This window comes from Aptenodytes patagonicus, chromosome 2 (assembly GCF_965638725.1).
Source record: "Aptenodytes patagonicus chromosome 2, bAptPat1.pri.cur, whole genome shotgun sequence".
In the NCBI taxonomy this organism is placed as follows: domain Eukaryota; kingdom Metazoa; phylum Chordata; class Aves; order Sphenisciformes; family Spheniscidae; genus Aptenodytes; species Aptenodytes patagonicus.
This window is the reverse complement of record NC_134950.1, coordinates 95241005-95529362: the sequence shown is the minus strand read 5'-3', so window position 1 is coordinate 95529362 and position 288358 is coordinate 95241005. Positions and strand designations below refer to the sequence as shown.

At 40.7% G+C, this 288358-nt stretch overlaps 2 protein-coding genes across 3 annotated transcripts; one reads left to right on the top strand and one right to left on the bottom strand.

Annotated features, from left to right (window-relative positions):
* The first annotated feature begins 9243 nt into the window (after positions 1-9243).
* IRF4 (interferon regulatory factor 4) lies at positions 9244-21520 on the top strand. Its single transcript, XM_076332259.1, has 8 exons — positions 9244-9462; positions 9966-10152; positions 10966-11054; positions 11616-11757; positions 13524-13631; positions 14962-15315; positions 19319-19431; positions 21377-21520. Exons 1-8 carry the CDS (start codon positions 9259-9261, stop codon positions 21518-21520), a joined length of 1341 nt encoding a protein of 446 aa, XP_076188374.1. The 5' UTR covers positions 9244-9258.
* A 29633-nt stretch (positions 21521-51153) lies between these two features.
* Positions 51154-187182, bottom strand: EXOC2 (exocyst complex component 2). Of its 2 annotated transcripts, none has more exons than XM_076330457.1 (28): positions 187081-187182; positions 172145-172320; positions 167279-167455; positions 165709-165835; positions 155713-155826; positions 150532-150656; positions 138027-138107; positions 133980-134125; positions 133790-133871; positions 133186-133288; positions 130051-130169; positions 118150-118275; positions 114066-114190; positions 109958-110026; positions 109550-109707; positions 104795-104916; positions 101086-101147; positions 98303-98383; positions 97386-97445; positions 96467-96528; positions 95510-95576; positions 93367-93483; positions 89186-89327; positions 63003-63058; positions 59693-59815; positions 57311-57372; positions 55398-55457; positions 51154-53137 (listed from the first exon to the last, which is right to left on the bottom strand). In XM_076330457.1, the coding sequence occupies exons 2-28, from the start codon at positions 172260-172262 to the stop codon at positions 53044-53046; spliced, it is 2778 nt and encodes a 925-aa protein (XP_076186572.1). In that variant the 5' UTR covers positions 172263-172320; positions 187081-187182; the 3' UTR covers positions 51154-53043. The 2 variants fall into 2 exon arrangements, with proteins under 2 accessions (XP_076186572.1, XP_076186571.1); XM_076330456.1 differs by having other exon boundaries at positions 172145-172300.
* Positions 187183-288358: the final 101176 nt, after the last annotated feature.

Genomic DNA, 288358 nt, shown 5'->3' with positions numbered 1-288358 from the left:
TGGCATGAAAGCCAGCAAAGATTGGTTAAAGCAAAAATACTTAAAGCGGTCACATCGGCAGCCTCCCTTCCCCCAGGCATGGGGCTCTCACAGCGTCCCAGGATGTCCAACACCTGGGGTGTCATCCAGCCACAGACCCCTGACAAGCTCAAAATGTGCCAGGAATCAACCAACGTGCCAGCCAGTGCTCACTGCTCCCTGGAAATTCGCTTCTTCCTTGCTGGAGGAAAGGACTCAAGAGAGTGATCCCGGGGGGTCCTACCCCAGCCCACGCACCCAGCTGGCAGCTCCCCCATCACCGGCTGCATCCTTGTCCCACTCCCGCAACAGCCGGTCCGGTCCTCTCCCTGCGTGTCCGGCAGTTGAGAAATGCGCTCCAAAAAGGGAGTATTTCCGAGGGCCTGAATTCAGCCTTGCCCTTGTTCTTCACTGTAATAAATCATATTTAGATTGGGTACCCCCTCTGGAGCGGTCCCACTTCTCCACCCCAGTGAGATACCATCCCCAGCTTGGTTTAACTTCTTCTGTGATCAAGATGCAATAGGTGGTTTTTGTCAGCGTTAGTCCCGTTTGGGGTGTCTTCGAGTGCAGTGTGTAAACTACGTTTATGGGAAATGCTCTGAGGACACAACACAGCTGAAGAAATTTGGCCAGGTGGGCTAATGGTCTGAAATCTAACCCCCGGTCCACTCCATCTTTTTATTCCAAATAAAGAAGGTTGGTTATGAAAAAGATAAGATTTTAAAAAATATATATAAAGTAAAATAAAAATAATTCCTATAATTTGGATTTACCCCCTCCGCCAGATGAAGGGTAGCATGAATTCCCAGGTGGGAGTGAGACGGACACGTTACTCCAGGGAGCGGGGGACACGTGGCCGCGCTGTGCCCCACATCGCTGGCAAAGGACTGAGGTTTCCTTGCCTCGATACCGGCAGGCCCGGGCAGTCCTTGATAGCTGCCCTGCAGAGACGCAAGTCTCAAATTACTTGAGTTAAGGGAGAGGTTGTTCTCCTGGCCAGCACCAGAACACGAGGCAGAGCTGGCTGATTTGTTTACTGGAGGTTATTAGAAAACAAACTTTTTGCACTTAAAACCAAACAAACCAGAAAGCACAAAAATAAAAGCTGATAAAATATTTTGTCAATGGTAAGTAAATAAAACCAAATACATTTTTAAAGCTTTGAAAAGAGAATTCTAACAGATTTTTCATTTTTTTTCTGTTTTGTCAAATATCAAATACACTAGCTTTTGAGTTTTCATATGAAAACTGAACAATTTTTAAAAAATGTTTTTCTAAAAAAAGTACTCTTCTTTAAAAAGTAGTCAGGAAAAAGATTTGGCTTATTCCTTGATCTGCTTCCATGATAGAGTTTTTTATTTGTTGTAAATTTTAAATTCTTGCAGCATGTTCAGCTTTATGTTTTTATTTTAAGGGCCAGAACGCTCCCCAGACTTCATCAGGACAGGTTATCTCTCCATAGCTTTTGTGTTGGGGGTGATCCTTTAAAAAACCGGGGGTTGGTACTGGTACTTACTGTTATTTAATACAACACGTTTTAAAGAATGGAAATGGTGACTGGTAAAAGTTGAGTTTTTGAAAAAATCGAGTGCTTCCCCTTTCCACAAAACTGGAAGCTTTTGGTTTCTTCAACCAAATGCCAACAAGCGAAGAAACAAGAAAGAGCGAAAGCAGGTGGGGGCAGAGATTTCCTTTCAGCAGCAGGTGAGCGGCCGTGGTCCTTGTGATGCTCATCTCCCCGAGGAGATGGCTCCCTCCCTCGCCTGAACTCATCGGGGAGAGCTGGAAGAGAGGTGAAGGTCATCAACACGTCAGCTGCTCAGACGGTGACAGTGAATAACGAATATGCGATTGCTGCCTGTGAATTAAATGCATTATTTCAAGACAAAGCAAACATATTCTTCGCAAATACATTTATATATCTGTTCAGAAATTTTCAGAAATCCACTTTGTTAAGTGATGGCAACCATACTTGCTTTATTTTTTTATTTGAAAACTACTTACAATTTTTTCTTTTTTCCCCCCACAACTTCTCAATTGTTTTTTCGATGCATAACTGCTGCTTGCTGATCAAAGTGGCTGGACTAGCATAGGTTGAACTGCTTTGGGGAGATGGGGAGGGAGGACGACACCATATTCAGAAATAGAGCTAACGCAGAAAAAGACAGTGGGAAAAGGATGCCACTCTGGGGCAAGCTGCTGCACTTCACATCCAACCTTGGCATGCAAGAAGTCCAATTGCTTGCTCATTCAGCAACAAACTCTCAATATTGTTTTTATTCATAATGTTGATGATTTGACTTGCAACACTACTTAGTCACACGTTTTCATTTCCTCAGCTTGGTGGAATCGTCAGATTCATGCATCCAGCACAAACGTGACTGCAGGGTTTTTTCTTGAAGTTTCAGGAAGCTCCACCTTGTCGTGCTTGGACTGATGACGAGCAGGTGGTGATCCAGAGCTGCCTTGTGGCTTTTCAAGGAGTGCAGAATGAGCTTTAAAAAATACTTTTTAGCAAAATTGGCATTGTTACCAGCACCCTGCAAAACGCAGGCACGGGAGCGTGTGTGCAGGCACACAAAATCCAAGGTTTTTCTCCCTTACAAAATTAATAAAACCTAGAGCACCTCAAGAGTAAAGCCCACTCCTCCCGTTAGTTTTAGACTGGAAATGTTCATGCTTTGTGGTTCCAGACGGCTACAACAAGCAGATCGGACACTGGAGCGGTACCCACCTCCTATCCTTCATACTCGTCTTGGCTCCTCTGGCTTCCCAAAGGAAAATCCCTTCTTTAACATTCGGTTTCCCTGCACTAGCTCAGGGCACTTGGGATTTTCTTCAGATGGCAGTGGTATTTATTGATTACCTCTTGTACCTGCAATAGAAACAAATACATGTTCGCAACCCTCCAGCAGCTTTTGCCTTCAAGGATACGCAATCGTAGAATGGTTATTTCCAAGTCATACAGCTTTTCACACATTTCTGCGTATTGAAGAAAGTAGTCCATGAATTTGAACATGAGTTATTCCTCATTTCAGAAATCTGCTCATAAGACACACTCTGCTTGTATCTCCTTTCCCAGCCAGTGTGGGGAGTGTTGGAAAGCATCGGAAAGCAGGTCACAAATGGGCTGTTCAGCCACGAAAGTGGGGGGGAATAAAAGAGAGCATGGAAATACCTCTGATTTCCAGAAAAAGTAAATTAATGCTTAGAAGTGCCCTTAGATGCAAATATATTGATTACATTATTATCAAAACAGTCTCCAGCATCCAGCAAACGGTGTTGCTCTCGGTGGAGCTCTCACTTCTGGCAGTATAACGTTGATGGTGTGACCTTTCCCTTCAGGTGCCTGATGGGACCCGAGCCCTTGGGGCACGGCTGGCAGGCGTGGATGGGGCAGCAACGCTTACGCCACTGAAGCTTTTCATCCCCCAGTTCCAGCAACACAGCCCTCCAGTGCCTGTTTTATAAAGAAAACACCATCAGCCCCACACTAGCTGCCCAAGCAGCCTGCTGCTCAACCAGAAGGCCCCGAAGAGCGGGAAGTCTGTAAAAATTTTGCTGTTGGTTTGGAGGGATGAAGGTGTCAACCCAGGGTTTCTAGCTCCTGGCCTGGCGACCCAGCACCAGGGAAAGGCTCCTTGCTGTTTGTGTGCCCCGTTGGTTGGACGCGCACACCAACCTTTTCTCTTCAAAGGAAAGCTGCAAGATACCTCCGGTGTTAGGACATGCGGTGGAAAGCTGTTTCAGTCCCAGGCACAGGCTGATGTACAGAGGCACGAAGGCAGCCTAATGAAAGGCGGTTTGAAACATTCTTGGCTACGAAGTGGAGGGGAAGTACGTGAAAAGAAAACAAAATGTACACCGAAGCCAAAATAATCGCAACTGGACCATGCGACTTTTCTGCTTAAAAGTACAGAGACACGGCCACGCTTGCCCGTTTGCTTTATTTCTAACAGTTTAAAATGACTGTGTAATTAGTAATATGGAAGATATATGATAGAGTAATACTGTTTCAGGAGTCACTATTTTAAATGGAGGAACTGCCAATACCCTCCCAAAATGAGAAGGGAGTGCGTATGACTACCAAAAGTTACCACAACAGAGGATGCTTAAAATCACCCATTGCGACTCGTGTTAGTCCGCTTATAGAGCAGGTGCTTTGCTGGAATAAATCGAAGTAATTGAGAATCTGCCCCAAATTTCCACGGTGTCCCTGAATTCCGTCAAATGCCATCCATGGAGGTCTTTCTGCTGTGTAAGTGACTTGTGAACTCAGCCCCATGCCTCAGAGCTGTTGACTGCAGCGTGGGGTTGTGAGGCTTTAATAGTGCCACTTCTTGGGGTCTGAACTGCGCTGCTGCTTTGGGCGGCGGAGGGCATCATCTCACAGGGACTTGCAACCAGGGATTTGCGAGGACTTCTGAGGGAAGAAGGCACCCAGTGGAAATGGGTGCCAACAGCAAGGCGTTGAGCTCTTCAAACACTTCCGTCTCAGGAAAGGGGTTTTGGGGCAGCTAAAGATGTAGACAGGCAGCTGTGGGCTTTTCAAAACCACTTTTAGGGGCTTAATCCACTTCTGCAAATGCATTTGCCGGTGTCATTTGTCAAGGGCTTCAGTACCAGCTTTGCTGGGTTCCTGAAGAGCCCTGGTCAGGGTCTTCACCCAAGACTAGAGTTGGACCGCTGGGGAAGGAGCTCGCTCGCTGCCGTGCTCCTGCTCACCGGTGGGTCTGTGCTGCCTGCGAGCTCAGCTAGCAAGCGCTCTTCGCCCTGTGCTCAGGCTTGCAGGAGAGGCAGGAGAGCCTTTGCACCCAGGGGAGTAAGGGCAACCTTTCTGAAGGAAAGGAGGAGTAAACTCCTGAGTGCAAGAGCGTTTAATATGTGTGCCCTTTGGCTCAGCACTGCACCTTTCCGTAGGGACCCATTTCAGAGAGCCCCTGGCAGCTGGTCTGAGCTGGCGTCTCTCTTTGCTTTTCTGCCTTGGGTGCATTTCCCAGGTGAATCAGCTGGGACTTCAGAGGGGTTTGGTGAAAGCAGAAGCCAGCTTTCTATGCACTGAGGGCTTGCAAGCGACTGTTGAGAAGAAACAGTCACTTTTCCTGGCATGCCTTTAGTCAGTGTGACCTTAAGAGTGTGAAAAACAGGGGGCCCGGTGGTGACTGCCGTGGTTAAACAGCAGCAAGAGCATTTTCACAAGAGGACTTCAATTCGGTCACCAACACAGAAAACTTCCATGAGGGCAGCGGGGCTTTTGGGTAAGGTTTGAAGGGTCAGGCACTCGCGATGGTGTGGAAATCACTAGAAAAAGATGAACAAGCTTGAGGTGCTGTAAGCGTTCAGATCACCAGCAGGACCGGTTAGGGAGGAATCGTCTCTTCGAATATGCAAAAAGCACCCAACGAAAGTTTACCGGCGCACTGCTGCAGCATTTAATGCAGACACCACAGTTGTGTTATTGATCAGATTTTTCTGCTTTACAGGCCAAAATGGTGGTCCTAATTTTTTTTTTTGCCATCTTAAATGGAAATGGCTGACATCCAGAAACCCTGAGTAACGGTCAGCAAAGCTAACGAGATTAGCATGTCTTACTCATGAGAAGACTTCTTTGCAAAGGCCGAGTGTGCATATAGGGGTCTGGCTTTAAGCATCCCTTCTAAAATTTAGGCAACTGGAGATAGTTTTCTAATAGAGTTCTTGCTGCAAAAAGACAGCAACCAACCACCCAGCCAGGTAATTTCCCACATATGTAGTCTGGGTTTTTTATGATTGACTCTCTCTTCTCTTAAAGCTTTCTGAATGTGTAACTCATCTACCTCTCTATCTATACATGGATTTCTTTGGACAAGTACAGTTATTTTTTCAAAATATTCTCCAGCATTTGAGAAAGATTTTTTTTTTTCCCCCTGAATGGTTTGACCTAACGCGGATCAAATCTGCATGTTTCACACTGGCCCAGAATTTGCTGTCTTAAAAGCTGCAAAAAAGAGAAGGCATTAGAAGTGTTCATTTTATAGTGATATATTTCAAGATGGTTTTATACTTAATGGAATTACAGTTGGCGCCCTGAGTACCACGGTTTTGCCCCTAGAAATTGAAACTGGATTTTTAGACAGCCTTTCAGATGCCGTTTGGTAAAGCTGTGGTTGCTCGTCGTGATTTACGGTGGCAGTCACCTCCAGTCTCAAAGACTTATTTTAATGTTTTGAAGGTGCCTTAACGCGTTACTGAAAAGATTTCTGATCGGCACTGCCAATTCTTTTTTTAGAGGATGGATGGTGTGTTATAAGCCCGATATCTAAAAATGCCTGCACTTCTCACTTCTCCCTCAAAACGTGGCGATAATTACATTTAAATTTCAGAAGATGGCGTTGAAGATTTGCAATTAATATCCTAAACTCTGCATGTACCCTCTGCACCGGCGGCCTGCCAGCACAGCGCGCGATGACTGGTTTTTTGATCTGATACGTTACAGCAGAAAGGATGTGGATGTGTGTTGGAGACGTTAAAACAGAACAACAACAAGAAAGTGTCGTGGCATGAAACACGTGTTTGAAACCCGAAAGGCGGTAAGAAAGACTTTTCATGCGAGCCCGGACCTCGCTCCTTCATCCCCCCCGGCTCCCACCACGTTAGGGCAGGGGACTTTGCAGGCAGGCAGGCGAGCGGGTTACCCACCGCCCAGCCCCGGCTCTGGTGCCGGTACTCACGCCGGGCTTTCCCGGGGCAGCGTCCCCTGAGCTCAGCGGGGCGGGAGCCGCTCCCGGCCGGGGCTGGCGGCTGCCCCCGGCTCCGGCGGCTGCCGCCCCGTCGGGGCCCGCTGCCTGCGGGGCCCGGCCCCGCTGCTGCCCCCCACCTTGTCCCCCATTTCACACCTCACGGGCTGCACAGCACGGGGCAGGCTCGCCGGGGGAGAGCCCGAGCCCCGAGCCCGCCGGCTCGCCCTCGCCTCGGGAGGGGGTTTCTCATCCCCCTCCGCGATCCCGGCTCGGCGGCCCGGGCGAAGACGGGTTGGGTCGCAGGGGGTGCGGGCGGGGGGGACCGGCCCCGGGCGCGGCGTGGATGCGTGGGTTGGTGGGTGGGTGGCTGGGCGGATGCCCCCGCCGTCTCCCCGGCCGGCGCCGTCTAGCACGTTTCTGGTGGGTGTAGCTAGATGGGTCTTTTACAGTAAAAGCCGCCTGGCTATCGCAGGTAGGAGTTTCCCCATGCTATTTATGTATATGTGTCTGTCTGTATAGATTTAAAAAAAAAAAAAAAACCGACGCGGACGCAGAGAGGGCGCCGGGCTGCGCGCCCCCCCCCCGCCCCGCGGCGTGTGTTTACCAGCAATGGGCATGTGTCACTGCCTCAGATGTTTTCCAGCTCGCAAAGTCCCCGCTCCCCTCCGCCGGCTCCACCTCCGGGCCGGGGCCCGCCCCCCCCCCCCGCCCGGGCACGACGCCCTCCATCATATAAAGAAACTTCCCGGTGCCGCCGGCCCAGTCGCCGTGCGCCCCGTCTCAGCAGCCGCCCCGGCAGCCGGCGGCCCCTGCCCGCTCCCAGCGCCGCGACAGAGGTAAGCGGCGGCGGCGAAGCCCCCCCGGCCCCCCCCCCCCCCCGCCCCGCCGGGCCGCCTCAGCGCTCCGCCCGCTCCCCCCCCCCCCGGACAGAGCGGCCCCGCGGCGGGACCCGACGGGCTGGGGAGAGAGACGGGGGTGGGCGGTGCGGGCACCTCGGCTTTCCCCCGTTTGGGCTTCTCCTGGTGCTGTCGGCACCTGAGCGAGCCGTTTGGCCTTTTTTTTTTTTAAAGAAATATTTTTTCCCTAGTTTAGAGCAAAAAAATAATACCCGCCCCATTTTCTGCTCCCGAGGTGAAGGTGCGCACCGGCCCCCGGCCCTGCCGGTTCCCACTGCCCTGGGGAGGGTCGCGGGAACGGGGGGAGGGGGGCGGGAGATCCACTTCATGCTCTAAGGGGGGGAAAGGGCTTTTTGGGGGTCTTCGTACGGGCTCCGGCGGGCTACGCGCGGGGCAGCTGCAGCTCCGGCCGCCCCCCAGACACATCGTGCCCAGGGGAGAAGGTGGGGGACCGGGTTTGGTGTCCGGGGGGATGCTGCCGCCTGAGGAGGGGTGTAAGGGGTGCGGAGCTGCCCGTCTGCCCACAGTAGTGTGCACGTGTCATACAAGGGGTCTCTGAAGGTCTCCCTGTGTGTAGAGGCAAAGACTATGGGTGAGGAATCACTTTTTTATTGGATATAATGGGGTAAAAAACCCCACCAGACTAAGCTTTTGGGCATTCAAGCGTTTTTTCAGGTCGGGGAGTCAAACCTGACGCCAGGTCCCCATCACTGGTGTTGGTGTCCTCACGTTAGGACCCTTCCAGCGGGTGCCCATCACTGCAGGGCCGCACCGCTCCCAGTGCGTGCCTGCACCTCTGCGTGTAGCTAGGGCTCTGCGTGGCTGGCTGCAAGCTTCCACGTCTCTGGGGACACTGCCCTTGTGCCAGGCCCCATGGGTTGCTGTCTTTCCACTTTTAGGTATTTGCAATGTATAGATTTGAATGTTACTATATAGGCGTGCTGGGAGCAGTTGCGGGGGTAGATACATATAGGACATCATGTGTTCAAATGTGTCTTGCTTAAGTGAGCTTGTGAAAGCTACTTTGATGTTATAGTTAGATGCTGTATAAATCATAACTGCATGTGAAGCTCTCCAAATTGTGTGGATGTGGCTAACATAACATATGTGCACTGTCATATGCACATACATTTTTATGCAATTTTTTTCTTTTTTGGTTAAAAAGTAAAAACCCAGTTGAACTCCGAGCAGGACAGGGGGTTTGCACCTTAAGTCACTTGCAATGAAAATTTCAGCAACCTGCATACGTTCATGCAAAACAGTGTCGGGACAGGGGGGAAGTCTGTCAAAATCTGCAGCACGAGCGGTGCCTGGGGAGGGCTGCGGGGGGCTGTGTCCGGTTTCCTGAGGCTCTGTACCGTGTTTCCCGGGCTCCCCAGGGCCCCCCTGCATGCCGTAGCTGCCGTTTGGTGTGATACATGAGGCACCAGAGACTGGGGACCGCTGATGGGGCTCTACACAGGGACTTTAGCCGGCGCCTGACCTGTGGGTTTTCCTCTCCCCCCATCCTGTCCCTCTCCCCCTCCTCTGCAGCCCCCCAGAGAGCCGGTGCTTGGGTGTGTGCAGAGGTGGGCTTGGTGAGGCACCCTAAAACCCCCCACCCGACCCCCGACACGAGTGGCATGAACTTGGAGCCGGGCGAGTGCGGGATGAACTCGGTGAGCTGCGGCAACGGGAAACTCCGCCAGTGGCTGATCGACCAGATAGACAGTGGCAAGTACCCGGGGCTGGTGTGGGAGAACGATGAGAAGAGCATTTTCCGCATCCCCTGGAAGCATGCCGGCAAGCAGGACTACAACCGCGAAGAGGATGCCGCTCTCTTCAAGGTAGGGCTCAGCCCGGGGTCAGGGTTGTGGGACACAGCCGGGGCAGGAGGGATGCCCGGAGGCTCTGCGGTGGCCCCTTGCCATCCCGTCCTCGCTGCCCGCCTCTGCAGGCTAGCTCTGCTGGGTGCCTGCTGCCGCTGGCTGCCTGCCTGGTGGCCCTGGCTGTGCCCTGGTGTCCCCTGTGTTTGTGGGATGAGACAACCCGCCCTTTCCCACTTCTCCGTGTGGAGCTAAATGCTTGTGGGACTGCAGCACATCTATGTCCACATTGGATCATTTTCTCCCTTTCCTCGTGCCTGCTAAACTGTTTTTCCTACCTTACCATGCTGCTTTTTTTCTTAGCCTAAACCTGTAGGGAGTAAATTCATGCACATATAAGCACACACATATATGCTGTTTCTAGCATTGTGGACCTGTACCTTGTAGTTGATTCTTTTTCTTTTTTCTTTTTTTTTTTTTCTTTTTCTTTTTCTTGCTCTTTTGATTATCTGAAATGTTTCCAGGCTTGGGCTCTTTTCAAAGGAAAGTTCAGAGAGGGCATTGATAAACCAGATCCCCCTACCTGGAAGACAAGATTAAGGTGTGCTTTGAACAAGAGCAATGACTTTGAAGAACTGGTGGAGAGAAGCCAGCTGGACATCTCAGATCCCTATAAAGTGTACAGAATAGTGCCAGAAGGAGCTAAAAAAGGTAAAGCATCTCCAATTCCCTGTGTAACAGAGTGTGAATATGTCTCATTGTAAGCTTATGAGGACTGAAGCGTGCTTTTCTGGAGAGGCCCCACAGTCTTTTTTAAGTCTTTTAAGGAGCCAAAACGCAGGGCTCAAGTGCAGCTTGTTCTGATGACTTAAGAGGCTGCGTCTGCGGGAGGACTGTTGGCGTTCGAGTCAGAGCATTGAAAGGGAGCCCTTGCAGAGGATGCAGACAGGCGCCCTGCACATCGCTGGAGGAACTGCTCTTTTAGCTGGAGCCTCCCTGCCAGTTCTGTGCAGAGGGAGCCAAGCAAGCGGCTCAAGGGACAGGCAAAAAAAAAAAAAAATTGCTTGCTGGATCTAGGTTTTGAATACAGGGAAGAGCAGAAGTGTTTTGAGCCAGACAGTAGGTAACTGCTGCGGGGGGAAGAGTTGGGAGCGAGGGATGCCCAGCCTGCAGCCTCCTGGGCAGAAGCTGGGGGCAGTGCCTGCTCTCCAAGAAGCCCCTGGTGCCAGGCAGGGCTTGCGGGAGGCAAAGGCTTGACAGGGCCCGGGGAGGGCATCGTGGTGCGCTGGGTATGGCTGGGCGGCTCTTTTCTGTGGGGCACCGGGGAGCCCAGCGGGACAGACTGCCTCCAGGAGCTGCCTGCAAGGGAGGGCTGGGAATCTTGTCCCGAACGGGCACTGGAGGGCATTTTAGTCCTCTGCTTGTTCAAAGGCAGGTTGTATGGATTTGTCTTCAATGTGCCAATTTCAGATTTCCTTAAGATGTGGTTGACATCATTTACTTTCATCCCTCTGGTGAACATAGGTGCAAAACAGATCAACGTGGAAGAGCAATCGTTAATGATGAACCATCCCTTTCCAATAACGTCTCCTTACACTTCACTACCATCTCAGGTATGACATTAGTTATGCATTTCGCTTGGTGCTTGTACATTGAGCAGCGTCATTTCTGTACTATGTGCTATGTCTGTCTTTGCTGGCGTGGCTCTCTAGTTGTCTCTGGGAAGAAACTTTATTATGAAAACTGAGAAATCGAGAAGCAACTTTTCTAATGTCATATGAGGCCGCAGGGTGGTTGATTTCCCTTGGTGTTGTTTATCCCTGAGTAATAGCTTTTTTCTGTTGGGCGATAGCTATTAGTGCACTGCCATTCTGTTGATGCCAGAACGTAAGCACCCAATGAAGCCTTGCTCTTCCAAGCAGACATTTGCCAGCAATGCTTTGACTGCCTTTTGTTATTCCACCCTGCTTATTATTTACACCAGTGGTGAGAAGTTAATTTGAAAGCCTCATTGGTGGTGGCGGCGAAGTGCCGTTCGCGTAGCCAGGGCAATGCTTAGACCTCTGCGGGCTTTGGCAGAGCAAATCAAGCAGCTGAAATGTGAAAGCTGGTGCAACGCAGAGCATTAGTTTTGGCAGCTGCTGAGTAAAAGACTATCTCGTTAAATTGAATAGGTACCAAACTACATGGTGCCCCACGAACGGAACTGGAGGGAGTTTGCCCCGGAGCAGCCGCATCCCGACATCCCCTACCAGTGCGCCAGCGTCCCCTTCGCAGCTCGCAGTCATCACTGGCAAGGGCCTGGCTGTGAAAATGGTAAGACGCTCCCATTTAGGGTTGCTTGCTGAGGTTGGTCACCTAGAAGGGCTGCAGATTTCAGGTTTCTTATTTGTAGCTTTCATTGGAATTAACAGAAGTGGCCGGAGAGGAGTGCTGGGCTCCCTTCAAAGAGAGCCATGGGGCCCGTGGCAAGAGCCTTTGTCCTAGCTCTTGCTTTCACTGCCACCATACGTGCGGTGTGTGAGCTATGCAGTCCTCTGAGTTGATACAAGTCAGCCCCCAAAAGTCCTGAGCTGTCTCAAAAGCCCTGAGCAATAAGAAGGGAACCAATCTCCCCCCAAACCCCAAATGGGAACATGTGTTCTTCAGCTTTGCTTTCTGATTTTGGACCTTTTGAGGCACACATCAGTGAGTTTTTCCCTCCAGCCTTGTGGATTAGAATGGCATTATTCTCCCGAGAGGAAAGCTGAAATTATTACTTGGTTTTAGTACTGTGGCAATGGGACAACTTGTCATGGATTGAGTCTCTCTTGGGGCTGGTACAGCAGAAACAGAATAAAGGGACGTTCCCTCCCCCGAAGATCTCACAGTACCAGAGTGTAACATAGTCACGGCTTTCCAAGCTCTGCATCCTTAGGAAAAAGCCTGAATTGTGAAAATTGGCAATGCTGAAGCCTGCAGGGGATAAAACATAAGAGAAAGGGACCTGTGTGCTGTAGACCCTTGCAGGATAACTCACCTGAGGATGCAGGCTTTTGCTTCGTGAGGAGAAGCAGCTGGTTCAGAAGGGCAGGAAAGGACGGGAAGCGAGGAAGGACTTCTTAGAGCAGATGCTACATTTCCAGAGGACAGTTCTCTAGAGGTTTTGGTGCAGAGAAATAAACTTCTGTTTCTTTGGGTCTGCTAAAAAGTAAATGCTCAGTGCACCGCAACTTTTGCGGGCAGTATATTGGAATTATTAGGCAGAATCCTTTGCTTTTAGTTGAGCTGTTTGCTAATAAAAAATCGAGGTATCAAGCTGAATGAACTCTGCACTGAAGTACATCCTCTGCAGCAGTTAAACACACGTTCAGACGCTTTGTTGAATTTGGAGGCAGTTGTTAGTGGCTGGTATTGGGTTTCTCACTCTAAGACTTCTCCAAGAGATGCAGATGTTTTGTATCCGCATCGCTCCAGCTCCTGATCATGGTGGGTTCTGCCATTGGGAAAGGTTGTGTGCACTTGTCTGCAACTCCCTTGCATCATCCTCCAGAGACTTTCATCGACATTAAGAAACAGGAAAACATCAATTGGCCGTGTTATAATCCACTTACTGATAGGCATCTCTTGGAACAGTCTAATAGTACTCCTGGTAGTAAAACCCTAGTAATCTCCCGCTGCGCAATGTTCTTTACCTGCTTTTTAAACAGTGTTAATTCCAGCTTTATTGTTATACCTGTCTTTAGTAAAATTCCTTATACTGAATGGATTATTTTATGCAGGCAACTTTTAAGAGCACTATAGTCTAGTTAAAAATGTAAATTATTCCTGTAATAGAATAACACGTTAGGTAAGGAAAAAGTACTAGGGGGAATACTGAAATGCCAAGGGAGTATTTCATGCAGACCCAAATAAAAATGCCAACTGGTAGAGTTGGCATACCTGGAAAAATTGGGAAATAAGATCTTTTTAAGAAGAAGGGGGGAAGAGAGATTGTTCCTGGCAGGGCCCAGAAAAACTCGCTTTTGCATCGCTGTGATCTCTGCCCGAGCTTTTCTTTGAGGATTTAGGCAGCTGTCACTGACTTTTGTTTGTGAAAACAGGTTGTCAGGTGACAGGAACCTTTTATGCTTGTGCCCCTCCTGAGTCCCAGACTCCTGGCATCCCGATTGAGCCAAGCATAAGGTCTGGTGAAGCCCTCGCCCTGTCAGGTAAGGTCCGTAACCCCCCGGGCTTTCTGGGGAGCTTGACAAGAGACTCCCACTTCTGACTTGCCCTGGCACCGTCTCTCTTTCTGATGAAAAGGAAAGAGAAGAAAAAAAAGAGAAACCTCTTTAATGAATGAATTCGGTGTGTGGGCTTAAGCCTCTGTTTGCTAGGATAGTTAAGCACTTGTAGCCCCAGCTCCAAGGGACCGAGGGACTGTGGTTAATGTTAATGGAAGCGCTTCGCTGGCTCACGGTGTTAGTGCTGGGTTGCTTCGGTGAGCCACCAAATCAGGCCTTCCCAGGGGAGTTTGGAAATTTTGGGGTTTGTCAGTGACTTTTGGCTCAGTTTTTCATTTGGGGGGAGCCTCCAGAAAAGCTGGTGTTATCTGGGTACCTTGCTGTGCTCCTGCTGGTGCCATCTGGCTTTGCTCTGCTTCATTATTCCTGGTGAAAAAAAGGCATTCGGGAAAGAAAAGGAAAGTTATTTTAGCCAAGTTTGCAGACATCCAGATGCTGGCGGACTTTCTGAATAACTCTGGGAAAAGGTGTGGGAATGTGCTTTTCTCAGAAATAATGGATAAACCTGTAACACGACGCTCGGCAGGTTTCTTGGGCGGGATTGTTCTCCTGAATCAGGGTCTGTACGTATGTATATATGTGTGTGTGTTTCTGTATATGTATATATATAAACATATCTTGTACACACACACTTTTTTTTATATATATGTGTGTGTGTATATATATATATATTCAGCGCTGTGTGAGTTCTTAGAGGTCAGCCAAGTTGACCGAATGGTCATTTGAAAGTAAGGTTGGGGATTTCAGGCACAGCCCTGTTGGAACTGGAGCCAGCAGTCGCTTCTCTTCAGGCAGCTGAGTGCAAGTTTGCAGGTCCCCTGTGCAGAAGCCTCTTTTATGCAAAATCTGGGGAGAAACACAGCTAATTCATGATTAAATCAGAGGAAGTGGACTGAGCCGGTGGGTTTAATTGTGAAGTGAACTTGGAAAATGTGACCAACAACAACTTTTCATGTGCAGACTTTTCCTTTTAAATGGAAATGTGAAGTTTGCGGGATGTTAGTTCCTACCAAATTCCCACATCAGTAGCCCTTATAATAAAATGAGAGAGCATTAATGCTACCGTGCCCCTAAAGTTTTGGTATTTATATTCTTTAGATGATTTTTGCTAATGTGAGCCTGTCTTCTGGGTGGTGGTGACCACCAGGCTCAGAAATCTCATGCAAACCTGTCTCTTGGCGTTAGTACAGACCTGAAGCCTAAAACATTCATACTAACGTATCACAGTGATTCTTTTTTTTTTTTTTCCTTGTAGATTGTCGGCTCCACATCTGCTTATATTACCGTGAAATACTGGTAAAGGAGGTGACAACTTCTAGTCCTGAAGGTTGTAGGATATCCCATGGCCAAAGTTACGAGGTCAGCAGCCTGGAGCAAGTTGTCTTCCCTTATCCAGAGGATAATGGCCAGAGGAAGAACATAGAAAAACTACTGAACCACCTGGAACGAGGAGTAATACTGTGGATGGCACCTGATGGCCTCTACGCTAAGAGACTTTGCCAAAGCAGGATCTACTGGGACGGGCCTCTGGCGCTCTGCAGTGACCGACCCAACAAGCTGGAGCGGGACCAAACATGCAAGCTCTTTGATACTCAGCAGTTTTTAGCAGGTAATTCCCGCTATGGCTTTGATATCGTTTCTGGAGATGTCACCTGGTCGCTCTCCACATCAGCTTTACGGGAGTGTTCTTTTCGTTTTACCTTACGAGTTACAGTAAGAATTACTCCTCACTTCTTCTGGGCACGCACAGTCAAGGGGTAGTTGACTCCTGAATAATCCTGTCAAATTCTGCTCTCTGTGCACGTTCAGTGCCCCTGCACAAACCAGCAGGAGTGAACTGATGCGTGGCTGGTGACGCTCTAAACCTCACATCTCTCTAAGAAGCGTAAGTAGGAACCTAACAAAATAGTCTTTCCACGTGTTGGGTGACAGAGGAAAGTGGATCCTGATCTTGGATTCCGCTAGTGTAAGTCCTGGGTAGGTCTGTGGTCTGCACTCGTGCTGCTCTCAACTTGACCCAGAGCGAGCCTGAGATGTTGCTCAGAGTATACAAATATCAGCATGAATTTCAGTAGAAAGCCACCTTTTCAGTCTGTGCCAGTGTTTAAAAGATATCGGGGGGATGAAAAGAATTTCACAAGCTCTGGAGTTTCCAGATTGCTCTAAGCAGGGAGGTGCATTATCTCTCCAGAGCAATGTGGGAAGGTCTCGTTTTGCACAGGGCGGTTGGGAGCATCAGTACAGAGAGGGCAAGCGCACGCTTCAGGATGGTGCCTTCTCCTTCCGGCCCCTGGAGGGAAGGGGCAGAGCCTCAACCCCGCTTCCCAGCATTTCTGAGCAGTTAGAGGGAGGAAAGCTGTCCACCCAGAGAAACTGGTGGGAGCCGGTCATTGTCGCAGAGGACAACTTGGCCAGCAGGTATATGTTGGCCCCTTTTTTGAGATGTGTTGTAGGAGCATCGCTACAGGTGAACTGAATGCCTATGGTTTGGCGTGTTTTCCCACTAGAACAGGGCATCAGCACTGGCATGAGCCTCTTAGGAGAATAACGCCTTGCAAAATTAAAAAAAAACCAAAACACCAAACCCAAACCAACAGCTTTAGCCTACTTTATATTCCAAGGTTGATGCACCATCCTAGCAAAATGGTCAAGCAAGAAATGCATTTGAAGAGAGAAATCTCATATGGATGTGAAAATTGACAGTTAGAAAGGGGAATTTGAGGTCAGGGTATTGGCTTGGGCTTCAATCACATGCTAATTTAAAGACGTATAATTCTGCCTCTGATGATGGTTTTGGAAATCCCTTTCCCTTTTCTCAGGTGGTTTTTTAGATGTACTCTGGGTTCTTCCAAACGGTTGACAGGACATCTCTTTTTAGACGCCTAACCCCAAAGATAAGCTCAAGCAATAGTTATTTTTTCCCCCCTCCTAAATTACTTATGCACCAATGCCTGTACAAACCCAAACACGTGGTTGAAGTCATAGTCTGTGGTGTGTGCAAAGTGAGTTTTTGCATGTGTTGATGCTCAGCTAGGTTTGTAAGTGACTTGCCTTGGGTGTATCACATCTGCATGTTAATTGAATGTACTGAGGTCCCAGACTGCAGGCAAGCTTGGGGATTTCCCCCTTAGGAAACCAGGGCTTCCTTGGGAAGAGGCGCAGGAGACCTCTACCAGGAAAGAAAATATTGAACAACAGAGAAAGGGGCAGGAGCAGAACTACTGTGGACCACAGCTATTAGGACCCCGTTGAGGAGCTGGATCCTGCAATGCAAACTGCGCCGGAGCATCGAGGCCTGTGTTGAGCAGCCTGTACTGTTGAGAAGGCTAAAATGGCAGTAAATCAGAAAACAGGTGGATGGTATCTGGAGAGTACTGCGTAATAAATACAGTAAGTTGGGCTGGGTGGAGAGTAGGAGGATAGAGGAAGAGAATTTGGGAGCGTGAGGGCAGCAGCCGGAGGAGGGTTGCCTTGGCAGAAGGAGGGGTGGCTGGAGCCGGAGTAGCAGGAGATGGGGAAGGTTTGGGGAGGTGCATGGGGAGCCCTGCGGCGCAGGAGGAGGCGGTTGGGCCTGGAAAGGGAGATGGAGAGAGTGGAGTGGTTTAGAGAAGTGCGATGCTGACCTCAAGCCCCAGTTATCCTGCTGGTGGGAAAGAAAGGGCTTTCTTCTCCAGGTCCATGCCACAGGCTGCTGTGTGGCACTCCCAAAGGTATGCAGGATTTGGAGAACTGCTGAGGCCAAGTAAAACTGGGGGAAAGAGGAAGGTGGCAGAAGTTGCCCATTAGCAGTATGGCGTTGGACTGGCCTTGGGTGGATCGTTCTTCCCTGTCCTGTGGCAGCACAGAGGGAAGCAGGGTCCTATGGAAAATCTCTCTTCTCTCCTGGCATACCTCCAGAAAGTTCACAGCGCTTTTAGGGGGTTTTGGGAGAGACTCTAGGAAGAACTATGCTTTACTCTGTGTTTTAAGTGAGCTGCCTATTGTTTTACTCTTATAACTGACGCTCCCAGTAAGACCCGTAGTACCAAGCCAGGGTTGGGACACTATTGTGGTAGCCGCTGAATTCACACCTTGGTCTGAAAAGCTTGCAGTTAGAGTAAAAATGGCAGGGGTGTATTTTGGGAAAAGGTGCATTTGTCATGCCAAGTTTGAAGACTCTCCTTTCCCTGTGTAACAGGGGGTGCTTCATTATAAGACATTGGTTTTAATTATTAATTTCAACTTTTTCCAGAAAGCATGAACAGGGTTATAAACTAAAATGAAATCTACAATCAACTATGTAGCAATACTGCACATAACGCAGACTTTAACGAGGATATTGTGTTAGATGGAATTTTCTCTTTTCTGGAAGGAAATGCAGTGTCTAAAACACAACATAGTGATTTTGGTCCAAGTGGAAGTCTCTTATAAAGGCCTCTGCTGCTATCTTTCGTAGAGGACACTTTGACTATTGGAATAATTACGTAATTTGACCTTTTTCCCTTTGTGCAAGGGTGTGGGTTAGCGAAGAGAGTGCAGGAGCGCAGAAGACACAGGCTCTTTTGCTGGCTCGGTGCATGGCTTAAATAAGGTCGTTCACCTTCCCGTGCCTCCCCGTCCCCCGCTAGGCACAGTGATGACAGTGGCTCTATGACTGTGTCTAGCTGAGCCTGAATTCCGTGCCTGGCAGTACTTTGAGTCTCTGGCTCTACTAAGCCGTTGGTTTCAGTGCTGCTATTGGGCATCCATTTGATTGGGTCCCAGCTACCACCGGTGTCTGCTCCAGGAGGTTCTGCTGTCAAGGCCCAATAGAAATACTAATGGGAAGACATCCCGGTTTGTGCATATGAATGACTTGTGAGGCAAGGCAAATAGAAAAATTGCAGTGTTATAACTAGCTCCCCCTGATCGGTGGGAAAGTCTCCAAACTCAGTGTCCTCTCCTTACCTCTTGTCTTTTCCCTGACCTCTCTCATCCTCCCCTGGAGTTACTTCATCTTCTCCCACTGTGCTGCAGGGTCCTCCATTTGGAGCTCAGCCATCCACAAAGTCTTTCTTACTGGCCTGTACTGGTTTTGGCTGGGATAGAGTTAATTTGCTTCATAGCAGCCCATGTGGTGCTATGGTTTGGATTTGTGATCAAAACAGTACTGATCACACAGGGATGTTTTAGCTAATGCTGAAGAGTGCTTGCACAGCGTCAAGGCTTTCTCCATTTCTCACTCTGCCCCCACAGCAAGTAGGCTGGGCGAACAAGAGGTTGGGAGGGGACGCAGCCGGGACAGCTGACCCAAGTTGACCAAAGGGATATTCCCTACCGTGTGACCTCGTGGTCAGCAGTAAAACTGGGGGGAGGAGTTTGCCAGAGGTTGCTGTTGCTTGGGGACTGGCTGGGCATCGGTTGCCCAGTGGTGAGTGATTGCTTTTTGCATCTCTTGTTTTTCTTTGTTTTGTTTAGTCTTTTTTTTTTTTCTTTTTACCTGTTAAACTGTCTTTATCTCAACCCACAAGTTTTCTCACCTTTGCCCTTCCGATTGCTTCCCCCATCCCGGTGGCAGGAGCGAGCGAGTGGCTGCACGGTGCTTACCTGCCGGCCGGGGTTAACCCACAACACGGCACTTTCTCTCTTCCCAGAGCTGCAAGCCTTTGCTCACCATGGACGCCCGCTGCCGAGATACCAGGTCGCTCTGTGCTTTGGGGAGGAATTTCCAGATCCGCAGAGGCAGAGGAAACTAATTACAGCCCATGTAAGTAGGACTTCTGCCTTACCTGAAAGAAACATGTTCCTTGGAGGATATGAATCTGCCAGTCGGGCTTTTCTACCTTGTGTAGGTTGTGGGGGGAGGTAATAAATTCTTGAAAACGCAGCACCATCCAGACCGGGGTTGAATCCCCAGATCTGCCAAGGACTGACTGGTAGCTGTCAGTAGGGCAGAGCACCTGATTTCCCTCTCTGTAGAGCATCAGTGATCTCTTCTGCAAATCCCTTCAAAACCTAACGCTGAAAGGTACCCTGGAAGAGCTGGGCTGTGTTTTTATTGCCAGCCCAGTTGTGCAGCTCCTTGGGCTGCCAGGCCGGTGCAGGACGCGGTGCTTTCACAACTGCTGCAGCTGAAGGTGCTCCAGAATCACCACCTGCATCTCAGGGACCTCAGCCCTTAATGGGATGCAGGGGCTGCCTGTGCAGCTTCGGGGTTAAGGTAGCTGGCAAGCTCATGGGCTGACTGACCACAGTTCGCACACACTCAAAGCTAGTGTTTCAGGACGCTATCTGAGAGAGGGTGATGACAGAGACTGAGACCAGGTACTTTCTAAATTGGCTGTATTGGCCCATAAAACCACAAGAGAGGTGATAATGCACACGTTAGCGGCAGAGCTTAGCTTATTGCATCCTTGGGAAGAAAACTGGTGTCTCTTTTAATTTTTCGAAAGCCCCTTTGGTAGCAGCACAGGTCCCAAGTCAGACTTTTGTCATAAGCCATGGCCTCCCCTTAGCTGCGTAGCTTTCGTACTGCCACACTGCTGCGTAGCAAGTCTCTGGGGTGGAAGGTGGGAAGCTCACAAATCAATCCCAGGCTATCCATCCCTCCTTCCTAGCAGCCCTTCTCCAGCCCCCTTTTCCATCTCCTGTCCTGGCAGCTTTTCTGTGAGCCTGTACCTCCTGCTCTTTCCAGAGCTTTGCTTCTCCCTTACCGGTTGCTCCTCAACTTGTCGGGCTGTCCTGGCTTGTGGGCTGGTGGGGCTCCACCATCCACCAAACAGCTATGCCCCGGGAGCTGTCTGGCTCACCGTGCCCCGCTGCCTTCCCGTCTCCCCCATGACGGGACGGGAGGTGCTCAGCTGCCTCTGAATGCCGATGAGAGGAAGGGAAGGGGGATCAGTGGGGCTGCTCCAAGGCAGCGATGCCTTCTGGCTCTCTCCCTTCCTAGAGGTGGGACCCACAGACAGCGTATTTTTCCTCCAAAATGGTGCCCGTGTCTTAAAGTGGAGGGGCCTGTTGGTCCCCCGAGAGCAAGCAGAGCTTCAGGTGTTTGTTCTCAGTGTGCAACTTAAATACTTGCAGTCAGAGCCCAAAGCCCTGAGGGGGAACGGTGGTTTCTGAAGAGACAGAAGTGAAGACAGTGTTAAATCATACAGATCCCTCTTGGTGGTTGAGCAGATTCCTCATCAGAGCTTGAATGAACAGAAACAAGAGTAACCTTGGTGTTAGACTGAAGTCTAATTTCAAACACAGTTGTTTGGCGACGTATCTCAGTCTACCCGAGGGCTCCAGCATTTCAGGTTAAGTCCTCAAAGTACTTTACAACGCAGATGAGACTTACAGCACTTTGTGTATGCATTTGAACATGTCGAGTGGCCACGGACATGTCTGGCCCGTAGGCATTGCTCACACCCAGGGGCTGGCTAAGGGGCTGTAATTGCTAATACATCATTTGTGTCACTGGTACGTGCCCTTCTAAACAAAGGCCGTGGTGGTAAGGAGTGTGTGCAGTTAGCAAGGCACGTGGCAGCAGAACAGGCAAGCCCTAGCTTAAAACAGAGATTAGTGAGACCACTGAAATCGTTTTCCCACTCTGGTAAGCAGAACTGTTTTGTCCTGCCTTGTTTTTAACTTAAAACCACTGTAAATAACTAAGATGAGGAGCATGAAATTTTGTCACATGTCTGATTAACATTTTGTCTGTTCTTAAGGTTGAACCAATGTTTGCCAGGCAGCTGTATTACTTTGCTCAACAAAACAGTGGACATCTTCTAAGAGGCTATGATTTACCAGAACTTGTGACTAGTCCAGAGGATTATCACAGATCTATTCGCCATTCCTCTATTCAAGAATAAGATCCTCAGAAAGAGTGTTTTTAAAGGCACTGTAAAGATTTTGCAGAGTGGAGGAGGAGATCTGGGTCACAATTTGGAGATCCACATCACAGCTGGATGTGTTCAGGGGTTCAATGATAGGAAAGTGAACTAGGACAACCATATTGTATGATACAAATGACGGGTCTTCAACGTTTGGATGCTACATCTCACATAAATTCCACTGTCGCTGAGAATAACACAAAACTGACAAAATGATTGCTATGTTTACGTTTGCTTAATGTTCTCCTTGGGTTTTGAGGACTGATTCTTACCGAAGACTTAAATCCAGAGTTTACACTGTTAGATGTGCAGAGTTATTTATTTCGGGTTGCTGATCTCAGGGAAGGTACATAAATTTGTGGTGTTCCCAATTTGAAACTGTAGCTACTGTAGGTGGGTAGCAAACGTAGATGGTTTATTGAGAGTAGCTAATACATCTAAGTGGTTATAAATTTAGATTCATAAGTGTGATGCCTATATTCTTGTATAGAATATTTCAGCGTATTTTTTAAAAACAATGCAATTCTTCAGAGACATATTTTTTTAATGCCTGACTGACATTTGTCCTGACAATGAATTTTGTTGCTGCCACTGTTGTTATTGGATTAGCCCCCATAATAGCAGTTTCTGAGGTGATGAATTTATGGCACTGTGTTAAGAAAAGTGACCGTTCAGCTCATAGTACCTGTGGATTTAGTGGATTAACCACGGAAATTCTAGAGTCCCAAAGAGCAGGTTTAAAAATAAATTACATTTTTCTTATAATTGAAAGCTACTATGCATTTTATATATATATATATGTATATGTATGCATTACAGTTAAGTTGGCAGACCTTGAAAATAGCACAGAAATGGTCCTGCTAGCCCTTTTTTGATGTCACTCGCGTGAGCCAGGTTAAAATAACTACCACCTCTGACTTGTACAGAGCCAGCTCTGCTCTTCCTGTGCACTCGCAGCTTCCTTCCAGTGGTACTGAAATGAATGTGAAGGGAGAGTTCAAGGAGAGCAGCATTTGGCCTCCCATATTAAGACAGTCAAGGAAATACTTGTTTTAACGTTTGTTTTCAAAAATTTTACAGAAGTATAATTTGATGCAATTTGCAGCTTTTAATGGTAGGGTGCCATTATACAGATGAGGAGAAGAGGTCTGTTGGGTATGTGTGTCAGCGAAATTTCCTCGCTGGCGAGCAGACCATGTGATCTTACTAGCTTTAACTCCAGAACACAATCTCCCTATGCTTAACAGACGTACTTCACTTGAATTTCTAAATGAGGAAGAAAAAACGGTATTTGGTCTGGCAGCAGACTTGTGTTCTAGGGACTATGAATTTATACATCTTAAAGATGCATACTCTTTTGGGATATATTATCCCCCTCCTTCTCAACAGAGCTAAAAGGAATTAACAGATCATTTTAACTTTTGTGTTCTTTGTTACTTGAAGTATTTTTCCTGGCTTAAAGATTTTCACAGGGAGACCTCTTTCTGAGACATTAAAAGCACTGCTCTAGGTGACTTTCAGAGCTTCTGCATATGTTTTTGGCCTGTGCATACATTTTACTGAAAGGGGCTTTTGTGTTCAAACTGAACTGGTACAATACAAATATTTGTTGTGTTTTTCACTTTTTTCTAGTGGTCGTTGCTTCGTATGCTCATTGCTTCAGCTCACATCTTAGAATAAAGTCCTTATTCCCTACCAACTCGATTCGTATGTGTTGTTTTCAGTAGCGGGACAAATCTAACGAACGGCCTCGGTTCTGCGCTGCGAACCTGGGCAGCACTGCTGGCTAAGTCTATGGGGAACTGTGTTTTAAGCCAAAAGTGCAGGGAAAGGTCAAAAGGTAAGGATTTTTTCTTACGAAAATGTCTGCGATATTAGCTACAGTTAGTAGAAAAAGGGAAAATAGGGAGGTTGCCCCTTTGGCTGTTGGTTTCCTGGACCATGGATGATGCAGCAGAGCCCTGCGGCTGGGGATCTGGTGCTGCCACGCACCTGAGGGCTCTGCCCCTGCCCCTCCATGGCCTCTGGGGCTGGGGACCGGGCTGGTGCCCCCCCTGCCCAGCCCAGCACGTGGGGACTCTCTGACCCGCTGCTTGCCGGGCTGGCGGCTGGAGCTGGAGGTGGTGGTTACTGATGGCTATAGTTTCCAGAGTGCTTTCAAGTGAGAAAAGCTGGGAAAGGGTGAAAAGGAGGATGACAAAGTGAACTAAAATAGTGAAGTTACGAATAAGAGTGAATTTCACTGGGCAGCCCCGCTTACTGGAAATCAGGGTCCCGGGAAGGGTCCTTGGGTGCAGTAGCTTACAGACAGAGCAAGGTGGGAAAAGTAGTTACAAGATTTGTGAAGTGTCTGAAGATGGGGGGGCATTTTCTCTTTATGTGGAGGCTCCTGTTGACTATCGAGATACATTCTCATTTTTGGCTTTGGAATGAGCTTTTAACTATTTTCCTTGAAGGAGCGTGATTTAAAGTCAGCGGCTGTGAAGAGGGAGGGAGAAGAGCACCATCTACGTTCTGCTTAGTTTGAATGCAGAGAGATGCAGGTGAAAGACTTACTTTAACCAAGCGAAGAGGTTGAGATATTTCTCTTGGAGGGATGGGGCAGGGGGAAGAGTGGACGGAAAATCAAGCTGTTGATTTGTACCATAAATTATTTTGCATGTGAGGACTTTAGAGATGCGTTTGACTTTTGTGCCATCTCTGCCCAGGCAGAGGTCAGACACTTTCAGGTTCAAGCACTTCTGCTGTTTGTCTCCAAAATGTATTAGCCTATCTCTGTCCACGGGTAAGTCCTACTCATATGTCAGGGGACTGTTTATCTCATGTAGGCTTATGCCTTCTCCCTCTGGTCTAATGTAGGTACCAGCCTTGGTACATGGTCATAATAACGGTTCAAAATAACTAATGGATACGTAAAGTGGGGGTAAAAAAAGCAAACGAGAAAAAACCCTGAAAACATTTTCTCCTTTTAGTATCTTTTTTACAGTCACTACGTGAAAGCATTTGAAGTACTTCCTACTTCTGTTAACTTCTGTTTATAGTTTCTGAGGTCTACTTCCTTCCTGTTATGATTTCAGTGGCGTTATAAATGACATGTTTTACTCCCGTCGACACCGAAGGCATAGCTGGTGTTTTTCCAAACGATTTCAGCGTGCGATTTGTGTCAGTATTGGTTTCTCTGATTTTAATACGGCCACACTTACAATTGTTTCTTGAAAGGGTTTCGTGCCAGAGCTCTGCAGCTGAAGTACCTGTATTCAAAATTTGGTTCTGCTAAGTGGTTTTGCCTGCTGCTGTAAACTGTATTAGCCTTAAGGGGATTGTAGGTTAACCAGAAACGAGGAGATATATTTTAAGCTGAAATACAGTGTAACAGGGCTTGTGGAAAAAACACAGGATTCACGTGAAAACCCCCGTGGCCTTTTAGACAGGCATATGCATGCTGTTTACATCAGCATTTGTCAGCAGCGTGGAGGTGGGGAAACACCACCTTCGGCAGAGAGCTTTCAGGAAAAAGTAAAGCATTTTCTCTTGCACTCTCTCAGATCATTGTCTGTGTATACTTGTAGAGAGGCAGAGGGGGGAAGAGAGAGAAAGAGTACTTACCAAAAAAAAAAAAGCCGAGTAGTTTGAAACAATCGTAGTATCTCCTTTCCCAGACAGAACTATGTGTCAAGTTTAGCTGAACTTGGATGGCAAGATTTGAAAGATTTCCAGGGTGTTTTTTATCTGAACTCTGATCTGGCTAGTAGGAGGCTAAGAGTTACTTATTTGCCATCAAGCGCTTGCGAGTTTGGTCAGCTCTGAAGAGAAGTCCACAGGTCCCTATGACTCGGAGCAGTTAGGAGGTAGCTGGTGTGCAGCTCATTCAAGCATTTAGCTTTCAAGTGTGTAGCCAGGTAAGCGCATCCTCTTTGCATCCCAGCGGGGTAGTTACATCCACTGCGTCCCACAGCCAGCTCCACTGCTGGGCTACAGGTACCAACTGCCCGAACGCCTGCAAAATGCTCAGTGCCTTGACCGTGCTGAAATGATAGTCAAGGAGGACCTAACCTAGGTGTCTCAAAATAACACTCCTTGAACTACAGACATCGAATAACTGAGGAACACGCTGATTGGATGGGTTGCCGTTGCCCTTTTGGCAACTGGCAAGATGGTAAGGCAATCACCTGTGCTCAAGTGGAAACTGAAAACCAGGCCAGATGCCTTGGTTCTGGGCTTGGATTTTTTTTTCCACTTTGCACTTGCGGAGTCTGACCTGAAAGCTGATGTCTGAGTGGCTCTGCACAGGGTGGTGTTTCGCAAAAAGGCAATAGTCAAGAAAGGGTAGAGCCCAGTCCATATTTTCAGCTCTTAGATAGGAGTAGCTTCATGCCCTGGGAAACAATGGAGATGAAACACAGGACTTTTAATTTTGCAAACACATTTTTATTGTTTCTGCAGTGTTGGTGCAGCACGGCTGCCTCACACGTCTCTGCAGGCCGGCTGGCAGTCTCCTGCCACTCCAGTTACGGTGCTGCCGACTGAGGCCAGACACGGGACTGTGCTCTGGGCACTTTTCTGAAATTAGTCTCCCAGGCTTCGGCTATCATTTCCTGCTCCCTTCAAAAAACAGGTCATGAATTATGCACAAATTCTGCCTCTCAAGCTAAGAGAACAGAGAGATTTAGGTGACTTCTTTTCACAAACCACAGGTAATGCGTGTCCTCCGTATTCCTGGGAAGTGGTTTCATCTTTGACCCTTGGGCTTGTTCTGTTTTGGTTTCAAGACCGTCTTCTGCATTCTTGCTCTAGAAATGTCTGAAATCCAAAAAGCTGTGGATTCTGGTTGGCCTGGCTACTCACCCCAGCTTTTAATCCCTTTCCTGGCCAGGCAGAAATGATGTCCATGTAGTATCAATGAAACCACCTGCCAGAGGAAGTTCTGTGAATGTCCACGTGAACGTGGTGAAGTTAGAGCAGATACTTGCATCTTAGTAGCTGAAATATGCTTGCCAAGATCTCTCAGCTACATCGGTGCTAGTGCAATGTGTGCATCATCATGTGCATGAAACATATTTCATCGCATCCTCACCATGTTGTCCACCTTGCTCCTTCTCACTTCCTTCATGAAGAGCAGATGTTTAAATCTGGATCAGGCAGCTAGAGGAATGCCCTGATTTCTTCAGGTCTGCAAGATGCAGAATCTCTCTCTGAGCTGGGATTGGCCAGCGCAGCCCAGGCAGAGGTCAGACACTTTCAGGTTCAAGCACTTCTACTGTTTGTCTCCAAAATGTATTAGCCTATCTCTGTCCACGGGTAAGTCCTACTCATATGTCAGGGGACTGTTTATCTCATGTAGGCTTATGCCTTCTCCCTCTGGTCTAATATAGGTACCAGCCTTGGTACATGGTCATGAAGACATTTTCTTCTTTACTGGTGGTTGCAGCCATCTAGTAATGAGCATTACTAAATACCTTGTTGTGGGCCTAGCTAACACTTTTGGCTCTCTCTTGGGTCCTCTCTCAATCTTCCTCTGCATTGACAGCAAGATCTAAAGGCAGGCAGTGCTTCTTACTATCTGCGCAGTGCCAAGCATGCTGGGGCACCACCTTTGAAGGTGAGCCTCTATACAACACCACAATTCCTGTAATTGTGAGTAGGATGGTTTTGGGTCTTGCCAGTTGTGATTCTCACCCTAGAAACCATAAAATGCTCAGCAGAATATAATCGTGGCAATCATTTATGCTAGACTTTCCCGTAGGAAGCTGGTGTGCAGCTCATTTCAGCCCAAGCCACCACATTCAAATTACTTTTTCTCAAGGAGGTGATTGAATCAATTGTTTCTCACGCTCCTGTTACAGCCATTCATAATTCTCTTGTACAAGCGAAGGCTGAGCATTTCCAGTTTCTAGCACAGCTCATCTAGCTTCAGGTAAAATCACTTTTAGAGCTAGATGCCCTACCATTTTCTTTCAAACTTCTCCTGGTTTTCATGATTTTTATGTCCTCAGAAACCAAAGTTATGGGTCAGGCCTAGTTACATCTCCAATAACTCATTTTCATTTCCTTTTTTCATACATGATCAAGAGGTTTAGCCCTCTTCATGACTGTCCCCTCCCACAGAAAAAAAACCATGTGAGGAGTAGTGAGAGAGAAAGACTTCAAAAACAGGGTGAGTGACCTCATCATGCATCTACTGTAGAGATGTCAGTCTCCAAGAAATGGGAAAGGTCAGAGCTGTTTAGAGCAAGGGGTTTTTCACAACACAGCTGAAAAACCCAGACTAGGTCAGAAGAATTCATGCTGTCCTCATCCCTTATCTCATCTTTTCCCCAAATATTTGGAGACCCTCCATCCAGAGGAGCTGCTGCTGTGTGATTTTTAACATAGGTTACCATCCTGAAGCACCGGTCACGGTAGCTTTCACCAGGCTTGGACTTTCCAAAAGAAAACGGTGAAACAAATGACAGACATTTGCATGGGAATAGTGCAAAATCTTTTTTTTTCTTTTAAACGAAACACGATTTTTTCTTCCAGAGCTTCTCCCACCCCCAATATAACCAAAGCCTGGAAGTTTTCATTGCACCGCCTTAACAATTTTATTATTCGGACTAATTAGCCCAAATGGTCGCTGGGCTTTGCGCAGCGGATGGGAGAGAGGCGGAAAAGCAAGGCAGGAAGGTGGAGGAGCCAGGAGCTGTGTCCCAGGCGCCGTGGGCTGGGGAGGGGTTTTGCCTGGTGTCCCTGGGCGTGGATGCAGGTCACCCGTACCCGCGCATGAGACGGCGCCGGCCAGAAGGGTGACTCTGAAGTCTCACTTTCCTTTAAAACCATCACTCTACGAATAAAATGGCTTACCTACAATCCCCACACAGATACAGGCGCTGTTTAAATATAGCAAGCATTGATGTCTATCTGTAAATTACAAGGAAATGAATAAATCGAGGCAACATAAACCGCAAAAAGGAAGTTTGAAATCAGCCCAGAGCTGTGATAGGTCGGCCCCTGTCAAGGGACCCTGCCGAACCTTCGCCATCCACTACGGTGGTGACACAGCTGACGAACCCGACCTGCCCGTCCCGGCTCCCTGCCGGCTCCCCAGCACGCATACCCATGTGCCACCACTCGCTGGGGATCTGGCCCATGTCTAGCGGTCTAGACCTGTGCCGTGGGGGCACCTGTGTCCACGCAAAAGCTGGCACCCGGGATCCCTGCCATGGGGAGGGGACGGCGCGGCGTTTTCTGGAAACCAATGAGCTCACTTCTGGGAGGCGGTGTGGGGGGGTGCTTCAGCGCACGGGGGTTGCGAAGAGGATTAATGCAGGAAGTTGGGGGGAAAGGTTTTCTTTCTTTTTTTCTTTTTTTTTTTTTATCTGAAGCACAGTTTCTGCGCTGCTTACCATCCCACAGCCTGCTAGGTGCAGATATTTGGCAAGGTTATTTGGCTTGGCTTCATTTATTATTATGAAGGCTGATTATTTATTTTCTTTGCAAATTTTATATTAAAGCCAGAATTATTAAGTAAAATATGAAGGTTTTGCATACAGCATGTGTGTATGTGTGTGTGCAGCTAGCAAGCCACTCTCACCCCTCTAAAATGACGTTTTACACATTTGGCCAGGTTCATTCGCATGTGAGTGAGGGAAAGGGTGCTAATGATGCCCTAGAAGTTTTATGAAAATACTGGGCTGGGGAGAGGACAGAAAGAAAGATCAAGTGAGCATGTGCAAATGGGCATCTGCTGCAGGCTCTCGACATGTGTTAGGCACTTAATTTTTTAGACTCCACCTGCGGAGGAGTGTCCATCGATGCCTAGTGCCTTATTAAACCCCAGAGACTGCACTGTAGGACACGGGCAGCTAATTGTGCTGCTCCAAAACTCCGTCCTTCCTGCAAGCTCTTACGGAAAACAAACCGCACACTCCAAGGGCCCCGATAAACCCATTTCTCCTCCTTCCACATGGTTGGTGTTCCCAGAACGAAGACTGTAGCTCTGGTACCAACAACCCCTTCCCCGGCCACAAGCTTGGGGAGGTGGGCTTGACTTCTGGAGGGGAAGGGGAGAGCTCGTGTGCAGCCTCTCCTTCCAGCCTCTCCTTCCAGCCCTTCTGGCACACCCCTGTGGATGGGCTGGTGCTGAAATTAGTCTGGCAGGATGCAAGGATTATCAGCATTGCTCTTTACCATACCAGCAAAACTGCGTCTTCCCCAGGAAAAACTCTCCATCTTCGGAAGGATGCGGCAGAGCAGGGTGGCTGCAGGCACGGACCCAGTGGATGCAAGGAGAAAGTGTGGAGGAGGACAGCTGGTTGAGGACAGTTCAGTTGCCAGGTTTAGCTGGGGATCATTAGGGCCATTTAGTATGTGCTGCTAAGGTGAATTAGCTTTGCCTTTCACAAGGGAAGGGGCGAGCAGGTCTGGAGTGGAGAAGTGGGTTTTGGCCAGGAGGAGAAGTCGTCTATTTCTCAGAAATAAGGCGGCACATGCAGACGTGGGGAGCAGGAAAGACATGAAAAAAAAAAATTAATGCATAAAGACAGCTCTCCCCCTCCCGCCCCCCCGCCTTCCCCCCACCAAAAAAAGGAAGAGAGAAGCTAAAACTGTCTGGAAAAAGAGGAGGGCAGGTACGAGCTGCTGCTTGTGGCTGCACAGGGAAAGTCGGTTATGGGGTGGGGGGAATGGGAGCTGTGATGGGATCAGGAAGAGGTCTGCAAGGGGTGAGGGAGGGACACCATAAGGGATTGGACCAGGAGCAAGCCTGGAGACCACTCCAGGGGAAGAGAGAGGGACAGGGAGCGAAAGGGCCCCCTGAGGAGCAGCGGTGGCCTTGGCCGTGGGGGAAGGCGGCAGTGGGGCTGCTAAGTAGAGGTGTAAGTGGAGGGCAAGGGAGAGTTTGAGGAATATGGTGCAGCGGGTCATGCTTGGAATAGGGGAGGAAGCTTGAGGAAGTGGTTGGAGGGAGGGAAGGGGGAGAAGGCAGCACAGCAAGAGGGATGTTTCAGCCACTGGTGCTCTGGCAAGCAGGAGGAAGGGAGGCCAGGGAAGAGGGTGGAGGATGGTGATGGTCAGAAATAAGGAGCTGGTTGTGTTTAGAGGAGTCAGTGCTGTGTGGCTAGGTCTAGAAGAGCTGGAGGAGAGAGTTATGGGAGGGCCTTGCCACAAGGCTTTCAGCCACGCTGGGAGAATGGGAAAAAGTGGATCTTGAACTGGGATAGAGCTAACCAGAATGGACCCGGTGCTAAAGAGGGAGAAAAGCAGAAGACTCAAAGCTGTTGGAAAAGTCCTGAAGGAACTTAGCTGTGCAGAGGGGCAAGGGGAGGCTGAAAACAGCAGCAAAGCCACGGCCAGTGATACAGCTGAGGTCACGGCAAGGCCAGACAGAGAGACAAGAAGATGATGCTGATGGAGAGAAAAAGGTGGCCATAGAGAAGGAACTGAGAGCCCAGAGATCAGATAAGGAGCAGTGCGTAGCCTGAAGAACGGTTTTAAGAAGAGCAAAAGTTAACAAGTGGTCCCGATGTGGTGAAGCCTTAGTGAAAGTGGGATGTTGAATAATTCCTCAGTTCCTCAACAAAGTGAAGTGAAGCTTCCTTGGCTTCAGGTAAGCATCTCCCCACAGCCACCCATGTGCTCCTGCCCAGCTTTCTCCAGCTCCGTGTTCAGATGGAGAAGACAAACAGTATTACTTTTGGAACAAAGACAGCAATTCCTGCTGAGTCCACCGGGGAATCTCGTCAAGACTGCAAAGGGTTTAATGGCCCAGGAAGGCTGATTTTTAAGTAGTGAAAGTTCAGTTAATCATTAATTTTATTGCCAGTGACGCAAAGGTACCAGCTGCCATTGCTAGTCGACACCACTTCTTTTCTGGGAAGTGCCAGCCCCTCGGACTGGCATGACCATGACCATGCTCCCAGCAGAAGGCATTGCTGTGAGCTTCACGGGTGCAAGGAAGCTCATGTGTCCAGCATGCACGGATTGCTTTTAACCATCTAGACCAGCAGAGACGGTCCTTTCCTTTCCACAAGCAGGCAGTCAACCCCGCACATTGAGTGTCTCCCTCTCCCCCCTCACCCCTCGCAGCCACTCTGTGGGCTGGGCTGCGGGAACCTGCTGCTCCCCTCCTCTGCTGCATGGGCAGAGGGGAGAGGCCAAATGCACCGGGCAAGGGGCATCTAAATGACACTTGAGAAGGATTCAGGCTGACTGTCGTGCCTGTAAAACCTCTCCAAGCTCACAGCCCCTGTATTTTGGGTCTTGTACAAGCATGGGACAAGGTTCTCTACCTGGCAAGAGGGAAGGCTATCCTGCCCTCAGTGTGTGCGGGGAAACGCTTGGCGACGTTTGCCAAGGGGCAGATAAAAGTCTATGGTAGGTCCAGAGTAACCCCATGATTAAAGGCTATCCAAAGCCATCCTTCCACCCCTGAAATAGTCCTGTGTTTGTTTGTGAGAACTTACTTAGATCTGCTTTTAAACACGTTGGAAGCAGGTGAATTTCAAGATAGATACACAAAGCAAATGTGCCATTTATCACTTCTTATGCTGATGATTAAAGCAAAGGTTTTCTTTTCTCTCTAAGGAATATTGTGAGCTGTGTTCAATTGTGTTAATGACAGCAGTAACAACAACAGCAATAAGTATTATTTTAGTGGAAACTGAGGTGTTGGTGAAATGCTTATAGTCTGAGAAGCTGGAGTGGGGCAGGGCTGGGGGGGGAGGCTTGAAATCCTGATTCCACTGACTTTGTGGGCTGAGGTTTCACCCCAGATAGTAAAGTCTGAGTTTTTAAAAAACAGAGATGACTTCAGTTATTTGGGAGCAGGTCTGTGATGTTATTTAACTGCTGAGGACATCCCATGAACCTCACAGCCGCCTGTGTTTTGATGGCCAATTTGGAACCAAAGTGAGTGATGCGGTGGAAATAATTATCTCACCGTCTGATTTAGTCACTCCGGCAAGGTGTTTGTAGAATGTAGCTGCTTTGTATAGGATAAGAAAAAAGCAATGGGCTGGCTAATTCAATTAAAAGCAAATAGCTACAGTCTAGGCACTGACAGCATGTGGGAGGAAGTGGTGTTGTTTCCACTGTGACTGGCAGTGAGCGACTAGCAAAAACAAGGTGGTTTGAGGAACGCTTGCGTGTTAATGGCATTTCCCTGTTCTGTTTGTCAAGCAAAGGTGGGAATATAGAGTCAGAATTTACTTGAATCGGTTCTATTACAAGAAAAGACAAGGGGCCTCCATGGGAACGATGCTGAACTGCTGTGGTGTACAGGCAGCGCCCTGAGCTTGCCTGCAAAAGCGTGCACGTGTGCGGCAGGTACTCAAACAAAGTCTCTGTATGTGAAACAGAAAAAAATGTATCGCCGTGCACAAGGTATGCTGGAGATGGTAGTTCGTCTGCCGGGAGTGCTGAGTTGCTCTTGCTCTCTTTCTTTGTGCCACAGCAGGGCTCCTGCCGTCTGCTGCCAGCTGGCATCTTGTACCTAGAAAATAGGCTGCCCGTGGCATGGCTGATTCAATTCAGACTTGCGGCAGTTGTAGGCCCACGCTGCAGCCACGGGCTCAGCAGTCTGGCTGCGGTGTCGGACTGGAGTGTTTCCAGAAGTGAATCAGACTCTCTGCCTGATGGCCGTATCAGACGTGATAACCCAACAGCGTGTAATAGCATCTTCCTCTGTCTCTGCCTCTGTGTGTGTTCATCTTTCCCTCATTATTAAGCTAAAAAGGCCACCTGTAATGGTGTTGGGCGCTCCGCTGGACAGCCTATAGGATGTTAATTCCTTTCTGACCACCTCAGATGACTTTGCATAAGGAGAAAATATTTCTTTAGCAAAACTCACTTTAAAAGAAAAGTGTCCATAAATAATTAATTCCAGCCTTTCAGTGGCTTAACCTTTCAGTCAGCATCTCGAGAGAGAGACAGAACTGAGGTGCAGCCCAGAGAGGGGCAGTTCCCGGGCTCTGCCCGCCGCTCGCGGGAGGGTGGCAGTGAGCGCGGCTGGCAGCCCTTGCCTGTCACAGGTGTGTTTCGTATTCCCGGTGTGCCCCCACCGAGAGGCTGGCTCCCTCCTTCACAAGCCAGGAGGGGGCCCGGCAGGTGCCTTCGGTTTGGCAGGAACACGGGTCAACGATGCATGGGTTTGTGTGACAGCGTACGGTGATGGAGGGGAGCGTGATGTGCATGGGAGGGAGCACTAAGCAGTGGCCTGAAGACTGAGCCTTCCTCACCGCTTACCTGCAGCAGTGAGGGGTATTGCAAGTGGCAGGTAGCAACCCCCCCGCCCCTTGGGCCCCTGTGGAAGCAGTACACAGGGGAGTTGGGGCTGTAGCTGCCTCCGCTACATGTCTGCAGAGAACCGAGTACCTGTGCTTAGAGGAGGGGGCAGGAGCTTCTCGGCACAGAAATTGGCCTGTATTTGATGAGGCACCAGCTGATAAGTACGTGGTGCCTCTTGCACTGGAGCAGGGATTCCTCTGCAGCTCTGCGCTCCTACTTACATCTCTTATCCTAGTCTGAAAACTACCACCCCTGACTGGTACCAAACTCCTCGCTGTAGGTCAGGCTCAGCCTTCTAATAGGTCTCGTTTCTCCTCAAATGCATAACAGCAAAAATAAAATAAATATGTAGATTCTTCCCCTCCCACCCCAGCTAATATATTTTTGCAATTTAAACAGAGGGGAGATGCTCCGGACTTACCTCTGTCATTTCAAAGATGAATACAGTGGCGTAAAACTGAAAAAGCTCAGGCCTGAGCTGGCGTTACCTCTGGCCTCTCCCCTGCCCATCCTGCTCTTCCCATGCTGTTTTTGGTGATTTTTTTTATTTGCATTTCTAGGCTGCAAATTCTTTGGCACTGTGAGCGTGCATTTCTCTATCACTAAGCACCGTGAAACGACAGGCCTAGCTGGGAGCTATGTATGGTGCCAGGCTACAAGGACGATCCGTGCTAGGAGAAGGCGGCAGGGTATATATAACAAATGCATCAAGAACAAGCATTGCTATAGCGTGATCTGCTGGAAATTACCAGTCACACACCTGCTGGCATAACGCAGAGCACAGGCTTGCTGGGTGTTTTGGAAGACAGAGCCTGCAAGTGTGTCCTGCAATGGCCCCTGCTGCCACCAGCCTTGGGTCATCCCCAGGAAAACAGGGTGAGAGGAGAAGCAGAGAATCTCCTGTGCAATTGGAGATGCCCTAATACCACTGAAATAAGTGCCCAGATCCCTTGAGCTGGTTTCATATTAAAAAAATATCATAACCCAAGGGTATGCCCAAAGCAAAGTTAGCAAGAGTGTGGCTGTGCGATGTACATGGCTGTCCTGCACAGCTCCAGCTGCTCCAGGGCTTTTCAGTCCCGTGCTCTCAAACCACGACTGCAGCTGATGGTATCGGACATTTCAGTTGTCCGAAGTGGTTTTCATTCCCACCCCTGGGAAGGACAGCTCCTGCTGCTCAGTAATGGGGCTTGCATGAGCTGGGCGCTGCTGGGGAGGGACCAGGATGCTTCACCTCCAGGTAAAACCCTTGTAGCTGTTGTGAACCAGCCGTACAGAGACAGCAGCTACTTGACCGCATTTATTTACATAAAAAAGCAGTTCCTTTTGTTCTGTAGTTGGCATCAGGAACTTCAGACCAGTGTTTTTTTTAAAAAAAAAAGTTGTTGTTTTCTCTTACCCAGTTTGAAGGGGGCTACCTCCCACTGTCCCCTCCCTCCACCCCCACCTTTTTTTTTTATTCTCACTTACTGCTTCTGCCTCTTCGTAATTCAGCACTACTGGCTGAGGAGGGATGGGGGCTCGGGCAGGGAGGCAGGCAAGGTGGCTTGCTGGCATTAATTTCTTTGCAGCAGTTGCATTGTCACTGCCTGCGCTGGTTTGGCTTTGGGTCGCGTCTCACACAGTAGGGAAAAGAGACTACCTGGTGTTTGCACGGCCCTGTGCCACATTATACCCCTCTCCAGCCCTGTGAGATGTAGAAAGCCCTCGTCCCAGGTGACAGGAACATCCAGTGGGGCGGCCCCACGCTCCCCGGCACCTCGCGGCCCCACGGCAGGAGCCATGCTCGTGGCAGCAGCATCCATCGTTCTTGGGAATTGAGCTGCATCCCACGTGGGAGGGTGTTTGTGTGTTTTTTCTTTCTTGGTTTTTTTTTTTTCTTTCCACTACCATCACAGGTCTGTCTGCTTTGCCTCTGCCTGTCAATAAGTCAGGGCTGCTGGACAATAAGAATTCTGTTTTGCAGAAGCAGCAGTGAGTTTTATGACATTTGGGGTTTGGGCTTTTGTTTGTTTTTGGTTTTTTTTTTTTTTTTAATTCAGTGATGGGTGGGGGGAAAGCAAAATTTCATTAAGATTTTTCCTGGGGAAAAAAACCTCCAACAAACAAAGAAAAATAAAATAAGTAAATTTAAAAAAATCAAGCTACTCAAAAGCTTGGACAGTACTCCACACCAGTAGGGAAGTTGGAAATCAGGAGGTGGGTGCTGGCTCAGCCCAGTCTCCCCAGTCACTCGCCTGCTCTGGTGTGGACACCTGTGCTGCACATCGGTGCGGGTGGCTCCACAGAGGCATTGGGATGCCTGGACACCTCTGTCCCCAGAGGAAGGCTGCCTGTGGCCAAGGCCGAGCCAGGGAGGTTTGAACTCGATGGAGGAGAGGCTCAGCAGCAGGGAGGACACCCTTCACCCCCACCAAGAGTGGCGATTTCAAGGCTCAGCCCCACTGGCGGCATCCTTGCTGCCTGGCTCTCTGGGACTGTGCCCCGTGGGTGCCCGGAGGGAAGCCCAGCCACGGGAATGCCTCCCCAGGAGCCGGGGTTGGTCCTGCGTGGCTCAGCAGGCATGTGGTTTCGGGTGCTCAGGCGGTGAGGCAGGGGCTGCAGGGAAAACTGTGCCTTGCAAGCCGGCAGCTCCTCGCAACGCTGCAGCAGACATACATGGCAGCGCAGCAGGGCTGAGCCGGCTCAGGGCTTGTCTGCATCACCCAGCTTTTTCTAAAACCAGAAGACTTCTTACTCAGAAGCAGAATCGAGGTGCCACTCGTCTTTACTCCAGCTCTTTTATATATAGTCCCCATTTCTCCTGATTTTACTTCAGCAGTTACTATATGAATCGCAGCTCAGAAGTGGTAGGGAGGGGAGCGGGGATAACTGAGAGCTGCTGGCCAAGCTGGAGCTGCTGGTTTGCTGCTGGATGTGGGGAGTTCCCTCTGCAGGGGCTGTGTCAGAGAGCACCCTTCATCCACCGGACGGTTGTTGGTGTATGTGGGGGGGATGCTAATGTTGCCTTAAATGAAATCTGTGTCTCTTCTTTTTCCCCAGGGATAGACCATTAGCATTTTCATTAGTGTTTTCATTCCTCTTTTTTTGTTGTTTTTCTTCTTTGTTGTTTTTCTTCTTTTTTTTTTTATTTTTTTTTTAAGCAGCATAGCCAAGCTGCAAAACTAGGAGCTTTGTTTCCCTGCAATGCAGGACGATGCAGAGCTTTTGCGATATGCGCTTGGATTAGCCTCCAGCCTTTTCAAGGGAGGTGCCTGATGCCACCTCCAAGAACCACGTTAGCTTGAAACCTACACTCAAAGGGAAGAAAAGACAGCAATGGTGGTTTGACCTTACCTTCAGGCACCTTGACGCTGGAGGCGGCAATAGGCTGCTTTCAGTTTGTCTGCAACTCAGAAGATCCCCAGACCCATCAACCAAATGTCTCGAGGAACTGCAGCGTTTCCGTTACCCTTTCCCCAACATGCCTCATGATGATGTAAGTTGGAGCTGCATTTACTTCATGGATTTCCAAACTGATGAATCAAGGCCTCTGCTTATGACAGCAATTCAAAATGCACATAAATAGGAGGCCAGTTTCTTTCTCTCTTGGCATTTTTACAAAGCTATGGCAATGTAAACAGAGATTCATAATGGCCAGAAGAGAGATCACTGGAGCAGCCTGAAGTATTCTCCCAGAAAAGATTCACATAGGCATGAGTCTTTGGCCCACATCATTGTTATAAGCAGAGATAAACAGAAACGGCTCTTTTTAGACACTGAGGCTGCTCTGCTCAGACTTAGGGAATTTAAAAGTGAGGGACATCTTTCCATATTGGTCACTTTGAAGAATCGACCTGATTTTTCTTTTTCCAGTGGTACAGTGTAACTTCTGAAAAAGCAGCATGTCTCTGTCTGAAGTTTCCTACTTCGATTAATAAAAGCAGTGCATGATCAGCGCACACGCATATGCGAACACACACACACATACAAATCAGGTCATCTTCAAGTTGGAGTCAAAATCAAAACAGACCCCAAAAACCCCAAACCAACACAAATCCTCAAAAAACTCAGAGGTTTGAGTTCACCTTCAATGAAGGTGAGCTTGAGACCATCAAACCGGAACTTTCAGGCATTTGGGTGCTCAGTTTTTATTAATGCTCTCCTCTGCTTTACTGTCTGGACACCAAACCAAAATGAGGTTATCTGATGCAGTAGCATCTAATAAGGGACATTTCTTGTCCTCAGAAGCTTCTTGTCTAAATCAATGGGGCAAGTGGCAGGAGAATGGAAGCATTACTAACTAGATCCATCCTCCACCACCACCTTTGAGAAAATGATACAAAGAGAGGGCTGATAACGAACAGATCAAGGGTTTGATAATTAAAAAAAAAGAAAAAAAAAAAAGACTCAACCCATGAACAGAATTTTTTGAATGGAGTCATAGGCCTAGAAGTGCTGGAAATCACACCAGGGACACCTTTCCAGTCTTAGGCACCAGACCTGCATCTTCCCTGGGTACTCAGGGCTGCTGTATCCAGCCCTCCAGGTGCCCAGCCCCAGGCAGCCCCAGCAGGAAGGCCCCGTAACTTCCCCTCGTGAGCTCACAGCCTCAGACATCGGCCTTGCCCGGGTAGTGCTGTCCTAGTTGACAGTGAAGGGAGGAGCATTTCCAGGAGCTGGTCCTGCTCATGCTCCCTGCTTGTCCATGCTCACGGGCAGCTGAGAAAGGAAGGATCAGGCACACACATAGCTTCAGGCAGGGCTGGTGGGACGCTTTTCCAGCCCTGTGTTGACAGTCCAGGTCTCAACACAGTGTACAGAGCTGCAGGGTTGGTGGGGAGCTTGTGGGGCCACTTTACAACCTGGATCTTTCACGTGGGCTGCGAGGTGCCAGCTGGACCGATGGTGGGATGGTGCCCAGCAGTTGTGTGGGTGGCAATGAGAGGTAGGTGTAGGTTCAGCGTTGCCTTAGAAGTTGCTTTTGAATGGACTGAGCAACTTGCTAATCATCACAGGTGAAAACCAGCAGCTAAGCTGTGAATTAAAGCAAGCTCCCTTGCATACCTTCAATGCCATAAGAGGAAGGTTTCTCCACCACGCCTTGGAGAGATGGGCCTACAGGGAAGGACCAGGATGGCGGTGGTGATGAAAACAGACCTATCTAAAGTAAAACCAACCAACCCAAAACCCCAACAACCCATTTTTATGAGCAATTGCATCTGTTATCCTAAATAAGAAGGAAATCCCAGAATTCTGGACAAGGGTTGGGGTTGACTGGAGGAATTACCCACCATCTCCTCCCAGTGGCAGGTACCTCAATGAGTGCAAAAGGAAGCAAAAAGAGTTGAAGAATGCAACTGCAGCACATGAAGTGTCTCTGTCAAGCTAGGAGAGAAGAGCAGAGATAAGGGATGGTTTTGGCACAGGTCTCAGAGCACAGGCCTCATGGCTCGTGATTCAGGGGTGCTGGTCACTGCTTGGCTCTGTCTGAAGAGGTGGGTGCTCAGCTTGTCAGAAAGTCAACCCTTTATTTACAAACCCACTCATCATTTACAAGCCCACTTATTTACAAAGCCTGTTGATGAAAGTGCCTCACCTTGAACTCTCATAGGAAGTCTCTTTAATCACAAGAGTTTCAGATCACTTATTTGCTTTGGGTTGGGTTTTTTTTTTTATTTATTTTGCACTTCACGTACAATACTATGCGGACAGAGGAGAAAATTATGAAGGCTACATAGAGAAAAGTTAAGAATTAATCGGCACTGGACTTGTCTGTGTGGTGTTTGTGTGCCTGGGTATGTAGTTCCCTTAGCTTAAGGAGACAGAATTGGAAGGGAGATCAAACTCAAGCAACAAGATGTGATTACATTATATTGGACCCTTTGGCTGTAGCCTGCTGCTTCAGCTCGTAGAGGTACTCTAAGTGGCTGTCCTCGTGATTAGGCCTCATCCAGTATGTCCCAGTATGCTCCAGGCGCTTGCTCCTCCACTGCTCTTTGGCTCCTCCTGGATGTTGTTTCCCCTCCTTTATCTCCTGCCTTTGTTTCTCTCTGCTGTTGGTCCCCGGCTCCTTCGAGCCCAATCTCATACTCCCCACTCCCAGTCCCAGCAAGCTGGTGAGGGCACGGGGAGCCATTTCTCTCACTGTTTTCAACTTTTTCTTCCCTGTCCCATCACCACCAACTCTAAGGCACAATTTCTCCCTCTGTCTTTCATCCCTAGTCCCACCCCAAGCCACCTCTGCCCTCCCCTCCACCTCCAGCTCCTTCTGCTTTGCCACAGGCAGTGCTGGGGCTCAGGCTGCTGCTGCCTGGTGCCGTTGGGGCTCATGGTGGTGGGACCTTCCTCCTGGGTGAGACCCCAGCAAGCCCCAGCCCCTGGGCTGCAACACTAAGTTTCACACAGCGTGGCTCAAGTGCAGACCTCAGGGGGCTCACGGGGAGCTGTGAGACTGGAATAAAGCTAAGGAGGATTTTTTTAGCCGTCCAGCTTTAGCAAGTGCTTGTGAGCAAGATGATTTATCTCTTTGGAGGCTTATAACCTGGCAAAATTTGGATGGAGGTTTTTTCACAGGCAAGCGGCACGTTCCTGACACACAAGCCAAAATCCTGCCACATTTCAAGTCCTTTTTCCGAAGCCTGGGGGAATGAAGAAAAGGTCACCAAATTTCTTGAAGCTTTGCGGGGGGGAGGGGGAGCATGTTTTCTTCCAGCTAAATGATCAGCAACCACTTAAAATTTCCAGGCAGAGAAAATATACTGGGGCAGACTCCAACCTGGGATATTTTAGCCCAAATAGCTGTCATTTGACAAAATTACAAGCAACCGTAATTAGGAAGCAACAGGCAACTGCTGGATTTGCTGGTGCCCCATTAAAATATGCTTTTTACATTTTTCAAAGAATGAAAGCTGCTGTGCAGGTGTATTTGCTATGGTTGGGAAGAAGTAGCACTCTGTTTTTCTTCCCCCACCTCCTTTTTTCTGAATGAAAGTGTTTTACAAACGAAAAATGAGGTTTCCTGAAATGAAGGGCTGCCTTTTACTCTGAGCTGGCTTCCATGAAATGTATTTGAGAGCCTCTCGTCCTTATCTCTGAACTTGCTGAGGGGTGACAAGCAACTGTCCCGTCTGGGTCGGCTTGGCCGAGTGAGTGGCTGGGCTGGGCAGAGTCCCGTGGACCTTGCAGGGCATCTGAGGAGGTTCTGGGAATCCCCAGGAAAAGGCTTGCCACACTCTTTGTTGCCTGCCCTCACATTTAGAGTCCAACCCCACGTATGTCCGCTTCTCCTCCTCGGCGCCAGCAGGGCGCCCTGGGAGGCACAGGCTGCAGGAGGGTTGCCTCCCCATCACACCACGGGGCTCCAATCCCAGCCAGTGCACCGTCCTGCTGACGTCCCAGGGAAAGGCTTGGCTGCCTGGGCAGCATCACCCGCCCCACCTGGGCACCGAAGGGTTCAGTTTCCCCAAGCCGGAGCGGGGAAGGTGTCCCTGGACTGCTCACCAGGGATGACCAGCACTTGCCCTGATGACTCGCTCTCCCTCACGCTTTCTGACTCATCTCCATCACTTTCCTCCAGGTCTTTTCTCTCTCTCTTTATCTTCAGTAACCTCCCTTTTTTGTCCTAGTCCCTCTTTTCTCCTTCATTGCTACTGCCTGGAGCACCGCCGGGAAAGGTGGGAAGCAGTAAGGATGTGCAACAAATCCCGTCCCTGTAGAATGAGAAAGCACAAGCGCCTCCAGACATACAGCCTGACCTGCACAGCGCCCACAGGCAAGTTACAGAGAGAGGAAGCATCGGGCATGTGTTGGAGACTGTGGGCCAAGGCCATTGTGACTTTATCTAGGAAGAGCCGATACACATGAGGGGAGGCTCCGACATGGGAACGGCAGCTCCCCAGTACACTTAGCTGTACTCGGTCAGACAGTGAGCACCAAAACTCAGCCCCACAAGGAAAAAGCAATGCGACTGTATATGATAAACTGTTACATGCAGTTCTTTGCATAGGTTAGGATAATAGTCTAAATGGCACGCGAGCACAGGAGGAAAAACTTGTAGCTGATCACTCTCTAACGTTAACCTGTGGACCCACTGCCACAAAGTATTGCTGAGGCAATAGTTCAGCAGAAAAATTAAAAGCCTCATAGGTCAACCTCTTTCCCCTCGTCCATAGTGCTGATGGGAAAAGCACAGCAGTGCAGCAGAGGAAAAACCATCTTGATGCAATCTTGTGCAGACATTAAGAACTGCAGGGATGCTGCAGTGAAATCTTCCGCCAGGTAGGCAGGAAGGACAGGCTATGGCCCGTAAAGCTGGAGCACTTATGCCACATAACAGACCTCATTAAACAGATTCCCTTTTGCCAGAGAGAAAATCTTCATTACACTGAAGTTAAGATTGAAATAACATATTGGTGAGAAGTACAAATTTTAAAAAAAAGAAAAGGCATTGACACTGCAAAATCCCTCTCAAGTAACACCCCCCCTCCAATAAATCAAATACATAAACAATCCCTTCCCAATAAAAGTCCAAGCAAACCAAACAAACTGAAAACAAATGAAGCACAAAACCCAAAAGGACCGACCAGCCCCAAAACTCTGACAAAAGGACAGCAATTGGGTTTCAGTGGAACATGGTGAATTGAGTAGATGAAAACCCAAACAAAATGCAGATATGGGAGTTGGGAAAAAACAAAAAACCAAGATGACGAACAGAAGGAAACAAATGCCTGGAGCATCATTCCAAAAAGCCTAACGTTTTGTGGTGTGACAAGTCACTTCAGATGATGCTCCACCAGCCCCATGCGGCTTTGTTCCCCTCCCCTCTCTCTGCAGCACGATAAAAGCACAGGAAGGATGTTCGATGGCAGCTTGGCCATCAGCCACTTTCAAAGGGGAGTCATTTAGTGAGATTCACTCATACTTGTATAAGCTGAAACAAAAAAAAAATGAACAACATTGGTAAAGCAACCAGACTGATCTTGCAAACACACTTCATCTTGGACGTGGCTGATGGGAAAAACACTCTGTTATAGAGAATGTAACATTATGAATACTGATAACACCTCCCAGCAAGCCTCAAACACCTATTTCCAGATGAGTGTTTACCACCACGTGGTCAGTCAGGGCTGACCATATTGTGTACAAGTCTGATTATTACAGCCCTAGTGTTGTATTGGTTTTACTTTTCTTTAAATATAGGCGCTTATGGGGGGGAAGGGGGGCTTTTGACTCGCCCTTCATTTCTGTAGCACACTGGAGCTGTCATGCTTAGACCAAAATCTGTGAGCTATTCAACCCAAAGTGGTCAACCTGATAAAAAAGGCTCCCCAGAAAGGCTGAACCATTTTTAACGATGAATGTTTATCACCTACTATCCTTGGTAAAAGCTAGCTAGTCAGGCTTAAGGTCGTAAGAGATAGCGATAACCCACAGTATTTCTTCAGTTATTTGAGTGATATGCTGCTCCCCAGAAAAGTTGAGAAAGCTTTTGAAGCCTGGATAACTTTTCATTCATGAGAACTGGCAGGTTTTTTTCTTTGTTTTTGGGGCTTTTTTTCTTTCCTTTCTTTTTTTCCTTTTAAGTCTGTCTTGCAGATAAAACTTGACAGAATTCACCACTGGCAGGAAACCTTGGAGGGTGGTGCTGGGTAGAGCAGAGGCCCAGGGCTTTGCATATCTCACTTCCATCCCTGCCGCTGGCACTGACTCACCGGCTGGCTGGAGGTGAGTCACCTCCCTGCTCCATACCTCCTGGGGAGACTGTGGTGTACCTGGTGGGACAGCTCTCCTATTTAAGTTAGCTAGCGCCAGGCACGTGATTTTGGGTTTACCGAAGCCGATGGGTGGTGTCCGTTGGCTTTCACAGGTTCTGGTGTTCGTCCCTGCAAACCACATCAGAAGTCAGAGATCAAAGGCCCAGGGTGCTACTAGAAGCTATGCTGGATTTGTAAATTGAGTTTTCAATATGGTCATGGATTGCACATGAGGGTCTTGGTTGAGTTTGAGCAATGCTGCCTTCACTGAAGCATCAAAAGCTTGCCGTGTGTTAGCCAACCAGAAGTACCATGACTTTGCTCAAGAAGGACTTCCAGGTTCATGCCTCTGCTCTGGCATCAATGCATGTGATCACAGGGGAGGCACTGAGGCTGATCTCATGTCAGGAGGGGAGCCTTGGGCGCTTTGTCCCATCTCAAGCAGGGCTGCTCTCGGCCCATCCAGCTCTGGACCATATGTTCCTCGTCTCTGGACCCTGCCCTCTTCCTTGCGCCAGCCTTTGTGTTTTGGCAACCATCTGCTCAGCAATCTGATGCAATTGATGATGAATTTGAGGCAAAGGTGGAGGGCCAGGCCAGGGTAGCGATGCAGCAGTCTTACATTCCTCAGAGCCATGTGTTGAAGTGTTGTGTCCAACTTTGCAATGCCTCAGCTCCTGTTGTGGTTTAACCTCAGCCAGCAAGTGAGCACCACACAGACGCTCGCTCACTCCCCCCCCCGCCCCCGGTGGGATGGGGGAGAGAATTGGAAGAGTAAAACTGAGAAAACTTGTGGGTTGAGATAAGAACAGTTTAATAATTGAAATAAAATAATAACAATAATAATAAAAGAATATACAAAGCAAGTGATGCACAATGCAATTGCTCACCACCCGCAGACTGATGCCCAGCCAGTCCCTGAGCAGCGGCCCCCCCTGGCCAGCTTTCCCCAGTTTATGTACTGAGCATGATGTCACATGGTATGGAATGTCCCTTTGGCCAGTTTGGGTCAGCTGTCCTGGCTGTGCCCCCTCCCAGCTTCTTGTGCACCTCCAGCCTTCTCAGTGGGTAGAGCATGGGGAGCTGAAAAGTCCTTGGCTAGTGTAAGCACTGCTTAGCAACAACTAAAACATCGGTGCGTTATCAACATTGTTCTCCTCCTAAATCCAAAACACAGCACTGTACCAGCTACTAGGAAGAAAATTAACTCTATCCCAGCCGAAACCAGAACAGTCCCACAGCAGAATCCATTTCTAACACCTTAAGGAAAGCACCTCAACAAGGTGTCTCAAGAGCACATAAGCTGCATGAAGAGGCACCCACATGAGTTGTTAGAAGTCAGAAGTTCATCGTTAAACATTCCTTAGCCACAACACTTCAGCAGTCTTCAAAACTGAAATGTAGGTCTTTCCCTGTCCTTAGTTCTCACTTTAGGCAACCAAACAGCACTTTGCTCCTTCTTTCTGACCAAAGAAATCTTGAATTCCTTCCTGCACAGCTTAAACCATGGGGGTGGGGACTCCCTACCCCAGCACAGCCTACAGCAGAGGAGCTATGATGTAGCTGTGAAAGGCAAGGGAAGACACAAATCCAGAGGCCCTCTTCCTGGGAGGATACTCTACCCAGGGTCTTGTCTTGAAGACCCAGACTGTGTCATCTATGTGGAGCTCCTGGCTGCAGGAGGACACAGGAGGAGTTCAACTCCAGGGCTGCAGTTACGTTTCAGGTGCGAGCAGGATGCCTGCAGTTAATCAGCAGTACTCAACTGCAGGCAGCTGCAGGCAGGCACACACTCTCCCCCTGCAAACGCGATGGTAACCAGGCGCGTGCCTGCCATGTTTAGGAGGTGCAGGTACAGGCAAGGAGATGCAGTGTTGCACTCCTGCTCTTCAGCTACTGGTTTTTGCCTACATCCCATCTGAGGTGCCAAAATCTGCTTGTGAAGCTGGGCATATAAAATTATGGGCTCGGTGCTGGAAAAGTAAATACACGAGTACTGATGTGCTATGAAAAGGGGCCCCAGGAACATTCAGGAGGCTGGACTGAAGTATGATAGGATTAACACAGTTCAGGTGGGTCTATGTAGCAAGTGCTCTTAGGAGAAAAATACATACATACAGAACGTATTGTACTGGGACACAGGGTTCTGAGGCAGCGGAGTTGATCGAGGTTCAAAAAGAGATTTAACATTCACATATGCGGGACCCTCAGAAAAATTGTATATTTTGCTCATGAACTAATCCATGAACCACCCGGGTTTGTAAAGCGGTCACTGATTACGTGAGCTAGAAATCATCTTTCCCGTTTGATGCGACACTTAAATAATTGCCCAAAAAGGATAACCTGGGCAATGCTGCTGCACAAGGGTAAAATGTGCCTGCGAGAAACATCTTCCTCAGAGATTGTACCAGGATTAGGCCAGTTGCGTTGCTGACTTTGGAAGTTTCAAAACATAGAAAAGATTTTATCCTTGTGAGACAGAAAATTTTGCTGGGGTTTGTGTTATCCAGTTTTGTAGCATTTTAATTATTACAGGGAAACATCTCGCCTTCTGCACCGAGAAGAATACGCCGCCTTCTCTTGCTCTCCAGCATCAGTGGGCACAGATGTCTGAAGAGACGTGGATGGAGATTCCCTTCCCTGCGCAGGCTGTACCAAAGAGGGTTACAACAGGTGCCTACCAACATTTTTTACCCCAATGGTTCAGAGCTCTCTGGTCTCTATTAATTTATTTTCAAATCTATGTCTGCCCATATTTATGTCAGGTTCTAAAAACAAGTAGCACCGTTAACATTTTGAATTTTAATTATCTACTGAATATCTAAAAAGATAAGCTGGAAGGGGAAGCCCCCCTGCGAGCAGAAGTACAATCTAGTTAAATGAGTGAAATTTATCAGAAAAAATGAGTAATGAGCGGTGAGGAAGACTGCCTCATTTTGCTAATTTTACCTTATAAATTATCTGATTTGACATTCTGCGCTAAAAAACTGCTTATGAACCAAGAAAAGCGAGGGATGTACTCCACTTGGTTGAAGCAGAATCTGTGGCCACAAAAATTTTGCTGCATTAGTACTGCAGCATGAAACCCCCTACCACCGAAACAAAGACTGTCGTGCTTGTTTCTAGATCACCCTGTATCTAGAAATAGCTAGGTATGCTGGGCTTCAGGTTTGAGTCTACGCAGAGCCTCCTGGTTATCTGCAGTCACATCACAACTGCATTAATTTCACTGCACAGGTGTCATAACGCACAGAAGTGCTAAGCAAAGTTGTCCTTCCCCTTATCTGCACCCCGAAGTCCATTTCAGGAGTGAAGGAAAAGTAATTCTGAATCCTTAACTTGTATTTAATGCATTTTTAACGAGCTATATTGAGACTATCAGCCCATTTTATTTAGGCGCTTTTGCCTGGGACTGGTAATGAACTTTTAATACTAAAGTTATTTCAGAAGGAAGAGGCGAAAGGGTGCCAAAATAGGCTATAAAACTAAGCATGTGTTAATAGCATCTGTTACAAATAAGGCTGGATTCCACTTTCCATTGTCTTCTTTTTCCTCAAGTTGTTTAAATTTTCCAATTAAAAAGGAATTTGGCTGAAGACTTCCCTTACTTGGTCTTGACCTCAAGGAGGGCTGCTTGCAGAAGAGTTGTACAAAATCTATTACACGCCTTTAAATAGTGAGGGCATGAGAGAAAAGGAACGCAGACATATTCTTCGATGTTCAGACTAGAAAAAATTAGGTGCAAGAAAGGACCCCCCCCGGTCACCCCCATTTGATCACAAAAATAAACCACAGCAGATCTGTTAGTGCTGCTACTCCAAAAGCAGCAAGTTTCCCTCGCTGTTCCGTGCAATGATAAATGTCGCAAACTGTGTCATTTAAGTTACTCACCAACACACATTATTCTAAGGGACTTCAAGGGTGCATTGATGACTCTCCAAATGAAAGCCCCCTTGGGCTGTCAAGTAATACTGAAAGAAGTATATAGTTTATATGATAAACACCTTGTTCTGAAATAAGTATACTGTTTTGGACATGCTCTCTTAATATCTTCATTAAAGACAAGCTTTTAGAGCTCTGAAGCTTAAACAGCACAAAGAGAAAGGGAGCTGAATCGTGCAAATCTCCTTTTTAACCTATGGCAGCACTATATAAAAACAGAACTTAAAAAAGGTGTAGACAGAAATGGCTATCATGTTCCCTAATGAAATTGCGTTCCCCATTATTCCCAGTTTTCCCTTTTATTTCATGCCAAAAACACTCCAGTAAGTACTGCAAAGTCAGAAAACAAGGTGTCAGCCACATGAAGCCAAAATACTCTTACACAGAACACAGCTTGTGCAAAATTATTTTTGCCTATAATTAACCATCTAGCATTTTATTGTTTCCTTTAACAATGTTAAAAGAAACAATGTTTTGTGTTAACGCTGCAGAAGCAGTCTTAACACTACAAACATCCTAATGTCTGCACACTTAATACTAACATCTAATAAGAAGAGAAAACTGCTAATGAGGACAGAGCAGGTAAATCGAACCATCTCTTTATGAGTATATGGACAGGCTAGAATGTAACTAGGGATAAGTGGTCGAGCAGGATTTTTGTTTGTTTGTTTGTTTTCTTTCCTTCAATTGTAAACCCACCAGTTTGTCTCCTAAAAATCTTTTAAACAAATTTACAAGTTACAATGATTTTTATTTTCTTGTTTTGGATAAGGGTTGTCACCCCGAACTCCTCCAGGTACACGGCTAGGCCAGGAATGCCAAAAGACAGAAGTCCTCTTTGAAGTCTATCATCGTGTTTAACAAATCCCCAAATATTTCAACCTACCTGGAAACCTGCCTAATTCAAAACGTATTTGTGTCTTACCAGTTAAATAACGCATGTGCTGTTGCCTGTTTTGACAGTAGTCACAGCCTATTACGAACTCCTGACTGATGCTAAAATTTTAAGTGCCGTGCAGGAACTACAATTCCTAACAGCCAGAAAGAGACTGCAGATGTGTTATACCTCAGGGGTCCCTCTTTCTGTCCCAGGATAAGATGCACCCGATCAATCAGATCCAGAGAGCCGAAGCTTTACAATGTTAAAAGATCCAGATCTGAATTTCGAACCTCAGGCTTCAGCAGGAGCACTGCATTCATTTTTCAGTTTCAGTGTGTTCTGATGAGGTTAAGGATCTTTTCCTTCTAATTTTTAGAGGTATTATAGACTGAAAAGAGCAAAATAGCAGTATGTTTATAGTGTGTAAAAGATGTAAACCCCCTCATTGCTGGTGAGTCCAGACACCTATTTGGACACAAAGATCGGTATTTGCATCCATCGATACAATCAATATTGTATCAATTAACATTCTCAGGAAAATCACAGCGCTTCAGGAGTATTTTAGCAGGACCGGTCCAAAGAAGTTGGCTGGAGTTGACTTAAATATGGTCTGGCAGCAGGTTTGGAAGTATAAATCCCCTGTGTAGCATCATCTCTGATGATCGTGTGTCACCATGGCAAAAGATTCTTGTCTTAATGTTTCCTTCTTCGCAAGGCCGAAATTGGAAATAGGAAATTGCAATCTTCTACCTTCTCTTGGATTAGAAACAGAAAGTGCCCATCACTACATTTGAAGTTAAAAAGGAGTTAAATTTGTGAATGTTTTTTATGTCTTTTTATGATTTTTTAATTTTTTCCTAGGGCTTTGCCTAGCCAAGTGTTAAGACATTCGCAGGTGAGGGACTTTCTGCATGTTCATTGAGTAGGCTCAGCAGTCAAAGAGCTCCATGAAATTCTCCTGTCATAATAATTTTTTTTAAACATTAATCGCCATTACACCTTCCTTTGTATCAATGATCAGTTCTTATTCTTGTTTCTTTCTGAACATATGTAAGAGTATTTTTAACTAAAGTAGAATCAGAATAAGCAATAACTGAATTTACCTTTCTTTCAGCTCCATGTTCTGTACTGTATTACACTAGTTTTTATGGCTCTATTCTATCTGCATCTCTCTGCTTACCCATACGGCCACAGAAACATGCTATTACTTCAGAGGTGTTTCCTTAGTTCCGGATGACAAAAGGCTGTCTGGGTAGAAAGCAAAAAAAAAAAAAAAAAAAAATCTCACCTTCAACAGAAAGTACCCTCTCTTCAGGGAGATGCAATAGCTTTGGCAAAAGTTGGGAGGCTGGACCTACTTTTACAAGCCAAGTCACACGTCATCGCTGCAGCCAAAAGTGCCCCTACAAAGCACAACTCTGCAGCGCTCACAGCACGTGTTTCTCATTTCCTTCTCCGTTGCCATACGGTGAAATTAAACTGGTTGGAGACGTGGGTCTTTTTATGCAGCTAGAGGAAGATGCAAGGGGTTTAGCCCATGGAATACAACTTCCCTGATCCTCAGAAGACAGGCACGTCTGCCCGACATTTGAAGGAGATCTTCTGAGCAAGTAGTTTCATGTCTATTCATATGCTTGAAATTCAGCACATGCATGAAACTCAGCAGGACTATGGTTCTTTTTGTATTTTTTTAAACTAAGTGGCTTTTTAAAAGCTGTAGGAAGGTGTTTAATTTTGACAACGATGCACTATGAGCACACTTCATAAACATATTTTCTAAAGGATATCAATTAAAAAAAAATGTTTCATGCTACTTATTTGATTAACACCCAGGCACGTAATGAATTTTTCCCTATTTTTGCCATCATTTTACTGGGGGATTTAAATATTTTTTCTCTGTCCCCCCCTCCCATTACATTGATAAAGCTTTTTTAATTACTTTTATTTGCTTTTTATTACTTCTTTGCCTACCCCCTGAACTGCTCGTGACTATTCAAAATAAATGTTCAAAATACAATAATAGGAGAATGCCTCAACATCTCCAGAGGCTGAATATCTCAACACAGCATATTACGGTTGAATTTTCCTATAAGTCTTTACCTACTTTTAGCAAGATATATTTTACAGCCTTATTATTTCCTAAATTTTTCTCTTAAATGAGAAGTAAAGCTCTCCAGGTTCTTATTTCAATTTTTTTCCAGTCTGTATTGATTTTACATTTTTCTAGAGGTTCAAAGTTCATGTAATAATTCACTTTATTTTCTCTCGTACCGTTTTCAGCATTTACCTTTGCTTTAAATGTCAGAGCCTTTCACTTCTGTTACTTTGATTTCCTTGCTGCCTCTCTTTTCTCTGCAAGCCCTAACTGATTGTGTATTTTGGTGTGGTCTCCTCGTCTTCTTCCACTTCCAATTATTTTTTTTAAAGCTCATTGTATCTTTGCAAAAACACCTGTTCAAAAACCACACTGACCACTTCTTGGTTTTTTGTAATCTTCTTTTCAGAGGAACTGCAGCTTGCTGTACGTTGGCTGTGAAGCCTCGGCAGTCCCAACTCACCTTCCACGCAAAGGGATTCCAATACATCCTGTTGCGGCATGCTGCTCACTGCCTTCCTTAATTCCACCAAGTGGATTTATTGAAATCCAGTGCTCTGACTTGACTGCGAGCATTTATTTCATACCAGGTTGAATTCAAGTAATATTTTGATCCTTTACACATTATTCTCTTTTTTGCTGTCAGCTACATGTTCTGAAGTGTTACTTCAGAAAGGCAACTAAACACAAAACATCTGACTTCAGGTTTTAAAGACAAGCAACAAGCTGTTGCAACAGAAGATGAGTAAGAGAATGATATTATAATAAAGAGATGCCTGAACATATATTAATTCAGTACAGATGATAAAATAAGTTTTCAATACTTAGGCACATGTCCGATACAAAATGCATATGATACAAATGCAGACTGATAAAATTCACAAAGAAATCACATTTCTTGGAAAGCGAGGAATTCAAGAAGAGCTTATGACCATCTTTCTTAATATTTTATTATTCTGAAGCTAAATCCTTTACAGACTGAGCTAACTGGATGACTGTTTCAGTTAATACCAGCAGCTGAGACTATGACCAGCTTAGAATGGACAACATCTAACAAAACAACATTGCTCCAGGTGTTTAACAATTCTCCCCAAAAGCCAATAATGACATATATTTGAAGTTTCAAACTTCCATTCAACATGCTATTACTACTTACACACAATTTCTTTTTTTATGAGTAAATACACGTGCATCAAGCTGTTTCTTCAGTATTTCATATTACAGGAACTGTACGCTGTATTTTTAAAGCACGTAACTGAACTGGCAAGAGAAAACAGTTGACATTAAACATTGTTTGAAAACTCAGTGCACTGTTTCTGAAAAGTCCCACTCAAAAGGACTGTAAATACAGGAAGAATATATTATTACCACATTATTTACTTGCAAGTCATGGTTTCAGTTATAAAATTAAACCCACTCCTCACCCCCCAAAACAAGACCACTTTCTATTAGTTGCTCTCTTGTTAGAGCTTCCTGCATCTTATATCAAGTCCCAAAATGAAAGTCAGTGTCAAATCTTCCCTGTTGGGAAGACGGTTCTTGATCTTTGTGTAACTGTATCTTAATGGCAGCAAAATTCTTTCCTCCTGAATCCCTATTCTCCTCCACGCAAATTCAATAACTGGTGGTGAAAAGAGGACTGACTAACAAGTGGGAAAAGGAAGACAGTGGTAGTAAGCCTGTAAAGCACAAGAAAAGACAAGAAGAGTAAGAAGGAAGCAGCAAAACCAATGACATATTGTGCTCCTCCTTACTTCTGACTGTGCGAGAGACTATTAACTATTCTACTCCTTAACACCAAAGAATATTACTTGAATGTTTTTTTAAAAAACTTCTACTAATCTTATAAACTCGGAGAGCTTTTCTGTTAATTGCCAATGAAAGGAGAGCTTATTTCAAATGTGAAGGTTATCATCAATATTCCAATAGAAGGGAGAAACAAAAGAGGCAGGAACATGTTTAATTAAAAAAGAAGCAAGAAAATAAAAGCCTCCCAAGAAACCAGACTTATGACCACTAAAACTGTAGATGATAACAGAAAAAAGGGTGATAATTTTTAAATGCAAAAGAATCAGTGTCCTTCTCCATGTTGTATCTGAACACTTATTAGTCAGCTGTACGTAGTAATGTTTATTACATACTTCTTAATACTTTACAGAAGTTGAGTCTTCCAGTCACTTACATCAGTATCACTCAACATCTAGAAAGTAATAGATTAATTTAAGGTGACATTTGCTAGAAATACATTTCAATGTATTTTTAACAAATGAAACTGAGATTGCAGCATGCTAATGAATATTTCTTGATGAACATACAGCCAAGAAGAGTGTATGTAAACAAAATGGGCTTAATCCCCTCCACAGAATGAAATACAGTAGACAGAAAACCATTTTATCAAGGTATTTATGACCAGAAGTCTCACTCAGCAGGATACCCCATACCATCACTCAAAGAGTTGTATCTCACAATTTCTTTTCAGTGAAATTCCTTTTGTTTTCTTCAGAGTCTTCAAAGGAATTGAAGAAGTACAGAAAAAATGGGTGTCGTTTAAGCATATTTGTCTTTTGAGTTGCCTGCATTGTGTCGTTGTCTATGTTTTCACCATTGCTGATGAAGAAGCTTGAAAACAGGTCAGCTGCAAGTGCATGCTGCTTTTAAATTTGTTTAGTAACTCTTCTAGTAACCTGTAAAAGGAAAATAGTTACAACTTTGGCAGATTCTGAAAAGGGAACAATTACCGAAAGTTTTGGCTAGTCTGTCTGTGACTTCGAGTACATTGTCTGCTTAAATAAAGGGCCTAAAATTGGATCTATTCAAATGTCTGAATATTATAGATATTTAGAAGTATACCAAGTGTGTCAGGATGATCTGTGACCAGAGGAGGACTTAGCCACAGAGGTTTTATCAAGGTGATAAAATAGCCCTTTATATGGCTTTCCTTCCAGATAAAGATCATAATCTTGAGAGAAACATATTTGCAAAACACAGTGACAAAAGGACTGGTAGAGAGCATGATAAGGTAATTCTGTAAGGAAAATCCAGAAACTGTCAGACAATGTACCATAAAACCCGTATCCCTTATCAAGGCTATGGCTTTTCGTGTGTAGCTGACCTGCGAATATCAGTTCTCAAACTTGTCTTTGGAAGGTATTTCATAGATTTCTCTTAAGTATCATGGCTGAAAGATCAGAGATGGTATGACTGTTCTAGGAGAAACATTAATTCACTGGCAACCATGTGTTTTTGTCCTTTATAGATAACAAACTATGTATGAGTTCATTATGGAGCATAACAACGGTTCATTTACATTTACATAGTTGCCAAGAAGGTACTTGGTGCAGTGGATAATATTTATTATAATCTACAAACTACAGGTGTAGGACCAATGGTGTTGATGGCTCTGTTGTAGGAGATATTTATTGTAACAGTGGAGATGCATTATGAAGTTTTACAGTCTTGCCTGTGTGTTTTATTTTCCCCATATTCTAGGGAAGAATGTGTTCTCTGAACTTTTTGCTCTATTTCAAAAACAAGCTAGATAGGGCAGACATGTAGCACCTCAACTTTTTGGCAAGCTGTGATTATTGAACAGCCAGTAACAGAAGAAATTACGCTGTATGTTAAAAAAACCCAAACAAACCCAAGAACAACAACTTGAACCACAAAATCAGTATCTGCTTCCTCAGCAGGTCCTCTGGAAGATGACTATGGCCACATTCATCATTTAGTATCATAGTAATAACTGTGAACGAACAGAAATGAAGAGCTCTAAATCAATGCACAAATGTGTGTTATTTTACACATATTTGTGTAGATTACAATGAGCTGCCTGGAACGATGACAATTGTGGTGTAACGACCTGAGAAACAGAAAAGGTTTTGCACTGTCTAGGGCTTAGAACTGTGAGGCAGATGTAAAATTGATGCAGTTCTTGATTCTCATCTGTCCCATGAAGCTCAAATGCTTGTGACTAAGTGAAAAAAAAAAATTCTACAGGTGTTTCGGAAAGTCTGAGTTGAAAGAACTCTCCTTACTCAAAACTGATTCCTATCTTTAATGAAGCATAAGAGCTAAGTAACGCAAGGAGGTATCTTTAGACTTCTTGTGGCTAGTGAGGAGTAGGTTTGAATAAATAGGCAGAGGACATCTGAAGAAGGCACAGTCCGCAGACCACGGGCTGCACAAACAGTCTCTTCATGTGTCTACAAAATATTCTAAATTGTGACTGTTAAGCGCAAACTGATTTGATGCAGTTCAGTTCCTGAAAGTACCATAATACCAATCTCAAGTTCAAAACATCTATACTTGCACTAATATACCCATTACAAATCCATCCTAGTTTTACCGTACTACTCTTTATTAAGCTATGCTTGTAAAACAGACTACCAAATACTAGGTTGGATGCAGCAAAGCAGCTTGGTTGTCAAAGGTTGCTCCGGTGGGGAAGGAGGAACCCAAACTCCTCCTCCTGATGTTAAGAAAGAACCACAGACCCTTCTTCTTTGTTTTCAAAATGAAACAGGCCAGTTTTGAGAGTTCCCCATATATCAGCTGGCAAAACCTTGGACTTTGTTCCTTGGCCATTTTTTTATTGCTGCTAAATTCAGTAAGACAAGACAACGGACCTCACAGAAACTTTAAGATTAACAAGGAAGGCTAAAATAGACAGAAATTAGAAAATAAATACAAAGCTACATTGAACTGATAAGACTACGATGGGCAAGGATATGCCACAAAGCCATCGGCTCTTCTGTGTAATTTAATAGGCTATGATGAACAAGGACTTAGCTTATTCTTAACTCTGCCCAAAGAGGCTTCTGCTCTGTAATTCAGAAGGGTCAAATACAGTGAACGTTAACCCTGTTATGACAAAGTTCTGATACAAGAGTAAAAAGCAATGGCTTCAGAGACCAGAAAAGAGACAAGACAGTGCATTATACTCACTTTTTGTCAGTTCCACTTGAGAGCTGAGGCAAGGCTTCCAAAGCTTGCTTAAAGCTTGAGCTGCAAGGAAAACAAAAATACTCATAATCCACTGGTACAAGTCTCAGCATTCACAGTTTCTTTCTATAAATTCCATGGAGATATGCTGTATTTTATCCATTCTTATTTCAATAAATTAAGAAATATTAACTTGAGACCTGACATTCATGTGCAAATTGAACATAAAGTGGTCATGAGTTCAAGCAGGTCTCTTGACAATCCTAATGTGATGTATACCATACATCAACAGGAAATGTTAAATCAGCAGCTGATTTAAGACTGTGGTTGACATCCTGGACTCTTCAAGAATTACAGACAGTTGCCAGCCTGCCTTCTGCCTCAAACTAAGTGACCGTCAGAGTATGAAGCACAGATGAAACACTGACTTTGGCTTTCTGTGCTCAGTAGACAGGTCACTGCATTCTCCCCTACAGAAGGGGGCCTACAGAGAGAATTACAGTAGGTTTGCATTGAGGTAAGGTAGATTCATAGAATAATTTAGGTTGTAAGGGACCTCTGGAGGTCTTCAGGTCCAACCCTCCCTCTCAAAGTAGGGCCAACTTCGAGGTTAGAGGAGGTTTCTTGAGGCATTGTCCAGTCAAGTTCTGAGTAACTCCAAAGATGGGGTTTCCACCCCTCTCTGGGCAACAGATGTGGAACAGAAGTGCAGGGAACGATGCAGGACCTGCACAGATAGGTACAATCTTGTCAGCAAAAGATTAATATGGTGACTTGTGGCAACTACTACTAGTGGCGAGTCCAGGAATAAAAAGGCATCTATGAAGCTCCAGTTTCCAGGGTTCACTGTGCTTTGCCCCTGTGCTGATTAGAGACAATACCACTTCCATTTTATCCAATTTGAGCCAGTGCCAAGTAGTTTTCATTTAGAGGTCTTCATCACTATCAGAGACCCAGAACAGGGAAGCAAGTCTTTTGAAACGGAATGCAGTGACACTGTCTGTGACACTATGAAGACACATTAGGCCCTCAAGCCCTGCAAGGTCTCCTACAAAATGTTGATTAGGTAAGATGACCAAATTGCCATCTGCGTGAACATGTAATGCCAATCTTAACAGAAGCGTAGGTAATTAAAATAATGAATGAACCTGCCCATATCCAATCCCCAACATAATCACCTAGAAATTTCAATCAATCAACTTTACTCAAAACTGCTGACAGCTATCATAATTTGTTTTTACGTGCCTTGACTGCATCAACCACTGATACTGCTAATGCTTTTCTTTCTCCCTTTATATTAATGTATGAGTGTGTCCCACACTATTTATCTTTGGTCTTGCACCTCACTGAGAAATGATAAATTGCTGAAAGCCTTTTGAAGGCTTTCATTCTAAGAGACAGTGTGAAGCTGAATTCACTTTCCCTGATTAGGTGTGTGGAGAAGGAGTAGGGTATTGTACAAGCTTGTGGAGAGCCCTAATTCTCCACATCCGTATAAGGGGATCCTGCCAGTGTCTGGTTCTGTGGCATCTCTGATGTGCCTGGCAGGTCCTTTGCCGTGTACTTTGAGATTGCTGTGAAAAACTGGATAAAACTGAGACATCTGCTTTAGTCTTGTTTTAGCATCATTCTCCTCAGCAGCTGTACTGCTGTTAAGAATTTTTACCTTTTTTTTTTTTTTGAGTGGCAAATACTAGTTTGTGTCTAAAAATTCAAGTTAAAAAAAACAAGAAAAGAGTAATTCTTTCTTTCAACTGACAAAACCTTGCTAGTGATCTGTTTTTCGTATATTTACCTAGTATATCACATTCTATTTGAAGCAAAATTTCGTAGTCCTTAATTTACATTATGTGCTTTTGCATGTTAACCAAGGATTCCATTACATTGAAAAAAATAGACACTACAGCACATCTTACTTGCTTTCAGGTGTTAGGTATATGGCCACGGTATCTCTCAACGCACAGATTTCAAGTCTTGCCTAAAGACAGAAATACAAACATTGAAACAATGACACAATGTCCTTTCATCAAGTGAATACCAGTATCCCAAAGCTTCATCTTTTTTAGAGGCAAATATTATTGCACACTGCAGTTGTAAGCAGCCTTGGCTTCTAACAGTTTGTTTCCTGTATTTTTGGTTGCCACGCTGCTATGTCAGGAGACTGCAAAAATGAACAATTTCATACTTCTGATTCAAGTCAAACTGTTGTACGGTCACTATGTAGCAGTCTAAAAACATTGGCTTGTCTCTCAGTAACAGTAATAAATCTTCAATTCTGTTCCATCTCTTCTGTGCTGTGATAGAAAGATAGAAGGACACTACCTTGTCTTTTTTTTTTTTTTTTTAAAAAATTAAATACAGTGAGCTTAACTTCTCACAGCACAGCTTGGCCAAGGAGGAAGGAAACAAAAGAGTACAAGAATCTGTCAATACACGTTTTATTCTTGGTTTTCCTGTTGAATTTATTTTTTTTCCATCAGATGAGGAAGTAGAATGGTTGTCCTCTGCTTCTTGTCTGTCACCTGGTGGGCACACAAGCTTGGGGATTTTACTCCTGCACTGTACTGTGTGTCTAGGTATTGATTTTCACCTAGGCAAACTATTGTGGAGAATGAACTCAAAGATTAAACAAATTTCATAAATCACCCTTTAGCGTTTGAAAAGCAATCATTATCGTGACTGGTTTTATATGAACTAGAAATATTCTGCATGTGATCAATACTTTAAGTAATTTCATTTAAAAATATGAAGTGAACTTCATCCAAATTCATATTCCATTCTTGTTCATCATAAAGATAAAATTTAATCCAGTTAGCCATTGCAGAAACTGATCTACATTTAGACCCAACTAATATGACATTAATCTTCCAAAACAAAACTTATTATAATGCAACACAGACATCTAATTCGAGTTCTAATGAAAGGCTTTGGCTTTTAGTTCTTCCCCTCATCTCTTCCCTAGGTAGGAAGCCAGCTGAGATTTATGCTTTTTTAGTACCAGAACTTTCTGGCACAAAATACAACATAGCCACCCCCCAATTTTATACTCATAAGAAATGCTCTTCTCACCACAGAATGTTTCACCTCTTTTTGTATGGTGCTCCAAGCTGAACAGCCTTGGATTTTTTGAAGTCCTGCACATAAAATTCCAGAGTCTTTCCTACATTTTAGGAGGGAGCAGTACCATGGGGAAGTGTCACATTCTCAAGTACCACAGCCTAAATAAACACGGTGGAAGGGCAAACCCTGAAAAACTGTGGGTCATGGGATGTGGGAATACAGATTCAGGCTTCTCTTCAGGAATGGATATTTTTTGATCAGTCAGACCAGGCTCAGATCACTCTCACACTGCTGCTGTCTGCCAGACAGGATTTTCTATGTTCAGAGGAACAGAAAATGACCATGAGTGACAAATTTACAGAAGGGAGAGAAAATCCTTTCAGTTATGGGTTTAGGCAGCAAGTTCATATGGTGGGCTGTCTAGTCAAACAAAAACGATACACGGGTAGCTTTCTTGCTATTCATTGATTTGGTTTTAAATAGGCAGTCAATCTTATTTGGCTGCGATCTTCCCACATTAATTCTCTGTCCAACGCAATTACTACCAGCAACTGGAAAATAAGGCTTGCAATTGGATAACTATTTTCCCATCATAATGCAAGAATGCTGTCATGTACAATGAAAACTGGGAGTTTGCTCTTCTTGCCTGTTACAGCCATACCAATCATTGACTCAAAGGAACTTTTTTAAAAAGATTTTTTCTTGGAGTCCTGTAAAACTTATCCAATAGTAAGTACAACTACCAATCCAGCCATAAATGAAGAAGGCAGTATAAGAGTATCTGTTCTACCCATGCTGCAACAAAGTGCTAATGTAGAAATAGTATAACAGACAAGTGCAAAGACTTGCAAGATCCTACAGCATCATATTGTCAAAATTTTTAAATCTCAAAATATCACAAAATTGTTTTTTCTTTTAAAATAATTTTTTGATGACAGGCCAAGGACAGTATTTAACGACATTTCAAACAGATACCATTACGATGCTTTTTATCTCATAGGATACAGGTAACCTTCTGTGCACTCAGACACAAAGACAACACTAAAATATAATCAAACCCAAGAACCAGTATCCCAAAGGGTATTTATCCATAAATCTGAAATAGGTTGTATACTAATCCCTTTTATCGCATTGCTTTCACTGCTACAATAAATCCAACAAATACACAGATTATACGTGTGTCTGTTATTCTCAGTTTTCTAGATTCAGATGTTGGACAGTACAAAGTATTCAGGTACCTGTAAAGCTCCATTTTTGCTGAAGGATGAGACACACTGCATCAGTCGACTCAGTTCTTCAGAGACTGCTTCTACAACCCTTGACATTACCCGAGGAACTAAGTCTTTGGAAATGGTAAACACCTGATTTTTACAAAAGAAGAATCATGAGCATAATACCTATATTAACAGAAATATTTTCTACGGTAACATTTCGGTAAAAAGCATTAAACACTTTCAAAGGACCACTTCATTTTTATCAATGGACAAAAAAATTTCAAAGCAACTGGAATACGAAGGATTTCTTTTGATGCTTGTCCTGCGCTGTGACAAATCACCTCTGTTAATAGCAATGTTAGCTATATGATATGTGATAATGACAACTTTCTTGCAATGCCTAAAAGCAGCTAGACTTCAAAATACGTGCTCTCGGCTGATGGATGCAGGGAGTCAGGTGGTTGTATAGACTGCTGTTTTGTAGATAGCATCTTTAATTCAGGGTTGTGCAACTGACTGACCCAATTACACATTCAGCCACTTTCTACCCATGTACTTTGCTATTTCTTCTAGAATCCTTTATATTTGACCACTGCCAAACAGCTAGTGTCTTTATGCTCTGTGGCAGAGATAAGCCTTTGAAAGGGTTTGAGAGCATGGCGGTGTAATGGATTTTCACTTAGATTCTTCCACCGCTGCCATTTATTAGTTCCCTGGCAAAAACATCACACCTTACTGTTTTTTCCATGCATCAAAACCATCTTTTTAACTGCTTATTTGTACAACTTTTTAAAGTGATACTTGGATCCTCCATTTGAGGTTCAGAATAGCAACTGCAACACAACACCACCACAAAATTAAACATTAGATCTATGCCTGAAGGAAAGCATGAAGAAACCAATCTTCCTTAAAGGGAGCTTTAAGGAAGCGAGAAATTGTTGGTGAATTAAAAATAAATAAAAAAGTATGATTTTTCTACACAAAATTGGGGAAAATGCAGGCCAAGAGGTTGGAATATAGGAGGAAGTGAGATTATAGGTTAGACAGACCAAACTTGTGTCAAGACTTAGAGGTGATGATAAAGCTGCACTAAAACTGCATAGGGCTGGGGGAGAAAATGACACAAGGAACTGAAGATGATGTGACTGGAGTGGTGCAAGAAGGAAGATGAACTGTATACACTTTTTAAACACTTCTCCCCCCCCCCCCCCCGCCCCGATTTCTGCTTGAAAATGATCTAAAAAAATTAAGTAGTGGAATGATTTTTTGCTAGAATACCTTTGCTTTATGTGAAGTTGAGATCTCATGTCTGACAAGGAAGTGTAGTAATTGACAGAAGATATTCATACATGTGTGTAAAAGTAAATTAGGGGGGGGGGGGAGAATGCAAGATTCCTACAGTTTTCAGTGATTTAAGAAATGAATTATGTATCAGGGATCCCATCAAGCTGACTGCTCCAAAAGGCAGGTCTACACCATAGGTTAAGTACACCGACCACATATATGTCAGCTATCAACTGTTATCATTGCCAATTCAAACATGTAGGCTGTTTTAACTGTTTTGACCCACAAAAGCTAAGTGAGTGACATACTTAGCCGTATGGTAAGAAAAAAACCCACCAGTAACAACTGGAGAAGGGGTCATCTTATTTAGCAGCAAATATTGCTGAGCAATTCAACACAAACGTACCAGGAACACGCCCAAAAATCTTCTACTGAGAAGAGAGTATTTGTGCCCACAATGAGCACTCTTGAAGTTACTATACAGAATCCAGGAAAAAAAATTCTCAGCAATGGTGAATCATCACAAATTTGCAATAAGAAGCCCTTAGTTTGATTTCAGTTAAATTTGAATTCACAGGTAGAGAAACAATTTTTTTCTACTTCAGTCCATGCTCGCTGTTCAGCTGATGGTTAATTTTTGCTGTTTCAAACTACAGAAACTTGCAGCCTTGCTAACTAAAATTAAATCTGACCCAGCTTACAGAATTTCACCAGAAAACAGTGGAAATGGGAGTTTCATCTTGACACATGTTTTCATATTTCTGTAATATTTCACATCTAGAAATTTATGAGGCAACACTATTTGGGCCAAAATCAGTATCGGTCTCAATGAAGTCAGCAAGGCAGTGCACCTTTCTGCTGAAGCATTTTAACGAGTATGCATGTTTACAGGATTAGCTCAATAAGTCACAAATGCCTTTGAATTTTTTAAAGCAAAACCTCTCATTTTCATTTTTATTAATTTCCACTACACTGAAAAACAACATTGAAAATGAATGTCATGTTGGTATATATTTTTGGTGTTGCTTATTCCCTTATTCAGAAGCATTTTGTAAAATCAGCAATGCTTCTGTGAAAACTGCTGTAAGTAAATACTGAAACTGAACCAAAAATATTGCAAGCGGTATTTAAAGTTTCTGAAAATATTTTAATTTATATGGACCCTTGTAATTTAAGGAGGAATAAAATAAACAAAAACCTCAAGTGACTCTCATCAGATTTTAATTAGATGGAAAAGGTAGAGCACCTATACTTGTGGTATTTTGAAAGTTAAGAGTGATACTACTACCAATGCTTATACCAGGAGCAATAGTAATCTGGTAACACTCTTGACGATTAGAAGGAAGGAGTATGTAGAACAGAGGCTGTCATTTAAAGGACTACAGAAAATTCCTGCATATTATCACAAAAGGCCAAATAACTGCAGCTCTGCAAGCATATTATTTTAAGAATAATGTTTTAATTTTAATATGCACTCCCTATCATAAGCCATTACCTACCTAAGTATTTAAAACACAATTTGTGCTGTACAGAGGCTATAAAACTTTCTGGGTTTAGGTTTCCACTTTTTATCCTATGTACAAGAATGATATATATTGCTTTTCACTTCGAGTGGCATATGTTGAACACTTCTTCCAAAGTGAAGCACAAGCTCATTTTCATATGTTGTGGAAAATAAAGTTAATCAGAGAAAGTGAGCATCATATCTATCTATGTATCTCTCTCTCTATATATGTATTTAATCTGCATGAAAAGAGAAGAATTGAGCTTTAGACTTTGGCTTTCCTCTTCATCAGATAGTGGAAACAAAAAGGTGTAATGGAGTGTTACTGAGGATAAACAGGAACTGTTCATCTCCTTCTGCCCTTAAAAAAGTTAGCGATTGCATAGTTGGTTGGCTGAACCTAACCCAAAGCACTTACATCTATAATGCAGACACTTCAACAGAGCTACAATTTTCAGGGGTGATGAAAGCCAGGATTTACCAAGCAAAATACACTAAAATTATTCATATGAATGTAAGCACGAAACAATCTGAAGTTTTTCTCACCTCTGCATGCACAGCAATGATATTCACTAATGCTTCTTTCAAATAGTTTCTGACACCTGAAACAAAACAAACAAGATAATTAATTACTTTCTTTCTGATGTCTCAACAAAGCCATAATATTCTACTGTTCAGTACTGTACTTTTTCTTTTCATTCTTTTACTAGCACTTTTGCAATCAGAGGCAGGAAGAGAAAGTTCCATAGCCACACCACCAGTCTATTTCCTTTTTCAAATCAAATGGAGAAAGGCACATTTCCTTACAGCAAAAGGTTAAAAAAGCCAGCAGGTTCCTGTTTCAGTATTCTTCTTCTCTGACAACCCCGTTTCACCAACTTTGCAATTGAATAAAAACCTAGCATTATTAAAATATAAATTTTGGATGTCTTGCTAGAATGCACATACCATGGCACAGAACATGCACTACAGCTCGGTAAGTTCTAAAGAAACAGATAAGACGAGGGTTTCTGTTTGTACAACAGTCTTCAAGAAGATCTTACTACTTTATCAGCTTCTCTGACTGTAAATTATTATTACAGATAGAAATAGCAAGGACTCTTGTTTCTCTGAAAGCAGTTCAGAAGATATTACTCATGGCAGTTTATAGGAGATGTCATGCCTTAGTAGAAATTTCCTTGTGGGGAGGGTGGAGAAGTCAAATAAGCATTTTTATTTACCAAGCATATGAAATGCTTGTCAATTGATATTAAAAAGGAAATTCTAAACAGAAGCACATCCAGCAGGGTATGCTTTAGTTAGGACAGGCTCTTAGTCCCCTGCGCTGCTGTAATTCTGGAGTAACTTCCTAGACCTGGACTCCAGTTGTGTAAGATCTAAAACAGGCAAAAATCTAAAATTGCCCCATTTGCTTTTCTGGGCACTTCACTTTGTAGGCAAAGGTAAATTAGAAAGCATTTAACTCATCAAAGTACGCATAAATGTTGGAAGTGCAACACAAAGTAATGAGAGGGGGCTACCGATCCACATGACCTCAACTTCTGATTTCAATTATTCTAGCGTGAATCAGAGAAAGTGCAATGACCCCATCACTCCCTTCGGTATATTCAATCGACAGTAAAAGATCAGAATCATGGACAAAGGCTGGTGAGACCACACAGCTCAGAGATCACAATGTGATTAAGGCTGCTGTTATAAAAATTACAAAGTGAGCCTTTAATCAGTTCATCTTACTTGCTCCACCTTTCCTCAGATAACACCGATGCAGCAACTTAATCCTACTACGAAAAACAGCTTTAAAGGGAGTTACGCAAGATCAACAAAATGAGTTATTCTACGGGAGAAGAGAGTCATGTCTTACAACTGCCATCTCAGTTGTGCTCATTTTTTTAACCACGGGTCCCACAAGTTGCCTCAAGATCTAAAAAGGAGACACTTACTCTTTCTTACTTAGAAAATTATGGACAAACATTTTATAAGAGTAGGACGAAAGGATGACAGGACCCCCTGTTGCATGAGGTGCGAACACTTTCATTGCCTGCGTCTACACTGTGCAACGTGATGCAGCCTGGAGTTTAGAGGAGGGTGCTTCCTGGAGGGCATCATGGGTCTCCTGTTGGAAACGAGGGTGCTTGGGGGAAGGCAGAAGGAAAGATGTTGAACAGTGACTCTTGTTCCAAGGTGCAATCAGGATGTAGCTGAGCTCTGCACCCAGGCCCGTGTATCAAGACAGTCTCTGTTTCAAAAGTTCGTAGCAAAGAGGCAAGCGTCAAAGATTTCACTGCTCTCACTAAAAGCAGTTCAGTTTCTGAACATACAAGAGAATCGATACCTTTTTAGAAGGAATGTTCTATTTTCGCTCTGGAAGAGATGCAAATAACTGAAAAAGGTAAAGAAGAATACCAGCTTTTCCTCACACATTCCAAAACATCTCTAATGCCTTTTATAGCTAGCTTTAGTCTTGTCCTTGAAAAATCTCACTGTTTCCATTTAAACTAAATCAAGGACAAGTCAAACAGCATAGTATACTAGGTTGCAAGCTTATAATTTCTCGTTATAGTAGTGATTTTTTACGTCAAGGAAGGAAGGGAGGGAGGAATAGAGCAATACCAGAAATTTTATGAAACTGACTTTTTTTCCTCCTCCCCTGTAACCTGCAAAACAAAGTAAGAATGCCTCACACCACTACTTGAACCACACCAAAAGATCACAGGTATGTGTGGAAATGCAACACCCCCTTCCTTTTTCCTCTTCTACTGTTTTCCTTCTTCTACTTCACTCTGCCCCAGTTTAAATCCTCTGCAGGCTTCATAGCACAGAGGACAAAATTTGTATCACATCCCACAAGCAAATACAACCTGACCAGGCACCGAACAGTGGTATGCAAATCACATCAAGAGGTACAGGGCGAATTTGGGAGCTGGTTTGCAGTTAATCTCAGGGTGCAAAGTGTTGATTTTGGTCTGCAAACCCATGCGGTATTCAGCTTTCGGCTGCCTACCGGCCTCATCTTGTGACAGTAGGATCTTTCATGTGGAAACTGTGTGTTTTTACTTTTGCACAAATGCCGCGCAAGATTAAGACTCTGATGGTCTCCCTTCTCTATGGATACCTGAGCACTGCTAGAGCATGTTCATTAGTCAATCAAAATTTCACTCATGAACTAAGCAGCATTTCTTTGCCCCAACTGATTGTTCTCTAATGAAGCATCTCACTCAAGCCCTGGTGCAGCTGGGGAGCCATAATGGAAGTACAGAGAGGAGGCTGCTATGTCAAGCAGAGAGGGCAGGTGTGTGTCCTGCAGAGAGGAGGCCAGCTGGCTGAGCTGAGAAGTGGTGTTATCAAGGAGGCGAGTGAAAAGCTGGAATGTATAGAGACCAAAGCAGGTGGGTTGTGTAAGAGGGTGAGGTGGTTCCAAGGAAGAATCCTTGTTTCTCACCCATCCCACCTAAGCTCCCGAGGTAGCGTGTCTCTTCTCATGCGTTCACGCAACTTGGCTCAAGATAGGAGCTGCTAATTCTGTCTGCTGCTGCTGAGAGAACCCAAATTAAACAACTTTTGACTGTGCTAGTAAAAGTTGCCTGTCAACTATGTCTGTGGAAACCTTCCCTAACATATTTCTTAAAGAGTCAGTCACTGAGTTACTGTAACCAGGTACCGTTAATTTCTACAAGCATGAAATACTTATGTCAGCAACATTAGCACCAGGTGTTAAATACCATTGTCTGGTGGTGCACAGCTAAGAGATAAAATGGTCATTTGTGTCTTCTAATGAAGAATTCAGAATGAATTGACTAAATGGAATTGAGATGGAACCTATGGTAAAAATGAAGCGACAGTAGCTTAGTATCGCATATTGCTAGCCCATCCCAGCTGTACGGCAAAATTGTTAACTTCAACCTCAGCGAAAGGGCACAAGCAGACATATTTTATCTTGCATCCTTGTACCACATACAAGGACAAATGGGTGAACTGAGAGCTTAAAGGAGATTATTTCTTGCAATCCCAGTAGCACTAATTAGGTGTTCCTGACCTTTCATAGCGGGTCCAGTCCTGCTATGACTGCAGGATCAGGGGGCTCAGCACAAGCTCAAGTATTTCCTCAGTTTCTTAGACAGGTTTTGCAATTTAAGAGCAGATAATTCAGCACAAACTGTTCAAAGCTATGCAGTTTAGAGACAGTCCGTGTATATGAAACTGTAGTTGCCTTAATTGCAGCATCTAATAGTCTAAAAGACCTTGTCTTGGTAAGCTAAACAAACCAAAGATGGAAAGAAAATGCAACTGCACTCCAAAAATGCCAGTAAGTGGAACCAGACAGGGGGAGAACGGAGAACTAGCTAAGCTGAAGAACAATAGTGGCACAAGAAAGGAAGGTATAAATGAATTGACCATCAGTAAACTTAGGCTGGAAATTAAAGGTAACTGTGTAACAGGTTTGCTCTGACTATGCTATTAAACATGCGGTGTTGTGACAACCATTGCTGTCAGGGAGTCAGTTTCCTATCATGAATAGAGCGCAAGTAAAAAGGGTATTTCCCCCCAGCCCTTCTTTTTGTCTTATTTGTGAAGGATTTTCATTTTTGCATGTGGAGACAAAGCCAAACATATCTGAATGTCAGGACCTGCAGGCATAGTTAACAACTGTACTATATTTTGAAAAATTACAATTAAAAAATATCCAGTTTCTGTTTTATATCACTGCACTGTTTGTGGCAGGCTTTGTTGAAGCAAAGTATTACTTTTCTGGAGTATGATTTGCTGGAAATACAAGCAGTGGCATCCAACTGTGAATTTGTTGTGAAATTCATTTAAAAATGAAAAAATTCTGTCTAGAATAGAATTTTTGTGCAGCTTTCTCTACAACTGTTCAGCAGCCCACGCAATTACAGTTTTTGGGACACCATGCTGCCAGTCCTATTATACAGCACTGAAAGCTAATGCACCACGTAACTGTAGGTTGCACCTATTAGGCTAATCAAGTGAAACATAACATTCTTAAGTCTAAAATACCTCTTATTTAGCATATTGAAGCACAAATACAATGCCTTTCCATAGCTTCTGACAGAAATGTGTTAAAGAAAGCCTCAACAAACCCTTGCAATTTCTCTCAGGAAAGTGTTATTATTCTGTTACAGCATAAATGCATTCCACTCCCACTCTATTCTTAACACCGAAGACTCTGACTTGCTGGAATTCTAGCTGCCAGTAACAAAGCCCCAGTACTGCTCTAAAGAAAAATGGATGGGAAGACTTAAGGCATAAAAATGAAGGACAGTTTCAGCCATCAACTATCACAATGGCTGACAGAAACTTTAAAATAGCACCTTCCAATTTTGGGCCCTCCACTGTACTTTTTACTGGTGAAACATCTAACAAGATTATCCATTAAATTTAATCTCCAGTTTACATAACTTTTTTTTTTTTTAAACAAACTAAATCTGTCAGAAAGTCTACATTTAAAGGCAATTTTAACAATACCATAAAGCTGTAGCAAGGATGACTGTGTGAACTATGGGAAAAGCGGAAGGGAAAAAGATTTGTGGTTCTGAGGAGTAACAGAAACTAAACTTCTAGCTTGCCAATGCAGGAGTCTTCAGATGGCGTAGTGCTACCAGTTGTCCCACATGTAGTTCTCAGAGCTACGTTTCCCCCAAGTACTTAGATGACAGCATTCTACTACGAAACCTCCAAAGTGACTGAATAAGCAAAGCAAAAGCTGGAACTGCAATACCATATGTGTAATTTTAAGACAAAAGAGGCTACAAAAACTTGCATGAACAAAGAGAGCAAGAGTTGCACACACAGTAAAACTGAACTCATCAGGATGCCACTTCTGTGCCAGAAGCCAACCCAGGTCTTCAAATGTTCCCAGTCCTTCTAGAGTAACTTGATAGAGAGGATATGAGCGTCAAACATTTTTACACCTTTCGCAGACTCAGGAGTTCAAAGAATGAACTGAAGTTCAGCTAGGACAACTGAAACACACAGGAAATTTTAACCCAGGCAGCTTGGGTTCGATGTACTTTAACTCTTGTGAGATTGGAACCTCATTTGAGATGGATAACTGGGAAGCTAACCTTGCTGCTGCCTCTCGCTGAACAAGCCTTTCAGCTTGCCTGTTGTGCAAAAAGGAGGAGGGGAAGATAAAAGCACATAACAGTTCAGAAAAAGTAGGTGGTGTCAGCAGGTACCTCTGCTCATCGGCAGTAAACCACACCAGACATGAGGATGAGAGGCTATGAAGCGTCAAAAGAAAAAAAGTTCTGAGGCAAATTCACAGTCAAATAAAAATTGGGCAGGAATATTAAAAGCTGCTGCTCTTCTGTGGAAGAGTTAGAAAAGCCATCCATAGGAAGTTCTACAGTTTGACAGCTGTCACTCAGTTCTGGCTTCCCCCCCGAAAAGCAAAGAAAGAGGATTCACCAAAAAGGAACAAATGGTTCTTTGTATGTTGACCAAGCTACCAGTCCTGTTTCAAGACTGAGTTGACTGACTTATTAGAAACCTAAGCTCTGAGGGACTGAAACAGAAATGAGTCTCGGGTAGGCACAGAGCCACCAATTTAGGAAACAACAGAGAGCATTCTGGCCTCTGTAGGAGGCCAGTACTTGCATGGGCAAGCAGCTGCTGCTGGTGGTAGCAGTGTTTCTTAGTGCCTCTGAAAAGAGAGCACTAAATTTGTTGGCCTTGAGGCTTGAACATGACTTGGTAGAGCTAGGAAAATTGATGCCTGAAATTTCAAGTTTTAAACTCATCCAATTGTAGGCAATATTTTTACAATTTATTGTTCTGTGTGGTGAATTATGCCAGTAACAGTCAATCAGTCTGAAAACTTTTTTTTGCCTGATGACTTTTTAATAAAAACTTTCCTCAAAAATAACAACAAACAGAATTTGGTGATCCAAAGAGATTAATATTTTTCATACCTAGCTGCACAGTACTGATACTTGACTGTTCCTGGACGTTTTATTTGTTTATGCTGATAAAGAATTTAGGAATAATAACCCATAAAGGAGGATGAATGGAAAAAAAATTATGATTTCAACTGCTCTGTTCTAAGGAAGGCACCTGCTTTTTAAATTATTTGATACAGATTCTTTACAATTACATTACACCCATTGCCAGATTTAACTGAATTGATATTGGAAATGTTCATCTCCAAGCTTCAGATATATAGTACCAAACTTTACAGCAAGTGACACACAAAGTGTTTTGAACTGTATGTCAGTTAAGCTCCTGCAGGTCTTCTCTAAGTTTTTAATCTGCTATATGAAACTGCTGGAAAAAAAACCTGCACACATCTACTGCAAGTCGTTAATCAGTGCTGTGTAGTGCACATTAAAAAAGAAACTAATGAATGGTATCCACAAAGCCATGTAACTTCTTTAAACAGTCTGATTTTAACTGTTGAATTTCCTCTAGGTTCTGGCTGCATCACAGCTGAAGAGAGAGCAATATTTAACAACTGCTTTAACTACAATTATTCTAGCATGATTTCCAGTGTGGTCAGGACATTTTTTCCTCCATGAAGCTCATGTTACAAAAGCAGTACTATAGGCTAGCTGTGGGATGGCAGCCTATTATTTGTATTTCTGCAGCTCTTGGAAAGGCAGACTGTGCTATGCAGTACACCAAGCGAGCACCGTCCTGCCCTGTGCAGTCTGCTTGGGGATTTCAAGGTTAGATGGATGCCTCCTGACAAGCCAAGTTGCCCGACTGCCCGACACATACCACAGAATTTCACTTTTCAATCTAACCTAACCCGTAACTTCCGACTAAAATCAAGTAATCTCTTTTTGAAAACTAAAAATACAAACAGGTAAGACAGAATGGGTGGGAGGGGAAAGAGGCACTAAAAAGTGAAACATTGTCTGAGGTCGCAGCAGGTCAGCAGAGTAGTCAGCGCTGTCTGCATACAGAACTTGCTAGAAGAATTAAATAAATAAATAAATAAATCTGCATAGACATGCCTTGGTACACAATTTTTAATTTAAGAGATCTACAGAATAGCTCTAGGCTTCCTATACCTATGGATGACTGCCTGACACCTCCCAAAGCATGACGAAGCTCTATCAACTACATTATCCCCAAGAAATGAACAAGAGGCAGCACAGACTAAAACTGAAAATTAAATTATTTTTAGTACGCAGCATTCCAAATAACATGATTTATAATATACCTTATATGCAAAATATTTCAGAGACTTAGGCTACAGAACTATGAAGTATGTATAGCAAAAATTGTTTTACATTATGTTGGTATTATGAAGCTATTTGGAACAAATGTATTTATTGTCTCCTTCAGAGCACTTAACTTGGATTTTTTTTTTTGGGGGGGGGAGGGGAATACAAGCGATTTGGATTTAGAATTAAGTGCCCAGGATGACATGAAAGAAGAAGGTGGCATCTGCTACCCATGCGGACCAAGAGCATGCCTGAGGCTACATGAAACGCATTTGAATCAAGGTGGTGTCCCCCAAAACTATTTAGAAATCTAACATTTATAATCAGGGAAAATTTAAGGTGATTGACAGTCTAATTCAAACGTAGGTATTAACTGAAATAATTAAAATTCCATTCTGAATAAAAACTTTGTATGTTTCTAGAACAAACTATATTTGGCTCATTAGAAAATGCCCTACATTATTTAATGTTTCTGAAAAATAATTTTAAAAAGCTAGCCACTATTTCCAATTACTACAGCGAAGGCAATATCTCATTTAGAAAATAGTGTTTTAATTTCCAAGAAGCCTATACCTTTCAAGATAGTCTCCTAACTGTGGAATAGACAGAAACCTAACTTGTTTGCAGACACAAGCCTTTCATGAACTACAGCACTGGTACATGAGTATGTCATGCTATTTTACCGAAGTGTCCCCACCCACACAGTGATATCATCTAACCTGACACCCCGCAGATGTTTCAAAAAAAAAAAAAAAAAAACACGTTAAAAAAAAAAGTAGAGATGTGACTTGGAATTTCCCCATGGACATAACAAAGCAGTTCACCTCTACTCTTCACAATAGTACGCAGGTTTCTCCCTTCAAAGACTGTTGATAGGAAATCAGCTTCAAATACCGGTACTACCAGTGGTCTGTTTTCTAAATTAAGGTAGCTAGACAAGCCTGTTTGTTTCTTCCTAATTACTAAAAATGTATTTGCTATCACGCTTTGTTGTTTGCACTGGATAAAAACTTTTTTAGAAAACTGTTTGTAGGATGCTAAGAGCAGAACACTTATATCCGGCAGTAGCTCTCAAAAATAGAACTCCTCCACTAGGTCGTAATCTTTACCACCACTTAAGCTGCTTTATTTATTTATTAAATTCCCTCCTCATTTTGACTCACAAAGCATTTTCAAATTGATTTTTAAAAAAGCTAATAATTAGTAGCTGTCAAAACCCAAATAACGAGCAGTGTGAAGAATGGCTTTCACTTAGTTATTGCTTCTGCTTTGCCCAAAGAAATATGGACACCACCTCTTAGAGAATTAAATGGACATCATCATGTTCAGTAAATTCCTTACTTCACAGTAAGATTTAAGCAGTCTGATTAATAACACTATTTTTACTACCTCCAAACATGATTATACGTATTTAAAAAAAAAATATGTGCAGAGTATATTAACAAATAAACATGGCCCCATGTAAAAGAAAGGGTAAAGTCGGAGGAAAGTAACTCCTTAAAACTAATCTAGAACTGAACATGCAATTACAGCGTTCACAGACTTTTATGGATTCATATGATACACTTGAACCAACTGAAATGTCATACAACTGCTCCAACGTTATTAAAGCAGAAAAAACCCACTTACAGACAGTGACTCCAGAACCTCATTTGAATTTAACCAAGAATGTAAAACTTTTCTCTAGGCCGCTTCCTGCTATTGCTGGAAACATTCCCTCCTTTAAACGGAGATGGATTTCAAGGTACTGTACTTAGTGTTGTTTTGAGAGTACATTCAGAAGAAAATGTGAACGTGTAGGCAAACTGGAAACTCTCTGGAGAGATTACCCACTTGTTTAACCACATTTCCTGTTTTTTAACCCGTTTGTCCTAAGTCAGTCCTTAGACTACTGACAAAAATAGATACAAGTGTGCTATAAATAGCTCATTGGCAGGTCTTTCTTGGTAAAACTGAAAATGTTTTGATAAATCTATTGTTCTTACTAGCTCCATACTAATTAAACTGTGAATCAGATTAATGTTTCCCTGAAATTCTTCTCTGTATAGCTCATGGTAATTATAAGTATACAGCACCTTAGGAATCAGAGAAAAAGTCATAAGAAGTAATAGCGACCTAAAAAATAGCTATCGATAATTGAAATTTAATGAAGAAATTACTGGTAATCTATCTGGGAAAGTGCTTTTACAAAGCGCAGTTCTGAAGCAAGGGAGGACAGAGCCTGATTGGTGAGAGTACAGAACCTAGCTAATATTTAGAACCTAGCTAAATATTTTGAGATCTGAAGGCCAGAGTGCTACATCTTTGAATTAGTTGCCTTGCTCTTATTTTCAGCCATGACACTGAATGTCACTTGAAGGACTTGACACAAGTAGCCACAAAACTACTTTCCAAAAACATTAAACATGAAGGCTTTCAAGACTTACGTTACTTCTAGTTTTTGAACTATTTTAATTCAAGCAATAGAAATTATGTCATGATGTTCAAAGAACCTGAAAGTTTCTGTGTTTCAGCTGGCTTGGAGTAGCAAGAGCTCTAAAGACTGCCAGTACTGTGATTAATACTTTTGTCTATGCATGAATGTCAGTCTACAAGAGGAGAACACCAGAAGAGAATAATACTGATTCTGTGCCCTTGTGCATAGCCCAAACTAAGATGTCTTTAAAAAAGAAGCTGCTGAGGCTGTTTTCAACTTTCTGCTACTCCATCAAACCTGCCAGAAGGATCTGAGGGACAGCTGAAGAAGTCTGCAATCCAAATATTTGCTGCTTCCTGATCCTTACCACACACATTAAAATCCACTGCTTCTTGGGACAGAATGTAATCAGCTTTATCATTAAGAAGATAAGGAGCAAAACCTGTAAAGGCCAAAGAACACAACAGGAAATGCGAAGCCTAATAGTGCTTCACTTGGGAAGAAGAGATGTCTGCTAGCATCTAATACTTAAAAGATGTGCAGGTAGCTGAAGGCCAGTTTGATATGCATGCATTTTACCAGGAGAGTTTTGTTAAGAGATGGATTTACTTTCATTTCTTCCATCAAACACAGTAACAGAAAGCGTAAAGGACCTTTTACCAACCCAGACCTGAAGGTCATGGCAAAGGATGCTGCATACCATACTGAGAATTGAACCATAAAGACTCTCAAATTACTTGAATTATGGCAGAATAAGCCAAATTTCAACCTGTTAATCTGTTAACAAGAAATGTAAATGGCAAAAGGAAAAAAACCAAACCCCTCTAAATCAAACCAAAAGCCTATATGCTAATGTAAAAAACCACCTACTTCGGAGCTTACGGCCATCCATACCTCTTCATCTAAGCGTACACAGGTATTATCAGCTCACCCAGATCACCACTTGTAAACAAATGCATCAATGACCCCTAGCTGAGCCCAGTACTTGAGATATATGACCCATAGAAACTTGCCTTTTTGTTGTTGTCACTTAAGTATTAACAACATTGTCTGGCACAGTTACAGCCATTAAGCAGTGCTCTACATGCACATCAGCGTGTGGCTGTAACCCATGAACGCAAACTTGAGACAGAATAAGAACACAAAATTTCGCAGCCAACAGTGTGCTGCCCTACACATTTAGCAGCACTTAAAAAAAAATCTTACCGTTTCTACTTCAGCATTAACAGTGTTGGAGCTGTTGAGTCTTTTTTTTTTTTTGATTGAATTTAAGTGGCTATATATGTTTGACTTCAGGGGAATCCCAACAGTATCAAATAATCACAACTCTCAGATATTTAAAGTAGCTGGTTTGAGGTAGATGAAAAAAAATTGCAGTGGGGAAAAGACATTTCACCCAACTACAACATAATATATACTATCCAAAACAAAACCATTGTTCTCCCTGAGTGGGAAAAACAGATTCTGCAGAATGAAATTTATGTGCGAGATTCTTAGATGTAACAAACCCTCCTTCTTGACTTGAAAATGAATACATATAAGCACGCCTCAGTACTACCTGAACTTTTTCTACCAGCAATCCATTAGCTGTAGGATGGCTTCCTAAGCAAATACTGCTTCATTCTCACCACGGAAAATTTCTTAAATTTGTTAAAAATTCCCTCCTTCTGCCCCCCATCATTTTCAGCATATAATAGTCCTAGCATTATGTATATAAGTTCTATTATCACTAAGTTTCCACAAAGAACAACTTTAATGCTGAAGGATTTTCTTTTGATAAAGCAGAGAGTGTTAATAACTAACATGTAAGGTGTTGAAAAATCAACAGGTCACACGTCCCTGGTATGACTAGGTTCCCACTGATTTTAGCAGTTTGTAAGGCAGGACTGAGATCCTTGTGTGTATATCCAGGATATTTGGCAGAGTGGGAACTTAATGGCTGTTTTTTGGCTGCAGAACATTCTTGTTTCCAGTGCGTGTGAGCAAGAGAAACACTGAGGCAAGACACAACATTGCACGTAAGAGGGGACAGATTGCTTAGTATATATAAAAATATTTTATATATATTGGACATATTTTCAAAAAAGCCATCTGCATCAACAGTTTTCTCATGAAATGAAGTTAGAGCACGCTGACCAAGAAACTGCTCTGCTGCTTAAAAGCTCTGGGTTTTTTTTTCAGATTTCAGAAAAATAGAGAAACTGTGGAACAGAGCAGCTGGTGGGTGGTGGACATACTAGAGTATCATCATCTTGTAAAACTAGTACCTACGTTCTTCTGAAGCCTAGTACTCATATAGTTTCCAGTACTGTTTGTCATTTACCTAAAGTATTCCAAATTCTTCACAAGTGAGCCACTTAGGAAAAAAGAAACAAATTGTACCCCTTCACAATTTTGACATAGACTTCCAAAAGCCTGAGTGTGATAACTCATCATATTTGGTGATCCTTGCCAATCCCAGGCACATCTCTCACTTTACAGATGCGCAGGTTAATAATGCCCAGTCACACGTCCAGTGGTGTCAGCGGGGATCGAAGTCAGCAACACAGACTAACCCCTTCACACTGCCCCCAGATACCCCAATACAGGAGGATTTCTGTAATGGCAAGAAGCACAAATTTTAAAAGATTTGTTTCACAGATAAAAGAGGGTAGCTATATGCGCTGCAAAGATACAGAATGACCAATTCAATGGGAAAAGCAAGTCACTTCTTTAATTGTAAGGTATACTAAAAATCAACATCTCTATCAAAACTAAGAACAGTTGAATCCAAAAGTCTCAAGCAATATTTCCTTTCATTAACACAAACCAAGCATAGTCTGCAAGAATACTCATTTATTTCTTTCAAACACATCATTTTTAAGGCACCCTGAAGGTGTCCTTTCATGATTTTATAAAACCTAAAATTATGAAAACCTTTCAAAACACAGGCTCACTCAGGAAACTGTGTGTTCTTCTCATAATTCCTGAAGTCACTGGTACTGTAATAATAGCCTGTCATATGCAAAATGACAGCAATTTCATAAATGAAGAATGGGCTTAGAGATATACTATGTTTATGAATTTACTGTGGTTGTCACTCAAATATTATTATTATAAGAAATGAGAAAACTGAAGCCAACCGATCCAAGAGAGACCAATTTCACAAAGAAAGTATTTGGAACAATACAGACAGTAATAATTTTAGTGTCCAGTTACGTCCTGCATCTGTCTAACCTTCAAGCTACAGAAAAATACTTAACCAGTGAAACACATCCTGCATTTATTACAGTGACTTAAGACAGATATATGTTGGTAAGTAAAAGAAAAGGCTAACATGGCAAAAGGAAGTAGAGTATGGACTTTTTAAAAGAGTTTTTTTTTTCTTTTTAAGAAACTTTAAAAGCGGTGCTTTGAGCAGAAAGATTACTAGCAGCAATAAGATAAACGATTTTCTTGTCTTTTACGATGTAGTTTTGTTAGTACAATGATTTTTTTTTTTTAAGTTGCTATTTCTATTGAATTATATCAGAAGTACAATGGTAAGCAGGCTGCACAGATATAATATAAAAAATGCAATACTTTTGGAACCTGATTCTGCAAAGGTCTGTGAATGTTCTTAACTCAAAAAATGCAAGCAGGCACCACACCGAAAGAAACCACAGGACTGGCTGTTAATATTTTTACATACTTTCTTCCAAATTGCTTTGTGTACCATTTGTGGATACACAGAATTTTTATTTGTCCTTAGTAACTAAATTCAGCAAATTAGCAACCAAATCAAAGCCAGGGTATTAGCTTACAGGCAAACACTAACAGGTAGCAGTATTTTGTAGGCATGGTGAAAGTATCAAGTCATGGGAAAGATCTGACCGAAGAAGGGGACCTTGGTTACAGATGCGGTGGATTCCTTGGAAGACGTAGTAGGAGGTCATGCTCTGCTTCATTTCACCAAATTCTCAAATTTGAGTTCTATGGTAAAATCTAGTTTCTTTTTCACAGACTTGGTAACTTGCAATGACCTTGAAGAAGTAGTCATCGTTTTGACTTTCAGCCAGTCCTTACTTCTACCAATGTACACATTTAAAACTGCACCATGTACTGCAGTCAAATGCATAGAGATCAGCAAATCAGTAATACTCACAAGAGTATACCTTAAATTTATGGCAAGAAATGCCATAAACTGAATTTCATGTAGAATTTTATCTGTCTGTTTAAATAAGCAGTGAGTTGGAACCAGACCACAGCAGCTTTTAGAGATGTTACTGCAGTAAAAAAATAGAAACCCAAACCAACCAACCAACAAACCAACCAACAATTGAACCAAACCAAAAAAACCCCACCTTACTGCCCTCTTACTTTGCTAGGAAAAAGAAAAAATGAGATTAAAATTGTTGCAAGGCAAATACTGTATTCAGTGAGACTGCACATTTATCCTATTTATTAGAGTGAAGGTGAGAACTTGCACTGACTTCCAATGTTACTCTTTCACAGTTTTTCACTTCCAAGTTTCACTGAATCCCTACAGTGTTTTGAAAAGGGCAGGGATTTGAAATGAAGAATGTCTTTGCATGACCTGAACAATAGATCTTTAAAAATTGTTCAAGTCCAAAATTAACATTTGGAAGCTATCTGGACTCAGGAGTGACCCACAATAACTGGAAAGCTTAAGATTTTTCACAGTTCAAAGTAAAGGCTTTTAATAATTTTGGATTACTTCAACTGCTGAACAAGTCCAACACTGTAATTTCATCCACACATCAATAAAGTTTAAGTGTTTCATTAAATTTAAATTGCTATTCATTGTGCACAGAAATTTTAAGCTAATGAAATGCTTTTTATTACAATGGATCTGCTATACTGTTAGAAGTCTATCATATTTTCCCACTTAAAAAGTAAGAGTCCAAGGGCTTGATAACTTGGCTACAGAGAATACGCTCCAGGCCGAATTTTGCATAGAAATTTTGTATAGAAAGCTGAGACTTTTTGTTACACTAAAATTTTCAACTTAAAAACATGCACACGCTCCTGGGCAGAAAGTGTTACTGAAGCATTGAGTAGACACTCAATTTTCCCACTCTGCTAGTTTAGCTGTCCAGTGGCAAGGTACATCTTGTAGACAGTATTTTCATCAGTGTATTTAAAGTGTTAATAACTACAACATCCTTAACTACTGCACACATTCAGGATTAGAAAATAATTGGTTTTATCACTCCTCTTTCATCTTGAGTTCAGTATTGGTTTTATGCTTGACAATAAACCCTTTATGCAACATTTCAAACTGTAACCAAGAACGTGAACTGACCAGTGGGTTTACTAAGGGCATCAAGGCTTTTGGACCTCCCCTGCCGAGTTGTCTGGGGCAAACCGCAGGAATTTTAACATGATTCTCTGCATCTGCACAGGTGGTACAGGAGGTACTGTAACGCTATATTTTGTATGGCCCTTGAAGAATCCCCACAAGACGACACTAAGCACCTTTATCAAGGGAGAACACACAGTGTTATGGATTGTTTCTAACTAGTACCTGCATGCTAAAGGTTAACACGACGAAACTACTCTCTAAGCACAGCAGTGTGAATTACAGGAACCATATAGGCAGCTCCCTGCACAGGCAAGTCTGATAATTTTGATGCAGCTGTGTTTACTTAGACCAATAGCAAAGTTCTAACTTGGAAAAACAAACTAACTTGGTTCACAAAACTCTGAACCATTATAATTTGAGCTAGAGGACTATGACTTAGCTACAAACAGCAGCAGACAAACCCCTACTACAGATCAACCATTAGCCTTAAATGAGAGCCACAGTCACCTATGAGTAGGTAACAACACGCTAAAGTTTCCCAAATACTAATCATGACCTGTAGATGCTTCTTGACCTCATAGTGCTCCCATGCACACTCTGTCTTCTGAAACTAAGACTATGACCTCAATATGATCTAATAAACTATTCCACCGTTTAAAGTTCCACAGTTTCTACAGTGTATCAGTCTGCCTTGAACGCAACTTTTAAAATGGATGCCTTGATTTCCACGGGGTCTTGCCTGCAGCACTGACAACCTCAAAACAGGAAATGTAATTGTATGCATTAGCCAATACAATATGAAAAATGCAACTGTTCCAAGTGAGCAAATACATTTAAATATAAAATAAGAGATAACCCTGAGAATACATTTAATCTCTCAGCAGATAAATGCTGTATAGTAAAAAATTAGTTCTGTCAATACAGAAAGACCCCTACACTAATTGACAGCCATGCAACAGCGGCGCAAGGAGGAATGCCTTTGAGATCTGGCTAGAGATTGTCAAAGGGACTTTAAAACAGTTCTGGGGTACAAGAAGAGAGTAGTCCCAAGATCTTTTAGCAGCAAACACTACCCAACTGGATATTACGTGAAAAATAGCAAAGTAGCTACAGTGAGCACACCTGTGGAAACAAGTCTTTGTAGGAAGAGAGTAAGCCCAAGCTAAAAAGTTTAACTAAAGAGTCTGAGACAGACCCAACACCACAGTTTGGGACTACAGGCAATTTTATTTTTCATCTGACTTTCTTTCCCCACTCCACTCATTTCATTACACCTCATTATGTTAAAGATTGCCACAGAAACTACCTCAAGCATTACCAAGAGAATAAAAATCTAGTTTCTCAGGGTAATGATTGAAGGAACAATCTAACACTGAGCCCACTCGAACACCTCATTCACAACCAAGGTTTTAATTTTTTTTGGCTTATAATCAAACTAGTAATCAAATAAAAGAAATAATAGTAATAGTGACTATTGATTTGGAGTTCTAAGCTTTTGGCTTTTTATACTATGACCTTATCGTACCTCCCTTACCTCCCTAGTCTTCAGTTTTGGCTCCCAAACCCATCTGAAGCAAGCTCTTCCTTTCCCACCCTTCCATCCATCCATTCCTACCCACTTATCCAACCTGTAAACCCAACCTGCCAGTCCTCCAAAACTGTTTCCTGCCTCATTCCAGTAACATTGGGGCACCCAAAGTAATCAGTAAACCAAACAGTAAACATTAAGATGGCAGTTGTGCCTATCAAATGCAAAGTAAACATGAAAGCATTCACTATGCCAATAAGTTAGACTACTGAGTATTGTTCTGCTGATGACATGATTTATTACTAATGTTTTATTGAAGGGGTTGGGGCAATACCAAACTTGTTTGGATATCCCCTCATTCATGCATGTAATAAGGGGTGCTGGAAGAGGAAAAAAATGATCCTTGCCCTTTCTCCTCTATGCATTATCATTGATTCCAATCCGCGATTAATTTTCTGCTTTGAGTAATGCAGAGATCAGATGCTATTATCAAAGACAGTCATAAAAATACAAAATAATATTAAAGTAGCTTAAGTGTTTTTCAAAGAGTGTGCTTGAGGGTCTAAAAAAATATTTAGGTTTCCCTGTAACAAAAAGAAGATTGTTGACATTAACTCATGTCCACCCAGAGATGGACTGCGAACTAACACTGCGTGAACTAGAAAATGCTGAACTGATAATAAATTTCCCAGGTAAAGATCAAACTGGCCTTTGAAGTGCCAAACTGGAGACAAGTATGGTACAACTTCCTACAACTGGCTAGACAACAAAAGAGACTTCTGAGTTGTCAGACACTGCTGACAAGTAAATCCTCTGGACTTGTGATAACTATCATCTCATTTAGGTATTAGAGTGACTTCTAATACCATCAGTTAGAAAGGGTACGTGAATAGACACAATTCTCAAGCTACAACAAGACTATGATACAGTCTGACCAAGGAATCACAGCAAGACTTCTTTTTAGAGAGAGATACAAGGCTTTTGAGCTCATGCTCTTCCCACTCCTCAAGTAATATAAATGAAGCCTGTCTTAGGTCTTCAAAATTTTCAGATGAGAAAGATTTTTTTTTTTCCTTATCATATTATTTCCCGTTTTAAAATACACCCTGCTTTAAATAGGCAGTTTACAAATTTGCTGACCACTTAACTTCTGCAGTTTGAGAAGAATGCAGGTTTTCCAACTTTAAATGAAAAATGAAAGAGAAAATGTTTTTGGAGCTTAATTCCTGGAGCTTAACAGTCTTTAGCAAAGCATAGACAGAAATACCACAAGGTATTGCAGGAAGGGGTTTGACAGGTATAGCCAAAGAGAAGCTGGAAGAGATACGGGTGACAGTCTAGTAAACAGCTACTGGTAGGCTTAATAGCAGAAAATGCTATAAAGCAGAACTGTGTGTGAAGGCAGACACGTGCAAAGCAAGAGGAAGCATAAGAAATAAAATAGTTAAGTTGCAGATGAACTTCTACTGCATGCTTGCACACGTGAAGTCTAGAGTCTGCTGAGACCAGCCAACAAGAAACTCAATTCAAAATTAGCAGCAGAAAATCTTGCATGCAAGAAGTGTGTGGAAGCACAGTAAGATATCTAAAAGTCTACACACAAGTGCAACGCAGATAGGGACCTGCAAAATGCCATGTCTCTCCAGGACAGTTTCTACTGAGATTTCTATAATAGTCAGAAATTAAAGATAACCTGCTGGCAGAAACTACAGGAAGCTGGAGAAACAGTTCCTTCTCCTTTTCTCATCTTTTGCAACTGTTCCCAAGGACAGAGAAGGTACAATGTCCATTCCATTTCACCAGCTAGAATGATCCTTAACATTTATAATTCAAAACACCAGTGTAATATGTTAAAGAAATCTCACTGTTGTCAGAAGTGAGAAATGTAATGAAACCTGAATGTCTGAAAGTGAAATTGAAGAAAAATCTGAGGTTAAAATGAAGTTACACAAATGAAGGTATTTTGAAACATGCAGTGAAATTTCTGCTTATATTTCAAGCAGCAAATTATTATTTTTTTTTCCCACAAAATTAACTGAAAGGCTACAAAATGATAACCCCTGACTTCGAAATTTTAGTATGTGATTCTATTCTGTGAAGAATTATGTGTAGTAAACCAAATGCAAGAACTGCAGTCACGCAACACACGGATTGTCACACTTCCTGGCTGAACAGGTCATTTAAGGATGTTGAATTCAGCTTATCCTAATAAAATATCAATTTACTAATGTATGTTACAAACGCAGTTAGTTTGAATGAGAAACAGCATAGTTTAACTGGAGTACTTAAAAAGAGTACCATATGTAAGAACACTCCGGTGTTCCAAAAGGTTTCTCCACAAAGGCACAACACACCAACACAGATACGCAGCTGTTTCTTCAAGTGCTGACTTCCTTTTGTGCACCTCTGTGTTTATGTGGTCTCCTCTTTTTTTTTTTTTTCCCCCCCTTCACACATCCCAGATGAGCTTGCTGTAGCTCAGTTCTTCCAGGATGTAGAAGAGACCCAGCTATACTTTATACTTACCTGCTGGGAAGAAGGAAAAAAAAAAAAAAAAAAAAAAAAAGAAAAAAAAATCACTTTGCTGCTGCAATTGCTAGCAGTTAAAGGAAAGTTCCTTTTTCAGTAGCTAATATTGGCACTCTCACCAACTCTGAACCCCCGTGCACTCTAAACTGCAACCTGAGAAACACAGCAAGAAAATGAAATCCAATGGCATACAATGCAAGAATGTGAAGGCTGTAAGACATGTAAGGCTTCAGCCTGTACCCTCTCCTACTCCAGTAGCTAGTTGAAAATAACTAGCGAGTGGAATATATCTGTGACTGTGTCACGAACAGTTAAACAACTGGCATTTTGTAACAAAAAAAGCACAACTGACAAGTCCTTTAGCAACTTTACTTGCCAATGCAGAACACTTTTAATGTTATGGAATTTATTTCTTATATGCAATAGACCTGCAAAAGCATCATTGTTTTCTTCCTGTTCGCATACAAAGACTAACCGGCACGTTATATCCCTGCATCAGAATAGCAGAATTTGGCCTTACTAAAGCATAAAAAGACAGACAACTCCTAAACACAGGACATCAATAGTTTGAGATCTGTTGGAGTTCAAACTCATCTACATCTAGTAAGATAATTCTGAAGCCATCCATTTGAAGTGTTAGAAGAAATCTAAAGGGTTACAAAGATTTCAAACCAAATTATTTTGCACATTTCAATCAAAAAGTAATTGCCTATTTCTCAAAAAAAAAAAAAATCTACTATATCCAAATGTTTTTAAGATGTAAATGCACTTGTCATCTTTCATGTAAGCAGGGTGCTGGTGCCCCAAATTAAACAAAAGAATAAAAGTTAGGGTTGACAAGTATGTCGCTGTGTAACTACAAATTAAATATGCCTTTTGATGTTTCATTTTTAACTGTTGAGTACCTTTTCATCAGGCTATTGCCATTAGAAGTTTTTTATTAGATTTTTAAATTAGACAAATAACAGGTAAGAGATGTGACAAGTATATCAAATCTGATTTAGCAGATCTGACACACTTAATCTTGTACTGTAAGAGTGGCATTTGATATATTTGAAATATTTCAAACAATGCTCCCTTAACATGCCAAATAAGAAGAAATTCAGATTTAACTCTACTATATTCAATTTATGCCAAGTACAGAATGAGTATCTAAACCACACAAACAATCAACTTTCAGCTGAAAGTGCGAAATCACCTGAAACTTTCAATGCAATGTGAAATTTTAAATACTACCCAACGCCCCCCCCCCCCCCAATATCTGACAACACCAATGAAACACAGAAGATACATATTTTAAAAAGATTGCTAGACTAGCCTCTGCAACTCTGTATGCTGTGACCTTTGAGTGAATGTTGGCTAGACTGGACAGCAGCCAGCATTTCAAAAATAATTTCTGAAGAGAGTTCACCATATCTGAATTCCTCAGAAAAATAAATGAACACCCACTTTTTGTGTGGTAAACAAACCCACACTTACTAGAGTCTCAAATTTATGTAGCTGTTATATATCTAAACAAATAAAATATAATTAAACTTGCCACATAATTAAAAATAATTTGACATTTGCATGCAAAAGCTCACATTAATAATCTAAAAGACTGAATGCCCACATACAACTACTTTTGCTTGTACTGCACAAACTTCAATACACAGAAATCTTTTCTATCCAAATTCAGAGTAACACAACCACCTCATTAACCCTCCAAAAGACTATAGGCTTGGAATCCAGAAGAGATAACAGAGCCTGATTTTACTTGTCAGGTGACCAAGATAAAAATACATTCATTTAAAATATAATTTAAGAAAACACAACCTACTACCAAGAGAGAAGAATGAGCACAAATGAAAAAACCTTGTATGCTGAACTAGCTGATTGACTAGTATACACAAAAAAAATCATCTAAAAACATACTCAGCAACTGATTAACGTTATGTTTCCCATTATCCCTTTCATCTCTTTCAATTCTGTTAATACCATGGATTAAATTAGAACAATGTTTCAAACAAGAAAAGAACCAACTAGATTTCATTGTTGCTGCATGTTAAAAATGAAGTCTTTGTTGTAAAGACTCAGAAGTCGACATTGACATTAAAATGAAAATTTAAATGAAAGTTATTTATTAACAATAAATCTAATTAAGTTAACCGTACTGCCTTCTAACACCAGCAGTCACACCTGAGATCAAAATAAAGGGGCAAATGTATAATTATGTTGTGCACAAGTTCTTTCTGACATTCAGAACTTTGATATTGAAAAGAGCATGTATGTTGAAAAACTAAACAATAAAAGTTTTAGCACATAGGCTAAATTAAATTTTTCCCCATGCAAACAATTTGACCTTCCTTATATTTAAAACTGTAACAAAAACCATATGTATAAGTATCTGATAATTACAGGACGATTGCCTAAGTGAGCAAGGCATATGCTTTTTCCACACTGACAGAAAGAAACATGGTACAGAACTTCAGTATTACATATTTTTCAAAGCTTGCTCAAAAGGCAGGCTTCTTAATTTCATTCTGATTTCTTCTTCAGAACTGTTCATTTATTACCGTTCTTCTCATTCTTCTATTTTCCCTTCTATTTCCCCATGAATTATATGATGCAAGGAAGTATTGTCCCCAGTACTTACAGACCGATGGCTGCAAAGTCACCAATGACAAATAGATTGTCAAGGTTTTTGGATAACATTTTTCTGAATATTCTATATACTACAAGACTTTAGGTAGTAAAATTAAACATGAATGTTCAAATTGACAGGAGTCAAAGAAGGCATTTTAAAGATAAAGATGCTTAAGTGAGTTATTAACATGACACAGAAAACCCCACGGAGGCCGGGACAGAATCCCGCCTCCACTTTTTTTTCCCCTCCCAGATTATGCTTCACACACTTCTCAGAATCTGTTACAACTGAGGATACATTTTTGCCTCTAACAGCTCCACTTAATACAAACCCCAGTTTTATCTCCAAAACAGCCTCCATTTCATGAAGCACGTCAAGTGTACCCATGTGGGAAAAAATGTTATTATTTAAAGTTGGATTATACTTGATTGTCTTTGTGTAGTTTTTTCCGTACATAATTTTTACTGACATTGAAAAGAAAGCAAACAAGAAACCAGAATGGAAACCAGAAAATTCTCGTACTGCATTGGTCTATATGGCTTAACAACAGAATTGGCAACACATACATGTAACTTATGTACAGTAGATTTATATGGATTTGAGTCATTTGGCTGATGCTGTAGACCTTGACTTTTGTAGCCTTGATTCTAAAAAAGAAACAACATTGATGGCATTGGCAAGGCAAAACTTTTAGGCCATTGTTGTGTTTCTCAGTGGTACTGCCTATACAGAACATGTAGCATTGCCTGTAGTGTTACTATAAGTATATAATAATATATACATAACTTCTGCCAGCTGTGCAAAGAAAGTGATCAGTAACATTAATAGGCTGTCATCCCTAGAGGACAAAAGTGCAAGATCGAGGGGATTTCTTCGATTACACTGCAGCTTCTGGTAAACTCACTGATCTAACGAGTATCAGACCTCTCTGCTCTTTTATTTGTGCTTCAAGTCTGTCTCTTGTTTGTATAATCCCTTTCTATTCACTTCTGTGTTAATTTCATTTCTAAATCCTACCCTAATTTACATTTCTACCTTGCTCATCCAGTCCTGACTTCCCCCTTTGTTCCACCTTCGTTCCTGCTTGATACCAGTCTTCACCACAAGCTTTCTGTTCCAGTCTGCTCCCTCCCTTGCAGTTGCTTTGTTTTCTACCAGCATTGGTATCCTCCCCACGAACAATTCCATCTACCCAAAAGCATTATCTTCCCAATAGTCCAGATCAGGTGCTCTCTGCATTCTATTCAGCCTTCCAGCTTCTTCATTCTGCTCAGTAACAGTAGGGGGAACATCACAAAAGGAATACTTGCTAGTGCTTGACCAGTACAATTTTTCAAAAGAGTTGCAGTCTTGAAGCTCTGGGCTGGACTAGCAACATGGGAAATTCATCATTAGAAAATTCTCAATGTTATTCCTAACCAATTCCTGAGTATTTTCATACTCACATTTTTCCAAAATGTCCTTTGCAAAAGATATATCTGTGGCATCAACATGCCCCCACTCTGGCCAAATTTTTAATCGCCAGATGGAATGCTTGAAAGTTTCAGACTGCATCAGGGAGATTATTCGCCTTTTACCTTATCTTTTAAACATGGGCAAATTGATGTCTTTGCCCTCTTCTTTCCTTTCCAAAAAAGAACTGTTCTTGTCAAGGTTTGCCTTTTTACTATCACTAGTACTATTTGAAAGCTAATGCAGAAACACCATATAAAACAACTTCAGGCCAAACTATTACATCATGGCGATCAGGCATAGTTGTATCCACTAAGGAACATCGAGTAACTTTAATTATGCAACACTACACATCACTGATAGTACCACTCAGGAACACAACTGAGGCCTAAATGTTTTCCCTTGCCAATGCCATGAACTAACTTTCTTTTTTAAAATTAAGGCTACAAAAGTCAATATCTAAACCAGGCAAATGACTCAAATAAAATCTTTAAATTTTGCAGTCATAAGATTACTGAAGAACAGATAATAATTTCCACTATACAAATAATTTTTTTTCCTCAACAAATCAATGTGTCGATCTTTAATAAATCCTTGAGTGAACTGTGTGTTTGACTCAGTGTGACCCACTCCCAGTCATCTGTTTGTTATTTTAGTTTAATAAAGTAGATACTTTTCATGCTGTACTTGGAGATGAACTGTGAAGTAGAGCTTTGTTTGTTCGGGGTTCTTCTAAGAGGAAAATGAAAAGACAGTATGCCTACTGCACTACTAACTGCATTTTTAGATTACATAAGAGTATATTTTCTCAACTATAATCTTGTTGTACAATTTAATGTTGTTTGTAAATACTAGGTTATTGGAAAAAATCAATTATATGCTTGCTGGGTGATTTTTTTTTTTTTTTTGATTGAATGCTGGAAAAAGTCATATTCTCATATGCCCCATGAAGAGTTGTTTGTTTTTTTTTCCCCAGTCCTTTTCAAGAATGAAGTTCATCTACCTCCTCCAAGAGGGAGGCTTTCCCAGTCACTTACTAATTTTATCTTCAGAGCACCAAATACTTTCAGGATCAACTAACCATTGCTATAAGCAGACAAACTGAAGGTACTCAAAGTTACTCTCTTATACCAATAGTCAACAAGGTACATTTGACAGAATTTATTCATCAGAAAGATAGTTCATCAAGGTGGAGAAGCATGAAAGAAGTGTCTATATGTTCCTTCTTAACATGTCTAGCTTGGAGAGTAACAAAAAAAACAAACAAATTTTTTACTACTTCAAATTGGCACCTCTTGGCCAACACTATGATATGTAATCCTGAAGAGGAGTCTCTAATATTCTCCATTTTCACTTTGATTTTTGCCAAAAAGTTGCACAGAATGTACGTAAAACCAAGAATAAATTGGACAACAAGCAGACTAAGGCACACCTCTAACAGAAATTCAATATTCCCTTTAAATGAAAAAATACTACAGAATAATCCTAAAGGCAACGTGAGTCCAGTCAGTAGATCCCAATGCACTAGATCAAGAAATGAGCATATAGAAAGCTGACACAACTTCTTTCTCTTTGTCTTTGTTAGCTGGTGGGAATGCAAGCATGCCAAGCAACAACATACTTCAAACGTGATGAGGAGTTATGTATTATTCAGTTATAAATTTGAATGTGCAAGATTAAAATCTAAGTTATTTCCGCTATAAACTGTATTACAGCATATATTCTGAGCACAAAAGTAGTAACAAAAGATAGAAGAGACACTTTTCTCTAAATAACCCCTAAAATCTTTGTGTTTTTAAGGCCCGGCAAGCAAGCACTGCAGCTCGATTCACAGATTACAGCGTGCTTCTTGTAACCACCTCCCTATCAAATTTTAAAGAACCACAAAACTTCTACTAAGCTTGCCATATACATCTCTATGAAACAATCAAAACAAGAAAGTACAAATTGTCATGTCAATCATTGATTTACTGAAATTCAAGACAAGATCACCTTCAAAATGCCATGTACTATGTTACTGCAACTAATTTCTACTTGGTATTAACCAGGCATTCATGTGATAAGCAATTTAGATGCATTAGTTTTAGATATGACAAATTAGATGTTCAAAGGACCTAAATGTTAAGATGTGCACAGCATTCACTACTTAAAGAAAAAAAACCACAACCCCAAACAAAAACCCAGACTCATTTATATTATGCTTCCTTAAAACAGAGGCTCTTAAAGCACCTAAATAATGACTAACAGCTCAGTCATTCTAAATACCTTATACCTGCCCTTCTTCAATGGTTTAACATTTTGCTGAACTACTGTTATAGTATGCATTTTCTCAATTTTACCTTTTCAGAACTGTAATTACATCTATTACAAAAGTAGCCAGATTCTTTGGAAAAAAATCACAAACAATCTCAATGCTATTTTCTTATGAAATTCAAAGATGTCTTTTATAATTCTTTCTATTATATATAAGCAATGAAGCAAAATAATCACAAAAAACAAGTATTAAAGAGATTATCAAAGCTGCTTTAATCATTTGGGGGTATTTGAAAAATGATTTAAGAATTAAGTAAAGTCTGTGAGAAAGAACTTATTATAAGAACTTGTCAAAAGTTAAAAACAGACTAGAAAAAAGTTTTTATTTGTACAGTATATTTTAGCTCCTATTAATCACTTAAAATAATTTCAGAGTTTAATAAGCAGATATTTACCTGCTGGAACAAGACAATCTTTCCAATCAAAATATCCTGCATAAATGCCAGGTTCTAATGACCCAACTATCGGATCTGCCTTGAATTCAATGTACGTTTCAAACAGTCTTTGATCCAGCTCTTTCAAGGATTCCATACTAACCTAAAAAACAGAAAAACAAAAAAAAAGAGAAAGAGCATAATAGTCATTAATTACAAGAATTAAATCACATACCCAAAAAATTTACTTCACGTCTTCTTTAATTTTTGGTAAAGAGTAGCAATTACTTACACATTTCAGTTCATAATTACATATATAAAAACCCAGGAACTTCCATATTATCTGTCCATCCTACCCAGTATAATTTTTTTTTTTTTGATTGTGCTCAGCAACAGACATTTTTGCCAAAAGTCCAAGTAATGCCAAAGCAGGCAGATCACTCCGTAATTGTCTAATGGCATGATTTTTTTTCTGCATGTCAGGAGGCTTTGGTCTTCCACCAAGTAAACAACTGAATTTTGTCAATGCTTCAAAATAAGCCCATAATAATTTCCATCCTGAAACATGAACATTTTCATATAATACTTAAGATCTACCAATTGTAATGTTACACTTTCTCACTATCTGCTCTACATTTGAAAAATACACAGAATTATTTAGGAGTCTCTGCCTTCTGAAACTGTACATGTGAACTCCCCTGCTCTACTTCAAGGCATATCTGTACAACAGATGCATAAACTGCAGCTCACCAACATCTGCAGAGTTTTTCTCTTTAACAGCTCTATGCAATTTTTAGTAATTCACACAACTTAGCCCCACTGAAAGCTAAAGGGATATGCACAGTTTGTTCATAGTATCTGAACAACTTTAAATTTTATACAAGACTTTTTATTAAACATAGGTACCCCCCTGTAATTATAGCTTCTAAAACAATTCTGGAACACAATGCGTATCCTAAAATGTTAAAGTAGAAAGTCAGTATCTTTGGATGGTAATGGATGCTAAATACAAATAAAATATGCTGAAAATAGAATGTGACTTCTACTTAAATGTATTTATGCTTATAAGTAAGAGCTTAAGCAATAGCAAAGTAAAGCTTTTAAACTAGTACTCATTTTCCTCAACCATTAGGGAAAAAAGCATATATATATATATATATATATATATATATATATATATATATATATATGATAATTTCCAGAAGCAAAAGGGGTTTAAAAGTGAGGAAGAAGGCAGGGCTCTAGATCAAACCAGGAATTCAGAAGAAAGAAAGAAGAGAAGAATATCAACTCCTTATCATTCCTTTCTAAAGATTTAATGCTGCAAGCTGCAGAATAGGGGATGAAGCTTATTCACTGCAGGGATGTCTCTAAACTGTGTTCTCCTCTGGCATGCCTGTATTGTTAAGTGAAGAGAAAAGGGAACTGCAATATTTGAGTCAGGAATAGACAGACAGATAAGCCTTCAGGAATGAGATCATAAGTGCAAGGGAAAACAGAGGTATTATTGAGGTCAAAGTTGCTGCCAGATTCAGGAAAGTTGGGATGGTGAAGTCGGTGCTCCAAAACAAGAGACACCACCACTTTCCTGCTTTTCTCTCTGATGAGCCTCCTTTTTTCATGAGGCACTGAGAATTTGGTCCCAGGAAAAGATCGAGGCTCTTTTCTTCTTCTTTCCCTTCTACCTGACAGCCTGTTGACACTCAAGACTTGAAAAAGAAGAACACACTAAAAAACGTACAGAAATCTCACTTTTTCCCCTTACACAGGGCCACAGAAATGTAAACCCGGAATGGGTTTCAAGACATTCTTCACTCAATTGCTTATGATTAGGGAGAATAATTATCCTTAAACCGTTCCTATTTCGGTTTGAGCTAGTGGGAAAAATAAAGTACAAGTTCTGGTGGGAAGTCCCTGCAAACATGCACCAATTCAAAGAATCTGTGACCCAATTGCTTCAGTTGTCCTTAACAAAGTGTTTTAGAATTAAGTAATTCCACCTTCCACTTCTGCAGTCATTCAATACAAAAGATCATCTGCACATTCAGTACAAGCTTTTGTTTCATGTGAGTCCTCTTCAACCTGTTTCAAGTTCAATACACAATTAAGATAGCAGTGGGTAACCTTGTTTTTCAGCTGGTGGAAAGATTACAAGAAAGAACGAACAATTCATCTGAATGTTATTTTGAGCCCAGGATGCGGGGGGTGAGGCAGAGTAGAAGTCCTCAACAACTTCCACTGTGTATATGCATTTTCCGGACTCCCAAGAGGGGTAAATGCTCATAAAAATATACAATTCTCTCATTTTTGTCTTTCTGCTGTGAACTTCCCTGAGACTACAGTTTTCAATTTTTGTATTAAAGCCATTTTGAGCCTCTATCCTAGCAATCCCTCTGCCTTATCTAAGTATCAGGACTGTGGAAACAATTTTATTCAGAAGCTTAATCAATAAGCTAGGATGAATGTTATGGGATACATTATTTTTGTTCCCCACTTGCTAATTGACTAAACTGATGATAAAAAGTTGAATTAAAGAATCTCCACAGAAAAGCACTTAAGATTTATGTAGAAATTAAATGTAATTACTAAGTATGTGCCAAGATGGCGTGTGCTAAAGCAGAGTGTAAAGTTTGGCCATTTTATGTAACTTTGTATTTGGCACACTAAGAAAAAAATGGAAATAATAACCATGTAGAATGTAAGGAAATTTTCTTGGTTACGATTTTATGATTTCTGTATTTTCAGAATATTAGATAATAATGATTTCTCTTCTAACAAAGGGAACTTTAAGAAAACCCCAACCAAACAACAGATAGTTTTTACCAAAATAAACTACAAAATTTACTTTAAAATTAAATTTATAAGGCTAACAATTTTCAAAAATTTTGTCAATTCTTTATTGCAAATTTTTGATCTAATAAATAGTTAAATAAATTAAGAAACTTACAGAAGTTTAGGTGACAGAACAAAAAACTGAAACAACCAACCAACCCCTCTAAACCTCTGTCAGCTTCTAGCCTCTCAAAAATTAATGAAGGATTCAAAAATTGCCCTCTTAAGATGACTAGCTAATTATCCAAATCCTCCCAGCTAGCATTACTGATTGATGTGTCCCATATATGCAGTACTGCACCAGTCAGCGCTTTCAAAGGGTTAACACAGATTTGAAATTAATCTGCGACTTCAACATTTGAATTTTGCCATTTATAAACCTACCAGACTTTTAATGGCAATACTTTGATGTGGCTGTACCAGACAGTGTTGAATACATATGTGCCAGATACATACATACAGATACATACATACAGATGTCTGTCTTGCTTATACAGACAACACTAACTGTACATAGCTCAACTCTCAGTTGTCTCAGTAACAAAGAATGACAATGTGCAGAGTCATTTTGTATACTGTACTAACCATACAAATCCTCTCAACCCCATTTAAACGCTAGTCAAAATTACTTCAGCCAGAGAAATTCAAACAACATTCAGGCAGAATGGGACTAAGGATGTACTACATAGTAGAAACATCAGTTCAAGTGAAATATTGTACTCTGTACTGGAAAAGATAACATTTTACTTCCAACCAACAAATGTTTCTGGAAATAAACTAGCTTTATGGTCCTAAGGATTAAGTCACAACATTTCTCAAAAAAATGATTAATCTTTACAAAAAGGCAGGAAAATGAGACAGCGACTGCCGCCCACTTTGACATTTTCGTTCTTTGAAAAAAAAAAACAAAAAAACCAACAAACCAAAACCAAAAAACAACCACCAAAACACAACAAAAAAACCTGAACTAGTTTATGAACAACAGCTATCAGTAACGCAGATTGCCAGATGAAATAATTTATCAAGTATCTTTCTGAGATAACGATCTTTCATTCTCTGCATTAAGAAAACACAGTGACATTAAACAGCTTTCCTAAGAAATCTGATAAGCTTTGCCATTGAACACACAAGTCCTGAATAAAAAAGAGGTCACATTTTTTACACCAGCTATTTAAGCATTATAGGAACACATACAACCATATCATTGTTGTTGTGTCCAACTGATGCTTGGAGTCCCACTCATTTGCAGAAGGCTCACCCAAGAATCCTTTTGGCCATTTGAACACTTCCACTTAATTTCCACAGAATGTAAAACAAGTAAAAACTGTTTCCTTTAAGCAATGATACTTCATTCCAGTGCTCTCACTTACTTGAGTTATTTTTTCAACACCTTGAAAGCCATGTTTCTCAAAATGTTCAGCTATATTTAGGAAGGTATGACGTTCCAGATAACGGCAGTTACTGAGTGCAATTAAAAGCCTCTGTTCCTAAAAATTTGTTTTAAGAGAAGAAAGAGTATAACAGTTAGAATAAAGAAATATCAGCATGACCAATACTGTAAACGTATAGTATTTTATTGACTCTGTGCGTGTAATAAACATGCTGATAAATAAAGTGGAGTTTACAAATATTTTTGTCAATAAAACACCAAGAACTGAGTGAATATCAGGTATGATGATTGAACACGTATGCTTTTTCTTATAGGATCTGGAGCATTCACTGGAATAGCTGTGACTAATACAGAATCGTGGTTAAGACTTCTTTACAAAAATTAGGTTTGGACAGCTTTCCAGGAAGCTGTTTCTGGCTTTTACTTTGTTTCAAGAAATATGCAAAGAATTATGACCATCATAAAATTAACTGAAGATCATCTTCACTTTCACATGAAGCTGGCTAAAACAAGGGAAGCAAAACAGGTACTGAACAAATGCACTCACCCATTCTAAAATACTACAAGGTTCAGAAGTACGTAATATAATTTCAGCAGTTCATTTGAAAAAATTCTAGGTAGTTATAACTTATCTCTGTTCTTCAATGATTTTTTTTAATTACAAGAAGGTCAAATACATTCTGGAGTTGAGATACCAGAATTGCCTTTCCCTGACTTTGGTGCAACGAGGTGTAGTTTCCAAAGAGACAAAGAACCAAACAAGACAGAACTACTATTTAAACAGATTTGGTCCCTTTTCCCCTCTCCTTCTCCCAATGGGAAAACATTTTTCTACCTCAGATGGAAGTTCAAAATCAACACCAGCAAATATTTTGAAAACAAAATTATTTGGCAACGAAGTCATCATAATAGTGCAGATCTGATTAAAAATGGTGTTGGTTTTCAGACCCAGAAGAACTCCTGACAGTTTTGTGTTCCAGTAATATGATGACTAGTATTGAGATATGCAGTTGCCTACTACTTTAAATTATAATCAGTTGGTACACAGACTATTCAAAAAATGAGAATTTTAAAAATACAGGGACAAATCTTACTCTGCTCACTCACTTTCTCTGTTCTCATTACTCAATCAGGAAAGTGAAGATAGTGTTCTGTGATTTACAGAAAACAATTAATATGATACCATGGAAGCCAAACATTGTCTAAAATTGTGGATTTCTTTTTTATTTAAACATTCGTATCTATGACATTTGGGAGGAAGTCACAGCCACAAAAAGTTACTTTGTCAACAATTAATATAAAAATCTATGTGTTGCAAGAATAAAGTGACATAGAGAACTAATTTTTATAGTCTGCAATTCAGAAACTTGGCCTGATTTGGCAATCTGTGATTCTTTATTGTAGCAGGAATGCCTATTGCTCTTGTAAATGAGGCAAAGCTGGGCTTCTGACAACATTAAAAACCTGTACTAAGGAGTATTAACTTCACAAGAGGTTCTCACTGGGTTTCTTGCAGGGAACAACTACATTTTTTCATCATCCAACGGACTAGAAGAAAGTACATCAAGCAAAGTCAAAGTGTGAAGAATATTAAAAACCTTTTTTCCAATTTCCTAAAAAACAAAACCAGCCAAACAAATAATCAATACTTACTCTCAGGAATTTCTGGGGGAAAAACTACATTACTGAGTATCTGTATCTTCCTGGGTTTTAAAAGTAACTAATAATCAGACCAGTTCTTATGATTTAAAACAGGGTGATAAATCAAAAGTCAAATCCTCAACTGTCTTAACACCAGTGCTATTTTCACTAATTTCAATGATGCCATTTTAGTTTCTGAGGAGTACCTGGTTTCAAAAAACATCTTCATTAGTTACCTTAAGATGGTATACTAAGATATAAACAAACTGCTTTTAAAAAAAGCCTCATATTCAAGCCTTATATCCTTGTCTTTTCTTACGCTTATCTACATATATATCTAGGAAATGCCTCTAGAATACAGAATTGCTCTCTAAAAAAGGAAAACAAAAAACTGAAACACTTAATAAAAAAGGACCACATTCCTGTAACTTTGAGAAATATTAAGTTTCACATCAGCTTTTAGAAACAGAAGCCAAACTTACTGAAGAAAGACTTGAGTCTTCATGAATGCTTCCAAACAAATCTGGAGATGAAACATCAACTGAAAGACTAGGAATATTGTTTAAGTGAGTAGTATAGTGCTTTTGATTATCTGATACATGGTGGATCAAATGAACAGTTGGAACAGAAGACTGGAATCTTGTTTCAAGCCCCCTCACACCAGATGATAAAGCAGTCCACGTTGCTCAGTTTTTCTAAGATGTACACAAAGCCCACAGGAGCTTTGTGGACAGACAGTACTATTCTAGCTACCTTTCCATCTTAAAGCATTTTTATTTTCTATAATTTCTCTGGTTTGTCACAGATTCCGTTTTGGTTTTATGCCTATCCAGCCAAGAGAGTCATCCAAATAGCAAAAAAAGTGGCATTAGGAACACAGTTAATTTGCCTTTTTCTAATGCATATTGCAGGTACCAGTATTTGCCAAGTTTCTGGCTTTTCACAAAGAAATGATTGGTACTCTTGAAAACTCAGGCTATTCTGACTTGTTTTGGTCTCTAAAACAAGTGGCTCATGAGCAATTATTGAACAAACTTTCAAGAATTTAGCAGAAATACCAAATAGAACCAGTCAAAATATAAGGGAAGAAAAGAAAGGCAGTGGCTGCTTCTCCATGACTAGACATTACTTAGTGACAAGGACAACTCATTCCATGGAAGGTCATGTCAAAAACAACATACCTGCCTCTACAGCACACAACTCCTGTCATTGAATAAAATGGTATAAGTAATACCATATTCATTACCTTGTACAATATTTATTACATGATGTCACTCAATTGTTTGGCATAAAAAGTATCTGCTCTTATTTCAAAGCGTCACTAACCAGAGGCAAAAGTATTCACAAGAAATATGAATAAAACCACACCACCACTGAAATTTGAGACTCGCACCCACAATTTCAGAATACTACACCTAGGTCCTATTTATTTTACTTACTGTGCTGTATCTATGTCACCATCAGGTTTGGTGCTCAGTTGTTCCAAACAGTCTATAAAGACCTAGGAAACAATAAAGCAACATCTACATTTTCTGCCAGAACTAAAAAAAATTCTTAAATTCACTTTTACTACAGTCAATAGAAGCAGAACAATCATCATCACCTTTCTTTGTCTTAAACCGTACATAAATACAGTAACATTTTAGTTACACCTTTTGAATGCATATTTTCAATTGTATATGCATCACAGTTTACTTGTAGCAAAACACAGGAGTTTTTAATCCTGCGAAGTGATTCTCATCATGCATGGCTAAAATTACACAGTGATAATCTGCTGATTTGCAAAGAAGGCATTGTTAATAGTTTTCAAGTGTTCAATCTAAACAGTTGATCCCAAGTAAACAGAAGCATCACTAAAATCCATGTTTTGCTTTGGCTCATGGTTTCTTATTTGAGAAGACTATGGTTCAAAAGCCTAAAGCATGTTATTATCTAATTTCAAATATATTTTTAAAAAAATCAGGTTTTGTTACAAAGAATATTGGTTTCTGATACAAAAATTAAAAGCTATATCTTCAGCTGATGAAAATCAGCATTGCTCCTTTTACTGCAGTATATCGATGTTAGATGACATCAGCTCAGCAAGTGTCTCTCAATCATCAGTAAAATCTTGAACAGTCACAATCAGTAAAATACTTGAATATGTCACTTACCCTCTGAGGATTTGATATCATCAGATTCAGCTAGCTAGCTCTGCATACTTTTAAAGTCAAACATTTCTCAGTATCCCAGAGTGTATCAGAGGAATAACACAGTCATCAACTTAAGGTACCTTTTGGGAGGTGGGCAGGGTACAAAGCACACATTTTTGTTGATCACTTGTGTTCACATTTTCATACTTAAAAGTGCTCGAGTTACCTGCATGATCCCAATGCTTAGCTGGCACACATCCTCCTGTGTTTTCTGCTGCTGGAAAACCTGAAGATGCAAGCATATAATTTCAGCAGAACAGCTTCACATGGCCTTATTCTCAAGGAAGGCCTGAGTAACCTATCCCTAAAGAGATGACACAATTATAGGAATGGCTGCTGGAATACAGTGTTTTCTCATGGATCAATTTCAGTTTTTCCCCACCCTAAAATGGGGAGAGAGAATACAAGTCCCAGTAAACAGTCTGACAAGCACGAAGAAATAACACTAAAAGGAAAGAAGTCCTAGTACCTAGTACACGTGATACGTATCATTGTTGGCTAATGGAATTGCAGCAAAAGCTTCCCGGATATTCAAAGATCTTTGCACCCTAACAAGAAGGATTCACCATGCACTGCAGATTATTTTGAATAATGTTCATTAAGCATCAGTATCACAATCAATCAGGGCCTCAAGGTACTAAGTGGATCGGGACAATCATGACTCCTGATTTAGAATAAAGGTTACAGAAGTAAAAAGATGAATTCAAGTTCTGCAAGTAGTTTGGATGCAACAGCGAGTGAAGAGTAACTCCTCGGAATGCCTCCCCCCCTTTTTTTTCCTCATGTAAATAAAGTCACATCTACTGCGATCTGAAAATTATGTTAGCAACATTTTTTCAAAAGAAATGCTTTGAAGATTTAAATATAGGTCCAATCTGCCCCATACACACACAATTACGCCAAAGGAAAAAAGGAAACACAAACAAAATTCTAAAAGCTAGCATCAGTGAAAAGGGTTTACGTGGAAAAAAAAAATAAAGAGGAAAGTTATATCCCTGTATCATTCTCTGAAAGTTCTTGTTCTGAAACCCAATAGTAATTTACATAAAAAGAACAAAAATAAAAGCATGAATCAAAACTTACGCTAGCCTCTCCAGGTTTGCAGTCCATCACAGTTTTAAGAGACTGCAAGGAGTGGATAATGCACTGTTCAAACTGGGATGGCTGAAAGGCAAATGACTTGTTAGCTTTAGGCAAGCATGTCAAATGTATACCACACAAATATCTAAAAACTTCCACGCCATATGGTAAGCTCTTTATTTCCAAATTATCCCAAATAAGGGGGGGGAAATCACGATTCATATATTACCAGAGGACCCTTTTGTAGTGATGGACTTTCGTACCTAAGCTATCTACAGAATTATTACCATAGATCAGTGTATATTTTTTTATCTGAATCACAGTCTTCTACACCAGACAGCCTCCTCTAAAGGGTCATGAAAGATTATAGCAGCTTGTTTGTGGCAGCATATATCGGCAATTACATTATAGATGCCTGTGACACCCTCCCTCCTCCCCCCCTTGATCTAAGTTGGGATAGAATTTCACCTTGGATATCTGATAGTTCTGCATTTTATTTCAGCAAAAGGTTTCTAAGAAAAACTGATTGAAATCGCTTTCACACGGAGGAAAAAAAATCAACTGGTTTGGGGGGCTTTTTCTACCTTCAGGTTTCCAAACCTGAAGTATGAATGTCTTGATGCATGTATCAATTTCACTCTGAAAGTGCAAAAGAGTTCACAGCATCAGAGTCATTAGTCAGTTTTTCCCTGTCTTTCTCTCCTCCCTGTTAAGTCACACATTTTTTTTTTTAATGAGGCTGCCTGCTGGTATTGGGCAGGAAGCGGTTGTACAGGACAACATGAAGCAGAGGGGTGTCACTGCTCTAGAAGAGGGACATCATCCTATGGGATTTGGGTCAAAGAGGTGGACAAAAAAGGCTTCTAAGTCATGTAAACCTGCTTTTCATCCAGTAGATAGTTTATGGCATGTCACCAACTTTAGGTTTAGGAGTAACTTTTATTTCTGTAAATGCTGGGGTGGAGGTGGATCATGAAAGTAATGCCTGCATGGCAACCTGAAAATCGTGAAAAAAGCCACTAAGACAATCTGTATTTATTATTTTTGGACCCGCTTAAAAGAAAAAGAACAGCAGTAAAGTGCGGCTTTTGGTTTTTTGTTTCCACATAATAAAACATCACACCTCAGGAGAAGAAAGCTGTTCAGATATGTTATTCTTTGGGTATTATGAAACTGAGGAAAAGTTGGTTCTGTGTCTTACTGTATCTTTTACCTGGACTATAAATGCTAAAGGGGTTATCAACCACTATTTCCTACAAACTTAAAATACAGTTCCTACCTTAAGCCTAAAATATCCCCAAAGAGACTGCCTGGCCCTTGTTTATACTGGTGAATTTTTGCTACAGTTTTTGTTATAATATTACCACAATGAACTCTACTTCAGTAGATAAATTACCCTGCTATGACAAAACATGGTCAACTGCCACCATTAAAATTTGGCATGTCTCAACCACGGCCTCAAAAGGTATCTAGGGAAGTGCTGTATACAAGGAATTCATGGGTGATTTCTAAATACAAAAAAGACTTAAGCAGTTTTTAAACAAAGATGGGTTAGGATACAGCAAAAGCAAAAAGAAACAAAGCTTTTGTGGAAGATCCTTCCTCCTCCCTCCATTTTACAGATGAATAGAGTGAAAAACAGAAAAGTTAAGGGACTTGCCCAAGTCAGCAGCAACTGAAACTAAGACCAGAAGCTGTAAATCTGGTTATAATACTACAGTTGCCCAAAAACACTCCTTCCGACAATGTGTATATTGTGATTGCTTAATGCCCTCCTACTCAACTTCAAACACGTATTTATAGAAGCAAATAAGAAAAACTAAAAAAGTCTGTGGAGCATTCTCTTAGATAATACACACAAAGCAACTCTCCCTCCCACAGGCCCTTTCTGCTTTCGCAGATTGTTTTTAAGTCACACCTACAATGTGCTTGCTGTGTTTTAGGCATTACTCATTACTGTGTATTTCCAGAAAGCATCTCACTAATTTATCTGAATTTGGTTTCAAGTCATTTGTTGTTTGTGTGTAGGCAATCTCCTAAATTAGTTGCTTTTCAGTTCAATTTCTCATTATAACATATAAGTGACCTATTTATTTAGCTTCATACCAATTCCATGGTAGTATGCCTACTAAGTTATGAAGCATTTTGATGTGAACTGAACTTGTTGTGACCTTAAAAATAATTTTTTACTTCAGTAAACCATCCCTAAAATGAGATGTTTAACAATGAAAGTTATTGTTTATCTCAGCAAAATCATGCTAGAGGTCAGCAGTAATTATACTGATACATTTAAATAACCCTACTTAAGGTAGAAAGTCATGCTACATATCTTGATGCCCAATTCTTATTTATTTTTGTCTCTCAATACATGGCAGAAATCTGCAAAGCTTTTATTTATGCCTTTTTTTTTCCTTCTGTTTTGCACCTTCAAAAATATTGCTGTCTAGTAGTACCATTATCAATTAAAGTTACTTCAGATATAATAGTTTGAGAAGTACAAATAAAAAATTTGGAAAAGGAAGAAAAGAACAAAGTAACTGTGTGTTTGGTGATGGGATCTGTTAAGAGTGCTGTAAATAAGTAGCCATCCAAACAAAATATTTTGTATTTTTTTATCTTCCTATATTTTCATATTTTAATAAAACTATAGACACCAGTATGCACACATATAGACAAAGTCCAATATAATTCAATTTTTGGAGAATACAGAAACCAGCTTCATTACACTTGCAAAAAAAAAAAAATCCAGCAAAGAAAGTGCCTACAAGACACACAAGTATACCCACCAACGATGTCAAACCTTCATTGTCAACAACCCAGTCTTCCTTTTCAGCTAACCTCTTTATATCTGTAAGACAGAGCAAGAAGTGGAAGGGGGGGGGGGGGAGAGAGGGAGAAGGTAGTCATTTTCATTATTAAAAACTCCTTGAACTTGAAAAGATAAACCACAGACATTGGGACTGCAATGACTAGGCATACAAGCAAATAGCACTAAAAGCTTCAAAGCTTTCAGCATTCTCAAATGACTAAGAATGGAACTCATACATGGTATGCTGGTGACACCACATAGAGAAGCATATCTATGATACACGGCAAGGCTTGCATGAAGCACATCTTTTACTGGAAAGCTTAAAATTAAAGGCATATTGTGAAGGCTTTGGCTTTGTTTTTATTTTGTAAATTTTTAATCACAACATAAAATACTGCATTTAAGAACCCAAGTCTCTAGTCTATTATACTCCAGCTCTTAATTAAAACTGAAAGAACAACTGCCTAGCATTTTAGCAAAGACAGAAAGGACAGCATATAATTCATATTTAATAACTATAAAAGAGGCTCAGAGTCCCCACTCAGGGTCAAGGATCCATGGTGCTAGACTTCCTTCAAAAATACATGAAGGCATATGCAAAAAGCACTCTTTTCCGCTACCCAGAAGGTGCCAACTTCTATAGGCTTACTGAAGCTAACAGGAGCTAAGTCAGGATGTGAATCCAAAGCTCATGCACGGCAGACAAAATTCCTCTATGGACACATGCATTCTGCATCATTGCTTTTTTGGGGGCTTAATCAACTTGTAAACAGAACAAAGATGAACTGCATGAAGTTTTGGGGGGGGTTGACGTACAGTTTTTCACACACAAATTGCTCATCAGAACTGTCTGTACATCATGAAACTCCCTTTAAAATGAGAAAAAATTTTGGTGAATTACCATCTCTCCCCGAAAACCAAGAAAAGAGGATAACTAGTGTATGCTGAAAGGTATCTTCACTATCTTGGTGCTTTAATTAGCTAAATTAAGAAGCTTGGTTTTGGTCTCATACCCTGCAATCCTACATCTCATAGAAGTATAGGCTTAGTGAGGATAAAAAGTGTTAAGGAATTGTGCAGAATAATTACTGCATTAATTTCCCTATTTAGTAAACCTCTTAACCAATATTCTTGCGAGGCTTTAGATTGCGCTGGTCAGCTTCTACGTTTCTGTGGCTGCTCACTTTTGCATTCTGTTATGAGCTAATAAAAATACAAAAGAAACAAATTTCTTTCTCATATTTCACTGCTCACCAAATTCCAGTCAAATACATTCATGTAAAACCCCTGTCTAGTCTGGCATTCACATAATTTGGCTTTCATGACCTTTATGACCAGTGATCACATATGAGAGGGAAAGAACACAAACTGCTTCTCAGGGCCAGCATGAGTATATGGTGTTTATCATACGACAACAAGAAAACCCTGTGTGTGGGCATATTTATCCTATTTAAATAGCTAATGGTAGAGTGTTCTATTAAAAATTTTAACTGATCTGAATGCCTTTACCAACTTATAACATGCGGCAAGAGATGAGACTGAACTTTATATCGGCAGTCTATGCAGCTCGTATTTCAGAAAGATTATGGAGGTGAGATTCAAGTCCAGGAGAAGCCTTTTTGACTTACATATTACAGATATAACTACATCTGAGATCCATTTACATAGATCTCATTCATACCTCAGGTATGAATGAGACTATCCATTACCTCTTCTTTCATTGGTTCTCTAAAAATAACAGTTTCTCCAAGGGCCCAATTAACCTGGTCCTGTCTAGTAAAAAACTATCTAAACACATTCAACATATGTAATTTTGCTTTAGCTGGTGAAGAACAACAAAAAAAAAGGGTCCCATAGATAAGGCATGCAGTGCAACAATATGGAATGAGAGTCATCATACAGGCAGGCATCTTTTCTCTTCTCCTGTTTGATGCTACAGCCAATACACAGAACTGCTTCACTGTTAGGGGATGGAAGTAGCCGTTGAGGAAGGCTGCTGTTATTGGCTAGATGAAAGACAGATACATTATCCAGCCAACGTAACATACCGGCATCCTAAGGGATCTGATCTCTTTTGATTCAAGAAAGAAAAGTATGAATAAAGATGTTCAGACCAAATAGAGAATCATTCACACACAGACTGGTAAATCTGCTTTTATAAAAATCTAGGGTATGGACTACCACAAGAGTTTTTCCTCCACAGAACATACGTGGCCAGCAATCAGGACGTAAGAAGCAGAAACTCTGGATCTGAACAAAGAACTGGGCTATTGTTATGGTGCAACAAGTAGGCAAAACTAGTAAGACAGCAGACGCTTTGGCCGAGAGCTTCATCATTAATCACGTTTCAGAGCTCTCTGGACTGCTTTGGATAGCTCACAGAAATTTGAGAAGCTAAGGATTGTCAGCAGAACAGTTCGGAGCTAGATACTTCCTTCCTTTGAAACAGTCAGGAAATCTAAGAAATCATTCACAATTCCTAGACAGAGGGCAGTCAGTCCAACAGGACATCCTCATGTCACGATTAAAACAAAAAAAAAAAAAAAAAAAAGAATCTTTTTCACCTGCCATTTAAAAAAAATAATAATTGATCTCAATTGTGCTAAGTGAAGAAAAGCAAAAGAGACTTCCTCATACTTTAAGTGAAATCTGAAATAGCGGTAATACTTTCCTCAAGTAGTTTTAAAGAGACAAGACAACCTATGTACTTGTATGGCCAACTAGCTTGGTATTAATGCAGAAATACAAATCCCATTTCAGTGTTAACATTAATAAAAGAATTAAGAGCCAAGAATATAATTCATATCAACATTGTATCAAATAAACCATAGAGGCTTTATGATTTGTTGTCACCAAAAGTTTAAAAATTTGCTTACTATAGCCACCTGTGCTTAAGGCTTGGGTAAAACACTTAGCTTCATGTCAGCCTACAAAATAATGATAAATCATATGGTAAAGATTAAAAAAGTCCTAATCTTTTTAACATTGAGGGTAATTCGTCTTTTTGAAAAAACCCTGCTAAGTGAATTAGTAGATCAATCTGCCCTGAGATTTTGAGAGAGACTTTATTTCTGGAAGATTTACTTCATTCACATTCAAGTTTCAGAGTTGAATACAAGATGGTAAGATGAATGGCCTCTGATGCACGCAGAGTCACATTACATTTAGAGAATGTCTTACTGGTCTTGACAATCCAGACATTTATGGCAAAAGCTGTGTACACAGTAGGAAGTCTGGGGATTATAGTATTAGTAAAAGGCCTTGGAAAACACACAGCTAAAATACTTCATAAAGGGCTGTGGATTTTTTTTTTTACTTGGGGTTGGGGCATTGCTTATTTAATTCTTCACTTCATAGAAGAACTCAAAAAAGAAAATAAATGGTATTTCCAATACGTAAAAGCTGCATCATGAGATAAATCACTTGCATTGTAAAACTGTCTCAACCCAAAGGAAACAGATCTAAACTACTGTATTCATTAGAATAAGGGAAGAAAAGACTCATAACAAACATTTCTGTCAGAAAAGTGAAATACTTGAGTAACTCTTGTGAGGTATTACAGAACTCAGGAGTCCACTGCCACTACAATATCTGTAACAAACATGGTTATCTTCCAGAACATGGTTTGCCCTAATCAGAGGCAAAAAAAATATGATAGTAAGCAGAGACCTGCAGCCTTTTATTACCTTCAGCTGTGTGTTGTAAGGTCACCATAATGCAACGTACACGAAGGTCCAAAATAAGATCCTGGATGATCTGAAGCATATCATTGGGTATCTCAAGTGCAGTAAGAGACTCAGAACTAAGCCTGGAAAGCAAATAAAATTACACCGAAATGTAAGTCTGCAGGTTTTTTTAAGCTGATATAACTTCATTGAATTTTTCAGATGTTTTCTGTGTATATGAATACAGTAGCTCCATCCGCAGTGAGTCTTTGAAAACTGATTATCCCATCCAGAGAAGATTAACTATTTGCTTAATTCAGAAGCTTGAAAACACAGATTTATTTTTTTGTAACATTACAATAATGTCATAGCAACACGCCAACTTTTCCCACTGTCCTCTTGCACTTCCCCACCTGCCTTTCTGCATCCATCCGCATCTTGTGAGACTGCTCACAAGTCTATGGGGCCAGATGGGATCCACCTGAGAGTGCTGAGGGAGCTGGCGGAGGAGCTCGCTGAGCCGCTCTCCATCATTTATCAGCAGTCCTGGTTAACAGGGGAGGTCCCGGACGACTGGAGGCTTGCCAATGTGACGCCCATCTACAAGAAGGGCCAGAAGGAGGATCTGGGGAACTACAGGCCTGTCAGCCTGACCTCGGTGCAGGGGAAGATTATGGAGCGGTTCATCTTGAGGGCGCTCACAAGGCATGAGCGGGACAACCAGGGGATCAGGCCCAGCCAGCACAGATTCATGAAAGGCAGGTCCTGCTTGACCAACCTGATCTCCTTCTATGACCAGGTGACCCGCCTAGTGGATGAGGGAAAGGCTGTGGATGTGGTCTACCTGGACTTCAGTAAGGCCTTTGACACTGTCTCCCACAGCATTCTCCTCGAGAAGCTGGCGGCTCATGGCTTAGACAGGTGTACTCTGCGCTGGGTCAAAAACTGGCTGGACGGCCGGGCCCAGAGAGTTGTGGTGAATGGAGTTACATCCAGTTGGCGGCCGGTCACGGGCGGTGTTCCCCAGGGCTCAGTTTTGGGGCCGGTCTTGTTCAATATCTTTATCGATGATCTGGATGAGGGGATTGAGTGCACCCTCAGTAAGTTTTCAGACGACACCAAGTTGGGCGGGAGTGTTGATCTGCTCGAGGGTAGGAAGGCTCTGCAGAGGGACCTGGACAGGCTGGATCGATGGGCCCAGGCCAACTGTATGAGGTTCAACAAGGCCAAGTGCCGGGTCCTGCACTTCGGCCACAACAACCCCATGCAGCGCTACAGGCTTGGGGAAGAGTGGCTGGAAAGCTGCCTGTCAGAAAAGGGCCTGGGGGTGCTGGTCGACAGCCGGCTGAACATGAGCCGGCAGTGTGCCCAGGTGGCCAAGAAGGCCCATGGCATCCTGGCCTGTATCAGAAATAGTGTGGCCAGCAGGAGTAGGGAAGTGATCGTGCCCCTGTACTCGGCACTGGTGAGGCCGCACCGCGAATACTGTGTTCAGTTTTGGGCCCCTCACTACCAGAAGGACGTTGAGGTGCTGGAGCGTGTCCAGAGAAGGGCAACGAGGCTGGTGAGGGGTCTGGAGAACAAGTCTTATGAGGAGCGGCTGAGGGAACTGGGGTTGTTTAGCCTGCAGAAAAGGAGGCTGAGGGGAGACCTCATTGCGCTCTACAACTACCTGAAAGGAGGTTGTAGCAAGGTGGGTGTCGGTCTCTTCTCCCAGGTAACAAGCGATAGGACGAGAGGAAATGGCCTCAAGTTGCGCCAGGGGAGGTTTAGATTGGATGTAAGGAAAAATTTCTTTACTGAAAGAGTGGTGAAACATTGGAAGAGGCTGCCCAGGGAAGTGGTGGAGTCCCCATCCCTGGAGGTATTTAAAAGACGTGTGGATGAGGCACTTAGGGACATGGTTTAGTGGGCATGGTGGTGTTGGGTTGACGGTTGGACTCGATGATCTTAGAGGTCTTTTCCAACCTTAATGATTCTATGATTCTATGATCTTTTGCCTTACAATCCAAGAATAATCCTTTTGGAGCAGAAGTAGCTTTTTTGCTGTTTTTAGGTGAATGCCTAGATCAAATCCTAGGCCTACAACAGGGTTTCTGAGATATTGTTTACCTGCATTTACAACTAACAGCCATCAAGCTGCCATAAATGGTGATGTGGCTGTGCATCAGATTGCCAAGAGTGCACACACTTAAGGAGCCAAAATACAGCTACTGCATCACCTCTGAAGAGAGAATTCGTTCACTGTTTTGCTCCCAGCTCTGACTGGCACAAATCACTAGCTACTATAGCTGAGGATGGAAACATTCGTTTCCATTTTTTTCCTTTAGAAATAGTAACACAGCAGCTGCTTAAAAGGAATAGCATTTCAGCTTTTAACTAAAAGGCTGCAGTTGTGCTCAGACTTTAGTTAGGGGCACAAAGTAAGGTTTACTGCTTTTATCCAACTCTTGCATATTTAAGCATAATTCAAATGCAGTCATTGCTGTTTGCCCTACTGCTAATACTGAGCAAAGCACAGGTACTAGAAAATGCCAAAGAACAGGAGTAGCAAGGCACAAGCAAACAAGTTTGAGTAATCAGTGGAACATTTCCAATCATCCACCTGTAGGCTCCAGTTCCTTACCCTTGGTGTTGGGCATAAACCATCAAAACCCCACCATTACCCAAGACTGCTATCTGCTCAGCACAACTACTGAATTAGTAGATTACATAAATCTGCACTATCGCAGCCACCCAGGAAACACAGGATGTAAATACCCATCTGTGAGAAGTTTAAGTGACTTTAGACCGCACAGAAGGCCTGTACTTAGAGTTGATTCCATTTCTACGGGAGCACACAGCTGTCACATCCCTAAGACCATCTTTTCCTCATATAACTTGCTCTAACAAATACATACCTTTCTATCCTTACAAGGTGAAGGTCTTGCTGACAACGGCTTCACCTTATTGCATAGCTCTAATTTATCCTCTAGAACCTATTCAAACGGGGCAATGACAGAATGGGGGACAAGAGAAAGACCGTGCAACCACCCCACTTTAAGATGTGTGATACATATAAACAAGCAGAAAAACTAAGATCACACGGATGTAACGCCAACTCCTTGTTATCTAATTTTGTAAGTTTTAGCATTCTTAAATACAAGCAGAAAATGGTAAATCATTTGTGAGATGACTGAAGAGAGTAAAATTCTATCATGTGCTTCATGTTAGGAACTATAAAAATAAAACGTAAGCTATTACATAACTTTGCAACAAATAAGGTTTTTATGCAATGTGTGGACTCTTCATGAGAAGAGTCCACCTTCATCGTTGGTGTGAGTCACAAGAATTTATTAGATTGTCAAAGAGCGTGGGGGCTCGAAAAGAAAAGTACTTGTAGCACTTGCAAAAACTTCTGACCTGGTCATCACTGGTCGGTACTCCATCATGGTATGTTCAGTTCCTCCTCTCCAGATTGCCCCTTTTCCTCTCTATTTTTGACCGCTTTGCATTAAAGTCTAGCTCACTTTAAGTGCCAGCACAGGCATCAGTAAAGAACATGAGGTGGGGAAAAGAGTGGGAGGGAGAGAGAATTTCCCCAGCTCTCAGTTCAGTTGTTCATTACCAGGGCAGCGGCCAGAAAGCAAGAGGAGATTCTCTGAAAAAGAGCCTTCACATAACCTATAACCTCAGCCTGGATCACACCTTGCATGGCAGGACTCTGAAGCACAACCAACCTTTAGAGAATCTGTTGGTTAAATTTCCAAGCCAATGTTACAGATGTGCAAGTGTTAAATTCTAGAATTTTATAATTTGAGTGAAATTGGATTGCTTCTCATAAAAGGGCAACACTGGTGCCAAAGACTGTTCCCTTGCCCCTTTACATCTTTTCATCAAATACCAAGTCAGTTCCTTCTTAAATTGGAAGCTTTCCATAAAATTCAGCCAGAATGAGAAACTTCACATGGGAATTTTTCTTCTCAATGGTTAAAGTACAGATAATGTAACTGACAACAGACTCGGGAAAGTGTTAAACAGACTTGACAACAGGTATGTATCATTGCTAGCTCCATCCGCAGTAAGAATATCTATATGTGATTATACCCCTTTCTTTTCTTCCTCTGTGCTTTGCTTGTTACCTACTTTGAAAACTGCAGATAAAAAGTACAGTATCATATCCAGGTATTACTCAAGTTTCCAAAAGATAATGACAATTCTTATATCCTCCATAGACAAAGGGAAGCGAATTCTGTGTATTAATGAGACATTTTGTAATTAATGAATTGTACATTACTAAGTTTATAACTTAATTATAAGCAGAATGACATTATAAGCAGGAGTATCACCTTCTATAAAACAACTGTAAAAGTAAATTATGATTTAAGAATGATACTATAGTGAGAAGCATGCTATTTTCACCCATTTTGGCAGAGATGGGAAGATGTGTAGCAAATGAAGCAGATAATTGCTTTCTACCCTAAAGAATCAAATCCTGTTTCATTCATGGAGTGTCTATGCTGTGCCACGCAAATATTTTATTCAAACTTTTTCCTAAGATGCTATGGAAAAAAATGAATGTATCATTACTTAATAAGGTTATATCATGAGACATTATTAATTACACTTGCATACAGAATCCTAAATCTGCCATAAGTAATTCTTTTGTAATCCTATTTTTGAAAAAGTTAAGATTCTCACTGCTCAGGGTATTTAATGCAATAAATAAAACAATTTGTCTTAAAGGACACATATTCCAGGAATAGCATCATTTTGTAGGTCCACAGATCCATTTACCTTACAGTCTGGATAACATGTGTTAGCCACTGGCCAGAAAGTTCAGATTTCATCTCCCAGCCACCATACTGTCTTGATTCTCCTTCTCTGAGGCTGAATGGAAGCAAAGCTCCACGGATAAGTTTTACCAGAGAGTGCATCACTTCCTGAATCATTTTCTGCATCAGAAGAAGGGAAAGAAAAATCAAGCAAAAAGCTCTATCAATGTGCTCAAGCAGCCATGTACTTGCTACACAACAGCTTGGAATGTATGATTTACAGGTGGCTCCACATGGTAGAGAGTAGAGGAGAAGGAGGTATAAGGGCACACAGATGATTTAAGAAATCTGATTTTCAAGGTGGTGACACTTAGGTATCTTGCTATGAAGGACAGCTGAAAGAAAGCAAGGCTTTCCCCCCACAACTTACCTTGAAATCATTTTGTCTTTGCCTAGCGTTTTTCTTTGATCTTTCCATTTGGCCAGATTTTTCAGCAGTCTTGTGAAAATGAGAAAATTGAAAAGTGTAAGTATCTCATAACCACTGTTAAAATAATTCTGAAAAAGGGGGTTTCAAAGTGAAGAAGTGAAAACTGATGAGTTTATGATGCAATTACAAAAACTAACTCATGGCATCTCAATAAACAAAGACTATATATCTCAATAAAATCTACTTATTGTAGGTCAGTGTGCTAATGTTTAATTCTGAGGAACAATGTGTATTTAAGACAAAGTCAGAGACAAGCATAAAAGAATAGCTCAAGCAATATGAACTTCATGATGTCGAAGTATTCTCACGGCAATGTTAGTGAGAGCTAAAACATACAGAGTCCAATGTGCATCAAGCTTATAGGAAGAAATTCTATTTTCTCAGCATGGAAGCTGCCCAGAGAAGGACATCGATATCAAGTGGGAGACACTTCTTGGAATGAGGGCAATTTGGAACTGTAACATGTGAGGGGGAGGGTTGAGGGTTGGTTGGTTGTTTTTAGGAACAGCATTTTGTTGACAATGCTCTTTAAATAATTCAACTAACTGTAAAAGAGACTCTGCAAAATAATCAGCATCTTCATGGACAGTTCACTTCTTTGAAAACCGAGGAACGTGAGTACACTTTGCATGAGACAGTTACAGTTGAAGAAAAACATGGTTTGACTAACAGTCTTCCTGTTTGCAGTTCTAGCCTTCTGTGGACTCTACTGAGAACACAGTAGAGTAAATTATACCGAAAAAGTTATTTCAGATACTGCGTTAAGTGCAGATGTAGAATTTTATAGTTAGAAAATCTCCTATTTTATGTATGTACAGCAACATCTGCTGGACAGGAAGTGCAATAACATGACAAGAGTGTTCTCAAAGCAAATCAGTTTACTTTCAAGTCATTAATTTGAAATGCTGTATTTTTCAAATTCCCTCTTTAGCTAAACCATTTCAGATTTTTAAGGTAAAATAAGTAATGCGAAGTGAGCAAAAATTAGATAAAAATAAAACTGCTTAACAGTTTTGGAAAATACACAGCTATGAAACTCTTGTACTTTAAAGCTCTGAATTATACAGTTTCAGACAAGGAGAACAACACTCGAGTTACTGCTGCATATAATACCCATTTCTCTCTTCTAACACCTTAAAAAGAAAATAAGCTGTATTCCTTTAAACCTTGGGTATCAACTTAAAATTCACACTGTTTTACAGCTGGATTAAAGAACAACAAAAAAAGTCACAGATCTTTGATATCTTTTTTTTTTTTCTTAGTGGTTTTCCTGAAGACCAATCTTAAACCTTTCCTGCACAGACAGACCAAAACTATCTTGTGGTAAGACCAACGGTTACTACTCACATATGCTACTTCACCTAGAGTGATTCAAAGAACTCAACTTTTTAAACTGTTGAAAATACCACATAAATCTTTAACTGACAATATTTTAAGGCATATAGCTAACCTTTCAGAACTAAAAAGAACACTCCCCAAAAAACCTACAAACTGATCAAGAGAAAATAAATATGGCTTGTTACTCATATGTGGGGATTTTCTTTCCACGTTTTTAAAATGTCTTGAAGACTTGAATAAGCTAACTGAAATGACCCTCTATACCATTTTCACAGGGCTTTTCTTAAAAAAACCGTAGAAATCACTTTGCTTCCTGAATGACAATAAATAGCAAGTGACATGGTAAAAAAAAATTCTTCACGGACAATTAAAATCTGTATCGTTTCTGATAAAAAACATGTAAAACTTGAGTCTTGAATGCAATGTTGTGACAGATACTCCTGGGTGCTCTAGAAGCTTCTAGCTTATGCCACCCCCTCCTTCTACTCTCCCTCAGTTGACTGTGGCATGCAGAACACACAAGAAGAACTGAGGGCACCATCCCTGCTCTCTCCCCAGGAACCTGGGGGGCTTCCATAAGGACCAAAGGAGCAGAAGAAATCAAATGTATGTGGATTAATTTCTTACAAGCTCAGAATCTGGCCCAACAGAAGAGTAGATGTACTTTAGAGACTAACAGGAAAACGACCTCCTCCTCTTTTTTTTTGTTTTTTTAAATACATGGAAACAATGTTTTGTTCAGACATGACATAAGATCACTGCATTTTCCACTTGCAGTCATTTATGAGCAGAATTTCTCAACCTTGTTTACAGTTCAAGTCTCTGTTTCTCTAGAAATTGCTTTCTTTTTCATTGTACTCAGAGAAAAAAAAAATCACAATAACTTAACAGGTGAATTTGTAAAGTATAATTTCTAATGGTACTGTTGTCAAATATAAAGATTGTCAATTCCCTTATGAAATTAATTATTTTTGTGAAAGTCAACAGTACTAAGGTTTATTCTTGCTTCTACTTCCTTCACTGAACGTTATGAGTAAATGTCATATCTTTCTTTTGATTTTATAATGTAAAATGAGTACCACGAATAAAATCTATTTCACTGAAGCTATAATGCTCTGTATATTGTGTTCAACATATAAAGGGCTATACTACCTATTAGTATCATAATATGAAAACAGCATATTGTTTTACAGACAGTGGCAATAAATAGAATGACTGCTTGACAAATTAATTCTTTAGTTAGTCAGAGAAAAGGAAAATGACAAAATAAGCTTCCAAATTTCCTTTTCCCAAGGTTAATTTGTTTTATTTTCTACTAAAGCTGCAAAGAATAGTAGATAGCTATGGCTGTAGTTCTGCTTTAGGGATAATTTTGTAATGGCATACTGTAGCTGTGATGACTTAAGGATTTAAGCACAGCAGGACACTGTAAGCATGGCAGGATAAAAACAATCCCAACAAATGAAATGATATAGCAACAGTTAAACAGAAAATTTTAGATGCACGAACTTTTAGGTTCGATACAGAAGCTGATCTGAATATGTCCAAAAGCTTGTTTATTTTCCACCTGCTCTGTATTATCCCAACTGTCTCTACATCTCTTTACAGACCTTGTTTTCAGAGTTTTTTAGGACCCAGAATGAGTGAGTCCAAGCTGCAGCCAGCAGGACTTCCCAGTGATAGCTCTGCAGATGAGGTGTGAACTAGTGCCTTATCATCTGTTGATGGAACAGAGAGCTGCCTTTCACTACACTTCAGTCATGGATTTGTCTTTGTCAGGCTTGCTCCTTGGGAATGTGCCATCACTACAGTTCTCCATCTGGAGAAGATACAACATAGCTTGAGTACCAGAAGTGAACCCTCTGTAAAACAATGTAATTCTGTGACCAAATTTTAGCAATAACACAAACCCAAAAGCTATTGTATTTATCTAGTAACGATTATGATGGTAAGCTGTATACAACCCATATCAAATTAATTATGAAATGTATCCTTTCAAAATCTGTTAATAGAGTGCATATAAAAATGACACGTCATGAATCATTACTTTTTTTCCCTACTTCTTGGATTATCAACATTATATTTTATTTACATAATTTGTAAAAAACAGATCATCTGAGCAAGAAGGACTAGAAGCACCGGTGATTGCAGCTGACTGCACTTCCAGACTAGACTCCCTATAGTATGTCTGTGCACACCACTCTGGGCCTTGACCATTTTGCAACTCTGGTCTTGAACCTATACTCACTTCCAAATACTCAAAGCTCAAGAAATTAGTACTCTTGTTCCAAAGAAAGGAAATATTTTTTTTTCTGTATGACTTTGTCTTTTACTATCTCTATCCTTCATGCAATTTGCTATTTCTTCAGATCACCAATGAAGGGCAGCTGGCCAGCTATGAGTAAGAGGTGAAATTACATGGATATTGACTCCAGCATCTGGAACACACACAGACACACGACTGGCAGAATTTTAAGTAATTCCATTGTATGCTTTTATTCTTTTAAAAATAAAAGAGTCTCACTTCTATAGGTTAGTACTGCAAGACAGGTTACTATTCAAGGTAGCATCTCTCAAACGTGTTAAGAGTCTACATATTGTTTTATAAACCTTTCTGATTAAAATAAGCCCAGTCACTTCTTCCAGTGAAATATAGTAATTATTATGGAGCTTTGTTACTTAAAAGTCATTTATATAGAAGAATCCATACCTCACTGAATAAGCTTCCATTCACGTAAGAAATCCAGAGCTTCCAGAAGTTGGGCAGCTGACTTACAACAAGTTTTGTCAACTTTTCAACAAATATAACTTGCTGAGGAGCTTTGTATCGCCAGGCTAAAAGAGAGAGAGGGGACGGAAAAAGCAAAATTTAAGAGACCTTTGAATTAATAATAAAACATGTACTACTAGCTTGCTACTGCTTTGTATCACACAACTGACTATATAGTGTATATATAAAACCTTTCAGGTAGGAGTGGAAAAATTTAAAGCTCGGTCCATGTATGTACACAATTGGTACACATGCAAGCTCTTTCTTCTTTTCTCATATGCTTACAAGGTGCCAGCACTATGACAGTATATAAAGAATAGGCCCCTTTGTAGGGGTACCTAATGCAATCCACGTAACAATCCATTCAGCCAGTCTTCTGTCTTTGAACCACTCTAAAAGGTAAGATAATGTGACAGCAATAAAGACATTAGAAGTTTCAAATGATGAGGTGGTGATGCTGAAGAAACAGGGCTGCTAGGATGTGCTAGTGATTAAGGCAAACAATGGGAACTAGAAGATCTGCTTTATTTAAAGCTCAAAAAAATTTCCATTGTGGCCTGGGGCAAGTTGCCAACCTCTCATCTTCATTTCCATTTGTTTGGTAAAATCTTCTATCTGAAAAACAGGGGAGATTCCAACATTTTTGTTAAAACTCAGTAATTGTATCACTAAGTATATATTGAGATTCTTGGATAAAGAACAATCATGACGTGTAATACTGCGGCATCTCTCACTTCACGAACTCCTGGTACACCAGCTATTTAAACACATCAGGAAAATAGCTTACATTTTGGCAGCAGATAACTTTTCTCAGTTTCTTATCAAATGGGGCAAAGGGAGGTTGTGGGGGGGAAGGTAAAGAGAAAGCTGAAAAGAGGCAGAAGAAAGGTGCCAATAATACAGAAAGCAAAGGAAACTTTGTGAAATACTTTTCTTTAACCATCTGCCTTCTCCACTGAAACTTTCTTGATTATGATGTTTTAACAAAACAGGGTATACAGCTAATATATCAGTGATAAGAGACTTATATTTCAACTCAAGAATTAGAGTCCACTTTAGAACGTTGGGCAAAAGAAGTCACAGACTTTTGAGAAAAAACAACCAAAAGAAAACAAACCAAACAACAACATTTAAAGAGGTCCATGTTTGTTGGATTTTTTTGGTATAAACTCTGGTCTTTTATAAATGATAAATTAAAACCACGTTATCCTACAGAACTCTGTGGAAATGCAGAAAAATGTTGGGTGAAATTGCACTTTTTGTCTTTAATCTGTTAGGGAATATTGCCTACTCAGAACAGGAATTCACCAGTTAGGCAAAAACAGCTGCCTAATAGCACATTAGGTAACTAGTACGCTTCACCAGAGCGTCACTATTTTGTGTGGGTAACCAGTCTTGAATCTCCTTGAAGTACAGCATGCTTTCAGCAGCATCCGTTTGTTGAGGTGCAGGTCAATTATTGGTCCATTTCTTTAGTGGACGAATAAACATCTGCACTACCCAAAATGTTCTTTTTCCTCATGGCCAAAAAGTTTAGGGACGCTGGATTAGTCAAAAAACTAAACAAACAAACAAAAAAAAAATCACAATGGAAGCCCAAAATTTGGAGAGGGACTCTGACATAACTGAAGTGTAGCTCTGCAGATAGTGATGCATCTGTTTAGCAGGCATGAAAACATCATGAAAGTTCAACCAGCAAAGCTCATAGTCTGGACACAGATTAGATGTCAGAGCACTACATTTGCCAGCTTGGTTTATGACTGTCGGAGAACCCATCTAGACCCAGTAACAGAAAAACTCCTCTTACTAACATAGGCTGTGACTATGCCAGGAGGCTGTGCCAAAACTGCTACAGCAACAGAGGCTCTGTAACACCAACAAACCCCAAGTTCTAACCAAAAGATTTCAGCTCCTTTGAGAAACCATCTCATCTTTGCCAAAAGCTCCAGCACCAACCCAAGGTTATAACCAGGGATGTCTGTTCCTAACTGTAAACACACTGCCAAGATTTACTTCACGTATGAAATTCTTTTCCCCTCCAGGAAGCACACTTCAGGCCCACTGTCAGAGATTGCTTTAGTCCAGGGTCTGCAGACAGTAGGCATTTATTAGAAGAAGCTACTGCACATCATGTCAAAAGGACATTCTGGCCATAAATTCAGGATATTTTGACTTTTTTGCTAGAGAAAGCTCCAATCTATATTAAAGCAGAAATGTTCTTTTATCCTATTTATTCTATTATAATCTGTGCTATAACATCCTAAAGATGAAACTAGAGCTATTGTTTACATATCCTCTTGAATTCATTCAGCAAGAGCTGAATGTTATTTGAATGCTGCAGTTTTGAATTCAAAGTAATTTGTTCAAACAATCTCATGGACAATCACTGTCAATCACACTGGGGAAAAAAACCACACCAAAACACCAAAAAACCCCAGAGATGCCATTCCTTAAATTTGCTAAAAAAAAAAAAAAGGATGCACAAGCAACCTGAAAACAGAGCACATCATGGCACATTTGGAATGGCAGCTCCTGCACAGGTATCGTAAGTTGGTTGGTTTGCTTTGGCTCTTGACGCAGAGAAGAGCAAGGATGGTAGAGCTTTCAGCTGTTCCTAAGCATGAAGTGGGCACATGCACCTAAGTACCAATAAACTCAACTCAGAGGCAACTCATTCCAAGTTTAGGGTCTTTGCGGTGGATTGGGCTCCTAAGGTATTATGATCCTCCAGTCCTCCAGTTTTCCTCTGAATCTTGGTTTAAACTGCTGGCTACAGAATCTGCAAAGCTTGCTGAAGACTTACCTTTTCCAGTTTGTAAAAGGTTATGGATCCATAACTAAGACTCTAAAAGCAAAGATAACCGATTGACTTGAAATTGCCTTCTGTAGATGCAACTATTTAAGCAGAGACACATGCAAAAGAATTCAAACAAGGAAAAAGTAAACTGGATTTTGGATATTGCTTGCTACATTAAGTGTGGCATGTGTATTAGTGGATGGTATCCAACAACCACCAGCCATTTACCGTTTTGCTCTGTAACACTTGTTAGTCACCTTCATGCAAGGCTTTGGGCTGAGAAAGGACAAGGGTAACAGTAATACAGTAATGTAATTACTTGGTATACATGTATATTTTGAAGAGTCTGTGTAATTTGTATTTTGAAATACAAACATTCAGCCTCAAACTGTGATGCAATTTAATTGTCTTGCATGTGAAGATACACTGTGGCAGCACAAGAATGTCTAATTCTCATTATTCTTCATTTTATGTTCTGGAAAGATTCCTTTCATTCCTCTTCTTGCTCAAAAAAAAAATCAGGTATTTATAGATGGTTTTTCAAGGAAGTCCACAGAACTGGGAGAAAAGCATCAAAGCAGACCAAAGCCAGAAAGTTCTTCATAAAAACCCGCTTTCTGCAAAAAAGTACTTTGGTAAGAAATGACCTATCCTGTGAAAAACATGTTTTCTGTCTCCTGTGATGTCACCATTGAAAGACTCCTGAGATGAAGTTGTTTGGACAAGGGTGCTGAAGACACTTATGACACACAAGGGCTCATCTGGTTGTGGACACACTGCTCAAGCTTAGTCACACACTTTGCTTCCCTTTCTGGGTTTACAGAATTAGAGAACAAGGACCGGAAAAGTGAAGTCACAGAAGGAGCAAATCCAAGGAGAGCCATCTTAGCAAACACACACAAAAGGTATAACAGCAGCGAAAGGTGGTAGGCAGTAGGTGGTTACGTATAGCAAAAAGAAAAATTCTGCTTTTGTAGAAAAGAGGCTTTTAATTACCTTGACTACATTTTAAGAAGCAGATTTCAGTTATGAACTGCTCTTTGCTTGCAAAAAATACAGAGGACCCCTTTAGTAAGCAATGGTAATGCATGAGAAGAAAGAATTTTATCTGGTAACAAACCAAAACACACACACAGAATGTGGGTATCTGTGTGGGTTTTTTGACTACACCACACACTGGACATAGGGAACTCCAGCTTTGTTTTTCCAAATAAAACAGATGCCTACCATCATCACGGCCAGACTGAAAGCTGCTGCCCCTTTTCAACGAAGCAGTTTGACTGAGATGGCCAATTGGTGATGGACGCACATCACTGTCCAGGTCTACCATGGGGCTGTGGAGCAATGAGTTGCCTGGGGAGAGGGGAAAAAAAGTTATAATGATTTTGCACATCAATTGACATGAAACTGCATGCTGCATGTGGAATTCTAATTTAATTCTGAAGTGATACAAGACAAAAGTTATCTAGCAAAAGCATTCTTCATCTTGCTTATTTAGACTGTCTGTTCATCTACATCAACGCTCTTCAATAACACCACTATTGACTCCTGTATCAAAGGCGAAACCAAAAGTACCGTGTGGGAAAAATCATTCTTTGGTCTGTATGTTTCTCTGTTTTTACTCTAATTAATGCCCTACAATTAGTTGCTTGAAAGCCATGGATACATATGTATTTATGCCATTAGTGACATGGCACATACTTTTTTTTTTTTTTCCCTGTTGTATGTCTAAATATACTTTTCAACAGCAACAGTTTCTTGTGCCTCCAGCTGAAGCAGTTAAGGGCAGAGTGTTCAGCTACTACTTAGCTGTTTGTCCTGTGCAGAGTTCAGGTAGAAAGAATCCACCCATCATGAAGCAGATGAACTAATGACATTGTATGCTTGTGCATGACTGTAACACACCCCACATTTATACATATCCACAAACACACAAAATACTTCCCAGTGAACCAGTTACTGTTATCAAATAATTATTTTTTTTTTCTTTAGATGCCTGTCCATATGTAGGTCACTATTAGCAAGTCCTAAGCAATGATCTAATCTGATGGAGGTGGATACTTGGAGTCTAATGTACGTTTTGGAAAACAACCATATCATAATGAGCAGACCATGATGATTTTTTAGTGTACTGTAACATTGCCAATATTTCTCTTAAAGTCTAAGTTGCTGCTTTACAGATACGTTTCTGAAAGTAACCATCAAAAATGATTTCAGCATCGGTCAACTGAGCTGTAACAGCTAAACTTAAATCAATCACAATTCATAGAATTATAAAACAGCCTAGGTTGGATGGGACCTCAAAAGATCATTTGGTCCAACATTTTGCAGGAAAGGGAGCCTAGGTGAGATTATCTAGCACCCTGTCCAGTTGAGTCTTGAAAGCCTCCAGCAATGGGAGTCTACCACGTCCCTGGGGAGGTTGCTCCAGTGATTGATTGTTCTCATAGTAAAAAAAAATGTCTTTCTTATACCGAGATGAAGCCTCTCCTGGTAATTCATGCTGAATTTTGCAGTGAGAACCTCAGTGTTTGAGTTTATATCACTTGATTTTTTTCATCAATACCTATGTTCACTTAAAATAACAGGAAGGCCACACAGTAAGAGCGCCAGCTGCAGCATTGCAATACTCAGATTCAAGAGTAACACAAAGTAGAAAGGATTTGAAGAATATTTATTCTGAATTTATGCTGCTGTCAGACCAGTATGGCAGTAAAGATATACCTAGTCACTTTACTTCAACAGCTGGATCTTAAAGAGCAATATTAAGTATTGTGAAACTTATCGCAAACTTCCAATAGGTGACAGTATTGGGTTTTAGTTCCTTTGGAAAGAAGTTCTTCCTCCCATAATTCTTTAACGGTTCTTAAAGAGATTTCCTGTGGCCTTCACTGTTGCCTCACCGAGGCATTGTCATTATTGAGCTAACTGTCGGTTCCTCCATTCATCTTATTACTGTTCACATTATAAAACACCTAAGTAAATAGATCCATTTGCTATGTAGTTCACAATCGTGATAGACACACTGGATTAACTGACTTGGTGAACCCATCTGTGCTATCTTTAGCCTGTACTATGATTCTGTTGACTATTTAAACCCCACACCACTTATTAAAAACAACTAATATTTATGACACCTTTAAAATTGATGAGCTTTCAGTAATACAGACTCTGTTACAGTGATTTAAGTACATTATCCACCGTCACCATGGAGAAGTTCTACAATGAGTTTGAACAAGAATTTGGGGAAAGACTTTTCCTTCTGAATGAACTGAAATACAGAATAATAAGGAAAAAAACTAAAGCTATCAGAAGCTTTTAAATGAGGTATGTATGCTGCAAGTGGCAAATAGTTACAGACACATACTATGCAACGGCCCATGTAACAGAGATCTGTGTAAGGTCACGCATCTTCTGCATCTACAATTTAAACACCGATGACTTCTAAAACATATCTTAATATTACAAATTTACAACATTAACTTCTGCAAAAACACTCCTGTAAGCCTGCAGAATGAAGTAAAAACAACAAAATTTCTTCCTTTCCAGATTAAAAAAAGTACGCGTTTGATATCTTACAGAGATTCTACCCAGAATAAAAAGAAAACTGTATAGAAGACCCTGAGAAATTTTAAGTGCCTCACATAGTTCTTGGGCTTCCGTAAGAATTTGACTCTGAGTCTATATATCTGCATTTTATTTGGGTGAAAAAAAATGTATGCCAAGGACAAATCAGAATTGTCAGCGGCATTGCTAGTTAAAACATACTAAAAAAACCAAAACAAAAAAACAAAAAGTGCAGCAATGCTATCTTCACAAAAACTACAATTAGAGAAAGCCACGATACACCAAAACTTCCCTCTTTGATGTCCTCGCGTAGAATTTAGGCTCTCACCCTCCAAGCACCTTGTTAATATGAGGAATTTCTTGTAAACAGATGGTTTCTAAAAATGACAGTGCCAATTAAACCTCTGAATTAAGAAAAACAGACACACTTACCAAAACATCTTAATGTGAACTAGTTCAATTAAAACTATTTGCCTGAGGTAGCTGAAAACCTGAAAATTCTGTATTGCTGCTGATACACTAACCCTGTGCTGCCCAAATGGTTTATATATTCACCAGTAACAGAAAACATGTAAAGAATACTCTCTTGTTCCACCAGAAAAACCACATCATCAGTTTGCAGCCATACCAGGAAAAGAAAGTTTAACATGAACTAATTTCTTAATTGGTTGTCTAGCATTACAAGCAAGTATAACACAGCAGCAGGGAACTACAACAGCACATATACCCTCAGGACTAATAAACATCTGGACTACATTAGCAAAGCTGATTTTGCTTTCACCCAACCAGAAGATAGCGCTTGAAGACTGCACACTAATGCATAAATCTTGTAAAAAAGCGAGAGTTAACTTACAAACAATTTTTCTCCCATCCCAACTCGTTCCCCCTCTGGAGCCAGCAGCTTAAACTTAGCAGCATAACGTAATACAATGAATTAATATTAGTATGGACTGTAGACAATAATATTTATAAACCTAAATAAACTACCCAAATAATAATTTACTGCCTATTCATTTTTTCATTTGTATACTATTTCTACATTCCTAGATCCTGAATAGAGGACAGCAACAATCTAAAGTTTCAAGAAATTAACTTTTTACTGTGCTAACAGGTTTTCAGATGTTGTATAAACAGTCTGAACAATTGATTCCTGGCAGATCATCTTTTTTTTAAAAAATATACAGCATCTTTGAAGTTACAGAAGTATTTTTTTCCAAAATACAGCATCTACATGGAGCATATCTGTCAGTGACTCCAGTGCCAAGTGTATATTTAACCAAGGAAACACAGGAAAAATAAATGTACTACATTCTCTTCTTCTACCAGTCAGTCATGACAAACCAGAAGTATAATTAAAGCCTTAGTACATTTACAACTGTAAAATCATGAGAAGATCAAAGAAGTTTTAAGGATCTTAACATTACTTTAAATTTTAAAAAAAAGGATTTTACTGGGTTTCAACTTTCTGCGCACAGATATTTTAGAAGTATGTAGAACAAAAAAACCATTCAGATACTGTGTGAAATATAAATAGTTCAACCGTTTTGTTCAGACCTCTTCTGTTCTAGTGCAGTAAGATCTCACCAAAATAAGGATCTGAAAAAAGTGCAATGCTTTTTGAGGTCATTTATTTAATTTGTGCTTTCACTTTCTGTAAATCAAAAGTCACCTGTGCTGACCCCTAATTGCAGAAGGTTTTCTCTAAGTTTATCAGTACTGGAGTTGCTACAGGGTACTTATGTGCCTACAGTACCTATGGCTCACGTACATACCTTGACCCCATTTTTTGAGATGTTACCTGCATGCGGCATGTTGCAGCCTCAGTGAAAAAGACAACTAACATGAAGTTTGCCCAAAATAGGTTTTTCCATGCTCTGCAAACCAGTCAAAGATTTAAATATATAAAAGCAGCTTTACTTTCTTATTTCAAAACTATTACCAAACTGAGTATAAAAATTGTTCTGCAATATCCATTCCTCCACAACTCTGCTTGTTTTTTTTCCCCTCACAGTCTGACAGGTGGAGGTTTCTCGTGGGAGTCACGCATCCCTCGCCTCCCTTCTGTAACCCAGCCTCAGCCACTCTGCAATTCTGCCAGCCCGGTGCACCACTTAACGTGACATTCAGCTAAAGCTTTTTACAAAAGCTACTGGTTGATCAGGGGATAATATTGTGCCAGTACTTTTTGCAGCGACAAAGAAAATTGTTAAGAAGTGACCAACCTCAGGCTGAGTAGTTTTTCAGGGCGATTTTCCACAGTAAGTCAAACACCAGTCATTACACAGACTACATGTATATACACACAGCGTGTATATGAGCAAGATTAAATTAAAAAAAAAAAGACCCTACAGATGTGCAACCAGGTGAATACAGTTACTGTATTCTTTCATCCATTATGCATCTTACAGTGAATTTTCTCACAGGCTACAATAGTGAGGAAAGGCTGATCTATAGCCTGCGGACTCTCTGAAGGGCGGCAGACTTCCTTACCACCCTTAAACACCTTTGAACATTTTTTCCTGTGCACAGCGGGCCCTTGTCCTGTGCTACAGCCTGACCACCCACTGTTGCTTGTTGACCAAACACACAGTGCCTGGAGCCTGCACCGACACAACCAGGATGAGATTCCTTTCAAGGACACCGCATTGAGAATTTCAATTTGTCTAGGCAAGAAGTTAGGCGAGCAGGAGAAATTACCGAAAAATTAACCTGCTCAACAGATGAATGACTGCATTTTATTCTTTTTCTTGAGTACCTTTTCTTTCTAACCTTACATTTGTTAGGAATTTGACATTTTTAAATGATCAAGAAGAAAATGAGTTGTATTTCTAGCAAAGAGATGAGTGCGGAGATTAAAATTACTGTACTTTCTGGAAAAAATGTTTTTGGAATACATTTAAAAAATGAATGCTTTTTTAAATCTTAAGGCTAGTCTTCATTATACTGAATATATTTATAATGAAACTATTTTTCAGTTTACCACAAAAAGGGTAACTGGGCCTATTATTTCTAGTGGTGTTCTAAGTATTTCACAGCCTAAGGGTAAGCCTTATTGTCAGTCCTGCAGGCCAAAAAATACTGAAGCGAGAGCCAAACACTTGAAGTTCAGCACATAAATAAAAACGACGTCATTTTACTAGCACTAGCTCCAGTGGACATTAAGATATTCAGCAACTTTGAAAACAACCCGCTTTTACTTAGTTGCCCGAATAAGGGCTTAAAAGACTAGAGCAGACACCAAGGTAAAATTCTGGCCACAGCAGAGTTTCACTTTATCTTCAGTAGTACTAATCTCTTCAATTTTATTTTAAACTACCCGTGCTGCTTTTTAATCACAATTATTTACTGTCTTTATAATACTTTAAATATTATTTAAAGTATTATATAAAATAAGAATGTCCCCTGCACTTCTGAACGTGTCAGATTCTACCAAAAATGCTAAATAACAGCAAAGTTACAGATACAGGTGGTAAAAGAGGAAAACAAATCCAGTGTCAGATTTTTTACTCATTAATTTTTATTCTTTTTTTTTTTTAATTAATAACCCATTATGGGTTTGCTTGACGTCTGCTGTCAAAAGGGTATTTCTGCTATGGACAGGGGATGTGGTTTAGACATGAAATGGCTCCCAGCTGCAAGAAGTCTTCTTCCAGATGTACAGTAAGCAAAGGCAATGGAAGAGAACCAGCTGCTAGGATAACAAATTGAAAAGGCCCTTTTGACACAAGCCTTGCCGGCCTGTCTGATCTAACAAAGATGGATCATTCATTGCAAGGTGAATAGAATCTCAGTGTGGCACAGAAGAAAGAGCAACGTGGTCTAAGCATCCATCTCTCTCCTTCACACTACGTACAGCTGCTGTTACTCTGGCACAGAAAAACCCTGCATAGTTTTTTACAATATCTGGAGAGCTGTGCGTCATACTCTGAGTGCTGCAAAAATTATATTTTTTTCCAGCAGTAAGAACTACAACAAAAATCACAATGACCGAACTAGTATACTCCGGTTTCAAGAACTGTCTCCACATTGGGAACTTTAATAGGTTGTGTATTACACATTTTGCAACGCAAAGGGCAGCAGAAAGATCAGACTACAATTGAGTTAGTGTTTCCATTTACAGTTGTAGTTTCTAAAGGGTATTAACAGATAGCTTATTTGCAATAATGTTACATAGTATCTCAGAAAGATCTGTTAAGAAATGAAGACTTTTTCAGTCAGTTTGACAATAACTGGATCAGAGTCCCTATCCATTTTGGCTCAAAGGATCATGAAACCTACTAAGCCGCTATTAAAGTCTAAGCAAATAACCACTGGCCACACAGAAAACAGTCTTAACCTCCACAGCTTCTTTCCCTGATACTCATGTTAAGAATCCCATTGCTTAACTCATTTTGGCTATCTGCCCAGTGCCCCAGGCAAATTTTAAACTAAACCTCATTTATTTACATTTATTTTCATGTCATTTTACGTCATTATATCCCCCATGTTTCCTGTACTCCAGCAAGTCTGGGAAGCATAAACCATAGTGAAAAACTACAATTATGCCCCAATAATAGGGGACTTGCCAAGTAATGTTAAAAATTACAAATATGTAAAATCTCAATTGAAGGAAACCATTTACTATCCAGGTCCCAGGTTTGCAAGTCCCCAGACTTCTACAAATCAGAAGTTCAAAGTTCAGAAGCAGCAATTCAGACTTTAGCCAATACAAGGTATAAAATACCAGCACAATTCAGTTTATCATTCCACTATCTGTTGCTAGAGATTTAAGAAATACTGTTTTGAGTGAGCATAGTGTTCTTCCATGTTAAGCTTTATATCCATAGCGTTCAAAAATGCTCTTTTTTCTGTCTATTCAGTCTCATGCATCTCCCTCTCTCTAACGTATCTACATACTAAGTAACAGCAGCAAACTAGCTTTACCTACCTTCAGGTCCTTCCAGTGGGCAGCAATAGTGGGATGCGATCAGATTTATAAAAGGAATCCATCAATGCTTCAGGAAATAACTTAATAACCATAAAAAAAAAGGTTTCAAAAGCAATAAAAGAGCACAACTGCCTATTCCATTAGTGAGGCAGATAAACATTAAATAGAAAACATAAAAAGTTAGTAAGTCCATATATTTCCAAGCATTACTACGTCAGCAGAGCTAGAGCTCCAGCCAGTTGCACGTGGGTCCCGTATCTACAGCTGCACCTTTAATGGAAGAACTTGACCATCAGAGAAGCAGGAGAATGGCTTAATGTAAGGAAACGAGCACGGGAGCTTTATGATTTGGGCATCCCCTGTACTGCCTCGTGCTTCGACTATGACTTTGGCTATGCTGTTTGGTCTCTGTCCTGGCTGCTCATACTTCAGTACTTCAGAGAAGGAGAAATTTTGATCTGCTGTCACATATGCATATTCACTCACTCCTTAAAACATGTGGGCTTGGATTCCAACAGTTTCTCATCATATGAACATCATCTGCCTCCATTTTTTTTACCTCACAAATGAGGAAGGTCTGCTATGGCTATGCAGAGCAAGAGATAGATAGGCTAAAGGCAACGATGGGTGAGTAACAACAGCCATATCTGAGCGTGTAATGAAACATTAATCTACATAATTCAAGACTAATCAGCAAAACAACAGGGTTGTTTAGACTGAGGAGAAACAGTACGTTAATAGTCCTCAGGGGAAATAGACTCCAAAATGCTGCTGTGAAGTACTTCATACACAGGACTTGAGAAAATTGCCCATCCCCATCCTACTTGTACCTGTTGAAATAATTGCAACCAATTAGCTAATGATCAGATTACCGCATCTTTTACAATTAATAATTATCTATTAACATCAATGGAAACATCCAATTGAATAATTTGCTTTTGGTAGTTGTCAGCCTTTAAGCCACACCACCAAGTTTTCTGACAAAGCTTAGCACAGCTTGATATACCTTTCAGTTTTTGGAAAGTTGGATTAACTGAAAACAGACAGTATTTGAAACACATAGGACTTCTGCTAACCCCTGAAACAAATTCCTGGAGAGAACTCGAAGACCATTACAGCCCTGTAAACTTGCCACAGTTTCTTCTTTCAGGCTGCATCAGAAATTGTACTATGCTATGATACTTTACAGTTCTAGGACATGCTTACAACTGCAGAGTATTTCTACAAAATGGAGTTAATCTCTAGTAATATCCAAGCACAGGGGCTTTTTTTTTTTAAAAAAAAACTTTTCATGTGATAGTACTACTGAGAGTGAAGGATTCACACTTAGATCAAAAATATATACTTAGATATAAAACCAAAATAAACATGTGTTTAAATACATCTCTAATACACAATTTTCTGACAGCACCTTCAACTACCTCAGCATGTATATTAGCTCACTCCACTCTTCAACTATGCTTAGGAGAGCCTTGAAAGCACAGTTATTAACAGGAGGGCAATCATCAGACAAAGATAAAGAACCTACAGAGGATGTAGAAAAGTAGATTTACCTCTTTGTCAGTATTGGGAATTTGTCCTGACTGCCATTACTAGTGGCCTGGATGAGATGATACATCACTAAATCTGTTAAAGAAGATAGGAGAAGATGCTATTTCTAGATAAGAAAATGAAATTATTTAAGTTGTAACGACTAAAGGGTCAGCCTTCTAGTAGTATGGAGACAACTGGAACAATTTTGTCCCACAGAGTACACTGTTGGCTTGCTACATCAGTGACTGAATTTGGAGTAAGTTCTCCTTAGAATTCACTTAGGTTTGGTTTTTAGCTTGTTTAGCAAATAATTCCAATGTTAACTTTCCCTTCCTGAACACATCATGGCCAGCAAATAAATGCTTTGGGAATATTTACTGTCTGACAATCAGCTACAAAAGTCCTGTCCAGAATGTCTAATAGAGTTTTCACAAACAGACTTTTCCAGGTAAGAAAAACAAAGGCTTTCGTCTAATTGCAAATCAATTTCAGGTAGTAAAATTCATGTGTAACAACTCAGGGCACAGCTCTGCTTTGAAAACTAATAAAATAGCAGCAAAATGCTTTGGCACAAACTCAGTTGAAAGTTGAAAAATTGTGCACAAATGCAAAAATAGATACAATCTACTCCTGAGGTTTAAGTTTACTATGCTGAAAAGTTTTGACTTAGGCAGATTGAACCCACAGATTCACAGTCAGCAGAAGAACTAAGCTAAGAATAGCCAGAAATTGTTGGTATGTTCAAGGTGGAACTGTAATCGCTGTCTGCTTATTCCAGCATATGCAATATGTTTCTAGCAGATGGTAGTCTTCAATGTCTATTATCCCTGTTGAAAAGGGAAACCTAGAAAAAGTTTTAATGGCCTTTTCATTTGAATATCAGCCTTATGACCCACCTCTTCCTCCAAATACTTGATATACAAAATGATCTTTCTTGGAAGCATGTTTTAAGTGGAGGACTTTAATGTTTGAAAATTTATTACTATTTTCTCTTAAAAATAGCCTGTGAATTTCTGAGCATATAAACCACATTTCTAATTTGTTTAAGTTGATTAGATTCCTCAAAGTCTTGCATAACCAATTTGGTATCTATGAATAAAACCCCACACTTTTCCTGTTTGAAAAGCATACATCTATTAAAGCAGATTAAAACACATTCCATGTCTCTGATCACAATCAGCATTGTTCTACTTGGCAGTTAAAACCAATTCTTCTGAGTTTTCTTTTTTCCTTCTCCTGTCTGGTGTATGCCAAAATTAAAGATCTATGGAAAGGAAAAATCACATTTAGCAACCTTCCTTTGTCCTACTAGATACTAAGTGAGAAATTCCACCAACTCGGATCAATTCTTGAGTATTTTACAATCTGTACAAAAACTACATCAGTAAGGAACACATAAAAGGCTGGAAGAAAACTTTTGAAGTTTGATGAGCTCTTTAATAAAAGCGATAATATATTAGCATTTGTTTCATGCATGCACTAAATATTAACTATTCATACATGCATTTACTGGGCATTCAAGTTGTTTAAATTCCCTCTTCTGTGAGCCAAACAAAGCTGCTAACATAATAACCCCTTTGATATTAAGGCTGAGGTAAGCAGATTTGTTGCAAGAAAAACACCAAACAGGTTGAGATTTTCAAGACAAGCCTAGGAATTTAGACACATTTTCCATTCATTTACTGGAGCCTGCATATCAAAATTATATAGACTACTAAAAAGTCTTGAGTACTTAGTATCTTCATGCCCCTATTTTTCTTGCTAAGAAGCTCAGAGACGGCTATGTAACATTTTGCAAGTGAGAGGAGAAAAAGAAAGCTTAGAATTGTTAACCATGGCCATTTTTACAAGTGAGTTTTGCTCCCGATAGCTGTATTTTGCGGGGGGTGGTGGTGGTGTCTCAGGGTTTTGACGAGGAGGGAAGATGAGGAGGTTTTGGAATTGTTCTGAATTTTGACCAAGAGGCCAAGATACCAACCTGGTGTTCCAGCTGGTCCTACAGCACTTCACACCGTGCTGTGGAACAAAGATGGTCTGTACATGCTTTAAGCTAAACCTTACCGACATCATATGCGATGCACCCTGTGGACTCTATACCTGATGTCGTAACCTCTGCTAAAGACAGTTTAAGCCTCCTGCAGCAATTTTACAGCACACTTCTGCAGCAGCTCCAACTCAGTAAAATTTCTGTGGTTTCTCAGAATAGAACACCTTATTTGGTTTGGGATACACACAGACTAACACTAAACATGGGAGTTACCTATAAGCCAAGAGAGGCCAGATTCCAATATGCCTACTCATTTCAGAAATAGCAGCAAACTCTATAAGACTTCTTGAAAATCAAGGCACTACTTGTAATTTTCTAATTTGAAAATCCAGTTTTCAGATTTTACTACTAGAAATGCCAGGCCAATAGCCTCCCACCTATTCCCTTTTGAAAACACACTTATGTGAGGCATCCTGTTAACTGGTAGCTAAGTTGCAATACCTATACATTTCTTTGAGGAGCAACACTGACAAAGACAGAACACAACTAAGTATTCATACTGGTCTTAATATAACATTGTCTAAATATCCCATTTGTCCAACTCACAGGTCTGTGCCTGAACATGAATTTTGAAACTGCACATGAACAAAGAACAAAGGAACATCGTATTATCATTCACTGCATATCAAGAAATTACACGTTATTCCTCTATGCCCCAGTGCCCTGCATATCCATATACTAATGGCATATCTTGTGACAAAGAAATCTAACTGGCAGATTCAGACAACAATCCAAACTTGGTGTGACCTCAAAGAATTATTTAGAGAGGACAGTAAACTTCAGATAAATGATTGAAATGTAATGCTTTTCCCATGTAAAGAGCTGAAAAGTTTTAAGTTAAACAAAAAGAAAACTCCAACTGCTGTTTTGTTTTTATAATAGAATAAAGGAAAAAATACAAGTCAGTATTCAACTTTGTAAAAAGCTATCAAAATTGATGGGAACACCCCCCCCAATATCATTTGTACACTAAAACTTGTCAAATAAAAGGCAATGCCAAATTCCTAAATGTCAAATATATATATATATATATAAAACAAAAATATATCCTTGCCTTTTTGTTCTTTCACATAGCTCTCCTTACAGTTGTGCATGAGCTGCAGAATCCACTGATGTTGAGCACCAATGCACTGCCAAGCAGGGTCCCCAGGCGCATGAAGATCAGAAAGATATCTGTAAAACCCAGTCCAAAAATTACAGCTCTGACTTGACACACTGAAGGCCTCATTAAAACAGACCAAAGATGTACTAAGAAAATTTTTTTTTTTTTACATAATTTTAAAAATTCAAGAATAGTTAAGATACACTTATACCCAATGCAAACACAAGCTTTGCATTCTTCCTTCCTCATTTAGTGAAGCAAAATGCCATCCAAAAACTTGTAAAAATAAACAAAACCATATATATTTAATATCAGATTAATATGTATTTTCAGTTGTGCCTCTAGTAAAGTACTTGGGAAACCAAGCTCTTTATCTGCCAAGGTTGCAGTTCAGTACTTCATGTTTCACTTGGAATCAGTGATGACATCTCAAGCACATAAAATATGGTATTTTTCTTCCCACTTTCTATGTCCTGATTGTATCATCATGTAACCTTAACAAGTAAGTACGGAAGGAATTAATTTTTGGCGGCTCATTAATTTTAGCACACGCATGCACAAACAAATGTAAACCAAGCTCCTGGTTTGTTTTTGTTTGGGTTTTTTTGGTTTTTTTTTTGCATTAGGATGTGCACACACAGTCTGAAAAAAAAAAAGGCAGGGCGGAGAGATAATGAAAAGGATTGGGGCTTCTAATACTCAGAAGCAAAACACCCTCTGTCTTTAGGGAGAGAGGAGTATTAGAAGCCAGCTGTTGTGATTTTGAAGAGAACACAGAAGTAATATAGTCTAACGGATGGCATTCAAGACTATCTGACAACAGTACTTTCAAAAGAGTATTTTCAAAAAGCAGTCGCTGCTCTACTATTTAATGCGCTCCGTTACATTCTGCATTAATGAGACTCAGGACAGATTAAAACATTCAAGACACTCAAGGTGATATACACTGATTTATTATCTTAAGCAGTGCAGGGGATGTTTAACTCCTTCACAAAAGCTGTATTACTACAATAATACCTAAATGTTAATTAGGACTGTGTTGCAAAATTCTGTCTTCTCTGAGAACTGTCTGCAGTACTTGAACAAAAAATAAACTACCAAAGTAGGATTGGCTGGACGGATGAGAACATTATACAACCAACCATTTTGACAGGGTGACATTTATAAATTATGAGCTCAAGTCCTTCCTCAGTGTTAAGGGGGACGTAAGTCTTTGCTTAGACACAAAATAAAAAAAAATAGCACTGGTCTTGGAAAAAATACATCTACTTGGCTGTTAAGTGATATGGTAAACTGTTTCTGAACAGTATAAAATAATTATCAGTGTAAATACCATAATAAAATGAGAGCAAAATATGAATTGAAGCCTAATTATAAAGATAAACATTGAGTATCTGAGGGAGAAAACCACAGTATTTCAGGTCTCACTCAGCCTTAGACATTGGAGACATACAAAACAAACATATCAAGGAAGAAAAAAACCTCAAAAATAGCAGGTTTTATGCAAATAATTTTACAGTTAGGATTTTGTTAGTTTCCTCTTAGCTGAAGTGCTCTGAAGAAAGCTTTCTTCACACCTTGCCTCCGGAAAATTTACACTACTATAACCACATTAGCATATCTAGAGTAGTGAAACTAATTTAATCACTTTGTATGCTGGGATTCTATTAATTCATTAGAACTAAATTATTCCACATTTGTCCACTCCCTGCTCTCCTTCATTATACTGTTCTATATGGGGAATACATTTAGTAGTTACATTAACACAGTCTGCTTTAATGTAGGCTAGGATATTTTTAAAGATTCAATACTTCAAGGCAAGGGGTAGAGAAAAACTAAAAAACAAAACCAAACCAAACCCCCAAAAAACCAACAACCAAAACCAAACCCCCAGAATCAAACACACATAGAACTCTGATTCTTCCAAAGAATCCTTAGAAGAGGTCATAAGACTTGGCTTAGATAAAGAAGCTGTTCTTTAAGGTTTTCAAGACTGACATAGAAAGGAAACAGTAGTGTGTTCTTCAGAGACACAGAACGCTTAACTACTCACCTTAAAACGCAATTCCAATAAATATGCAATATTTATATAGCATCCAGAAGAATGAGAAGCACTCTACATAAATGTACACTGGTTATTGTCCTCATCCACTAACATAACGTAAAGGGACCTAAGATACCAATACCACACTTTGTCCTGTGCGACTGGGCCTGGTGAGCACACAAAACATTGAAGACCTCACGCAGGAATCAGAATTTTAAGAATGCTTCTCACACAGCGCATTTGGTCTACATCTTTTAAGATAACTGGAAAAAGCACTGAGAATGTCAAGCCATACTTGGAGCCCTAGTAACATCTAAAACTCAAAAGCTTTCTAATTAAAGCCATCAAATGTTCCAGAGCACTCTAAAGTTTGGCTCCAAGGACTGTAAAGCAGGTTAAGGTCTACCAGTAGAAGAAGGTCCAACCAGCTCATGTCAGTATGCCTACAACAGACTTCGACATCAGCTTTGTGAATGACAGAAAACCTAGGCATTTCTATGAAAACTGGGGAACTGGTTCATGTTCATGACATATAAAGGAACTACATTGTTTAGACTGAGTAATAAAAGAGCCAAAACCAAATTTAAATGACAGTCTGGATTAAAACCTCCCTATTATCTGACTTAGGATGATTCCATTTCAATACCAAGTCAAGCTGAAGTGTAAGACAAGTTAATAAGGAATCTATTTTGAAATCTGCAACCTGTGAGTGATCATTTCAGACATAGCTTGCAATATGATGGTTTAGAGGAAGCAACAGAACCTAAACACGCCTTCAAGATTTTAAAAAATGAAATTCAATCCCAATTATCCTTCATTAAATTGTTCTCATTCAAGAACTGTTTTTCAATCATTCAATAAACAATCAAGTACCAATCCATTGCTGTTATTTATATAATCATAAAATATCAAAATACTCTACTTACAGCTTTAAAATTAGTATTTAAACCATAGGAAAAATAGTCACTACCCTATTTAGGAAACAGATTTAAATACACATGTAAACACCATATGTCTGATGAAGACACTAGTCAAATGATTACCTTATATAACGTTTCTGATCATGCAATGTTGACGGAGTTTCAAGCAGCTTATCCAGCAGAAGTTCTCTTAAAGCTTCAATTCTGGTTTCAACTTCAGCATAATCTAGGAGTAGGGAGAGGAAATAAATCCAATGTGTGCCTTCAGCAGTGGTATGAACTGAAAATTATGTTATTTTTCTAGGACATCAGAGACTTCTGGAGTTAATGTGGAAATCAATGTAACTCATTTTATAACAAGCCACATCTGAAAATTTTGTATATGACAGTTCTACAAAAACAGAAAATCGGACTTTGAAGTCTTTCCAACAATATGCCAGTGAGAGATACCCGAAGTCACATTTTAATTACTGTAATCTTTTTTTTATGTCCAGTAATACCAAGCCTTAATAAACAAATAAGATTGGCTGTGATTTCACGTATTGTAGTATATACCTCACTCAGAAAACTTGCCAGAAATATTGCTTAATTGGTTCCTATAAATCCATAATTTTTATGGACTAAAATCCATATAAAACCCACATAAAGCTCTTTAGACTACTATGTGCTTTTTGGCCTCTAAGTTTAAAAAAAAAAAAAGAAGCAAATAACAGAACCCATATCTTACATTTTTTGAATACTTGAACCTCTGTCTTTCCAAAGAGTGACTTGGCTTTTTCGTAGTCATTAATAACCACATCATAATCGCCCTTAAAAAATACAAACACACACAAACAAAAACCAAACATTTATATTTGTCAAGAAAAAGGTAACAGACTAATTTCAGCAAATAGAAAAGTATTTTTAAAGGATTATACCTTCTGGATATTTCTTTCAATATTCAAGGGGAGGTTGAAAAGAAATTTAAAACGCTGAAGAACATTAAGTGCGTTTCTTGTTGAATCAGCTTTGTCCTTGCGACCCAGCACTTCTTGGAATAATGTATCTGCTGTGTTACTGGCTCCTGTTTTAAAAAGGATGTAGGAATAAGAAAAAGTAAAGTAATCAGTTCAAATGACATACAGATTTTCCTCATTTTAATGAGTCATGCAAGTTTTTTTAGAGCAAATGAGTAATTATTGCTCAATTTTTGTACTTTTTTGTTAACTGTGTTAACATTTTACAACTGATGAAATACTATTTCAAAGTGAACCACTTAGCATTTTAATGTGGTAAGACCCCTGTGCAATTAAAAACAATCACTCTTTCCTATTTCAAATGCTTAACTTTGCTGCAGATATTTTATAGTTTGCTTTGGCTCCAGATCTACATTTTACAACTAAATTATGCATCTCCAGGATACAGAAAAAATCATAGAAAGTTTTCTTTTTAGAAAAGTATAATTTCATTATGGTAATTAATGTCATAGCTTTAAGAGGTATCACTGGGTTTTGCAAACAATTTTTTTGTGTTTTCAAATTAAGTCTTAAAAATTATTAACAATATTTGATATTTGAGTCACTTAAAAGTACCAATGATTAAGTCAAAGACAATGGCATGACTGAAAAAAGTCTAACTAGTTGGTCACTGCAACAGAACGAATACAAATTGTCTTCACATTGCATTAAAAGTCTTACTGGCTTCATTGCATACAGGATCAAGCCTTGGTCAGCAATTTCATGCAATTATGTTTCTATACTATCTGTGAATATTCTTCAATAAATACATTAAATATAGCCTTAAAACCTTTCCTATCCAGACTAAAAAGCATTCTATTTTGTAATAAGGATATTTTCCTAACACAGAATAACAGAATTTCATTTATAGTAGGGAAGATTTACATCGCATGCGAATATTTGCATTTTTCAACTCGTGACTTATTTTTAATTAACCAAAAAGAAAAGTGGAACTGTTTTAGCCTTTTTGATCGTTGCGTGTAGAAGTTTCTACATTATCTGGTCTAGTGACTATACTTTAAGCAAAGATGAAAAAAAATTACATCAGTCTCGCTGGGTGGCTTGCATGCCATTTTCTCTAGTCAACACTGTGGGTGGCCTGCTCATGTTAAAAGTAGTCTTTGTAAAATAATTGTTATATCTAAATAATGTTTAAACTTTGTTGAAATTTTGAAGCCTGGATGTAAAAAAAGTTTTGTCAGGATAGCTATTTCTACTGCATATTATTTAGCATAGAATACTTTAATCCATTAAGGAGAAATACACAATGAAAACAGCTAGCTGGACATTCAAATACAGACCACTGATAAAGTATGATTTTTCTCTTGAGGTTACAATAAATTCTTGTTTTGTAAATCCTTCTAGTAAGTAACATTTGTTTTGTTGGAATTCATATGTTTCTTGTCCATTCTTTTAACAGCCAAGAAGCAATGTACCATATCTGGGAATTAAAGTTATATTCACAAAACATTCTTTTTAATACAATACAAATTAAAAACATTTTAATTTATTACAAATAAATTACAAAAGGTAATTGACAACTGCAGGAATAGCACAGTGATTTCCATCTTCAGTTTAAAACTACATGCCTTCATCTCTTTATGAATTAATTTGCTGTAGAAATCCCCAATTCAAGTAAATGATTTTACTTTTTTCTATGGTCACTTTTTCTGTTTTACATAGAAATTGAAATATATCAAATTACTAATTAGTGTCTTAATGAAATTCAATACTTCATGCAAAACAGGTCTCTTTTTAGACTTACAAAAAATATTGTAAAATGTCTTCCCTCCTCACCCCTCCAAATCCTTTCTACATTAACAGTCTTTATCTCTTGATTACCGACGAATAATCTAAACCTAAATAATAAAGTCCACGGATAAAGATTCAGGTCCTATATTGACTAACTGTGTTTTCAAAATAGATGATTCATCTACTGTGTGCAAATTTTTTACTTCAAAATAAAGCTCTAGTTATCCAACAGCTGTCTTTCATAGAGCCGGACAAAAACACCACCTAATGAAATTTGATTGACCTCCGCTAAGATACAACTCTTCGTGAAATTCATTATAGCACACCATATATTTTTATAAATATGTATTCAATAGCTTGTTTAGCAATTAAATTTAGCAAAAACTCCAAACATTTATAATTCCACCTATAACACCAGATTGTGCTTCTACTATCCCATGCCATTTCAATCCAATAATTTGGCACACTCTTAACATACATTCAGATGCTGCAGAAAACACCTTTATTCTTAGGAGTTTGTAATCAAGCTCACAACACCAATTGTCTCTCAAAATATGCACCTACAATCCATAAAATGTAAAATTCGACTAAAGATTTGAAGTCATTTTTGAAAGCAGGCCCTGTTACTCATGGATTATGGAAGCTTTTCAATGGTCAGACAAGAAACAAAGCTTTGATCCTAAACTACTTTGCATAATATTATTTACTCTTTTAAAATCCTTGTATTCCTACTCCCCTGCCTCCCACCCATCATGACTTGCAAAGCATCGGGAGGAAAAGCAGCCAATTCTTTTCACAGCAGAGCCAAACTTAATACCACTCTGAAGTGCCTGGCACAAGTTCCTCTACAGATCCAGCTTGAAAAAGACAGTCTGCATTATCTGCATACAGATTTCAGCCACCATTTATCAAATGAGACAGCAATTATATATTATAGGTCGATTTGTCTCATATTAGTGCGTGTAGGAAAATGTCACAGACCGAAATTTTTACTTTTTTATTTAAAATCTGTCACACAATTTTGTCAAAAGGAAAGTGTTCTCCAAGGAATCTGTGCTTGGTGCATGACATGGCATAAATACAGAGCATGGAGGATTGCACCGGCAAATTTCAGCAAACGCTTTTTTCTCCTACCCTATATGTAACAAATATTCTGCACACATAGACACACATTATAGTCTTTATATAGTATGTCTGAGGTTTTTTGTGGGCTTTTTTGGTTGGGGTTTTTTTGGTGATTTTTGTTTTGGGGTTTTTTTTTTTGCATTCCAGGCAACAAGATGGGGAAATAACAATGTTCAAACTACACCTTTATTGTGAGCATTAACGAATCTCTACTGAAAGGAGCTAGAGCTGTTCACAAAACCCCCTGCTTTCTTTGTGCTCCCCACACACACACACATACAGTCACTGCTTTCTTCATACAAGAGAAGAAAAACAGTGAACTTCCATGTCACTTTCTTGATTTCATAAAACACACTCAGACTTTCTAACACTGAGTCAGCTATCTGCATGTCATTCCTGCTTATTGATACAGCACTAAGGGAAACATCCCTTCCTCTGCGAAAAAAATCACAATGAAACAAAGTAAAATTATCTTGGCAGAAATCCCAGAATTAAAAAAGTAACTTTTTTGATCTGATGAAACACATACCAAACTGCAGTAAATTCAAGCCATCTCTCAATGCAACCCTACAGCTAATACAGAGAAACACAAAGTACTGACAGCTTTTCAAAGTTTCTAAAAAGAATGCTAATTCCAAGTAGTCTAAATGGCAGCACATTAAGTGAAAAAGATTCTGTTAATAGACCTTGTTATTACAAACAGTTTGTATTTGGTTTTTTCCTCTTTTGCACAAAATTCTTACAATCTTACTTAGCTTTGTTCATCCTTCTACAGTTCTATCCATAGAGCTCCTGTTTTCTTTGTACACTTAAAATTGAGATGCCACCAGAATTCATTTAAAGTGCTTTAGAACTCCTTTATCTTGACATTTATTCTCTTTGTTATCACAAACACCACTGAAAGTCATGGCAAAAGCTGCCACTTATTTCAAAAGGTGTACTATCACACCCTTAAAATCACTACCATCAAACAGGAAAAGGCAAGAGAGACTCTCCTGTTTTCTACTTTCTACTATATTCCTAGCAATATATTAAAGGTTGTTAGAAAGTCCAAAGTCCATAAATAGTTGCTGCTGGAAGGACAAAACTTACTGTTCAGTACATTCTCCAGTTTTTGCGTCATGGATCCTTCTACTTTTTCCGTTCCATCCGCTTCCAGTTTTTGATGGATTGCTGGAATAAAGTGTCTAGTTAAAATGCAGAACATTTTAATAGGTGGGAATACATCACATCAAAGTGACACTTTTAAACATTTTTAAAATTAAAAATAAAGTGTTATTTCTCTTGTTAGACATAAAAAATACAAACATGCTTCATGGCAGCAGAGTCTAGTGGAAGACAGGGCTTCGAGCCAGACACTGCAGAATTTTAACCATTACTTTAACAAAGACTTCCTGTATCTTCTTGAACAAGACACTAATGCTCAAGGAAAAAAAATAACGTGGAGAGAATAATCCCAATTAGCTATCTTGTAGCACAAGTGTCAATTTAGTATTTTGAAAAGTAAGTATCATTTAAGCACAAAATACTTTTGCTTTGTAAGGCAAAGTTTTTACACTGATCTCACCAAAAAGGAATTACCAATAATTAAAGGCCAGAGAGTCATGGGGAATTTGGATGACCCCAAAATCAAGTGCTAAACGCTCCCCCACCAGTTGTTTTCATCTATAAAAATGCACTCTCAAAACACACAATTTAAGAGTAACTTGTAGCAACACACTGCATTAACCATTACACAGAAGCATTGTGATGCTTTTGCTCAAAACAACATGAAAATGGAGGGAAGTTTGCTTTTTTTTTTTAAGATGCTATTTTTTTTCCTGTCCTAAAATGCCAAAAGCCCCAATTCTTGTTTCCACATGGTATTACTAATGGATGTGGAAATGTGTAGTATCAGCACTAATTTGTTGTTTTATTATAATTTCTTTTTCACGAAGGGAGAGATTTACCAGCATAGCCTGACTACACTATACCACTCTGGAAATATGAACAGTGAATGGAGTGTAGATAGGCCTTTCTTCTACTTCCCCTCTCTCAAACAGCCTTCCTTCCCTCTTCTTCTGTGTTCAGTACAACCGGCACAGACCAGTGTTTCTTTTTCCTTTTTTTTTTTTTTTTTTTTAAGGTAGTATTCCTGTATATATGCATACAGCATATATAAAACAATTATTTAAAAATACTATTTTTCTTTCAAATTTTTAATCTGTTAACATATGTAAAATCCACTCTATCAAATAGCCATCAGTTCCTGTTGCTTTAGATAAAATTAAGGCTTCTAAAAAACCTCCTACTGCTTCCTGCTGATTCTCGGTAGAATGAAGTGAAGCTAAGCTACCCTTGAAAACAGTGATGCTCAGTGCTTTGAAAAAAGCGAGTAACAATACGTTTTAGTTCAAAACACAAATACAGTTTTGAAACCAGTCTCCCAATTGTCCCAGCTTATCTTGCTTTGGTTTGCGTGGCAGAGCAACCTGAGTCCATCAGCTGGATTCTTTTAAGATGAAACAAAACTAAAAGATGCACTCCATGAGTATACCTAATGTGCTCCAGGAGGTACCTGGAATTCAATCCACAGGGTGATACTTGAGTTAGTCTAAAATACCACCCTAAACTCCATATATTGTGCACATAGAGATTGCATCGCCAACAGGTTTCCGCTATAATGCCCCCCCTACTTGCCCATGCTACATAGATGCAAATTAAGAACAAGCAAACACGGACAGAAACTGCCTTTAGTACGGCAGCCTTGTGGCCTCAGTCCTACTGTAAGCAGAGAGAGAGGGCGGCTATTCTGAAAGGATGGCCCTTGATAGTCTCCAGCCTCCTTTCAAAGGAGGAATTTTCATTTGGGGCAGGGGCAAGGGCAAGGAGGGTGTGTGTGTGATTAATGGAATTTTCTCTCTCTCTTTTTTTTTTTTTTTTTTAAATTGTCAAACATCTAAATTTGACCCTTCAATCCCTTGATCCTACACAAAGAATTTCCGGAAGCTTTGCTTTCTTGAAAATGCAAGAGCACCTCTTTATTTTTGTTATTAAAGTCACTAGAGGGGAAAAAAAATAAACCTCATTTAGGACACCATATTTCTTAAGACAATCAACACTTAAATGAAATGAACTAACAGATTCTTGCATATTTTAAGGAACAGAGGTCTATCTTAAAAGATGGTGTATTGTTAACTGTAGCACATATTTTATATATGATGTGGACACCACTTACCTACAAGAATACCTCTGCAATTTTATAACAAAAACATTAAAGGTTCTAATGATATTATTCCATTTATATACATCAGTTCCGGTCATGGGCAGCCAGTTACTGTACTGCAATTAATGTTACATACTGAAAGGCAAGTTCATCAGAACAGCAACCACAACATAAGCAGATATTTTAAGACCAAATGTTGCAAGTACTATTGGAACCGCATCAAAGTGTAATGATTTGAATTTAAATATTTCAAAATCATTCTAGGAAGCATATTTTTGAAAGATACTTTCTAAATGGATGTGGATAAAAAACTAAGTTATATATTGCCTCAAAGATTTTTAAAATTTAGTATTTTGGAACCATTAATTACATAGCATTAATTGCTGACCAATTAACTATAATGTTACTCCTGAAGGGGACACACCTAAGAATTTCCAAAACTGAACTGTAACATCTAAACCTCTATCAAAGCACCTTTTGTTGCCAATACATGTAAAACATGATGAAGACTTCCTTTAATGTACAGTACAAGAAGTTTTGAAAGACCATGATTTACCATGTTAGCATTTTCAAAAATGTCAAGTCATGAACTGTAGTTTTTTTATTTTGAAGGCAGCTTATTTAGAAGTTGTATCATGATCATTAACCAGTTTCTGAAAGTTTTAAAACACATCTTCTCCAAAGCAGTTCTCTTTCTCATCTCCTTTAGATAAGGATACAATAGCAATACTATTCCCTCCTCTTCCATTTAGAAGATGGAAGATAACATTTTTCACACTGGTAGCATTTAAAGTCAGCATCTTAGCATAAAGTATTTGAGATTCTTAGTTTGAAAATAGTAGTGTTGTAAACTCAGGAAGAATGATACCATTAAGCCAATTCACAGGCATGTTCAGACAGCAAAAAAGATGCCAATGGGGAAAAAATAAAAATAAAATGAGGTATTAAGTTCTAGAAAGGTGGAAAGCACTGTGGAGTACAGATAAAGGCATATGAAACATATGTAACAGGTAGGGTAAAACAGGAGGGATTTTTGGACCGCTGTCTGAAATAAGGTATTTTAGGACATACTAAAAAAAGTATAGACCTACCTAAGTTACTCTGTATATGCACAAGAGGATTTGCTGTATTTCCTTCTACATATTTAACATGCTACTTTGTGTACTGAAGCTATTTTTATACATTATATTCAGATTTAGCAGTAAGTGCATTCATATGTATACCAAAGCTGGGTTACAAAAAAAAAGTTTTAAGTTTTCATAGTGAGAAATGTTATGAAAAATGCTTTATCAGAAAGTCTAAGCTTACTTTGTTTGCATCAACTGATTTTTAAAAAGCTAAGTACATGTTCCTTCCATGGGGACCAGACAAAAAGTCTCGAAGTTAGAAGTTCAGACAAGCAAAACTATATGCAGTCAAGAAAAATATCTGTAGACCTAATCTGATTGGAAGGAATCTAGAGATACTCAAGTTATTCTTTTATCTTAGCGTATTAAACGCATATAATGGTGGGATGGTGCTGTTTGGGACAATCCCCGTTCTCTTGCACCCACATGCTTCCTTTTGCTGGATCTAGCAATCACACAGCTGCAGGGCAGCCATAGTGAGATGATTTGGTGGAAAACTAACTCAGTAAGTACAAAACTTCTTTATTGATCAGTGAGCTTGTCTAAACCTTGCCTTAGCTGCATCACTGCAATACAAGGGAAGAGGAAGGAGCACACGGCCAAAGGCAGGTGGAAAGCCAGCCTCCACCTCTCACAGTAACCAGCAGTTAAGACTAACTTCAAATGCAACTTCATACCCTCAACTCATCACTGGCTGCAGTAAGAAGAGCAAGGAGAAAATCTTAGGTCTTTGAAGGCCTGAAGTAAAGGATTGACAAGATTTTTTCTTGACTTGTCAGTCACCCTGGACTTACCTGATACAAACTGTACAAGCTGGAACAGCAGTTGGAAACCTAGCAGAGCCTGTTTACCATTATTGAGGAGCTTGACTGTAAGGAGCATACAATAAATAAAGATGAGGAGAAGCTAGGTCTAGACGCTTCAACTAAGGCCAGAAAATTAACTGTATTTTGTATCATCTTTGCCAATAAGTGTTTAAGTTTCCCAGCTAAGTAGAATATTTAAAGACTTGCAAACTTCAGAGCTGCAGTGAGACACTAACTAATCATAGTGAAGAGACCCAGTTTAAAGCTCACAATCTCTAAACCGTGACTAAATACTTCAGAATTGGTTATTTTAGGTCAAAACAGATGCAAAAAGTTCAATCTGGCAAATAAGCCATAGTACAGGCCTTGTAGTAAAATAAACTGCAATTAATTCATTGCTGCTTGTGTTGAAAACAATTTTATTTAATCTAAGGAAGGATATTGTTTTCTACTTGGCAACCGTAAATCTAACAAGTTAAACCACACTTGCCAAGATCATGCAGTTTTTGACTTGCAAATTTCATTCTTGATTTACTCATTAGTTATTTTAAAAACATATTTTGAGACAGGCACCAAGAGTGGTATTCTCAAAACTTCCTCAGCCTAACTCAGCTCCAAGCAACATAGATGCAAGTTTTCTACCATTTTCTGATTGAAAGATAGCTAGAAATGCACTTGGTATATCTGAAAATCTTACTTATTTCCACAGAAATATGGTTAAAGGGGGGGGGGGGGGGGGGGGGAAGTACCTGAAATGAATCAAACCCTTTTAGTCAGATGCAGAAAATAAGAGGGGGGGGGGGAATACAAAAAAGGCAAGACTGACTCAGCAAAGTATTTCTGAAGATCTAATGTGGTAACTATGAAGAACTTGGCACAAAAGCACAGTAATGGAGGGATGAGAACACATGTGAACATGCTGCCAGGATTCACACCAATGCATGAATAAAAATGCCTTTGGTTCCCTTTATTGAAAAGATTAACGATTTTCTGTAATTTGAATGAAACATAAGAAGGTTATTGATGAGGACAGCGCTCCTATGTAGGGTAAAAACTCTTCTGAATGGATTCAACAGCAGTACATAGCTGTATATAATGAGCAAAGCCATACATAAAAACAGCATGTCATGAACACAGCTGGTAATACATTACACTATGAAAACCTAAAAAACCCTGAAGTTTGTTACTATGGCCAATAATCAATACTGCGAAGTTTTTTTTTTGTTTTGGTTTGGGTTATTTCCCTGAGATTTCTAGATATTTTTGGAAATCGCATGGCAAACTTGGCTTTATTTTGGTAAACATTGCTAATCCAAGCAAAAATTACAGAATATTGAAGTAAATATAGTATTGTCTTTAATTGCCTTTTTGTGTTTTGTTTCTCTAGCACTTACTTTTTCAAGCTTGTTTACCCAACACTGGCAAAAATCAAAGAAAATGGACAGACTTAAAACAATACAAAAAAATTTAAAGCACAGTGCTAGGAGGGGAAGTTATATGGAAACAAGAGACCAAAAATTGTAGTCTAACAACATCGTGAGGCCTGGTAACTTTGTTCTCACACAGGTTTATATTTAAGCAAGCGTGACATTTCTAGGCAAATATCTCAGAAATAGACAGGAAAACAGAGTTTATTATTTTGCTTATGGATCCACTAAAAATTCTGGGACTGGACCCAGGCCTTTGCCAGGATACTTCAGAATTTTAGAGTATGGGAAACGCCATTCTCTTTTTACCAACACAGTGCTAACCTACTGGATCTATGAAAGCTAATGGCAGAAATAAAAGCAGCTTTTAAATATTGCATGTATTTTAAAAGTGGTATGGAAATCAAAATGGAATGATGTAACATGAAATTATGCTGGTTTTATGGCTTCTAGGTCAAGTCTGGCTCAAATTTAATCGTAGGTAATTTTTTGTACACTTCCAATCAACTACAGTATTTGCTATTTGAAAACTGCAATTGCAAAACTAACCTTCTTTCTTTTTGACGCTTTACTATTTTTCAAATGCAAACAAAAAAAATTAACTTACCTGAAAAAAACACCTCATAAAACATGACAGCCACACAGTAGCTAAAAGCCCCCATGACTGCATCCATTTGGAGAAATTCTGCTAGTAATTAGCTTACATCTCAAACGATTACTGATTTAAAAGAAGCTATATGAGCAGTCAGCATAAAAACAGGTACAGCCTTGGGCACAGGAATTTCACTATGGACTGAGACAACTCCTGCTGTTTCACACTTTTTCAAATCAGATAATCTCTTGCTTGAGACACTGAAAAAACCACCCCCTAGACAATGCTATGCTAGAACATGCATGAAAGGAAAGTTTGAGCCTTTTAACAATCATGATCACATAACTTTCTTTTTTAGAGTTGCATTAAGATAATTGGTCTGCTACAGAAATTGTTCATAGACATTGCATGAAGAGGAAGCATCCACCTGAGACTAAACTACCTACCGCCACTTACATACTTTACTGGCATTCCTCTGTCAGGTCATCTCTCTCTCAGCATACATTGCTCACTGCAATGTCCCCCTTGTTATCTAGTGCTGCAAGATCAGAACACAAGTTTTCAACAATCAAACTTAAATCAGCATGCCTATTTTTTCATTGTGCATACATGAGAAGGCCCATAAACATAAGGACAAAATACGTAGCAATGATAGTGCAATTGCTTCTTATTCAGCTTTTGTGTACAAGTGTAGCACAAGGATATCTCAAGCCTTCAGACATGAGCATCCACTTGGAAAGCTAAGCTGAGCTTAGAGCACATCAGCTATTGTTTCATGACTACTTGATCTTATTTCTTAAACTGAAATAATCTAACTTGCATCTACTGTGGGGCACAAACGTGCATGTAAGCTGTTACTCTGAAGTGACTGATACGCTGTTAGATACATGCATCTTAGTTTATCCTTGCCAGCTTGTTGCCACGGCCCTGTTCTTTCTTAACCTCTATGAATTACCATACTGAAACTTACTAGCTGTAATAGCAAGCTGTTCTTAACCTGCAAAGACTATATTCTATCACTTGAAGCGGGATGAGGAAGATAACATTAACAGACACGTACCACGCAGAGCACTCAACACAGAGCTATTCTAACCATTTCAAGTCAGCTGCATAACATTTAGGTAGTAATCATATGTTTGAATTTGATTTACTCAAATACATATGTTTAATAAAAGTTCACACTATTTGGGAAAATGTATATGAGACCGAAGTAAAGCAAAACTGTGAATTAGATATGTTATAAAACAGGAATGTGACAACAGCAAAACCTGGTATAATAGTCTGATGCCATACTACCTAGCAAAAACAGTCATGGACTAGCATTTCATTGGACAAATAGACAAAAAGACAAAAGAGAGTGAACTGAGATAAGAGCTATCAATGTAAAACCACTTCAAAGTTAGTCAGTCATCAGTTTAGTTTGCAAACAGAATCACTAATGAAAAAGTAGCTGTATGTACTGTCTTTAAATTCAAACATGACATAACTCCTCAAAGGCCAGAAGCAAAGGGACACGTATATGACAGACAAGCATCAGTTTTTAGTTTCTCAAATTCCCAGTCTGACTCAGAATTGAATATAGATCCAGTGGTTTCTTTTGTTTTAGTTCCAGAGAAAATTAATTTAACAGACTTAATGGCAACAGAATATGCTTATTCATACTGAATCAGATCCTGGGTCACTGACGTGCTCATCCTAGAATGGGTCTTAGGCGGTGAAGTGTAAAAATATTCTATAGGAAGGGAAAAAAACCTCCAAACCCAAAACCAAAAAAGAGGCATTGACCAGATATAGGACCATTTCAGCTAAGTAAACATTATCCTAGCGTATGTATTAAGTAAGGTATTAGACAAAAGGCCAACTACAGTCTAAGTTCCCCATCATATTGGCATTCCCATAGGCCACATATCTGAACAGGAGTGGAAAGGGAAAAAAGGAATAGTGCTGTAATAGCCAGCAGTGCTTGCTTTGTAGAGATTTTTTTCTGAAAATAATGTAAAATGTGTTTGTAGTTGTAACTGCACAAGAACTGTTGCCTTGACAAACTAGAGAATCAGATCTAAATCTCAAATTTGTTCAACATATCAGTGTTTCAAAGACAACCCAGCATCTTCTTTACTTGCCAATATGGATGTCATACTTGCATGGTTTTGCATAACTGAGCAACTGAAGTGGTCATTTCCCTATTTTTTTTCCTTTCACTTAAATAAAAAGAAACTGCAGCCTAAGGCTCTTTGTAAAGAGCACTTCTGAAAAAAGTATATTCAAAGTAAATTAATTTTCTAGCTTTCCAAAGACTTCTGTGCGGGACATGACTTGCTCATGAGAATAAAACATGACTTGTCTACAAGCATATAAACAGCAGCCCTTTCAGGAATGCTACTTTCTAGGTTGCAATTAGAATTATGGGAAATAAATCAGCTGAACTCCCCATCGTTGACAAGTGGGTCAAGTTGAGGTGAGCCCAGTTCCCCTCAGCTCCGTTTACAGCACCCTTCAGCTGACGAAACAAACTTCCTGTTGAACATCTCCTTTGCAGCAAAGTCACTGTCAAACTGTCAGCCAAGCTAATGGGCAGAGAGACACGAGGATCTGATAAGGCAATTCTGTTTTCCAAGAAATTAAACCAAGCAAGCAAGGGTTCTGGCCTATTTGACCTCTTATTTTCTTAGTAAATAGTTTCTAAATCACAAAATACAATAAACATCTTGGGATAGCTTTTTTATGGTTTTCGTTGCTTACTTGTGAAAACATTAATACTCATTTAAGTGTGTAATACAGTCTGATAGCACACTTAAGATCAGACTGATCTTACTGATCCCAGCTAATGAAAAAAGCTGCACCATAATCAGTAATTCAGGGTTTCCCAGATCAAGTTCATATATTTGAAACAAACATTGTTAAAAGTGTATGAGTTAAAAAAAGCAGGTATAAACAGATGTGCAAATAGATGAACGTGAAATACCTGGTAAAGCAAGTGTTATACCTCTTAAAGTGAGCCTTCAACAAAAAGTAGCATCCTGTACCAATTTAGGGAGACCTAGGAGAAATAACTGTACACAGATAGCTCTGCTCTACAACAACAACAGAATGGACCTACAGTTTATAAAACACAAGGTTTGGAAGTTGTGTTCTAGGATATCTGGAGGGGGAAACTGAGAGCCTATTTTTGCCCATCAACAAAAATTATCTTCAGAAACTGCATTAAATTTTAGAAATCTTCCCAGAGGAAGTGAATTAAAGAAAACCCAAACCAAAACGAAGCAGCTCAGGAAATTTAAATCATATTGGAAGACAGTATTCAATAATAATTTTCCCTTGAGTCACTTTTCATCTGTGACAGTTGTATGCTCAGCATCAAATAATGAAAGTTTGCAGAACCAAGACTACGACCTTAAGAGTTTGTGCCGAATCTTTCAGCTTTCAAATATAAACTATTCTTCATGTAGCTTTGTTTAAATGCATACAAATTCTAGTTGTACCTTTTTAAAGGAGAAGATAAGACACACAAATTCACCCTTACATGTGTAAGGACAGAAAAGTCCCATTATATCACATTGTACAAACACTATATAGCCAGAGTATAATGAGATTTTTAATTTAATGTTCTGTTGTTAAAAGAGCTTGAATTTCATAATTCCATGCCTAAGAATGAATGGGAGTTTTGTTTGTTTGGGGGGTTTTGTTTGTTTTGGTTTTGTTGTTTGGTGGTTTTGGTTTTGTTTGTTTGCTTTTTTAATCTTGCATCTGAGCTGTTTCTCTAGAACAATGCTAATGATGCTTACACTTAATTCTTGTCATCTTTCTTTTGAGAAGACTATAGTGATCAAATGTTCTAGAGAAAAGCTTTGACATCTGGCAGGAGTGCTGGATGATGGCATCAAAGATACCCTTTTTTCTTGCTGCTACTGGAAGCCTCTCCACATCCAACTTAGCTGTTGATTGTACCTATCACAGGTTCAAGTCTTTCAGAAGTTATGCAATTTTTCCAGCTACGCTCCCTCAAAAATACTCTGCATAAGGGAGAAGAAAGGGCAAATGAGCAGTTCTGCATGACAAAGCTGAAATACATATTCAATAAGGGTTTTTTTTTTACTGAAAAGAAACAAAAACACTTCTGCACGTGCATTTAACAGAGAAAAGCATATTAAAATGCTACAGAAGGCAACTGTGACCTGCACTGCATCCTCATTAAGAATTTGCTTTCAGAATTTAAAAACTAAATATTGTATTGGTAAGTCCCTTGAACTCCAGTGTTATAGCTTCAAATTTATGAGAGATTAAGACTTCAAGTCTCTAATTTTCTTCTACAACAGCATCAAGGCCATTCTTTCTTCATACTATTTTAATTCACTGTTTATAAGAACACAAGATACAAGTCTGCTTCCTTTTGAGCACTTAAGGGGGATCACTGGAAGGAAGACAAAAACAAGCCATTTTGGTTACAGACGAGAAGTGGCACCAAGAACCACATGAGTCATCCCAAGTTTTGAGTTCATAATTTATCTAAAGGACTGCACTGGTAAACTATAATTGTAGGTAAAAATAACACTCTGATACAGATAAGAGATGCAAAACAATATTACAGCTATTATATCTTTTTTAAATTGAGAACATAGTATTTAGTGAAATAAACGAGTTTGCTTTCCCTATCATTATTTTATTACTATTTTTCACATTCCTACTAGCTCTCTCACCTCTGCATTTATCCAGAAATCAGTCTTCAAAGACAAGAAGCCTACACTTTAATAGATGGGACAAGAGAAAATCACTCAGTTGTGTTCAGTCTTTCTAAAACCTCACAACATTTATGGTTTGCATTAGCTTTCTGTAAATCCTACTAAGTCTTTGCTGGTCCAAAAAATAATCTTACAAGATAACACATACTTTTTATCCATAGCAGTAACCGTTTGGAAACAGAACTCTGAATCTTTTAGAGTATTTGATAGTCTACATGCAAAGCAGATTTGGTTGTGAAAAACAAGTCACATTTCAAAATTTGTTCAGGATTATTTAGGATTTTGAACTATTTAAAGAAAAATTACGATTTCAACATTTTCAAGATATTTAAGACTTACAAAGACATAGCCTATTATCATTTTTCCTAACATTTAGGAAATGTTAGGAAAATGTCAGCTTAAAAAAAAGTCAAAGAATGCCAAATACTGATTCTTCTTAGTGTCTTTTCCTACGACTACCACTCTGTAGTATTTCCACTAAATCCTTTAATACTTCTCTTCTGTTATTGAACCTATCTAGGTTTAGGCCAAGGTCTTCCAAAACTGATCAGTAATAGGTCAGTTCTGGGGGGGTAATAAAGATGTTTAGGAGTTAAGATTCTTCACAGGAAGAATCTTCAGATGTCTCTAGAAGAGGTCTTCCCTGCCAAAGCACGTGTGTTCGCACTTGTGGAAAATGTTCTCTTAAAAATTACCAAATTAGGCAGGTAGCCAAAGGCTATCAACCACTTTTGAAAATACTGTCATCTGAAGGGCAGGTCACTGGTTAATCTGCCCGGGGCAGGAATACAGGTGGACCACCAGGTGAGACAACACTACCTTCCCTTTTCCCTGACATGTGGAAGTCGCTATTAGTTAGTTAGTAAGTGGCCTGCAAGCGGGTCAAGAGAAAATTGGTAGTTCTCCAAAGCAGTGTTCCTAAACCCAACAGAAACGCTAGCTTGGCTGAGGCTATAAGTAGATATAAGTTTTCTTACTCCATGGTACCCATAACACAGGATCAATGATCAGGAGCGATAATCCTGCAATATATAGTAGCTATGGCAACAGCATAGTAGTAAACGTCAAACCTATTGGGGATGGCCCAGCACTGTCACCTTCTTATCCAACACAGTCCCTAACTAGACAGGACTATGGTAGCCCACAATGAGCTTTTACCTGAGGGACATTTTATGCTTTAAGAGTGTATATATATAAAATAATAAATAAAGATATATATAAAAATGGCACAGACAACTAAGCTAATCTCACGAGTGTGTTGCATTTTCCCTATGGCAAGCAGAATATAAAGGCCGCCTGATTTCCCAAGTCAGTGTACTGAATATTCATATAAATATTACAGTCTGACTATGTGATAAGGCATCATAAAATCAAGTTTTTATGTTGCTACAGTTTGTAAGTCATCTTGATATTATCTCCAGTTTAACATTTCCTCTCTTTTCTGGATTTGTGGTCTAAGCAGTTTCATCAAATGCCTCCAATTCCTGTAAGATACATTTGGTGCCACCTTTTGCAAATATGCCACAACAATCAGCTAGCCAGTCCCAGCTTGTGACCAACAGAATACAGATTTTGGGCTCATTATACATTTTTAGAAGAGACTGCGAAGAACAACAATATTTTTTAATATTAAATTCAACCTTATATGCAAATATTGTCTTTTCTTTTATACTGTATTTAGTAAGTGCAAAGCATCTTTACCTGACAGAGCATCTTGTGCTTCAAAAAATGTGCTGAGACCTCCTTTCACATAAGCTAGACTCCCCTCATTTTTCTTATTGGCTTGTTTCTTCAAATTTGCAACAGCCGTTTTGAGCTGATCAAAACTGAAAACAAACAAAAAAAACCCCTGTGACATTCAAAAAACTAGTAAGGTCAGCTAATGAATAAACAGAACAAACTACTTGGAAAATAAAGCCTGCTACTTTTGCAACAACTATTCAGGACTGAGTAATTGCTAACGAGTGTGCTTCTCGATAATGACAATTTACTCTTAGTCCAAAGAGCGTTTGTTTTTTAGTTTTAATCCTAAATGGAGGGCTCCTATCACTTGCGATGGAATAGAATTCTTTATAATACAAATTAGTCAAGAAATTTTTTCTAAACATGCAATATTGCTGTTAGTTAGCTTTCTGTACTACATTAAATAGGTGGTAGTAAAATTCACTACGCTTTGTACACTATATTAACTACTGGGATGCTAGAAGTCTCTTTAATAATTACATTTGTTTAGCTCTGCTGCTTAGTTCACAACCCTTTTTCACTTTCAGTTTCTGAATTCCTTCAATATTTTTATGTTGGTTTGGACATACAGTTCAGAATTTAACACAATATTAGTGCAAAAATAAAGCTATACAGATTCCTGCTTTATGAAAGTACGTTTTTTATATGTAGTCTACTGAATTGTTTTTGAAAGAGACTTCATAGGGGAATATTAATCGCCAACTCATCATTGTTGTTTGTATGGTAGGTTTCTTTTTATCTTAGTTTCCTAATATTTCTAGATTATTGCCAGTTTACATTTGATTTCACATTTTTATTTTTTTGTAAGCAGCTGCAATTATTTTAGAAGTCTTACGTCGTGACTAATTCTTCATTACTTGCATATCATTTTTTGTTGATGATGAATACGATCTCAGTAGTTATGCTACTGGATTATTATAAAAGCACTATCACAAACAAGCTCAGAAATACAAATATAACACATGATTTTCATCCTTAAAGTCTTTTATCCTACCTGCAGGCCAAACACATCAGAATCAGACAAAAAACTGCAGTATACCTCAGTGAGGAGAGAGAAACAATGAAGTAAGGAAATTAAGACATCAGGCTTTGCCCATTTTAAATAGTGGTAGAAAAAAAGACATCTTAAGAGAACAAACCAAACTTTAGCCCAGGCAGTGAGAAGGCTATCACCACCTGCTGGGAGGTAAAACACACTGGCACACTTACAGGCATTTTCCATTTTATACTGATGATGTCACAACATTTTGCTTTATTTCCTGTTTCCATCTGCTGGACAGAAATCACATTACTCAATAGCTGGATTGGTATACTTGGGCATACAAGAAGTACCAGCAGCATTTTCAAACTAACAAAAATCTGTACAGTTCTCTTTTTAAGCACTGTTTCATGTTATCTGATGATCTAATAGTATGTCTAAATAGTTTATTTATATTTGTCAGGATATTGCCAGGGGTAAAAAAAAAAAAAAAAAAAATTAAGAAAGATGTTATTTTGATTGCTTAAAAAGAATTTCCTTCAAGGAAAAAACAGACATAAGCTAACCAAAACATCAGTGCACCACACATCTAGCACTCCCAATAGCTGAGGTTACATAGAGGACAAGAACTAAACCATTGCTGTGTATTTCCGGAAAAACAGCACAAATGATATGGGGCAGGTAATTATACAATTCCAGAATATTTCTAAGACCACGCATTTTGCAGTAGGAAGAAAAAAAAAAAAAAGTATTGCTTCTTCTTTATTTGAAAAGCTATTTATAATTAGAGTCAAAACATGATTCAATTCACCCTACCCTTTGAGCCATTCTTCCTGTTGAGTTTTACACAGCTTTTGCACCTTCAATGCTAAGATTTAGACTTTATAAACCAATATAAACTGAATTAATATTCAAAAAGCCAGCTTTCATTTAAAAACAAAAATTAATACTTTTTATTCCACTGGACTGAGGGGACCATGACTTGAAATTGTTAACATGCAAAGACACAAATCGATGGAAGATTTTTTCCCCAAGAAAGATGAAGAACTTAAGCTGATACCAGACAAAGTGTTAAACATGTTTTTTCTTAATAGAAAGCTTCAAATTTACGTGAGAATGGACTTTCAGGTACTGACCCATTGGCATAGTACAAGTTAAAAAGGCACCATACAAGCTAATGTAATTATTTAAGTTATCAATTCATAGTACTAATGACCAGAAAAATAAGTGTTTTTACTGACACCTTGTCATATCAGAGATATAACCATTATATTATGCTGTTGCTCATATTCCATGGTAATTCTGATAAAAACTCATTTAATCAGTTCTAAGTAGTCATTTAATTCATTTTCTGGATCCACAGCATCCTTAAATGTACCCAAGCCATCTATGACAGACAGCTGTCAAATCAAATCTCAGCACTCTCCAGTGCTGGTGATTCTGCAGCTTTCCAAGTTATACTATCCCAGGGCTTAAGCAATCTAATATTGTTTTTAATCTGCATCTAACCTAAAACTCCCTTGTTGCAAACTGAGACAGCTTGTTCTATTCTTGGTAAACCAAGAACAATTGATGGCTATCCTTGAACTGCCCACTACGTATTTCAGAATGTGCATTCTGTATTAATTTTGTTTCTTTTCTAAAAGCACCTAATTCATTCAAGCTGTATACCTACAGATATTTATATCCCTACTTTTGTGGCTCAGCTCTCGTATCTTTCTTAAAGCAGTGGCCAAAACTGGGCAGAACACTTCAACTGCAGCTTTAATAATGCCGAGCAGAATAATTATCCCCATGTCTTACCTAACATAGCGTGCTGGTTTTGGCTGGGGTAGAGTTAATTTTCTTCATAGTAGCTAGGATGGGACTATGTTTTGGATTTGTGCTGGAAACACTGTTGATAACACAGGGATGTTTTAGTCACTACTGAGCAGTGCTTGCACAGAGTCAAGGCCTCTTCTGCTTCTCACCCCACCCCACCAGCCAGTAGGCTGGGGGTGCACTAGAAGCTGGGAGGGGACACGGCCGGGACAGCTGACCCCAACTGACCACAGGGATATTCCATGCCATATGACGTCATGCTCAGTATATAAAGCTGGGGGAAGAAGAAGGAAGGGGGGACGTTTGGAGTGATGGCGTTTGTCTTCCCAAGTAACTGTTACGCGTGATGGAGCCCTGCTTTCCTGGGGATGGCTGAACACCTGCCTGCCGATGGGAAGGAGTGAATGAATTCCATGTTTTGCTTTGCTTGCGTGCGCAGCTTTTGCTTTCCCTATTAACTGTCTTTATCTCAACCCATGAGTTTTCTCACTTTTATTCTTCTGATTCTCTCCCCCACCCCACCGTGGGGGAGTGAGTGAGCGGCTGGGTGGTGCTTAGTTGCCGGCTGGGGTTAAACCACGACAGTCCTTTTGGAGCCCAGTGTGGGGCCTGAAGGGTTCAAGATAACGACAGGTTTGATTGCAATGTGCTAGATCGAATTTATAGCTGTTATAGCTGTTTAGCTTTTAATTGACAGGCTCCTGTGCTTGCCATGGGGCTTGCTTGCCTTACTGTACATTAGAGTCTAGTGCTCGTTAGTGGCTGCTTTTTGCTTTCGCTGCTTGCTGTACTGCTGCACTGCTGATCATCTGACTCTGCTGTGCCTGGGAACTTTTTGATATCAGCAATGGCGATGCACCTGGCCTGGCAGATGGCCAGGGCATCGCTGCTGTTCCTGTGCTGCTGTACTGGACAGGCTGGAACTCCAGTGTGAACTCGAGTTGAAGGGACTGTGACCTGTGGATGAGTCCACGTGGGAGCAGGACACCCTGAAGCGTCTGTGGCCGTGGATAAGCCCATGCCAGAGCAGGTACATCTCGAAGCATCTGTGGCCATAGTTATGTCTGTGCTGCGTCAGGTACACCTCTGAAGGGACTGTGGCCCAAGTATAAGTCCACGCTGGAGAAGGTACACCTCGAAGCATCTGTGGCTGTGCATGAGGTCATACTGGAGCACCTCAAAGCGTGTGGCCATGGATAAGCCCACGACAGAGCAGGTACACCCCTGGACGGATTGCAGCCGTGGGTAAGGCCATGTTGGAGCAGGTTTACTTCTGAAGGGACCGTGGCTGTGGGTAGGACCACACTGGAGCAGGTGTATCTCTGAAGGCATTGTGGCCCATGGAGAAGGCCATGCTGGAACAGGTGCACCTCAAAGCAGCTGTGGCTGTGGATAAGCCTATGCCGCAGCAGGTGTACCCCTGGAGAGACTGTGGCTCATAGATAAGGCTCCACTGGGAGCAGGTACACCCCTAAGGGACTGTAGTCTGTGCATAAGTCCAAGCCGGAGCAGGGGCAAGGGGAGGAGTTCATTACAATGTTAAACCCTATGGTCTGGTCCAAAGGGACCACGGGTGGAGACTGTAATGGAAATACCTTTAAATTGTTGTAACCCAGGATTTGAGTTGCATGTTATGGGAATTACTATAGCAAGAACCCCTTGTTACTAGCCAGTCTAGGAGCACGGGGAGGAGTTCACTGCAATGTTAAACCCTATGGTCTGGCTCAAAGGGACCAGGAGTGAAGTATTATCCAAACACCAGCAGACAAAAGTTTCAGAACTCATTTATACATGCAAAAATATATTCACATAATACATTCATGTAAGTACATATTATGAACCAGATTTAAAACCAAAGATGTTAATGGTCAAAATTTTAAGATATTTACCTCAAAGATCTTACTCACTTGTCCAACTTCTTTTACTATAGCATTTTCCACGAGTTAACTAAAAGCTAACTGATACTATTAACAGTTTTACTCTTCAATGCCCTTATCCTGAGCTTCCAGGCACGACTTAAGTTAACACCTGGAGTTTCCACTCCATGCTGCCTAACTTCTTGATTCATAAACGGCTTTAGCCTGAAGCAAGACAACTTCCACCTGACCCTGGGGGGGAAGGGCCCCTTAAATTAGGTCCGGTTAAAGATGACGTTTTTCTCATAAACACATTGAGCAAACTGGTTGATTCAGGTTTCTAGCCAAGGAGAAACACCACAGGTAGTAGAGACTACAAGTCTATTACTGTAAATATCAACCACCAATGACACATCTATTGTATAATGAAATAACATCAAGTGACTTGCATTTGAAACAATTATTTATACGATAGCAACAAACCTTGTTGTTGAATGATTCTCAATCAGGTACCAGGCAGCAGAAAAGTTTTCACTAGTGAAATCAGCACTCATCCCAGGAAACAGTGCCTCTAAATCTTTTTGAGGAAATCTGCCTCTGAAAAATAAATATTCATTTCTTCAGTGAGACATATTCTGGTGAACAGCTTACAATTAAAAATGTCACATAAAAAAATCCAAACCCAGAAAACAAACCATGTTCTAACAAGATGTAAATACAAACTTGTATCTCACCATGAAGTTAAATCTGGTATTACAGACTCATGTAGCATGACTGGGAAAGAAAAGATTGAAATCTAATCTAAGTAAAATTAATTTTACCATTTTGATTTCACCATTACACATGACAGAAATGTTGCCTGTACAAAATGCTTCTAAAGAAAGAGAACTGCTGCCTTCAGAAAATGGGACTTGACAGACTCACCGTGATACTAACATTCAAATGCAGGACCACTAATGCTGAATGTACTCAAAGTCAACTCTACCTTTTAAACAGGAAAATCAGTACACCAAGCCAAGTAAATAAGAGAGAATATTCTCTGTAAGCCATGAACCAGTATCTATCGAACTTTAAAACGACAGGACATCACCAGGTTGACAGCTTGTAAGTGATCTCGCACCATCATCGTCTATTGGTTCATGTGGAGCAGAAGTCCCACAGAAACATGAAGGAAGATACACAGAGCATACTTCCATTATATACAAACACTGAAAGAAATCCTGAGTTAAAATCATCCTCTTTCAAAACAGAATACACTGATCTGTCTGTTCATAGTACACAAAACAAAGGAAAAGTGGGCATGTATTGAGTGAGAAACAGCATGCTTGCTTTGTTTTTATTCAGTCTTATCACGCATAAAGATAGCATGCAAGCCAATTCCTTGTGAAAGCAGTTTCTCTTCAACAGTATTTTTGAAACTACAAGTAGGTTCTAAAATGCTCATACAGAAAATGTATTACATTTATTTTAAGTCAGTGTAATAAAAATATTTAAAGCACTTTTTGATGAAAACATGACAATCTTCATCCCTCAGTCCAGACACACACTTAACACTTGGCCATATTCATTCCACCACGCGCTCTCAGTACATCACTGGGTGCACTCACCACTCTATTCTTTACCACCAGCTGCACCCCATCTTCAGAAATTAATCGTGGCAACCAAGTTTACTTTTGGTCAGCCCTGAATTGGTCAGGCAGTTGGACTAGATGATCATTGTAGTCCCTTCCAACTGAAATATTCTATTCTGTTCTAAAAATTTACTATGTCATTTTTGGATCACAATGTCAAACTGAAAAGTCAGTAAAATCCCTCTCTGATGCTCACAAGCTAGGTGAATTCTGTTATACAAAGTACACTGTACACAAATGCAAACCTGTCATACTTTGCATTTGAGACCAAACTTGGGCGGGGGTAGCAATCCAGAGAGTCAGCTATTAGAATTACATTTAATACGTATGAAAAGCCATTTGAATGGAAACAAAAGCAATGATTTGTTAGTTTTTGTTTTTCTGTAATCTAAACATATTTCAAGATAGCTAAAGCTGTTTCTATTGCAAAAAGCAAACAGCAGATTAAGTGAAGTAAATCTAAAGGCAGGCGCATTAAAAAGTACAATTATATAAAAACAAGAGTTGTTTTCTGTAAGTTTCTATTCATATCCAAATGGCCATTAGCACAAGCAGGTACAAAGGACCTACATACATAATGACATGGCACAGAAGTCTTTCATCAGTAGCACCTGATTACAGCAGGGGCATGAAACAATAATTTTTTTAAAAAAGCAAAAAAAAAAATCAAATGAGATGCAAGGAAAAGTGATGATATAAAAAGTAGAGAGACAGGGAAAATAGTGTGAGAAGCAAATGTAGCAACTAAAAATGAAGGTTCCAACATTTCTCTGTGTTCAATGAAAAAGTGATAATGTTAATATAAAAATTTACAAACATAAGTAGTGAGATTCAGGATTACCAATGACCTTGAATTTCATGAATGCCAGTTAGTTAGCAGAAAATGCTGATGGATGTAAGAAGGAGAAGAAAGTTTCAATTTATCCTTCCTTTAAAGACACTTTAAGATATCTTATTTTTCATTCAAAGTAGTCAAAAGTGTCCAGTAGGCACACGAATTTGCAGGACAGTACTTCACATGCGATACGTGGCATGGCTGTCCAAAAAAGCTTTTATATTAAATCCACGCATGGTGGCATCTTTGTGGTCAACTACATTTTTTAATGCTAAGAAACAAAACAATAAAAAACTTTCAGTTACCTCAAAAGAGACTCAGAACTTCAATGCAAGCACTATATAAGTGCATGCACACAATACAGAAGCAGAATTTTGCTTATATTTTTCAGAACTTCAATGTATTTTCTCAGAAGCCAGAAGAAACAGATATAACACAAAAAGCACACACACTCAACAAATACACCATTACCAAATGCTACTTATTATTGCAAGATTGTAAGACACATGCATGACAGTTTAAGCTTATGCATGAGCTATACAATTCCTAGGGAAAAAAAACAAACATATTTTTTATATATATTGAGATAAAGACCAATAATTTAGCTAGGGATGTAATGAATTCCCGCAAGTGAATTTTGCCCACAGACAGTGGGACAGAAATGAAGGGGCTTTTTTCAGTTTGATGTTTGACTGCATTGAAAAGTTATTAGGAGCTTTTTTCCAGCAGATGTATTTGTGCAGAACCATAAATTAGCAATGCGTTTATGGGTGCTTTTATCTGTGCAGACATATTTTAGACATAGTCACAACAGAGTAGAAACATGAATGTGAATGTGTGCAGTGTGTTAACAATATGTTATACTCTATGGTGTAGTATCCGTATTTTTATCATAAATTTTACCAGTAGTTTTTCCACTAACAGATATGGGGAGCTTGGAATGACTTGCTACAGCTGTCTTCACAACAAGCTGCTCACTAAAAAGTTCAAACTGAAAGCAACTGTATTTCTAAAATGTCTGGCTAGATGCATCTAAAAAAAGACTGACTCCACATACACACAAGTTTGTTTCATTAACTTCCATTAGTACATTAAGTAAGTCCTTAGAAGTTGTTCTCATGAAAACTTGCTTACCGTTTACTTATAAACAAGCACATATGTGACTTGAGAATGTATTTCTGTTTTATTCATCTCAACATTATGGGGTGAATATGAATTAGCAGCAAAAGCTGAGACCATGCTGACACACAATGAAATTGTTGATCATTTTTCTGTTGATTTGCTTGTTTTATAAGAATCACTTCAGGAAGCAACTCTGAATACTTAATCATTGATTAAAAAGCAATCACTGTAAAAGAAACTGGGAACCACAAATTGAATCCAGAAAACCTCAGAAAAAGAAGAGAGAAGTTTACCATCCTTGACAACTCTACGTATTTTGCTACCTTTACAATTTCAGCAAAGGTACACATATTGGATTTATATAGTAGTACTTTCTGCTAGGCAGACTATTTTATTTAAAATGGAACCAGATCTGGTACTAGACCTCTAGTTAACATTTTAAAGTAGTCTTACTCATCCATCAGCAACAATTTTAAATATAAAAGTAATTAAGATTTCACATACTGTTTATTTTCATGAGAACTACAATAAAAATAAATTTGGTTTCAAGCCGCTATACTCTCTCACTTCCCTCATATTTTGAGTATACCTATACAGTCATGCAGTATTAGATGTAGTGGTCCTGGCTTCCACGTGAAGGGCATGCACATCCACTTTGGATTCAAAACACATAGGGTACAATCAATTCACTTGCACAGCATGTGCCCATCAATACAAGTCCCTCCCTCCACTACCCCAAAGTTTAGGTTCTGTATAGCCTGATACTCAATAAATCTAATTTAACATCACAGCATATATCAGCTCTTACAAATTCTACTACAGAACTCGTGCACATACACAGTATTTATATTCTCTGGAGGTTTAAGATTAGCTGTAATCTCCATGGGTAAATCACAGCCTCCAAGCAGTCACAACTGAGTAATAGCAACAGAATGCAATGGATACGAATGAACAGAGCTTGACTATGAATGCAGCTTAGCAAGTTGTAATTTTTCTGTAAAGATTATTTTGCTCCCAGAGTTTCAGAATGTCATAGTATGCTTTTCAGCATACATGACAATATTTGCAGATTAAAGGCAGGTCCCAAAACAGGATACAGCCACCAAAAGGTAACTTGAACCTCAATTACACAGGCGTTTATAGGTCAAAAGGAGCAACTTTAAATAAACACAGATTCTGACTAGCAACCAGCATAAACAAGCTCCAGCTAGAGCTGCTGTACACACACCCCCCCCCATCTGGTACCAGTCAGACTCCTAGAAGCAGGCTTTGTACCAGCTATACTGTGTTAATCATGCATGAAGACCAGCATAAGGGACACTGAAGTAGACTAAACACAACAAATCAGAAGGTGTTAACAAAGGTCTCTCCAACAACCAAAAGACAAGGATGCACTCTGGCAATTACTCCCTAGTAGCATTGGGTTTATCAGAAATGTGAGAGCAAAATGACAACCATATTCAAAAAATGGCAAAATCTGGTAAGAGAAATCTACTAAGGGATTATAGGCTGGTAGCTGCAACTGATGCATCAGCCTTACAAGCAGTAAATGTTACTGTATTTTTTAACATCCTAAAACTAGGTCTATATACTACATCTCTCTCCCGCATGTTTCGCAATTTTTCCACCTGCACCTCTGTGATTAAAGTTTCCACAAGTCCATCACATTCAAGGATGAAACTGACTGCATTTCCATACAAGCCATTTAAAAATAAATAAACATCAAAGCCTCCACAAAGTCTTTTCCTATCTCATGGTAGCAAGCTGATGTTTACCATTAGGTGGCAGCGTAACATCATCTGTTCCCACCTCCCAGATGAACTGTTTTGGAAGCTGGCGTGGGAAGAGGGAAGCATCTGTATTGAGTGGGTGGATACAGAAGTATGTGGAATGTACTTAGCATGTCAGCATTTGCTTTCATGTACGAGATGGATCCACCATAATGACCTCTGCTACATGCAAAACAACAAACACTATCCAAAAATTTTCTAACCACCAATAGGTCTGACTGCTGTTACTGCTTTGCAGAGAATGGATTTTCTTAGTCTGACAGAGTAGGTAGAGGAGGCAGGGAACCTTTGATTAAACAAGGACTTGTTGTGCAGGAGGGGAAAAGTATGTGGTACGTCTGAACAAGCAATTCATTCACAAATCTTACGCAGATCTAAATTTTCCAGCAACAGATTTCAACCAGTGCCTTTATGAAACAGGCATCACATATTCTCTCCCAGAACCGTTCAAAATCCTGAACAATCCGATATTGGTAGGATGTAACCTACCAACCTGCTCTTGTAACAGCTCTAAAGTGAGAAAACCAACTCAAGTACTGCAATATTGCTGTTAATGTTAGCATTTTCATACCAGCTTTCCACATTTCTCAGACTGAGGTGACTACTCCATATACTCTTTTTCTTCCTGCAAGCTATTTAAGCCTTCTCTAAGGGTTTCTGGCTACATCTGCATAACACCACAGCCAGAAATATTCCTTTGGGAGGAAGGTGGCACAGATCTGCTTTGCACTTAAAGCCAACATAAAGATGGTGATAGAAAACTAAAGCTTTTTATCAGTCTTTACTCCATTCGGAAAACTAAAAACCTAGAACTCAAGGATTAAATACTTTAAATACCTATTTTCTGGTGTGAATGAAATACTTCATAGCATACACACAATATGCACTAAGTGATAGCAATGTAAAAAAACCCCTCATCTAATTGGATCAGTTCAGTATTTCAAAAGATGAACAAACAACTGTTAGCAAGGCAGGAGAACAAATATGTGCACTCTTCTATGAATACATCTGTGACTTTAAGGATCACCACTGAAACATAATAACCAGCAAGTTCAAGTTTCATTACAATATAAATGATTTTATTATTCAGCAACTGAGACTCTTAAGTTAGTTGTATGGCACAAGAACAGCAATTAATTCTTGGAAAATATGAAGAACTTATCAGCCAGCAATTATGTATACTTACTACTTGTTAAACTTGCAGGCTGAAAGATGATGGCTTGCACACGGTGTGTACATATAACTTTTAAAATACCTTGACTATCTAAAAAACAACCAGGAGAATGACTGTGTGACCATAGTTCGTTCTTTGCATCCTTGCAACATTTGAATATGAAAAGAGAATTCCAGTGCACATTTTGAGTATATGTATTACTCCTACAATATATCTACAGGCAGTATTCTAATTATTAATAGAATGTGTTAGAGCCACTATTATCTATTTCCTTTAATTCACAGTTCAAACCTTTTGTTCACTTAAATCCCAGTCACTCCCAATTAAACTCCAATCTTAAGTCTACTGAGTTAGAATAAATATTTTTTTGTCCCTCTGCGTGCCAAATAGTTTAATGAAATGCTGTACTAAAGCACGTCTGTTCATTACTTATGGGATCTTTTTCCTAGTATATCAATGTCCCATTTGCAACACCTTGAAAGTACCCACCTGAATGATTCAGAATCTATGATTAATTTTTAAACACATTTTAACTGGACAATGCACCATAAACAATGTTTAAAAAAAAACACAAAAGGAACTTTTAGAACTAAGCATATCCCATATTAAAAATAATAATAATAATAAAAATCACAACAGATAGGTGATCTAACTCTTTCCCATGCTGCAGATTGTCTTTTCTGTATCATTTGCTGAAGACTGACAAACACTTTCTAGGGGGAGGACTTCTTTCTTTCTTTCAGTCTGTAGTCTACCCACTTCTTGCCCTCTCTTCAGTGTGCTCCCATCTAGCTTATTCCTATTCTATTTTCTCACATCTATTTTTCACTGTTTCTCTCCCTGGTCCTCTCTTTAATGTTTCTTTTGTTTATCACTATTCGTATAACCAATACAAGGCACTCCTTTCCCTTCCTTATCAGCCATCAGGCTGCAAGGGTTGTAAATCCCACCAAGTCATACCAATGCCAAACATTTCAGCTTCAAAATTAAAATACATCCCAATTTGCACACATTTAAAAATAGTTTAAAGAAGCCAAAGGTATTAATAAAGGAGAGACCCATTACACTGCAGAGTCCCATCTCCTTCTATACACAGCTGTTGTTCATCATATTAGGCTTTATTTTAAAGCATCCCAAAATTCTAACAATTTTTATCACTTCTAGTGACAAATTATTCCCATGCCTAGTAACAGTTGATGCTAATATCTTGCTTATCCACCCCCTTCCTTAATTTATAATTGCCTTTTTTCACTACCTTGTACAGCTTCTCATTACTTACCCATCCCATACATCAAGTATTTGCAAACACGTGAGTTCAGTTAAACTATATGGTACTAGACATTATTTTATAAAAGTAAACATCGCATTGCTCCAATTTTTCAAGCAAATTATGAAAGCTTTTCCATTAGGGAGGCACTTTTTAAACACAGTGTTCCATCTATAGTCACAACTATTAACACCGTGCTGTGACCCATAATACGAGGGCAGACCAGGCTTTTCCTCTTTCCCTATCTCTCTCCCCCCTCCACAACTTACCCCTCAATCCTTCTACACAATTACTTGTTATATTGACTAGTGTTCCTTCTCTCAAACTGGTCATTTTCAACACAAGTGCTTGCCATAATCTTCATGCTTCACCTCTAACGAACTTGGAGGTGAACTTGGAGATCAATGAACAATGAACTAGGCTTTATATATTATGCTTGCCCAAATATTTTCCTATTTTCCTGCCCTCACAAAAAGGTTATTTCCTATCTGTATTTACATATTTCTGACTTATTTCTTTTTCACACAAAATCTGAGATTTCATTAATATGATATTTTCTAATGCTTTCAGGTGAAACATTCAAAATATAATATTGTTGATTTCATATTTAACAAACATCCAAACAGATGACTCTAAATTAAACAAATCCCAAACTAATGCTGTTAAGGTTTCTGGAAGATAATTCTTAATCTATCACATTGACACTATCTTAACTGTAAGAACTATCAATTTCGGTTATGAAGTAAAATATTACATCAGAAGTTTTGTTAAGATAACAACAAATTAAAAGTAACCGTGACATAACCATTGTATTTACAGAAAGTAGTATTGTGAAATACATATGGATAGAGGACTTTGCAATAGAACTAGTTACCTTGACTTAAATTCCAGATAAAATAATGGAAAAGCTGTTGCAGGGTTCAACAAATACAGAATTAAAGTACAGAAAATTAGTTTTAATGTCAGCCAGTCACAACTGTTTCATACAACGTTTGAGAACATATTACGTGGGTTTTGAGATTAAGTGCTTCATTGAAAAAAGTAACCAGACAAAATTAATATATTGTCATTTTAAAGGAGACTTGCTACCATACGATTGGTTGAAAACTTAGTTTTACATAATGTCAATAGAATACATCACATGGATTAAAGAACTAACTACAAAACAAAACCCCAATCAGTGAAGAAGCAAACCTGCAAACATCTGTAGATAAAGTTTTATTAAAGCTCACATTACTCTTTCATCAGTATTTGCATCATCACCAATAATAGCTTTATCACCAATAATTTTTTATAAATAGTTGGTAAAAATATTAAGAAGAAAGACTGTCATCTGGACTGAGAAGACAGACTTGTCAAGGAAGCAACAAATAGAGAAACACGGTCAAATGCAAAGAGATACTGCTAGGATAAAGGAATCCAGGCCATCCCTACAGAATAATGAGCGACCATGCCAGCAGCAAAAGTAGCAACTCAAGAGACTCAGCTAACAAGCCACTCCCTGCTAGTTGCCAGTGCAGCACTGTGGTAACAAGGATTATTATGGGTTTTTTTAATTTAAGAACAGGGGAGGGAGAGTGGAGGAGAGACAGAAAATCTTCCGGTAAGACACTGGAATACTGTCCACAGTCCTAGAGTCCACGTTTTGACAGGGTTGGAAAACTGGAGAAGATGAAAGACATATCTATTAGAAGTTACATCAGAGGCTGGAGAAAAATACTTAGAGACAAAATCTTCAGCTTATTACAAAAACTTTGGGTTAGCGTTTTGAAAAGAAAGAAAAATACATATTCAAATTAGGAAAGAAATGCACAGCCAGAGGCTGGGAAGCTGATGACAGATCCACTAGAAATCCCATACAGATTTTGTGAAAGTGCAGTTTCCCCATCAAAACACGGTAACAATGGACACTGCAGATTTTCTCCAATGCACTCTTCTTCACAAACAGAGTATTCAGCAGATGAGACCCCCAGTAACAGTTTAATTTTAAACAGCCTTTGTTTTTGGTAGAGCTGGTATCTTGACCAAGAGAAATATTATTCCTGATGCTATATCTAGGAGTTGGTCAGGTTTGGAGCCCTAAGAGTGTCCCATTTAAAGCCCTCTATAGTGAGTGATAAATGGAATTAAAGTTTCTGTTTCAGAAAAAAATGTCAAAAAATCCACCATACTTACGAATGAAAGTACATAAGTCTGTGGGTTGGAAAACAGTATTAATATTTCAATAAAATACACTAGTTGATGTGGTATAATAAATCACATTTTACAGTGCAATTTTAGCAACAGAGAGCAATCTAAACATCCTTAAAAACCCCATGAAACTCAAATGCAACAGTAAGTATTCCATAACTACAATGTATAAATCCAAAGCCTTAGGTTATTTACCAGTTCTCAAAAATCTAAACATCACTGGAGTTCAATATATCAGGCTTTTAGAATATCTACAGTTCTAATTGATGATCCAAAAATGAGGATTATGAAGCAGGATAGAATGTGCACCAACAACTCTTTTGAGTACCAAACAGCATACCAACAGCTAATATATGTATGTATTTTTAAATCTTTCCCTGCCCTGTAAACCGTTAAACTTTTCTGGAATTCACAAAGGCACATATAGAGAAAACCACTAAAAAAGTGGATTAAAGGCATTTGGTACTCACTTGTCTATCTCAATACCAAGTGGATTAGCTGGACGTAGGGACAAGGGGGGAATCCCTTTGTTCCTATCAGTGCGCATGTCATAATAGTTCATTTCATCCACCCAGACAGCAGACTGATCCAAGATACCTAGAGAAAACAAAGCGCAGATCCTTAAAACAACAAGGGCGGTCCAGCACCATCAACTTCTAACATACTGAATTAATTTGAAAAATCCTGATAAATATAAAATGCATGCCTAGGTAATATATTGGAAGATACATGGCAAAACAACCTGGATGCAATTATGCTAAATTATTTTATTATAGCTGCTGAAAAGGTATTCATGGCTGGGCATCAAACATTACCTCTTAGAGAGCGCAGCTTCGTGTACATTAAGACCATTTTCCTGATCACAGAGTATTAGTATTTTTCATTCCTCCAAGTATTTTGGTATCTGTCCAAACCTTGCCATCTACTACTTTCAGAATGAACAATTGTCTGGAGGTCATCTTATTTACATGTTTTAGGGAAAATCCCTTTTCTGTGCCACTCACTAACCAAAAACGAAGTTAACTTTGGCCACATGCCAAGATGGATGACTCAATGGACACAGGACCGACTTGGTTTCTAAAGCCTTAGTACAGACAATGCGTAAAGGTGAGGTGAGGCACAACAGGTTTTGGCCCTCAGCCAAAAATGCAGCCAACCATACTCTTGGCCATGTCCTTCTTTAACATACCCATCAGATGCTCAACACCAGAAATTACCCCATCCACACACTTACCCATTTTTTTTAAATAACAATTCTCCTCTCCCATCACCAAAAGCTTCACCGTGTAGCATTTGCACTTGATTCACCTTTCTATTATTAAGATCTTAGTACAGCTTGGGAAAAATTATGCGTTATTTAACTGTCACTGAACCACAGAGAACAAAAGCCTAAAATAGTTCTCGTGGGAACCGCTATGTTAGAAAAGATAACTATCCAACTTCATTGACGGAGGTGTTCTGAAAGATGCATTTTCAGTCCAGAGGGTATTTAGACTGGATGCTAGATTAAGCAGCGGTGCTAGACTGCTTGGCAACATCATTTTAATGGTTAAGCATCTCATGAGAAATACTTAAGACTCCATCTAGCAGGATGGTTCGAATTACAAATAAGAAATGGCACTGAGGACTCAACTTTCTTTAAAGCATTAACTGTCAGCTCAGGATTTAAGTGTAAAGCTCATCAGCTGGTTTATATTTTGTATTTATCTAGTACACTTAAGAGTAATTACTGGATCTGTAATGAATTTTTTAAAAATTTTAGAAGTTCAGTACTATTCCTTACAGAAAAATAAAGGGCTACCTTTCATTAGTCATTGAGGGTTTTATCAGGATATTGACAGAGGAGGATTAATTTCACGTATACCATGAGGTTTTCTATGTATATATTTGCACATTTTATTGATATACTCTGCTTCTTCTAGACAACTGAAGATTGTCCTGAGGTGGATCCATTTTGAACATACATTTTATTTAAAAAGGCAGTCAGTCATATATTTGTTTAGCAAAGAAAACAGATGTGAATTTGAACAAGAAAAATACCTATTTTTTCAGGTTTAAGCAGTTTGAAGGAAACAGTTGAAGTTCCTTTGCCACCAGACTTCGTAGTAACAATAATGTCTCCCTTGTCATTTTTAGCCTGTCCAACTCGACACACAATTTTACTGGCAGACATCCATTCAGCAGTTAGCAGACAGTTGTGCCCACAGATTGTTAAACCTGGGGAAAAGAAAAAAAGAAATACCCTACTGTGAATAGAAGTATCTTTTGAAATTCTGTGATGCAAATACATTTATGATGCTTCATATATTTTACATTAATATATGACCCTTCTCTAGTCCCTTACAGCCAACTACAGTGAAAGTGTCATCAATATGTTTTTCAGACGTTCCCTAGGTGACTTCAGGTCTTTTGTCCTAGTGCCACTTCATGAGACACACGCAGTGCTGCTTGAAGCTCATTTTAATCTCTTCCACCAGTTATGGGCTACTGCAACTTGTAGTTCATGTTGTACAACAGATCTTCTGTCTGCAAGACACTAGAGAACTGCTGTTCAGTATTGTACTTACATGAAACTCCCGTCAAAAGTGCATGCAAAAAATCTTTGATAAGTTCACTCTGTGTGACTTTGCATAGCAAAAAAATAAAGAAACTCTGCAAAATATTCACAATGAACAATGTTTCTTCAACCTTCTTTGTGTAGCAGTACTTTTGCTGACACAGAAGGGGCTTTTGGTCAAAAAAGTATTAATTGACAAACACTCTGTCCCAATCTCTTCTGTACAAAATCCATGATGCAAGACTGATTCTGCTGAATAAACTGCCCTCGTTGTGTGAAACAGTCATGTAATGTTCATCTATCTCCTTCTCTAAACTTCCTCATAACAGAAGTACAAATGACAACCTATGAAATAAAAGTACAACATATATTTTAGCCATGAAGCGCTCTCATAGGAAAAGACTATGGCGTATTAAAATATGTCAAGCTTTAGTGTTTAAGAACACCTCTTAACACTTTAGAGTCAAGGTACACCTTAATGTAAAGTCCAAGGCTTCCTGGGGCTTCACGTCAGATCAGCCTGACCGACTGATCAATCTGACCGATTCTGGTCAGATCAGGACTCTGGGTGCTGGAACAGATGGATTGTTTTCTCAGATCTAGAACAACAGTTCCCATATTCCTAATCAGAGTTTTGTTGTCCTGAAGAATTGGCAAGATCCTAATTTCTGTAGTATCAATTTGGAGAACTTCATTAGGTTCTTCTTAAATAACACCCTTGCCTAGAAACATTTCCAAAAGGACAAGGCTGTACTAGTGTGTTGGCTGTACTGGAGTATAACTCCCCTGTTGGCTTGGCTTTTGTTTTTAATTTCTAGAAAGCTCTGACCAATTTAAAAAATACTTACAGATAGAAAAAGGTCAGCATATGTGGCTCAGTACCAAAGGTTCACACTTACTTTTTCCTCACAATTTAAGTCTCTGACATTACACAGCAGACAAATTTGGTAGTTTTCATGGTTGTCAGACATAAAAATGCCTTACTCCCTGCCAAAAACTATTTTGAAAATGAAAACCAAAAAATAAAAACCAGAAAGGCACTGAATCTTATTACAACTGAAGGCAATTTTACTTGAGCAAGGATAGTACATTTGTTTCTTAAAAGATGCCTGAATAAAAGGAGGGGAGCAAAATAGCATACGCACACACAAAAAGCCTTAAAATAATAAAAAAAAAAATTGGTTGTTATTTATTTGCAACATCTTAACCAGGCCAGTTTTCATTTTTTAGAGGGGAAGAAAAAGCCACATATTTATGATGCATGGGTTCTGACCTTAGGTTATATTATTACATCTCTTTTGGTTTTATGCTAGCAACTTCTCTGAAGGAAAAAAGACTGTGGTAGGAACTAAGACTAACTGAAAGAATTTGTCTGAACCATTCATAAAGAGGTTTTCACCCTAGAATTTCAAAGGTCTGAATTCATACTTAAATTAAGTAATACTTTAAAATCAGTATCTGAGCTATAGCAATTTAGTAGGGTAAACATTTTTGAACAACTGTTTTAAAGATCCTTGAATCAGTTATTTTCTACTCATTGGAGGTTCCTAAAGCTCTCAAGAGAGTAAGAGCACAAGATCCGATACTTCTGAAATGAGAGGGAAACAGCCTTTGTCTGTATCTTAAAAATGCAAAAGAAAGTAAGTCTCTGTTACCATTTTATATAGCACACTAAATATAGCAATGGCACAAGACAATTTCTAAAACAAATAAAGTCATGTTGGGAGAGACCTTTTGATAATACAGATACAACATTTTTTTCTCCAAAAAGAGAAAACTTCCCTTTAAATAAAACTTCATTTTAATCTGTTGCATTGTACAAAGATCTTTGAGAACATTATACTGGGGTTCTAGCTTTTATGTGCCTTTCAATAAATAGGCACATCTAATTCTCTCATTGAGACTTTCCAATTTTGGTTAAGCTTATATATTGACAATTTTACAATGCCTACAAAATACAGCTGCAAATGTCTTAAAAGACAAACTAAACCTTGAGAGCATAAGTGTTGCAGGTATCTCCTGGATTTGGCTTTCTGTACCGTAAGTTATAGAATTAAAAATAAAAAGTTTATTTGGTTTCAAAGATACAAATAGATTACAAGAAGGGTCTCTTAAATGAAATGAAAAGGCATATTCTTCTATTATGTGATATTCTGTTTATAGAAAAAAAAAAGTTTCTTGCTTTTCATTTTACTCTAATGCATTTCAAATAGCGGATTATAAAACTTTACAAAACCCTCACTCAAACTTGCTTAAATCTCATGCCTACAAAGGCTCACTTTTGCAACTATTTTCATTCAAGTCACAGGAACTATGTACATGCCTAATTTAACCATGAAAAGAAATCTCTACATGTCTGGGGCCTTAGTCACTTACTGGAGAAAGCTGAGAATTGAGCTGAGGAAAAAAATAAGGCAATCCATTATTTATTTTTACCTCAAAGCATGAGATTATTAGCAGCTATGTGTTACAAGTGTTACTCTGAAAAAAATATGAGAAAAAATATTTGCAGTTAATCAGCTGTAATACTGAGGCACAGTTCAGGAGATGTCTTCCTTTCAAGAACCTAGCACTGATCACTTCTGAGAGGATCATACCAATGAACTAATGAGGTTATCGAAGTACATCAACCGCACAAATACACAGAAATATACTCACCTATAACATCATCAGTTATTTGATTATTTCTCAATAAAGATTCATTAGTGTACCGCAACCTTGTCTAGCAGCTCAGGAAAATACTACTTCCCCTTTTGAGAGACAGCAAACTGAAATGAAGGGGAAAACTGTAGTAGCTTATGCTTGGCCATAAAGTTCATTGTGGTGGCCAAGAATGGAATTCGGAGATCTTGGTTTACAGCCATGAAGTGAAATATTGTTTCTAGCAAAGCCAAACAAAATTCCAACGGACTTCAGAGGAGTCATGATTCCACAACAAATTAGATAAATTGCCTCCAACATGAATACTGATGTACACATATGCTTAACTTACAAAAGAAATAAGGGAAATTCCAGTAGTTATAGCTAACTTGGATTTCCAGAAGATTTTACAAAGTCCTTCTCAAAAGGCTTAAGAAAATTAAGCAGCTATATGATCCTCAAGTGGATAAATAGCTTGTTAAAAGATAGAAACAGGGTTACAGTAAATGGTGTATTTCCACTGAGGAAAGTTTCCACAGGGTATGTGCTGGAATCGCTTACGTTCAATATATTCATAAATGACAAGATAAAGAGGTTACAAAGTTTGCTGATGATACAAATTTATTCAGAATGTAAAGACTGTAAAAACTAGAAAAAAAATGCAGAAGAGACCTTATGAGACTGAGTGGATGCACTATAATGTAGATGCTATAAAGCAGCAGCTGAAATGCAATGAACGAAGATATGATGCACACAGGCAAAACCTTAAATTCCCAGATTACAGGCTCAAACTGACTACTAACCCTCAAGCATTAAATCATGGGACTAGAATAGGCAGAAGAACAAGAAACATTAGCTCGGTACTTAGTAGGAGTTATACGGAAAACAGAATCCTACGGAAGAAATACAAAACGAAAGTGAGAGTACAGTATTACGCCATAGTACATTCACATCCTGAACACTGCATGTAACCAAGATGTTGTTCACCCATCATTGGTAGTGAAACCAAGAGAGATTCACTGAAGAGCAACAAGAAGGGTCAAAGATATATGCAGAAAATTTAAATACACTAGGACTTTTCAGCCTGGAGAAGAGGCAACAGAGCAGTGATAATCAAGATCTGTGTGGTCAGGAGAATCACAGAAAACTGCTTGTTCCCTCTTTCAGCGCAAAAGCTATGATGATTCAAATGAAGTTACCACGTTAAAATCAAAACAGCGAAGGAAATGGTTCTTCACATAACATGGAGCTCAATCATTGAACCTGCTTTGTCATTTCTGTTGCAGATACACAAATTTACTTTTACACTAATTCAAGGAATAGCAATGCTCAGTGACTTTCTCAACACATTGAAAACACTTCTGATAGGAAAAGTCTCCATGCTGAAGTTCCCAATGCCGAGGAAAGTAACAAAGGAGCATCTCGTTACATCTGCCCTCTTCTAGTTCCACTCCCATAGGCATTCATTCTTAGCCAGTGTTCAGCACAGGATGTTGACTCAGGCTAAGGGTTCATCTAGCAAAGTATGGTCATTCTGATTAGTTACACATCGGACAGCATCCCTGAATTTATGGATTCAAGCGTGTATTTGTGAAAAGGGCATTCCTCATACCATGCAATGTAGACTTTACCATGCAAAAAAATTATCTCTAATCATATCTTAAATGTGACATTCTACAGTCTCAAAAGAAGTTTTTCTTCCAACTTACCTATGAGGTCTGTAGGCCCAGTCCCCAGATTTTCTCCTCTAATTGTCACTTTTGTCCATGAGATGCCTTCATTGGGAGAGATGCCAGTTACAAGTGGGGGCTGCCGTGCTCGAGACATGATGTCTATTCAGTTACTGAAAACTGAGTTGCTTTTATCTGTGCAGCAAGAAACAATCCTTTAAAAACAATAATTATATTATGTAAAAATTATTAAAAACCTTTTAAGCTGTTCTTCTAAAATGATGGAGAAAAACATGAATGTAAATATGGAACACCACTCTCAAAGTCTTTTTTTGCCACAGTCATAAAACAATAAAGAATACCTACATCTTCTTTGCACTTTTTTTTTTTTAATTAAGTACAGGTCTAGTTGTGAACTATAAAGTATATTCAGAAAAATAGTAGACCCTCAAAATGCTTAATGAAACTATACATACACACACTCCAAATCACTTATGTCAGAATTCAAATGAGCCTGTTCAGTCCTCTATTAGAAAGTTATTATTGTAGTCCTTAGAAAGTTTAGAATTGCTAAGCTAAGTAATAGACTATGATTGCATATTCGGATTACTTCCCCATCAAAAGTAGACTTACTGGCAGAGACAGTCCCATGGGGAGAAGCCCCCAGCACTTATTTGTATAAAGCATCAACATTTACATAAACTGAGAAAATTAAAACATTACTTACAGGCACTACGCTAGCAGAGAACATCAACAAAACAAATAATATCCCAACAGATCAACAAAAACGTACATAAAATTATTGAAGAAGCGTATTGAAGAAGAGTATTCCTTTGCACCTGAAGTTAGGAGTTGACTGAAGCCAGTTTAATTAGCTCTCTAATAGAAACACCAATATGGTACACGTTATGCAGCCTACATTTAGTTTACTATGCAACTGATCACAAATTCTTATGGCTTATTAGCAGTTTCCTTTGTGCAGCTCTACAGCTGTAAGAAGCAGATGAGTATAACCTGAAGCACGTTAGCTCCCACCAACTTCTCCACATTTACAACACTTACTAAACATAGAGCCTGCCCATAGGTACACAGGTCCTACAGAAGTCATAAGACAGGCCAAAAAAGTTTCTTTTAACAACTTCCATGGTAATTTTGCATCATCTATTCCATTTCATGACTCCTGAATTCTTCTACTAAGACACAACAGCTTCCTTAAAATTCCTAGTAAAAAAATTTCATTTGGCATTCTGGAACTTTGGAAAGTTATCTATGATCAGTTTCTTACAGGAATTCATCTGCATTGGAAAGGTAAGAACCAAAAATAACCTATAGGAAGAAATGTTTTTATTTCTAAGAAAATCCAGGAATGATGAAACAGGTCAGTATTCAAAAACCTTAGGTACGCGTATAGAACACTTTAGCGTACACAATTTTAAAATTTCAGGTCGGTAAAAAATATGTGGAATATAAGCCAAGCTTCATAAGGCTTCTCTTACTTATTTTTATTTTGGATCAAGGTATATTTTCTATTTTTATTTGCAAATAGTCAAGTCCATGAAACCCAGAACCTCTGTAAATCATCCCTAACAATAAACTGCAGTAAAGTTGCAGTTTCCTAGCACTCGCAGTTAGGAAATACCAAAATTAAGTAAGCTATCTTTGTTTCAGCCGCTTCTGCATATACAAAATACATTCATCGTACCATCATACACCATGCTTCTACACAACCTCCCCAAATTTTTCAGTGTTACCAGATAGATCTGCCATGAGGATCAAAAAAGCTCCCACTGACCGGTTTCTTTCTTCATGTTCTGAAGTTGGAACGCACATTGAAAATGAAGATGGAAATCGGAAAGGCAGGAATAAGGAAGATGATCTCATGGGGAAAGTAATCAAAGACAGGATCCTGTTCTGGGGGCAGTATATCTATACCACAGATGCATAGCAGGTCACTTACAATAAAACTTTACAGTAACTTTTTTTCTTCTCAGTTTCTGGGTGTCTAACTTCAGAGCCCACAGCCACACCTGAAGTCAGGTACCCCCTGAACATAGGGAATGCTGCACAGGGCTCCGAAATATTCAGGTCCTAAATAACCACCTCAAATCTATAAATACATTTGATCTTAAATGTTTGTTTCTCAGTTTCACGTATTTAAAAAAGGAATGCTATCACACATCTCAAAAGCTATTTTGAAGACAAATTCATTAATATGGAAGAGGCATTTAGATACTCTGAACACCACAGAACTATTAATATTTTTAGAGAACTTTTGAGACTACCTTTGAAGAGTGTGCAGTTAATAAGAGATGCAGATTCCTGTTAACAAGCAAGAACATAGTAAGTTGCAGTATGTGAGCCATGTCCAGTACATGAAGGAAGTCTGGTAAGAGCCTACGATAACACGCACAACACATGTCTGGAACTAAGGTGGTTTGTTTTGGTTTTGTGTTTTTAACTGGCAAACCTCATAATGTTTCTTGACTGGTTGACTTTACAACATTAAAAATTACATTAAGTTTTTAATAAAACATTAATTTCCCAGGTTTTTGCAAACAACAAACTCATGAAAAAGGAATTAAATTAGATAGTATCATACGGATGCTCTTAATAAGTCTGTATGTAAGATACTGGAACCTTTTACATGAACCCATGAGGCTAGAGAAGTGAGTAGTCAACAGATGCAGTCTATAACCTTGTGGGTAGAACAGCACTGAAGGAGAGGAGGACTGTATCAGCAGATTACAAAGAAATCAGCTGACAGTCATCTCCAGCTACAAAGAGAAGGTTGTGCTCTGGCAGGCAGAGTCTCCTCCCTCCTGCTCCCTCATGCCCTACTCCTATTTCTTTCCCAGCACGGTTTTTCCCCTCACACAGGGACGAGACAGTCTCTGCCTCACTTCAAAACTGAGGCCAGGTCCTAGTCTTGCAGCTGAACTACGTCCTGCCCCTATCCTGCCGATTTTCCCTCTGACTTCTTATCCGTAAGTTCAAGGAGGGAGGGAGAGAGGTGTTAATATCCCAATTCTCCTTTCAAATCCTGACAGCTTGGTAATTTCTCTTCCTTACCCTGAGCCTTCTTGTCCAGATATCCCACCTGCACTATTATTGATCCACTTCCTCGCCACAGGTGAAAATGATAGACCCAGTCTTCTGTCAAGATCCCTAGTCCTGGAGTCACAAGGCTCGCCCAGCTCTCCTCTCATCTGCGCTGCATTCAAAGCTACAGTACAACAGCATCGCCTGACAAAACAATGGGCAGCACAATAGAAATAAGCTTCCCAGTTCCCATTGCTAAACCTAATACCACCTGGAGCAATCAGAATCCAAAATTGCAGGGAAAGTCTTGTTTATTCCTATACAATTACCAGACGCATATGCACAGAAGTTCAGACCTTTCAGAATTTGAAGTTTCCTCTGGAGTCCTGTGCAAAGAGGATGTCCGAGAAGAATCAGGTGCCTAAGTTTACCTAGAGCAAGGAGGACAAACTGCATCTATTCCTCATGATCTTATCTACGCAGTCTTTGCAGCTTTTCTCAGAGCCCCAGCAGAGCTTGAAGATATACAACAGCTGTAAAGAAACAGTAGGGTTACGTCCCCACATACACACCTAGTCACCTTCTGCAGGAAGCAGCATGTATCTAGATACCAGTAAGAGAACATAAAACACCTCTTCTACTTTTGAGCAATTTTTTGGTAAAGATTTACATAGAATGATAATCAGTAACACAAATGTAAAAAAGCCATCTTCAGAAACTCAGTGGTAATATGGAGAGAAAGAAATCTTGAGGAAAACAAGTAAAATAGAAGCTACACTGTTATTATTTGGTTGATTTTCTCCCCCCCCCCCCCGCCCAAGGTTATGGTTCCCTTGCATTGCAGCCATTGTTTCTTTCAAAATACCTAGGCACACAGGTAATTGGTTTGAAACAATACCAAAACTCAGAAGTAATATTACAACATATTTTTCTGGATTTCAGAAATTGGCACTAGATCTCCCTTCATGATGAGCTGAATAAATGCAATAAAAATGCTGAGCCTCCTGAGGTCTAATATTTCTTCTAAAGTATTTCCATACTTACTGCAGAATTGCTTTAAAATACCTCACTGGAATGAGAAGACCACAGTAAATCTCAACACATTACAAAAGCACCACAGCACTGAGATGCTTTATTATTATTATTATTTTTAAACAGCAATTGGTTTCATTTATTTCAAAGAGTAAGTGAAGGAACTCTATAGAATCTGTCCTTACTACAAATACCAAACAAATGCTTGGGAGCCTTCAATACATTTATAACATTTCCTCTCCTCCTTCTTATGACAAACATGTCAATAGTTAAAATGACTGAACTGCTTATTGGGAAGCCTAGCCAGTATACTACTGTGGCCCAAAAGCAAGTTTCCAATTTTTTTAAAAATCTTTAAGGCAAAATTGAAAAAATAATTACTTTTTTCATTTCATGAAAAGACACAGTAATATAATTAAGAGCTTTTATTGCAATTCTATATATTGCCCTAAAAAGAAGTTCTATTCCTTACAAATATGTATTATGTATAAAATAATAATAATAATAATAATAATAATAATAATAATAATAATAATAATAATAATAAAGCAGCCTTCTTACTGAAAGACTGGTTCTTATACAGACTAGGGGAGATTGCATAAAGACAGTTTTCGACACAAGACATTTCCTCTGAGGAGCGAGGCTCACTGAAGAAGTGTTAACAAGACTATTTTTTTGCAATGGACAATCATCTTCTACACTAACAGAGGTCTCTTTTCCTCTTTACTCACACTTTTTTTTAAACTTCATTTCCTCACAATATCTCCCCAACAGTTTAACATGGATGACATCTGTTTGACTGCTCTCATGATCTTGCCCATATTATTCTGTCATAATTCTTGTTATGAAAGTGCAAGGAGTTAGAAAGCCTCTGCAAAGACCACCTACTACAAAGCCATCTTGAAAAATGCCTTTCATAAACATCATCTTTGTCCATACATGAGCTTCTCAAATAAACTGTCCTCTCACGAAGGTTTGGTTAAAAAAAAAAAAAATCCAGACAATTCTGAGCATTACAAACTTGCTAAAGAGGGGACATCTTTACTCTTTATCCTAAGAAAAGCCACTTTAAAAACAAATAATGAAGAAATGAAATACGGCCCAACATAAGGGAAAATACAAGTCTAGTTGCTTTTTTGGCTTTTGTAAACCTTCAGTCAGTTTAAAATGAGAATTCTTAAATAGATTTCCTCATTCAACTTTCAATGGCGAGCAGAGAAGAAACACAAAGTAAAATGCCAATAGCTACCATATCTGTTCTGTAAAGCAGAGTACTGCTTACCACTCTGGAAGAAGTACCAGAACATGAAATAAGCGAACAACAGAAGTTCAGGATTTAAGGATATTAAATTGGCTGGTAAATTCAAATCCCAAAGGAAAACTACAAACATCGTGAAGGCATGGAACTTCGGAAGACAAGTAACAATCAGGTGCCACCTTACAAATTTCACCAGTGGAAAAAATAGCAATGTTTTAAAAAGGAGTTTCTGACTTCTAAAAAAAGATAGCAAGTTGGTTCCAGTCACTTAAAATTCAGTTAAAGTTTTCAGTGGTACTTTGTCACAGACACTGAACTTAAAAGACTCTCTTGGAGGAAGACAGGCTCAAGGTCAATGCAAGTGCCATGGTCATCTAGCAAAGGGAATCTAAGCTGTCAAGAAGGGAGGAAAGAAAAAGCCTATTTGTCATTGCTGAGAAAGTTGAAGCTACAAGCAAGCATGCAAGTCTTCAGGTATCAAATGTTTATTTGTTCTCACTCATATATATGTGACAATACAATTCTAAAAATTTTGAGGCAGGAACAGCAGGAATAACCAAAGCATCATCCATGTTCAAATCACAGTATGCCTCAGATGTGGTTGTTTACTTTTTAAAAAACAAACCAACCTGAGACCGGTAGGTGAGGTACTCTTATCACACTAACATCACAGCATCAAATGCTTTCCAAATGAACAGATTTATGAAATGCCATTTTTTAAACAAGCAATAAATACTCAGATTCCAGAACCTAGGTGATGGCCTTTTCACCTTAAACTACACAAACTTGTGATTCTACTAAATAAATCTAATAATTTGTTTTCACTAGAAAACCCAAAGAGTCCCCTGAGTACAACACACTACGACGGAGTCAGTGAAGGGACAGAGCAAATGACCCCAAGAAGGACGACAAAGTAAAAAGCTTCCTACATGTTTGTACTGAAAACCATTACAAAATGATGAAAAACACTATTGCAACCTTTTCTGTGCTTTATCTTCCCAACAATATAAATTCAGTCAGACAATCTACATAAACCAGTATTTAAAAGCATCCAAAAAGCAGCACTGTGAAAATAACTGACATTTATTAACCCCTCTGGAGATCTTCAGTGCCCTAGAATTTCCACAGCCTTCAACACTGCATTAATAATACAAAGTCCATTCCTGCAAGCCTGCCAGAAAAGACTGGGAAGTGAATAAGCTAAACAATGCTGAAATTCCAAGTGATATTAAGAATCTATGCATGTTTATTTAAATAATAAAAGAAGACTTGTCAATTTAAACAAGAAGCGCTCACGAATCTTACATTTAGGGGGGGGAAAACCTCTTCAAAACACCACTAAGCTACTTATAATGAAAAGATGAACAAACATATAAAAGGGGGTAATTTCACCGTCACACAGAAAAAAACAAAGCCTCATTTGTCTTGCCCTGTCATATCCGGCATGTTGATTCAAGCCAATATTAACACTGACAAACATGTTAACCTACAGGACAATGTTACATGCCAAAATCAGTTTCAATTTGGGAAGATGTGCAAGTTTTGCGATGGAGAGAGCAAATGACAAAGAAGAAAAAGATTTGGAGTATTAAATGACATAATACGATACCCTTCTCTTTTAAAAAGGGCTCCTGAATATTCCAATCATTTACGAAGGGTTTACTAGAGATTTTAGTTTTAGGGTAGCCAAGGAATAAGAGCAGCAGTGAAAGCAGTTTTGCTTTCACAATAGCCACACTTGGGTATTTCATCAGTATCTCAGAGGTCCTGCTTTCTTCAACCCAGCAAGGTACATCTTCATGGCTATATATCTCGACAGAGTGAAAGCAAAATAATCACAGCACTCAGCGATGCCATTAACATTTCTGAGTCACAAGGGATTAAAAAGGCTGGACCCGAGGCAGATGCCGCGAGAGCCCTCGGCAGAGGAGTTCAGCGCCCGTTGCAGCCTGGGCTGCAGCTGCGAGGGATTGACACCACTAACGGTGGAACCCAGCTCAGGAGAAACTCCGGGCACAGTTCCGGCATCCGAAATAAATTAAAGTAAACAGTGTTGCTCTCTCTCATCCACCCTGTTAGCAGCCTCTCGGTTGAGCTGGAGACCACACACCCAGACCACACAGCACCAGCTGAACTCACTCGCACGCAACATCTAGAAGCTGTCACTCTGCTGAGGTATGAGGAGGAAAAAGGGGGGCAGGAGTGCGAGAGTGTGTGTGAGTGTGTGAGTGTGTGTGTGTGTTTAGAAAAGCTGCTTGCTCTCTCCTATCGTTACAGCTGGTTATGTTTTCTGTGGTTGGGAAGGAGGAAAAGAAGGGAGGGATAAAAAAAGACCTATAAACCTCACTAAGAAAACATACTGGTCTTGGCCTTTTGTAGTAATGATTTGCACTCCTCCTGTACTAGTTTAGTAGCTGATGAAGGGCTAACAAAGCACCCATTTAACATCAATTAACCTTCTATCTATCACACGTCAAAAAAACCCCTAGACTAGTATAAATCCATTTCCTTGTACATATTAAATGACAGCATCTTATCAGTTATGATGTACAGCATATCTATATACTGATGTATTTTTACATCAGGAATTTTGATACATTATTTGTTTGGGGAGGGGAGAGATTCCCCACAAAGGATAAACAACTGCAAGAATGCCATTAGGACATCAAAATGCTGAATTTTTCCACAAACATTCCATTGTAAAATGAAGCTTTGTTCATTAGTATCTTACACCATAAACAACCTGAAGGAAATTAATGAGCCTACATATAACACCGAGTTTGTGACCCATCAGCAAGAAATAAAAATAGCAAACCTCTAAAAATAGATTAAAAAGAACATTAATCTATAATACAGATGAACAGAGACTTTTAAAATGGGAAGCGGGGGGGGAGGGGGAATTCTTTGTTTCTTTTAGTTCAGAAAATCATTTCATCTGCCAATTATATCACCTGTTCAAACAGAAAAAGCTGAATAAAACACTTGAAGAATTTTAAAATCTATTTTGGTCAGTCTACTTTTAAAAAAAAAGTTTCCCTTCCCTCTACTCCGCTACCTCGAACACACATATCTCCTCCACCAAACTCATCAGCATACAAATCTAATTTAATCCACATACACAGCCTGAACAGCCCAGAACCACAGTCACATTTTCACCTCAGCTCAAAATCTATTTACTTAAGTGACAATGACAACCTCCAAATGCCACTATTAAACAAAACCATCGATACTACCATAATCCAAATGTCAATATTAGCTCTATACACTTCGATTAGGACATTTTTGCTGGGGAAAACCTTAAGAAAAAATTCCTAAAAATATTTCGCCTTATCAATTGCATTTTCAAAAACATTAGCTTTAAACTTCCATAACTTCACACTGAAAATAAATTATTCCCCCAGTTTATTCATTAGGTCTACATGCTGGTTTATACCAGTTCTTGAATGAACACTTTTGGTAGTATATTCAATGGTACAGCACCTATTCATCATCAAGACTCAAGTCAAACCAATTTAAGTTTTCTGAACGTCTGTTCTGGTCATACTGAATTGGCTAGAAAAGGGTGATAGAGTAAAAGAAAATGTAACTCAAGAAAGTCTGAACACAGATGTTTCTCCCCAAAATTTCCGCTATTTTCATTACAAATTGCATTACAACTCCCCAGAAATTAAGTCATCCGCTTGGTTAAAAGCTTCTGTATTTATTATGTGCCACATCACTATAATCTAGCAACGTTGTGAAGAAAAGCCTTAAACATCTATATATAAATATATATATAGAAAAAAGTCAACTCAGCTTTACACAAAACCGTATCACAGATGGCCATAAATCTCCCATTAATTTCTAAATTCTCACAAAGCACATGCTTTCCTACATCTGCTTCTACCTCCAACATCCAGTAAAAGTTTGCTTCATCTAGAAGTCATTCCCTACTGTCCTCCAGTTAAACCATTCATCCCTCTTTTGTTCTAAAGTTATTCATAATTTTCTGTGCATTATTTTAGTTATTAGGAAAATGGTAAAGAATCTTAATACCATCATCATCCCTCTACCTTATGTTATTCACAGGCAGAAATTCGAAAACAACACTTCAAGCATAAAAAACTTTCAAATATGTTTATGCAAATGCATTCAGAAAGATCCAGAAGTTCAGAAAAATAAACTAAATAAATCCCAATGGGATGGGATTTTTTTTTCTCGGGAAAAGAAACAAGACACCACAGATTTTTTCTAAGCCCTGTAACTATACACAATATTCTTTATAAAAACACCACATAACCACTGTAATTACACAGTTCACATGGTTGAAGTTTTAACTTGGGTGCTTGTAGGTAGGACTGCAACACTAAATTTAATATTTGCCATGTGACTTTTTTTGGCAGTTCCTTTTGTTTCAAAAATATGTAAAAGATGAGACATGCACTTGTGTTACTGAGATTCCTGTATTTTTCATGTTCTCTCCCAAACACCTCTTTCCGGCCCCTGCTTGGGGAAGTACTCAAGCCATACTCTGTAGCATCTTTCTCTGTTCACGTGGTCAAACACACGCTCAAGTATTTCACTGTCTGAGAGCCTCCGTGCACAGGTATTTTTCTGACACATTTCAGCTTGCTTCTGCCTTACATATACTCTCAGTCCTCACTTCCACTCATCCACCTAAAATCCCATCTCCTGTATGGAGCTATCATGCTTTCAGAGTTAGCGAAGTTGTCTTGTGAGAAACAGAAGCTCCTCTGCCTTCTATGCTGATGAAAAGGAAACATGAGAAAAACCCATCAGCCATATACATAGCTCCTTAACTTTTTGCCAAAAATCTAGTTTCAGTTTTCCAGCAAGAAGCAAGGTACACATGTTAAAACTACAGTGAGATTCGAAGTGTCACAAGACTCAGAATTCTTCAATAGAAAATTTAGTCATTGATTTTTTAATTGAGACATTTTAGGATTACCTCAAAAAATCAGTTTAGTTTGTCCTCAATACTAAAGTAGGCATTTAAAAAGGAACTTTTGCTCAGCAGAGCCCTAAATCTTTAACTACTACAGGCTTTTTGATGAACTTCCAAATACAGGGTACATTGCTTTTGGGTTATCCACGCAGTGAAAGAAAAAATACAAGTCTAAACATACCTAAAAATCACTGATTTATATTGTAACCTGATCCACAGACACTTTTACACAACCAAAGTCCCCACTGGCTTCTGCACAATATAGCCTAAGGTCTGCCTCTGAGAATTGAACTGAAAATCTGGGAATCTGTGGTTCCCTTAAGGTCAAGAGAAAATCAGACCCATTAAGGGCTTGGTGTCTCAGAAATTTTGTTTTCCTTAAAAACAAAACAAACAAAATTAGAAAGGAAACACAGGCTTTCACACCCATTACTGAGTGCAATCACAGTATTTTCTACTGAAAATGCTGAATGTACTATACTGTCTGCAGATTAATTAACAACTTCCATTGTCAAAAGAAGGCTACACAGACCAATTTCCTCTTGAAGAAAAAGCACTAAATACTTCCAAAATAATACAAAAAGTACAATTACAAACAATTTCTCCACAGGAGGGAGGGGAGGTGTTTGACTTAGTGTTGTTTGAAACACTGAATACTTAGCTTACCTTTCCCTATGCAAAGCGTGTATCATACCAATCACACAATTAGTCCTTATTTTCAGGCATTTCTCTCATTACTCAGTTTCTAGGAAAATTGCTTCAGGTTCCTTTTTTTTTTCCCCACAAGAGATCACAAAAATGAGTTCTTCCCTCCTGCCCCTTCCCTCCTCCTCTAACTTTTGACATTGGAAGAAGAATCCAACTGCTTTTGAACTGAAATACTGACAGGATTCTAGAAAATAATTTTCAGGTTAGGGTACAAAAATTTTATTTCAAATTAATACTTTGCAATCTGTAAACAGACCTTTGCTTTCATGTTCACCGCAAAAGATGAAACATCAATCTGACGTGACTGCGCTGTGCATGTGCTGTCTGATCATCCCTCATCCTACAAGCACCTTTACAAACAAGATTTCCCCCATTACCAAGCACCGTATTTCTCCCCTGGGAAAAGTAATTTAAAAGACAATGTTGCACAGCACAGATTTACAGAATGTAGGTGGTCCAAGCCAGAAGGTCAAAGTTAAGCTGAAGAGCTAACATCTGACTTCTGCTAAAAGATATTAATTTAGCTGTTTTCGGATTTTGAGCCTTCAGCGTACTTTTAAGTACAGCAGCGGATTCCACTCTTACTGAAAAACTCACATAAAAAATAAACTCACTGTAAAATGCAGAGTGTTCCGAGTATTATTTTCTAGTCCTTCATTGTAAAATGAAGTACTACTTACTGACTTCTCCTACAGAAAAATTTTCTGTGCCTATTTGCATAACTAAGTAGTGATGTACAGCCATTCAAAATACATGCCGGTAGCGTCTGTCTGTGCTTCACAGGCTGTTTTGTCCTGGAGTACAAAGCTGTAACTGTAGATTATTTCATGGATACTTTCAGTAGCTGTCAGAATCCATGTTTTTAAGAACACCTTTTATATTCAACCTTCTGTCACCATCCTATTGAGATATTACTTTTCTTTTTTATTTTTTTAAGTGAAATAGAAAAGCAGAAAAGCACAGAATAAATAGAATTAAAATAACTCAAAACTGATGTTTAGTTTCAAGTACAGTGCTTAAGACTTACTGGATTTACAGCTAAACATATCAGTACGTTGAAAGAAATTTATTAAGTACGGTTTAACATAACATATCTAAAAGTTTTCATCACCAGAAGAAGTCAGCAGCCTCTGCCTTTCTAGTCAACCCACTTATTTTACTTTAGTCCAGCTTCACTGTGAGGAGTAGCATAATAAAGAACGGACTGTTATCAGTGGATACAGTTTCTTTCTAATAGGACCTCAGGAAAACAATTAGTGGATTATGTATTTTAACATCTTTACTGTCTGTTTTTGCCTCAAATGCTCTCAAGAGCTAGCAAAAAAACCCTGCTCATATTCACAAGAAATCCTACAACTCAAAAAAAAAAATCTCTGAATACTACAGATTCAAAAATACTTAGTGAACAGTACCTTTTGTACTGAAGATGAAATAGTTTCTCCACACAAAAATACCCACTGCTCAAAGGGCAAGGTGTTAAATATTTTACTTTAAAAGCCTGATTTCTTATTAAAGTTCATAACTTAAAACTTTAAAGGGTTTTTTAGAATTCATTTGAAATGTCCATTAACTTAGACTGCTATTCAGCAGTAATATCTGATAAAGCTATTACAGCATTAAAAGAACCCAACTATTTAGCCTGTAAAAATATTGTAATTTATTGAACAAAGTCCATGAAAACACAAGACTTTACATTTTGTTTAAAAAAAAAAAAAAAGCACAAGTTTGATTGGTAACATGCTTTTAATTAAAGTTTCACCTCTGACACATACTAAAAAAAAAAGTTGTATTTTCCATACAGAAAAACCCCTTACCATTACAATGTAAATTAATGGTATTTTCACTGAGATAAGTCATACCGCTATAATGAAAATCATTGCATCCTGGTTTAAATGATGTTTAAGACAACAGAAATCCCATCTAAGTAAAAACATTGTTGTCTGAGGGTGAGCATAAATCGCAAAAACTGTAAACTAAGCTATCCACGGGAAAGAAATCAGCAGCAGGACATGCCTTTTGCTGCTTCTTGCTGGGTCAGTGCAAGCTGTGATAGACACTACAGAAATAGGGAACCAAGCATTATAGAGCTTTTCTTCTTCAGGTGAGCAAAAGGTAAAGCAAGAAAACAGACCTGTTTTCCTAAGCCACAAGTTTGTTTATTTGCAGTTTACATTAAAAAAACCCCAAACAAACACAAGTCCTTTAACTGTTTTGACAACTTTATCAAAAGCAAAAACAAAGCAAAGTTTACAGTAATGAAAGGCATACAAATCACTAAAGGAGAAAAGAGACTGTTTAATTATTTTAAGTGTGATCAGAAAGCCTGGGAAGTTGAAGTGAGATTACAATTTTAAACTAAACTTTAAAGAATGAATACTTATAGTTTAGATTTAATCTGATGTTCTGTCAGAGCTAAAACGGCTTAATACTTCACTGGCTTTCAATTCAAAGCTTTCGAGTGCATGGCTAGAAGCTGTGAATCCACAACGAGTGGGCAAAGTGCAGGAAATAGAAAAAGCAGGGGGGTGGGAGGACAACACGCGGGGAGAGAGAAGGAAAAGCTGACAGTGTAGAAGGAACGCTATTTTGAAAACCAGTAAAACTGGACAGAATGGGGAACTCCCTTTTGGAAATAGCATCATCCCTATTTTTGGACTTCTACTCCCCTTGATAAGAGATCCTTTTTGGGTTCCTAACTGAGATATTGAAGAGGCAAGGAGGAAAGACGTTTGGTCACCCAGCTCACGGGCCCTTCTGGACTGCAACGTAGTCCAAGTGAGGGGGAAATTTAGAACTGGGCAGAAAGTAAGAAAAAAAAAAATTTAGTCACAAAGGAAGTGTAACACTTCCAGTCAGATATCAGTGAAAGCAATCATCTCTCAACCAGTATGTGTTATTTTGATTTGTTCCACGTTCCTTATTCTGGTACTTTCTTATTGTACTTGCCTAAGTACACACTCATTTTGGGAAGTTACTTCTGAAACTTTACGGTACCACTGAATACAAAGTTTAAAACCAATCAGACCTGCAAGTAACCAGCTCTTCAGAGGTCAGACCTCGCCTCACCCCTGCTTATTTCCTCTACTCCCCACCCAGCACACACACACGCAAGCGCGTCATTGAGCTGAACGAGTTAAGACGGTTCTAGACCAGCCTCGTTCCATCGTATAACCAAGCGGGCCCGGGAGCTCTCGACAGATCGCTGTCAGCCATGAGAAACAAAGGCGAAAGCCGCTGAATTGCTGCCCTGCCCGCCGGCTTTCAGGGCCAGCCCCTCCAGCGCCGAGAAGGGCTCCCTCACAAGCGCACCCACGGCCGGGACACCGCGCCCCCCGGCCCGAGCGCAACCTCTCACAGCCACCGTCGCCCAGCAAACAGCCACCCGCCAGCAGGACACCGTGTGCCCCCCCGGGGGGCCCACAGGCGACGGGGAACCCCCCCGCCCTGCCGGCGGTGCCCCGTCTCTTGTCAGGGGGCTGGGGGAGGAGGGAAAGCGAGCTCCTGCGGGCGGGAAGTCGACGCCCCTTTCCCTCGCCAGGCGGCTCGGCGGGGCCCGGCGCCCAGCCGCCGCCCTCCCCCGGCCTCGGGGAGACGAGCGTGGGCGGGCGGCGACCGTCCCGGCGGTGGCAGGCCGGTACCGGCGCACCCCCGCGGCGGGGCGGGGCCAGCAGGTGCCTCCAGGGAGGCTGAGGAGGGGCCGCGAAACGACGCCCCCCCGCGCCCCGACGGCCGTTAACGACAGTTCCGCCCCCGCTCCCCCCACCCCCCGCCGGGCAGGGGCGGGGCCCGGGACGCGACGCCCGACCCCGCCCGGCGGGCGAGAGCCTCGACCCCCCCCGGGGAGCGGGGGAGGAAGACGGGGGGAGGCCGAGGGGAGGCGGACGGCCTCCGCCCCGGGGAGGGGGGAAGGAGCCGGAGCTGCCCCGCTGCGAGCCGGCTCCGCAGAGCCCGGCGGAGGAAGAGCGGGGCGGGAGGCCAGAGACTGTCACTCACCGGCCGCTGCCGCGGAGTTCGTATCCGGCACCTGGGGCAGCTCCGCTCCCAGCAGCGCCTCCGCGTCCGGCGGGCACAGGCACCCCCAGCCGCTGCCCGAGAAAATCGATGGAGCGCGGAGTGATCGAGGGAGAGGGGAGGGAGCCGCTCCCGGGCGCCGCCGTGCCCCCGAGCCCCGCCCCCTTAAAGGCACCGCCCTGCGCGCGCGCTCGCTCCCGCTCCCTCTCCCTCTCCCTCTCCCTCTCCCTCCCACTCCCACTCTCCCTCCCTCCCTCCCTCCCTCTCTCTCTCTCTCTCTCACTCACTCTCTGCCGCCGCCTCCCCTTGAGCGGGCGGCGGTGAAGGTGTCGAGAGCAGCGGGAGCTGGTCCCCTCCTGGAAGAGGAGCAAGGGAAAAATAAAATCGTAGTAACAATGGTGACAACAACAAGGACAACGACAACAGCAACAATAATAATAAATGATAATAGAACCATCCCCGCGCGCTGCGTCAAGGTCCCTGCGGGGCAGAAACTCATCCAGCGGCAGCGGCGGTGTGGGGACCCCCGTGCTGTGGTGTGAGGGGAGGCCGCGGGGTGCTTGCCGCGGTGGGTGGAAGGAGGAAGGGTGACGGAGAAAGGCCCAGGCGCGGGCAGTGCTGTCAGCGCCGAGTAATGCAAATCAGCCCTCCTTTTCCAACGAAAAAGTAAAAATGTTTCTCACCAAACCTGCTGTCTGCCTGGGGGGCCTCTGAACACAGGCTCTTCTTCCTTTTGGAAAGGGTCAGGAGACCTCGCTTCTTCCCTTTGGGCTGTGATTGTTCGAAATTCAGTTGCGAAAGCCAAGTTCAGACAAAATCTTAATGGGAAGGAGAGGAAAAGCAATGAGAGAAAAAACACGGAAGGAAGAATCCGTTGCTCAGTTTCGCCAAACCAGACCTAAAACAGGACATTAGTGGGAAAACAAATTACCTTTCATAAAACCTCAAAGAACTTAAGCACCGTAAAAAGCATTATGGCCAAGAAACATTATTTTCCTCACTTTTTTCCAGAGGTTAAAGCCGTCCAAGTTAAATTAGTAGGCTGTAATATCTTGTCACGTGAATAAACAGCACTTTTCTGACTCTTCCCTCTTGGGTCTGTAAAACGCTACACAGCATCTCTCTGGGGAAAAATGAGAGCGTCCGGTACCTATCTTTAATTATCTCCAAAGTTGTTACTAGTGACTCTGCAGTTTTCTGCTAATATCCAACGCAGAAAGAGACCTCTTCAGTCCTCCGAGAAAAGTAAAGTTGGCATCACGTTAAAAAAAAAAAAAAGTGAACTATTTGCCACCCATTTCAAAATTATGTTTTTCCTCCATGACAGCTTGTTTGCGTTTTCTCATTAAAAGCCTGTCATCGGATGTGCCAAATAAATCCACTGCTTTGAAAGGTTTGGTTGATACAGAAGGCCCCACCTAGCACACTGCATACCTGGGTCCCAGCCCTGCCCGATGCCCTCTGGGAGTGGATACCTGTGCCCAAAAAGCCCGTTGACTTTAGTGGGGGGTCCATAAAGGGAGCTGCCTACCCAGAAGATTTTGTAATAAACAACCATGAATTTAGATTTAGTTCAAGTGACACACTTCAGTGCCAGACTGAAGTTTTGTTGCGGCGTTGGCTGCATCTTCACTTCTGTTATAAATGCAAATACCCTGAAGAGGTGAATCATTGAGAAGAGGGAGCCTGAACTTGAGAAGAGGCAACTCAGCATTGTCAGCTGCTGTTTCTAAACAGCTGCTCAACAGTGGTTTTTTATCCAGATCTTGGTCCTGGGGAACCTGTCAGAACAGCACAACGGGGCTAAACTCTGCAACAGAGACAGAAGTCTTATAAATGGTGTATGTATGTTCATCGCAGGCATCCACATAGGCAAATCCTCCTGTTGCCAAAAGCAGCACCCAGGACTCTTACGATCTGCAGGGGTGCTGGATAATATTGTCGATGAAGAAGTTCCTGCGTGCTGCACTTCATTGAATCTACTGTGGGTGGTTTTCCCAGCTGATGTGTGGTGACCATGTGGTAACCATCACCTACCCCTTCAGTGACTCCAGAACAAAGCTGACGGTGACTGACTGTAGATTTGACCCACTGGAGAAAAGAAACACTGCCCCACACATCTCTTTAGAACAAAAGGAGGTAAACTAGTGCTGTTAATATATATCTCTCTATCTCATATATATAGCTTATAATGTGTATATATAATATATAGTATATATTTGCTGTCATATATAATGCTACTAATATAAATATATTACTCCATGAAACTCCAGATGCTGTTAAAGAGATTAATCTATGCTGTTAAAACTGAGGAAAGAAATGACAAGTTGTAATATAATGACCTGGTAAATGGTAAGTATTATACCTCATAGAGGTCACAAGAGTAATTGCTCATTCATGCCTTTTTCTAATCCATTTATGCAGATTTGACAGTGATCTGTAAACATTACATTTCTCTATAAAGTTGGGTAAACAGCTTTGAAAGCCAAGAGAGATTATTATGATCATCTTGTCTAACCTGAGTATTGAAGGCTGTAGAATTTCCTCCAGCCATTCCCACACCAAGATCTTTCTGTAGTTGTTTCTTAGAAAGATATCTTCATTCTATTTTAAAGAGTTGAAGAAATGACAAATCCATCACTGCACTTCTGAAGACTTCTCAGTGGTTACCATAACATGTACCATGCTACCCTAACGTGTGAAAAATAACTGATAGAAATATAAATGTTGTTTCAGAAGGTAAATTCATCTAGCAGCAGCATCTGTCCATTGCAAGCCTGCTTCTTGTTAACAGAAGTATCTTCCTTCTGAAGATGTTTGTAAAATACAGCAGATTTACTCCTTCACCTTCTCTTGATAAACTGTATGGATTAACTTTGATTCTGCACTGTATAACTGCCTTTCCAGGACTGTTCCCTTTTCTGAATGCCTTCAAGCTTACACCTATCGCTTTACTTTTTTGACATGTGGACATCCAAACCAGACCTCTCCCTACTTCTGTTTGAATTTGTGAGGTGAGTATTACAACCAGGGAAATCTAAGGAACAGAAAAAAGCTAAGAAGCATAAGGTTGAAAATGACCTTAAGAAATCACCCTTTCTAGTCCTTTCCCTTGCCCCAAGACAGGATCAACTACTCCTTTGTTATAACGTAACTGTTTTTTCAAAGTTGTTCTTAAAGACTTCCCAGTATGGTGCTTTTGCCATCTCCTCAGGCAATCTTTCCAGTGTTTTCCTACCCTTATCACTAAAGGTCTTTTTTCTAATGTATACTCTGAACGTATCCACTACTGCAATTTCAGTCCGTTAGTGAAAGGTCTGTCTTTGCTGGGCCCAGACAATGGACTGTTTGCTTCCTCCCTATAGCAGTCTCCTACATATTTGTGCTGGTTGTGGCTGGGGTAGAGTTAATTTTCTTCATAGTAGCTAGGATGGGGCTATGTTTTGGATTTGTGCTGGAAATACTGTTGATAACACAGGGATGTTTTAGTCACTACTGAGCAGTGCTTGCACAGAGTCAAGGCCTCTTCTGCTTCTCACACCACCCCACCAGCCAGTAGGCTGGGGGTGCACTAGAAGTTGGGAGGGGACACGGCCAGGACAGCTGACCCCAACTGACCACAGGGATATTCCATACCATGTGACGTCATGCTCAGCCTATAAAGCTGGGGGAAGAAGAAGGAAGGGGGGGACGTTTGGAGTGATGGCATTTGTCTTCCCAAGTAACCGTTACGTGTGATGGAGCCCTGCTTTCCTGGAGATGGCTGAACACCTAGCTGCTGATGGGAAACAGTGAATGAATTCCATGTTTTGCTTTGCTTGCATGCGCGGCTTTTGCTTTACCTATTAAACTGTGTTTATCTCAACCCATGAGTTTTCTCACTTTTATTCTTCCGATTCTCTCCCCCACCCCACCGTGGGGGAGTGAGTGAGCGGCTGTGTGGTGCTTAGTTGCTGGCTGGGGTTAAACCACAACAATACTTAAAGTCTCTGTCCCCTGTATGTTCTTTTCCTCATTAATCCAAACAGTCCCAGTAGTATCCTGATATTTAATGTTTTCTGGACTGGTCATCAAGCTTGATCTCTGCTGTACTCTTCTCCAGTCGCTCAGTGTCATTCTGGAAGTGCAGTGCCCCAAGCCAGGCATGCTCCAGGTGAAAAACATTTTAAAAAAAGGAAGAACTAAAATTGAAGTCGTACCATGGGTTAGCAGAGCAAAATAATTGCTTTGCCTATTTTGCAGGCTGTCTTCCTGTTCCTACCCTCCTTGTATGGCATTTACCTTTTTACAAAAGCATAACAGCGGTGACTCATGTTTAGCCTGTGATTCACTCTGCTTTTTTCCTATGCAACTGTAATCCTGTTTGCTTTTCCCCTTCCTGTATCTAGGGAACTGATGATGCTATGTCTAACAGACTACACTTGCACCTATTGAATACTATCTTTTGTGTTTTTCTTAAAAAAAAAATCTCCAGTTTGACAAAATCCCTCTGAATTCTAATTCTGTTCTCTAACACACTTTTAGCTGCTCTTTTCTTCATGTCCTCTCCAAATGTAACAAGCTTAGTCTTTATTCTGTTCCTCAGATGTTTTATAAGTAGTATCAGATACAGGGTAAACCCTCAAGGAACCTCTTTCAATACACCTCTCCAGTTTGATAGTGGCCCCATTTTGCTAACTCTTCCTCAGCCCTGCTTTTTCTGACCCCATGGAGTTTTCAATCTCGACCATATTGTCTTTGCTTATTCTGGAGAAACGTTGCCAAAAACTTTACTAAAATGAAGATACATGACTTTTTAATACTTTTCTCCTTTGTATAACACCTATTACCTTATTGTAAAAGGAAATCAGATTGGTTTAACAGGATTTCTTGACAAATCCATGTTCATTGTTACTTGCTTCTAATGCTTACAGATGGTTTGCTTGATAATTTCCACAAACTGAAGCTACCTGATCTATAACTCACCAGCTCCTCCTTTTTTCTATGTGTACTTATACTTTAAGCCTGATTGAAATTAAGAGGGCTGCTTCCATGACCATGAGAGGTGTCTTCTGAACTGGAGATCAGTAACCTGCCAAAGCCGTGGCAGTAGAACCAGGAGCAGCGCCAAGAAGCCCAACCTGTCCTTGCCTGCTCTAACAAATCTATAATCCCTGCACAACCTTTCTTCACCCCATTGGTTCCACTTCCCTTTATTTTCTTGATCCATTGATGGAACATTCCTGCAGATGTTGGCTTCTAGCAGCTGCCATAGATTTTATGAAAAATTCATACAGATATTTAAATTTCCAAGCAGATTTCCTGTGTTGTATTACTCTCCCAAGACCAGCTGCTTTCTGCTTCCTCCTAAATTGAAAATCACCTGGATCTGTGTTGTCAAACCAATATCCAGGAAGTGATCTACTTAAATCTTACGCTTCTATTTCTTTTTTAAATAAACAGGTAGAGAAATAGGTTCTTTGACCTTGACAGCATTTGGACCATTATCCAGGAGTTTAAGCCAGAAGCTTTCATTATGAAGTGAAATATATTTATCTTAGCTGAAAGGCGAGAGAGAAGGAAACAACTTACTGATCAGTGTTTTCCCCCAGATGATTTCTGGTATGCTTCAAGAGAAACAACATATAAATTAATGCACACAATATTTTGAGTTTTCTTCCAGAACACATACAGTCACTTTTTCCACATCAAACAAAAAATACAGTCTTTTGCACTTTAAACCATTTCTAACAGTACACAAAATTCTCTCACTGTTTTACTCTCTTGGCTAACACCACCCTAATTCTTCCCTTTCAAGGCCTATCCAAGGAATCTATGCACTACTGACCCAGAGGCATTGTTTCTCTAAACAGCACCAACGAAACAAATTATTAAATTACTTTCTGCAGCTAAAAATACCGAATGCTGTATACCACAGCTCTGTCAAGGGTGTCACTACTAAGTTGCATCAGTTTAAATACTTCTTGGAACCAGCCTTCATCTACTGCGTGTATTTTAAAGCAATAGATGGGGAGGGGGGAAGTTGAAACCTAAACCAACTTAAAATTTTGCCACATTTCTTTCTCAAAGGAAAAAAAACAAACAAACTTCGAAGACCATTTGACAGTTTTTGTCCCTCAAATTCCAGGTGAAATTCCATCCCTCTTTTCCACAAGACCAAACTCTGGCACAACTGCTTTCTTTTCCATGCTTTTGGGAATAACCAGGGAAAAGCTGTTCATTAGATATTTTTTCACAGACTTCTGAAATCGTGTTGAGTGAGGGCAGAGATCAGATCTCAGTTCTGAATTGAACTGTACCTGTGGGACAGTTCATCGCTGCCTGCGCACACCAGCTCCCGTCCGCTGGAAGCAAGCATACCTCTGCTCCGGTAGCAGCCGGCACTTCCCAATGCATCCTAGTGAAAATCAGCTGGAGTAACAAAGAACTATTATTTAATTATCAATTGGGCTCATTTTGATGGAACCAAGTTGTTTCCCTCGCTTGCCCCATTCAGTGGCTCTGCTGACACATGTCTGTAGAAAGAAGATGTGACAAGCAGCCCAAGGTCAGCTGGGTTTTGCCACTACCAGTGTTTGCTTGCCAGAGTGCCTATCAGCTTGTGATTTCATGTGTATCTGCAATTTCTTGCAGGAACGTGGCTTTATTTTACATGCATTTCAGGGACAGATCCATTTTGCTATTACAACTGTTCAATATGTAGTACAATGGGGACTGTTTTTTGACAATTGATACATAACAATAAATAATCAGGTTTGATAACACAATAAGTGCATCACATACACACATACTTGCAAAACCACATTTATTTTAAAGGAAACGGTACAGGAGGTTTTGCATTTAATATTACAAATAAAGATTCCATCTATTTCTAAACCCCTTCTTGACTGTATTTTTTTTTCCTTCCTAAGTTTCCCTGTCTCTCTCTCTCTTCTTCTTTCCTGTCTTCTTCCTCCCACCCTCCTGATCTCTAATTCTCCTATGGTGAAAAAGGAAGGGAAAATTACAAAATAGGGCTGGGGAAAAGGGAACAAGCATGGCAAAAAGCAGTCAGTTAAACTATGCAATCTGGGCCAAGTAAAATTGTTCTTTCAAAAATTAATTTTTAGATAATTTATGTTCAATTTAGTATCACAACTGTATTGTATTAGCAAGAGGTTGCATTTTACATCAGTTAGATATAATTATGAAGTTCCTTTTAGAGACAAAAATTATTTTAATATATCAGACAAGCAATTAACATTAAAATGTGGATTTTGATCTATGCCCTAAATGTACGATCAAAGGTACCAGATCAGACAGCTTAATCGGAAACCCATTAAATACATGACAAGATTTGATTTTAATGAACCACAGTTCTAGTCTTTAATGTTTCTTACTGACATTTATTCTTAGATGCAGAAGTACATTTACATGAGAGAGGTGTTTGGCCTTGACTTCAGATCTACAGCAATTTCCACAGAAATTTCTGAAAAGAATGTTGGTCAGTGTTTTAAAACATAGCAGCCTAAATTTAGGCTGTTAAATCTGTATTTAGCCCTGCAATGTGCTGAGCACTCTGGCTGTGATCCAAGAAAGCACTTAGGCGTTCCCATTAACTTTAAAACACATTCAGGTCTATTATTCACTTTACCAAAAGAACCGAACTCAAATACTTAAAATTAAGCATGCACATTAAGTAGCCTGTTGGACTCAGCCTTATACAACCCCCAGTCCCGTTCTGCCCACAGCTAAGACCCTGACTCACTTTATTCGTGTGACTTGCCCTATTGCAGTAGTGGGACTGGTCATAGCAGTAAAATTACTCAAGCACATTACAGACTTCAGGGCTGTTTTTTCAAAAGGGCCAAGTGCCCATCAGACACACTTTCAGAACCTACTTTGAGACACACATTTTAAAATATACATTATGGTCAATATCCGAATACAGTTATAACAAATATTCCGTCCTGTTTCTACTTGTTTATTATTATTATTATTATTATTATTATTATTATTATTATTATTATTATTATTTATTGCATTTTGCACATCCAAATCCAACTTGTGGGCAATATTCGCCCACTTCTGGAGGCCTGATAAAAGTCCCACAGTTAAGAGTCAGTTTTCCATATCTGGGAGGGACAGGACAATAAATAGGAGACACTGTAGCAAAAAGCGTTCAGGTTGAGCCATTAGGAAGAACTGTAACACTAGGGACAATTAAATACTGGTATAGGTTGTTTAGGAAATGGAGTGAACCTCCTTCACTGGAAGCCTTTAAGAACTGGCTAGATAAAGCGCCTACAGGAATGATGCTATTCCTGGTGCTATAGTCAGTCCTCCCGTAAGAGGCAGGATGTACTAGGCAAGTTCATAAGGTGCCTTATAGCCCTGTGCAACTATTAGTATCGGTATCAGGCTTGTATTTGGCTCTTGCTGTGTACTGGCTAGCCTTCTATGCTGATACCCTTGCATTTGCCCACTTAGGACCTGTGTCATGATTCAGTTATGAGCAAGCGGCAGGATTAGACAATTTTTTGGCTTGTGCAAGTATTTCTAGCAAAAGAAAAAAAGATGGCATGCGAAACCTGGCTAGAATAATTTCCATTTCCCTTTTCCATTTCCCAAAGCTATCAGCTGCAGTTGAAGACGACATCAGTCATGATCTAACAGAAATCCTGGTGTTTTCTTTACAGGAGTATTTGCAGAAAAAATACAAAATCAAAATTAGAGGAGTTAGTACGTTGATGGTCATTTGCGAATGTGATAGTCGCCAGTTATTGTTCAGGACTGTAAGAGATCCAACCTGCAGCTAAAGTATCTGCTCTCTCCTCCAGAGCATGACCACCAAAACCCAACACTCCTTGGTGCTGTCTTCACCAGCAGTAAAGGAAAAAGCCTGGAGGAAGGATCTTCTAAAGCAGATTATGCTCTGGCGATTATAGAACAAGAATTTCCTCTATGGGCAGCAAACCCACTTCTAAAAGTGCCCCTTGTGCCCGCCACACAGTCCCTCCCATTCTGTGCTGTGCCTCAGTTGTGCCAAATGCCAAGCTGACGGTGTGGCTGCATCCTCGACAAGGGGCAGAAACCCTCAGCGGGGAGAGACAGGGCCGGGGGAGCACCATCTTCTTCCATTTTAACCCATTTTTCCAAATTGATTACTGCTCACATTTACAAGGCAAAATTAACCAGACATAAATATAAAGGGAAGTGTTCATTTAATCACTTGTGTTACACTTCAGGGGATTTGTAACATCCAGCTGAACGAGAATTCACTGTTAATGGTAACGAGGCACAAGACGCACATGCGAGAGATACTTTGATCGATTGCTACACTACCCTTTGCTTGGGGCACTTTTTAACTGCCAAAATCAACCTTCTCTCTGGGAAATGTATAGTGAGGGAGTTTGGAAATAGGATTTGGAACAGGCTGGAGAGGTCCACTCCAAATCTGAACTTCCTCAGTGGGGAGGTCTACACTTTTCGAAGAAGGAAATGGAAATGGGGGAATGCTAGGGCTGACGTTTTGATTTGAGACTGTCTCTGTTAAAAAAAAACACAAACCAATAAAACCCTACAACAAATCAAACAAAAAACCCACCCTGCTTATTTTGTTATTTTACTCATCTACAAGAAAATGTTTGGTGCTTGACTAAAAAGTCTCCAAATTTCAGAGTTGTAGGTAAAACCCCAAAATGGCATCCTGAAAACTCAGAAACAGGAGCAGATATTTTCTTTTTTAAAATTTCTTTTCCTTTCAGCCTCCAGTTTTGTCTCCATTCTGAAACATCTGTATTTCAAATAGTTGGGTAATCCTTAAGGTGTGTGCCTCTAGGTAAAAACAGACTCCATCTTCAGTTCACTCTTCCTCCAAATAATTTCTGAGAAACAAATCAGCATCTTAATCGCATATTTATTGTTAAACATTTCCTTATGCTTGCATTCCAGAGAACAAAACATGATTCCCAAAAGACTTCAATAGTTGCACTTAGTGTATTAGGAAAAAAACAAACAGGATACTATTTGTTGATGTTGACTTGGTTGCACCAACCTTTAATTTTCACACACACAAAAAGATGGCAATAAAACAAAATAATTAGGCAAGAAGAGAAAAAAGAAATATGTAGGTTTGAAATTTTGGGGAGGGATTGGGGAAAATATTTGATCAAAACTTGAAATCTAACGCAGACACTCATACCCAAGCACATGCACCTCCAAGCACAGAGGTAACAGTGACACACTAGCCCTGGATGCTGTGGAATTACATTCCTGCAGAAATCCAGGGAGGCAAAATACGGTGCTAGTGCCAATGGCACATCCAGACATAGTTGGAATTTTCCTAGAGAGTGCAGGGGGGGGCTGCTTCTCTCTTTCCTCTACACACATTATGTAGCTATTGAACTCTGCAAGACTTGCAAAGAATACACGTTATATATCTTTTCATTTCCACGGCATCTGTACATTTAAAGATTCATGCCTCATTATGTCTGCATGTGATCATCTTGTACATGTATTTAAATTGCTGCTCTTGCCTCTGATCTTGAGAGACAAAAGCAACACTGAATTCTTTTTCCGTTATATATTTTTACAGAAGAACTACTGTAAAAATTAATCAAAGGTATGCTGGTTTTTATTGTTATTCTTTTAATTTTGGGGGGTACTTTTCCTCATGTTGCAGCGGTTTTGAAATTGAAACGTTGCACTGCTGAGAAAGTGCCATGAAAATATAACCCACTACATTCCAGGAAAATAAATAAGCAAGGCCACCCAAATTTTCAATTAGTGCTAGTGCAGTATGCAGGAAATGGCTGGAGAACCGTCAAAGGCAGCCTTAGGCTGGGTCGTGGATACGGAACAGTGACAGGAAGGTTTGAAGCAGGAATACAGGCTCAGTGTGAAGATGGCTCTTCTCCAAGGAAAACTGCATGCTAATAGGTTAATACTGATTTCCTGAAACATACAGCCTGGGTATTACATGCTGGAATTTACATTCTGACAAAGGCAATTGCTGAGCCTCAAGACTTTGCTTTTTCGGTGATGAAATAACACTAGAAAGTTCAAGCTGCATTATATATTTCATGTTTTAAGCTTATTAAACATTCAAAGTACAAACTGTGCACATATTTTTAAGCCACCTGAAATAGCAACGGCCTCGCTAGTTTGGGAAACTAGTATGAGAAACATTACATTTCAACAGGTCAGGCTTGTCTGGAGTAACACCGTCAACAGATACTGACCAAGGTGGAGTGATGCCACTTTCAGAGTAAATCTGTCCGGAATCCATAAATATTGCCCAATCAAGCAGATGCACACAGCATCAGGAATGAAACACTTCTTTTTAGCACAGCCTTTACAAACAAAGCGGTATTTGGAAGATATCTGAGGACTGAGTTGGACAAAGCACTTCAGAAAACAAAAAACTAAAAAGCACAAAAGAAGACTCTTTCTGCATCTCTTTCTGCAAGTCAGAGGAAGGGCTCCGGTTGATGACAGAAGGTGCTGTGCCAGACCTTCAAGTGCCTAAAACATGAAGAACAAAATGGAAAAGGAAAGAAACTTAAAGAGAAAGACCAATCCAGCTAAAGAATCCAGCCAACCTTTCCCTACGAATGTCCTCTTATTTTACCCTATCCACCTGACGTTGCGACTATCAGCTGAGGGTGGCACTGCAGCATCACAGGAGACACTCATCCCACCAGCCAGACCCGTGTACTGCCTCGGCCGTCTTTACAGAGTGTGGCTGGCAGAGGAGCACACAGAACAAGTGCAGCCACAAGTGGAAGTGGTGAAGAGATGATGGGTCTTCCACCAGCCTCTGTGGGGCCAAGATTTCTCTGTATCCATCTTAATACCAGTGGGCAGCGTTAATGATGTTTTTACCACGCTACTAGTGTGGGCATGATCCCATGCCACAGCAAGCGGTCAGTGGTGCCCAGCTGTGCTGCCCTGACCCCATCCATTTAAATCACAGCTGTGCCTGTACCTGGTTGATCATATTTGTTTACGAGGTACACACCATTTTCATTGTCTTTCACCGTTCGGAGAACTGGAAGCCATCCTGTGAGTCTTTTTAACAGTCTTAATTGCACTAAAGTCACTGTGAATTCTGCCTAGATAGAGCTTGGAAAAACTAGGCCACAAAAAGAGACCCTAGTTATTTGCATTAGGAGGCAGAAACAATCTCCTTGCAGTTCCAGCCTCTCCCTAGGAAAAGTTCTGTGGGATTGAATATGCTGAAAACTACTTGGGGTCCATCGAGTGATGCACTTTCCACCTCTTCTCGGGGAAGCTGTTTTAAATAAGCTGTGTAAAAATTTTAATCAGCACAGAATATTTTAAGTTCCAAGTACCGTACTTACCCTGAAACCTTTTTTAGTTTAACGTCAATAATTGTGTCACTTGCCTCTGAAAGAGCAATTAACAGAGCAAGGAAGGAAGTGGAGGGAATTTGGGGAGTTTTAATTTGTTTTCGCACATAATGGTACATTTTTTGGACATACGTGATAATTATTTAATCAAATGGAATTTGCCCGGTGGTATTTCACATGACACCACTGCCAATCACCGCAAAGCAAACAAATCTTTCAGGTGGTGAAGGGAGAGTTTACTCATCTGCCTTCTGGAGAGCTGCGTGCTGTGAACGCCGAATGGCACATCTAATATTGCTGAAGTGATCTGTGGGCAGCTAAGTGGAATAGGCGTTAATTCAGGGCAGCATTTTTGTGTTTTGGGGAGCCTGGAAAACTTTCACAGAACTTGGACACGTGTGTAAGGCTGAGTATATGCTCAGTCATTGTCCTGAATCAAGATGCTCTGTTGAATTGAGGCCACGGCTTTTATGAAAAGGTACTTCTTCCCTATAGGAAGAGAGAGCCTCATTTCCTTTCCACGTGAACACTCGATCCATGATAAATGTTTATAAAGTTCCCCTTCACCAAGTTTCTTAACTGCTGAAGAATAAATATTTAAAGAATCACAAATACTATAATCAAAACCACGTAAGATGCTATGAGAGTGTTCCCTATTGTACGAAAAAACAAAGGAGCTGAAGCTTGCAGAAAACTTCATTTTCTTAGTTTGAAAACTGATCTACTGTATGATACAGCATGTATTATCTTTGTGCAGTATTTTTAAAACAATACCTTAAATGCCATTGGCTTAATTCTTACCATATTACTATAACAAAACTATGGAAGTTCTGCAGAAGACCAATGGAGAGGAGGTTTGGGGGTCGCATCTGCAGGGTACTGAGCTCTTTAGCTTCTATTTGGTGATGTCCTGGGGATTAGACCCATGTTTAAGATTAAGGACATGCCTAAGTGCCTTGCTGGATGGGAGCCAGAGTGTTCATCACCTTGTAGGACTGAGCCCTTTGCTGGCACTCAGGATAGAAACTGTGAATATTGAACAAATTCCTTAGGTGGAGTAAAAGTTATTATTAAAAAAAAAGGGCACATGATTCCTAATTGTAGTATACAAATAATACCTGTAACACTTACCCTCAGAAGCAGGGGGCCACCTGATGGGAACTACCTGCAGATTTTAGAAATGTAATTATACATGTGGAGTTGAACAACAAGACTTTTATTTAAGTCATTTGGGTAAAAATCCAGGTTCCATGAAACAAAACGGGAGCATTGCCCTTTTTGTCACGGGGCCAGGATTTTGCTCATCCCTTATTACATGACATAGGCTAATACGGAGCCGCCTTCTAACTCCAAATTTGACTCTAATATTAAATTAAATGGCAATTTCCTACGGCCAGTGACCAAATTATCCAGTAATATCTGCTTAATACAATCAAAATAAAAAAGGTGGAAGCCATGTTATTTTAATGCAAGTGATTTGTTTCCTGAATTTTAATCAAACGGGACAGAAGGACCAAATTAGTCAGCCAAAAAATTACAGTAATTCAGAGGTATTTTGAACACAACCACACACCTTTGCACAGGTAAAACTCTTTCTCAATTCTAAGTCTTCTTCCCTTCTTTCCTTCCCTACAACTATTGTTTATGTCAAACACAATGGAAAAAAAAGCTTTTCTACTTTCGAAGGCAGGAAAATCTATAGGAAGTTTAACCACGATGCCTCTGGACTCCTGCGGATCAAAGGTAGTTCCCTGTTTTCCTCTCCAGACCATCATGCAATTGCTCTGGGGAAAAAAACCTGGGGCGTGATCATAGTAAAGGGTGAGGGGACAGTCACAGAGGCATTCCTGGGCTGCAATAGTCACCTGGCTGCCCAAACATTCCCGCAGCAGTCACGCAGCAAATGTGCAACCGACATCTGAGCATCGCGGCCTCAGTGTTCGGGCTTCGGCCCCCATGCGCATGCCGGCACTGAAATTCTAGCCCTCCGCCAGATTGCCTGCAAGCCAACGCCAACTTCCGCAGAAGCAGAACATGATTAGAAGCAATTTTCACCTTGCATGTTCTGTATGTTTGTAATTAGCTGTGAATTAATGCAGAACATTCCTATACAAATTCTCTTTTCACCAGGAAAAAGCATATCCATGTATTTGAGCCTGGGGAGAAAGAGAAACTCGTTGACGTCAATGTTTTCTTTTTTTGTTTCCCCTTCAGCCTCCAGGTATAAATGCTACATTGAGAAAATGGGTATTTAAGAGTGAAGTCTGACTCTCCGTTTATGTTATCATTAATTTTCACAGTAGCTACCAAGAAAAAAATAATTTAACGATATTTTTCTACAGTAAATAGTTATGGAGTAATTTCAAATCCAATGCAGGAGATGAAGAACTAGTAGAAGGAGGAGGTGAAGAACTAGTAAACACATGCAGGTTTTGCTGGTGAAACCGTTAATGAAAGCACAGCCCCTTAGCAGAATTATCTACCTCATTGCTCTGTGATATATCAATATGCATTTCTGCTCTCTCAAGAAACGTCACCACAGTAAAATGCCTCGATAAGAAAATGAGCTCAGCTTATAAACAAGTGTGGTGACAGACAGAGGAGGAATTCGGCATGCAGCCTTCTGCAAACGATCAACAACTTCTTATGCAGAAAACTACTGGGTTTTTTGTTTATGTTCCTCTACTAGTTTACTGGTTTTCAAAAACCACCAGAGGGAGCCCATAACCTCTCAAAAATATGAGTAAAGGCATGTTGGGGTTGGCAATGAAAAAATGGAGTAAGGATTAAGCTGTCTTTGGGTTTCAAAGAAATATGCTAATTGCTGATTCACCAAGATCCACATAGATGCAAAAGTTCTGGACAGTGACACTTGATACACATGGAACTAGATTAGAAAAGCCTTTTAAATTTGTTCCTGACAATTATTAATACAACTCATAATAGTTCTAGTATGCCAAAAGATACACATTAGAGGTGAGAATGAAATGATGTAGGCAGCCAAATACCGTACAATACATAATCATTTAGGTACATACTTTCGAGCTCTGCTGTTGCATCTGTGCAACACCATCAGTATTTACAAGATGGCCTCAGGGGCTGCTTCACAGGATGGCCAGAGTCTACGCCCTTTTGAATGCTGATGGCTAAGGTTATCACTGGGGAAAAGCTGATTCTTTGGATGAAAGAGTGAGGAGCATGGTATCATGAAGCACTGAGGTGATCCTACAAGTGTCTACACCTTAAATGTTAGTGATTGCAGTGACTATCATGGAGAAGTACTTCAAAATGTGGACTAACATACTGTATGACTTGCTACCAATTTGGCTTTCAGTCAGTTGGTCACTGAGTGATATAACTAAGCGTTACCTAGACCAGAATATAAAATAAGTAAGAAATTGTGCAGCTGGTCCAAATGGACCTACCAGACCCAATGATTAGGCACTTTTACTGGAAAAGGCTAAAAATATCAAGTATAAGTCATGATTCCTTACCATAATTACCTGATATAAAGGTTATTCCAGAAGTTCAGTAGGGTCTGGCTAAAACAAAAGTAGATTCTAGGAAAAGCCCAAGAAATTTGGTGTGATGATACAGCACACCTCATATAATTTGTTTGCCCTTGCCTAGGTAAATATCTTCAGGATGCAAGTTCTAGTTTTCTAGATATGGGAAAAAATGAAAAGCTTAAAGTACAGAAAAGCCTAAGAGGAAGGCGGCCAAAAGGTAAGATCTGATAACAAGACCTAACACATGAAAACACTGTTTCTTTAAACAAGCAAGTAAAATTAATGAAGATTAGATGAGCTCCATTTGCTGTAGCCAAGAACTGAATCTTAACCCTTATAACTCTCGGGAGAGGGTCTATAACACACTACTCTTTTTCTGGCTATATGTATCAGGTTTGCGTGGCAAGGTTTTGGTAGCAGGGGGGCTACAGGGGTGGCTTCTGTCAGAAGCTGCTAGAAGCTTCCCCCATGTCCGATAGAGCCAATGCCAGCCGGCTCCAAGATGGACCCGCTGCTGGCCAAGGCCGAGCCAATTAGTGATGTTATCTCTGGGATAACGTATTTAACAAGGGAGGAAAAAAAAAACCAACCCCTGCGCAATTGCAGCGGGAGAGAGGAGTGAGAATATGTGAGAGAAACAACTCTGCAGACAGCCAGGTCAGTGAAGAAGGAGGGGGAGGAGGTGCCTCAGGCACCGGAGCAGAGATTCCCCTGCAGCCTGTAGTGAAGACCCTGGGGAGGCAGGCTGTACCCCTGCAGCCCATGGAGGTCCATGGTGGAGCAGGTGGATGCCCGAAGGAGGCTGTGACCCTGTGGGAAGCCTGCGCTGGAGCAGGCTCCTGGCAGGACCTGTGGACCCATGGGGAGAGGAGCCCACGCTGGAGCAGGTTTGCTGGCAGGAGTTGTGACCCCGTGGGAGACCCACGCTGGAGCAGTTAGTGAAGAGCTGTGGCCTGTGGGAAGGACACACGTTGGAGAAGTTTGTGGAGGACTGTCTCCTGTGAGAGGGACCCCATGGTGGAGCAGGGGAAGAGTGTGAGGAGTCCTCCCCCTGAGGAGGAAGGAGCAACAGAGACAACGTGTGATGAACTGACTGCAATCCCCATTCCCCGTCCCCCTGCGCCACTTGGCAGGGAGGAGGTAGAGAAATCGGGAGTGAAGTTAAGCCTGGGAAGAAAGGAGGGGTGGGGGGAAGGTGTTTTAAAATTTAGTTTTTATTTCTCATTATTCTACTCTGATTTAATTGGTAATAAGTTAAACTAATTTCCCCAAGTCGAGTCTGTTTTGCCCGTGACGGTAATTGGTGAGTGATCTCTCCCTGTCCTTATCTCAACCCACGAGCCTTTCGTTATACTTTCTCTCCCCTGTCCAGCTGAGGAGGGGAGGGACGGAGCAGCTTTGGTGAGCACCTGGCGTCCAGCCAGGGTCAACCCACCACAGCATAGAAGAAAAGACATCTTGCATACATCTTTCCCTAGATGAATAGTCACATGTTTTAACTGCAACATTTTTCAAACCAAGCTTCAACTAATAACTGGCTAAAGCAGTCTGCAAGAAGCTGTGTGTCTTTGTGACACCTTGATCTTAGAGGTGCACACAGAACGTAATTACCTACAGCTTTTGCAGATGTAATTGTAGAGCGTTATTTTCAGCTTTTACAGCAAACTCTTACCATTTGTTTTAATTCCACTCCTGTGACCTCAGCGATGGAAGAAATAGTTCTTTCCCAGTTCTAGCTCTGTCATCCTCTGGGGAAGAAGATGCTTTAAACAACGCCTGAAGTGCTTAACTAATATGCAATTCTGTTTACACACACATTGCAAATAGACTAGTCAATGCCACAAAGCAAAAGCCAGTAAAACTTGGATTGGTAATATTCCTGCAGTGCACATCTTGACTACAGTGGTGAGTGAGTCCTGTGACACTACTGATCTCAACAAAAAAGGGTCTAATTCAGCATTCAAAATGAGCACTCTCATCTGACCTACCTTACTTGGTCCATAGGACAACTCATTAAAGATAAATAAATAATAAATAATTAGAAGGAACAAAAGGTAACATCGTGTTATCTCTGGCCTCACTTCCTTTCTAGGAGACACAGTACAGAATTGCAGCCAGTTTATTATTCGAGTACTCCACACACGAGGGATCAAGTAGAGATCAGTTAATTAAAAAAATGATATTATTTAGAACATTGTAATTAAGGGGGGAAATTATTTGGAAGCCAGGAAATTCCTCGTTGAGTTTTCACAAAGTCCTGACCGTTAGAGCTTCCTCATTAAGAGAGAAAACTCCTTCTACTAGAGGCTGCATAGATTATAAGGTGCAGAAGAGGATGCAGGAAAAGAGCTCATGCCTCAGTCAGGTAAAAAAGCACATCCCATCGGTGGCGAAAAGTCCACCCTGACAAAGCAGCTCTGCAATGGGCCGGTGCAAAAGTCCCAAACATGACTCTCGTGTCACGTCTCTCATGAACCCCCATAAAACCCAACCCAGGTCTGCTCTTACTGCTTTAAAGTGACAAAAAATGGCTATTTGCAAAATGTAAAATAAGGGCAAAAATCTCTTGTTCTTCACCCAAACCACAGCCGCCCTTCCTCCCCCTCGGACTGTCCCAGGAAGGGCTGCAGCCATAGCTGGAGCGCTGTGGCGGGCGATGGTGTGCCCACGCAGCTGGGGAAGGCAGGGCTGCTGTGCCAGGGGTGCTGCGCTCTCGGCACGGTGGCCAGCACCCCGTGGGGCCCGCTGGGGCTCTGCTGGCTGGGAGGGCAGCTGGAGTCACCTCCAAACCCACATGCGTGGCACAGCCAGACACGCCGGTAAGCCCAGGAGCTGGCTGTGGGAGGATGCATCAAAAATCCCACGCCAAGGAGACGAGCGTAGGACCGTAGCTGTTCCTGAAGCTTGGCTCCCCCAGCCTTAGGCTCCTTCCTCGCCCCCATTCCCACGACTCGGCACAGTTGGGGATCGCTTCTGCTGCCTCAGCCGGCTGTCGCTCCCTGCCCATCTCTCTTTGAGCCCATGAGTCACTTCCTCTCCTCAGATCCCACCTTTCAAAACTTCCTTTTTCCTCTTCGGGGGTACGTCTGAAAGCCTTTTCTGAAAGCGAGCATTGGGCTTACTTATCCATGGACAACAGTGCCTCTGGGAAGCAGCACGTTCTCGTGTCTGATGACGTCCAGCCAAGAGCACGCAGCCGCATTTGTGTGGTCCCCGTCATGCCGGTGTCCACAGCTCCACACTAAGCCTCCTCCTGTCCTCTGCTTCGACACGCTGCAGCTGTGGGGTGGTGCCAGAGGGCTTCTCACCCCATCCCCTGCCCACAGGTATGGGGTGGGCAGAGGGAAGAGGAAAGGAAGGAGAGGCCCAGCTCGCCCCAGCTCTGCTCGCTGGCCCCAGCATCTGCCTCTTGTTTAGAGAGCAGCAGCCCTGGGGTTCAGCCGCAGCTGGAGGGAAAGCAAGAAAGTAAAACCAAAACAGCTTTGACTTAAAAAATCGGGTTCCTTTCATTTATCCTCTTTTTTGAGCTGTTGGGGATTTAGGTTTTAAGGTTTTCCTCTGCAACCATGAGGGGTATAAATGTATTTCTTTGAGAGCAGCAGTGGACCCTCCTGAAATCAGTGACAGAAGCTGCTCTAGCAAGCCACCAGTGCCATCCCCTGGGAAGCTCCAGGCTCTTCGTGACACTCCCTCGCATGAGACGGAGAGTTCATGTATTCCTGCCCATCACAGGCAACCAGCACCAGGAAAGACAGAGGGGGAGGAGAGTGGGGATGTGAGGGGAGAGGTGTGGGGGGGAACCTGTCGGGGTTGGAGTGGTGTTTCAGGCCCAACTAGTTCCCTGGAGATTTCTGTGTTATCAGCACAATAATCACATTGGCTAACAACTTATTCTGCAGGTACGGAGGCCAAATCTGCCAGTGCTCAGCAATTTAGAATGAAGCTATTAGTTAACTCTCCTATTTGTCACTGTATTTTCAAGATTATGCTGTTGAATCAGCAGGCTTTGACTTCTCCAGCCTTTGAACTGCTTGGAAGTCTGTATTTTCTCCTCCAGGACCTCTGAGACCTTATGACCTAACGCTTTGCCTACACGTAAGGCTATTAGCACTTCTTTACCAAGCGGCACTGTTAGGGCAGGAAGCATAAAGCTATTGGGGCCAGATTCTCAGCTGGTGTAAGACAACATCTGGAACGGGGGGCTATGCAGGTTCATGCTAGCTGAGAATTTAGCCTCTCAAAGTTATAACAAGAATGTGCTTGTGGAAAAGACCGTTTGTTTGATTGTTTTACACTAGGGACTTGCAGTTTTTCATGCTGATTTCATACCATGCTAATTTCATACCATGCTAATTAAGCCACCAGGCAGACAACTGCAGTATATAAATTAAGCATGCAAATTGATGTGGTGTTGAAAGATACCGCTTCATTAGTATCTTTTATTCTCAAACATTACGATGCTTTTTGTGGCCAAATATACCCACAGAGCTGAGAAGGAGCATGGAGAAAATAAACTCTGTGTACAGGTTCCTGTGCGTCACCGCCCTGCAGTTACAGAGCTGCATCCCTTCTGATCAGTGGGTTTCAGTCCTGGCCAGTCTGCCATGCCTTTGGATGCACAGACTCCGATACCATGACAGGAGCCCTCCTGACGCCATGCTCACTTTCTTAGCGATCTAGGAATACAGATCAAACATCATTGGTTAAAGAACATCATCTGTATCCTCTCCAAAGCATGCCTGTTGCTAACAGTATGGAGGGAATGCAAATCTGTTTTAAAATTTGTTTTACCCTGCTCCCCACAGTGGGTATGAGAAGCGGGCTGTGCCCCACAGTTCCCCGTTCCTTAAAGCCCACCCAGTCTGGCGTGGTGCTTAGGCAGTTACGGCTTGTTTTCCAATGGTACAAATATAGACAACAGCTCTCAAATGTATGACAGTGGGTAGGCGTTCAGAGCATGTGCTCCTCCGCTACTGCTAAAGGGAGCACCCTGGCAATCAGCTGTGGTCCCTGCTCTGAATTATCCCCAGAGGAAAAAGAGTGCAGCAGCCAGACTAGACAGAGAGGATGAATTAGTGACACAATATTCCCACCAAAGTCTTGTATGCCATATCACCTAAAATCTGTTTTTGCCAAAACACAGAGCCCTTCTGCCCACGGACCACATTTCCCTGGACCTTGATGTAGGACAAGCTGGTCATTTTTTTCCCATCTGAGAATAAGAGAAAATCCCCAAATTGCTGAAAATCAGGAGATTACCTGATGGTAATAATACATTCTCGCCTTGCTGAAAACTTAGCACTGTGCATTTGGGTCACTATATGCAATTTTCTAAAGCAGCAAATTAATCTGTCGGGCATTAGAGGACTGTATGGGCTTTCCTAGGCAGGAATAAAAAAGTAGCAATAACCAGTGCTTGCTACTAACATGGGATGGGCAACACTAATATAGATAGGAGCAAAATTTTCCAGGGGAAGAAGTGCCAGTTTTACATAGAAAGATTAATAAGCGACCATAAAGTCAAAATAGGAACACCCTACACACACACTTTAAAAATGTTTTTATATTCACAAGGTTTTTATACAAAAGACAAAAAACACAAACCGCATCTTACTGCTAAATCTAAAGTAGCGTTTATTTTTCAGAGGGAATTTTTTCCAATAATGTGTCGCTGTAAATTTCTTATCAAGTAACAAAGAAAGGGATTTCTCTTTTCAGATCAAGAGAGCAGCTTTGGTAATGCCTGTATTCATTCAGCTTTTCATTCCAAACATCATCCATCATGCCGTACGTCCCTTACACCAGACTGTAGAAAACATACCACAAATTCTACTTGGAACAGCAATGCATCTTGAACAAAGCTGACTAAACTCAAAATTAAGTTTTCAGCAACTGCATGTTAAAAAGAAAATCAATGAAAGAAAAACAACAAGCTCTACTGAACAAACATCCTGCAGTTAAAAAAAATATGTTTTGATTGATGAAGGAAAAAGTCATGACATTTTAGGTGGCCTAAAAGAAATTTCAAGGATCGTATTAAAAAGAAAGCTGGCATTGTATTAAAATGTAGTTATCCCAAGGGATAACTGGAATACACTGGGAAACCAGGACGTAGACTGGCTTTACCCTTTTCTCAAAGCAGTTCATTAAATCTTGCTTTCTTCAACTCATGTCCCCAAGTAGGGGAGTTTACCTTCAGGATCATCAACTTTCTCAGTTGCAAAGCAGCTCTAATCCACTTCCTTGATCCTCCTGCAATCAATTAATGACGTGCTAATCCTGTCCTGGCCAGGCACAATGTGGAAAACTAAATGTATTACATTATCTAAAAGAAAAGTATTCAGGAATCTAGGTTTGAATCCAAGACACTTTTACCTCTACAGAAAGGTCAGGACGAAACACTCAGTAAGATTTACTGAGCTACGATATCTACAAAAACAGCAAGGTAAGCTCTAAGGAGAAGCAGTATCTTTCATCAGATCAACTGATACAGCTGGAAAAAGCAGACAACCTTTCAGGCACAGGCACCCACTGCAGGTATGGGCAACATCTGAAATTTAGTTTAGATTAGCCCTGCAGTGACAACAAGTCTTTAGGCATTGGACATTTACATAATTAACCCTTTCTAAGATTTTTTTTTTTTTATACTCTTCATGACAGCAAAACCACAGATACTGCCATAGGATCTCATAGGCTAGAGCTAATAATGCAAATGCATTTGTCAAATTAGCTATATTTTTAGTATTGGAAACCTCTGTCCAGTCTCACAAATTCATAAGCCGAGTACGTGGATTCCAGAGACTTGACGGTTCTTTTCTGACAGCTTAATTTCTATCCTTACAGACAATATGAATCATACACATTCGTGAGAAAGTGTAGGTCAATGAAATTACTATGCAAAATGCAACTTCCTCTTGAGTGAACTTGCTGAGTGAGTGTCTTCACTCACATACATTACTTTGTATGCTACTCTGAATGGTATCCTTGCAAAACAATACCACTTTGGTAGAAGCAACCAGCTGCTCTTCTTTCTTGTATGTGTCTAGGCCTGTTTATCTTCTTCCAGTCAGTTACGCAGGCAACAAGATGGCACAGGTGTCCCCACGGGCATATCACTTGTATGTATGTCATCTTTGTGGAGCCAAAACTGCTCTGAGAACAAAATTGCCTGAATTTTGTCCTGAATTCCCATTCCTCCTGTGCATTATCAGTGGGATTCTTGAGTGTTTAACTCAATCCCAGTTGGGTACAGCTGTGCAAGTTCCTCCTCCGTGTATAGCAGCTGCCATTGCTGTACTATATCCTATTTTATTTCTCTTTCAGATGTAGAAACAGCAGAACAATGTAAAATCATGGTAACAAAAACTCCCAACAAAAGAAAAAGCCACCATAAAAACCCCAAGCGGCTCCTTGCATTTGTATTTTCTTGTTCGCAGACAGCCTCGCCAGCACAAAGGAAATGAGGTGTACTCACACTGAAAAGAAACAGGCCCCTTCTGCATGGCTGGGGCCCCTGGGCTTCTGCCGGCGAGGCTGCTGGTACTCATGGCTTGGGCTCTGGAGGAAAACAGTTGGGATCTTCTTGCCTTACCTCCCTCCTGGGCAAGAGCAGCTTCCTTCTCTCTGGGTGGTCTTTCCAGTGATGGAGGTCTTGTCCTTCCGCTCGTGGTGTGACCCAGGAGTGAACTGAGCTCATTAGATGTACTTGCCTGTCCTTTGAAAAAAAGAAAAAGGGTGGAAACTGGTAGAGTCAGGTTATGATATTACACTTCTATTTAAAAAAAAAAAAGATGATGTACTTGTTTGTAGAAATCAACAGCATTTCACCCATGTGATGCATCTTTCTTGAGAGACCAGAGCAATTGTCAGATCAAGCATTTCAAGACGTGTCATTTCCAGAAGAGAGGAGTTAGACACACTCTTGATCGTGTGCTTCTGTTTATTCTGCATAAGGGATCTAGGACACCTGTGTTAGTTTTAAAGCTACTACATGTACAGCACTTGACTGCTATATTTTGGCAAGTCCCAGCTGTTATTTCACATGTGTGAACTAAGAAAATACCCAAGGTAAACACAGACTTAGAAGAAGTACCGAAAACATTTACAATAAAGTGCAAGTATGGCCCAGTATGTTAACCTGCTAATATATACAGTGTGCTGGCCCTGATCTATTTTCCTTTGGAGAGGCAAGGGAAAAGAGATGTAACAAAGCCTGTATGAAGCACCACAACCGGTAACCAGTCATTTCTCCTAAAGGAACAGCACCAATATGAATCGCTCTTCTAGCATTTTTCTTTACTTACAGTTGTTTCCAGCCAAGCTTACCCAAATGTGGGCAATGCAGAACAGAAACATTTTTTTCTGTTCGTCTTGTGCATCTGACAGCATTTAATCTAAAATCAGTTTAAATCCAGATTACTTACATGTGTGCACACGTTCACACTCTCCCTCTGCACACACAATGTTAAAAGGACATTACTGATGATCATTTATTTTTCTCCACTCTTGCTGCATTTCATAATATCCTTTCTCTCTTGAAATACTGCCAGAGAAGATTGTCTTTAATATACTTCAGTGGTGTCAAAAGAACCTCAGGAAATGAGGACTGAGGGTGAACCTAAGGTCCACTCTATGCCACCAGTACTCTGATTATACATACTGCTTTGTACAGGAGGTAAAGATCTGCACTCCCGATGTCCTGCCTTCAAAAACCAATATTCTGTCCACTTTCCGTCTCCTCTAATTAAAGCCAATTACTTTGCCCTGCTTGGTTTCTCCTCCAGAAGCGATGTTCTATTATTACCTATTCTTGCTCACAATCAGGTTTGAGTTATGCCTCAGAAACTCTTAGATTTCACTAGAAATGAGTTTTACTAGAAAAACAGGGTTTCTTTATCTCCATGATTTCCTGTATATGGGTCACATCCTTTTAAGTGCAATCATCAGTTCTGTAAATACTACCCTTAGAGGTAAGCTTTCCAGCTGCCGCCTGACATATCCTGACGTAACCACCCCGTAGTCTGTGAGCCATATCTTCTACGGGGCAAAGAAATTAAAAAAGCGAGCTATTGATTTAAATTCAAGGGGCCAAATAAGTTATTTCCAGGCAGCAACCTGAGCACAGAGTAATGTTTCCTGAGGTATATCAGCATGGAGCCTAGCAGGTATGAGAAGCCGTAGGAGAAAAGGGTCACTTCTTGATTAGTGACGAGACCAAAACTTTGTAATGGGATGGGAGGACTTCATGTGGCCAGCGTCGGGTCAAGCTCTGAAGAAACATTTCCCAATATTTTAGTTCTCACTTGCCAAATTCAGCCCTGATGTGAATGAGCCCTGTTCTGCTGAAGCTATGCAACGGGTGAGTTAGCTTGCTGCGTAGGAACCACACACCATTTTGTGATTCACTAATTTCTTGCTCAAAAGCTTTCAGTACTTAAAGATGAATATCGTATTTGTCCCGTGTTTGACATGGAAATGTTCAGTTGAAGTATCATGTCCCTCTAATTAAAAGCGCTTCATACTCAATAATGTTTTGCTTACATCAGTCACTGATCATTCACTACTCCCATTCATCGTAATCCTGGATTGCTCTCGTTCACTCAGCAGTAATTCTAGCTGGCTTTCATCATTACCATGGAAAATGTATACCAAGAATTAAATCTCTCAGCAGAAGGAATCAACCTCATTTGGAGGCTTATAAAAGCACTGAGGAAAAAAAAGCATGTATATATTTATGCGAGAAATAGCAATGAATAAGCATGTAAATCTCTAATAATAGTACAGCTCATTTTGTCAATGGTGAAACGTTAATTTGATGGATGCAGCCATTTTATCTTTCTGGTGCCAGACAATGCAATACATTTTAGAGTGATAGTTCTAAAGATTCTTGGGACTGTCCTGGATAACTTGAAAAGAAGAAAGGGGGGAAAAAAAGACAAGGAAAAGGCACATGCAGTTATCTACAGAAGTTCATAGAAAGCCACCGATACAGTGCAATCTAGAAAACATGCCTTTACTATAGGGATAGAACCATGAGATAGTTAAATATCATCTTTAGAAACAGTAAAGTACATCCCGTTACTTTAAGGCAAAGAGAGTAGGTGCACAAGGCAGAGAAAATTTTGCCTCCCTCATTTCTTGCCCTGGCAGATTTTGTGCGTACTGAACTCTGGCCAACTCTCTGTCCGTCCAGTTGTACCAGCTTTGATGACTTGTTCGAAGTCCTGCAGAAAAATCTGGGTCAGGGCTGGGAATGAAGCAAGCTCTTCCGTCTTCTTGTCCCGTGCTGTAACCATGAGACCACCCTCCTACATAAGAGCCTGAAGATATCACAATATCAGGTGAAAGGCACTTCTATAGCTTTCCATATATTTTAGCCAAAATAGCTTTGCAATACTGGAGGATAAGCAGGGAGCATAACGGTTTGAGGGTTGATGGCTCTGTCAAAGAAGTATTTACATCAAGTTGATACTGGCTTAATATGGTCTTTACTATCTCCCATTATGATGATTTATAAGTCCTCCCAAGTCTTGAAAGAAAGAAATGAGGCTTAGCATTAGCTTTCTAAAGACTACAGTTGTGTTTCTATAAAGAAAGAGCATAACCGGCAGATAGCTGTCTATGTGTAGATAATGTTAGTAATGAAGAATTGCAAGTGGTGCTCATTTTGTGTATGCATATACAATATGTAGTAAAAGGAACAAGAGAAAAGAGGAGATGAGAAGCTGCAGAAACAAATTGTTTCGGCTGCAAGATTTAAAAACCATTCTGCAATAGGGAGCATGCACAATAAAATAGCAAAATAGGATTTGATGAAGCTATTGCCCAAGCCACCATGCTAGAGGCTGCTGAACAAACAGAATCCCTCATGATGTAGAATGTTTGTAACTTGGAAATTTTTATAACTCACCAGTATTGCAAAAGACACTACAGCATAAGAAGATCATACTTAGAGTCACAGTATGATTTAGTTGGGACGGGACCTTTGGAGGCAGGGCTATTGTGAGGTCAGAGTTAGTGTTCATGACTGAAGTTCATAAACCAAGACAGAATTTTTTTAATTCTACCCTTAGGCTAGCTGTCAGTGCTTCAGCTACAGTATAAACCTAGCCTGACCTAGACATCTCATTTATTCTTGTAGGCTTGGTTTACACCTACTGCATCCAAACCAGAGACTGTTTCAGATATCAGTTTCTCTTCTGACCTGATTTCAGTGCTTTCAAAAAAAAAAAAAATCTCTTTTCTTCCGGCTCTCACGGAGACCTTTTAACTCAAAGAAAAATCCTAAACCTCCATTAACTTCTTATTACTTCCATCATGGACCAAAAGCATGGAATTGCTTTTGCCTTCCCAGCAAATGCTATGGTGCTGGAGACAGCAACCCCTATTCTAAAGATCTTATGTGTGGACTTTTAGCAGGACATTGTCCGAGAACTAGCTCTGGTAGCAGGAAGAGTTGTTTCCATCCACATTTACAGATGTCATGTCTGGTGTATATTTATTCTGTGTACTGCATTTCATTTCAGATGCAAACTTGCCTCTGTCCCAGTGCCTGCAAAACAACTGAAAATGGATAAACAGCTTGGCCTTCTCTGGACTTCCAGTGGTCCTTGACTTCAGGGATTGTGTATCATTTGCTCCTTCTAATGCTACAATGTTAATGCAGTTAATAATATATTCATGCATGTCTTGGTCCTCCTAGCTCACAGACGTAATGGCTGAGAGTGTTAAGAAGAGGAATTGACTTTAATTTTTCGCTTTGCATGACATGACAAAAAAGATGCTTCCAAGAACAAGTAGGTACTAAGAGAAAGCTGTTTTGGAGCTACGAAGCCTTATAAGGACCTTTTCAAGGAGTCAGACCCACGCAGAACTATCGCTGCTACGAGAGATTAGTACTATGAGTTAGGAAAAGAAAGTAACTGCAGCATCTTAAAAGAAACAATCTATCTTTATGGCCTTTTAAACCAATTAGGGATCAGACCACCAGCATTTCTACATCCTGCTTTTGCTCACAGTACTCATGGATTATAAAAATGTTGACACTTCACTTAACTTTATAAGAAAATTAAAAGAAAAAATGGACGTGTTATTTTTTAGATGCATTATGTTTTATAAGTAATGTTGTAGCTATGATGGTCTAAGGGTATAACCAAGGCCAGGTATGTAGAGAGAGGTATTATCTTTTATTAGACTAACTAAAATAGTGGAAAAAATAGGCAGGATTTAGAGCATGCGATCACTCTTCAGGTAAAAAGAAGAAAACGTCCTTAATTGCGTCAAGCTAAACTGTGGAAAGAGATGAACTACAAGGTTACAGTTGCTGACCCCCTTGCACAGGCTTACTGGGAGAAAAAGGCACGAAACCTGCCTGTCATCTGCACCGTTCAAAAGGAGTCCCCGTTTACGATTCCTGATCCAGAAGTTTGGGGATTGCTATCCCCAGAGACTGAAGGGGACAGGATTTTTTTTCTCTCTCTTTTCTCAGTGTCACGTGCAACAGGCTGCTTTTGACAGGAGTGTTGCTCCAGCAGCGGGAAGTTAGGAGGCAGACAGACATCTTGCTGGTCAATACACTTTTGTATGGCACACTGTATCTTTCTAAGGCATCTGTTGGCACAGGATGGCAAACAGGGACTTTTCACTGCAACCCCACTGCCTACCTCTTTGACTGGTGGGTAGTCCTGTTTCAGTCAATGGGACCAAACTCAAAGCGTAACATTTAGGATGGATTTAAGTCTCTGAAGAATTGAGACCTGAAAGAACAAAATTGCCGTCTTCAGAAAGCCTGCAGATGGCAATGCTCAAGCAAGCGTATTTGAATTCTTCGTGAAAAGAGAAATATATCTGAATAAAAAATATCCAAGCAAAAAAAGCTCCTAACAGTTGGCGGCTTCTACTTTCTAGTATTTTTTTCCTTGGATTCAGCTGCACTTAGGAACTGTACATAAATCAAAGCTTTGGGTCCTAAAGCTTAACTTTGTATCCGTGCTCTGTAAAAGTAAATAAGTAAATAGGAACACTAATGAAATGTTGTTAGAATTTAGATGAGGAGGCGGAGATTTAATAAATGCTACTAAGGTAGAGTCTTTTAAAAATAAATGTGCACTGTTTGGAGATGATTCTTTTCCCATTCTAATGTAATTAACAGAGATGTGTTCACAAATATTTCACAAGGAATTCTCGTGCATGAATCCAGTCAGGCAGCAGAAAGAGTGCTCTCAATTGGCCAGCAACAATGAGTGAAAAAGAAGATGAATAGCAAAAGCTGTGCGTTAGAAATCAATGCACAAATATAAAGTTCTGCAAAATGACATTCCAACTGTGATCAGCCTGGAAATATGTGGACAAAAAGGGGCTAAAACTACAGATAAATTAACTGTTTCAAATTTTTTCTCTTGGATTAATATAGTGCTAATTTGCTGGAATGCCTAACTTCACAAAAGATGGCATCTTACAGATGGTGAAAATATTATGTTCTGGCAATAACAACATTTTTTACTATTTGTGTCTTGTTAGACTGGCACATAGGGAGACTATTGCAGAATATCCAGCTTCAGGATGGGAGACGGGAACAGACACTCCCCTCTGGTTCTGGGACCCACCCCATAAAGAGCAAACATCCACATTGATATAACAATATGTGCTTGTGCTTATCCATATGATGGATGAGAAAGACTGAACAGCCCTTGGGAAAGGTTCCTTTGAGAACTCTGGCAGGATATTTGTCAGATTTGTTTCACATGCTGGCAAATGTCTTAATTCTCCTTCAGCTCATTGGATAGCTGCTCAGCAATGAGTCGTCTGGTTAAAAAGTTCTTGAGAACTTTTTACACACCATATCATCTCCACAAAGAAATGAACATCTACATTTGCTCCAGAGTGGTGAAGAAGGCTCAGAAACAACAAACAACAAATTTTCTCAAGAATTACGTTTAGGGAATTACGTTTGGTTGGGTTTTTTTTAAACTTTTTAGGTAGATAATATTAGCAAGATTTTTGTGTTTATCTTTCTGTAAAATACACACACACATATCTATAGTGTGCATATATGTGTGCATCCATATATATGAATATAATTATAATTTATACAAATATAAATACTATTATAATACAATAATTATTATAATGTTTAAGAATTTAATAATAATCATAATATTATAATACAATTTATATGAAGATAATTTACATGAGATCTTTCCCTACATATCTAAAAATCCATCAAGAAATTATGGAATTGTGTAAGTTGTATCTACGTACGTGTTTATTATATGTCATTGAAATTAGAGGAGTATTTTTAGTGAGGCACCCTAAGAAAATGAAGCTTCTGGGATGAGCTATCTGTCTGGTTGGACCTCCTTCTTCCCTGTATCCCAATAACTCCCAGGCTAGTTTCAATCCAATTCAGTATTTCACAGACAATGGTCTTCCTATTAGTTTTATGAAACGCAGAGGATAGAAACCTAAGGCAGCAATGCGATGTGGTCTGCTTCACAGCTTATGAGTTGGCATCCAGTCAGCATGGTTGTACTTCAGACCTGCCACTTCACACCTCTCTCCTGCCCTGCTGGAGGCATCAGATGAGAGTCTCTGGGAACTTGGTAGTTCAATTCCCTGCTGAATAATCCATGAAGCTTTGCAGTAGCTCAGAAGTTACTTTTATCATTAAGACCATTCAATCCTAAGGGGCTGCCAAAACCTCCCTGGTAAGCCTTCAGTGTAACAAATTTCAGTTTACAAACCACATTTTAAATTCCACTATCAACCCAGGAAAAACGTTGTGCAATGTCAGCGCTGATGGACACTTACCCGCAGAGAAAAGGGTGACATTTTTCCAAGCCATTTATGTTCCCATATCCAGTTTAGAGCAGCAGAAACACAATGTAGAGTGTGTTTTATGTAAATGTATATCCAGCGTTTAATTTTCCCCTAAGAGCGGAAAAAATGCACAAACAGCTAACACGTCAGATCTGTTGCTATTGCTGGTACCTTGAGACCAATTTTGCTGTTCCTGTAGCTGACGCCCTTTCCAGAAGCCAGCGGGAAACTCACACTGAGCCTGCCAGGGCCTCTGGTACCCGCTGCAAAAGCATGTCTTCTCCCCCCCTCACTTCTCTGCAGCAGGGGCCTGCAGCCTCAGATGAAACCGTACAACCCTGAAAGGGGATGTGGAGCAACACAGCGCATGATGGAGACAAGATTTGGTCCTCACCAACTGCTATCTTTTCTATGGCACCCTTTTCCCTGGCTCATTTATGTTAGCTTTATGTGAGGTACTATAATGCCAGCGTGATTAAATCACTATGGAATAAACTGCAACTCTTTGGCACCCTGAATGTAAGGACCAGATTTAAACTCTACGCTCCCACATGCTTGAAACTGATGTGGGCCTTTGCATTGCCTGCAATGCAAGTTTTGTCTTCTCTTTGAGTTGCCAGAAACCCTTGCAGTGAAAATACAACTGCAAGCTAGGTCATGGTGTTGTTCTGAGGGCAAAGGAGAACCTGAAGACACAAATGCCTTTTACAGGCTAAGAATGATTCCATTGAGCTATAAAATTATCTTAGTATTAGTGCTGATTTGTCTTACTGTGAGCTGTTTGTGTGTAAATGGACACGATATCTTGGCATAATATTTACTGAGCCCAGGCACATTTTTATCATATGCTTAGCTGCTGAAGCGGTATATCTGCTAGATGCCATGGAGTCATTGACAGGTTAATGCTGGTGGTGACGGAAAAAGGGCTCACGATGTGCTCTCCTAATTGCCTCCCTCCCAAAACCTTCTCAAGTGTGGAGAGGTCACAGGCGAAAGCTTGTATCCAGCGAGGCATAGGGCATATGTCCATCCCCAGGGCAAAAGTGTGCACATTCATCCTGTATCACGTGAGGCTGAGAGGGAATGGTGCCAGACCCTTGAGTCATTCTGCAGTACAACAGACAGATTACTCTAAGACAAAAATTCAAACCACGATAAATGGGAGCAGATTTTAGCTACGATAGTCCATGTAGCCTTCAATGCATGAATTAATTCTTTGATCGGTCTGAGCTATTTTCATTGTTGACAGATACATTTCTGTTCATATGGATGGTTTTATAAAAATATAAACATATAATATATATTATACATAAAATATATAAATTATACATATAATATATAAATATATAACATATAATGATATAAATAAAAAAGTATAATTTAACTGGATTGTCTTTATTCTCTGATTCAGATTCCCCTAAATGAAACATTTCATTTTGACAGGTCTCAAAGTATTGCATTCTGATTAAAAAACACTGCAATGTTCAGTTCCAGCTGAAAAAAGTAGCTCAGGTCCAAGATACTTAAAATATCTGAGTTTTATTCCATGTACTTATTCTTTAGAGAGTCATAAAGCAAAAGAAACCTCAAATACCCCAAGTCAGAAAATCCCCAAAATGGAGCCAAAAGAATTGTATCTGTCCACTTTTTAGTGAATTAATGTGTTGTCCAAAGAGCATGTGCTTTGTATGTACATAGGTCTTTCTTGTGGTGGTTCCAGCTGTGCAGCGTAGGACCGCCTGGAATAACAATGGAGCCACTAGAATTACTTTTTATGCATATACAGCAGCCAGGATTGGGTCCCATCTGCATACAAGGACACTTTTGCTTTTGAAGATATTCTCAGCCAAGAACACCTTTATGAATAGCACAAGTTGCAATTTAAATACTTGAGTTGTGTCTCACGTCTGTTTGGTGCAAGCATACTGCAATTGACTGGTTCTCTTGATTAAATCTACTGCGTGACAGGGAAACCCTATAAAAGAAAGTCTGTCTTTAACATTCCAGCTAGATGGTAGAATTTTATACGTATTCCTTACTCTAGCCTCCAGTAGAAATCACATTCTTTGAGTTATGGATAGGACCCAAGGCCGAAGGGAGCCAAATTTCTGTCTTCCATTACCCAATGGGAAATGGGAAAAAATAAAGGTACGCTGAGTGGTGCAGTTAGCCAACATCACATCTGAACCCGTCCCAGTAATTCAACAGAAAAATCGAGGGGAGGGAATGGATACGGAAAACAGTGTGATACAAAGCGTTTTGCAAGGGTTTTACAAGAGCATCGTCCACTAAATAAGGAAAAGAAACTTGATTGGTAGCTGGCAGCAATATTAAATGCATCCATTTAAATACCTATATACTTCTAAAAGATTCCCAACCCTCCTCCCCTTTTTTTCCCTTATACTCCTTATAGTGACAAAGCCACCTTTTTATAAGAAAAGCCCTTAAAACGTCTCTTTCATGCCTTCCAGAGTCAGAGGGTCTTTTTCTGCTTTTTAATGTGATTAATAACTCTAACAGGTATTCTCCAAGCCAAACAGCTGGGTTATTGCTCAAGAAACAGCTGTTTCATTGCTAAATATATCCTTATTTCACCAGCCATCAGCTTGCTGAAGCCTTGCTGGTTACTTGCCTTTAAAGATTTGCTGATAGTGAGAAAGTCCTGGTACTTAATCATAGCTGGTGCTACAAAAGCCGGAGCTACTTTGAAAAAATAATACACAGAGAAAAACATTGGCAGAAAGCTTTTTTCTTTGAGGGTGGGGAGATTTTTTTTTTTGTTTCAATGCCACACATTAGGTTGCAACCAGATGTTCACATTATAGATCCTGCCTGGATTAAAAAAAAAAAACCCAACAAAAAACCCCCTTTTTATTCAAAAATGTCAATATCGTTTAACAGCAAATGTAATATAATTACAGTATTCAATAAACATTTAACAAGACACAGACATTTTCTGCAGGAAAATATTACCAGAGTGAGCCTTTTAGCAGTTTAGCAGTTAAATTAGTAATTTCTTTTATAACATCTGGTGAGCAGTCTCTAATTTCTAAAGTTTTGGAACAAAAAGACATCGGGCAGATTTTGAGTTATGAATAATTTGCCAGTTGTTTACCTTTATGCCAATCTAATTCTCCCCTGCATAGATGCAATCGAATACATTACAAATGTGTTTTCCATAAAAATCCCTAAAATGCGGGAGGGGGAAAGTAGAGAACGAGTTCAAGCAACTCTGGCCCTTCACAGGCATTTCCATGCCTGTCACCATCCCTGCCACCTCTCTTGACACCTGATGGAGGCTCAGGACCCCACTATGAACTCCCAAAATTCAAGAGTGCCTCCGTGCAGTGACTCAAATCAAAGCAGGCAGGAATCTTTCCATAAACCGTGTGGATTTGGGATCAAGTCCAATGAGAAGTCCTCATGAAAAGAGGAGTCTCTCTGGAAGCGAGAGGGCGGAGGGGGACCATCTGAGTGGAGAAGGACAGCCCCGGCTACCTGCTAACATGCCTCTGGCCAGCCTGGGGACGCGACCCTTGGGGTGGGGAGGCTTCTTCCGCGAGGAAAGGTTGCCAAAACACTAACCCCTTTCCTGTGCTGAGAGCTTTCCCTACGTATGGTTCCTCCCTAATATCCCAGTACTTCTTGCTCTGTGTTTTTCCTAACTGTGCTGAAGATCTCAGATGTGTTTGTAGTGACTGCCCTCCCCATCGCAGTTCAACCGCTTGCCGGCACTGCAGGCAGGGCTGCAGCGGTTGTAGTGCAATCTTCCACTGCGGGAGTTAGGTCAGTCCACTACACCCACTCTATCCACTCCTGTCTACTGTAGGAGTTGGGTCCACCCTGCATTTTGTGACTGGAATTAGCATTACTGCCACTGTAATCCTATGTGTTGGGTGAAGACCGCCAGCAAGTAATTGGTGTACAACCAGTGCTCCGCAAACCAGATGTGGGAAACGGTGTGATAAATCTTTCTATAACTTGTTGATTTCCGGAACACAGTTAATTTATTGCCCCTTATCTTGAATGGGTGATAATATTAAAGTTAATAAAAATTACCGTTCGTCATCATGTCATCCATCACTATACAAAAGATACAAGATTTTTGTGTCTTTTAGATGAAAGGTTTAATTATTAGCCTATTTCTAAATGCCATAATGTTTATTCTTTAATCCCCAAAATTAAACCTGCAAGACTTTTTAATATATTCCTAAGAGTGTATGTTCCATACATGCTCATAAAACTTCTGCAAAAATTTTCTGAACTGTCCAAAAAAATGGGCTTTCAAAATATCCCTCCAGGTTTTTAAAGTATCAGTGTTGAAAGCCCTTTTTAATACCCAGTAAGGAATACTTGTTTAAAAATCATCATGGGCTCACTGCACAGAAGAAGATCTCTTCTTGCGGGCGCTTTAGTTGTATGCTATGGCAAAGCACGGCCGGATCTCATCTGCCATGTGTTCTCCATTCAATGACATTAGCTGAGACTGGTGCAAGCACAGGCCAGAACATTATCAGATGTAAAGCACAATAGTGAATTTTTAACCCATCAGATCCTTCCCTTTCTCTGGCTGCTTTTTTTTTTTCCCCAAAAAAAAGGTTCAGAGGAGACACAAATAAAGCACACAGATATTTGTGGGGGCTTTGTGCCTTGCTAGATCAGCTAGTGCACTTCCAGTTCCCCTGCAGCTCATGCAAACATAAACAGTCCTAAAAGAGGAAAGAAAGAGAAAAGAAGAAACAGAAGCTTAAGCTAAGCTTTGTTTTGCTCTCAATACCTCACTTCCACATGTGGGAAGTGAGTAAGCTGGATAATTTCTTCTATAGCCTACAACTCCAGTACCGGTTACGTAGCAGAATGAAATAATGTATTGGCAAACACCAAGCAGCATCAGAAATTAGAGGCAGCACAAACCATCTTCTATTCAGAGAAGTCAAGCAATTTGGATCAGTAGCAAAGGGCACCCAGAATCCAAGACCTGCTAAGGCACAGCGGGACTGAAGGGCATTTCATGCCTTGCGACAGTAAAGGATCAGTTGTTTGCCAATGATAAAAGCGCACGGTCTGTCCAAATTCTATGCTGCCTTCCTCGCAGATGTTTCTTGCTCTAATGACTGTGCACAGCCCTTTTGCACGCGGCAGCTAGTAGGACTCAGCCTTCTCTTGCCTATAGGAGTGTAACTCATTGCTACTTGCTAGACCAAGAAAAAGGGATGTAAATGGAAGGAGATAGAGTTTAGGATAAGTAATTCAGTAAGATGGGAGACATTTTAATGGAGGAGGTGGGTTTTTTTGTTTGGGGGGGGTTGTGAGGCTTGGGGTTTTTTTGCCATTTTTTGGCATTTCTCTGCTGCTTCTTAAAGCAGAGCATATCTGCGATGTGACGCTCTGTGATAAGTGCTTCATCCAGCTGCAATATAAACAGAGCTTTTCGCTGCACATTCTAAAGCTGTAACATTAAGGAGAATAATGGACGATGCCTTTTGATATCTTTGTGTAAACAAAGAATTTTATTACAGTGAATTACCATGTTAATTTATGAAAAGTAAACAAAACCAAGTGCAAAACTGATTCAATGTATAACCTAACTTTCCTTGTGGCTAATGAGGTGACAGTGATGGAATCAAAACAAGTATCTTTATGTTTCATAAATGCAGGGAAAAATACTTCTGTGTTTAATCACTGCCTGAGTCACTGACAATGCTGGCACACCAACACCACAGGTTTTAAAGTAAATAGAAGTCACTTTGTCTAGTGGCCGAGGATACAGGCAAACTCGCTGTGGACCACCATGGGTTGTAGGATAACAAGGATGCAGGGAAACAGCAGATAAGGCTCAGCCGTGTTTGCACCAGTCTACATTTAGGTAATATACCTTCCCCTGTCATTATCCTGATTCCCCCATTCATCTATAAACTATTGCAGAAACAAAACAGAAACAAAGCACTTCATACTGAGTGCCTCCCTTGGGCCAAAAATTGCCTTTGGCTTCCAAGGGTTTTTTTCTGGAAGAAGATACTGAAACCTGGGCCCATGGATGACGAAGTGCTGTCAATACCCCTTACACGTCATCTCTCTCATGTTAGCAAATTTCTTCCCATGCTGGTATGAACTAGGTGCAAGTCTCCTGATACGTGGGTCCTCCAGAAAACTATGTGATCACAGGAAATATTCTAACCCAGGGTGAATCTTTAATGGGAATGTAGTCCAGACCTCTCTGGGATAATTTGGATGGATCTGTTGCTCTTTACATTTATTCTCTCACTCAAGAGGTGTATGCATACTGGTGTTTACACAGAGTTGGGGTTTGAGTGTCTGCAATAGTATAATCGACAGGTATCGTGTGCTGGTGTATCCCCTCCTAAGAGGGCCAGAGGAGGAGACTCCACCACAGCTGCCCGCTGGAGAGCGATTCTGCGCACAGGTAGGAGCTGGCAAATTCGGTTCTCCAAAACCAGCTCCAGTCCAAGTCACACTGATGAACAGTCATGCAATGCAATAGGAAAAGCAATGCCATACCAACAGGTAAACTAAAGTTGGCTAAATTTGTTGTGGGTCTAAGAGACATAACATGAAACTGGTTTAGTTTTTGTGTCTCTCAACTGGACCTTTACGTTCTTAAAAGCTGTCTAGAGAGCAGCCATCTTTGTCCCCTACCTCTTCTGAGCTCTTCCTGAGAAAAAGGACAGAAGGCACAGCCTCCTTTGGAAACTCTCTCTTTTTTCCTCTCATTTCACAATAGAAACATTTGCAGTGAAAGTAACTTTTTTTGTATGGAAACGTAACAGAGAAACTTGGGTATCTCTGGCAGAGTTGGCTATGGTGATTCCAATAGCCCTCTACACAGCCGAAGATAAATAACATAGCAAAACCTGTCAGTTGTCAGCAGTGACAAACATAAAGCTGGGAAAGAGTCCGCTTGTCACTGTCCATACGTTTCTTAAGCTGATTAGGAATCCAGAGTGTTGACTAGATGCTAACAGTCAGGCCCTTGGACTCAGCACCCTTCTGATGCTGCCAAGACATAAGCACTCTAACATCCTGGACAGCCTAACCCTGCCTCCTTTTTAATAAGCTCCCATTTAGGAAACCATTTATAGGTAAAATAAAGGAAAATTATTGAGCTCACTTTGCTTTTTCCTTCTTCAGGAATATAAAGTAAATTAAGTCCAATTTGCATGGACTTTTGAACACGCACAGATTTGGATATAAGCTATGGAGCAGACATAGAATGTTGTAGCCTTTATAGTCAATATTTTATTAAATTTTCCCTTGTAAATTTTGCTGTGTCTTTATTGCATTCATTCAATAATAGGAGAGCTTTCCTGTAGCTAATTCTATGCCTTGAAATTTCCCTTCTTGTTAACCTGTGACTGCAGTCTAATGGATAGAGTGTCTGCCATACAATACAATACGGGTAGATTCAGGTACCAAGGTGACTGTATTTTTTATTAAAATACCTTTTTTATGCTCAGTTTCAAACTGATGACTGCCTTTGCAACACCTAATTGCCACCAGTATCCACAAATACTTTGCATTTAATGAAAATATCAAACCAAGTCCCTTATTTCAGTTGAAGCAGCAGGTTGTATTACGCAGTGTAAAATCCCATTTTATGAAATTTCATAGAAATACAGATCTAACTTTGCACTCTCCATTCTTGTTTGAACTTTATACTCTTTATATTGCAGGGCTTTATTATTTTTTTTTTCATTGTAAGTCTCAAAATATTTCTGTTGCATCAGGGAACTAGGCAGCCCCATTGTGGCTAATGTAACACCCGTAAATTACCATGGCTACCAACCAAACACTTTCTAGCTTTATAAGGTAAGTATCTATTTCATGTTTTAAAATAGTGGTGGATTCGGTTCCAGTGGTTGTATCTTTTATTACAAATTCTATTAACTTTATTCATCAACACCATCAGGGATCGCTAGAAGCACACAACTTCTCACACTTTTTAAGGCCAGGAGGGAATCACCTCAGTCAGCCAAGGCTGACCTTCATACTGTACCACATAGATCCTCACCTAATAATGTCTGCATTGGAATTCTTTTAAAGATCCAAAACACTTTTCCTCCTTACAAGAGCGAACGAGGAAAAACAGTTGCGCTATTTGAAGACTTAGTTAAAACGAGGAGCAGAGAGAACAGTGTCATCTTTGGTTCTGTCCTTCACTTTCATCAGAGCACAGCTTCATCAGACATGATTTTTGGTAAAACCTAACAAGGACCTGAAGGTCATCTTGCTTGCATGCAGCCATATCCTCTACTACTCAACTATACCGCTAATGCAGCTCTAGGCTTGCTTAAGGTAAAGAGCCCTGTCTGCATCAGGTATGAAATGGCACGGTGTTTACAGCCTACAACCTAGTGAAAGGCACAACTCATGGATTTTGGCTTACCTTATAAAGGAAAATCAAATCATAGCAATACAATTCATAGCAATACAAATCAAAGTTTATAATTCTTCAAACTCAAAGTACAGGTAGATGCCATAAACCCAGAATTTTTAGTGCCCAAAGATATCCTTTATATCTGTGCGATGTGAGTGTGATGTCCCATAAGCGATGTCCGAGATAAGAGACTACCCACTTCGCAGGGACTGAGCTGGAACCCACCAGCTGGGAGACCTGGCAGAGGTGAACCCAAAGGGTCTCAGTTTCATCCTTATTCAGTACAAATTATACCACGAGAAGACAATGAAGCTCCATAACTTACAAGAACTGAAAATCTGCCTCCATCCCTTAAACAAACAATAAATAAAAAAAGATAAGGTACAGTTACTAATAAACAAACTTTTCTAATTTAGCTATTTAAGTAGTTTTGGGTCAAATTCTGGAATACATCTAGATTACATCTAGATAACACTACTGATTAAGTTCATTACTGCAGAGACACTTGGTGTCGAGAGAACTGGTGAGAAGCCATGAAGGATGACTGAAAGGGCAGAAGAACTGCATCAAAAACTACCCTAACCACTGCTTGGTGTTTTGGTTTCTTTTCTTGGATAGTTTTACCTCTCTGTGGGTACATATACACAGTCCTGCTTCTCCCCCTCTTAAAGGCCGGTAGCCTCACCCTGGAGCCAACTACACCTCTGTAACCGGCAGTGGTATTTGCAGGGTGTATATAAAGCATCCTAGGGCACCTTGGCCAGGGAATGGGAGAGCACGCAAGAGGTGGGCAGCACTCCGCACAGGAACACGTGCCAAACACTTTAAGCTTTCCAGTGGCATCAGCAAGGGGATGGAAACCTGACTTGGGCTTACACGGGCTGAGAAAGCGTGGTTCTGGATCAGAGTCTGCAGCTTGAGCCCATCGCTGCTTTGCTATAATCGCTTCTCTGTCAGACAGGCAACTGTGGCGGCATGAAAACTCAGCACAGAAATCAGGAAACTTCGGTGCTGCAGGTCTAACACAATTAGAAGTTTCATATGAAAAATGCAGAGATTTGCAAATGGTCCACTAGGAGAAGGTTGTAACATAGCCAGATATGTTCACTTCACCCTCCTGATTTAGTGGGAATTGGTCAGAAAGGTCTCATGAAAAGTATACAACACTTTCAGACTAAAAAAAAAAAAAAAAAAAAAAAAAGAGCTTGGAATACATTGAAAGGAGAAATAAGAATGTGGGAATACAACTGAACTCTTTGATCAGGAATCCCGTAGGAATGTTACTTATCTTTATATTTGTGACAAGACTGTGGGATTTCCTTTTCAGCAAGTCCCTTCAAAAGTAGAGGGAGACTGCGACATAACAAATTGGCACTGCTAATTCAGATGAGGAAGGCTTCCTTACACGTACTATATGTATCTTGGCAATCCTGAATGGAAATCAAAAAGAGAACGGGGAGATGCTTTTCGCAGGACATGTGACATGCTGCTGTTGTGCTCACCGATGCAAATCCACCGTTACTCCACTGGCTTCAGTTTAGTTCTACAGATTTTCTCTATTAAAAACAAAACTAAACAAAAGACCTAATTCTCCTTCCATTTATACACACATCATGTAAGTTATAAGGCAAATCCACCAAAGCTAGTGTATGCAAGACTAAAGCCAAGCGTTACACGCTTAAGATGTGTTCAGGTCCTGGGTACCAAAGCAGGACTGGCAAGCACTTGTATAATATCAGCACTATATAACACACAGGGTAATTCCATTAATTCCTGATTTACTCGGGGGGGGGGGGGGGGGGGGGGGGGAAGACAGAATCAGATCCTTTCTTTAGGATTGCTCAGAATACATCTATAGAAGAAATCTTAGTATAAAGGTGTATTTAGCATCTCACTTCTTTCTACTTTTCCTCTCTTCCTTTTTATTTTGTCTTCCTTGCTCCAACTGTTGCTCTGCCTCCTCCTTTTCTGGGTCCCAAGCGTCTGTCTGATTCAAAGACCTCGCAGTGATTCGGACTTCTTAAAAATCAGTTTCTTTCTTTTGAAACATTTCCACTGGCGGAGTTTCCTTTGTGTTCTTATAAAACCCAAAACCAATGCCTGTTGAAAACCTGAAAAGCTTTTGTTTTGGAGAGTCAAAAAGGTTAGGTGTGCTGAAAAGCAACGAATATTTGTTTTTGCTATGTTTTCAAAGAAAACCCAAAAGAAGGTGATGATGGAGTTTCTGTAATAGGAATTCTTAAGAGCAGACACGTAATTACATTGCTACCTTCCCTGCGACGCAGTTGAGAGACGCTGATTTCTTATTTTAAATATTTTTTTCTTGGCGCACCTCGAAGCCGTTTCTAAAAACTGTTTGCAAAAGCCACACAAAGCCCAACTCCTTCCACCAGGACAACAAAAAGCCGCGCACGGATTCCAAGTCGCCCCTCGTGAAGCGCGGCAGCCGGGGAGCTGGAACAGCTTGGGACGGGGGAGGGGGCGCGAAAGGCGGCGTACGAGGCCGACGTCCGAGCTGCCGGGAAGGGGGCTCGGGCCGGCTCGGGGAGGCGGCCCCCGCAGCCGCCAGGGGTCAGGCGAGACCTCCCCAAAAGGCCGGCAGCGGGGCGGCTCCGCGCCCCGGGCTTCTCCGGGCCGAAACGGTAGTCGTGAGCCACCCCTCGGGGCTGGAAATCCGGCAAGCGCTTCGGACAGGTCTTTCTCGGGCTGCGGCGTGCACGGGGACGCCGTAGCGGAGCAGGCAGGCAGGCATCCCTTTTATTCCCTTCTGCATTTGCGCAGCAAGTAACGAGCGGAGCGTACCCGCTGGCGAGGGGTTCGGTTCGTGCCCGACGCGATTGCAGCCTGATCCAGAAAGCGCTGCGAGTTTTACTTTTTAACCTCGGACTCCCACGGGAGATGCGTTTCGGGCCGTTTCTTCGGGCTGAGCGGGGACCGAAGCAACCCCACCGGCCAGCAAATTTACTGTGTGGGGAACGTGCCTCTACGTCCACAGATTTATCCAGAAATTGTGGATACAGCGGGTCCAAAAATTTATCCAGAAATTAGGGATATAGTGGTACCGGGCGACAAATCTGAGCTTCTTTTAATTCAGTTCACGTATAGCTCACTTTGTTTTGGATCAAAAGCTTCGCTGAACTAAAACTAAAAAAGAAACACAGCTAGCCAAACAGCCCGAGATCAAAACCCTACAATAACAACCCAGGACACTCACACAATAGAAAAGAAAAGCTTCTGCAGCAGCAAGGAAACAGACTTCAGCCTCAAGCTTCTAGGGGGGTTAAAACAATAGTGAGTTAAACGTGCAACTTTGCATAATATGAAAATATCTTGGTCTTATATTCCCTGAGAAGCTGCAGAATCAGACTACGGAAATTGTGTATTGTAACTGAACCTGCGTTACAAACCCTGGGTTTCTTTGCGTGTGGAGACAAGATTTTTCCGACGCTAATTCAAGGAGAGGATCTGAAATTGTGAAGAATGCTTATGCACACTAGAACCCAGGAAAGTCCCTGAGACCGAGAAAAATAAACCTGCATGTATTTAAACACTTTCCTGAACGAGGGCCAGCGTTTGTGGTAATGATTAGAGCATTTTAATAATCAGGATATTTTAATTAATATTCAGCTGGTTTTCTTTTTCATGTAGAGAAAATGCATGCTTACAAACATCCCCCCACATATATTTTTTATGCCTTACATAAATAATTTTTTTAAGGAGGGATTTCTTTCCTAACAACTTTTTATTGGAAGAACAAATACAATAATACAGTTAATATTTGTGATAGTCTAGCAAATTGAAAAAATAAATCAAATGCAAGCAAAAAGAAGATTTTTCTCATTTTCTGACCAGCTCTAGAATTGCTTGCACTTGGAAAAAACAATTTACTTGCATGTTTTACCATAATTTAGAACACTTATATATTCCCTCCTGCTGCGATACAAACTGTTCTTATTATTAAATACAACAGCACTTTAAATATAATAAGATATTTGCAATGAACTTTTCCACGTTCAACCTTTTTTCCTGCTCTCAGCTATAACAACTACTTACTGTGAATATAACATTGTTCGCTATACACCTCGTTTGTACAGGATGAAGCAATATCGTATCTTTCTAAAACACAGCTATAGCTTTATTCTGTCTCAACTAGAAAACCAGCTATATAATTGTTGTAGAACTATTTACTTCAATGTTGGAGACAACAAAAGATGACCTCTAGCTTATGAAGTTCTGCCTTTGTTTATGAGTGCTCATAAAATGGCTGTAATTCAGAAACATTTCTGCCTCTTCCTCAGGAGTGATGGTTGTGATCTGAGCTTGAGTCAGCTATATCCAGAATTTCTCGACATGCAGAAGATTAGAGAAAATTCACAGCCATAATTCTATCAACGTAGCAATTGCCAATGTAAAGACAGGGTTAGTCGGATCAGGCACTGACCTGCCGAAAGTGGGCATAAATTCAAAGCTAACGACACTAAGCAGATTAAAGAGTGGGGCGACATCCCTTGTAAAAGTTACATCCAGCTCACTGTAATATTTGCAAATTGAAACTTCCTCAACAGCCATTCCCCATTTGACGTATCTGTATATGTACCTGTGTGGACGTTTATGTACTACATAGCTACAGAAGTAAAGGCAGTGAATACCTTCTTCCAAATTTCCAGAAGAACACGACCTTTAGACTTCTTGACCCATGCAGAAAATGTGGGCATCTCATGTTCTAGCAGGCAAGACTTTGAAACACTGCTCCATTTCTCCAAGATCCTTGGAGCACTGCTATAAATCTTTGATTCTAGGAGCAATGGTGAAGAACCAGGTTCTAGGTTATATTTTCCTAGAAGAGGCTAAGCCAGTTCAGTGGAGTTGTGCCGATTAATACTAGCACGTGGGTTGGCTCAAATATGTTCCCAATCAGACTGGTATTTTTTATACAGCCGTAGCCTTTTTCCATCAAAGGCAAGGGACATGACCAGAATACTTTTAGAAGGATGCGTTTCATGGGAAGTTTCAAAACTTTATTGGGAATCATTGTTTGCATAAGAAATTGCTCAAAATTGAGGAACTTTTCAAATAAAATTAAGCAGACCTTGTATTTTGGAGGACTGGAGCCAGAGTAGAAACTTGTGTCAGAGTAAGATTTCAACAAGGCTGCCATGCACAGGGTTTGTAACAGGGTTCAGAGGCGGCTGAACGGTTGAAGAAGAAAGTTTGTTTTTCTTCTTTTAACTGCTTGGTCACAGCAGTGCTGCGAGCGTAGAGCACGTCCTATCTGCTGCCTGCCATGTGCCTCTATTTCCAAACACGGTACAAGACACGTCAGTCGTTACTGGCAAAAATTACGAGATTTTTCTTCTGCTGGAGAACTCGGTTGGCTCTTCTCCACACTGCTCTGCTTCCAACTCCCTTGCACCTTCCCTCTCAGACCTCAGCTCCCTTAACCCTTTCTTCCACACCCAGCACTGCTCCTGTTCATTGTAATATTCCCCTCCCATTACAGCTCGTTGCAAACAGGAGGTGGTGGGGAAAGAGAAGCTGCAAATGCACCTCTGAAGCTTTCAAAGCGAAAAATCCAGTCAAGGTCTGAAGTGGAAAATTTCAGCCAATTCTACTCTCTTTTTTTGCTCGAGGCAACAGCACAGGCAACCCAAAGCCTTCAGGAGGCCAGAGAAGTGCACAGTTAGCTGATAGCAATGCATGCACACACAAACATAAATATACGTACGTGTGCGTGTATTTTAAAAAAAGCTGCTGGCTTACTTCCCTCCCTTCCTTTACTGCTGTCAGTGCTCCTAGCTGCATTCCTCAGACAAGCCCCGTTTCAGACTGACATCTGCTTCCCAGCATCCCAACGAAGAGACCCTCCCTCTGTGGCTGCCCAGGGCTGGAGTAAGGAGCTGTGCCTTTGTCCAGGCAATCTGGACTTTGGGAAGGGGAGGTGGCACTAGCGTTTGAAGAGCCCGTCGGTAGGGCTGAGGTGTGAGTCCCCACCAAAGAGGACACTACAGCATGTACGTGGTGACTGCTGGCCTGTTTTTTGCATTACAGCTGCTGCCCGAGGATCCCAACGAGAGATCTGTACTTCTACAGAGAACTAGAAAATGACCAAGAGCTAAGCTATGAGGATCAAAGGCAAACGGCGTCCATGGGAGCATGGTTGCTCAGACAGACCAAGAATAGCAAAGCTGTGCTGCTACTGGAGCATGAAGCAACTCCAAGGGACTTAACAGCTGTCAGTGTAACAGGCTGGGAGGTTTCTGCCAGGCAGCCAGATGTTGTTGGGGAAACGTATCCAGTACAGCTTGGCATCTGGGACCCATGATTACCACTGAAATGGAGGAAAGCACTGGGATATGGTGGACAAAAGGCTTTTGGGGCTGTACCCCACCCTTCTTTCCAATTAATTGAGAAACATTCTTGGAAAGCTGGGGTGCTAGAAAGGGCAAGTCTTAAAACATGACTGAAGAATAACTTAAGCATGTTATTTATATATTTACAAAAACATGTGTCTTTCATTAAGGCTTTTTATTCTTATTTCTTATGAGACCATTGTTTGAGAGCTGGGAAATATATACTGAAATTAAACCACTCACTAATATTTATATTGTATTTATAGTATGATGTATATGTGTGTGGGGGAGTTTTCCTGTAAGTGGTAAGTCTGTGCCTGAACCTGCTCCCCGTTAAATCCAGGCAAAACTCCCATTAACATTAATAGGAGGAGAACCTGACTTGGTGAGGGTCAGTAAGACTTCCCCTGAGCTCAGCAGGCCCTGAGTCAAGTCCAAATGATGACTGGGCTCATAGAAGCTCATTCAAATCCACTTTGCCTGAAGATGGTGATAAATCACTTGCTATCCTAAGTCAGCTTCAAGGAAACTTGTATCCCCTCATGCTTATTTGTGCCTGGCTGAAATCAGAGATACTGTGTTGGTCTGTTAGGAGCGGAGTTCACGAGATTTCTTTTTTCCAGTTTCTGTTTTATACATTAAAGACAGAAGCTTTCAGAAATGCCAGCTCTTTTTTGCTGTTTTCTGGGAAGGATCTGATTTTTTAAAGCATTCTGCATTTGCTGTTCCTATTGAATCTTCCTGCAAGGAGGAGTGCTCAGCAGCTCTAAAAGGCTCTCAGGCTCAAACTGAACAGACAAAGTAGGAGGCACCTACATGCTCCTCTTATTAAAAAAAAAAAGTACATAGGAAACAACCACCTGATTCAACAAAGTTCATAATCACACCTGAAGTCTTAATAATCCTCCCCTGTTCACCCAAACGCTTCAGCACATGCTGAAGTGCTTTGGTGGGAATTGGATGCGTCTAATGCTAAGTACATCTCACAGTGCTTTGGTGATGGATGCTCAAGCTGAGATCCCAGAAGGTGGAGCCCACCTCTCCAAGGTGGGCATGGTACCTCATCTAGGTTCCCAGCCTCAGTCCCTGAATGATGTTGCAAAGACCACTGAACTAGCAAAAGGACTTACTGTTTTTTCACCCTGAATTTATAAGGAACCATATGAACCCAGACAAACTTAAACCATACCAAAATGTCCTCTTCTCCTCCGATTTGCACGTTGCGTAGCTATCTGCAACAGTGCTAAATAGATGAAAACCATTATTAACAGCAACAGGAATGAATTCTGCTGTGCTGGCATTGCTGATGCTTTCATACAAGTGGGACATTATGGCACAGCATGCAACAGTTATCAACAGCAACAAGCACAGATTTGCTGGGGAGAAAGGAAGGGGCAGGAGGAAAGAGCCTCTGCCCTGTTCAGGTGGAGCCAGCCAGAGCAAAGTTCACACCGTATGATGCAGTTGCCTGCCCAGCCCCTGTTACAATGGGAAACCAGGGCCTTCAAGTGCCCCTGCGGGGATTTCTGCAGCACAAGAATGGGGCAGCAAGTTGTCTGCCCTGCAACAGTTTAGTTTTGTAGTAACGTCAACAAAATAGGGTTCTATGTAAAAGTAAATAAATAAATAAAGACTATGTGAGGGTAGAAGAAAGTCAGGTTTTTATTTTAATTTTACCCAAGACAGTTTGTATTAATTCAAACAGCCTGGGTCCTTATTATTTGAGAGCTGAAATGAAACTGGGCATAAGCCCTGAGCATCATTTCAGAGGGTTAGTATCTTAAACAGAAAACAGGAAAATAGCACTAAAGTATTGACTAAGATATTTGCCATGAATATCTAGACAGTCAGCAGCTCATAGACCATGGACAGGTAGAAATTCTTGCTGGTAGAAACAGAACACTTAGACCTGCCACCCTTGAAAATTTGTGTTATAGCCCCTGAACTGCTAGGTTTTTATGAAGCACCATGGGTTCTAAGAGGTATTCTAGGATAAAACATTGGTGTTTCATGGAGATACCTTTAATGCTAAGGTTAGACTAGAGACTATCACAGAGAATGCATATTTCATCTGTACAGCCCTGGATATAGTGGAGATCTTGAATGCATCCTCCTTTGTAACTGCAACTAGAGCGGCATACACTCTAATCATAATTATAAATAACAATCATTAAAAAACCCAAGAATAGGTTCCATTCATTCTTTCAACATTTTTATCAATCTGGCACATTGAAAATTCTCTGTCTCATATCTTATTTGAGCTAGAAGCATGTTTTATGTGGCCATTCTTCTGGATCTTATGATTACATTTCCAGACTCTCCAAAATTACTCTTCTGACTCATATGAGTTTCAAGGAAAGCTTGAGTGGCAAGAAGAAGGAATTTAAAATTGTGCCTGTCCTGGTTTCGGCAGGGATAGAGTTAATTTCCTTCCTAGTAGCTAGTACAGTGCTGTGTTTTGGATTTAGGAGGAGAACAAAGTTGATAACGCACCGATGTTTTAGTTGTTGCTAGGTAGTGCTTGCACTAGCCAAGGACTTTTTAGTTTTCCATGCTCTATCGACTGAGAAGGCTGGACGTGCACAAGAAGCTGGGAGGGGGCACAGCCAAACTGGCCAAAGGGATGTTCTATACCATGTGACGTCATGCTCAGTACATAAACTGGGGAAAGCTGGCCGGGGGGGCCGCTGCTCGGGGACTGGCTGGGCATCAGTCGGCAGGTGGTCAGCAACTGCGCTGTGCATCACTTGCTTTGTGTATTATTATTATTACATTATTATTATTGTTGTTATTGTTTTATTTTATTTATTAAACTGTTTTTATCTCAACTCACAAGTTTTTCTCACTTGTGCTCTTCTGATTCTCTCCCCCATCCCACCGGGGGGATGGGGGGCGCAGGGGGAGTGAGCAAGTGGCTGTGTGGTGCTCAGTTGCCAACTGAGGTTAAACCACGACAATGCCCTTCAGAGACATTCAAATATTTTAGAATTATAAAAAAGGGCAGTGAGTTTTTCCAAGTTGTGCCTCTAGACCTTTTTACATTTCGTCCCCTCAGATGTTTTTTACAGAAAGTTTATCAAGGTTTCAAATTATTAGAATCTGAATTGAGAGCAGCTTTACAGTATGGTGTGTAATAGGCTCTATAAAGTAGGTTAGCCTTCTTTTTTTAACCCAAAAATGTTTTGGCCTCCATAATCCGTGCTTGGAAAACGTTTTGGGCAAGATGCAGTTGGCTCACTCCATAGCCACGTATCGTACAAGCAGACATCACACTTACAAGCCAGCCATGTATAACCAGAACTCATAATAGCCTTCAGCTTTCAAAACACTAACCTTGACCCAGGGAGTGAAAGGAGCCGCCCTGCTTGCGTGGAGGGAACCTAACATAAACACTCAGGAATAGCTTTGATACTTTCCAGTTTATGGACACTGACAGCACAGATGAAAAAATGCATTGAACCTTTATTCACGATGGACCCCTGATTTTGGGATCCTTATTGATGAGGATAGAAGGTAGTATATGTACTTTTGCTTTGCTTTTTGGGAAAGGAGGATCAACACTGAAGTCTGTTTCTGTTAAATGGGGGAATAGCAATCCTGCTATTCAGGAGTGACGCTCACACTATAACCTCATGATATTTGAATTCCAACACAGGCTTATTTTTTGACCCGCACTCATTCAGAGGAAACTCTGAGTATACATATTATCAATTGAGCAGCTGGCCCTGGTGCCCACCTATGCCCTCCATTGACTGGGGATATGTTTGAGGACAACCTGAAGAAATATTGCTTTTGTTCCTATTTTCAAACACTTGCAAGGGGTCCAAATACACAGCAACAGGACCATAGAGGCACCAAGATGAACGCATGAGGGGATGGACTATAACAAACCATAAAATTGGTCAATGCTTTCAGGAAAAGCTTTGTTCACATGGGCAGTAGTCATTATTCCAGAGGTTCTGTTTAAAAAACAACATAAGCAAAGCAATGGAGTTGGTATAGCACTTTCTATTTTGCAGTATCACAGAACATCCCACAAAATAAGCAGCCCTTAGACTGCTGACAGGCAACTCAACAGAGTACAACAGCCAGTTCTGACCGAAGGCAGAAAGGTTAGACCTGCTACAGAAAACAGCTACTGCTTTAAGATCAGTCCATCAGAAACCCTCTCTGTTGACCTAATTCTGCTTCCATTGAAGCTGATGGGAGTCTTTGGCAGACTTCAGAGTCACCAGAATAAAGCTAAACATAATTTTACCCTCTGAAAATCCCAGTCATTGTGACCACATTTCACAAAAAGGATTTTGCTCTTTATGCCGAGGCATCTGCACAGAGCTTAGGGAATCCAATACTGGACAAGCTGAAACACATTTATTTTATTTATATTACATCTACTACATAACATCTGGGCTTAATGTAAAAATACATCATAGCAGACTAAAACACTGCAATCACAAAATGGCCCCTAATCTAACCTAGCACCTTCCCTACACATAAATAAATTTGCCGTTTACAAAAAGGCCAGGTTAGAGAAATGAGTGCAAATGTCCTAGGTTGCATTTGTCAAGCTGAAACTTTTTAAGTCTTTGAAAATTTGTGGTCAGAAGGCAACATGATGATCAGCCACAGTGCCTTCCTGCAAAACACCAACCCTAGGATTTCACTCCACAATTTTTGTAGGAAATGTAATAACTTGCGGTAGAAATAGAGAGTTTAAGACATTGCAGTGAGTAATTGCACTGTTAAAAATATTTGTTTGCCTTGAAATGACGCTACAAAGCAAAGAACCTTTTGCATTACTGATTGCAAAGAGCCTTAATGCTCTTTCTTTTCTTTTTTCAACATATCACCTTTATGACATTTAGTATTGACCAGATCAAAAAGTAAATCAACAAAGAACACACCTACTGTGCCAGACAACATGGTAAGATCTTTTTGAAACACGTACAAACTGTTTCTACCTGCTCTTCTTTAATGTTCATATCTGAAAGGAAAAAGCAAGACGAGAAATAGTTTGCCATTTTACTTCTCATTTCAATTGCTCTGTCTCCAAGATAGTTTGGAAAGAAATTAATTTTCCTGCACATTTTCTATGACAGAAAATAAAATCTTTCTGATTCATATATTCCACAGATGTTAAACTGTGATTGCTAATATTGTTCATTGTAAAATTACAGACTGCTTTTAATCCTTAATATGATTTAGCAATCTTGACCTAAGCATGTCCCTTTATGTGAAAGACATTAGCATTGAACTGATTTAGAGTTAAAAAAAAAAAAAAAATCTTCTGTTGTGTTTTTTTTAACTGATGTGTCTGTTTTTTTGAAACAATAGTTAATAGAAATAACAAATTTAAATAAACAAATAGAAGTAATAACAATAGAACTGAAATTTACACACTGATTTAGGTCAGGCAGGTTTGTCTCAGAGGTAACTGAATTCCCATGATTTCAAGACTGAATTCTGTGGAATTGGAATCTTTGGTGATAAGACCCAGACTTTCATTTACTTTTATTCCCTTATAAATTGCTACAATTGATTAAAGTCTATTTCAAGCTTCCCAAATATTTCTATTAAAGGTGCTTTGTTTTCATGAAATGTTCTTTATGGGAATGCCAAACCTCAGAGTATACCCCAAATCAGCTGGATCAGGCAGCTTTTCAACATTTCTTTGGGCCCAGGTCTATGAAGTCCTCAGCATTTATCTGCAACTCACTCTGAGGCTTCATTAACCATATGTTGGGGGCACCAAAAGATTGAACAGTCAAACCTATATTTCTGGTACAGCAGTGTAGCAGATGGCAAGGTTTAAACCCCAAGTGGTGAAAATACGTTTCAGGAAGCTACAGGGCTATTTGGGGCAAAAGGATGAGGAAATTCTATAACACCAGCCTATTTTACAAAGTCCCATTAGATCGTGCAACCTTTTTGGCTCCTAAGAACAAACCCGCAGAAAAGAATCTCAATTACCTTCAGATGCACATGAGTAACTCATTGGTTCCAACAAGTACCAAGCCTGTGCATCTGCTTTTGAGGGCAGTATTTATGAATATACTACCAGACTAAGTTGCTGGCAGATTTACATGCTGGATGCAATTCTACTTTTTGGTAGACGGTGAAGATGAGCATCTCCTATCTTGGAAACAGCAGCTGTTCTGTGAGTACAGGAACAGCTTTTCTCAAGATGCATTCTGCATAATGGGAGGAAACCTCAGATCCACAACATTCCGAGCTTTCTGTTATAAGACATGCATTCATTGCAACCTTTAAAACAATGGCATGACAGTTATGCTTTGCCTGAATGATGGAAGAATATTGATATTTCTAAATTACATGTTAATAGAGTGAAATTGCTATAGGCTTTCTTGAGGTTGTAATATATTTCTGAACCGAGATCTTAAGGACACTCTGGCAATGCCAGGGAAAAAAAAAAAAAAAAAAAGAGAAACTTAAAAATACTTTGAATATTTTATCATTCCAGCTCAGGAGACATTAAATTTGACTCTGTTATTACTTAAATATTTGAAAAATATTAATAAAATATTTAATATTGAACAAAATATTGCAAGAACTTAATAATGAAACTCTGAGAAAAATTACACTGCATGGCTGAAAAGAAAGGGAGGTTAATTGTTGTTTTACATTAACTCTGGTTCATTTTCCCCCAGATTTCTACAAAGGTCTGCTGGCATGACACAGAGGGATTTTAAAAGTCTAAAGAAATCAGATAAGGAAAAGAGTAGCAATTACTACAGTAAAACTTTAAAGTGGGAAGAATTTATTTGTGCTGGATTCTAAGGCTACGTCAAGACTGCTAAATAAATCAGGTCCAGGGAGTATACCTGGTCTGGAGGCCGGTCTGACTACATCTACAGTTCTTGGCCTTGGTCCTTCCTACCACCCCACCTTTAACCGTTACATTGTGCGATGGTAGCCCTAAGACATAGCTACAATTTTGGTGTGTTTTTTCAGTTCAGTATGCCTGAAATAACGTGCGGGTCCACCAGAATGGTATTTTCATCGTATGAGTCCAATACATGTGTTGCATGAGAACACAGAGATGTTGGAAGGTGCAAAGCCTGCTGGACCTCAGAGATCTGTCCTGGCAAGAGGCATCTAAACTTGGTTCAGTCTTATCTATACTCCCTATCAGAAGTGGTTTCTGCTCTATGCTTTCCTTGTGCCAGGCCTAGGCATTGCCTTAGAGAGCACCACTTGGCAAAGGCCAAAATGACCAGGGAACGTACTCAAAATTAAGCAGCACAGATGCTCGGCAGTCAGCGCTCTACACACTCCCTGGTCCAATTTGGTTTAGCAACAGAGACGCAGACCAAATGATTAAAGGAGCTTTACCACACCCACAAGAACTGTGGGTTGTGATAAAGGTCAAAATACCATTTATAGACTGCAAACTTGGCTTTCTCTGCAATTTTGTTACTGTTATGGCCCACCTCCAAGGAAGACAAAACCAGTTGTGTGTGAAGGAGGCCCCATGCTCTGGGACGAGGGGAAGGAAAGGGGCCACACAGCCAGGGCACTTTCCTGGATTTGCCCCTGCCCTGCTCTGTGACTACCTGACACAGCTTCTGCCACAGTTTCTCCACCTGTAAATGCAGGTGATGATCCTTTCTAAAGAGATTGGAGAGAGGGTTGGGACTGTTTCATGATATAAAGAATAGCATGATAAAAAAGGAAGCTCTAGCAGGTGGTGAGGCACTGGAAGAGGCTGCCCAGAGAAGTTGTGGATGCCCCATCCCTGGAAGTGTTCAAGGCCAGGTTGGATGGGGCTTTGAGCAACCTGGTCTAGTGGAAGATGTCCCTGCCCATGACAGGGGGGTTGGAACTAGATGATCTTTAAGGTCCCTTCCAACCCAAACCATTCTATGATTCTATGAAAATGGTATTTGTTATCAGGGATACAATTAAAACAGATGGTAATTTGCTTTCCATGAGCGCTGTTATTGGGAGTCTCTTGGCTTTTGCATTCATGTATGGAGCAGCCTTTCATCTTTTGAGGAAGGGAGAGAGAAGGCGCACTTTCTATTGATCCTATTTTTTATATGCATATACCTACATCTATCTTGTAGCATTCAAACCTTATTTCTTTTTTGAACACCTGGTGTGCCAGTATTGCCTCACCTAAAAAGCCATTCTTTGCTTTCTGTTATACCTTTTTAGTGTGAAAATGCCTGCTTAGTCACCAATTAGTGTTTGAGAGGAAAGTTGGAGAGCTTGGGAGGGAAGAGAGACCGATAGAAGAAAGTGACCCAGGGCTATCCTCAGGGTTGATTCTGACTGTGCGACTTAAAGCATGTCACATTGGTTAAGTTTTGAAAGGTATTTAAACTCATAGCTCCAATTAAAAGCAGTAGCTTCAAAATAAATTCCTTCAAAAATTAGGACTTTCACCCAACTAAACTTAGATCCCAAATCCAGACACAAGTTTAAAATAAGTTTTGATTTTCTTTTTTCACATTAACTGAGGTTAGTAGGAGTTATGCCACTGTAAACAAAGGAAGAATTTCACATAAAATTTCTGTGTGTTGTGGTTAAATCCACAGTTATTCCCTAAAATTAAGGGTAATTCCTCACAATAACACCTATAAGGAAACAGAAAGGCAGAAGCTTCTTAAAAGAAGTCAAAGTGAATTATACTTAGTGCTGCCAAAGTATAATGTTAGGAGTCCTTTATTCCATTCATAATATAGCTTTTCAGCTTAAAAATGAATAATGAAAAAGAGAACTGCTGTACTGAAAAAAAATATATCCCCTAAACCAGATGGGATATGATTTCACTATGGCCAGAAAACAGTCTGCAAATAAAGTGACTAATAGTACATCTTTGGCTTCTATTATGTCTTTTCTTTTCATTTAGGAATAACTTTTACTCCAGTTGCTTATAAAAGTTTGGCCCGTCTGGTTTTTTTGAGGAGCATTGGAGAAGACCGAGGTATGGTTCAGCAGTTTTATCACCCCTAAACCGAAGGGAGCTGAAAAGAGGTACATCATTATTTTCTCCTGAATGTGGATGGGGTAGCACCGCCTCCCTACCTTCGTCCTTGTCTGTCTGGAGTGGTTTGATCTTCAAGTTTTCTGGGACTCCAAATGCTGGACTTCCTGAGCTTCTCCCATGGAAAAAGTAAGGTCCACGGAGGCACCATAAATATTGCAAAACACACCTTCTATGAACTTTTACCACAAGACAGCCCATTAGGGGGATACAGACACACCTCTCCACTTCTGATCGCCGAGTGGGCAGAAAGAGGACCCAAAGACTTGTGGAGTCAGAACAAGCTGTTGCAGGCAGAACTGTTCCCTCTTTCTACCTCGATGATCTGTAGTTTCTAGGAGAAACTTTCTGACCACCCCATGAGCTGGAGCATGAGCCAGACTGGCCTCTTTGGGCAGTATCAGCACTGTGTTTGGTAAGGGTTCCTGGGACCACGAACCTGCCTGCCCTTGGGTTGCCCCTTGGTGCAGTTTGGGCATATCCTGCCAAGTTACAAGCTGGTGGGGGCATACATACACATGGCAACTGATGAGATATGCCATGCTTTAGCCCGTTTCCCATCCCGGGCTGCCCCAGCTGACGAGGGGCTGTTGAGGTGAGCCTCACACATCACCTTCTTCCCAGTTACCTAGTGGTGGAACAGCCCCTCCCTCTAGCAGGTTTATCCATAATGATCAGGGCCTTTCTTCAAAGAAATTGTTGCCGAGGCCCTTTTCCACTATCCAAGCAGCTCAACAGATAATGTCTAACTCATAACTTACCCAACCCATTTATTTTGCTTTTAAGTGGTGTGACCAGCTCTAAGAGTATTATAACTGATCTGTCTCACAGTTCAATGGTAAGACAATTTATTAGGGTTGTATTTTAAAAATGTAACTTTTGTATTTTATTTAAAAGAACAACAGGAAGTCTTCTAGCAATTCAAACTTCTTGCCTTTCAAGCCTGTGAGTTGTTCTCTAATCCTTCTGTTATGAATGACCAAACAGGAGCACTAGATTTAATTTCTTTCTACCTCTTGTTATTTTATGTACCTTTAACTGCTCCCTTTTTAAACTTGAGAGATAATCTTTTCACTATCCCTTCTTATGTGGAAGATAAGCAGGGTCTCAGAACATTTTGGCAGGATCAGGGGTTGCCCACGTACAGAAGTCCTGCAGGAGAGATGTGGCAGAACATGTTCTGACAATACAGTGGGAAATTTTTGAAAATGTGTTGCTCTAAACCAGAAAAAAAAACCCTATCTCATTTAATAACTGTGTGTCACAGGACAGCTGTTCCAAAATCTGTTGCCCTTTAACATCCTATTTTATTCTGGGATAACGTCCATATTTGATTAACTCCTATTTCTCATTTGCATCTTCATTGTCTTACAGTACACCACAAAATATTCCTTTGTTGACAGGCAGCTTACTTATGGCATTACGATACTGACAGTGTGCTTTTTGTGGCACATTTTTTAATCATTAGACAAAAGGTAATACTTAAAATGTAATTGTGCATATATTTCCTCTCCGGAAGGAAATGGGAGACCTGGTTACCCAGGATATGGAGAAGGCTGAGGTACATCATGACTTTTTTGCCTCAGTCTTCACAGGCCCGTGCTCAAGCCACACTGCCCAAGTTGCAGAAGGCAAAGGCAGGGACTGGGAGAATGAATAACTGTCCGCTGTAGGAGAAGATCAGGTTCGAGGCCATCTAAGGCACCTGAAGGTGCACAAGTCCATGGGACCTGATGAGATGCATCCGCACATCCTGAGGGCACTGATGGATGAAGTTGCTAAGCCACTATCCATCGTATTTGAGAAGTTGTGGCAAGCCAGTGAAGTTCCCGCTGACTGGAAAAGGGAAATATAACCTCCATTTTATAAAGGGAAAAAAAGGAAGACCCGGGGACCTACAGGCCAGTCAGTCTCACCTCTGTGCCTGGCAAGATCATGAAGCAGATCCTCCTGGAAACTGTGCTAAGGCACATGGAAAATAAGGAGGGGATTAGTGACAGCCAACATGGCTTCACTAGGGGAAAAATCATGCCTGACAAATTTGGTGGCCTTCTACGACAGGGTTACAGCATTGGTGGATAAGGGAAGAGCAACTGATGTCATCTACCTGGACTTGTGCAAAGCATTTGACACTGTCTCGCATGACATCCTTGTCTCTAAATTGGAGAGATATGGATTTGACAGATGGATCACTTGGTGGATAAGGAATCGGCTGGATGGCCACACTTAAAGAGTTGTGGTCAATGGCTCGATGTCCAAGTGGAGACCAGTGACAAGTGGCATTCCTCAGGGGTAGGTATTGGGACCGGTGCTGTTTAACATCTTTGTCAGCAACATGGACAGTGGGATTGAGTGCACCCTCAACAAGTTTGCTGACAACACTAGGCTGTGTGGTGCGGTCAACACAGTGGAGGGAAGGGATGCCATCCAGAGGGACCTTGACAGGCTTGAGAGGTGGACCCATATGAACCTCAAAGTTCAACAAGGCCAAGTACAAGGTCCTGCACATGGGTCCTGGCAATCCCAAGCAGAAATACAGGCTGGGCAGAGAATAGATTGAGAGCAGTCCTGAGGAGAAGGACTTGGGTGTGTTGGTGGATGAGAAGGTCACCATGACCCGGCAATGTGTGCTTGCAGTCCAGAAAGCCAACCATATCCTGGGCTGCATCGAAAGAATCGTGACCAGGTGGTCGAGGGAGGTGATTCCTGCCCCTCTACTCTGCTCTTGTGAGAGCCCACCTGGAGTACTGCATTAAGCTCTGGGGCCCCCAACATAAGAAGGACATGGACCTGTTGGAGCGGGTCCAGAGGAGGGCCATGAAGAAGATCAGAGAGCTGGAGCACCTCTCCTATGAAGACAGGCTAAGGGAGTTGGGGTTGTTCAGCCTGGAGAAGAGAAGGCTCTGGGGAGATCTTATAGCAGCCTTCCAGTACCTGAAGGGGGCCTACAAGAAAGCTGGAGAGGGCTTTTTACAAGGGCATGTAGTGATAGGACAAGGGGTAATGGCTTTAAGCTGAAAGAGGGTAGATTTAGATTAGATATAAGGAAGAAATTCTTCACTATGGTGAGGCACTGGAACAGGTTGCCCAGAGAAGTTGTGGATGCCCCATCCCTGGAAGTGTTCAAGGCCAGGCTGGATGGGGCTTTGAGCAACCTGGTCTAGTGGAAGGTGTCCCTGCCCATGGCAGGGGGGTTGGAACTAGATGATCTTTAAGGTCCCTTCCAACCCAAACCATTCTATGATTCTATGCTTAAATCTTCCCACTCCGGTAGACTGAAAATTAACAGAGAATTCATGTTTATGAGTCTGACTTTCTATAACTGTATTTAAAACAACAATGTTGGTTCCATTAATTTCTGTATAAATTTCTGCATGTTTCTCTGTGTAACTAAAATTCTGATCAAGAGAACCAAACCTTTAATATGGGCATCACTAACATTCACTAGTAGCCAAAGCCATTATTTTAGGCACTTTTTAAAATTATATATTTCAGGGAATGGTGAAGAATTACATGCAGAAGAACATGCTGCTTTCCATGTTTCCTTAATTTCAGAGTTTTACTGGGGTTCCTGGTTCTGCGTGTTACTAAATTTACAATAGCGATAATAATAATAAAATCTTTTAAAACTCCCTAGATACATCTCACTCAGAGGAAACTTTTTTTTAAACTGGTAAACATCTGAATGTAAGCTGGTTTTTTAAGAGAGCACTTCAAAAGAAAAAAAACCATATGTTGTGGCTGGCCTTTGTTATCCAGTTAATAAAGAAACTAATTCATTGTTTGGACAGGCCATTGAGTAAAAAGTAGCTGAATTTTCTGGGGGGAGATCAAGTACTTAAACACAACACATGATTTGTATCCGCTTTGATTTGTAGGAAACGTATAGTGAATCCAAAATAATTTCAAAGTAAATATATTAGAAAGCTTATGGAGATTGTCAAGAGGGTTTTTTTTGTTTTTTTTTTTTTTAAAAAGGCTGCATAGCTACTGTTGCTCCCAAACATCACATGAAATATTTTGCTACTTCAAACAGACAAAATGTTGAAAGTAAAAATGTTCTTTATGGAAGAAAGCATAATAAATTCTGTAAAGACCTAGAGACTGTGCCACTTGGGGAGAAATTGAGTACAGAGGTTGGAGTTTTATTGTTAGTTTGCACAGAACTGTATTTTAGTTAGTTCAACTGTGTAGTGAGGCAGAAATAAACAAAAGCAACCCATTTAATATGTACACTAATGGCTTTCATATAAGAGAAAAGAGAGAGGGCTAGGTTCAGCAAAGAGCACTGGCGCCAGGCAGCAAGATGTGCGGCACTTGGGGAGGCTGTACTGTACCTGGAAAAGGGTTGCGCACCTCTGCCAGCTTCTGCTTCAAAGAGCTGGCTAGGACTGGCCTCTGCTAAGAGCCAGAGTGACCCTCAAATGCCCCCTCAGAAACCTCCCCTCTCCCTGCTGGGGGGGCACGTGCCTCCCACGCTCTTTGGGTTTGCCTTCCCTACTTGGGGAAGAGGCAGATGTAGTGGTGCCTCCATTTCTCAACCCAGCATTAGACAGAGGTCCCAAACATGTCTCTGGGCTGAAATTGGCATTTTTACATCCTCTTGGGCCTCAAGCTATTCTGGGTGGAGGCTCAGCACCCTCAGATAGTCCTCAGCCCCCACAGCAAGCACCATCAGGACTCGTGGGGACAGGGAGACATAAAAAGGTAACCTGGCTTGGTAGGCTAGCGACCAACATAGCAGCAGTGAGGGCAGAGGGGAAACCCTGAGGTCCTTTCAAACTGACAGAGGAGCAACGGTGAAGTGTTTTTTGTTTTGGTTTGGGTTTTTTTGGTTGTGTGGTTTTGGGGGGTTTTTGTTTGTTTGTTTTTTAAATCAATCCAAATCCAAAAACCCTACAGAAATAAAAATCAGGTAGCCATTCTGAGGAATGGATTTTGTCCCAGCACATTTAACAAGTCTCAGCAAAAAACTTGTAAAGAACTTACTGATCACTGCTTCCTGCAAGTCATGTAACAAACTATGAAAATGTATTTTTGGAACATAAGAAGCATTGCTAAGTTATAAAAGCAGCATAAGCGATGACAGGAAATTAATGCACACTCAAAATCTTCAGTTTTAGATAGCTGGGTATCAGGAGCCAGAGATGACAGAAAACAAATTTAAACTCTAAAATAATGATTTCTTTTTGGAAATAATATCTTTTTGGGGCCATAATAGGTTATCCTCCAAAGCAACAGTGTTGCTTATAATTTCCGAAGCAAAGAGACTACTTGCAAATCAACAGCAAATCAGTAATCAATTGCTCCAAGATAGGTATCAAACACAGTTCCTGAAAATGACATTTGTACCATGAAACCAAAAAATTGATGAGTTCAAAAAACACATTCTGTATCCACCTACAGGAAGTCACTGAGAAAGTCTAAGATGTGCACAACCTTTATTCCCCCATCAGAATTTGGGAAGGCTGGTGGAACCAGGGCTGGGACCCTGCTTCATAATTGGAAGAGAAATGTTCCCAAACAACAGTATCCACGAGAGCATGAAATTCCCTGGGCAGAGTTGCTACCAGCCAACCTGTGCTGTAGAGGGAAATTTGAATCAGCTTTCCAGGATATCTAAGTTTATAGAGGAACTGGGAAATTACTCTAATTGGCATGTGGCAAAATTGAAGCTCACACTTCAAAAAAAATACCAACCAGCCCAAGAAGCGCCAAGGAAGCTAGCAGCAAAAAGCTAGTGCACAAAGCATAAAAGCAGTAATTTCAAATAGAGAAGACTAACAAGTCTGAGTTACTACAGTTAGATTCACCACCAGTAGTCAATATTGATATGTCACGGCTCTTTCCACATGACAGCATTGTGTATTTGGCTAAAACTGTAATTGTTCTCAGATGAGGAAACCTAAAGTGAGGATGAATGAGACTATGAAATCTGCAGAATGCTTTCAAGAGATGCCAAACAGATCAAAGTCATAAAAAGGGATTGGTTTAGACAACAAGATTAACACCCAGAACTACGAAGCACTATATCTCACACCCAAATAAAGAAATGGAAGATTTAGTAAAACAAATAACTGGAGAAATCAGCACTTACTGACCAAGTTAATGTATACAAGCAAAGATAATTGATATGAGCAAAGTTTTATATCAAGATTCAATTTACCAATTAAAGAAATGCAGCACTGACCCCATTGTCAAACTAGGACGCCTTCTCTCATTGCTCTTGTTTGGCTTTGCCATCAATGTCACTATAAAGACAAAGTGCAGGTGACCGCAACACAAGTATCACATGATTTGACAATATTACACCAGGAGACTCACAGAAATAGCAAGTGTAATAATATATAGCTCACGTGCTCAACAACTTGGTGTACGCGCAAGTACAAAGATTTTGGCCAGGGTTGCAAAAAAGAGTCAAACATATTTTTGGAAAAGAAATGATCTGCTATAATCTTCACACACCCCATCCCAAAAGAAGAATCTAAGAAGAACCTTGGCAGATCCCAACTCCAGCCTATGTAAGAAGGCTGAGTGGGTGAATCTTGAAATATGGAAGGTATCTCGAAATATGGAAGGAATTTTAATGTCACAAAAGGTAACAACTGCATTTACTACAGTAAACTAGATTTGTTCATCAAAAGTTTGTATCTTAAGAAGTAAAGTACAGATTTTCAACTTCATTATTATTTCCATGTTGATATATGGATGTGAAGGCTGGAAATGCATCGGAGATAAAACCAGGTGTCTGTATGCTTCTGAAAGCAAATAGTTAGGCATTTAATGGAACAAACCTCTGGCAAGTGTCAGGATGAATCTGATATCTTCACAACCAAAAGTTATCCAGAAAAGTAGGAGGGCATTTCTAGGATACATGTTAAGAATGAAGATAGAGTGTCTTCTGGGAGAGGGATATATAGGGGAGCAGGGCCAAAAAACACTACGCAGCACAAGAAAAATAGGTGGGGCTTCATAACACAGAGGACAAGCAGAGAGCAGCCAGAAACAGATGGGAATGGTAGGGGTCTTGCTCATGCCTGTAGCACATCTAATAGGAATGGTTCATCTGTGATGTAGGCTGAGCTAAACTCTGACTGGACTGAACTCTAGTAATTGACAGCTCCTCTGCTGGCACATTTTCTCCCAAATGGAAGGAAAGAGTAAAAGGGAGATGATGGGGCTGTGGCTGTAATTGTGGCCCTTAAGACTTTACTGACCGGTGTTACTAATTCCTTCTTCTATGTTAACTCATAACCAGGAGTAACTCTGGGTACCAACATCTCCATTCACCAAGAACTGCAGCTCTTGCCTTTGTCCAGCCCTTTGTCTGCAGCTCTTGCCCTTGCTGTTTCCACCTGGGCCACGCATACTCAAACGCAGGAGTGGGCAGTGGGAAAGCTCATCTTTGCTCCCTTCCTCAGAGGGAATGGGAAGGCATGTGAATGAGTAATAAGCCGAACAACTGTATTGCTCATTAACCATACCGTTCGTTAGCAATAGCCCCTCCCAGTGCACCAGCTTACTTGCATGTAAATCATCACTGGTTAATGAGAGGACATTTCCAAGCAAAAGCGATTAATGCAATCTGATGATCCTTGGCAGCTATTCTTGCAGGACTTCTGTTATGAAGCAGGAAGGAAGAGGGTGTTCATTTGCAGTCCCCTTTGGAAAAGCAGCTCCAGCTCTGCTTCCTCATAGCGTAATGGAAGGAGCAAACTCCCACCTTCTCATGGCAAGTGTTCCCAGGCTGCGCTTCTTCGCGCACTGACCACTGCTGCCCAGGAGCATCCTACATTTGTGACTCTTGACCTCAGCTTCATTCTAACAATCTATCGTAATACGGTGGTGTGATTACATAAAACATATCCTGGAGCTCCCCAAGGCAACACAGCTGACAAGCCTGCTCTATTCTACTCAGTTGGAAGAGCATGATTGCATCAGATGAAGCAATCAGATGTTCTAGCTAATCTCTAAAATTATGCCTAGAGATTGGATTTTTGTTTGAGTGACTACTCCCTCATTTACATGAAAATTCAGGACAACTAAAAGCAAATGAGACTGTAAAACATACTAGCAGTTTAGCTTATTGCTATGAGAGAAACTTGCCAATATGATTGCAAAAGAATAACCTGCCATAATTTGTCTTTCAAGGATCTACACCCTTGTTATGGCCTGAAAACTGAGACAGCCAAGACAAAACTAAGGCATGGATTGTCTGTCAGTTTGAAAGAATACCCCCCTCAACGTAACAGAGAAAAAGTCTCCCTTCGTGGGCACTTTGTAGATTCCTGCCCGTGTTCTTCACATGCTAAACTGGGATTATCACTTCCACAGTTATATGTTGAGGGACCAAGTAAATCCCTCCACTATCTTATTTTTACTGGGACTGACCTCCAAACAGAACAGGAAATCTCTTTGTAAGCAAATTCCCATAACCAGTCCCCTTGCTGTTTAGTCTGCCTTGGATTAGGCAGTGACTTGCTTGCTTCTTTGATTGGCAACTATAGTACTATAAAAACAAATGTACAGAGCAAGTCTCACCAGAAAAGCCTCCCAATCTGCAGACCCTTTCAGCTTTATTTGGACTGAAACTTGATGATAGCTCCACTAGACAGGAAACACTCACCCCTCCTTTCTAATATGGCACTACCAGGAGGACACATTTTCTCACAAACCGAGTAGCAGAGCGGGGAGGGGGGGGAAGGAGCAGGAACACCAGAGACCTTCTATAATACATGTCTCAAATTCAAACTGTTGTAAGAGGCAGAAACTGACAACGCTATTTATTTATCCATCCTAAAGTTAATTCTTTGATTGATAAAAACCATGGTTTATACCATGCTTGAAATTGGGTGAGATATGGGAAAAGCAGAGCATCCCAGACATTTTAAGCCCACCATACTGTAGAAGCTGGAAGGAGTAGGCACTTGAGCGGTGAAGTATTTTGCTGTTTTCTCACTGGATATAACACACTGCTTGTTGATGACCCTTTGCAATACGGTAGCAGCAGGAAGCCCCCCCAGGTGGTTAGGGCTCTGCCTTTGCAGGTGCTGTAGGAATTCACAGACATGCAGAAGGGGCGGTCCAGCATCCACCACTGACAGAAAATCTTAAGGTAAGCATACATGAGACAGAAAAGGAGTTAGGTGCATTATCTTGCTACTCAGTAGCACATCTGTTAAGACATGCAGTATTTATGGGAGGGGACTACAGACTGAAAAGTCATAAGAATGAAATATTTCTTTTTGAGGCCAAATCAGAGATGTCACATAGTTGAGCTGGCATTAAACAAAGGAGCCACCAGCAGGTGCAAGGTGCAAGTCCTGCCTTCCTTACACTTCCATTCTGTGCATTTGGCACTGCTGTCTAACTTAAACCTCATCGGCCATGCCAGCTTATTGCCCCAGCTGCTTGCCCAAACATCACCTCTGCTACATGCTTGATGCTGGGCTATCTGTTGGAAAGATGTGGATTCACCTCCTACTGCTACCACTGCAACCGTGGTCGAGGAATACATCCAAGAGCTGGAAACTATATAGGCAGGTACACGTACGTGCACAATTCATCCAAGTCTGGATGGCCACAGACAATATTTCTGCTGCCATTTTGTCACTGAGATAAAAGATAGATCAGTAACAGATTTGAAGTTGTGCAGCCACCTACCTGTGCATGACAACATGCCTCCAAAGAGTCCCAGTGCTTTGAGAAAAGTGAATCTCAGCTCCACATCTGAGTCAGCAAGGCATTTCAGCTCTACCTGGGTGTGCTAGAAGCTGGTGCCCAGCTACACCTGACCAGGCTAGATGAGGTCCAGACTGAGTTCTCCTGCCTAGAAGTCCAACAGGGGGACACACAAATAAAACTTCTATGATATTCTCTGGCTTTTTTAACTAGAGAAGGTGGAGGTGGCCACTTAACTGCAAAGCAGTAGGGTGTTAAATCCAGGAAGCACCTGAAGAGCCACAGACTCTTCCTTCTCCCTCACAGCCCTAGATATACTCTGACTCTTTATCTCACTTTCCTTCTGCTGGGTCTCTTACCTGCTACATTTAGCAGTTGCTGTGTTATTGATCTCTAAGATTTCATCTGGCAGAATGAAAAGCAAGAAGGGGGAAATGCCTCCATCACATTCACATGATTCATTTTACTCTGAAGCACAGTTGCCACACCTGCTTTCATACAAGTCACCTGAAGGCAGTTAAAAAGATACTAGAAAAAGTAGTATGTGTTTCTGAAAGAAATTACCCTCCCTCTTCCCTTTGCTAGCAACAAAGTAGCTGTCTCACATTGGCCTGCGCCTTTCTTTGGTGTAGCGTACCTAAATTAGCCCCTTCTCATGAACATCAGCTCCTGTACAAGATGGCCACAGGCTGATTTTGCAGATCAGCTGCTGTTCTGCTTCTGTGAAAAAGAAAGAAAAAACAGTTAGATCTCTTAGTTTTCTCTGATGTCTAAACGGAGCCTTTACTGGAGCTGCCAACAGCTGATCGCCACCAGCAGGGCTGCTCGCACCTCTTTCTCCCAGCCAGCTCTGGGGATGGCTGGATACCTTCACGGGATGACATAACTCACTAAACCTGCAGAAAGCTATACCTGCCAAGAAGGAAAAAAATCTTTCTGGCATTTTAGGAAGTTGAATTGCCTCAGCAGAGGCCAGTGATGCCAGAACTGCCACAAGAGAGGGCAGGGCTCGTGACTGAGGGGCGAGGGAGCAGGGCCTCCCCTTTTTGGCAGCAGGGAGGGATCGTGCCGGTTCGGCTGCCCCTGGAAGTGCAGCCCGAGCCTCCTGCCAAACGCCCAGATCACCAGGCCGGAGGCAGGCGAGGCTGCAGCGCTCCGAGGCCCTCTTTGCTGAAGCTGGCGCTGAGCAAAGACTCCCCAGGGTGTTCCCCAGGGCAGGCAAATGGCACAGCTGGCTGGGCAGCAGGGCACAGGGATGTTCTCCAGCTGGGGCAGAGCTCCGGGAATGTCCCCTCGCCCAGCTAAGAGAGGCAGGTCTGCACCCTGCAACAGAGCATCAACTTTGGCTGGGGAGCCCTCTTGATGCCCTAGACTAGATAACCATCCTTGCCTTCTGCTTAGAGCACAGCAATCAGGAGGGATGCCCCCTCTCTGGCAGAAGGAGGACCTGAAGTTGGGTCTCCTGCCACCACGGAGGGGTTAGACTGAGGTGAAACCACTATTTCCACCAGCTGTGCCACTTTTTTTTTTGTGGTCAGGGGACAACTGGGGCTTCTCAAAGGACGTCTGTCAGAGTTCTCATTCATGGATGCCATCAGGGGTTAAACATGAGCTGGGTGTCTACTTACTGAGCTCAGGAAGGGAAGGGGGGGAAAAAAGAAGACAGACAAACCAGAGGCAGTCTGAGGCATGCCCAGGAGCAGACCTTTGGGCACCTCAGGAATTTTACTGGCAGGAACGTAGGCACTTGCAGACTTCAGACGCCTCCAGGGTTAGGCAGTAGCTGAACAAGGGTTTTGAGGATCTAAATATTGGCCGCAAATGCCTACAGAGGCAGTTAGGCAGAGCTTACATGCCTAAACCTTTTTTGTGGCTCTAGCCCTAAACTAATATTATGGAAAATACCAGCAATTATTAAGGACTTCTTATCAGATTGGATACATATTCCCTTTGCATAACTTTACCATGGCCTCATTCATGTGGTGCTTAGAGAGGACGAATACCTGTTCTGCATGAGTAATTATGCCAAAGGCTCATGTGAGGGAGGTAGTTTATGACCGCTGAATAAGGCCAGCTATGTTTACCTATACAGCTTCATCACTTAAACTAAAAATTGGTCTTACCACTAAATCTCCCTTGCCGCTTCGTTTGCCTGATTGCAAACAGATCCTAGAATATGCAGTTGCACTCAGATGATTGATGCCAAGATGCTGCACTGAAAAGGAAATATTCTTTTCAGTGTTATCACGTCCATGAGCATAAGCAAAGCCATGTCATGTGACGAAATGTAAATAGAGCATTTCTTAGAAAAGCCATTTATTTGCCTCCATGATTTATTATTCAGTGACATGTAGGCTATTTTTTCTTTGTTATTGGCACTCATGTTCATAATAACAAGGTACTTGACTTGAAGGTATTTGGCCAACCTTTCCAAAGTGCTATGTAAGCAGTAATCAGAGAGAGCTAGGTTAGTGAGTCAACAAATTGCTCTCCCATGCTGATCAAACAGTCTTGGCATCTCTATAAAAAAAAGTACAAAAACAGATTTTGGACTAGCCTACCCAGTTCTCTCTCTAAAATTAGTTATTGTATTTGCATTTGGCAGAGTCCAGGCTTAAAATAACCAAAGGTGCCAGTTGTTTTATTAATAATATTTTACATGTGATTTTCATTTATGTTTAGAAGGATAAAGGAGATGGCCAGTTAGCCTGCACAGTTTTTGTTGCCATAAATTGGGTTTCATTTGCTCAACCTAGGGACAGATGCTGCTCTCATTTTACACCATACCTCCACAGCCTGCAGTAGAAAGCAGTTTAATACTTGGGTCAAAGCTAGTCAGGTCAGTAGAGCTGAGGTTTATTGTGGAAAGCTTTCATTCCAACCCACACAGGGTTGTTACTATTAAAGCAAGTAACAATCAGATACACTGCACAAGCTGCAGGCTTTAACAGGAGGAGGAACTCAAATCTAAGTGGGATTTGTATTCAATTTCTACCATCTATGTCCATCATATGTGCTCACAAATCCAGGTCCTGAATTTGAAACATATATTCCTACACTTAGTCTTGCTACTTCATTGTGTAAATTAGTGCCTTAAGATGAAATATATGTATTTGTGTATCATCTCACTGCTACTGTGTGCAAAGTAAGTAGGGCTGCATGAATAATTACATTTATTTTCAGTGTGACTGCTGAATTGGAAATATTTTGGAAGCTTGGATTAAATTGATGCAACTCCCCCTTCCCCCCCTCTTTTTTTACATGAAATAAAAAAGGAGAAAACATTTCATTTTGCATTGAAAAGCTCCTTCTGACCCCCAGAATGAAACACTTCATTTTTGGACATGTGTAGTAAAAGCAAAGGAAATGAAAAGGCTAGATTTCAGAAAGCAAGAAGTGGTGTTCTCCCCCTTTTTCATTCAGTAGCCTGGATGCAAGAGAGAAATCTTTTGGCTTCCTGAGGTGTTTGAAGCCGCTGTCTCTCCTCTCCGGGGATGACACTCACCATCCCTTAGGTTAAGGGGGACAAGCAGACTGTGACTTCCCATGCAGCCCTCCAGCTGGGCAGCTTTCCTCCGTGCTGCCTGTTTTGTGCTGTCCCAAATGTGGAAGCAACGCATGGGGAAATGAGGTGAGGTGCCAGAGCTTGAAGCAGCTGCCTCCAAAGGAGCAGGTTACCCTGCTGCAGGCGAGATGCTCCCCCAAGGAACAGCGCTGGGGGTGGAAGCGCTTCCAAGCACCCTCCTTTTGGTTGTATTTCGGTTTGCCTGTGTAATTACATGTTCCCTGAACCCAGAGGTTGCTTATTCTCAGGGAGGGAGTCCTTCCCATCAGGCTACACAGTTATGCTGCTTTTTAACCAAAGGGTTACTTCAGCATTTGGTTTCTACCAAAGTGCTGTTAAAATAGTTTCACTTATTGCAGGACCACAAACATCCACTAATTATGGGTCCAGGGTTTATTTATTTATTTATTTTAATAGCTAGGTCTTATTGACCTTCACTTAAGCACTTTTGAATATCTTACCCCATATAAAGACTGCTGTGTTGAAAAGTGCTAACAATTGCCATCATGGGAGTCTTGGATTCAAAGGCAGTTTGCAGACCTCATTAAGCCAATGAGCTTGCCAAGTCCACTCTTTTCAGTTCGGTGGAAGCAACACTTAAGTCCCTTCGTGTAGCAAAACAGCTGCTAGCAACAGCGGCTGCCTGACACGGGCAGAGAGAGCTAAGCTCACCCAGGGAGACTTGTCTGCTTTGGTATCAGAAGATAGTGGCTCACACTGGAAACAGAGGGAGCTGTGAGAGGAACCCTGAAAAACAGCAGGACGACAGGGCTTCTTCAATACGGGGCTGATCAGTGAAGCCGAGTCAAGATCTCCAAGCCAGAAAAAAATCTCCTGGTTGTCTTGTGTCCCAGGAAACATTACTTCTGTATAGTCTCTGTCAAGAAGCATAGTTACGGTGATAAATATTGACCAATGCAAAGCAAGACTGGCAAGGTCTTCCAAGCCCAGCTAGTGATCTGCTAGCATGCTGGAAGGTCTGCATTATGCCATTGAGAAGTCTTGCCTCATGTGCAGGAGAAAAGCAGATTTTTGAGAAGTTTTGAGAAAGTAAGGTAAGCAGAACCAACTCTTCAAAGAGTGGTAAGATGCTCCAGGCATTCAACAGATCCAAAAGCCAGACTACATATTTGCATACTAAATGTGGAGGTAGGAAAATGTCTCGGGTTAGACAACAGTGTTTCAATGCATATAACGTTTTTCAGCTGTTTGTTTGAAGGATACACTACAGGCACCCAGCTACATCAGTTCGAGTGAAGCAGATCAGTCTTACATTATCACAGCAATATGCACGGAGCAAGACTAGTTTAGAAGCTTCCAGTCTAAAAGAGTGAGACACACAGATCATAATAGTGGCATTATCAGGGAACTCAAAAATAAGAAGGCAACACATAGATTCACAAAAGAGTTGAGGCTACTGAACTCAGCACTATTCAGGCACTTTTTATCTGTGAGGGAAAGGAAAAGCTCTGAAAATTCATGTCAGGTATCCTGATTCCCTGGCCAGTGCTGTCCACAAAGTCCATTCTTCCCCTCGGTTGTATTATCCTCAGCGCAGGATGTTTTCAAACAAGAGTATTTTCAAAGGGCAAGTCCCCTTTCCACTCTATTTGCGGTGAAGTTACAAAAAGATGACCCCTCATGTTAACTCAGCACAGTCCCTCAGGATTTGTTTGGCCAAAACCACTCTATTAGGTTTAGGATTCTCCCTACATTTGTATTCAACCATACTTCCTTGCAAGCACTAATCCAGTATAGAAACCAGAAGCTGCCCAAACACCATTCCCAAGAAGTGCAATATAAGTGAATACCTCACTGTGGCATGGCCATTAACAAGTGTTATAGAAAAAAGAAAACAAAACAAGCTTTGCTCTGGGACACAAATGCATGATAAAATCCCTGAGTGAACAATTTTGAGACATTGTTTTTACATTTAATTTACAGTTTCCATGTGTTTATCTCTTCAGGTGGGATTTTACATATTGACCATAGGTAGAACACACCCCATTTTATAATTCCCTTATCTTACTTAAATAGGAGACAGATAGTGAGTTCTATACGTGCTCACACCTTGCTAATAGAAAACAGTGATGTATTGAAAATTTCCTTATCGCCTTCAGTTCCCACACAGGTGTTCTTGGTGATAAACGACTGAATGATATAAACAGTGATTTCAGGTTAAACGTAACAATTTGTCAATAGGAAAAGAAAAAACCCCACAAATTAAACCACATTTCCTGAGTAGGATTTGGATCTGAAAATACTCAAATACAGGAGCATACATGTGAATTTTGTCACTGTGACTGTGAAGCACAGAGTCTCTAGGATTTCTCTTTAGTAATGCTTGTTCTCACCTCTCACAACCCGCAGGCATCTTCTCTTGCATTTTGAGATCTTGATGGGTGACTCACAGATATGATAAGGAACTGTATGATATTCCCTCTGTTTTAGCCAAAGGTATGAAAATTGAAAGAAAATATTCATCTGTATTCACTGATGGGTTTGTCTCCAAGGAGTGTTATCACAGAACAGCTATTCTGCAACTATTCCTGAACAACAGTGGCAGGAGAGTAATTCTGGAAGAAGAAACATTTGTTCTGAGTTAGCTCTATCCATTTCCAGCTAAACTGTTAGTTTTCCTGTGGTTGTTCTTTAAGGTGTAATAGAGAGCATCTAAATGTAACCAGCTTACAGTCTTACCTGTGTTGCTGCCATCGTGCAATGAGTATATTGAATCATCTCAGATAGATACACAGAAAATTGTAAGAATTTTCTCTACATTGCCTTTGAGTATTTTCATTTTTGTATTCCAAGGAAAACTTGTATTCTCTAACCTTTACCAATTTCTTCCAAACAGACCACTAGAGGTCTGAAAAAAAGCAAATGCACACCTGCTATTGTAAAAGTGCATGGCCAAGTCTTTGCTCCTGTGAAGGCCACAGCTTTCTGGCCAGTGTTATTAGGGACAAAACTGGAAACCCCAGCATGTGATGATGTTTTTGAAAATCCAGCCTCTGGGCAAGTTTCCACCATCTGCATTTATTATCCAATAACAGGATCAACTAAGATTAGTAATACATAAAAACTTTCATGAAATGTAGGGGAATAGATTGTCATTTTAACAGAAGGAGGAATTCAAACATACCTTTAATTTCACAGGAAACATTCCAAGATCGTCTCTAGGGCTTTTTCCGGAGCAACATGGCCTCACGCTCCCTGCCAGGACAGGGCTCTGGCTTTGCATTCATTCATGTGGCATTAACAGGCTTCAGTGGCTGCACTCAGCCAGGCAGGCATCACCACTGCCGGCCAAGAGTACCAGACAGCATTGCCATTCTCTTATCGATTCCCTGTAAAGTTTCTGCCAACTTGCCGGGAATAAAAGGTACTTCCAAAAAAGTGGTCATTTTGCTTGGGGGAAAAAAGGAACTTTTTTTTCTCAGTGGCTTATAGATTATTTCTCTAGGACTATCCGGTAATTGAGTCCTATTGAGTAGGGAAGTGTCACGTCCCACCTATGAGAAGGGGAGAGTGACTAAGGTCCACAAATCCCCTCAGTGCGGATTAAGGTGAGATAACACTCAAGGTCCAAACATCAACTTTAATGGAGCGAACACTCTATAAGCATCAACCCTCTGTGTATTAATATGTCACATAAGCTAAGCGGCTTTATGAGAAGTTGAGGTAGGCCTTGTGTTACATAGCAGCACCAAGGGCAAAGAACAAGAAGGGGGGGGGGGGGGAGAGAGAGAGAGAAAGAGCTGGGAAGCAAGAGAGAGAGAGAGAGATCACCAGTCCTGGATCCATCATCGGACCTGCCAACGGGGGTGTCAGTGTGGAGAGCGCCCCAAGGAGGCTCATGTGCGCCCCTATTTATTGGCCCCAGTCCAGGGTTTCTAGAGTCTTCTCTCACCCCAGCTCCAGGAGTGGTTGAGACATTAGTCAGCCAAGGAGAGTGACACTGGGCCCCTCCCCGTGACTTGGCTTCTGGAGCTTTCTCTTGGGGCATTGTCTGTGCTCACAGCACAGTTACTTGGGCCTCGTCCCTTACAGGAAGTCCATCTTTCTTAGATTTTGGGGGTATCTTTTTGTATTCAAAAACATTAACAATATCAGACCTATCAAGTTTTTCTCTTACTTGTGCCTCACATGCTTTCTGTAATTGTTTTATGCCCCAATCTGCCTCCACATGGAAAATGTCTTGGCAGGCCTTTCCATAATCACCTCTCTTCCACGTCTAGGTGTGTACCCAAGTTCTGAAAATTAGAGTTAGACATCTAGTTAATAAGTTGGGTTTACTAGTGAGAGGATAGCTAAAGGAAGAAATTCTTTGCCTTCCTTTTATCAAAGCCGCTGCTTTTAGCTAACAGTTTAAAAAAGTAATCTTGGATATTTTCCATAAGGTCAAGTGTTGTCTGAATAGGTTTCTTTTGGCATCTACAAGGCTAACCAAGTTAAAGACAAAGGTTTCCAAACCCACAGCGTGCGATTTTTTACCAATGGCAGGTTTCAGTGGATCTCAGCTTCCCAATGCTTCCAGTTTCTCTATATAGTATGCAGAGTACCAGTACGTAGGTGCAGCATGCCACTACACAACTGAACAGTAGCATATCTACTTAGCAAGTATTGCTTCCTCAAACCCTCTCATAGAGGGTTCTTCATTCAAGATGGATGGGTGTAGGAGTTTAGATCAACAGCACCACTGGCAGAACAGCTATTCCAAGGTCAACTGTGCAGAGTACCAAATATCCCTTGATTATTCCTAAGGAGTCTTAGTAAGCATCAGATGTGCTTAACCCTTCTCAAGAAATCTCTTCATAGGATCAGGACCCGATAGGTATAATTTAATATGCATTAACCAAAATGGAATAAAGCTCTTGAATTGTCTTTGCGTTCTTGAGACCTATTGCATTATTTTTATCTGGAGTAGCCACAAGCAATCACATATGTATTTTTTATTCTTGCTGCAGTTCTTGTAACATGAGTGTTGGCTATGGATCACACTCCAGCACCACCAGTACTGTCTCATGTCATTGACTCTTCCTTACTTTGCTCGGTCAGGGTCCAGTTGGATGCCACCATCTGTCAGAGTCCACAAGAAGGCACAGGGTCTGAGAGTGGATTCTCGTGAGAAAGACGGCAATGTGAACAGGAAATGTCCCACCAGGAATCTCTTCTTGGGACAGGCTCCTGTGGAAAAGAACAAACCCTTATTGTCACTATCACAGTTTTAACTTTATATTCTTGTGCTCATCCTTTGATTCATTCTCTCTCCCCCCACTCTATTCCCATCTGACGGGTGGGAAACAGGATATTTTGTGAAATTCTTTCCTTCCTGTGTGGGTCTACATGACATCTTTAATTAGCAACTCTCTGCAATGGAAGTGAAGAAATAAAAAGCACAACTGTCCTGCTGAGGAGATCATAATAAAGTTGCTTTTTGAACAGGTATTTAAGGCATCACTTTCTGTCATTTATGAAGATCATTGATGTTAATATTTAAAAATATCACACACACACACAAAATTTTAAACACACTTCCCTGCAGAACAAGTGGTCAGGAAGAGCTTTACAAACATTGTCCCTCTTTGAGTCCCACTGGAGAAGCTGGGATGCAGAAGAGTAATGGGAGGGAAACTTCTGCCTGCTTCCCTGGGCAGAGCTCCAGCCAGCTGGCCCCTGCCATTTCACCTGGAATGACTAGTAACACTGTCTACATTATATAACTTTATATACATTAATAACTTTACCCTGGGAGCTGATCAGAGCTGGGTGGCCTTCTACAGACAACCACTGTGGTTGCAAGGACTTTTCCGAGGGTGGGATTTGACACTATGGAGGTACAGACAGCAGTGGTGCCTTGGAAGGAGATCAAAGTAGAGACAAGCCTGGCAAACTCAGAGGACCTGGACCTGATCCTTCCCTGCCTTGCTCTGTAGGATAGCAGGTGTAAAATGCTATTAAGCCTCATCTGGCAGGGCTGTCCTTAAACAGCAGCCGTCCAAGTGATAGCCCCCAGCTTCTGGATGTCCTATAGGTTTGGCCTATTCTTCTCTCCCAGACCCACCGAACTGAAATTTCCTTTTCCCGCTGGTACAGCTGTACAGCCCTAGGAGACATTAAGATGATCCTGGTTTCTGATTATCTTTTTTTTTTCTTTCTTTTTTTCTTTTCTTTTTTTTTTTATTAGTTTGATCCTCTGATGTTTTACCTGGCACCTGGAAAAACTCATTTACACCACTACAGAGCAGCATGCACTAATTTTGTGAAAACAAACAGTAACCACACAAGAAGCTAGATCAGGGAAAAGCCAGGCTCTGTGTGCCAGTACGGCATTCCTTCAGCACCGAAAGCGTAGGGGTATGAACCAAGAAAACTGCAGAATGAAGTACAGGGTTGTGCTATTGGAAGAGTGTCTGTCATACCCAAAATGCGTCCGAAGGTCGGTATGCAACAGCATCGAGGATCTCGCCAGGCTGTACATCACATCTGAGAAGAGTCTCACAGAAAGAAATGAGGACACATTTTTCATGCTGAGCTTGTGCACCAAATCTCGACTGCTCTCTTGCATTGTCACAGCAACAGGTTTGTCCACAGCTACTTCATAATATAAAGTGACTAGAGGCACTGCCTCCTGATTTTCATACAGATCTAATCATGAAACAAGAACGTGCTTGGTCATATTCGTACTGGGACTGCATATACAAAGTGAAGTTTGCACACCCTGATAAATTGGCTCGCAGCAGAAAATAGGAACTGCTACTGGTAATGACTGAACCTATAACTCTGAGCAAAGATTACTAGTGTGTGAATATTACTGATGGCATTAAGTGTCTTTATCACATCTTGTAAAGTGTTATCAGTCAAACTACAGGTGTTAAGCAGGTAAAAGCTGTAGCTTGAGGCAATAGATAAGAACTTTTCCCTTGGATCTTAAGCACTGTTCCCTACTAGAGCTTTCCTTAGAGAAAGTGTCAGGATATCAAAGGGAAAAAAGATTTTTCTTTAGGCCTTGGGACAGAAGAGGGAGGGGATTTTGTAGACAGTTTTAGGAGAAGCATTATAAACCTCTCAGAATGACTTCCAGTACCAATCTCCTCCCCAATCACAACCAGATGTTGCTTATGTTTACAAAAGAATCTGCCTTTTTTTTTTTAAACAAGAATTTGCTGGTATTATTAACAGCTATGGCTTGTGAACTTGTGAAATATATGTGGAAAGAGGGGCAAGCATATCTGAGCCATGGGAGCTTACCATATACTATAGGCACCCAAAATAAATGGGTGGCAACATTACACTGAGACTTGTTTGCTGTACTGGGATCTAATGCCCAACGCTTGGCTTGCTCCAGTCCTGTACCGCAGCAAGTGTTATGCATATTTAATACACAGAAGGTAAAGAAATCAATTTCAAGGCTATAATTGAAAGCCACTATAAAATTCCACTATTACTGCTATGCTGTAAATTACATATGTTACTGATTCCTTCGGCCTCTTTTACAAGTGAGGTGACTCGGTGGGCTGGGGCCTCAGCCTTTTATCTGCATTTAGACCCTGCCTGAGGTTGGGAGTGAAAATGAATCTGGTGGCCTTACTCTAAGCCTCCATTTGGGTACATTATAAACCCACCAGCATGCTCAGGGCTTCTGCAAAAGTGGGCTCTGCAGAAAGGGCTGAACTACCTCCACAGAGCCACACAAAGAAACTCTCAGAGCGGGGCCCACATTCTCTCTTAAAATGCATATAGTCCTCTCTGCAAGGGCAGAAACAGCTGCACACATAGCACGGAAAAAGAAGATATCTATGCCTGGCTGTAGTTTGAACCATGAGTTTGTATTTTGAGAGCTGAAAATCTGTAATTCAGAGCAACCATTTTTTTTTTTTTCTCTGAAACAAGCAGTTTTTTCTTAAATAAGTTTCTTTATGCTTTCTTCTTACTCTGAAAAGGAGAGGAAATTACCAAAAGGAAAGATTGGCATAAGAGGTACAGGTCCTAAACAGCTTAAAAACAGGGAGAAAAATAAAAGCCCTTTTCACTTCTGTAGCCAGTCAAAGGCTTCAACTAATTTTTAAGACAGACAAAAGCTTTGACAGTCATTTTATAGGCTGGGAAGAGAGGCAGGGACATACCCAGGGACCTTGCTTGAGGCAGGCACCAGAAAGCAGAGACCAGAAACTTGGCCCCAGATTTCCCTTCCTGAGTTCCAGCTGTCCAACCTGAACTCTAAACCATGGGAACTGCAAGCCAAAACCAATCATGAAAAGGGAAAAAAAAATGCTCTGCTGGTAAAAAGCTCTGCAAAATTTTGTATATATCAGAGCTATCTATGTCCTAACACAAACCATTGCAGATGAAACAAAGCCAACCTCCTCATACACAGGTGCATTTTTAAATAAGCTGATTTTGTCAGGATTTCATCCAGCACCTGACTGTACGGTAGGTTCAGTTAAAACATTTTTAATAAACATTTCCTGTAGCGTCTCAGCTATCACAAAGAGTGTTACGGTATTTTTTTACCTAATGGTGTAACTCTATTTGCAAAGGCAATGCCCTTGGAAATGTTGGGAATTTTTTCATGCCCGAACTGACGGTGGGTCAAAACTCAAACCCTGACTCTGAGCCCTTTGGACGCTGGAGGCAATAGCCCTGGACTTGTGAGTCCAGGTTTTAGCTATGCCATGATGTGGTCCAGATACAGAGGAGCTAGTTTTCCAGATGCCTAGCCACAGCATTAAGAAATACATGCAAGTTAATTTACCCCATTTACTACCCTAATCTAATAGTAGTAGATCAGCCCCTGATCTGAATAGCCCAATCCTAGTTACCAAGATTGACTGATTGGAGTAATTGAAGCAATCTTACTTAACGTTTGCCTTAAATGATCTGGCAGCCTGATTCAGATAAGATTTCAAACAGTCTCTGTGCTTTTGATCTCAAATTAGCTTCAAGATTAACTCAGGCTTGGTTCAGACACAGTAGAAAATCCCTCAAGTATATCCTGCACCGTAACCATGCTCAAGCCCTCTTCCTGATTCCACCAGTTTAATTAAATCTCGTCTCAACCCGGGACTTCTCTATTGCAAAGTGGTGCAAGGGATGGTCTGAACTGTAGAACAGCACTGGGAAGCTGAGGGAAGCAGCAAGACAGCACTTTCAGAAACTCCTGTGGCTGAAAAGTAGAGGCAGGAAGGAGAGACCTCTCTGCCTCTTTCTTTTAAATGCTGTGATTTGATAGATGCTTTCTTGTCTCTCCGGTAAACAAAGAAAAGTGCCTGTGAGCAATAAGATCAAGAGCCAACATGTCCTTTCAGCACAAATGACACTAAATTAATTTATACAGGACACCAGTCAGAAAACATTTCTACGAGTGAAAGCTCGAAGTGAGCCTGAGCCTTTAAGGAGCTTTCCTTCTGCCTTCTGTTCACAGGACTGCTTCAGACAGAAAAGTTTCTAACATTTTGGAGGCACACTGCATGAGACATACCATTTCTTTTAACATAAAAAGCCCTGTTTTAAGTATTTGCTTTTAACAGCTCTGTTCCTTTGTGCATTCCTTTCCCAGGTACAGCACAGGTGCTTCAGGGCAACTCTAAAGACAAATTTCAACAATGACTTAGGACCCTAACTACCAAGTGTGGCGTATTTAGCACACAGGTTTTCTAAACGATGTGCCAGCTAAGCAGACAGACAGATGCCTGTTAGGATATTTCAAGTTACTTCTGTAACTAACCTCATACAACAAACTCTCCCAGGTGGTTTATTTACAACCTCAGGTAACAATATAGCTTTGAAAATTGTTTTCTAAAGGTATTCTGGCTCACATTGCTCTGTTCATGCTTAGACTTTGTGGTGTTAATTCCCATTTTTAAAAGTGAGGGAGGTATCTAAACTCGGGTTTTTAGACGTACGTAGGTGTGAATAGCTGCAGATGTGCACCCGGGTACCTCAGGCTTACTGAAATCCATACCTATAATTTGCAGCTCTCTTTTTATCATTTACCCTTTGCTACTGTTGAAAGGAGCAATGCATAAACACTTTGAAAAAGCTGGTCCTAAGTAGCAAAATTACTTTAGAAGGCGAGTTTGAGGTTCTTAATTCCCTTAGAAATGCTCCACTGTTTTTACCTTAGGTCTACAGAAGTGTTTGTATATCACCTAAAATCACAAAGCCTGATTTTGATTAGGCTGTGGGTACCACTGCTAGGTTATTGTTCTAAGATGGAATCATGGAAAAACTTCAGTTGTAACTTAATTAATTTAAACACTATCATTAGTTTTGAATGGAAGCATTTTATCCAAGCAAAGGATCACCCCTGAATGACTATATTTGTACTGCAGAACAACTACAGCTCTAGGGTTCAGCTAAGGTCTGCAGTCAAAGTTATTGTATTAACACTTATGTTATACTGCTGCCTACAGGTCCACATTTAAAATTAGGGTGTTATGCTAACTTATGTTTAAACAAGGCTTCTGTCCCAAAGCTTAGAAAACAAGCAAGATAAGAAAGGCATGTGAGAAGGTACCCAGCTGAACCCATTTTAACTTTTCATGGTTATGTTTTTGTATGTAATTGAATGCATTTCTTCCACTGCCCTGAAGCCACTACAGAGGGGCTGGTTTCGCAGTAGAGCTGCATATGGGGAAGCAATTTAAAAGGAAGAAAGGGATGATGGTGGTGCCTGTATTGGGCATGCTGTGGAAGAAAGCACAGCAATACCTTGAGTGGCAGCCCTCCACACAGCAGGCAGGTATCTGCTGATCTTTGCTACGGTGCTTGTTGCAAGCTGTGATTTCCACTTGTGGACAACTGCGAATTTTCTAAAGCAAAAGAAGACATAGTTTGAAATTCCCACATGTGTAGGTTGTGCACAGAATATATGGACTGTCTTTTCCTAATTTGTAGTTTACAGATTCCTTACAAATAGCTCATTGATCCCAAGGGCTTCTCATGTTGCATCTCACTAGTATATTGAAAAAAACAGTAGCACATGCCACACATTTCATCAAAATAGAAACATCATTCTTGGGGAGGTGGGGGTGGAGAGGGGTAGTTTTCCTCTCCAGTTCATGTTCACAGTTCTTTGGGTAACTGACTCTAATTGCTACAAACAGGTTTTGGCTTTTAAAATATTTTCTGAATACAGGAAGAAAAGATTTCAACTTAGTGCCTGTAGAGGAGCCAGGCACTTCTGCAGACACTTCCTCTCCTCCTTACAGAACTGATTGATTTTGACAATCCAGGATGCTGCTGGTTTCAGCTAAAGCTAATGGCAGCTGAAATGGTGTTCCTCCATGCACCACAAACCAGTCTTTTTTTTTTTTGCAAAAGGAGATTCCTTTATTTGAACAATTAGCAAACTGCCATCCCCTAAGATCATGTAACTTAACAGAAATGTTAGCATTTAGTACTCAACATCCTCTGCACCCTGGAGGCTGGATGAGGTATTAGTCATCTCTAATTAAAGTTGTCTGATGCTAGGCAGTCCTCAGTGACTGCCACAATACAGTTTCCTATGTAATCATTGGTCAATTTGTTGCAATATATCATCAGGATTACTGAATTATTAGTTATAATTACAACTGCAGAGTCAATAGCAGTGTCACAGCAAGGGTAAGTAAACACTACAAAATTATGAGGGATGGGAATACCGTTCTAACAGCTACATCATATTAGTAGTACAGAGACCACCCACTGTAACAGCTAGGCACAAAGATAAATTCCTGCTTTGAGAAGGTGGAGTTGGATATTTTCCCCTTAATGGACTGCAGTCATCTTGGTGACATCCCCTATAAGCTCCTCTGTGGTTTCTGCCCACCAGCTGCGGAGCATGCGTATTAGGTGGTTTAAACTAGGCAAAAACCATGCAACCTGCCAGACTCAATTTTACAGCCACCACTGTCAAACCATTTGCACAGACCATCCCCAAGGATGCACCTTCCAAAGGCCTACAAAAGGAACCTCCTAAAGGTCTGCAGCCCATTTTCCTACAGCGCTTCAGTCACCCCGAGTCCCATTTTCAGAAATGGTCTGAGGGATCAGAGGCCCACCTCCCACAGCCTGTCAGACAGACACCAATGCTTCATTCTCCAAGGGCCACCTCCTCAAGCAGTATTTAGACATTTGATTCTTGATATCGTTGGCAGGTTATGAGCTTTTGGAGAATTCACCCCTTGCGTATTTATGAGAATGACAACGCAAGGTCCTCTATGGAAGAAAAGTTTGATAGAAGTGCCTACTGCTTTTCATTGTACTTTTCAAAGAAGAACGCAGTATTTGCTGTTAATATTTTGACTAACAGGAGAGCCACTTTTCAAAACTATTCACAATTTCAAAGAATGCCTTAAATTTGAAAGAAAAAAAATTAAAAAGTCTTTTTCTCCAGATCAAGTCTAGGACTTCCAGGGAATCCAAAGAAAAGACATTTCCAATAAGATATTTCTGGTTTTACTTGAAGTTCAAGGTGCGTTGGGAAATGGTCTGAGAGTTCAGTGAATAGAAACATGACCAATAAAGTTCAGCATGTACTGCAAGAACCAAAGTCTAATTAGGGGAGTTGGTCAGGCTTTTAGCTTATCTACCTAATCTCCAACCACCGCCTCAAAGGTTGAAAATGTGACTCCATCTCTTTAAACAAAGTAACAGGTCATTAAAATTCAGGGTGTACAACTAACATTACACTCATTTAACAAAATGTTAAGTTCAAAACAAAAAAAGTTTAACTCCGCATCAGAGACATTTCTAGAAACCGCAGACTTAACAACCTCCATCCCTCCATAGGTTTCAAATGAAACAGGCACAGAGGCTTCCTTTGGCACAGCCTAACCCTGTTCAACTGGGTGTGGGTTTCAATTAAGTCACCCTTGTGCAGGAATTTGAAGTCAAACATTTATAAACTTTTCTGGTTGTTTTTGTTTGTTTGTTTGATTGATTGAAAAACTCAGCCACAACAGTCACACTGAGGAAACCAGCAAGGACGGCTGCAACAGCATCCCAGAGCCAATGAGCCAAGTCACAGCTCCGGCTGCGCACGTGCTTGTGGTCTACTCTGACATCTCGTAGCCGCCTCAGTGGAAAAGAAAAAGCGTGTTGAAGCTCAAGCTACAATGAAAGTGACAGGTGACTTCTGAGGAACAAAACTACGGCTGTAGCCCTACACCCTTTTCTGGAAATCTGGCACAGTCATTTGTGGGAGAGAAGGTCTCCATCAGAGCTGGCTCTGTGACCGTGGAATAATTCCATTCCAAAACTGTGCAGGTTTTCCAATTTTTTCGTACGGTCTTGAAATGAAAACAAAAACTTTTCAAATGGAAGGGTGTGGAATTGTGTTGAAACATCTATTTCTGAGTTAGAGAGATCAAGTTTTCAATCAGGCTTTCAGATCAGACATAACCAGAGACCTCATCCTGGGTTACAGAAAACTCCCCATTCATCAACACCAACCCCTCTGCAAAATGTTTTGGCGTCCAAGCAGCAGCATATTTCAGCTAAAATATATTTCATCAAACATGTTCTGACCAATTTCAATCTTGAGATGACATTGTGTCACCAGTTTGTGGAAAGATCCGTATTAAAAACACCTCATAAAAATAGAGTACTGGAAAAGAAGCTGAGGAACAGCCAGTCACTCAAAAGACATTTGTTAGCAAAATTAAATGTAAGTCCAGGCATATTCTGTTTCATCACATACTGTTCCTTTTAGGGGTGAGGCACTTACAGCCATTTCTCTATTTTGGAATGAGACTGCAAGACAGTTTATCTTCAGCTTGGCAAAAGAAAGTTACATTAATGTCCATCAAGATGAAAGCAGCGCAAAACAGAGAATTTGACAATTTAAATAGTGACTCTGTTCTTCAGCTGTGTGTAAACTGTTCTCCTCACAGTATGCAATCAAATGTCAGTGTCTTGATACAAGAGTTCCCAGTAATCTGGAAAACACAAACCTGTGTACTTTTTATATACATACACACATAGATACTTACACATATATATAGTATATAGTACCTACATATATATATGTTTGCGTGGACACACACACACATACACAGACACAAACCACATCTGGAGTTCCATTAAAATATTTCTCCTCCCTCCTCAATAACCGCAGTTGCAGTAATCAGCTTCCCTAGAAGGAACAGACCGAGGCTAAGGTCAGCAGTCTCTGATCACCAGTGTTTGCACAAAGTGATTTTATGTTTCATTTGCACTAGAGATGAATATCAAGTTAAAACTTTTCCTCATAAGAATTTTTACAGAAGAAAAAAATGTTTGGAGGGTTGAAAGATTTTCCCAAAGGAAGGTTCAGGGAATAAATGGGAACTTATTTATCTTTTTCAAGATTTTTTCAAGTTGGAAAATAGGGAGAAAAGTATTAACCTCACTTCTCACACCATTGTGTTAGGAGGTACACAAGAGAGTCTGTATTGTATTCTTTCTGCTGAAGTTAAAATAATAAAAAAAATCAAAGAAAGCATAGTGTGTAAAAGCCAATCCCCTTTTCAGTGAAAACATTATCATTTTTCATTTGAAGAGTCTTGTCATCAGGAAGATGATCTGAAACATGATGCATATTTTCCATCAACTTTGAAACAATACTTTAAAACCACCTTTCTTTCCATGAGATTTCATAGTTCGTTTATTTATTTATTTTTTCACAAAATGTTTTTATTGAAACAAATTTCAGGCTTTTCTAGTTTGCATTTTGGATTCTCTCAAAATTCACATTCAAAACTTCAAAACAAGACATCTCCACAACCATTACTTTTGTACGATTTTGATCAAAGCCATGGAAATTCCTGGTTCCACCCTGGAATAATGAACTGGTCCAGGTTTCATTTGAAATCCATCTCTGAGGAGCTGACTTACCTACCTGGTTTGCAAGAATCCCACTGTCTTCACCTGACCCGAGAGCATCCCCTCGTAGCAAAGCTCTCCTCCACCTGGAACGCATCCACGCAATGCAGTCCCCATCCCCTGTATATGGGGGGGCACCAAAGTTTCGCTGTCAACCTCCAGTTTACCAACCTTCTCCAAGTTCAGAAAGCTCCTACTTTCTGTGTGTTGAAGATCAAGGTATTTTAGGAATTCACCAGCTAGCTGTGTTTGCCTGAAGAGACCTTCCCACTGCTCTTTTATCCTCTGAAGGCAGGCCAATTTTCAACTACAGCCTGATGGTTGCCTGGGTTAACCTCTGCCTTGTTTCATGAGGCGTAGAAACCCCAATACACCTTTCAAATAGCATGTCTGATCGTCTGGCATATAAGCAGAAAATTAGAATGGGCTTCTCCAGGTAAGCGCCAGTGTGAAGCTACTGTCATCTTCTGGGGGGGAATTCCCGGCAGGCAGGCAGGTTAGGCACAGGGTTTGGCCAAGCCTACTCATCCCCCCATGTGCACCCATGCGTCCCCGTACGTGGATGGTTTTCATGTGCTGAGGGTTTTCCTTGCCATTTCAAGCCTTTGGTGTGGGACTTCGTGAAGGTCTTTTAAAAGCAGTGGCTCTTACTCTACTTCCCAGCAACTAGTTGCCCAATGGAGTGTCAGGAGAGGACACCCAAACCCCCTCACTGTTCAGAAACGTGGGTGACCGCACAGAAACACAGCCCTCCTGCAGACACCTGAGTGGCTGGGGGAAGAGGTGGAGGTGTGCCCCTTATTCCCAACTTGAAACACAGTGAAGTACTTTCTCACCCACATTGATTTGTTGATATCCATCTATGGTGCAAGAGATTGGACTACAGACCTTGAGGCAACAATGTTAACATCCATAAACCCCGCCATGCAGTCAAATCTGCCTGGAGTGCGCTGCAACAGATTTGAAAGGGAGGGAAGCCAGGCAGGGGTGGCGAGTCATGAGATGGAGAGCAAAAGCCATGGGAAAGGCCTGGAGCCTGATAGTCCTTCCCCCTATCCTGAGTCTTAGATTTTCTGTTGTACATACTGCTTCCCCAGAACAGTTTTCTCCGGTTAACGCAGCAGGTATACCCATGCTCTCACATTATAGCAACGGGAATCAAATCAGAATCCAAATTCAAGAGCTTTAAAAGCTAAAGCAATAAAATAGCTAGACACGCAATCCTATTTTTCTTCATTCATTTTGGGGTCATGCATACATGAAACTTCCTCTTCTATAACTTCTTTCACGGTCTCCCACAGAGACTTCTTCCAGACAACCTCAACGGTAACAACAGTGTTGTCCTTGCTGAATGACAGCACCAATTTTTGTCATTCCTTGGAGCGGGTGCATAAAACAGGCACTTTGTCTCTTAATTCATCTTTTCTTCCATCACTCTCTGAAAACACATTGCACCTTCCAAAGAATGGGACTGAGTATCAAGAAGGGATATTCCTTAACAGGAGGTTTTACAATTCACTTCAGTATTCCATAGATAACAAATGATAGTCCTTCTTATCCATCTTATTTCACAGACTTTCTCAAACTGTTTCAATGGAGGTTTTGCCCCAGAACAACTGTTAGATTCAAACCTCGGTTTTATGCAACAAAGCTCACTAGGAGACAGAAAAAATGACATTAAGGTTGCAGCCGGTTTACACACTAAGCATTCTTTCCAACTAAGTTCTATTCCATCCAATAATGCAATGCTTTTTGTTTCGAAGCAAGTTCTGCTACTACTACTCAAAAAATGTTCCCCAATGTCACGGAGAGAGTATGTTTTTCAATATTAATTCACAGCATTTATTTTAAGGACATGTTTATAGAGGTTGGAAGGAAGTTCAGATAAAGTTGCTGCACTGTGGCAATATATGAAATGAATTGTTTTAATAGGGAAGAAGTTTAAGATAATCTCTCAGCTCTGTTTCCTTTACTGGTAAAACCCCTTTGGTCACATCTGTGAGAGCAGTACTGGCCACTTTTGTTTATTTTTCTTTAATTGAAATTTTTTAACCCTGAAAGTAAAATTGAAAATTAAGAAGCTAGTCCAAGGGACATCATGCTAAGCCAGCATGTGTTCTTTTCCAATTGCAGATGCCTCAGTAAGCAAGTGAAGTGATGATTTTTGCCTTTCTCCAACTTCTGTGTTCCGTTTGCTGTAGCCACCATCTGCAAAGAGCAGCTTGGCACTGCCATGTGCCAACTCCAGATATGCTAGGGAGCTGCATAAAAAGAGGTTCTAACTGTAGCCAGCTGGAAAGATTGTAAAGCTGGTGGAAACAGCTGACAAGCAGAGGGGAACTCCTCAGAGGTGTCTCATTGTCAGGCAGAAAACTAGATGTGAAGAAATTATACAGCACAAATACAATACTACCTTCTTAAACCATAACACAAATCTTAGGATTTTGGCAGTGAAATCTGAGTGGAGATCTGAAATCCAGAGGCTGCTCTCAACCAACATTTCTGTGGTCCTATGGTCTTACGCAGATAAGAAGAGATTTCCCATTCCTGGCTGAATGCCAAGGTTGTCCTTCTCCTCTGGTTTCTTTTTTTCCAGCAGAGAGGGCTAGACAATTACACATAAAGTTACTTACGAATTTTTTCAAATACTTGAAGTTGAAAATATGAGGGGGACTAGCCAGACAAAACCAAGTCTCTACTGCTCTCTTATCTAACAGACCAGACACCAGGGACTGTTTTCCAGCAATGTTGGGTACGTTTGTCTAGATCTTACCTCTCTCGGGTCCAGGACAGAGGCCTGGATCAAAGGTGCCCGTGTCCCACACAAGTGCTCTACAAAGCAGGGCTGATGAGTCCGAGAGCAAGGCTTGCTAATTGCAGCCACACTGCATCTGGGGTCTGAGGTAGTGCTTCGCTTTGCCAGGTAGCTATGCCAGCAGGCTTGTAGCTTACCCGGGTGCCTCTAGGCCAATGCTTGGGGCAGACATGTCACCAATATGCCCTATATCCACCTCTACAGAAAGGTTCTGGCAACACGTGCACATCTGTCCTGCCACTCGGCAGGTACAACGGGTCACCCTCTGATTCGTGAGAGATTCCTGCCTGGCCTAAGGATTTCCACGAGGCACTTGGATCGGGTACGGGCCAAAACCTTTCCTCGGAGACTGTTTCTTATCTCAGACACGGCAAAACATTATTAGCTCAGCGGCAGGTAGACAAACCTGACCGGAAGGCTTTCTGCCAGTTTGCCTGTACCTGGCAGCCTCTGCCAGACCACTCACAATGACACCCGTCAATCACAGAGCGTACAAGTCATGATGCACTTGAGCATAACAGAGGCGTTACAACACAGATTTAGTTATGTCCATCAGACTCTCAAGGAGCCCTTGCAGACTTCAATGGTCTCTTAAAGATTTACAGTAATACTAAGCAACAAACAAAAAAACCACGGCTCTATTTCCCAATACCAAAGGGAGAACTTGCCAAGAGCGCAGGAGCAAGCCACGCTGACTGTGAGGAAACAAGCTCATTTCTGCATTGCCTGTAAATCAGGTGACTTTTACTGAGGTGCCTAACTTTGATCATTCATGAATGAAAATGTTTGCTGGTAGCTTCTTTTTATGCTGCTTCTGGAAATCCTGCACGTTTGAAAATTTGGTGAGCTGGCCTAATACATTTATGAATGTTGACATTTAGTTCACAGTTACTGCTGAGATATAACACAAGTTATTTTTCTCAAGACTGCAGTCATGTCCAGTTCTGCAATTTAATCTATTTTAATGTAAATAAAAAATATTTTGGTGTTAAGATAGGACAGAGAATTAGATGTACTCCTTTGCCAAACAAAAGGACAGTTTATGTCCCCAATCCTGAGAGTGGCTGTTCTGTGGTGCCTGTCCTCAAAATACCTAAGTGTGAAAGAAAACACCTCAATTGTGCTAGCCTGCACAAAAAGGCAGCTGTCAGGGACGTACAATATCTATGCTGCATTAGTTCATTCCTTAGCACCTTTCTAGCTCGTTTCCGAGAGCGCTATAGAAACAAAGCGAGGCGGGCAGACTTTCCATGCCAGTGGACATATTTGCAAAAGTACAACTTCTACAACTTGTTTAAATTATCTGAGCGGTAGGCGGGTGGAGCACCTTAATAATTTGCTTTTCTCTTTTATTATTGAAATGAAATATCTGAAATATCTGAAGGTGCTGGAAGAGAGGTCACTCTTATTGCATTCCTTTGCAGGCGGCATTGCTTTTGCAGGGACACCTGTCCGCACGAAACTCTGTAAATGCTTTTTAACAGGTCCCCAGGTAGCAGAAAGAACACAGCTGCTAAGGAGTGTTAATGGCAGGACAGCTGCTTGGCTGACAGAATTGGAACCAGCATGGTGCATGTGCTGGGACTGTAAACAGGAATGAATTTTCCTAAAAGCTTTATAAGTAAAAATGTTTATTTTTGGAATATTAGCAAAATAAAAGGAGTTACAATGTTCCTTTAATTTTAAGTCAAAACATAACGACATGCAGCTTTTAAGAAGGTTTATTTTATAACAAAATCTCAAATTGAAACAAGGTGGCTTAGAAACAACTTCAGAAATACCAGGGTTTTCTTCTAGATGTATATATAAAACACACTTGGGCATTTTTTTGCCCTTAATGTGTAGTAAAACTGGTCATGAAATCCTTCTTTCCATAAACCACACATCAGGTATTGGGGAACACTTTTCTGGCTGCCAAGCCTGCCATTGATGGCAAATGCTTGGTGTGTGGTGCGTGAAGGTAGTGCAAGGTACGTGGAACAGATTATTCACATGCTAAAAAGATGAAATAGAGATCTTGTGTTTCAAGGACAGGCACCGAAATGAAGACACCTGATTCCTAGCCTTCACTCAGCCACAGCCTTCCTCTGAGTCAGAGCAAGTCATTCAGTGCCAAGAAAGTGCCCTCTTTTGGTGGACACAACCCCGGCACAGACTCAGAACTGGAATTTTGAGCCCAGCTGAACACCAGCATCAGACTGGATGCAAACAACTGACATCCTTTTGGGACTTCATGGACCTTTTGCTCAAATCCATGTTGCCTCCTGTGCTTTAGCTTTCTCACCTGTAAAATGGAGCTAGCACTGTTTACAAAGTTTACATCACCTGCTGCTGCAGTGATTCAACCAGGAGTGTTTAGAAAGTATTTAAGGTCCTTTGAAGGAAGCCAGAGCATAATTTGTGTTGGTAAAGAACCATATTCCCTTTGGAAAGTTCACCTCAGGATAGCAGAACTCAAACCCCTTGCTACTCCCCTCGCAGCACTTGCAGCACGATGCTCCAGCCCGGATGATGTGAGTGGTACTTGCTTTGTCCTCTTGAAATGCCGTCACTACCTTTTTAGGGTCGACAGAGACCTTTTAAAATCTATCTAGATTTCATCATGTTTCTTAAAGTCTCTCAGAGGCATTTTCCACCATCCCTACTACACCACCACGAAACAACTAGTGTGCCGCACCAAGGGATGAAAACAGTGGGCCTGTTACCTGTACATAGCTCTTCACAGCTTCTCATCCTGACCCTGAAGCTGGGCTCGGTTTAAAGTTATTAATTGCCTTTATCACAGCTGGCACTAGCAGCCTCACATGTTGACTGAAAGTGTGATGTGATAATTAGGCAGGGTGAGGAATCTTTGTTAAGTTTTGTTCTTTGGCAGTATTTTGCCTTTGATCTTCTCCGCTCTCCTTTCCAGGAGAGTTACAGCATTCCAGCAGGAGCCGAGGGTGGGCCTTTCATCAACCTGGGGGGAAAGCTTCATCCTGTGCCCCACGGCACTCCACTCTCAGTCTTAAACTTCCCATTCAGATGACTGCTATGTGCTAGCTGGAGCGCCTGTGAGGAGCCCATAGAAAGAAAAGCATGTATGGTGCATCTTCCACCAAAACACAGATCAAATCAGCACATTAAAAGAGAAGCAGGGAGAAAGTTCAGTAACAAAATAAACAAATAAGCAGGCTTTTAATAATGGCTTTTCTACATGAACTTGATCAAAACCTCATATTTTGCTCTGCAGGTTAGGAAGGCTGGTGGCACAATAAACATAACATCCTGCAGAAACCTACGGCCGTTTCTCACTTGGGCTCCAAAGCTGCCCATATTCCAGAGTCACACAGTCAGTTAACTTACTCATTCTGCTGATTTTTGTTGGCAAATTACAAACCACTTAACAGATGATGTGGAAATAGTTATATAAACTAAGGAATAAATCCTAAAGCATTTATACTTTTATGAATGAATTGTTTTCCCAAAATGTTCGTTCTTGGGCTTTTGTCACTTATCATTTCTTCCAGATTTAGCCTTTCTATTTGTCATACCCTATCCTTCTCCAGAAAGCAGAGACAGCGGGCAGGTCTGAATGTCATGAATTGTGTCCCTGCCATATTGTTCGCGACACTGGGCTTTTAGCGACACAGCAATACAAGTCGAAGAAAAGTATCTGCCCCAGGAGGCCTAATTGGTGGGAGTTTTGCAATATGAATGAATGAATGAATGAGAGAAGATTTTGTGTAGCAATTCACTTTTTCCACCCCGTGAGGGAAACAGAGCTTTATGTTGATTAGGAAATAAAATATAGATTGCCTGTTACATTGGGATGTGCGTTGAACTAAGTCCCAGAGCTGTTTTGGTACTAGAAATTATGCATGGATAAGATGCCTGCAAGACAGGTATGTAACTATGCGCACAACAAGGAAGTTAATGTCCAAGTGTATGTATGTGAAGAAATGAACAACTGTATGATGTGTCATACATAAAGAGTAACTCTGTAAAGCTGCTTTCCCCAAGACATTATCCTCAACAACCTCTTGTCCTTGCAAACTGGGGAGACTATGAGTATGACAGCCTGTTAGCAGGTTTTGCTTGCTGCCATGGCTGTTTTAATTGTGGTAATCTACAGAGCTCATGCACATCTTCAGTTTCTTCTGGGCAAATGTGCAAAAATTCCAGTAGGAGATTTCACGTGACTGCTCGGAGGCTGACACTGGTACAGGAGCAGATATCTGGCTGCTCCATCTCTTATCTGATGGCTAGCACGTTGCTGCTCTTACCCCAGAGGTAGTTCAAAAGAGTAATCCCCTTTAGGGGTATTAAACCTTCCTTCCACACACAACGGGCTGAGCCGTGGCACTTTCTGCCCTCTCATACCGGTCTGCCTTCCCCCACTTCCACGCTGTGCTTCTGGCCGCAGCCAGCTAAGGCTGAAATTCAGGAGCAGGGATGCAAAGCAGCAACTCAGGTTGTTGTTAAACAGCCACAGCAACAGAGGTACACAGGTGGGAAAGGGGCAAAGAAAATCCCTTTCTTCTCCTCAGTGCCTAAGGATTATGCGGGATACACAATTTACAGGGTGGGTTTTGTGGACTGGATCAAAGAGGTAGTCCAGTCCCAAGACGCAGAGAAGGCAATACAGTGCTGTGTCACATAAATACTGGACTGTCCACACACTGTAACAAGTCAGTCCTTCCTGTTCTTTCATGGGTTAAGCTTCTGCAGGAATTTTTAAAATTGACATGCACCCTAAGGATGCTTCTTACAGAGTGTCCCCTACACAGGCAGGAAGCAGTCACGGGAGCGAGACAGGCAATAAACTGGGCTAGGTAAGACCCACCTCCACTCTATGATGATCACATACATAGTTTCCCAATGAAGGTAAATACATTATCCTAAAGTCTGCCTCAGTCATAACTGAAAACTGAAATACCACACATGCTTTCAGTGAGTGGTGCTTAAAATCATTGCTTTTGCTGCTGGGGCTTTTGTCTCTATGCTTTGAGTTTTCCAGGAGGGTCTGTTTAGGCTTCTGTCAAACTCCTGTTACGGGCAGCCAGATGGAATCAGACACAGAATAAAGGGCTCATCTCTTCCATGTCCTAATTTAAGGACCTGGTGTTCACTGGACTTTGAGTGCTATACGTACAAAAGAGATAAAACAATTTGCTGGTGGGAAAATGGCATACCCAGAAGCTCCACTGGAGCTGAATCTCCCCGAGATTATGCTGAACTGGAAAAGGTATAAAAACATTGTTTGTTTTGAGTCTGAAAGCCCAGGTTTCAGGGAAAAAATGTAACCAGAATATCTTCCTGTTTTTGACAACAGTGGGTTTCCGAAGCAGTTGGTAGATTTTTTACAGTCTTTAATTAATCCAGAGAGAAAGAAGAAAAAGTGAAATCACGTTACAAAAATATGAAGCCTGCTATACTCCAGGGGAAAAATGAAATGTAAGAGATGACAGTTCTTGAACAGAGAATATAAATAGAAGAAAAAAAAAGAAATAATGCATGTCTGCAACTGAACCAAGGCTGCAGAGCCTTACAGTGATTGGGAAAGGAAAAACTGGATGCTGCGTGAGAGACTCATTCACGCCTGGAGCAAAAAGCTCCAAGGCAGAACACCGGAGGACACGTAAACAGACCTTGACAGTGTACTCAGATTTACGCAAATAAGGGACTCCAGTGGACCTACCTGAGAAAATCGATAGATGACAAAAGACTGGGTTAAAAGGCAGTAAGGCAGTTTAAGATGGAACCCAGCAAGAGACGGCCCCTGTCAGATGGCTGACATTGTGCCAGCTAATGCTTACCATGATCATGCCCAACAAGTCTGGGCAGATGCAGCACTTCTACATCAGTATTTCCTCAAACTGCATTTGGGTTAATTTCAGGACACAAGACTTGCATCAGAACATGCAAGGGTTTAGTTTGCCTAGGTCTACAATAGGCATTAAGTTCAACAGAGGTGGCATTTTCTGACTATGGGAAAACCAGTGGAAGAACATGATTAAAGCCTTGGGGAAACTTTGGAAAAAACAAGGGGTGCTGTGCTACAGCTAGATTGACAATAACAAGAAAAGTCTGTGTAACGGGGGAAAAGCATCTATGAGGAAAAAAGGCAACACAGCAAGGGATGCTTCAGTTGAGTTCTGCCCCTGACAGACAAAGGAGACGTACAAATATTGCTCAGAATAACAAAATACATATTGGAAATTTGTGGTTTATTGGTCTAATGGAGCAGGGACAGTGTAAAAAGTCAGAGTACTAGAGGAATATAAGATGTCCCAGAACTGCTTATATATCAGAAAGCATAACATTTAAATCATCCAAGGAAGTTATTAGTTCAGGTTCTGACAGCAAAATACAGTCACAACTGACAACTGGTGGCTTGAGACATCAGGAGCTCTAGCAGTGAAAGAGGACAGCTATAATTTTAAGCCATGGATTGAAAAAGTTTGATATCTTTACTGAGGGGAGTCTGTATTAATTTCAAATTAACTGTAAACTCTTTACTGTCTTTGCCAGAAAGGGCCTGGCAAACATTTTGAAAAAAGTGCAATTATATTTATTTTTTTCCAGTTACCAAATGTATGATCTGCAAGACAAATTTAAATGAGGCTGATGGGGCAGGCATATGCATTTCAGCCTTCGAGGAAAGTCTAGGATAACAAACTAAATTTGGTAGGAGCCAATCTAATTTTAAAAGCCTTGTCTAGATGAAATACAGACCATGAAATATGTTCTTGCTGGAACAACTGCTCAGGATGTGAACCCACAGAGAGAGTGTAACAGCCTGTAGTTTGTGTTACAGCTATTGGGTTGCTGGGTTTAAGTGCTATTTCTCCATTGAAAAGAAATTATGGTACTGAGAACTGTGCCTTAAAGGCTTAAGCTACGCAGAGACTCTGGGGCTGGGTTGAGACTCTGAAGCTGTTGTCAGCATTAGGCACAGCCAGTTGGAAATGCGTACGGGAAAAAGTAGTTCTTTTATAAATGCCTTCAGAGCAGCAGGTGATCCCTAAGGCCGGGCTGCTCCCTCTGAAGCTGTGCTTTATTGTCCAACGTGCGTGGCTCCCCACTAAGTGCAGCAGTAGTAAGCACTGCACAGGACTTATTAATCCACTTGCACTTAACGTGTTCTAAACTTGCACTCACTGTTGCAATCACAAATGAATGAAAACCTTGAACGTTAAGCTTATTACTACTGTCCTGGTCTATATCTTCTGTCCTATACTCTGAAGGCCAAAGTCTAGTGATGAGATGATGCTGCTGTTCAGGATCTCACTACTGACCCACAGCATGTCCTTGAGCAAGTCCCTTCACCTTTGGTATGCTTCAGGTTCAACATCTGGAAAACTGAGAAAATTCATCAAGCTCCACAGAGATGCCACATGAAGCTACTAATATCTGTCAGTGGCACTGATTTTTCCAGGTTTGAAGTCAATTAAATGCAAAGAGTGGCTGACTACAATAAGTTTTGCATCAGGCTCAAGATAAAACCTGTATTACTACTGACTGAGTAGTGAAATTAAAGTTTTTAGAGCAGCTCTGTAATATGTCATTGTTCTAAATCAGTAAGCTGTAGAGGAGACACTTGGGAATTTCTGGATACAACTTTCCCAGTCAGAAAACACCCATTTGTCAAAAATAAGTAAGTTTTTCTTTTTGCAGGAAACAATCACTTTAAATACATTTCACAATTTGAAAAATATTAACAAAAAAGTTTCCAGAGCAACAAAGTCTTTTGTTTGTATTTAAAAAAAGTTCACACAGGTGCCAGTTTCAGTTCAAAATTACTTTTGTTTGAAAAATCTTCCAAGCTACCTGGTAGTTATAGTGAAAAAGTAAGTCCACAGTCCAATGGAAAAATTTCCAACTGATTGCAATTGGGATGAAAGCCACGATTTTGAAACCAAACTGTGGGACAGGAAAGCTGTTTCTTGTCCAGTTCTAGCCATGGTAACATCAAGCACCCTGCTACATAAGCACAGAAGCAGCACTTTTGACTCTTGACCTGAGGTGGTCAGAAAGGACAGGAGTATTCATGTTGGGAAACTGGAGATGTGTGTTGAGCACCTCTGGCATGGCACAGATAAGCCGGGACAAGTGTTTATTCTCATAAAGTTAAAGAGTCTGCTTGGGAGGTAAAGAAAAAGAAGGAAAGCGGAAAATTTAGAAATCGTGAACCCGTAACTGCTTTCTGAATTGATTCCTTTTTTAAGAGTTTGAATGGGACAAAGGAAGGAAAGTTACATACTGCTGTGGGTAACAAAGCCAGCAGGAAATATGGCTTAGCTGTCAAAAGATAATGCTTACCCAAGTTCACACAGAAGAACAATATTTATCTCCTCTTCCCACCACTATCAGAAAAATATAGGGTCCAATAAAGAGTGTCTACGTTACCAAAGTGCTCAGATAAGAAGGGATTAGAAAAAGTAAGGCAGGAAATAAAAATCCGAAGGAGCAGAGGCAGAGGAGTGTGGTACCATGATTCAAGAAGAGAACAAAGCGAACTTGAGATGAAAAAGAAAGGGAGATCTACCTTGTGACAGCCAAATAGAGGGGGGTACCAGCCTCAACGTCAAAAACCGTGTTTCAGACACCTACACTGAACTACAGGCAGAAGTTAGGCTATACACTTGGTGTTTGAGGGCAGCAGCTCTGAGGCCTGGTTTCACCAAGACGCTCTCCTGTGTCGCTCTTCTAAGGTACTTCTGTGCTTCCAAATCCTGATGTACTCTTAAATTTGACTTTAGATGAGACATCTATTCTCATTATATGGAAAATATAATGCGGATGGAGATTTCAAACAGCCTCAAAGTTTAAAAATATTTAGGGGCCGGGATCTGTTTTCGACCCATGTATATTAAAGTTGAACCATGGGTTGCAGTGGATGAGTGGCCTACTTGAGTCTTCATTCATATCATAGATTGTCTGAAAACCCCCATTACTCTTTTTCAAATAAAAAATCTGCTTATCATACTTCTATTGTGTCAGTTACTGTAGCTTTGCAATTAGGCTTCAGTCTCTTTCTCTTTTAAAATTATTATCCCTGCAATTCCTGACTTTGACTGGATGAAGAAATGCTGAAATAGCACGAAAAAGTATTTCTTTCAAAATGTCTCCAACCCAGCCAAAAGCTGTCTGTATGAGAAATCTTGCAAGAAAGTCTGTTCTCATCTTATTTCCAGCTGGGCTACATCCAGTTCCAAAAGTACTTGCCGATGGTGTGAGAAAAGTGTCTGGATATGGACATTTATTTGATTTGAGCCTCTGTATTTTGGATTGTGAATGCAACCAACATTAGAAACAGCAGAAAGATGTGTTAAGAAGCCACGCTGAGGAGAAAGGAGAGGTGAATTGAGGTAGCTTCCTCTCCTGAGGAAAGGCCATCCAGTCTCCCCGGTCCTGCTGTTACTGCCATTACTGCTTCGCAGATGCTTCCCTGGACTTCCCAGCCTTGCTCTTCCCTCACCTCCGTTCTCGGCTACCAAAGGCAACAGCTCATAACCCCAGCCTCCCCTAACAGCTTTCTAGGTGTTTCACACACCTTTCTCTTTTCTTCCCATTTTGAAAGAGTTATCTGCCAGTGCAGATCTCCTCTATATTCCTCAGAACGCCTCCTAAAGCTCTCCTCTGCCATCACACCTCAAAAAGCCTGAGAAGAGGCTTCCAGGGTGTTGATGCGCAGCCTAATGTACTGATCAGTGTAGTCATAGCGTTTTCCCATGTTCCCTCATCTCTTGGTGAGCACTTATTTGGCAAACCTGAAGGACGCTGTGTTTTCCTTCTCTGTTTATACAACACTGAGTTTCTTATCTGTGGCTAGGGCTCCTTGATCCTATCATCACACAAATAACAACAGGTAATGATTTAAAAGAAAAGCCAAGCAAAACATAAGGCTTAGTCGTTTGAATTGCTTTCACACAGTGTTGAAAAAGTCATTATTTGATAGTAACAGAAGTGACTGAATCATGTTGTGTTTCTTTTTTTTTTTTTTTTTTTTTTTTTAAATTGCTGTGTTGTTCCAGGGTTTTTGTCAACAATCATTGTCAGTTCTAATTCTCCAGCCAGGCAAAAATCTGGGTGGAAATCCTGGCTCTGCTGAAGCCAAGTGCCAGATTTCCATTGGCCTCAATGGGCCTGAAATTCACCCAGTCACAACCTAGAGGAAGAATATTTGTGGTAGCAAACCAAATAAATATATCTGTGTTTTTCTATGAAAAATCAATTTGAGACCCTTTTTTCCTGGCAAGACTTACGCACAGTGACATAATGAGAGATACAGCAGTACTCGGAACAGGAAATGACTGCGGACACATTGTCAGGGCAGTGCTATGCTATGCCAATGGTTGAAGCAGAGAAAACTCCTAAGAACTTGCTAAAATGCTCCATGAAATAAAATAAAATGAAATAAAAATAAAATACAAACCCAGAAATAAAATGGAGTGCACAATGAAAATACCACATTGAAATTTCTGTGAGGTTGAGAGGAAACAAAAAGATGGCAAACTGTATTGAAAGAAATAGTATTGCATGTTGGTTGCCAATAAGGTGCCAGATGTTGCCCTTTGCAAGAGAGAGAAAGCATCTTGACAGAGGTTTTTAAGAACTGGAGTAGCAACACAGCAGAGCACCTTGGGGAACAACCACCCTCCGAAATATCTTGATATGGAAATTGGGTGTGGTGTGGAACAGCTTTGTTAGACATCCAAAGAGCGATTTTCCTATTCTATGGAATTAATATTAGCTGAAGCATATGTGTGTGTACTCAACAGCTCACATGAAACAGGAGAAGACTCTTTCATGGATTATTAATTACGCGGGTGCTGTCTGAACAGGGGCAACCAATCCTTAAAGGCTAGGATGCCTATGCCAGAAATACTAGAAGCAGAACATCACTGTGAATCAAAGGACATAAAAGATGTTCTGTACATCAGATATCAATGATACTTTCAGGTATTTAATAATTTTGCTTAAAGGAACAATTACTCATTACATTAAGTCAGAGCATTATACAGTGGTGGGTACAGTTAATCAGCGAAGTGAGAAATAGCCCAGAAATGTGGTAAGTCTGCGTACAAAACCAGTGACTTGGTGCCTGAATGTGACTAGAGGCACACTGCTTGGATACATCTGCAATAGACACACCAGTTCAGTGTTTTTGGGGAGCCGACCCATCACTTTCTTTCCTTCTCACTGATCGTTTCATCGAACCATGTCTCTCACTTTTTTTTTTTTTAAATTAGAAGATTAATATATTTTTCCCACTGAAAATACAAACTTTTTGCAGCAGTTCCAGCATCATACAGACAAAAATATTTCAGGTGAATAATTTTGTAATTACATGTGAGAAAATTACTACAGGAACACCAACTTCCAAAGGAACTGGTGAATACCCATGATGATTTAAAGTCATTATTGGAACACGAGACAGTTTTGGAACATGAGCTACAGCAATGCATAGTTTATAGCGTATAATAGGGGATATATTTATACAGCATAACAACATCCTCAGAATCAAGTGTTCCATCAAAAATGTAACTGGCAAAGCTCCAAATTGCATCAAAACTCATAATCATTTATGTCATATCAGTCACATTCTGCTTGTAATGTGTTTCCTCACGGCAGTGCATGTTGCACAACTCAAAAATGCTACTCATTCCAATATACTGTATAATGAATTTTAATTTTTTAATACTTCCTTACTTCTTCTGGATGAGGTACTACTAAATAGTTTCTGTATATATGCTTCTAACTTTTAAGATAATTTTTTGTGCCTTTGATGTTTATTTGATATGAACACTCTAGCACAGGGTTTTTGCTGGCAGAAACTGGATCTCTGGGCACAGAGTCAATGGACAGAGGTATGTTATAAGTGCACACAGACCAGACCCATGAGGGAAGCAAGCAGTACACTCGAGCACTCTACTTGCCCACAACAGTCCACAACATCAGCCCAAAATGGACTTGAAGGGCAAATAGATGTGCCACATAAACAGACCAGAAGAATACAATTTTTAGCCCAACTGCAATCTTTTTGCTGAAGTTTTGCTCCATTTCTTAAGCTGTGGCTCATACACTTAGGTCTTCACAGCTGTTTGAACTCCAGAAGATGTAAGTTTTCTTGTTATCTGAACAGTGACTTTTATTTTCTTTAGCGTTTGAACTATGTTTTGATATAAGAATATTTTTCCTTCAAAATATTTCATAATAATACAAAAAAGTTCATGAAAGTGAGTCACTTCTGACTCACCGATCCAGGACAATAGCTGCAATACACTATTGTGGTATGAGACCTTGTGTTTGTCTCCTTTCTTATTCATGTGAACTCTCCCCTGCAGCTCCCCTTCACAGTCCCCAGCTCTCCAAATTGTATAAGATGGCTAGACCTTACAACAGTGTACATACGTAACTTCCACACTATGGATGGATGTGTATTGCCCATTTTATCCCAGTTCTTTATACTTTAAATAATTTTTCTAATTTTATTTTCCAACTATTCTCTTTTCTCCTCTCCTTAACCAGATCAAAGAAAAGGGGGGGGGAAAAAAAAAATCAATGTTGACATTTTTTATTTTAATATTAGGAAAAATAATTTTAAAATTAAATAGAAGAATTAAATAAGACCTTGTGGAAATCATTTCCCTTTCTTCCTTCCTTGCAGTCCTTTTAATCTTCACACCACAGTTTTCCTTGATTCAGACCAGCGTTATATGACAAGCTTAGCTGACATCCTGGTAGCAACGAGGGTTGTGAAGAGGTACAACCAGTGACAAAGATAACTGTGCTATCGTCTTTGCGATACAGAGGCAGCTTTATTTGCAGTCTGGGGGTTTTGCCTTCTTTTAATTTATGAAAGGAAACAGGAGCAAGAATAAATGATACAAATAAAAATGCCACTTTGCTACTATGTACCATAGTCATATCAGAAGGAAAAGCTCCTCTGGCAATGAACTTTCCAGGGTTACTTCACACCAGTCAAGGCAGGAAGATGACCTTAAACAGCAAATGTAATTTCTTTTTATTAAATGCACCCATTGCTCATTTCCTATGTAAAAATTTAATGCTATACATTAGCTATAGTGGTTGCGGTAGGAGGAGAGCTGTAATCAAGAATTAGTACCACATTCAGAAATTTTGAGCACGTGCTCCCATCTTCTAGATTACTATTCCACAACGTATGGAATGGGCGGTTACTTTATCATCTAAAGCAATAAAGCTGAACCGAGCTCTCACAGCAATGATCTGCATTATATTCACTGAGCATGCAGCACCAGCAGAGCTCTTACTAAAATGAAGAGAGAAGAATACGTTCAAGCTGCAAGACCAAACCATCAGAGGCAGAAGTGAGCTAATTCCACAACAATAAACCTCATGCTATTGATATACTTTAGCACTTTCTGCATTCAGTGTAAAACTGGCAGAGGGCACGGGGAAGTTGTCCGAGGAATCATGCCAGATACGTGGTAGAAACAGGACATATGTCAAAATAGCTTTGTTGGAGGAAACAATGCACATTGTGCAAGCGTGTAAAGGCAGATGTGACTGTCCAAGTCTATAAAACACAACAAAGGAGCCCACAATAGTGGGTACAGTGATTAGAAACCAGATGTCTTGCAGACAAGAGCCTTTGTTTTAGTTGAAGGAAAGAGAAGTATGGAAGTATTTTCAATTTGAAGGGCCTGAGTACACAACATCATGGACACTCAGCTACAGAAATAAACTATTTCAGTGAGCAGAATAGAGGGGGAAAACATAAATGAAGTGTGAGCTAACAAGGAATAGCTGAATTCAAAAAACCTATGGTCTAAAAAAACCATAATAGTCTAACATAGGAAAAGACATTCTGTTCGAAGCTGTTTCTGTTCCTTTCTCCTTCACTATTTGCTTAGATATTTTACACGCAGTTTAGATGTTTTCTTTTCATTTGTTATTCCTTAGGGAGCAACGAAAGCATATCCCTGGCATTTGAGTTTTTTGCAGGATAAATAGATGAGAAAAGCTGTTTCCTTAGGTAATCCTAACCACCCTTTGTGTGGGCTTTCTCAGATACTGTTCATAAGAAATTGTATTTACAACAGAGGCAAATTCCCAACTGACAAGAAAATAAAGACCCTCTTATGTTATCAGTCCTTATGCTGAAATACCCCAGCCCTACGTACACCATCAAAATTTCTATAATCATCATGCTAACTATTTTGATTTACATACTGGCTATTTAAGCTTATGTATCAGTGAAAGAGAAGAAGGTTGTAAAACACAGCAAATCAGAACCCCTTCCACACAGCAAGACCACCATCAGAGTAGGTCTAGCAAAGTCTGACCGTGTATGAAGTCTGTGTTACAAAGTGTAAAAGAAATTATCTTAAACTAACATGCCATTCTTGAACTGAGCTCAAGAAACGTGTTAAAAATACACCCAGCAGTTTTCTCATAGAGCCTCTGTAAATTCAAAAATGGAGAATCATTTTCAACAGTGACCATGCTGTGATTGCATGCAAGGAATACAACATAATACATGAGTACATGAACCTGTAACATACAAGATAATGAAAAAAACAGAGGACTGCTGACCAAACAGTGTTTTGAGAACATTTTTTGATATCAGATACAATAATGATAGGCAAGTTAGCAATATATGAAGAGAAGATAGTTAATGGCTTAGAAGCATCAATATTTTATTAAGCTATAGATTAGATAACAGCTTGTTCTCAACTGGTTTGTTAGCAAAACCTGGTTTGCCCCAGTATCACCACCTGCAAGCCATGGCAGAGGGAGCATGAAGACCTTGCGAAGAACCTAGATACCCAAATATTCTATTGCTCCACTCCAAGCAATACTTGTCCTGGCCTTTCTTTTTTTTTTTTTTTTTTTTTTTTTTTTATGATTGATAAAAATGCCACACAGCAATGTAGTTATGATAGTGCTTTTAAAGGAGATGCAAGTCCTTTGCACAGCCTTTTTTTGTGGAATACCTTTGAGTTTAGGAGACAGGATTACCCAGCAACACATTCCAATTTCTAATCAGATTCGAGGTAATTTCTTACCTGTAGAATGCTGAGAAGATAAAATAGAGTACAAGTGGAAGTAGAAATACAAGAGAAGACCTCTTATTGAATATGTTGAATGGGAATCCTCTAGCTAGCACAAATCAATGCCTGAGTCCCAACTACAGCTGTTATTATTTTTCATAAGCACAACAGAAATTCACCTGATCCATGGACATGAAGAGAGAGAGAGAACAGATGCTCATTTTCTAAATAACAGGGGGAAAGTAGCCCAAACCCCTCACTTTTCCCCTCATTCTACAGAGCTACAAATGTCCCTGTGTCATCCTGTCAATACTGCTCTCGGCGTGTACACAAACACATCTGTCTTCTTTATTTATTCAGTCATCAAAATTCCAAGTCTGCAAGCTAGTCATAATTATGCCTTCCAAAGAGGCAGGCACCTGCCATTTACTCTACCTTTTTCAATTACATCTAATTGAAGACTTGAGATCAAATAGAGGAAGGGAGACAAGAGTTCTTCAAACTGTCTAAACGCTTTCTGTTGAATACAAAAAGAGAGGTTTCCTACCACAGCTCAAAATAAGCCCTCCAACATGACTGGCATAATAAAGAACTGGAATATGAGATGCATTTCCTTCCTCTAAACACCCTACACCATGAGGATGCTTTTTACACAGATGATGGCTCACAGTCAGAAGAAAAGCCCCCTCACTCCTGTCCCCCCCCCCCCGTCACTGCTGAAGCTAAGCTACGAGTGCATTTCCTGAGTATGAGAACTTGTCCTGGGTGCTCCAGTAACTTCCTCCTTTCAAGAGCATCCAGATGACAGAGGGCAGCATGTCAGAAATGGCAAAAAAACCCAGTCCTCAAGAAACCGAGTTTACCTGTGATCATACAGATGAGATAACTGGTA

Excerpts from the sequence above, each read along its gene's own strand:
- IRF4 (XM_076332259.1), top strand. The coding sequence starts at position 9,259 with ATGAACTTGGAGCCGGGCGAGTGCGGGATGAACTCGGTGAGCTGCGGC. Across the intron at positions 11,055-11,615 it reads ACACTTCACTACCATCTCAG|GTACCAAACTACATGGTGCC; the intron begins GTATGACATTAG and ends TAAATTGAATAG. Across the intron at positions 19,432-21,376 it reads GGAAACTAATTACAGCCCAT|GTTGAACCAATGTTTGCCAG; the intron begins GTAAGTAGGACT and ends TCTGTTCTTAAG.
- EXOC2 (XM_076330457.1), bottom strand. The coding sequence starts at position 172,262 with ATGTCTCGAGCACGGCAGCCCCCACTTGTAACTGGCATCTCTCCCAAT. Across the intron at positions 167,456-172,144 it reads TGGGCCTACAGACCTCATAG|GTTTAACAATCTGTGGGCAC; the intron begins GTAAGTTGGAAG and ends TCTTTTCCCCAG. Across the intron at positions 114,191-118,149 it reads TCAGTCTGGCCGTGATGATG|CCTGGCGATACAAAGCTCCT; the intron begins GTAGGCATCTGT and ends TCTCTCTTTTAG.